Here is a 247,158-nt window from a genome sequence, read left to right on the forward strand (position 1 = left end):
CATTCCCCTGGGTACAGCAGCTCCTGTAAATTACAAGCACAAATTCCTGCAAGTTGTAGTAGGGTTAACTTGTAAATTTAATGCAAGTACTCTTAATCCTTCATTTAATCTTAATCAAACCCAGAGTGACATGAAACAATGTTTAGGGCACCTTTGACTCACAGCAACACTACTGTTGTTCTCAGTAACTTCAGATACATTTTAGATCAAAGTGTTTGAGTCAGCTTCTTAACTACCTAGAGTGGAAGTGCAACAAACAAACATTTTCGAATCAACATCAGTTTTGTCAATTCAACCTGCTATACAGAAAATGCCTAATTTGAGGAGCCAATTTAGTCTACAGCTATTTATTTTTCTAGCTTTGATTGTCAGTCAAGCACAAAAACTATATTAATTTAAAACAATCAAAAAATAATTAAATAAACAAACAAACAAACATAAACAAGTGCTTAGACCAAAAATGACTGCATAACTTTGTCAGTTAATGTTTTTATGCTATGTTTTTGGGTAATTTAAAAATTAAATCTTATTCTGTTTCTACATTTGACAGTAGCCTAGCAATTAAGACTTGTAGACAAAAATGTTCACATACAAGATAATATAGTAAAATCGACAGAGTAAGAATGAAATAAGAGAATACATATCAATAAGTTAATAAAATGCAAAAAAGGAAGGATACAAAAGAATTAAGCTACCTTAGAAAAAGTCATGGTGAAATCTGATAATTTAATTCATACACAAAAACTTAAACTCAAACACACACACACACACACACACACACACACACACACACACACATACATATATATATATATATATAACTTTTCTTCACTGGTGGCATATTAGTGCAGTAACCAAGAATAAACACTAGATGGCACTAAAAACTCTACTTTTAGCGCCACTGACTGAAAGCCGTGCGGTCTAGTGGACTACCTTTCACTGCAGCGTTTTGTTTACATATATCCTATTTGTCACCTTGCTTGTAGATAATCATCATAAATAACTTTTTCCATTACGTACGTTATGAAGACAACATCAGTGAAGACGCACACCAACTTTCAGTTTCATTCAAAACCAGTACTGCAATTAGTATGAATTACACCAGCGGAAATCAATGTTCCATACGTGTAAACAAAAGGTGCTAATTATGGGTGGTTAATGCGGTCTTAAAAGAACATGTTCTTTTTAAATAAAACTTTTATTATATTTGAAGTTTCAGATGTTTCGGTAACTACAAATGTATGATTACAAGTGCTGCGCGTTTGCATGAGGTAAATAAACGCTCGTGAACCGAAATTGCGTTCGCCCGAGGTAATCGCAGGAACAGTTTTCGTTAGACGGAACGTATAATAGCTATACGTTCCTTTAAAAACAGCGTCGACATCCCTTGGAAGTCATCGTATGAATCACAAACTGCCAATTCACACTTCAAACATGAAAAGAACCCAAATATCCGATTATATATAGCCGATTGAACTATTTGAATGGCCGTCTTTCATCAGAGGAGGAAGTGCTAAACACATTTTAGTTAAAAACATGTCCGTGATCAATGATATACTTAGATGAATGAATCACACAGACTTCAATCCAAACATTTCCTGACAGCGAGAGAGAGTTCAGCGTGGCTACACAGGACATCTCAGACATTTGCTCCACCCAAAGAGGATATGCATGTGGAGCCTGTAGAAGGGCTGAAACTATTCAACCTGAATCACAACTTTTTCCCTGGTCGAGGGTGAAGTCCTGTCCGTGTCTATGAAATCACATGGCATTATAAGAATGCTTCAAAGATGGCGGTTTGTGGTAACAGAGTGCAGAAAAGTGCATGTTTGGAGGTGCTCGTACGGGAGCGATGGCACGCGGTGCTGGCGAGTTTAAGCGACGAGTCGCTGACGCTCAGCTGCGAGGAGCCCGCGGCAGACACCAGCGTTAACCTGAACGGCATCACCACCAACGGCTCCTACGACCAGCCGGACCCCACGAACAGTCCCAAAGCCGGAGTATGGACTCCTTTTACGGATTCACAAGTGCCCGAAGCGATTGCGAACCGCAAAAGATGTGTCAAAGTTATCAAACAGGAGGTCGGTGGATTAGGGATAAGCATCAAAGGCGGAAAGGAGAACAAGATGCCTATTCTTATTAGTAAAATATTCAAAGGTCTGGCTGCGGATCAGACTCAAGCGCTCTACGTGGGGGACGCGATACTGTCCGTGAACGGGATCAATCTGCGGGACGCCACTCACGACGAGGCGGTGCAGGTGCTGAAGAAAGCAGGCAAAGAAGTTATGCTGGAAGGTAAGGACAGGAAAAACGCAGTGGGGCTGTTGAGTTTAAGTCTAGAGGTTTATCAGATGTGTTAGGAACCTGCTAAGTGAGAACTGATGCATACAACATGCACAACACTAAAAGTAATGTTTTTATTGGCATTGATAGATCTACTAAGAACCTAAATTTCCATGGAACAATTTACAAAAGGTTCCTTATAGTGGAAAAAGGTTCTTCTGTTCTTCACATTTAGAAAAAATAGGTTATTTTAAGAACTGTTCACTGAAAGGTTCTATGTCGAACCCAGAATTGTTCTTCTGTGGCATCGTAAACCAGTCTAAGATGGTCTGTGCACAATACCTCTCCAAAACCAGCTCGCAAGTTGCCCAGCTAAACCAACTACCATCTCAGACACCAGCTAGACCAGCATAAACCAGCTATGGTCAGGCTGGTTTAAGTTGTTTGTGCTTTTTTAGCAGGACTGTACATTAGGGTACTGCAAACACACTTTTTGCTTTCACATTTGGAAGGTCATTGCTGGAGTAATGGACGTGTTTGCTGTGCCCTCCAGTGTCGTACATTAAGGATGAAAGCACCCTTGAGAGTGACAAAGCTATGAAATTCCCTCTGAGTGCATCATAAAAGCATAGCACAGATTTCAGAGGGACATTTATAATTTTCATTACGCTCAGTCATGTTGAGGACTTTCACAATACAGCTAAGGTTCCTTGGAAATACGGTTAGATAGAGACATATCCGTATATGTGAGCAATTGCATTGCAACAGCAGCTAGACTTAAAGGGTTAGTTCACCCAAAAATGAAAATTCTGTCATTAATTACTCACCCTCATGTCGTTCCACACCCGTAAGACCTTCGTTCATCTTCAGAACAAAAATTAAGATATTTTGATGAAATCCGAGAGCTCTCTGACTCCTCAATAGACAGCAATTTCACTTTCAAGGTCCAGAAAGGTAGTAAAGACATCATTAAAATAGTCGACGTGACTGCAGTGGTTCAACCTTAATTTTATGAAGCGATGAGAATAAGTTTTGTGCGCAAAAACAAAAATAATGACTTTATTCAACAATATCTTCTCTTCTGTGTCATTCTTCTACGCTGTTTATGTCCAGCGCTTCCAGGTTCTACGTCAGAACTCCAGCACAGAAGAGAAGATATTGTTGAATAAAGTCAATATTTTTGTTTTGTTTTTTGCGCACAAAAAATATTCTCATTGCTTCGTAACATTAAGGTTGAACCACTGCAGTCGCATGGGCTACTTTAATGATGTCTTTAGTACCTTTCTGGAACTTAAAAGTGGTGGTTAAATTGCTGTCTATTGAGGAGTCAGAAAACTCTTGGATTTCATCAAAAATATCTTAATTTGTGTTCTGAAGACGAACGAAGGTCTTACGGGTGTGGAACGACATGAGGGTGAGTAATTAATGACAGAATTTTCATTTTTTGGGTGAACTAACCCTTCAAAATACCTGGCACATGAAATTCAGTGAAAAAAGATGTGACATTTCAAACCATGCGCAAAATATGCAAACTTGTTTAATTTACCCAATTTAAGAGCTATAAAAAATATTTTTTGTTATTGAGATCAAAATATTGGAGAATTCACATTAAGTGCACCAATTCAGACAAATGTATTGTATTTATTCTGTAAAAGATGGTATTGTATGAATGCTTCCTGTTGTAATCCGTATTCCTGTATTTGTGACTTGTTTCTGATCCTGGTCACAGAGTATATTGTTAGTGGCATTGGAGAATTTATGCAAATGCTTTTACACTATCAGTCGTACTGCTGGACATGCTGTTGTAAGAACTGAAGCATACAACATGCACAACACTAAAAATAATGTTTTTTCTGGCATTGATAGATCTACTAAGAACCTAAAGTTCCATGGAACAATTTACAAAAGGTTCCTTATAGTTCCTTAAAGGTTCCTTATACGGATTACTGTTGTAATCCGTATTCCTGTATTTGTGACTTGTTTGTGATCTTAAAATTTATGTAAATACTCTTACACTATCAGTCGTACTGCTGGACATGCTGTTGTATTAGCTGTTGTCTGCTACACAAGACTTTAACCCCATGCCAGCACTTCAAGGATTTTCCTGTACACTGACCCGAGGGTCAGATTACTTTCTGTAAATCAGTTAAACAGGGCATTGTAACTTAGCCGTGGAGAAGAACAGTGTTTTGATTTCTGCATTTTCCCTGTTGAAACCCCATAAAAGTTTGACAGGCTTGCATGACAGAGAGTAACTCTGCAAGATTACTTTGGAAACTAAACATTTAAATTTGTTGCTTTCACGCTGATTCATTCAACTGATACCAAGGTTACATATCTATATTTGGCCTGTTCAGTGACTGTGCAGCTCCCCACCTGATGTCGTTGTGACTAAGTGAACACAGATGTGCTGAACTTTTTTTGTCATATCCTCATGCTTCAGAATTGAACTGCCTTCGGGGGTCATATCAGCCTCTGGTTCAGTCATTGATGGGCAGATGTTGGTATCCACGTTTGTCTAGCAGGATAAAATAATATAGAAAATTCTGTCATCATTTACTCTCTCTCATATTATTCCAGTATTATATGACTTGGTGTCCTCAATGGAACACAAACGGGGAACTTTAGCAGAGTATTGACGCTGCTTTTTCCAACCCGATTTCATGAGAAAATGTTTTATGAATTGGTAATTTCGTATGAATAAGCATGAATGTTCACACCTAATCATAACCCTCAGTTTGACGTAAGTGACAGAAGTGTTGCGTGTTGGCTTTTTCTCATGTAGGGTGATAGTGAACACTGACCAGGGGATGTCAAATATGACATCAAGTTTGATGACATCAGGTTTGAGGTTAATGGTATTAAAGGGATGGTTCACTTTGAAAATCAAATTCATTTCTTTATTTACTCACACTCAAGTTGTTTTAAACTTGTGTGAGTTTCTGTTCTGTTGAACACAGAAGATATCTGAAGAATGTTGGCAACCAAACAATTTCTGGTGCCCATTGACTTCCATAATATATACATACATACATACACACACATATAATATATATATAATTTTATTTTTTTTTCCCCATACTATGGAAGTCAGTGGACACTAGCAACTGTTTGGTTGCGAACATTCTTCAAAATATCTTCTTTTGTGTTCAGCAGAAGAAAGAAACTCTAATTTTTGAGCGAACTATCCTTTTAAACTTCATTGGATCTCATGTGTCTCATAACCAATCCTGGTGCACCAAATTTGACTATGGATTTTCAGTGAATAATAAATTAATTTTTGTCCTGTTCAAAACAAATCTCTCATACAATTCAAAAGACTTGGAATTTAGCACTCTAGTAGTATTGACAAATTTTTATTTATTTATTTATTTATTGTCAATTTTGGAGCTTGACAACCCTCTAGTCACCATTCTCTTTCATTGTTTGGAAAAGAGTAGCATGAACATCTTTTGTATTCCATGAAAGAAAGAACAACAGGAGGGTGAGTAAATGATGATTAATAAGTATATTAACAAGTATATTCCCTTAAAGGGATAGTTCACCCAAAGATGAAAATTATCCCATGATTTACTCACCCTCAAGTCATCCTATGTGTATATGACTATCTTCTTTCAGACGAATTGAATTTATAAAGCTTTAAATATGGATATTTTTCTTACAAAAACGCATCACTTCGCTTCAGAAGGCCTTTATTAACCCACTGGAATCGTATGGATTACTTTTTTTTTTTTTTATAGATGGATGCATTTTTTTACACTTCAAAATGCCGCCCCCCATTCACAACTAAGGATATTTTTAAATATATCTCCGATTGTGTTTATCTCAAAGAAGATAGGATGGCTTGAGGGTGAGTAAATCATGGGATTATTTTCATTTTTGGGTGAACTATCCCTTTAATAAAGCTTTTACATATCTGATATAAAGACTAATTTTTTAAATTAAAAACAGGTTTGACACTTTTTTTCTTTCTTCTTCTTCTTCTTCTTCTTCTTCTTCCCCTTTTTTTTTTTTTTTTTTTTTTTTTTGAAAAGCAGAAAAGGAGAATTTGGTTCCTGTAGAGCACTCATGTTATCATCAGTACACTTTAAAAAATTGATGAAACATATTTCACTAGTTAGATTCATCATTGCAAATCTTCAAACAGAAATTCTGATTTAAAACAAAACTTCCAACTAGTGTCAAACATAGGTCAATTAAGTACATATAGTAGTTTAGAAAAATGCAAAACAATTTCAGTGAACAGAGCATCCAATATATCAAACAATTGTTGTCCATAAAGCTCGCTATTTGTTCAAGCAAGCGAGTTTTGCATGTCAAATCAAGGCCCATGATTCCCTGTCCTTGGGATTTGGCTTTGAATAATTCACTTTGACATTTCTTGCCAGAAATATTTGCACATCCTTTTACTCTTACAGATTTACAACACCCAACTTGTATTTTACCCTGTCACCACTCTATCAATCAACAGTGTCGTCTTTTAACAGATTTCCTGATGCCCTTCCACAGTCTTTGTCTATATATATTCTTGAGAAACACATTTGTCCTGGGGGACAAGTCAATGTCTTTGGAAAAATTACAGAGCTAGTCATATTGAAGTCAAGGTCTCTGGATGATACAAAAAAATGAGCGAAGTCTCAAGGGATTTGACAGGTTGATAGCTACCTGTGTGCACCAAAAAAGCCCAATTCTCTAGCTATGACTCAAGTAAAAGGACTTTTTTTTATCTTTTTTGAATCACTATGCTTCCAAAATTCATGCCTCAAATTAGCAATTTGCCAATTGAAGTCCGAAAAGGGCTTTTTTTCTTCCTTTTTGAATGAAGAATCCCATTCTTTAAAACCCAGTCAGCTTGTAATGAGATAAACACAGCGTACAAAAAAGCTGTCCATGTTTAGACGAGTGTTCTACAACACAATATTGTACTGAAAATAATTGCATAGAAATAATAGTACTGTAGCCCAGGGATGTTTTGAAGAGAAAAATGAATTTAGCATCTGTATTCTTAGATATGCTTTAGAATCACTGTTCTCTAAAAACACCCAATTACAATCGTAAGCGAAGACTCGCCATAGAAACCTAGACAAAGAAATAGGGATAATGAAACTCTCTGGAAGTCAAAGAACATTTTCGATATTACTAGTGCAAAGTGTGACGGCATGACTCTGCAAACTGTTTTAGTTATCTTACCTAAGATAGATGCATGAGCCAAAGGCACGAATAAATCATTTCTGGAATGTGGCACCTTATGCTTTCTGTTCTGTCTCATTCACTCACTTATTCAGAATTGTAAATAAATGATAAAGTGAGAAAGAATGAGACGGGAATTGGAATGAGGGCTAGTCTGTTACAGAGGGAGGGAAACGTGTAAGAAGACCACTCTCACCAGTCACATGACCTCATCCTCAAAGCATGCAGTAGACACTGTGAGCAGGGACAACACATTTGCAGTACATGCAAGCTCAGCCGTTCTGACATTTACTTCAGTACTTGTTGCCGAGTTAGTTAATGGTTAAGGGAAATGTAAGTTCAAAACATCCAAAGCAGTATCATTTCCAGCCAGTTAATTCCCTTCAATTCCCAACATTCCCTTCAACAAAGGCCAGGAGACAAAGGAATGTATATTCTCAAATAAAGTCAACTCCACATGGTAAACTATAAAGTTATTTGAACAGCAGCCATAAGACTAGAATAACTGGTTTCATGTAACATTGATCTCATGTTTTAAATGCACAAACTGGAGCAGAAGTCATTTAGGTTTAATATTGTTTTTCAAACCCAGCTGTTCTCTTCTTAAAGGGTTAGTTCACCCAAAAAATGAAATTTCTGTCTTTAAGTACTCACCCTTATGTCGTTCCACATCCGCTAGACCGTCGTTCATCTTCGGAACACAAATTAAGATATTTTTGATGAAATCCAAGAGGTTTTTTATCCTCCATTGAAAGCAACGAAATTACCACATTCAATGTCCAGAAAAGTAGTAAAAACATTGTTAAAATAGTCAATGTGACTGCAGTGGTTCAGTATTGGCTGACGCCTCTTAGCATGCATGTGATGCTGACGCAGGAGCCGGCCAATAATGAGCCACCGTTCGGACGTAAACACGGAAACGCAGCACTGTGCCAACTGCTTAACAGACTGACAGGGAAGAGGAAAAATTGTTGAATAAAGGCGTTATTTTTGTTTTGTTTTTGCGTACAAAAAGTATTCTTGTCACTTCATAACATTAAGGTTGAACCACTGTAGTCACGTTGACTATTTTAACAATGTTTTTACTACTTTTCTGGACATTGAATGTGGTAATTTCATTGCTTTCAATGGAGGATAAAAAAACCTCTCGGATTTCATCAAACTATTTTAATTTGTGTTCCGAAGATGAACGAAGGTCTTACGGGTGTGGAACAACATGAGGGTGAGTAATTGTGATCATGTTAGTTGTGCAATATTACTAATTGCAATGATTTTGCTGGAGATATAGAATTAAACAACATTGCCAGTTTCAGTGATTCAATTCAAAACTCTAATTCACGGAACCTTCATTACATTTCATGTATTTTTTTACCTATGTAGTTAATATTGCTTATGTATAAAACATAAAACATAGTTTATATAGGATAATTGGTTATATAGTGGCATATTTGGTTGAAACCATTTTATATACTGTTCACTGCTGTTAAAAAAAAATAAAAATAAATATTATTAAATACCATGAAATCCAAATCGACAGTTCTTATTTTTTTATATAATATTGCAGTATTTATTATAAAAGATTTATCCATGCACATCATTATTATTTTTTAAATAATCCCCTCCCTCTTGCAGCAATATCTTTTCTCTGATGATGTATTTACTGGCGTGAGGGCGGGGCAGCCTGTCACTCGCATGACATCACAGCAATGCAAACCACAACCATCCAATGATCTATCCACATTTTTTGTTATTCGAGAAGCAATTTCACTTGGATATACTGATATTTCTGATTCATGCCAACTTTATTCACCAAATAATCATGTTCGAATGATTTCTAAAGGATCATATGACACTGAAAAGTGTAGTAATGGCTGCTGAAAATTCAGCTTTGCCATCACAGGAATAAATTACATTTTACAATATATTACAATAGAAAATAGATATTTCAGATTAGAATACAATATTACAGTTTTAACAGTATTTTTGATCAAATAAATGCAGCCATGGTGAGCATTAGAGACTTCTTTCAAAAACATTAAGAAGTCTGACCGACCCACAACTTTTGAACGGTAGGGGAGGTATTGAAAATAGTTGAACATTGTTAAATGACTAAAGCCCTATTGAATCCTACTACTAGTTTGGCATCATCCTGACAGCAAAATTATTTATGCTTCATTCCACAGTGGTGTAACTGCATTTACCAGGTTTTGAAATGAGTAAGTGAATCAATGCCGCATTTGAATTTTTAGTGACAGATTTTTGATATTTCAGTGGTGCTTACTGTGGTCATGCAACTGAAGTTCCTACTTAAATTCTCGTTGTTGGTGCTCTCAGCTGTTGCACTTTAACATTCTCTCTTGAGTGCACATCATAATGAGAGCAATTAACGTCCACTCCCAAGTGTGAATGTTCAAGAAAAATGGATCTGTCATGGACTGTTCTTCAATAAAACATGGATTAAATAGCATATGTTAAAGGCAGCCGACCATAAACACGCTTTACCATTTCTCATTGCAAATTTTCATAATTTACATTTTGCTTGGAACTAAATCACAAAATTAAATCTGAGAAACCTATTGCTCCCTGAATAAAAGTCAACAGCATTAGTAAATCTCTTTTTAAAGCGTGTGGTCAAAAGTAACCCAATTTCCCACTTCTGGGTCAAATATGGACAAACCCAGCCATGGGTAATTCTAACCTAGTATGTTGGTATGTTCATTTAACTCCAGCATAATGGGTTGATTTATGGTAGTATAGTAATACTAGATTATTTTTTCCTCGTACATGGGTTATTATTTTAAAGGGTTAGTTCACCCAAAAATGAAATTTCTGTCATTAATTACTCACCCTCATGTCGTTCCAAAACCGTAAGACCTTTGTTCATCTTAGGAACACAAATTAAGATATTTTAAGATTTTAATGAAATCCAAGAGGTTTTTTTTAATCCCCCATAGAAAGCAATGTAATTACCATCATTCATGGTCCAGAAAAGTAGTAAGATATCGTTAAAATAGTCAACATGACTACAGTGGTTTAACCTTAATGTTATGAAGCAAAGAGAATACTTTTTGTGTGCAAAAACAAAAATAACGACTTTATTCAACGATTTCCTCTCTACCCTGTCAGGTGTGTATTATTTCTACTCTCAGTGAGATTGACCTAACCACTAACCCAGTGGCTTGGTAACACAAAAACTGCCCAACACTGGAAAAAAAAAATAACCCAGAAAATGACCCAACAGGCTCAACCCAACTTTTTTTTTCAACAGGATTTTTTTTTAGGACTTTTCAGAAAGTTATCTGCGTCTAGGAGATTTGAGTAACACATCTTTTGACTGCCAATGAAGTAACATGATTAAGTCAATAAGCAAAAATAAGATGTAACTGTTTTACCGCAAAGTTACCCCTTTGCCTTTGTAGAACATAAAAAATCCTTTCATAAGTTTGTGTTTGTAGCTAGTCTCTTAGTTTGTCCTTGAGGATAAAGGACCACAGGAGCTTTTAGGCCTGTGAATAGAGTTCCACCTGCTGTGTGGTGGACTCTAAAGTTTGGGTAGTAATGTTTTATGCAAGAGCTGACTGAAGAATCCTTGACCCTGAAGTACACAGTTACATGTGAGACTTTGGCAGTGACATTCTGAATCACTTCTGTGCTTCCGCATTCAGATGGAGTACATGGATTATAAAGTTATCTTGCTTTGTTTTGTTCTTAATCTTATCAGTGTGAAGTTGTGAAGACAGAGATTATCATTTAGATGTTTAGCCTTAGTGACACGCCAGCTTTGCAAGTTGTTTCCTGTGTTAACATGTAAACTGAAGGTCATGATAACATTTATTGAGTATAGCTAGAGGCAGACCGAAAATGCATGTCTTCTCTTCACTTATCTCTCTCTGTGTGTGTGTGTGTGTGTGTGTGTGTGTGTGTGTTACTTGAGCAATAGCACAAGCTTCTTATCTTAGATACAGGATACATTTTTAGACAAAACAGTGATTGGATGCAGACAATAAAAAAAATTATTGAAAAAAAGTTTGCTACAAATGGTCAGTAAAAAAAAGGAACCAAAGGAGGTACAACCTAAATATTACATGAGGTTTGCAATTTTTGCAACTCTGTTGGAAAATGCAATGATAAATTTGTTGTGTTTATATTATATTATTTGAGAACAAAATTGGAACAGAATTGAGCTGGATAATGACAACATCGACACTGTTATTGAACTGAATTGAATCTGAATAATGACACTGTTACCTTCTGTAGAGCTGAATTAAACTGAAATGAAACAACATTGAAATAAATTGAGCTGAATAATGACACTATTAACTTCTGTAGTGCTGCTTTAAAGGGATAGTTCACCCCAAAAAAGTCTAAACCTGTTTCTTTCTTCTGTTGAACACAAAAGAAGATATTTTAAAGAATGTCGGGAACCAGAAAGTTGACTGTAGCCATTGACTTCCATAGTATTTTTTTTTTCCTACTATGGAAGTCAATGGCTACCATCAGCTGTTTGATTACAACATTCCTTTAAGGCCCATTCACACCTAAGACAATAACTATTGATAACTATAAAGTTTTAATAACATTTTAATTCTATGAGAATAGAAAGGTACATACTGCAACTATAATGAAAATGACAAAGGAACGATAAATCATTGGAATCACCTTCAGAGCGATTTTTTTTTTTTTTCCAGCTGATGAATAAAAACATTGACAGCAAATCAGAATCAGTTTAAAAAGTGTGCACGTTTAAATACAACATAACTGCGCACGTTTATAATAAACAGAACGCTATCGTCTGCTGTTGTGGATGCTAATATAATTATCATTATAGTTATCTTTATAGTTATGGTTCTTGGTGTGAATGAGCTTTTACAGTTGAATTTGTTTCATAATTAATGAATTTTACAACCTAAAATTCATTATTTTATGTTGTCCCAGAAGAAAGACCAACCGTGGCAATTTCTGTGGTCGTGGCTCCTAAACTGTGGTCCTACGTCGTACAGTGAGAGAGGTTCAAAGATGGCCGTTGTCACGGTCTTGCAATCAAAGATAGCCTGCGATAATTTTCTGACAGTGTGTTACGACCTATGTCTACTGACTAGCCAATAAAAATGCATCATGAAATGGCGTATTGATCAACGCAACATGGCGCTAAAACATAAAACTACTTACCTCAAGCTCAATTTGCAAAATTGGCATGCCAAGTTGGCCTCTTTTTCCTAGCCATATTATTCTCTTTTGCTTCCTCTTCTTTTTTTTCAGCACACATAAAAACCACAATTCCCAAAGTGTGGTTCATCTTGCTCAATTTGTTTACCTCTAGCGCATGCTGATGACGTTTTATTCTTCCATACTAACTTGCCTTTAATTTTTTTTACAATTCAATAGGTGCCATCATACAGTCTACATGCATGTTGTACCAAAGTTTATTAGATCCATGTCGTACAGTGTGATTTGTAATGAATGATCTTATAGGATTGCCAAAGTCTGTAGCAGGCATAACATATCTAATGTGAATGTCAAATAAAATAAAAAAAACAAACAAAAAAACATAGGGTTTGTGTCTTTAGTCCTTTAAAAAGTAATAAAAACTAAAGTGTACCCTGTTTTTGGAAAGTGTCTACTAGCAGATATAATTTTGAATGTTTTCTCATCATAAATCATTCTTTTATTACTTGGTCCTGAAGTTAGGAATTGTTTACTTGGCACACTGCAGCATATAAGTGTTTGTCGAGAGAAGCATTTATGTAATATGCAACTGGTATGCTGCCCCAGGCATTCAGATTGATTATGTTTTAACCAAATTGATGTCATGCAAATAGCCAAACAGCCCATTCTAATATGTCTCCTTTATGGGTAATTGTGAAATGCCTCTAGTATTGTGAAATAGCTCTGTGCTCACATGGTCAACAGCTTCCTGTAAAGATTAAGCTGTCATATGGAATGGGAATAATTGGCCCTCAGTGTGACATTCACCTGAGAAGCATGGCAGTTGTAATCCCCTTATTGCATCTTATCAGCAAGTTCATGTGCAGATGCTTCAGCCTCAAGTTCATTGCCCTGTCATAAAACCAGCAGTAATCGTCTAGAAATGCAATAGGATAGTATGCAAATGTGCGGTGAATTGATTTCCTCATGCAGGACAGCTGTGGCAGTGAAGTGGTTTGCGTAGGGGTTTCCTGCTTTCATTTCTGACTGGCTAAGGCCCAGTGCACACATGTGATGGAAAATTAACTCACAGAGCTGTTGATCTCTTTAGGTATGTGCATCTACCGATACTGTTTTTTTCCATCAAAGAAGCTTAGATGAAGAGAATGTGCGAATGTACTGTAGTTCAGATACTTTGATAATGTTGCAACCCTCAACTCACCCCTTTCTTTTTTTGTTCCAGTGAAATACATGCGGGAAGCAACACCATATGTGAAAAAAGGCTCACCGGTGTCTGAGATCGGCTGGGAGACGCCCCCTCCTGAGTCCCCTCGTCTCGGCAGTCCTCACTTCGATGTCCCCAGCCCCCCCTCGCTGTCCTTACAGGGCGACCGCAGATACATCCCCCTCAAAATGTGCTACATCACCCGCAGTATGACTGTCCCTGACCCAGAAAACAGGTACTGCTTATCATGCATTCAATATATTGACCATAGGAAGTTTGCAAACTTGCAGCAATGCATCATGACAGGCCAAAGTCTAATAAATAAATGTTTAAAACATTACAGAATATTTTAATAAATATTATAGCAAATGGTATTAAAAATCTGAACATTAGAAAGAGTACTTTGGGGAAATAATTGATATTGTATTTTCTCTTGTGTGGTATTTGTTAACATTTACAAATAAAGCACCATTTCCATCTCGTGTTCAAGAGAACAAAATCGTCACTTCCTGGAAAATTGGTGCAAAATATCCATAATAAAACTTGCGCTTCAGACATCCCGTAGACGAAAAGCAATAAACGCTGTCAATTTAGCTTTCATTCGGAGGCGAATGCCTGATGTTTGGGAACACAATCGTGTCCAACAGTTCTGGGAGGTAATTATACCCAACCATTTTGATGACATATTTTGGCTTAGGCATTTTAGGAAAAAAATGATTTGCCTCAATTGTGTGCTTAAGTTTTTTTTTTTTATGCTCATTGTTAGAATTTATGCTTGGTTACTTTTGTTTTTTTTTTGATAGCCTTTCGGTAAATTACATTTATTCTCAGATCTACACTAGAACGTGGTCAAATGTGTGGCTTTGACAATTGGGTTTATAGGTTGTGGCTAGGATGGTCTTATTTCCAAACAGATCACATTACTTATTATTATTTTTACAAGCAACCCTTAAGTGTCTGTATATTGATATGTCCAAGGCTGGTCTGTGCTCAAAAATTAAAGGGATAGTTCACCTAAAAATGAAAATTGGGTTCTCATTCTTTTATCATTTACCATAAACCCAAATGCTATTGTTCATTAAAAAAAATCATTTTTTTTTAAGCTATTGTTTTTCTGTTTTTGCCCTTGAAACGTCTTAGATCAGGAGAATCCAAATCTATCCGGACCCCCAAGCAAGCGCAGATTTTGGACCTCGGTATTACTATAACCCTGCGTTCTGACATGCTTGTTAAAGATGGTGGAGAAAGTGATTAGAAATGTTTTAGACAAACTCTTTGTAATGCCGTCTCAGGATGAGCAGTAAAGGATCTCATTATTCAGAGGGTGAATGTGACAACCCTGGTAATGCACTCCACACAACAAATGCTTTATGCTGGTCGCTCACTCCATCATGTTTGATGTCTAACTAGTGTCCTCTGCTTGTCAGTGAACCTTCATATCTTCAAAAGTGATGGAGGACAACATCAAAGTCCATGTCAATAATGACTTCAAAGTTTTGAGTGCTTGAGCTGGGCCCTTTCCAAAAAACATGCCCAAAACCACTCAGAATGAAATGCAAGACATGAAGCCAAACACCAAACCTGTGAGGTATTTTCATGAGCAGCAAATCAGCATATTAGAATCATTTCTGAAGAATCATGTGACACTTAAGACTGGAGTAATAATGCTGAAAATTCAGCTTTGCCAATTACAAGTTATTTTAAATTGTAATATTTCACAATATTACTCTTTTTACTGTATAGACCTTATGTAGCCCCGCCCCTTTTCAGCGCTGCGCTCGTTGTCTTTTGACTTCCGGTTTGTATTTCCACAGCGATCTTACGTATTTATGAATGAACTGCTCGTTTTAAAATCTTCTGGGTCTACTGACATTTATTAAGACATCTGCTTTAAACATTACAATGCTCACGATAACTTTGATGAACTCTACAACAACCAGCTAATTATTCTTCAGCAGCGATGCCATAGAAATATACAGAGCTACCGCAAAAACGGACAATATTATAAAGATGGCGGCGCACTTGTTTCTCTGGCGCATAAGGTCTATATTCAAATATCAAATAAATGCAGTCTTTGATAAGATCTTCTTTCAAAAACATTAAAAAATCTTATTGACCCCAAACTTTTGAACAGTAGGGTATATATTTGTATATGGCCTATATAAATATGAATATAATTATCTGGTCTGTTGTGTATCAATGCAATATAGCTAACATGCATAATGTCTCCTCAATTTATATAAACAAAATGCCATTATACATAATACAGTTGTTTCAAAATCATAACATATTCACCGTTTTCAAAACAAGAAGTCTTGATATATAAACAAACTTAATACTTGAGCAAACAGCTAAGAGAGAAGTTCTCATTCATATCCTGAGGATGCAAATATTTTAAACAAAATATAAATTTCAGATGTTCTTTATTTTGCATTGCTCAAAGTGTTTTTGCTCTAGCAATCTCACCAACCACACTGTTTTTTTTTCCCTCAAGCTTCATGTTATTTTTTGCACTATATTGTACTTTTGTCATGAGAGAAAAGAACGTTGTGGTTTGTGAGATTAACCATAACATTTCACAGGAAGTGTGTTTAAAGATGTACCCGAGCTGAACTAACAATAATGACAAGAGGAACATTTCACATCTTTTTTTTTTTTTTAAAACACTGAAGGCTGTTTGCTGCTGTAATGTTTAAAGTGCCCCATTATGCTATTTGAAAGCTTCCTAATTCTGTTTAGGATGTTTTCTACAACAGGTTTACATGCATCAAAGGTCAAAAAACACTTTCATTTTCTACACTGCACATCACCACATTTTTTAATGTTTCTCAAACGACTTGTCGGATGAATCAGCCTTTGTAAATCTTTCTTTTCCGTGAGCCTTCTCTGATTGGCCAGATGGTCCAGTCTGTTGTGATTGGTCTACCACTTATAGCGCAAGTCGGAAACAAACCCCATTACAAAAACTGATTCAGCTCCTGAGACTTCCTAAAGCTCAGCGATTGTACACACTGTAAAGACAGTAGTACGATGATGAAATATCGGAAGAACTATTCAACCCGAGCCTCCATCGCAAGGACAACTTGAGCAGGACGTTTCTCTGTGATGCGCTACTCAGTTTGATGTTCATCATGAGATGTTGCAACTGTAATTCTACACCTTTAGTAGTAACAAATGTATGTCCATCAACAAACCAATGTGTATATTTCTAATTTATGGCGGTGCACATGTAGGAACTGTATCATTAACTGTATCAATAATAGTGCTAACGTTAGCCAAGCAATAACGTGAATGACTGATGTAACATTAAAGTTTGTAAAACTAATCTTGCTCCACCCTTTATCATTACTTAAAGTAGTCAGAATGACAGACCATCTGTATTAAATTTGCAAATTGTCCACCGCTCACCCCTCTCTTTCGAAGCACATAGAGTAGCTACGGTGGCCAACACAGGACAAAGATGTCGTCTGAGACAGCAGAGAGTAGCCAGTGATGCAATGAGGTTTCTTCTTCTAACAAAGAAGGGTCTCTGCTTCTATTAATCTAGACTAGTGTTGTCAAAAGTACCGGTACTTCAGTACCAAGTCGGTACTGAAATTTTGAAAATGTGACGATACCTGCATTTCTGTAGTACTGGTAGTACCGAGTATCCGGGTATATTTGGTACCCACTGATAGGGCTGTGCCAGTATTTTACGTGAATATGACACGAGTGAAGCACAAAGCTTTGTTTACAGAAGAAATAGGCTAGTTAACAATTAAATGCGACATTGCAGCCATGGAAACATTTTGGTTCATGCTGAATGAGAGAGGTAAGTGAGTCCATACATTTAAGCTTTGTCGGCTTTGTATTCTGTTTTGTGATTCGCGATCTGGTCACCCGATTTGCAGAGAATTTAACAATATTCCATTAGTTATTCCACTGAACATGGAATCTCCGTTTCTTTTCCCAAATCTCCACTCACGCAGGGGATTATAAACGTTTCTTTCTTTGGTTCGCTTTTTATTAGGCCTATTATATTTGTATTCTTTACTGTGGTAAAGTAGAAAAAACACTGTAGGACAGAAACCTTTTTGCTTCCCGTCAATTTCTATTTAACACAGTTTGTGCTTGTTATTAGACTTTATAAGGCACGTCTAGTTTATTTGTATAGCGCGTTTCACACACCTCTCTGGCAGCGCAAAATCAAACATGGCCTGAATGCCTGAAGATAAAACTCACTCTTCAGACCTTTTACAACAAGTGTCAGTTGCTTGTAAGATCAGGAGATAAAATGAAGATATTATTAAAGAGAAATGGTCTCTTTCCTGCTCGTGTCCCTCATCCATCTCAAAGAGAAATATGACGCATCTTTGTGTGGAAATAAAAACAAATGTATTTTAGAATAATATTTAACTTTCTTATTATTTAGGTTACCATTATCTATTTCTAGGTTACTATATTTATTTCTTAGTTTTACAGGCTGTAATGTGTCGTTTCACTGAAGGGATAGCTCAAATAAACACGCACGTCTGTTTCAAAATGGACGTTTGAGCATTTGTTTATTTAGGCCTATTTTTTTTTTTTTATATTTCAAAATTTTATTTCATTGAGGTGTATATATACACACACAAACATACATACACATGCTCCAAATATTTATATGTATGATAACCATCATATTTAATATGTTTTTAAAAATAGGCTAGTTAAATAAAAGAGTAAAATAGTTCCAATAGATTTTCCTGTGGTACCGAAACTGGTACAGAGAACCGTAAAATTTTACTGGTATTGGTACCAACTACTGGAATTTTGGTACCGTGACAACACTAATCCAGAGGACTACTACTACAACTACTGCGTCGTGTGTATTCAACAGAGTGACTATGCAAGCTGCCTATAAAAACACCAACGAAGAAGAAGAACAGCATAGTGACGAAACACGCTCTGTAGAGCAGTTTGTCCATTTAGGGCAGGGATGGGCAACTTCGATAGTGACGAGGGCCAACATTTTTTCTTCTTAATACCAGGGGGCCAGATTACTAATCCACACTCGCACCTTTTACACAGTCTTATTCAGTTTACTTTTTATTAGAAATCAGTGTAGCCTATAATTAATGTAATTTGTGTTTAACTGTAGAACTTGTGCAATTTTATCTTTTTAAGTTCAAGGGGTCACCCATATGTTTGGTTTGTTTGGAAACGAAATCTGTAATGAAAGATTTTATTGTAAATTGCCATTCCACCACTGCACTACTCACAAAATCCGCTTTCCACCATCGGGCCAAACGGAATGGTAAGCAACGGTTCCAGTTGTACTTCCACTTGAACGCAAAACACCATCATGGTAACCCACAACACTTACATAATGCAATAAACATTCATTAAACAACAGAAGATGTAACATAAAACCCTAATGTACATAACTGATAACAAAAACTATTAAGAAACATGATTTTTTTAAACAAAATACTTTCAAATGTGGAGTGTCACACAGGGAATTGTGGGAATATCAGTTTACAGTTTTTGACTGTAAATTATACATTGATTTGTTCTTTTTTACTTCTAATAATTGTAAAATTTACAGCATTTTCCTGTGAAAATTACATAAAATGTCTGGTAAGAGCTTTTACAGTTTTTTCCTGTATATAGTACTGGAACTTACTGTTAACCTATTTACAGTTTTTTTTTCGGTAGCGTTTTTACAATATTTTACTGTTAAAATCACATTCATTTTTTACAGTGTAATTTTCAAAAATCCATAAAAGGGGCACTTTAAAGTCACCATAGTCATCAGCGATCTCTTTTCTGATGACGTGTTTACTGACACGAGGGCGGGGCAACTTGTAACTCACATGACATCACAGCAATAGCAAACCACAACCATCCAATCAATTTCCAATGGACAAATTCAAGTCCCACCCTACATTATTTCTTGTTCGAGACGCCATTTCATTCGGATATACAGTGCTCAGCGTAAATGAGTACACCCCCCTTTGAAAAGCAACATTTTAAACAATATCTCAATGAACACAAACAATTTCCAAAATGTTGACAAGACTAAGTTTTATATAACATCTGTTTAACTTATAACATGGAAGTAAAGTTAATAATATAACTTAGATTACACATTTTTCAGTTTTACTCAAATTAGGGTGATGCAAAAATTAGTACACCCCACAACAAAAACTACTACATCTAGTACTTTGTATGGCCTCCATGATTTTTAATGACAGCACCAAGTCTTTTAGGCATGGTATGAACAAGTTGGCGACATTTTGCAACATCTATCTTTTTCCATTCTTCAAGAATGACCTCTTTTAGAGACTGGATGCTGGATGGAGAGTGATGCTCAACTTGTCTCTTCAGAATTCCCCATAAGTGTTCGAGTGGGTTCAGATCTGGAGCCACTGAGTCACCTTCACCCTGTTCTTCTTCAGAAATCCAACAGTGGCCTTAGATGTGTGTTAAGGATCATTGTCACGTTGGAAAAGTGCACGACGACCAAGGGCATGGAGTGATGGTACCATCTTCTCTTTCAGTATAGAGCAGTACATCTGTGAATTCATGATGCCATCAATGAAATGCAGCTCCCTGTCACCAGCAGCACTCATGCAGCCCCACATAAGGACACTGCCACCACCATGTTTCACTGTAGGCACCATGCATTTTGCTTTGTATTCCTCACCTTTTCGACACCATACAGTTTTGAAGCCATCAGTTCCAAAAACATTTATCTTGGTCTCATCACTCCAGAGTATAGAGTCCCAGTAGTCTTCATCTTTGTCAGCATGGGCCCTGGCGAACTCTAGGCGGGCTTTTTTGTGCCTGGGCTTTAGGAGAGGCTTCTTTTGTGGACGGCACCCATGCATGCCATTCTTCTGCAGTGTATGCCATATTGTGTCACGGGAAATAGTCAACCCAGTTTGGCTTTCTACTTCTTTAGATAACTGCAGTGAACTTGCATGCCGATTTTCTTCAGCCCTTCTCATCAGAAGATGCTCCTGTCGAGGTGTTAACTTCCGTGGACGACCTGGACGTCTCTGTGAGATGGTTGCAGTTCCATCTTTTTTAAATTTTTGTACCACTTTTGATACAGTATTCTGACTGACAAGTAAAGCTTTACTTTTACTTTTACTTATTTGATCTTCTTGTAGCCTTCACCTTTCTGGTGTAAAGAAATTATTTTCTTTCTCAGGTCTTGTGACATTTCTCTTCCATGTGGTGGCATTGCTGACAGCATGAAATGGGAAGGGGTTTTAACACCCTTTTATAGTCAGCTGTCTGCTGGACACCTGTGTAATGAATAATTAGACTCACCTGTGGTTGAATTCTTGTTAAATTAAATATTTGTAGTCTAAAATTTAGCTTTGCTCCAGAGACTTTCAGTGGGGTGTACTCATTTTTGCATCATCCTAATTTGAGTAAAACTGAAAATTTTATAGAATATTTTATTTTATAAAAGTTATATTATTAACCTTACTTTCATGTTATAAGTTAAACAGATGTTATATTAACTTAGTCTTGTCAACATTTTGGAAATTGTTTTTGTGTTCATTGAGATATTGTTTAAAATGTTGCTTTTCAAAGGGGCTGTACTCATTTATGCTGAGCACTGTATGTCTCAATAGGTAAGGGACTAGGAATAGGGACTATTGCAACGTCTGTTTCATGCCGCATTTCTGCATTCTAATAACTTTCTGGCTCCATTTGTTTGTTTTAGCTTAGTATCAAAAACATAACCAACTTGAACCCAGTGCAAAATCTATATGGGAACATTTTTTGCACTCAGAGCTTCCAATCATGCAGATTCTAATGAAATGACTGGATTTCAAATGATAAATTTGAATTTGAAATGTGAATATACCTTTAGTTTTTCGCTGTGTTGCTCTATTATTTCCTATATTAGTATTTCGCTGTGTTGCTAACTTTCGCAATGCTGAATGCTTTCAGAGGAATCACAGCCGTGTTAGTATTCAGTACAACAGCATTCCTGCTCATAAGATATTGCTTAAATATGTGGCGTGGGTAGACGGATGGCGAGATAAACTGACAGGCAGACAGACAGACAGACAGACGAAAGACTGTTCCATTCCTGCCATGCGCCATGTCAATAAGGAGCTCTCTCCGCAGACCGGCTGCCAGGTCGTCAGCTCACACCCTCCAGCTCTGTTTTCAATTTACACCATTGTGTCCCATGTCTTTTAGTCCATCCATCACTGTGGTGCTCATGCGGAGCTCTATCAACAGTGCAGACATTCATGGCTTACCTCAAGTGCCACGCTGTGAGAGGATTCCTGTCAAATTCCTAAACTAAATCCATCTGGAATAAAAATAGAATGTGCCCCCTTCCACTGTTGTCATTTATTTGGACTGTTGGGCGTTCTGATGGTCCAGAGTGTAACTGTAACTGGAGTTGTTTGGTGGAAGTGAGAGTAGCTGGTGGTTTGGGGTATGGAGATGTTCCTCCACGACAGATGTGTCAGTGACCTCTCCATCTGTCTTGTGTTACGCCTGCTCTTGTTTGGGTTGACACATTGTGTTTGGAGACCATCTAAATTTAGTTCATCTTTGTTTTGTCCTCTTTGACTCGTTAATTGGGATGTTGATGGTAAATAGAAGAGCGCCATTAAAAGTGAATTAATTTTTGTTGGAGCCATGGCCTAGTGGTTGACACAAATGCTCTTGACAAGAGCATCCCATTCATTCCTAAGAGAAAAAAATAAAACAATCTTTTAGATAGGTTATAATATAAAGTTTGTGTTTGATTTTTGCACTTTAAATAATTTAAAAAACATTAGATTTTTTGCCACACAACAATTGCATAATATAAGTTTTAAAAGAAAAGAAGTGGTAAGAGGATATATAGATAGAAGTTACACACACACACACACACACACACACACACACACACACACACACATTTGTTTTTGTGAATTGTGGGGACATTCCATAGGCGTAATGGTTTTTATACTGTACAAACTGTATTTTCTATCGCCCTACACCAACCCTACACCTAAATCTACCCATCACAGGAAACTGTGCACATTTTTACTTTCTCAAAAAAACTCATTCTGTATGATTTATAAGCCTTTTGAAAAATGGGGACATGGGGTAATGTCCTCATAAGTCACCCTCTCCTTGTAATACCCATGTCATACCCATGTCATTATACAAATTCGTGTCCTGATATGCACGCGCACACACACACACACACACACACACACACACACACACACACACACACACACACACACACACACACACACACACACACACACACACACACAGACAGGTTTGTTTCGCTATCTTAGTGGGGACATTCCATAGGCGTAATGGTTTTTATACTGTTATAAAAAAATTTTATACATTTTTAATAAAACATTGTTTAGTATGTTTTTAAAGCTATTTTAAATATGAGGACTCAGAAAAATAAGTTGTATAAAAATAAGACAAACATTCTATATTTAATATCCACTTAAAGTGTTTTTTTTTTAATTAATATTAGTAGTATAGTCATAGTGTGTGTGTGTGTGTGTGTGTGTATGTATGTATATATATATATATATATATATATATATTAGTAGTCATAAAATGTGACCATTTTCTACTCTGGCCATTTCAGTGAAATGCTCAGTGTTTGTTCTGCTTCTCATTGTAGACTTCAATGAAGACCACTGTTATTGACTCTTTCAGACATCTCTGCATAGGAATAATGTATTAATGTATGAAGATCTGTTTCTTCAGGAACATCCACTCTTTAAATCAGTGACATCTCAAAAAAAGACATCCATGCATATATTTAATAAAATTCCATTGGATTGCTCCATTGATTTTTGTCTTAGAAAAAAAAGATGAGTAACTGTGATAACCAGGATGTGTTTTCCCTCACAGGTGTGCGGGATGTCTTATCCAAAAATATCTTTAGGAAAAAGTGGCCAAAAATTAAATGTATTTATTAAATTAAAACTTTTTTAACATCAATCTTTTTTTTTCCTTCTCTGTCTGAACCTGCACATTTACTCTCTACAATTACTTGAACCAAGAACTAGGTTTGGCCCTTTCATTGACACCTCTATGTAAACACGGCATAAGTTCTCTGAGGATGAATTTTGAAGGGATAGTTCACCCAAAAATGAAAATTCTGTCACCATCGTGTCGTTCCAAACCCATAAGGCTTTCGTTCATCTTCAGAACACAAATGAAGATCTTTTTGATGAAATCTGAGAGCTTTCTGTCCTTCCATAGACAGCTATGTGACTACCACTTTGAAGCTCCAAAAAGTTCATAAAGAGATCGTAAAACTAATCCATATGAATTGAGCAGTTTAGTCCAGACACGATCATTTTTTATGAAGAACAGTTTGGATTTAGGCTTTTATTCGCATATAAACATTCATCAACTCACACATCAGTTGTGGTAAACGGAAGCTCAAGCATGTTTGCTTGACACGTGCGAGAACCAATGAGGTTCATTCTCTTGTGTTACGCAGCACGTTTGAGCTTCCGCAAGAGGTTTGTTCTCAAGCATCTAGCAAGTATGGTTGAGCTTCTGTTTATGTTTGCTGATCAATGTTTATATGTGAATAAAAGCCTAAATTAATTCTATTCATCATGTAAAGTGATCGAGTCTCTTCTGAAAATTTGGACTAAGCCACTCAATTCATATGGATTAGTTTTATTATCTCTTTATGAACTTTTTGAAGCATCAAAGTGGTAGTCGCGTAGCTGTCTATGGAGGGACAGAACGCTCTCAGATTTCATTAAAAAGATCTTCACTTGTGTGCTGAAGATGAACGAAAGTCTTACTGGTTTGGAACGACATGAGGGCGAGTAAGTAATGAGAGAATTTTCCCTTTTGGGTGAACTAACCCTTTAAGGTTAACTTTCTGAGGTTTGCATACAACCTAAGAGAGATCTCATTTGACCACAAAAGGAATTGAAATATTCACTTCCTAAATTGGACACAGCATCTCCATTAGTTGTGAAATTCTCCCAATTATAGGCTTAAAGGGCAGAACTCATTGGGCCTCATCCAAAAAGCGTTTTCCTCCAGTCTACTGCAAACACATCAGCTCCATCTGTGCCCACCCCCCTAAGCCCCTCCAAACTCTCTGTCTTCATGAAAGTAGATCTATTTTTACCTACACGGTGCACCTGAAAATGATATTGTGGAGTGTAAGGTTAAGACTTTTACTCTAGATGATGTATGAGCGGAGTATTTATCACTGTAAACTCCCTGAGCTGAACTGATGTATGGTTCTGTTTGAACCGGGTGTATCTGATATTCTGGTGGTTAATGTTGACTCCAGAGCTCTTTTAACCACTGTCTGCTGTCTTTAAATCAACCCAGATGGCTCGTTTTTAAGTAAATTTTGTCAAATGTCATTGCGTGTATTATGTTCTGTACTATATTCAACTCTACTATATTTAATTTTATAGAAGCAGTACTGTAATTATTTTTCCATCTGTTGCTTTCATGCAGGCAAACATACTGTATCTAAAGCTATTAATTTCTTCAAAAATACTATAAAAATGCAATTAATACATACATCGACTTGAATGCACCACTACTATAAAATAGCGTGTTTTTACATTTCTTATTTAAAGTTAAGGGGATTTTTTTTTTCTTCAAATTTTTAAAAGTAGTTTAGCATAATATTTTTATTTATTTATTTTAGAAAAGATATATTAAAATTTTTGGTTGACCTGTTTCTTTAATAACCTCTTAGCTTGACCAGTAAACTCTGGATTTTGATTAAAACGTAAGCTGAATTGTGTTCCTTTTATTTCTTATTGTGTTTCAGGCAGATAGAGCTGCACTCCTCTGACGCCAAGCACACAATAGTCATGAGACATAAAGACACAGCTTCTGCCCAGACCTGGTTCACTCTCATGCAAACTGCCATCACAAACCTCACCAGCCAAGTCATCAGTGAACTCCGAGAACACGCAAGCCGACACGGCATCGCCGGGAGTCGAGAGATCCGACACTTCGGCTGGCTAGCGGAAAAGGTGGAAACTTGATGCATACAATTTGATGAATGCAATTTAATTGTGATGATCTTAAACAATATAATGAATGTACTTGTGCTATAGACTTTCGCAGTGAGGCGTTTTGGTTTGCAAAAACCTGAGATCATACAAAGTTCTGCCGTGAAACTCTAGATGGTGCAGGCTGATAGGTCCTTAACTCAATCTGCTTGCAATCAAATCATTCTCTATAGGGCACAGCTGATTGGTTCCTGCTATATCACTAGCCAATTAGCTTGCTTCTGAACCTTCAAATACTTGGTCAGCATTGCTGTAGCAGTTGCAGTGCTCTTTCAGAAACCCTCCACCTTCCCCAGCTCCACCTGTTCAGATCTGCTATGGGTAATTCATGTATGCTATTTTGCATAGCAGCAGCATGTCATACTTGCTCTGCAGCAGCTGAGCAGATCTATTCCGCCAAGACCAAACATATCAACATTGTTATATCCATTACCATGCCAAACACTCCAAGAGTTGTCATCACAGAAAAACATTTATCAAGATGGTAAAAGAAAATGTTAAATTATTTTTGCATTGTCACCAGCCCATTCCAACTGTCCAACTGCATATTAATGCACATTCAACTTCATGATATTCCTGGCTATAAAAGAATCTGCGTGACATTAAAAATTTAACTTTTCTGTGTGTTATTTAGCCATATGATATGGAAAAGTTTACCCAAGTTTAGTCAAGGTAAGCTGTCTAGGCCCATAAGGATATGTTGCATAAAACCCAGCATTAGCTCAAGGTCTTTGGTTTGATGTGTTTCACCGTGAAAGGTTCCTGTCATGATAATAACTGTGTGGAAAACCTACATTCACTTAAAACTCAGTTATAAAAAAAATAGTACCGCTGACAGAAAACAGTTTGGATGACATTAAAGTGCGCTTACAATTTTTTTTATAGTCATTTTGGCATTTGTTTTTTTACTAAGAGGTACACCTGTTTACATTTGTATAATAGGTGCTCAACTTATTTAGAGTTGTATAGTTTCCTTTCAAAAACACAAGATTATTGTGACACATAATGAGAACGTTTAGTTTAATAACCAAAACAACAAAATTATCTTTCAGTTAAAGTCCCCATCAAATCAAGGTTTTGTGGCTTTTAGTATGAATATGTTAGCCTTAAGGTTATATACGCTGCCCAGCCAAAAAAAAAAAAATCTGTGTTTGGATTTTAATAGGCAAATACTTAAGAATCTATGAATGGATCATTATTACAGTGATTATGTTTCTAGCATGTTATATGTTTGGCAACGGTTCTCTTTAACCCTTAAAGATGGGGTGTATAGCTTTTCATTTCTTAAACAACCATGTAGGAAGACACATCATGGCCATATTCCAGGATGACAATGTCAAGATTCATCAGACCTTAAATTTATTGAAAGTCTTTGGGATGTGCTGGAGGAGACTTTACAGAGTGCTCACCTCTTGCATTGTCGATACAAGATCTTGCCTAAAAAATGATGCACCTCTTGATGGAAATAACATCCCAACCATTCTTTCACAATTTTAACCCTGGTGAATCTTGACATTATCATCCTGGAATATGGCCATGATGTGCCAAGAAATGAAAAGCTACACACTCCATCTTTAAGGGTTAAAAGAACCGTTGCCAAAAATATAACATGCTAGAAACAGTAATCACTGTAATAATGATCCATTCATAGATTTTTAAGTATTTGCCTATTAAAATCCAAACAGCAATTTTTTGGCCAGGCAGTGTATAAGCTGGTGTGTTCATAAACAATAACAAAATTTGCATTTGATTTAGATTATATATGCATTCAAAATTTACAGTCTCTCTCTACCACAAATATGGAGCAAAATGTTGATAACATCATCCTGCAATTCAGCTTCTCATCAGATTTTTTTGTCTAATCAATTGCTCTCTAGAATCTGAAGGATCCCACCCCTAACATTAGAAAAAGATGCTACAGCTGCTATTTTGTATGTAATGAATAGAACACAGTGCACTATATAGGGAATTGGGAGCAATTTCAGACACAGTGTTAACTACGTTTTCCATTGGGACCAATGAAGCCTGGCTTCTTGTCAGTATCACCTCAAATTGCATTCTAAACAGGCCTGTCACAGGCTGTCAAGTGTAGCTTTGTGAGGCTGTCATGTAAGTGATACACTATTGGCTGTTTTAAAAAAAGGGATGATCTCTTCAATACGCCTCTCCCCTACTTGACTTTTAATTAACACATTGAGGAAAACCCAAAATCGTGCAGCTTTTGTCTCTGCCATGGTAAGGACTGTTTATTGTATGGTTGACAATGAAGCTGGACTTCATTTCACACAACAGTTCTCTGCCCTCTGCTTCCCTCCCATTGGCCACCTCTTTGATGGGCCTCTTGTACACACATTTTGATATTTGCCAGATACTTGTGAAAATGGTACGAACGTGATTTAAAACAAACTGTAAAGATCACACACAAGCATGTTAGCAGGTCCCAGGTTACACCATACACTCTGGTTGGAAACATGGCTAACATTCTCAAAACTGTATAGACAGTTCCTCTGAAGTGTTTTTTTTTTTTTTTTTTTTTTCTAAAAAAATTCTCAGAAATCGTGGTGAGCGGGTACTGGAGCGATTGATGGAGGATGACTCTTCTCAGTGTGACCGCAGGTTTTTCCTCCCTATTAAATCTTCTTTTCATCGGCGTCTCATTAGCTGAGGCCTGGCAGGGCCGGCTAATAGAGAACTGCAGTGATGGCAGGGCTGTGGGCAGCCCCGTCTCAGCCTGCCCTTTAATGAGAGCTCACCCGTTCCGTCTCCTATTACCAACCTGCCGGCCCCTTGATGAATAATTATATGAGAGGAAAAAACCTCCTGTGTGCTGAATGCCCACAGACAGTGTTTTTTTTTTTTTTTTTTTTTTTGTGCGAAGGCCGGAGCTTATAACAAGGGCCTGTTTGTGGTTACGCATCTGCTTCTGATGCACTCGATCCCGCTGGGGTCTCTTTTTTAGCCTTAAGGCAAACTGACCCTCTGAAGAGCAGCCCTGTGATTTGTGAAGATTTGAGTGGCCTGTCAGGCTATCAAAGCCCTAAGGAGACATCTGTCATAGACAGGAGTTTCAGCAGTAAATCGCACACAGGCTTAACTTAAGGTCTTATTTGGAAAACTTTTTAAACTATTACTCAGTTGTAGAGCAGGTTTTCTTTTGAGCTTATTGAAGTCTACGTGAAATGTCATTCATAACCCATTTTAATTCTGTAGTGTGATGGATTTCAGAGTGAAACAGAATTTTCAGGGTGAAAAAAAATAAATAAATGTTGAGTGGGGGTTGATTTTATTCACCTGGAATTGATTGGATCATGTTAAGTAGGTGTTTCTCAACAGAATGGTGGTTAGAGGGGAGGGGGTGAAAGTAAGAGGGATTTGTGAAGTCATCCGGGAAGGAAAGTCATTTCAGAGGCAAAGAAAGTTAATATATTTTCATTAAAGATGATGAGGACAAATATTTGTTTTTCCGGAATAACGTGCACAGATGAATTGTTCACAGTAAGACAGGGTTGATACAATCATATTAATATTATAATATTGCCATTGTTTTCCTCATAATATTGCATTGATACTTCGTCATATATACATATTTTTTTTATTTACTTGCTTTTTCATTCATATAATTTCTCAAAGTTCAAATAATGAGAAAATAGTCCATCTAAATAAGCATAAACTCTCAAACTTCTCAGTGTGGCCAGAGATGCAGAACTGGAGAAAAGCTGGAGAAAATGTATCAAAGATGCTTTGCATATGTAAATTATTTGCTGATGAGTTTATGCATGATAACAAAACAATTGTGCGCACCGCAGAACCTGATTTCACAAAGTACACCATGTTCCTGGATCAACATCTTTGTTGATCCTAGAACAACATTCCAATCAACCAATCAGATTTGAGGGACAAGTTTACAGTTTGTCAAGTTTAGGCTTACAACCAGGGTTAGGTGCTTCTACATCAGTGTTATTCACCTATCATTTCCCTCTGATTTTAGGGATAACTTGTGGGTAGGGTTAGGTTTAGGGGTAGGGATGTGGTTAGGATTACATTTTCGGACAGGAATGTTGTTCCAGGATCAACAAAATATGTTGACCCAGGAACACATCTAACTCTGCAAAATCAGGACATGTGTAAGCACCATGTATGGCTGTCTCAAGTAGGGGAATGAAGATTGTGCATGTGCCGCAATCTCCCCCTAACTGGGATAAATAAAGTGAACTATGTGTAAGTCTTGCATATCTGAAAGCTTTTGTCTGTGCATATGTTCAGGCAAAGTTTTATACGTGAGGAACAGGAACTCGAATTAAGAAAATAAATGGGGTTTATTTTGAATTTATGTCGACTTTAAAGTCATGACATGGTTGCCGACTAAGCTGTTGGAGTTGTCTTGATGCTTCAAACGTTGTAGTGTGATGAAACATTGTTTCATTGAGGTCATCTGAAAGGTTTAATTTGAATAAAATATGCATATCCATCAAGTAATAAACATTTCCTGCTGTACTCCTGCTGATGTATCAGTTAACGTTGAAAAGGCTTAATGGTTTTGAAAATTTACTTTGTTCTGAAGGTACACTATATTAACAGAAGTTTTGGGATGCCTGCCTTTACGTGCACATGAACTTTAATGACATTCCATGCTTAATCCGTAGGGTTTAATATGGAGTTAGCCCACCCTTTGCAGCTATAACAGCTTCAACTTTTCTGGGAAGGCTTTCCACAAGGTTTAGGAGTGTGTTTATGGGAATTTTTGACCATTCTTCTAGAAACGCATTTGTGAGGTCAGGTACTGATGTTGGACGAGAAGGCCTGGCTCGCAGTCTCCGCTCTAATTCATCCCAAAGGTGTTCTGTCGGGTTGAGGTCAGAATGCCAGCCAAGTTTCTTCCACACCAAACTCACTCATCCATGTCTTTATGGACCTTGCTTTGTGCACTGGTGCACAGTCATGCTGGGGGCCATCCCCAAACTGTTCCCACAAAGTTGGGAGCATGAAATTGCCTAAAATGTCTTGGTATGCTAAAGCATTAAGAGTTCCTTTCACTGGAACTAAGGGGCCAAGCCCAACCCCTAAAAAACAACCCCACACCATAATCCCCCATACACCAAATTTTACACTTGGCACAATGCAGTCAGGCAAGTACCGTTCTCCTGGCAACCGCCAAACCCAGACTCATCCATCGGATTGCTAGACAGAGAAGCATGATTCGTCACTTTAGAGAACACGTCTCCACCGCTCTAGAGTTCAGTGGAGGTGTGATTTACACCACTGCATCTGACGGTTTGCATTGCACTTGGTAATGTAAGGCTTGGATGCAGCTGCTCGGCCATGGAAACCCATTCCATGAAGCTCTCTACGTACTGTTCTGAAGGCCACATGAAGTTTGGAGGTCTGTAGCTATTGACTCTGCAGAAAGTTGGCAACTTCTGCGCACTGTGCGCCTCAGCATGCGCTGACCCCGCTCTGTAATTTTCCGTGGCCTACCACTTTGTGGCTGAGTTGCTGTTGTTCCCAATTGCTTCTACTTTATGATACCACTAAAAGTTGACCATGGAATATTTAGTAGTGAGGAAATTTCATGAATGGACTTATTGCACAGGTGGCAACCTATCACGGTACCACGCTTGAATTCCCTGAGCTCCTGAGAGCAACCCATTCTTTCACAAATGTTTGTAGAAGCAGTCTGCATGCCTAGGTGCTTGATTTTATACACCTGTGGCCATAGAAGTGATTGGAACGCCTGAATTCAATGATTTGGAGGGGTGCCCCAATACTTTTGGCAATATAGTGTATTTGGAGTGGTTGTGGTTACTGACAGGAAGTGGTCTTAAGAGACACACTCCAAAGGTTTATCACTTTGACAAGTCTCTCAGATGAACAACAGACTTAGGGTCATCAGTACCAACCCCTTATTTGGTGTTAAAAAACTACTGTCAGGATTTACTAAAGACAAACAGTGGAAAAATTAGTGCTGAAAAGGCGTGGACACAGTTCTTTTTGCGGCTGACCTTATTGCATATGATATGCATTTGTAGGAGTTTCCCTTTCAGACACAAATTTTACGAGAGGACGGTATTTAAATGAATCATGCCAGGTGATTTACAAAGGTTTGCGCTTGTCAATTTATGGCATTTGCGCTATTATTTACCACCCAAAAAAAGCATGTCTTAAACCAGGCACTAATTTGCACTGCTCTTGGTAGACTGTGTTGGTCATTATGGAAATGATCCGGCTGCGTCTGTGTTCTTTAATTTGCGTGTCATCAGTAGATCACGCACAGAAGTTTCCACTCCCATCGGTGCTTCTTTGGAATTGCCCTGTTTAGTAAATCTGGCCCCATATGTCTGCACTTGACTTACAAAGGCTGAGTTATCTTATTAATAGACAAGTAAAAAATTAGGACAAAACAGATGATATGGTACCTGAATGGCCATACAAGTTACTCAGGGAGTGTGTGTGTTTGTGTGTTTCAGACGGAAAGTGAAAGACAGCGATGGAAGCCGGTGCTCGTGATGTTGACGGAGAAAGACCTGCTGCTGTTTGACAGTATGCCACGCATGAGAGAACACTGGCTCAGCCCGACACACACCTACCCTCTGCTCGCCACACGGTACACACTCACACACAGCATTACGGCTGTCTTTTTGCTCGTTCATACAAATACACCTTTGGAAAACCAATCATGGTACACGCACCTGCACACCCTTCTGTTTAACGCATGCCTCTGTACACACACATGCAAACACTCACACTTTTTGTATGCCAGTTGGCAATGCTGATTAAGTGGGAACTGAAATATACAACTGCAGTCTATCTTAGCCAGTTGGAAAGAAACAGTACAAAAGCATTACGGCTATTAAAGGCCTGTTGAAGCTGTATGAGGCAGCAGCTATAACTACAAGGGATAGATTTTAAGTCCAAGTTTAACTGGACTGCAGCCCAGATCTCACTCTAGGGCTGATAGGCCAGTTATCACTGGCTTAGTTGGCATGTGTTAATATTTTGTTGACCCTGAGATTGTCCAAAATGGCAGAAAGTATAGTCGAGCTTTTTCTACAAACTTTTCTAAACTTATTTTGGCTCGACTTCCTTTGTGAAATCTCAAGCTCCACCAATGGTGAAAACTCACTCGACCAAATCCCACGCCAGTATATGGAATGCGACAGTGCCTGTCCACTTTTACAGTGGCACTGGTTCTGAAAGTTTTTTTTTTCCGATTCATTTTTCCCATAGGGATTTTAAAAAAACTCTTTGTTAAGAAGTTATAAGTCATGAACCAAACCAACTAGCTACAAGTGGAATCACAACAAAGCAAACTTCGATTGGCCAGAAGGCAAACTGGTACAAGACTGTGTACTTAATAGCTTTAATGACTTTCATTTGCAGTACTTTATGAAAGTTGGGCAGGCACTAAAGTGTTCTTTTGGTGTGATTTCCTCATTTCAGTTCTCTAAAGGGTGGAGATTTCTTTACAGAATGTGTTTTTAATCTGGAATTACGCTGTTGAACACGAATATTTAAAAAAAAACATCAAATAAAAAGTTGATATACTCTAAGGTACTTCCAAAAATACCAAATAACAGAAAAACATTTTGGTTCTTTCCTGTAAGTAATTTCCATGGTATAGTTCAACAAACACATATACCATTGATTAACATCCTCATAGCTCTCAGTAAGTCTGTCTTGAAAAGTTATCATTAAAAAATTTTATTACCATAGTATTTTTTAAAGGAGTTCCTTGGAGTTCCATGTAAATATTATAAAACCTGTTGAAAAAAACTAATTGTGTTGTTCAGATGGTAATACCATGGTACTGTAAGGTGCTTCCAAAGAAACCACATACCAAAAATGGTACTTCCCATGGTAAACTTTAAAGGAACATGGGTGGGGGTTGGGTTTGGGGGCTATTCCTCAGTGATGCCTTTGAGATGATAAATAAAAAGGAAAACAAATCTCTTATGTTGAGGTTTTTTTTTTTTTTTTTTTTTTTTTTTTAAATCATAGGCTGGTGCATTCTGGTCCAGATAAGGGTTCACCACAGCCTGGTGGCGAGTTGTCCTTTGCTACACGAACAGGAACCAGATTGGGTATCGAAGCCCACCTCTTCAGAGCAGAGACCTGCAAGGACCTGTCACTCTGGACCAGACACATAGTCACTGGCTGCCACGCATCTGCCGAGATGATCAAAGAAGTCACTACCAGTGAGTATGGATCCTACTTCTTGCTCCTTTCGCAGGTCTTATGACCTATTCACAGTAACGAATAAGAGAAACATGCATATTAAGGTTTTAAAATGAAACTGCATTTTTTAGACTGGTCTATTGTGCCAGTTTCCATTACTTTACCAGGAATATTTGTTGTTTCTTTACTAGGTTATTTTATTTTATTTATTCACAAAAGAATTCTTAAAAATTTACATATTTTTATTCAGATATCCAAACTTGTTTGGATTAATAACCCAAATTTTGCATCAGTGCTAAATATTTTACACATTTGTATCGTTTAGTCACATCAGAATTAGTGTGAACAGGCTTTAATGTCCAAATGTCTGAAATAATGCTTTGTATTAACAGTAGTATACAGTCTGCTAGCAATAAGTAGTTTTCGGTTTCAGTTAGCATTGGTCTCGAACTTTACAATAATGTGAATGATCTCATTTATTTACTTAAATATTGTACACATACTTGTGTCAAATGTAGATTTGTGGTAATTTGCAAGCTAGCTTCTATGCAAAGATAAATGCGTCTCGGCCATCTGATGTCATGGACTGTGGCTCCTACTGTACTCTCAATTCCTAAACGTTCTGTGCTGCACTACAATATTTCTGACGTTTGGATGAACGTTATTTATACTGAAGTCGTTTTAGTAAAGAGTGTATTTTTAGAATGGAATTCCATGGCAGAGTTCCTGTGTGGTCTCAATGCAGCAGGCGAGGGGCACCGAGCAAAGCATTCTGGGAATTGAAGCTCTCAGGCAGTCCCTCAGGCTGGACTGATAGGAAATGATCTGCCGTTGCTGAACTGCATGCGAGCCCCTAGAGATCACTACGCCTTATTTGGATATCTCGCGGTTTTCCCCTTCTGTCCGATATTTTCACTGTTCTGAGATCAGGCTTTGAGATAATTTCCACTTAACCTACAAAGCTGGAATGGCAAGTAGACAGAGATTAAACTGAGCAATGATTAATGTTGATTTTATTATCATGAGTTAAGCATGTTAACACTGGTGTGAGAAGACATACCCTGGAAAAATCTAGTGAAAGAAACATAATAAAAATAGACTGACCTTGTTACAACATGCCAGAATCACTAATTAATACATTTGGGAGAACATGATAATTAGTTTGAGTTTGTAGGAAAGAGCAACAGATGCAGATCCTCTCAAAACAAACCAGACCGCTTTTAACACAACGAAAAAACATGTTAGACTGGATTTGATGTTTTTCTTCCCTCAAAAAGATTCTGTTTGCATCAGAATCTTGGAGCTGCTCCATATTTGGGATTTTATGGGAAAGGCCCATTTGGCAGCTGATGCTCCATTACCTGTGTTTAGTCTAATCCTGTAATCTCTTCAGATAGTTTCTTTCTCCAAAGCTTCATTTTCTTAGGGTTCTGTAAAAATTCAGTGACGACATATATTATTTTTATAGTCGGCCACAAGCTTCAAAATCCTTTTTCAGTCTGTAATGAAAGTCTCAAAAGAAAGACACACACACACACCCACACCCACACACACACACACACAAATACAAATATAAATATAAAGGCACATGAGAAACACTCAGAATTGCAGACTGACTTACTGAATTAAGGCCCCAATATACTTTGGAAATATTCCAGTTTGGAAACTTAAGAATTTATTGGAATTAATTGGAAATTTAGGGAAATTTATGTATCCACTTCTTGTATATGATACTGTATCATATACAAACATAAATATAAACATTTTGTTTGGTCATAAGCAGACGTTATTTATTTATTTTGCATATTGATATATTTTCCAATTAATTACTTCTAATTTAGTAAATATGTAAAATAAATATATTTTTATAACAGCAATTGTTATGCATGTGTTATTTATTTCAGTGTCACACGATCCTTCATAAATCATTCTAATATGCTGATTCGATAATCAGTTATTTTCAAAGTTGGAAACAGATATGCTGCTTAATATTTTTTGTAACCATTTTTCAGGATTAATTGATGAATAAAATGTTTAAAAGAACAGCATTTATTTAAAATAGACATCTTTTCTAACAATAGTCTTTACTATCACTTTTTTATAAGTTTAACTTGTTAGCGTTCTACTGTACTGCCCACAGTACACATAAATTTCAAAAGAGACCAAAACCATGCGTATACTTAAAATGGTTCAAGAACAGCATGCAATTTACTTTGGGTATGCCTTTTTTAAGGTGTTTTATGTAAATTTTACAGGAATGCTAAGGGGTTAACACATCCTTGCTGAATAAAAGTATTAATTTATTTAAAAAAAAACAACAAAAAAAAAAAAAAAAACTTTTGAACGATAGTGTATATTGTTACAAAAGATTTCTATTTTAAGTAAACAATGTTGTTTTTTAAACTTTTTATTCATCAAAGAATCCTGAAAAGTATCACAAGTTATAAAAAATATTAAGCAGCACAACTGTTTCCAACATTGGTAATAAATCAGCATATTAGAATGATTTCTGAAGGATCATGTGACACTGAAGACTGGAGTAATGGCTGATGAAAATTCAGCTTTGCATCACAGAAATAAATGTGCCTGTGATTTAGGAATGTGCAGGGTAGAAATTCAACTAAACATGTATTAAATCTGGTTGTTTTAACCAAGATTTTTTTTTTCAACTACATTTAAGTTCCCTGTTATAGGCTAAATTCTCAGTTTATTTCCAATAATTCCCATAAATTCCCATGGAAAGTTTCCAGCCTTGAAAATTCCTGGAATTTTGCAACCCTACAGCGGTTCTTTTTCATTCTTCATTTAGGGGTAAAAAGTAGTTAGAAATGCTTTTGCAGCAGTATACTGTTAGCGAACATTCCGATGCTGCCCACACTGCTGAGAGTGACGTTTAGATCATGGATATGTAAATGTGCTGCAGCGCGCTTTCCTCACAATAACAAAATGAACAGGCATCAAAAATGACGGCAGTGAGAAAACAGCAGTTAAGAAAGCATCTGATCAAAGAGATGAGGATGTTTGTACAAGCTCTGCAATTTGGCACTCCAGTCAAGTAAAGTCACGTTTGTTTATATAGCACTTTATACAACAGATTGCTTTAAACCAAACAGCTTTACAGTATTAAACATGAAAAAACAGTGTCAGTGTTGCTTTTAATTAGAATTACTCTTCAATTTCTACTTTAAAGCAGCTCTCCAGTGTTTGTTTTCACTTGCAGATTCTGACCTCGACAGACTCAACAGAGGAAATGGACCAGAGAAAATTTCCATGTCAAAAAGGGCGGAGCCTACCTATTATGTAATTATGTAATCACCACAGACCAATGTTAGTACGAAGGAGTTTACCTGACAAACTGTTTTGAACTCCTGAAACGAACTTCGTTTTGGCCTAATTTTGTTTCGAAATGATGTCACACCAGTTCATATATACCAGTATCTCAGGGCCTTTATTGTAAAGCTATTGTAGTTAAGAAGCCAAAAAATTCCTATGTTGGGCCATTCATGTTGAAAGGGGGGCACTTTGTGACTAAAAAGCCCATCTGGTGGAAAAGAGTCCCTCGGTCCTAAAGATCAAGCCGTTTAGATGGGGATAAGGTTACAGTATTGTTGAGAGTAACATGGGAACAGTATTCTGAAATCCGCCTTTTTAAGAGCCCCTCACCCAAAGTAAGTAATTAATAGGTGTTTGAGTATTTAATATCAGTGTAATTCAGATTTAATGGGTGAATTGCAGAAGAAGATGCTTTTCATTGCCATGATGATCTAATCAACCTAATAGACTGGGTTGTAGCCAGAGCCGAGGGGTTTCTCAGAGATACACAATGTGAAAAGAACACACTAGCCTCGCAATTAACCGGTCAAAGAGCGATTCAGGAAGCTTTATTGGGGCAAATGGAGGGAACAGCAGAAGTGGATCACTGGCACACTCACAATAGACATGGTAACAGCAAGTTTCCACACATCCTGTGGTGCCTGATGAGCTGTAATTGAGTGTACTGGAGGAGTGATACTAGATACATGGATGGAGTCCTGTGATGTATTTGATGGAAGTAGGAATGTACTGAGCAGAGATTACTGGTGATAAATAATGTACCAATTATCAGGTGAATCAAAGGACATTCATCTCACAGATGGAATCCGCTTCCATTTTATTCATACCTTAATGGAATTTGGTTGGATTGACCAACCAGAAAGGCATCATTAATACTTGATCTCTTATTGTATTTTTTATAGTACTTGAAAAATATATTTCTAGCAGAAATGTGAAAGCATCTGCATGAATAATTCAGTAAAAATGTTTATTATTTGATCTAAAAAAGTTGAGGTGTGACAAAAATCGCACCTACTCATATGAACTTCATATTTCTGCCTTTAACCCTCTGGTATGATAAGTCCAAATAATTTTTTTATGGTAATCATAGTGTTGACAGCTGTATTGAATTCAGAATATACTTTAAATCTTGTCAGTGCCGATAGCCTAGTGGGCAGCGCCGACATATAGCGCCATTGCGCTTCGGGCGACCCGAGTTCGAGTCCCGGCTCGTGGACCTTTCCCGATCCCGTCCCCTTCTTTCTCTCCCACTTCACTTCCTGTCAACTCACTATCTTATCATAATAAAGGCAAAAAAAAGGGAATATTAAATCTTCCATGTTTCTCTTCCTTCAGGTTGTATGTATCAGGGTCAGGACTGCCGGTTGGTCATTCACTATGAGCGAGGTTTCTCTGTCATAGCTGATGGAGAGGACAGCTCTCTGGCACAGCCGCTTTTCAGCTACCCGTTTGAAAAGCTGAAGATGTCGGCTGACGACGGCGTACGGATCCTCTATTTGGATTTCGGTGGGAACGAGGGTGAAATTGTAAGTAAAATCTGAGTTTCATTCAGCAGCAACAAAATTAGTCATCCACGCTAAGAGTGTGGTGTTTTGCTATTAAGTTGCATCATTAGTAAATGTTCACGGATGTCTTAGTGTGGCATTTTTCATGTTTATTAAAAATATATTCAAATAAATATTCATTTTTAGGTTACTGTACAGTTTTAGGTTAAAAAATTAATACTTTTAATCAATAATGACACATTAAATTGAACAAAACTGACTGTGATTGTTGTTGAGAGCAACAATCATGATCTGGCAGGTCTTCTCAGGTCTTCGTATTTTTACAGATAGTTTTATATATAAAATATCACCCATCCATAAGGAGGAATTCTTCAGAACAGGAAATGAAGCGTGTCTGTACTGATGTTCCTAAGAAGACCTGCCCGATCAAGATTGTTGCTCTCAACATGTGTTTGTCACATCAGGAACTTCCCTTCATTGCTTAATATCTTGTTTTTTTTTTTCTCATTCACAGCAACTGGACTTGCACTCCTGTCCCAAGCCTATTGTTTTTATCCTCCACTCCTTCCTTTCAGCCAAGATTGCAAGATTAGGATTGGTAGCCTGAGATTGAACTGTTACAGACTGAAACAGTGACGTGATTATTTCAACACTGAGAAGGGAAATCCAGAAAGAGGTGGAACTCGCAAGACTGAGTGAGAGCGATAATGCGGAACTGACGTTGTAGCAAACCAGACCTCTGAATGATTTTAATTACATTTCAGTAATGATAAACTATGTATTTTTCAGAGATATATTAATTATAGTGAAACACAATTTCACATTGATTTTCTAAGGAAAAAAAAAAAAAAATCAAACTATATAATGAACACTAGCTTGTGATTGGAACTAAAAAATAATACTGGAAGTATTATTATAGAATCCAATACAGCAGAGTATTCAGCACTTACAGTACCATTAACTTCTATATAACGGTAGGGAAGGCAGCCATCTGTATGACAGCTGTCTGAGTAATTGCATCTGTCTGGCAGCTAATGTGGATTAAAGAAAGGCTAGTTTAAACCCTGTTAATGCACATAAAAGTTAAAACATCTCGTTTAGTTTCTGGTACTTTCACTCGGGATATGCACTACACCGATGGTTGAGCAGAATCAACAAGGACATTCTAGAGTGCTGGTCATCAAAGAGGCATGTCAACAAACTGTCTGCTTTCACAAGGCCTTTGTGACAAAAGGGGAAATCGAGACAGGGTCAGCCCTCCCCTTCAGAACTGTATCTGTTTCCACAGACAAATGGAGTTTCGGTGACTTTTACAAACGTTTCACTTCCAAAATTTGAAGTACTGCTGTAAACTTGTGACATGCAAAAGAAATCTTTAGTGACGCTGCCACATTTGTGTAGTTGTTTTTTAATATTCATCAGAAGAATGTTCTCAATTATTGCTTGATGTGCATGCATGCACACTAGCACAACAACTATTGTGGAGGCTCAGATTTTCTCTCGTTGGCCTGTGGTCATATGCACACACAAAGGCCATTGAAGTACTTCGGATGTCAGATTATAAATTAGAGTACTTGAGAGTTTCCAAGTTAACCAGCAATTAGTGTCCATTGTCGGGCACTGAGCATTCCCAGAGCACCGCTCCATTGTAGGGGTTATGGATTTGGGGACAGCAGGGCCCCTGTGGCACAGCCTTTGTCTCATCTGTGAAACCGTCCCTGCCACATTCCAGCACACATGACAGATCCAGGAGTCAAAGGCCTGGGAATTTGTTTTCCACAGTAAATAGATAGTTCATTCTAAAATGAAAATTCTGTTGTTTACCACCCTCAAGTCATTTTAAACTCTTGGAACACGAAAGATGATGAATTTGAAGAATGATTCTGTCCAAATTATGAAAGTCAATTCAATTTTGAAAGCCCAAGACTTTCAAGCTCCAAAAGGACATTTAGTCAAATCGATTAATCGCGATTAATCACATCTAACATAAAAGTTTGTTTATATAATATATATAGTGTGAAGTTATGCTGCGTTCATGCCATGCCGTAATTACTAGATCGCAAGCTGGAATATCCTTAATATATTATTCATATTATGCATTTGTATGGAAACACTATTAAAGGCAAAATGAATTGGAGTAATTTGAGTAAGACAAACCACAATACAAGTAACAGTGCTAACTCTTTACAATAAGGTCTAGTTTGTTAACATTAGTTAATGTATTAACTAACATGAACTAAGAATGAGCAATACATTTGTTACAGTATTTATTCATCTTTGTTAAAGGGTTAGTTCACCCAAAAATGAAAATTGTCATTAATAACTCACCCTCATGTCGTTTCACACCCGTAAGACCTTCGTTCATCTTCAGAACACAAATTAAGATATTTTTGATCAAATCCGATGGCTCAGTGAGGCCTGCATTGCCAGCAAGATAATTAACACTTTCAGATGCCCAGAAAGCTACTAAAGTTATATTTAAAACAGTTCTTGTGACTACAGTGGTTCAACCTTAATGTTATGAAGCGACGAGAATACTTTTTGTGTGCCAAAAACAAAATAACGACTTTATTCAACAATATCTAGTGATGGGCGATTTCAAAACACTGCTTCATGAAGCTTTGAAGCTTTACGAATCTTTTGTTTTGAATCAGTGGTTCGGAGCGTGTATCAAACTGCCAAAGTCAACCCCCAGTGCAAACTTCAAAACTTATGACGTAATGAAGCCTCGTTTACGGAAATCACGTGACTTTCAAGCTCAGAACCACTGATTCGAAACAAAAGATTCATGAAGCTTTATGAAGCAGTGTTTTGAAATCGCCCATCACTAGATATTGTTGAATAAAGTCGTTATTTTGTTTTTTGGCGATCGGATTTTATCATCAGATTTTATCAAAAATATCTTAATTTGTGTTCCAAAGATGAACGAAGGTCTTACGGGTGTGGAATGACAATGACAGAATTTTCATTTTTGGGTGAACTAACCCTTTAATGTTAGTTAAGAAAAATACTGCTGTTCATTGTTAGTTAATGCACTGTGAACTAACAAACGTTAACAAATACAACTTTAAACTAAGATTAATAAATGCTGTAGTGGTATTATTCATTCTTAGTTCATGTTAACTAAAGTAGTTAACTAATGAAACCTTATTGTAAAGTGTTACTGTATCGGTTATGCAAATGCCTTATTAACAAACTTATTTAGTGGAACATTAGATTATTAAACTTTGTGCTAGATACATTAAACTATATTATGTCTTGATTATTTTCAGATTATTCTTGCATTATTAAAAAATGAATAGTTATTTATTAATAATAAATACTTAAATATGAAATTACTATGTTTTATTGCTGCGGCTGCTGGTATTCTGAGTGTTTCCACATGGCATTGCAGTTGTCAGGAGGTACAAGTCAGAGCTTTCAAGCTGTAATTACAAGTTCTAGGATGTAAATGCTTTTTACAAGTCATGAATCTTGTAATTACTGTAATTTTGACATGGTGTGAATGCACCTTTAATACATACGACTTGACTGGTATATTTTGGTCTACTGAAGTGACTTAATTACGCTGTATGATTCACTCTTAAACAAATCAAAACACTGGTCAGTGCAAATCCAAATATTGCCACAAATATTTGGATCCCATTGACTTTAATAATGTGGACAAAAACATTCAAGAAAAAATAAATTTTTTTTTTTGTATTGAGCAGAACAGTCATACAGGTATGGAATGACAAGAGGGTGAGTAAATGTGTTGAATTAATAATTTCACACAAAAGGATTATATATATTTTCAGATTCTCCAACAATAGCAGGTTCTACACACCAACTGCACGACTTCCGTATTTTACTTTACTTCTACTGTTTAGGAATAATAACGTTATTTGCATCCTCATTTTCAGTTTAAGTTTCAATAAATGGTCACTGGGAGGAAGTTTAGAGTTCTGAAAATTACAGCATGTTTTCATAGTACAATGAACTCTTATGAAAAGATCAAGGAACATTCGATTCCTCATGAAATGAACCCTTTTATATCAAGACGTCAGCACGAAGAACAAAGTGAGATGTTTAAACACTGTAGAAGAGCTTATCTTGTCAGAAAACAAGTCTGCATTTGAATAGTTTACCCACACAGGTCAAAATACTGATTCAAAGCTGGGGAAAATGGAGTATCACAATGTATCAAAATAAACAGAACCCTATTAAAATAATCTGTTTTTTTATTCACTATCATAACATTGAGTTCCACCCTATTAACTAGAGCAGCTCTGTTGATAAGTAGTGAGTGAGTTCAAATTGCATGTTGCCCTCGAGGGCTCTCAGGGCTTCCAATGTAATGCGCAACCCCCTCCCTCCTTTCCCATCACCCCTCTGGGCACCCAGAAGCAAGAACAATGGCCCTGTGTGGGACTGGAATGTGTTCGGCAACTTTGCCAAATGAGACACCTTCAACCTTCTCTGGGCAAGGAGTACCAGGGAGCAGATACTCTTTATGACCTCAGCCCAGTGTGAACTTTTGATCCAAACACAGCAGTAATTTTGGGGCAAACTACTTGAGACGTGTGCAGTGGCGGTTTAGCGCTGATAGCTTGTGTGTGATCAACAAAAAACAAAAATACATGGTAATCAGAGGGCATGATGAGGTTTTGAAAATGGAGTTGAAACTTTCATGTGTTCCTTGTTTCATACTCGAGTGGTGATTTGAGCAAACTCTGATTACTGAAATGTGATCTGGTCAGAAACGCCCTCTGACTGATTTTCATGATGCAAAACAGTGTTTCTCAGAAAACGTGCAGCCATATTTGGCTGTTGTTTGTCAGAGTGCTTGAGAGTATATATTTCTTTTCTAGTGAAAACCATATAAAACCAAATAAAACATTTTTAATACATTAAAATCTATGATTATCACAAATACATAAAAAACAAACAATTATGTACATGCCTGTCTGGAACAGTTCCATGATTAATGCTGTGAGAAGTTCTGTAGTATTAGCTCTTTTCTACAAGCTTTTTCTATTTATTTTGTAGCATCATGTTGTTCTTATGACGTCCTACTGCAGGTTTACCTTCAACGATTCAGACTGAAAATGATTCTGTTCATCTTTTAGAAGATTTCTCCACAACCCAATCAATCACCTGTGGATGAGAATGAGAATATCTTAAATCAAATCACTCAAAATAAAACATAGTTGTAAATTTTCATGTCCAACAACTGTGTGCTTTACCTGTTTGACATTGTTACTGGCTGCTTTCTTCATTTCCTCATGAAGGCCCCGTGAGGTTTTCAGATCCTGTTGCAAAACAAACACAGGTTGCTGAGGCGTAACGGCTTAATGAAAAACATTGTGCAAGCTAAGCTATGCTAATGATCTATTACATTTATGCATACTTGCATTCAAATGTTTGGAGTCGGTAAGATTTTTTTTAAAAGAAAACAATACTTTCATTCAAGGATGCATTAAACTGATCAAAAGTGACATTAAAGACATTTACATGGTTACAAAAATGTTCTATTTAATATAAATGCTGTTCTTTCTATTCATCGTATAATCCTGAACAAACACGTAGCAAGGTTTCCACAAAAATATTAAGAACAACCTATTTTAACATTGATAATAACAAGTGTTTTTAATGTCTTACCAAATTAGGATATTAGAATGATTTCTGAAGGATCATGTGACACTGAAGACTGGAGTAATGATGCTGAAAATTCAGTTTTGCCATCACAGAAATAAATACATTCTAAAATGTATTATATAAATAAATATAGGAAACAGGTATTCACAGAAAGCTCCCTCCTCATTCTACATTTACTGAAACAAAACATCAAAAATTGATTGTTTAAAAATCGTTGATTATAACATCACAACCATGAACGCATATAACCACTCATGTTTATACAGTAGATCAATGTCTATTCAGTATCCAGCGATTAGTCGTGCGCTGATGAACAACACGAAGAACTATGCTGGTAAGTGAAGGTTAGCCTATCATAACAAAGGTCATTTTTATTGTGAGGTCTTAAAGGTACAGTAGCAAAGCCAGCCTGTATAAATTAATAGATTTTGGTGCATGAAAAAACCTTGAATAACTTCAGGGAGTAATAATAAAGTGCTATAAAACAGTCTTTTTTTTTTCCCCTCACCAAATGCTTTAGGAACAAAGCAAATTTAAACAAGTTTCTTGAACTAAGTTTTTGCTCCCCTGTCATGGATAAATGATGTAGATAACATCAATCGACAGCGTTTACAAAGCATATTTTGAGAGCTTCAAAGATGTCCTAAAGGCAGGACAGCAGGGTGCGAGGGGAAGAGGCAGAGCGATTCGTACCCACCTTCAGATAAAACTTTGATATGTCAAACAGTCTTTGACTGCAGGCTTCAAAGCACTTGTGCTTGCTGCTGATCCCGTGTTTATTGAGCGTCTTAGCAACCACCTCCCTCAGCATCTGAAGCAGAAACACCGGATGAGAACGATGCACAATAATGTAACTATTGCACTCACAGACCTCAGATACAGCCCTGACATTTGCTGATGAATGTAGTAGTGAATTCACTGAATAAGAAGATTGAAGGTGTTAAAGAGTTTAGTTCACCCAAAAATTTAATTTCTGTCATTAATTACTCACCCTCGTGTCGTTCCAAACCCGTAAGACCTTCGATCATCTTCGGAACACAAGTTAAAGGTATTTTTGATGAAATCCAAGAGTTATTTTTATCCCCCATAGAAAGCAATGCAAGTACCACATTCAAGGTTTAGAAAAGTGATGAGAAAGCGACGAGAATACATTTTGTGCACAAAAAAAAAAAAAAAAAAAAAAAAAACGACTTTATTCAACAATTTCTTCTCTACTGAGTCGCCATTCTGACGTAGAACTTGGAAGTGCTGAACGTAAACAGTGTAAGAGAATGACGGTAGAAAAGAAACTGTTGAATAAAGTCATTATTTTTGTTTTGTTTTTGCGCACAAAAAGTATTCTCGCCGCTTCAATAACATTTTAACAATGTCTTTACTACTTTTCTGGACCTTCAATGTGGTTTATGTTGCTTTCTGGGGGATAAAAAAAAAAAAAAAAAAACTCTTGGATTTCATAAAAAATATCTTAATTTCTGTTCCGAAGATGAAGGTCTTATGGGTTTGGAACGACACGAGGGTGAGTAATTAATGACAGACATTTCATTTTTGGGTGAACTAACCCTTTAAATGGGTTGAGAGCTATTTTGGCTAATCACATGGCTCTCTGAAATACTTGATTCCAGCATTTAGTGGGCAGATATTTTGGTATAATGACCCTTAAACGGCATATTTGACCATTGTCCCTGGCAACCATTTTCCTATATAGCTGTACTAGTTGTATGTCTCTCTCAGCACTTGAATCAATATTTCATGCCCATATATTTATTTGTCAAGTTGTAAAGTTATAAGCAGGATAATACAGTCAGTCAATCATTACTGGAGAATAAAGCTATTTAGGATGATTTCCACTATCAATAAAAGTGTAGTATTCTCAGTTCCATTTAATTTATCATTTATCATTTAGCTATGTTTAAATATTTTCAAGGGATTCTAGAGTTGATACAAGTAAGCTGATTATTAGTTTATTAATGTTTTTAAAATATTTAATTTTAATTATTTATTTACTACTATTTTTTCATTCTATTTTGTCTAAAACTAAAATAAAACACTAAGAACTAAAATCAATTGTTTTTAAATGTTACAAATGAATTTAGGCATCACAACTTTATAATGTACAGTATGAAAAAGTGGATATTCATTTGGAGATTTGCTAAAAATGACATTTAATAGTGTAATTCTTTCTTATCTTTCTTTTAAAGATTAATTTTAAGTGAGCATTAGATGACAGCAAAAAGGTAATCCAAATATAAAAATAGGGAAAATAAAACTAATGATCTAATCTCACATGATAAACAAAATTGTACCAATATATAGTGCATCCCTAATGTATTACTAACCCAGACATTTCCCCAAATATCTGCAGAAAATGTATGAATTCTCTTTGGTCTGGTTATCACTTACCCTGTTGTGTTTCTGGGAGCGGGACTCGGTCTGGGTCTGGGTGGGTTTTTGACTGGGTGAGGGGTCGGCAACAGAAGCAGAGCGTCTGGCCAGACCTGAGCTGGAGCGGGAGTGGGCCGCATGCTGCCGTAGAGCCCCCACTGCAGGGTGAGTGCCACCTGCGCCCAGAGATTCAGAGCTCTCCGATTTACAAAACCTGAGAGTGGCAGAAAGGGATTTTAATGGGGATGAGGTGGATGGTGTAAGATATTGCTTCTCTGAGATCATCAATCCCTCAATCTCACTTTGTTGTTCACATCAAAACTCTAATCAAAATGACTTGATGTGATGGTCTACTTAAGCACTGGAGCACCCACTTCTACCTCTTTTTCTTCTGGAGATCTCAGCTCTAGCGCTCTCATTCTAAAGCCCATTTAATAAGAAACTGCTCAGTTCCAGGAGCATCAGCCTTAAACATAAATTTCCAGGCTCATGCTTTTAGTTCCTGATGATGTGACACTGCTGTGGTAATTTCAGAGCGGAGCAAAGTCTGAGATGATGATAGGCCTTAAAATTAATGTGGCCCCTGGAGTTCTGCAGTGGGCCAGCTTAAAAAAAAAAAGTCAATAAACTCAAGTCCTGACAACACATCATCTAATGCACGCTGGGCTTCTGCGGCGACAAAGGCGGCCAAACATTAGACATTTGATCACTGCCATATTTGAAACACATTTAGAGAGGGTCTATGTGATTTCAACTAAACATGCTGGAAAGGATGAGACTTTGACATTCATTGCAGCACTACTCAGTAATTTTCATTCATTGCTCATTTCACTCTTTGACAAAGCCATCAAGCACAGATCTATATTCAATTTCGGTGTGAGTGACGTATGGTGCATTCAAATGCATGTAAAGTAGTGGGACGGAGGAGCAGAGCAAGGCAATGATGAGCAGGCAGAACTAGAATGAGCCACACAGGAGAATCAATGAACTAACGGCTTGAGAAAATTAGAGTACCTAGAGAAACATTAGTTTGACTGTCTAATTGAGTGGCTCACTGGTGAGAAGTGGTGCGTAACGATGGGTCGACTTATGTAAAGACTGACAAATAGAATATCAATAAAACAGACTGTCCTTGAAACACCCTTATCGTTTCTGATGCAGGATATCTCATGATTAATAACATATACATATACATTATATATATATATTATATACACACACTTAACTCTATTATTACTTTATTTTAATCTAAATATATTTTAATTAAAATATAAACTTTTAATTAACAAAATATGAAATATAAGAATTATAATCCTATAAAAGAACAAAGCTATGACTGTCAATAAAATAAAATATAATATTTAAAATAACAATAGTAATAATAATCATAATAATATTTAAAAATGTAAATTGTGAATAATAGTATCATTCTGCTTTCTAAAGACTGATCAGAAATCATGAGAAGAATATTATTTTATTATTACTTTTTGTTTGTTTGTTTTACATTTTTACACTTTAGTTCTTTTAATTTGTCCATAGACCCCCTAGAACTATAGGGATAGAACTGTTGCATATTTCCAGATAAATAGATTTTGATGCACAAATAAATGTAAAGACAATCACAAAAATTAAACAAATTCACAAATAATTAATTAAATAAAAAAATTGTCATCATTTACTCACCCTCATGAGGTTCCAAACCCCTAAGACTTGCGTTCATCTTTGAAACGCACATGAATATATTTTAATGAAATCTAAGAGATTTCTGTCCCTTCATTGACAGTAAACATAATAACATAAACAGAAGCTCAAATGTACTTGATTGATGCGTAAGAACAAACCTCATCGGTTCTTGCAGAAGCTCAAACGTGCTGTGTAACACATGAGAACGTACCTCAATGGTTCTTGTACTTCAAGCGAACATGCTTGAGCTTCCGTTTACCATAATGATGTGTGCATTGATGGATGTTTATATGTGAATAGAAGCATAAATTAAATCTGTTCATCATATAAAGTGATCGTGTCTGTTCAGAAAAATTGGACTAAACCATTCGATTCATATGGATTAATTTTTACGATCACTTTATGAACCTTTTGAAGTGTCCAAGTGGTATTTGTCGGGACAGAAATATCTCATTTCATTAAAATATCTTCATTTGTGTTTCAAAGATGAACGAAAGTCTAACAGGTTTGGAACGACATGAGGGTGAGTAAATGATGACAATTTTCATTTTTGGGCAAACTAACCCTTTAATGCATCTAATTTAAAAATGAAATGTTACCTGATGCAAAAAAATATATAAAAAGGCACGAGATGACCCTTCATCATTAGTATGCATACGGTGTTATCACCTCTTGTGTTGCTGGAGGTCTATTTCGCGGGAGCGGCGTTTGAGGCGGGGTGGCTCACTGTGCAGAGCTTCACCGTCGGGCACACTGCCCGGTTCAGACAGCACAGCTGGGGAGGGTGCAGGGCTGAGGGTGAACGGCACAGGGCAGGGCTCCTTACAGCATGTACTCTGGGTCTCATATCTTATTAGACGAGACTGCAGCTTCACAAAGCCACGGTCTCGCTCAAGAGCCTTACACTCATCCAGACAGAACCTGAAACACAACCAGAGAATACTTGAGAAGATGGAGGAGGAAATGGGGAGGATAGACTTTATAATGGATTGGTTTTTATGTAGACACGCACACACATATGCACACTTACTCTATTCCGTGGTAGTGGGATCTGGCGGCCTTTGAGAACGTGAGCTCGGTCACCTTCCTGGGTGTGAGGTCAGGAGACAACTGAAATGCATGCTCACTACACAAACAACAAAAACACAAACCACATTCAGAGACACTGAGTTCAGGAATTTAAATACATAGGCACATTTCTAGAGATAGTGTAGTAGAGGGCAAGTAATGTGGGACATTTTGGAACTTGAAAGACCATTCATTTTTAATATATGGAAAGGGGTGGACAGAATATTCTTTAAAAATTTCACGTACTGTGTTCCACAGAAGAAAGTCATGGGTTTGAACCAGCGTGAGGTTGAGTAAATAAAATATTTTCATTTTTGGGTGAGCTATCCCTTTAAGACCAGTGCAAGCAGAAAATAAAGATGCAAAGTTTTAAAACTTGAATGATGTTTTAAAACTTTCTACCATGTACACACATGGCTCCCTGCTTGATTTGAGGTACTCAAATTGCAGATTTTAATAAGCTAGGGAAAAAAAAGTCATTAAGAGACATCATGTCAGACACTGTGTGTATGACCAACCCTCTAAGCACTGGCAGCGGCTGTAGTTCTCCGCTAGGCAGTCCATCAGGGGTGAAGTGTTTGAGCAGCTCTCTGGCATCCAGCAGTGTAGAACTACCCCTCTGGCTATCTTTAGGCCCCATCAGACTCTCAGAGGAACCACTGCTGAACAGTCTGCACCTGTGGATGACACTGAAATTTATTCATCCAGCCAACCAACCATAAACTTACTTTTCCAAACACTGAACAAGTACACAAGCTCACAAATACACACAAATACACACATTTCCACATCTGATACATTGTTTTGAGATTCAATAAACCCTCAACAAAGACAATAAGCCAGAGTTTTCATATAAGGTGATATGGTACAAGACGGTTTACCTGGACCTTTGTCGGACTCTCTGTATGTTCTCGTAGTTTTGTAGGACGCTCCTCTCTGGCCATTCTGTGTGAGAAGAATGTTTCACACCTTTGGAAGAACATGTAATGGTTAAAAAGAGCAACAGGTGGAGTAAGTTAATCTTAATAAGAGCACTATGTTAAACCAAGTATGCAAAATATATTCGCTTTTACGCAAATAATATTAGGGCCTCCTATATCTTTTGAAATTAAAGGCACAAAGCTGTCTCTAATTAAACTCTCTGATATTTTGCTGCATGTTTACCTGTCATTGGTTTTTGGGTTACATGTGCAGTCACATTAACAAAAATCACAGGCAAAAAAAGGTCCATTGTCTATTGTCAATAGTGTAGAGCAGGGTTCCTCAAATTCAGCCCTGGAGGGCCACTGCCCTGCAGAGTTTAGTTAAAAACCTGATCAAACTCACCTACATGTAACTATGTAAACCTCGATTAGCTTATTCAGGTGTCTTTGATTAGTGCTGGAGCTAAACTCTGCAGGGCAGTAGCCCTCCTGGGCCAGATTTGAGGAACCCTGATGTAGAGAGGTATATGAAGCACAGCTCACACAGAATTCTCAAACCAAGCAGCACAGGCAAATATTTCGCCCTCACGTGGAATTCCCAATAACATGGATTCAGATTGAGATTACTGGATTTCACATTTCAGAACAAATGTGTCGCACCTTAGTCAGTCAAACTTCTTTCTTACAATTTAAAAAAAAAAAGGCATTTTTTTCCAGTTCAGCCTGTAGCATGTTAATCTACAGTTTTTTTGTTTTTTTATTATTATTAAATAATGTAGTCAATGATAATTTCAGAATGCTTAACTGTTAATTTTTGAACAATGAACGATTTTTTGGCTTGCCGCTTTATGTACAATACAAAATCTTGGAAATGAACCAAAATCTGTCAAGAAGCACTGTAATATTATACATTGTATCAATTATTGATCGTAATATAACAATTTTAGCCATCATTATCCATTAAAATTATTATAAATGATGAAATAAAGTAAACTGCTCTGTATTAAAGAAGTATTTAGCTTTAAAATGAAAGCTAGATATTTTACTTTATAACTTGTTAAATATGGATATTTTTCTTACACAAATGCATCGCTTCACTTCAGAAGGCCTTTATTAGCCATGTGGAGTATGTTTATAATGGATGGATGCACTTTCTTGAGCTTCATACTCGTTGGTCCAGTTCACTGGCATTATAGAGCTTTGATGAATCAGGATATTTATTAATATAACTCAGATTGTGTTCGTCAGAAAGAAGAAAGTCATATACACCTAGGATGGATTGAGGGTGAGTAAATATTGGGGTAATTTTCATTTTAAAGTGAACTAATCCTTTAAAGTACCCCTCACCGCTTCTGTTAGAAGATGAAGTTTGGTTCTCCTTCTCCAGGCACATGTGATCAGTGGCTCTAGGCAGTGTGGCGTCGTGCATCTGAAGGTACTGCTCTCTGGCCAGACTCAGCAAAGCCTTCAATTCATTTACAGGAAAGGCGGCAGGCTTCTGGACCTCCACTCGTCGCCCTAGCCACAGATGAGATCCATCCATCATTAAATGTCTCTCATTAAATTGTCCCATAGATATACATACAATGTACTCTGTATGCAGGGTCTACAGAGAAAAGGAGTTAGATATTTGATACAGCCTTTGAAACTGACCTGAATTTATTGGCTACAAGCCTAATAACAGTGCTCGGGCATACCACAATTATTCTATCAATCACACAGTCGATCATGCATCAAAAACCTCTGTTAACACAGCAGGTGTTGAGATGCTGACAAAGGCTCTATTGTTTACTTCTCCAAAGAGATCCTAATTTTCAGAAAGCGCTCAGGTGAGATTGAGAATGTGTGACCAGAGGAATATGATTAGCTATGTGCTGCTCTGGGGTGACTGAAGAACAGCGTGTGAATACTTAGAGGTCCTGGTGAAAGATTTCCGTTGCCTGGGAAACACTTACGGCAGCATTCCTTGAGGACCAGGGTCTGCACCTTGGCCAGCTTTCTCTCCCTCTGCAAGAACTGCTCTCCACGGAGATATGGCAGGGACCGCAGCCAGTCAGCAGTGCTGCTCCCTGTGGAGAAAGAAGAGGGAATAAGAGTCTGAGAATCCAGAAGATTGAGTCGAGAGAGGTGTTAACCATGTCTAAAGCAAAGAACTGGGCGAAAAACTTTTCCAAAATGTCCAATCTAATGTTTCTCACATTAGATTTAGCACTGAAATGTAGTTATTCTTTCTTACAGGATTTGTTCTGGTTACATTAATACTCTTACATGTCTACTACTTAGAAGAGCCATTATCTATTTTCACTTTTAACACTTAAGCATGAGCTACAATTGAAGTACGTCATGCTAATCTTTAAAACCACAAACAGTTTCATAACCATAAAAGCTCCTAGTAACAAGCATTTGCATGTCCACACTGGATACTAAACTGCTGCAAGGCCTGACACAATCACAGCTAATCAAAAGACATTTGATGTTTTGACCCAGTAGAACTTAAGCATATAAAACAATCATAACTTAATTTTCAACTAAAACAACATTGTATTTGATTAATAATGTCTTAGCAACACGTGAATGTGCAAATATTTAGGGGTTTTTAAAGTTACTGTGTTATTACCATGCTATTACTACATTAACCACCATTTTTAACCATTCTATAGCGTAACGTCATTTATAAATAACACAGAAATAATTGCATTTAAAATACAATAATAATATTCAACCAAAAAAATTACAGTTTAGTATTATCATATGACATCCCCTTCAACCAATAAAATTAATCTATTAGCCATGTGCTTGATATTTTTGGCAACAAGCAAATGAAGGAGACATGAGCACGATAGGTCACATGCTGTCAAGGGTCCATTGTGAGTTCGTTTTAGACTAGGAAATATAACATATAAATTCAATTAAATATATATATATATATATATATATATATATATATATATATATATATATATATATATATATATATATATACACATATATATATACACACACACACACACACATTTGTATATTTATACACACGTGTGGTGTATGTACACTTAAATGTGTTTTCTAAAGTTTTTGGTTAATTTTAATGCACATTTTGTAGAATCAATAACTTCCAGACCCCCCAAAAAATCTAAATGACATAAATGAAGTCCTTTTAGGGGATACACATTTTCTATGTAGCTGCACTACTGTTCAGTCCTGGCAGCCAGTGTAATAGCCTTTTGCCTGTGTTTTAGGTTAATGTTAGTAAGTTTTATAGAAGACAGAGAGAAAAAGCTGTACCTTCTCCAGAAAATATTGATGATAGTGACAGCAGTGCATCAGAAAATAAGGTCACGGTAAGAAAGGAAAATGTTGAAGATCAAGGAGGATAGAAGCGTCATGACCGCACCAGGCCTCAAGCTTGAGGGGGCCCTGCAGTGAACGGACTGAGGGGGGGCCCCTGCTTCCGCTACCTCGCACTGGGCCCGACCCTGAAGCAGTGATAGTGATGGCAGAGATGAAGAATATATACTATATTGCCAAAAGTATTGGGACACCCCTCCAAATCATTGAATTCAGGCATTCCAATCACTTCCATGGCCACAGGTGTATAAAATCAAGCACCTAGGCAAGCAGACTGCTTCTACAAACATTTGTGAAAGAATGGGTCGCTCTCAGGAGGTCAGTGAATTCAAACGTGGTACCGTGATAGGTTGCCACCTGTGCAATAAGTCCATTCATGAAATTTCCTCACTACTAAATATTCCACAGTCAACCGTTAGTGGTATCATAACAAAGTGGAAGCAATTGGGAACAACAGCAACTCAGCCATGAAGTGGTAGGCCACGTAAAATTACAAAGCGGGGTCAGCACATGCTGAGGCGCACAGTGTGCAGAAGTCGCCAACTTTCTGCAGAGTCAATAGCTACAGACCTCCTTCATGTGGCCTTCAGATTAGCTCAAGAACAGTGCGTAGAGAGCTTCAAGGAATGGGTTTCCATGGCCGAGCAGCTGCATCCAAGCCTTACGTCACCAAGTGCAATGCAAAGCGTCAGATGCAGTGGTGTAAAGCATGCCACCACTGGACTCTAGAGCAGTGGAGACGTGTTCTCTGGAGTGACAAATCACGCTTCTCTGTCTGGCAATCCAATGGACGAGTCTGACTTCAACCAGAAGTCAGGAAAGATGCCACTGCCTATTGGCCTCACTACACTGGCAAGCAAATACTCCTCCAAAAATGATGACTAAACAGGTCAAAATTGAGTTCCATGTGGAAAGTGTAGGTCACACTGCAAAAGAACAGTATTGTTGATTTTCACTTTTGCTACAATCATTGATTTGAAATTCTATGAAAAAAAAAAAAAAAAAAAAAAACAATGTTAAAGTTTTTTTTAATGCTTTCTGAAACACTAAGACATGGTTTCACTACTTTCCAGCCAGTAAAATTGCGAGTTCCAAATGAAATATAGTAGCACAATATGAAATGGAGTGTAAAAAATGCTTTTAAATGTTTTTTTTTTTTTTGAAACACAAAGACATTTTTACTACTTTTCAAATAGTGAAAATTCATTTTAATGTGTGAAGTTCCAGACAATTTGGCAAAAATAGGATAAAGTCAGTTATAAATGACAAAACCCTAAAAAAAGGTCAAAGGTCAGATTTTGAAAAATTATTTTGGAAAATTATTTTAGTCTTAAATATGTGTAAAACAATGTAATTTATTTTTTGATTTCATAATTTGTCCCATTGAGGGTTAAATAAAAATTGATGCATCAAGAAATGTTATTTGAATATATAATTTTATGAAACTTTAAAAAAAAAAAAAAAAATAAGAATTACCAGTATAAACTCTTCAATTGATTTAATAGCTTTGACTTTGTATAATGGCTATGCATTAGAGGATTACACATATAGCTCTGAATTTAATCACTTTTTTTCCAGAATTAAAAGCAAAATTTAAACAGAAATGTAAAAAAAAAAAAAAAAAATGCTCAAACAAGATTTATGAACATTATATTTTTTTCTGCATTTTGTTTTGCTTAACCTGTTAACTGACAGTCCCACTTTTTAAGTATAGACCTGAAAATTACATTTCCAACTTAAAATCCTAACCAGGAAGGGACAGAGGCTACAAATTATGTATTATCTCATTTTTTAAACACAATTTGTAAAGTGGTAAATTGTTGGTTAAATAACACTTATTTGCACTATAACACGTTATTGGTGTTCTAAGTATTGACCCCCCAAATGGCAAGCTGCTTATAGAAACCACCCAGGTACCAGGCACCTATATTCAGAATCTATTCAGAGAGAGCACACATATTTCTAGAGTGCTCATCACAATGCACTTTCTCAAAAAAGTTTTTCAAACATTTCTGTCCATTGTTTGGACAAACAAAGTAATCCCAATGCTGAACTGTTGGGTGTTGGGCATAACAAACAACCACTCGCCCAAGGTCTGTGGTCTTTAGTTATCAAGCCTTGCTGAATTATGGATCTGGCACAACTTTCTGAGCTCCACAGGAGGCTTTGAGCAAACCCACGCATTCTCTGATCTCAAGAGCAATAATTTACCCCAACAAAGGTCTCCAGCAGTGGGCTTAAATACAGCCATTCTCACTTTACAAAGAGCTATTAAGAATAGTAGTGAACCACAAACCACCTGATTACACGAGTTACAAATAGATGTTAATCAATGTGAAGACACAAAAGTGCAAGAATGATACTTCACATAAAATGCCAAGAGAGTTCAAATTTCAGTATACTGCAAAATGGAAAGTGGGAAAAAGGGAAAAATATCTTTTAGGAGAAAGGCATACCAAAAATGTCCTACATCCTTATCATATTCCAGAGATTGTTTAATTGGAAATTTGTCCAGGACTAAATGTCCTCGTTTGCTCTATCAAAAAAATATGGAATAAAAGTGTTTAACTTGATAAGGTCTGAAGGCTTGTTTTTGACAGGAACACAGTGATTTGTTTTGTGTTTATATGGAAAACAAGACTACAAGTCTGTGGCTGTGTTCTTTCCAATCCAGTGTTTTTAACAATCATATTAATGAGGAAAATGTAATGTGTTCTATATTTATGAACTGTGCAGTTCTGGTCTTAGTGGAGTATATTGCCTCCTCTGTGTCATCTTGGTGACATCCAGGTGGTCTCAGCTGCTGCTGTAATAGATGAGACCGTTGTATGGTTTAATCTGACTCTAATAAATGCGGTTCTTGAACGCCATGGGGCCCAACTTACTTTAGTAGAACCGTATTAGTCCTCTCAATCCAACAATACACATTGATTTATAACTATGCTCAAATATTCAGCTCTAGGCATACTGTTGCATTTGTGCATATTAATGCTGACATCGGCATTGCATTTAAATGATTGGTGATCATACCTGAGGAAGGCGGAACTTTTTCCCTGATGAGGGCATTAATAGTTGCCAGGGCAGCGGCTCCATTGATCTGATTGGCCGTGTGTATCATTCGTGCTGTGCAGCCTCCAGACTCCGCCCCCTGCACCAAGAAGAGGTAGTGGCCTCTCTCACCTTTTACCTCCACATCAGGCACTGGAAGGATGAAGAGTTAATAGCACAATAGCAAATACACATGAATAAAAGTAGGCAACTGCAGCGTATAAATGTCAGCATATAATTTAACAACGTGTGATGTGAGCGCAGGGCGGCACATTCACATGTGCATGGGACAATTATACATACTAAGAGCCTTCAGAACAGGCTGTTTTTATTAAACACTGCTCCTACCAGGTAAGTCCTTGGGACGTTTGGACATGAAGTCTCTCCATTTACAGGAGCTGAGCTGGGAGGCTGCTGGGAAAGTCTCAGTGCTTATCACGCAGGACAGAGAAAACAAAGCTCCCACCTGCAACAGGAAACACTTCTTGTCATTGTCGCCCCAGTGTTCCAGCTATGGGAAATACGTTGTTGGTTGCAAGTTATCAATATCCAACAATCAGTCTCAGAGGACTTTGACAGCTTTGGCTACATCTCAGTTGGGGAGATTAAATATCGGGCCTGAAGATAATAATTGGTGATAATAGTGTAGGAGATGACCTACCTCTCCACGCAATGTGGATAGCTGGTCCAAGAGTAGCTTAGCTTTGACAGATTTGGAAGCCAATCCACTGTAGAAGCGCGTCAAGGTGTGAAACAATACACAGAGGAAAATGACAGAGCAGTTTGCAGTATAAACAGTCATGAGAAACATGCCATCTCAACAATTATTAGCTCTGAGTGCAGAGTTCACTGCGTGACATCGACAGAAACTTGGTAGAGTTAGTAAATGGTTAATTTCTTTTTATCAATGTTGAAAATGACTGTTCTGCCTAATATTTTTGTGGAAACCACGATGCATTTTTTTCAGGACTCTTTCATTGAAAGTTGATCAACAATTACTTGAAATAGAAAACTTTTGCAACATTATGCATGTCTTTACTTTCACTTTTGATCAAATGCATCTTTTCTGAATAAATGATATATTATTTAAGTATACTAACTCCTAACGTTTGAACAAGTTTCTATATTCTGAAGTCGCTTTGGATAAAAGCGTTTGACAAATGCATAAATGTGAAATAGATTATTACGCATCATTAATTTAAGGCTTTCTGAATATTAACCAAATTCTTACAAATATATAATAAATCATGCAGTACCATATACAGGCACCACCTCTTTTAAAAAAAAAAAAAAAAAAAAGAAGCAAATTTATGTCCTTTTTTGATAAATTATTTGAGAAACAAATTATATTCATTCTGACTAGTCCGTTTACAAATGAGAAGACTTTAGGACTTTTCTGGCATCCTTACAGTAATTTGAATTAACTTTTGCAGAGGCAAATAATTACGCATCTGAAAAAAAATATTCAAATTATATATATATTTTTTTATGCCTCGTGTGCATTTAGTGTTATGTGCATTGGTGGAGATACTTTTTTTGCATCCGCTAACAAACTGCACCGTTTATGGATCAAATGCACTAAAATGGACACTTTTGGAGCCTTTTGTCTTTTAGGAAAGATACAGTTCAAACTCTGTGCTGGAATGGAGGAGAATCGGGAGATCTGTGACTCTGACCAGCTGAATCAGTTCCAACAAAGGCTGGTAACACTGAAATACCTGAAACAAAAACAAAAAAAACAGCAACTGCAACTAGAGTCGTAAAATATTTATGTTCAGAGAGAAATTAACATTTTGTAGAGCCACAGTTTAAAAAAATAAATAAATAAAATTATACACTGGGATGTGTTAGTGACTGTCAGGTCAGTAATGCATTATTCAAAACAAGGGAAAAGCAGAAATGAAGAGAAACACACACACACACACACACACACACACACACACACACAAATAGATGACCAAGCAGTTTCAACCAAGCAAAAGGTTGTGGTGACCAACAGATTAAAGTGTTACTGGCTGTGACAGCAGCTGGTAAATGAGAAGAAACAAAAACGTCTCTTTACGGTTTATTTGCCATTAGGAAAGTAACAGTTAAAGCTGTTTTGGGGCCGCTGGGTGCTTGTGCCCCTGAGTGTTGAAACAAAATCAGCTTTGTGCTCAGGCAGGACTAAACCAGAGCTTTTGAGCTGGAAAATGAGAGGCTGAGAGGGAGTTGGCAACGTTTCTAACTCTTTATCAGCTCTTTCAGCTTCTATACAAGAGAAGCCGCGTAAAGAAAGGGGAAGTCAATCTGAAGAGATCTGCTCCATTATTCAGTAGTTCTGGGCCCACAGTAAAGATGAGTACGATGCAACATGGTGAAATTAGTTCAAAGCTACATTAGTAGTCTTTAAAATACTGTTCCAAATCCCTTAAAGTGATGAGATGGAAAAGGAAGATGATGATAACATCATGTTAACAATTATGAGCAAGTTAAAAAAGGTCTACCATGGTAGATATATTTGCAATGGGCAGGGCTGCTTTACGTTACATGTGGGAGCGATAAAGAAACATTATGCATATGAATATATAAAATATACAAAACAAAATGTGCCCCAAAGAACTTGTTAAACCAAAACATTTAGTTTTTTTATGACATCCAAGCAGCATCACAACTCACTGTATTAATAGCAAATTCAACTGGCTATTTTATAATGGATTTGAATTTGGATCACAATCCATTTTATAATATTAATTTTAATGCTGACTTAAAATCGTTTTGGTCAGCAAAAAAATGAAGAGTTAAATGAGTTAAAGTACATAATTTGTTACGTATTTAATTCACTAGATTATCCAAAAACTTGCCATTACAACATCATGTAAAATATTAACAAATTTTGTTGAATTTACAGAAAAACAAACAAACAAACAAAAAACTATATTGTAATACAGAAGCACACACTTAAAAAAATAAGTGAATGTCACTTATTTTCAAGCAAACCCACTTTAAGCAAACCAATTTATTTGCAGATACCATTTCTTTGGTTTAATATGCAAAGACAATGAGACATTTTAAAAAGCAACTTGCTGTTACAGTGACGTTGAATTACTGAATTGTGGTCATAACGCCCACCCCTAAGTGGGATCATCTATTTTTTGGTTTCGGTTATAAAAAGGAAGAGGTTTAGAAAGTGTTATTTCCACTCTTCCGATTTACATTACAGTGTTAGTAATTCCTGGAACAGCTCTGAATAAATGTCCAGAGCTGTCACCTCTCATTAGATGTATGATCGCGGTGGCAGATGGGAGGTAATGTCTTACTCACTCTGATACAGAGGAGAAGGGCATTTTCACATTGATTGCGGTGCCAATAACAATAATAAAGCTCATAAGTACTGTGGGCGCAAAAGAAAAAAAAGTTAATGGTACTAATCAGCATAGAGGCAATGAATGTACTGCACGAGCCCTGTGTAAACAGACTGTGGGGTGCAATCGGCTCCGTTGGAGGGGCTGAAGTCCCCACTAATGCCACTGAGATTAATCCAGAGTGGAAAACTCATTACAATTACATTCTACACTCTCACTTTTATGACAGAACGAGAGCGAAAGAGATGCAGAGAGAGAGGGAGAGAGAGCAGGAAACAGCCAATATAAAACTTTAGAGCGCCTCTTTCATAGAGCCACAAATGCACTGGATAATTTCAGTCATCTTGTGAAACAATCTTTAGTAGGACTGATTGGTATTAAATATTAAAAGCTTAATATGAGAGCTCACTCCCATTTGCCCCAGTAAGAAACTCTTATGGGTGTTACGGACTCGAAAAGTCACAAATGTGGTTCACAAACAATGTTTCATTTGTTTCCTACTCCCAAACTTATTTAGTAACTGGACAGGGCTCAACAGTAAGGATTTTTTTTTCTGCTGGTTAAGTTAGGCTAGTACTTCAGAAATGTACAAATATGTAAAAAATGTAAAAAAAAAAAAAAAAAAAAAAAAAAAGTATATTATCAATGAACATAAGATACATAAGAGTCAACTTGTCCAATAGATGTCCAGTGTGCCATTCTTACTTTTTAGCACTGTTTGGTGGGTATAGCAATAATATAATAAAACAAAAACAAAAATTAAAGGATTAGTTCACTTTCAAATGAAAATTAGCCCAAGCTTTACTCACCCTCAAGCCATCCTAGGTGTATATGACTTTCTTCTTTCTGATAAACACAATTGGAAGTATATTATTAAAATATCCTGATGCATCCGAGCTTTATAATGGCAGTGAACAGGGGTCACGAGTATGAGCTGAAGAAAGTGTCTCCATCCACATCCATCCATCATAAACATACTCCACACGGCTCGGGGGGTTAATAAAGGCCTTCTGAAGTGAAGCGATGCGTTTGTGTAAAAAAATATCCATATTTAACAAGTTATGAAGTAAAATATCTAGCTTCTGCCAGACCACCTTCCGTATTCAACTTATGAAAAAAACGGAACTGGCGTCATGTCAGTCAAGCTTTTTCCATAAGTTGACTAGGGAAGGCGTAGGACGTAGTGTAAGCTTTTTGAACTTTAAGAGTTTTACACTTTCTTCGTACATTGAATACGGAAGGCAGTGTGGCGGAAGCTAGATATTTTACTTCATAACTTGTTAAATATGGATATTTTTTTTTACACAAACTCATCGCTTTGCTTCAGAAGGCCTTTATTAACCCCCCGGAGCCGTGTGGAATATGTTTATGATGGATGGATGTGGATAGAGACACATTTTTTTTCAGCTTCATACTCGTTGGACCTGTTCACTGCCATTATAAAGCTCGGATGCGTCAGGATATTTATTAATATAACTCTGATTGTGTTCATCAGAAAGAAGAAAGTCATATGCACCTAGGATGGCTTGAGGGTGAAGCATTCTTGGGTAATTGTAAGAATCCATTTAAATCTGGACTAAAATGAAGCTGCTCACCTCATGCTGTAGTTTATGATCAGTGTGGCATTGTGGGTCTGTGTGAGGATACAGTGCGTCACTCCAGTGATTTCTCCTCTGAGCTCTCAGACAGAAACCCTCAAACTTCAGCTCTGAGACAAACTGAAAATAACAACAAATCAATTTAGAATGAGCTGAAGAGAGATTTACAAGTGTCACTCAGAAGGGTCTATACTTAACAATACTTGTCCTGTTTCTACAACACTAGACAACACAACAACTTTCTTGGAATAGACCAATTTTAGTCTAAGAAAGCGCAGAAACTTCCAAAAACATGAGCTAATGGATATTTCAGTAACACTGACCAGCTCTCTGAGCAGCCAACAGCCACAATCCAAAATGATTGAACTGGAAATCCAAACTCAAATCCCTGAACATGAATGATCTTTGTACAGCATTAGGTTCATTTCCTGTATTAAAGCCTATAATTCACTTCAGGCTGGCCCAGAAGAACCAGAGCCACAGATCTTTACTAGTCCTGATGTCTTTCCTCAACCAGAGCACACACTCTGCTGTATAACAGCTCTCTTCCCGCTTAGACACAAAATTTCCCTGCTCAGAATTTCCCTGAATCGAAATGTTTTCTTTACATATGCCACACTTACTAAGTCTTTCCATCTTTGTCTTTATAGTTTCAGAAATCAGTAGGAGTTTCTGTTCTCTCACAGACTATTTCTTGCAAGTGTTCACCCTCTGCTGGACAGAAAGAGTTTTACAGTTACTCTTTTGTTCTGCTCATAAAAGGTGACCGGTGTATTTTTTATTTTTAATTAAACCACTTTCTTCTATCCCAGGATAATTTTCAAAGTTAATTATGAGAAAGCGATTAGTAGGTAGATTTCTAAATTATAAGCACAGTGATATATATACTATTATAGTATTTATTAATATTTTAAACTGTTAACTACAATGTATGCCTCAAACTCCTAATTACTGCTCATTAATTAGTTAGTAATGTAGATGTTAAGTTTAGGTATTGTGTAGGATTAAGGGATGTAGAATATGGCCTTGCAGAATAAGGTATTAATATGTGTTTTATAAGTACTGATAAACAGCCAATATCCTAGCAACATGCATGCTAATAAGCAACTAGTTAATAGTGAGAATTGGCTAAACTAAAGTATTACTATTTTTTTTTTATATTTCTATTCAGTTAAGATGCCACTTAGAGACTTTGAGAAATGGTAGTACTTTATTAATTACAATGTTTCAAATAAATCCTATAGGATTTTGCAAGCAAGGTCATGTCTGAGACTGTCTTTATGTGGGTTCATGTAGATTTTTTTTTTCTCTAAAAAGGGGGGCCCAGCAGAAAAAGTTTGGGCACCACTGGACTAAGGAGTTGTACTGCAGCATAAAGTACCTTTTTCTCTCTAATATGGAGTCCACCTCTCCAGATCTCCCTCCCATCCACACAGCTGTCAATCACTGATGGAGAACACAGGCGGGCGTCCAGGTACATGGCTGCTTTCTGCCACCTTTACAGTGCAGAAACAAGAGAAACAGAGACATTATACATAAGAAAACTCATACAGAGGACAGGCCTATTCTTTCTAAAATGAAACACGAGTGATGAAGAATATTACTGGAGAGTATTAGATTTTACCCTGCACTGTGTTCAGTGACCATGATCATCTGTGCAGAGTGCCACGCCCTCATGTGCTTCAAAGAGCCAATCACAGGCAACATATCCTTCAACCCCGCCTCCTCGCCCACACATAGCACAATCACATCCAGCAAAGACTTCCCTGCCATCAAGAACACACATTACATCAATACAATAAAACAACAGTGAACATCATGAAACATCATCTAAACAACAGTAACATCATAACAAAAACATTTTGCAAAATAAAATATAGAAACTTTCACTACGATAACTTTATAATGCCTAATAATAAACAATTTGATGTTATAAAACGGTACCTGGATGAGGAAGTTTGTCTGCTAGTTGATGAAGACCTTCAGCAGCCTCTTCAAAGAGTCTACCATGATAGTCAATCATCATTTAAAAAAAAAAAAAAACAGACATAATTAAGGCATTAAGGAAAGTGAATGTAAATAAACAGCTGTCAATGATCAATTCAAGGATGGCATCAAATTATTAGTGAAATATGGTTGATTCTTTGGTCCTATAACATTGTTTGAGATATTATGGGGCGACAGTATCAATCAGAACTCTCACTCTGCATGGGACGGGTTCTCTGTGAGTGTGCCCTGTTCCTCTTGCTCCTGAAGGGCAGCGATGCAGCTGTCTAGAGCAGACGTCTCGGATTCCTCACTGTCACTGCGCTGGGAACACAGTTCCTCCCACTCTGAGCTGCACCACTGGAAATACACAGTAAAGAGTGTGTGCGGATGATCGGATGCACTACACCAGGGGTTTTCAATCTTTTAGATGCCATGGACACCCAAATATGATCATCCTTATGCAAGATATCCCATTCTATATTATGTATTTTCATGTATAAAGACACAATTTGTACTAATTTAAATGGCTATAATAAATATTATTTGGAAAATATTTAATTTCTATCAAGTGCACACTTCAGTACCATACTGTTAGATGTAATATTTATTATTCATTTTAATCATTTTCAATTTTTATAATTTATTTTAAACTAATATTATTGTTTATTTATTCATTTCAGTGCATTTAGTTTAATCTATTTTTTTATTATTTTAGTCTAATTTTATATTGTTTATTTACATCTATTTTTTATTATATGCTTATTTTAATCTATCCGTTTATTTATTTTAATCTTTTTATTATTGTATTTACATATCAATTTATTTACTTATTTTAATCCATTTATTTAATCTTATTTTTAATCAATTTATTTACTTATTTTAATCCATTTATTTAATCTTATATATAAATTGGTTGAGACAAACGTAGATTACAAAGTGATGATGTAGTATAGTGCAAGGGTTTTCAAACTGGAGTCCGGGACCGAGGATTGTTTAAAAAGTGAATATATAAAATAAAATACTGAAATATATATGTATCACTTTTTAAACAATCCTCGGTCCCGGACCCCAGTTTGGTTCCTTTGTAATCTATGTTTGTCTCAACCAATTTATAACACCTGTAATCAATTAATCTAGTGTAGAAGAAGCAAATATGCATAATTATGTTAATTACCTGTGTTGTACCATAACTGGCTTGAATGGCAAAGTACCATCTCTGTGGAGCAGGACTACCACTCAGAGAGCAGGCTAAATAGATTTAAAGAATCACAAAGTCAAACTTCACACTTCAAAACTGGTAGAAAATGGAGTGGCAAATGAGGATATAAATAACAAACTTACCTGGAAATAGAGGAACTCGTGTTAAACTCGAACCAGAAATATTTTTGAGGTTATCAAACACTTTCTTAGTTTCATCAACCCCTACAATAAAATTAATACGCGTCAAAACAACAATAGACAGTCAAAGCTTACGTAGTTCTGATACATGACATTATTTTATCACCAATAAAGCCTCTTACCGTTGAAACAACTATCTCTCTTCGGCTCTAGGTTGATTATAACAACTAGCACGTATCTGTCCATGGCAGTATGCTGCTGTGTTCATGTAAAATAAAGTTAACTTGTTACAGCACGAGACAGACTCCAGTACAAAAACAAATTTACGCGCGTTTACAACCAACACGGACGTTTCAAGATGACGCGCGCGCTACCAAAAAATACAGTCGGTAGGAACAGATTGAAACACGCATATAAATAACAAAACGTGGTGATGGTGGCGAATTAAATGATATATTATATAGCGTTAATTATATATTTATTGTTATTTAAGTTACTCAAGAAAAGTATAATACTTTATCTGAGAGCGTAAATGTATGGCTACAGAAAAAGGAACGACATATTTTACCTCTTTGCTGGGGGGACGTAAATTGCTGCTGTACCACTACAGCCACATTGAGGTCAAATTTTTCAAATGCTTATTTAAAATGTCTAGTTTTTCAAGATCAGCCCAGGTAAGGTTTTGTTGCTTTCTGTCATACTAGTCTCTATCATTTATAAAGAATACTACGCTGTCAGCTGATGCTTAAATGCTTCTTGAATAGAAAGCGTGATCTTTCCATTGAGCTTGTGCGCTAACAAGCTTGTGGTCAAAGAAGAGAGAGATTTGTATAATGTTTGCACCTGTGTGCATGGATTTATTTGGATAGAATAACAACTATTTATTTTTGGAAATTAGTGAAGGTAGATGAGTGTGACATTTATGCTCTAATGCATCAGTTAACAGGTGACAGGTTAAGGAGACAATTTACTAGCATTTTTCTCGCCTTCATATTGTTTCAAATCCGTGTGACTTTGTTTATTAACTTATTCTGTGAATCACATCATCACAAGAGAAAATATTATGGGGTATGTTAAGATGTTATATTCATTGCATCTTCTTTTCCATGCAATGAAAGTAAACTGTGACTGACTGACCTGACATTCTACATAAAATGTTCCACGGACGATAGATGTCGTACGGATTAATAGCATAATCTTATTTCATTTGAACAATTATTATTGGCTATTACGAACTAATAATGTTCAGTCATGAAACATTAAATGACTTTCTCTTTTTCCCATTAGCAATGGGCGACCTTTGCAAGATCCTGGTTCCTAATAGACGCTAGGATGCAGCCTCCAGGAAAGATCGCCTCTATGTGCTCAGTGCGGCTTCAAGGGAAACATAAACCCATTTACCATCCACTGAGTGAGTAAATGTGATTACTAAAACAAATTAAGGTCTCTCTGTTTACTTCCCACCTCAGGTAAAACATGGCAGCGCTGATTCATTGACTTCTGAGAACGTGTAGTTGCCCAGTGGCCACAAGATGGAAGTAAACGATCACGGTTTAAAATAGTGTCAGCACTGCTCTATGAGTCCAGCAGTAAAATACTATTATAGTTCTTTTTATTATTCAGAATTAGTTAATTTTGTATTTTCATTATCATTTTAGTTAAATCTCTATTAGTTTTGTTTTGTTTTTCTCAGTTTTTTTTATACAAAAATGTCTATGTAGTTTTTATTAAAGGGTTAGTTCACCCAAAAATAAAAATAATGTCGTTTATTACTCACCCTCATGTCGTTCCACACCCGTAAGACCTTTGTTAATCTTCGGAACACAAATTAAGATATTTTTGTTGAAATCCGATGGCTCAGCGAGGCCTGCATAGCCAGCAATGACATTTCCTCTCTCAAGATCCATTAATGTACTAAAAACATATTTAAATCAGTTCATGTGAGTACAGTGGTTCAATATTAATATTATAAAGTGACGAGAATATTTTTTGTGCACCAAAAAAAAAAAAAAACAGGAATCTTCGGAGCGTTATGAATCAGCGTGTCGAATCAGCGGTTCGGAGCGCCAAAGTCACGTGATTTCAGCAGTTTGGCGGTTTGACACGTGATCCGAATCATGATTCGACACGCTGATTCATAACGCTCTGAAGCTTCATGAAGCAGTGTTTTGAAATTGGCCATCACTATATAAGTCGTTAATTTGTTTTTTTGGCGCACCAAAAATATTCTCGTCACTTTATAATATTAATATTGAACCACTGTACTCACATGAACTGATTTAAATATGTTTTTAGTACATTAATGGATCTTGAGAGAGGAAATGTCATTGCTGGCTATGCAGGCCTCGCTGAGCCATCGGATTTCAACAAAAATATCTTAATTTGTGTTCCGAAGATGAACGAAGGTCTTACGGGGGTGGAACGGCATGAGGGTGAGTAATAAATGACATTTTTTTTCATTTTTGGGTGAACTAACCCTTTAACTTTTTATTTCAGTTTTAGTTACAATATTTTAGTACATCAGTACATTTTTTTTTTTTCTTATATTTCATTTAAAGTAACATTTTTAGTTAACTATAATAACATTGAAGTCCATTGTATATTTATCTCTTTATTTTAGTTAATATCTTAATGTGGTTATTTAAACTGAGCTCTTAATTTATAATCTAAATGGGATAGTGCATATTATATTTTGTTTATGTTAAGAATTTGTGTCTTAACAGGCACAGACTAACTACGATGATCGTTATAGTTTATATAACATATTAGATCTACCATGAAAGGCTGAATTTTTAATCAGAATGTTTAGATTGTGAAGTAGAGTAAACATGCTGCAAAATTATACTCCGAAGCTGACTGCTGTGATCAGGGTTTATTCTCATAAATTCCTGACAGGAATTACAGTTCTTCTCTTGATCTGAATGTGAAAAGCTGCTAGTGTGGCAGCTAATTCCAGAGAGATGTAAGGTGTCATGACTTCTGACTCCGACAGGCTCTGGAATTGATACATTAGTCTGGAGCTGCACGCTGTATGTGCCTGCAGCTCACTCACAGACGAGAACACCCTCCTCCGACCCTGCTGATGGTGCTTCCTTCCTGAGACATGCTGGGAGTTTTTAATGAAAGTCTCACTCTCTGATAGATGAATGAGCATAACAGGCCAAGAGATGAAAATTCCAGGCTGTGCAGTTATTCTGCCAGGCAGCCAAGCCGGAGGAAGGAGGGGCTGTGTTTTCATTTACTGGGTTTAAAGGAATAGCTTTTATTATTTATATATTTTTGGGCAGAAATGTTTTCAGTTGCTCAGTTACACCTGTGTGTACATGTTAAATAACAATTCACTGTTACATTGGGTTCATGTAGCTGCTGTTTTTCATCTCATTTCAACAACATGGATGTTCACATTAAGAGATGTCCTATAAGATTGCTGCCACCGGATGGGAGATTTTAGGTCTTGACTCAAGGACCCAATCATTCCAAATAAATGATTGGGTATTAATTCCACTATGTCATGACATATATAGGCTGTGGTGTTTAAACAGTGCTCAATTGGTACTAAGAGGCACAAAGTGTGCCAAGAGAATATCCATTACACCATTACAGTACAACCTGGCAGGATGGATCCATGCTTTCATGTTGTTTACGCCAAATTCTGACCCTGCCATCTGAATGTCGCAGCAGAAATCGAGACTCATCAGGCTAGGCAATGTTTTTCCAATCTTCTATTGTCCAATTTTGGTGAGCTGTGTGAAATGTAGCCTCAGTTTCCTGTTTTTAGCTGACAGGAGTGGCACCGGTGTGGTCTTCTGCTGCTGTAGCCATTCTGCTTTAAAGCATTCAGAGACACTCTTCTGCAGACCTCAGTTTTAACGAGTGGTTATTTGAGTGACTGTTACCGTTCTATCAGCTTGAACCAGTCTGGCCATTCTCCTCTGACCTCTGGCATCAACAAGGTATTTTTGCTCTAGGGTTTCTTTGTAAACTTTAGAGATGTTTGTTTGTTTGTGTGTGGAAATCCCAGCAGATCAACAGTTTTGGAAATACTCTGACAAGCCTGTCTGGCACCAACAAACAAGCCACATTCAAAGTCACTTAAATCATTTTTTTTTTAATCATCTTGACCATGTCTACCTGCCTAAATGCACTGAGTTGCTGCCATGTGATTGGCTGATAAGCAGTTGAACATGTACCTAATGAAGTGGCCGGTTGGCAAAATGTACAAAACAATACAATATGTATACACCGATCAGGCATAACGTTGTGTTGGTCCCATTTTTACTGCCAAAACAACCCTGACCCGTCGAGGCATAGACCCCTGAAGGTGTGCTGTGGTATCTGGCACCAAGATGTTAGCAGCAGATCCTTTAAGTCCTGTAAGTTTTGAGGTGGGGCCTCCATGGATCGGACTTGTTTGTTCAGCACATCCCACAGATGCTCGATTGAATTGAGTTCTGGGGAATTTGGAGGCCAAGTCAACACCTTTGCCCAAAGCATGTTCTCACGTGCCCACTGTTGGTGCTTTCGGTGGTGGACAGGGGTCAGCATGGGCACCCTGACTGGTCTGTGGCTATGCAGCCCCATACGCAACAAACTGCGATGCACTGTGTATTCTGACACCTTTCTATCAGAACCAGCATTGACTTCTTGAGCAATTTGAGCAACAGTAGCTCGTCTGTTGGATCGGAACACCCCACAAGACCGGGAACACCCTACAAGAGCTTCAGTTTTGGAGATGCTCCGATCCGGTTGTGTAGCCATCACAATTTGGCCCTTGTCAAACTCGCTCAAATCCTTTATGCTTGCCCTTTTTTTTCTCATTTTTGTCAATATTGTTGTTTGACAAATTATAATTATTGACTATTAATAGTGTATATTATTTGTATTTACTTGGTAGCAAAGAACCAGTACTTTTGACACCATTAAATTCCACTTTCCTCAGCAGGGGCTAATATCAAGAGTTCAAGCTGAATGTGCAGATTTATCACGTACATATGTCTTGTTCCCAGGTGATATTGGAGATCATGTGGTGGTCATGAACACCAGACACATCGCCTTCTCTGGAAATAAATGGGAACAGAAAGTGTATTCGTCTCACACTGGGTAAACATAGCCCTCTCTCTTAAGCTTTTTTTTATAATCTTTCATTTATGCCCTGCTCTCGGCTGTTTTTTCTTTGTGCTGACAAAGAGAAAAAAAGAAAAAGGAAATTTGAGATCAGAACCACATGATTTACTGTATGCATGGTGCATGTAATAGAAACAATATGCTGCTTTCCAGAATGTTTAAACTGAGACTTATAGGTCTGATTTGAAAAAGTAAAGATCTACTTTTTCATCCCACAGTTACCCTGGATCATTTAAACAGCTCACCGCAGCCCAAATGCACAAAAAAGACCCAACAGCTGTGAGTATCCTTCTCTAAATGTGGCTTTTGAACTGGACATTTCTCTGTGACAAATTCAATTTCGCAGTTATTTCTCCAATAACAGCATCCCGTGTCACTCACAAACCTGCCACTGGTACAAACATGTTCATAATTTGATTCAAATTGCTTGCACCTTGGAGGGAGGTGAAAATCGACTTCATTTATTAATTTATGTAAATGATGCCCAAATGCTTTTTTTTTAATAATTTCAGATAGTGGCAGTTGCAGAGCAAAATATTCTCTCACAATCAGCATGACACACATTTGAATAATAAATGCAGCACAAACCCCATATTGCTCAGGTCTCCATCATTCTTTCAGTGCTTATCTCTCCTACTATTTTCCCAGTCTTTCTTTCACCCAACTAAGAAATTGTTTTCTCTCTTAAAGTCAGAGAAATTTTAAAGTGCTCTTTCAAGACTCAAACACCTCGACGTTATTAAAACAGCAGTCTTTCCTGGCCTGTCTGCTTCTAATATACACCTCTACAAGTGTCGCCTGCCGCCGATGCGCCTGGATTGAAAAAACACCCTCTCTCTCTCTCAACCTGCGCTGTGATTCACACCCTCGTGTTTTTGGAGAATAACAAATCTCGGGCAGCATTAAGTCTTCTTGCTATATTCTTGTGTTGAATGAGGATGGCACTCGATGAAGCTGAAGTGCTCTGTACACTGTAAAAACATTATTTTTCAAAGTTGTAAAGAAAACAATGATTTGATTACGTTTTACAAGAAAATACTATTTCAGTCCTACTACTTCAAAATGTAATGTTTATTTAAATGTGTTACTTGCCATTTCTTTGCAATTGAGAAATTAACTAGCAATTTCTGAGTTTTTTTGTTTGTTTGTTTGTTTGTTTGTTTTTCTCAGTAGAATGTAGAATTCTTTTTTTATGATGATATTCCAAGAGATGTGTCATAGTGGTTATCGCACATTTTTTCTGACACATGCAGGTGATAAAAATAGTCTGGCTTGTGATTGTGTAATTCTCCACTATACTGAGGAAGGAAAAGCTTGAAAATAATTAAGGCTCGAGCACCGATGGTGTGAGGACCCTATTGTAATTGCTCAGTCAATTATTCTTCTTCTCCGAAATGAATCACATTTTTGAGGGCCTAAACATGCTCGAAAACTCATGAAATTTTGCACACGCGTCAGAAGTGGTGAAAATTTACATCTGATATGGGTTTCAGAATTAGGTGTGGCAAAATGGCTCAATAGCGCCACCTACAAAATTTCAATTAAGCGCCTTTCGCACTACGTTTCACGTACAAGTATAAAATTCGGTAAACACATGTAACAGCCCAATACCTACAAAAGAGTCCTGGGGTGCAAAATCTGAAAACCCAACAGGAAGTCAGATATTTTGAATTTTCTCTGCAAAATGTTTTCAGTTTTTGCCATATCCAGATGTTGTACTTTAACAAACTCCTCCTAGAGATTTTATCAGATAAACATCATATTTGGTTAATCTAAAGGCCTTAGCGATGTTAAATTGCGAAGATCTTGAGTTTTCACTGAAGGGCGTGTCCGTGACGGCCTGACAAAATTCGATGTTTCGCCATGAAACAGGAAGTTGTTATAACTCTGGCATACAATGTCTGATCTGCCCCAAACTTCACATGTTTTATTAGAGTCCTGGCCTAAAGACATCTATATGCCAATATTCAGTTACAGTCATAGCGCCACCTGCTGGCAACAGGAAATGACATGTTTTACACTATAATTAACTCCTCATAGAGATTTAACCAGATCAACATCATATTTGGTAAGTCTAATCTAAAGGCCTTAATGATGTTAAATTGTGAAGATCTTGAGTTTTCACTGAAGGGCGTGTCCGTGGCGGACTGACAAAGTCTGATGTTTCGCCATGAAACAGGAAGCTGTTGTAACTCAAGCATACAGTGTCCCATCTGCCCCAAACTTCACATGTGTGATAAGAGTCCTGGTCTAAAGAAATCTATATGCCAATATTCAGTTACAGTCATAGCGCCACCTGCTGGCAACAGGAAATGACATGCTCTGCGCTGTAATTCACTCCCAGAAACACATTTAAATATGCCATAAAGAACCAAACATGTTAGAAACACCTTAAATACACGTTAAATCATGCAACATTTGGCTAAGTGCTAATGTATACGATTAACGCCACAAACAGGAAGTTGTTGTAACTCAGGCATACAATGTCCGATCTGTTCCAAACATCACGTTTGATAACTGCGTTCACACCACCGTAGGCGAGATAATATACAACGAGTGTCCCTGTTTGCGTAAAGGGGCATAAATAAGAAAAATGATGCGTGGACCAAGGTCTGAAATGGCATAGCTGTATGCCTATGTATTTACTATATAAATATATAGCTGTATGCACTATATATTTAAGCCTAATGACATTTATCGTTATTTTCTCCAGCTAAGCAATTTGTTGTCTGCGTTCTCTGGAATCCTCTCAAGCGGAGGACTTCTACATTCTGATTGGTTGACCGTTACTTTGACGGTCCCGCAGGCGGCAGTCTGAACTCACAGTACAACGTTGTTGGCAGGGCAGCCAGAGCGAATTTTGACGCTCTCGCCGGTGGCGCACAGTAACATTAATAGTCCTGGCCTGAACACATCTGCGTGCCAATATTCAGTTATAGTCAAAGCGCCACCTGTTGGCAGCAGGAAGTTTGGCACGTCGAAATGACTGCCATATTTTTCCTGTATTTACTCGCTTACATGCATTTCGCCCACTGTTCACTGTTTTCTTAAGGCCAACAGGTGGCGGTGGCCCCGGGTGTGAGGGCCCTTTCATCGCTGCTTGGAGCTTTAATATTAAAAGTATTTTTCACCACTGTAGCAGGGAAAATGCATCTGTGCTTATTAAGTGTAAAGAGTACCTGAAAACCATACTTGAGTAAAAGTACAGATACCTTACAGTAAAAATGACTCCAAAACAAGTTACAAGTCGCCAGTTCCAGTACGACTTAGAGCATCTGATTTTAACAATACATAAGTATTTTACTCATACTGAATGTAGGCTCAAAGATGCACTAGTCCACAACACCTGAAACAAGAAACAGTTGATTTGTACGGAGAACAATCACGTTTATTTTCTAAACTCGAAATAAAACTGAACACCTCAATACTGCAATCGATACAGCCTCTTAAACGTCTATAGACACTCAAGTCTCAGTTATGCTCTTTTTGAGCACTTGAGCTTAAGTAAACCAATATCCTTCAAAATCTCTTCAATATGATGGATAAATAAAATAATGTTAGGGAAAATTAAATAGTCAAAGCCTACTTGCACTGGACGTGCTGTTTTCGGCCTCCTCACCGGCTGCAGTCATGTCCTCATCTCATATGAAACACCTGCGATTCACAACTTCCTGTCAGTGCACTCACATTCTAGTAAAGTAGCCTTGTTGACAAGTTTGGGTGAGTAAGGGCAAAACACACAAGATACAAGGTACGATACCTTCAATGCCCTGTAGATGGCGATACCACTTCCTTTGTAGCAGAAATAAACTGCTGCAAAAAAAGTTAGGTGCCATGCAAAATGTAATGTGTAATTGCATTACTCAACACAAATGTATTGGAGTAACGAGTACATATACATATTAAAAAATGTAGTCAAGTACAGAGTAAAGGTTGCTTTAATCATTGATGCTCAAGTAAAACTACAAAGTAGGCAAAAGCATAAAGTACCGTAACTAATTACATTTACTCAAATACTGTACACCACTGATTAGTTGCCAGTACATTTCTTAAATTCTTTTTTTGGTTCAACTTTATTGTGAGATGCAGAGTGCATATCCCATCTTTCTCTGCTGTTGTTCACCTATTTAAAGTAACCTTGACCGTAACTTTCCACAGTGACAGACCGTAGGAGCCCATCCTTAGTCCAGGCACGCAAGCTGCTGACCCTGAATGGGTTTTCTTCTGTGGGCCGCAACTGATAACGCACCTGAAGAAGTGTAGTCATGTGTAGGTGCTGTGCTGTGGCCCAGAAAAAGCAAACTCAAATTCAGCCTGCTGCCGCCCTCCACCCTCTCCGGTGCTCTGCTCATTCTCTGTCATTAACAAGATGAATGCTTGACTTGGGCTGAGTTATTCCAGTCGAGGGGGGAATGTATCAGGGATAATTGTGGATAATGATCAGAGGAAGGTGACGGAGTTGTGAAGAGCGATTACTCCCCGAGACAGCTTTCATCCATCAAACATCTACCAGTCAGATGAGAGCAAAAAAAAAATCCTTGATTAATATCTTGATGGAAGAATGATGGGGTTGGGTTGGTGTTTTGTGGATGGTTGGATGACGTGTTAAAAATGGCCACTCACTTGTGTATTCATTTGGTGTGGTGGCAAAGGGACTGATATTATTATTATTATTATTTATTTTTTTTTTTTAACCAGTGGAGTGACTGCATTTGCTTAGAATATTTGAATTTCAAATTTGACAGGCATGATTGGCTTTTACTTTTTGGTTGTGTAAAAATAACACCTCACAAAAACATCATGTATTCGTACCCCATCACATTTTGTAATGCTGCAGCCTTATGCTAACCTGCTTTAAATTACTTTTTTTTTTTTTTTTTTTTTTTTACATCAATTTACACACACACAAAAAAATAGAGTTGTGATAACTTAGCAAATGTATTAAATATAGCCGCAAGCAGCAATTATCAGGGCCCAAGCACAAAAAAGCACAATGAGTTATGCAAGCATGGCTGGGAGCTTCAGAGCAACTGCAACAATGAGTAATTAAAGACATTTTTAGATTATTTCAGTCAAAATGGCTAAAAAAATCACAAATACAAAAAGCTTTTAATAACTTTTTTCCAGCATGGTCTGAAGATGATCTGAGCCAATTTTGGTGAAAATCGGACAAACCGTCTAGGTTCCTTTTTCCATTTTCAGAAAATTCAAAATGGTGGAAATTTTGTTATGATGGAAAATTCTATCGAATCATCTTGAGTCAAGGAATCAGGGAAAAATACTTTTGTTTCTAGCCCTTACGGTTCAAAAGTTACTAGCATAAACGTGAGTGCAAATTTGGACAGTTGGTGGCGCTAGAGGGTTTGAGTTAGAGACTCAAAATTTGCTATGGTGACCGTTCAGACTGTCCTCTTTCTTTGCGCCAAATTTAATAACTGTCCCGCAAGCAGTTCTATGGGCTGCCATACACTTCCAGAGTGAAAAAATAATATTAATTGCGGAAGTTGTTACAAATCAATTTTTTGCTTTGCCATTTTGTGTGTGTGTGTGTGTGTATAAATCATTTTCTTTAAAAAAACCCTCACAAATTAAATATTGTATGTCTATAATGATTTTATTTAATTATTATTTTTGTTTTGAGAATGAAAAAGCAGAAATCTCCACATGTATTCTTTAGAGAGAAATTGACTAAAGTCGTGGCCAAATTTCTGGCCTGCCTTTTTTGTTCCACAGATCATTAAACTTGCTGTTTACGGGATGCTTCCCAAAAACCTCACCAGAAGGACCATGATGCAACGGCTTCACCTCTTTCCAGATGATGTAAGCTCTCAGTTGATGCTCTGATTTATGTTCATTGACGCACTGTCCAAAGCTTGACATGTTTGGGAAGGAGAAACATTTCAGTGGGTTTGATAAATGTTTCAGTGGAGGACGGAATGTATCCGATTAAGAAGCTACATAATACAATACAACAATTACATCATCATTAATCCATATTAATCCATAAATGAATCTTTATATAATATATATATATGTGTGTGTGTATATGTATATGTGTATATATATATATAATTTAGAAATCTGTTAAAAAGCCACCTAAGGTTTGGTTACATTAGAGAAAGTAGTAAATTCTTAAAGCCACGTATGAGTCTTCATTAATCGCCAGTATTGTTTCTGTAATTGACTTACATAACCCTATAGTGGAAGGTTAGACAGGATCCAGTCAGACACCTGTCTCTGATTGTAGTTCTGCAGTCATCTTTTGTTACAGCAGTGTGTGTGTGCAATAATAAAAGTTTTCTCGCTGTGTGTCCCATGTTAGGTCCTTCCTGAGGATATTCTGAAGAACCTGACAGAGGAACTTCCTCAACCTAGAGAGATTTCTCGCAAGCTCAGCGAGTACACGCAGGAGGAGCGGGACGCTTTCCCCATGCTTTGGACCCCGTGAGTTTGTTTTTTTTAGTCTTTCTTAGCCCCTTTGTTTCTGCTTTACCATATTTCCTTGGTGCTTCTGAAGAGCATGAATCAAAGTTGGGTTAGGTTTAGAGCATAGCCGAGGTGTCATCCTGTGCAGATGGACTCCTGAGGGGAAAAAGAGGGTGGCTGGCAGTGAGGTCGTAAAGAACGGATGTTTAATAATCCGTTTGTGAAGCTGCACTTTTCTGGATGGCTGCTCTGCTGGTCCCTACACTGCAGACATCCAATCAGATTTATGAGAGTTGAGGCACAGGCCAGCCAATCACACAACACCTCTGAGGTCACAGTGGGAAACTTTCTTTTGCACACTAATTTTTCACAATTGCTTAGCCACTTGTCTTATAATATAGTAGACTGGCAGTTTCTTTTTTTTTTTTTTTTTTTTTTTAGAATAGTTTTTTTTTCCAAACTTTTTTAGTTTGTACCCCAATCAGCAAGGTTAAAGTACCTCTTTATTGACACCAGTATTATTCTGGATATCATTATCTATTATAATTCAATATTATTAAAATGTAATTATGTATACTGTTCAAAAGTTTGGGGTCAGTATTATATATTTTTTTAAAGAAATTAATACTTTTATTGCATTATTAAGGATGCATTATATTAATTAGAAGTAACAAGAAAGATATTTATAATGATTTAAAAGATTTCTATTTCAAAGAAATGACTTTTTTTTTTTTTTTTTTTTTACTTTCTATTCATCAATAATTCTGAACAAAAAAGTATCATGCCACGTTTTCCACCAAAATTAATTACCACAACTGTTTTCAACATTGATAATGATAAGAAATGTTTCTTAATCTGCATATTAGAATGATTTCTGAAGGACCATGTGACACTGATAACTGGAGTAATGATGCTGAAAATTCAGTTCAGCCATCACAGAATAAATTACAATGTATTCAAATAGAAAGTTATTTTAAATTGTAATAATATTCACAATATTACCATTTTTACCGTTTTTTATCAAATAAATGCAGCCTGGGTGAGCATAAGAGACATCAAAAACATGAAAAATTTATTTATTCCAAACTATTGGATGCTAGAGTATCATTTACTCATTGTTTTTGTTTAACTAAGCAAAAATCTTTTTAAAAATCAAGATCAGGTACCCCCTGGGTTACATGTTGTACACATGGAGGAAAAAAAACAAAACACAAAAAAAATAACAACTTGTTTTAGAGGTCAAGTGCCTTGTTTGAAATACTTGCCACCTGAGATACTTGTCTGCCTTGTTTGGCAGCACACATTTGAGATCCTCAAAGACGTTTTATATCAGAGATTTATATGAGATTGTCACCACTGCTGTACTGCTGTTAAACACCTCATAAACTCTTTACGTCTGTGCAGATTGTCCCCGAACTATATACAGTACAGTTTCCCATCCTGAGTATTTCATTGATCCAGCGCATCTTCCGCTGGCTGATATTACTTCTGGACTTGATAGACAAACTTTTTGGCATAGGAACACAATTTTCTAGGGGGAAAAAAAATTCTCAGCATCCACAGCCTTTTTAATGCAGGGTTTGTGTTTGTTTTCCAAATGATACTGTGTAACTGAAAAGGGCATTGTGCTTCCTGTGGCCTTTTTATGTGCATAGCATAGGTGACTGATGATTTCATTATAATCGTTATCACACAAGTATGGTCAGATGAATCTCAAGGTAAGAAATTAAATGGTTTTATATCTCCTGCAGATGATATTGAGATTTGAAAACTGCAGTCTCACTGTGGGAAGTATAAAAAGGATGATAACAGTCAGAATCAAATGCTAAAGGTGTGGTGTGGCCCAGGGCTGCTGTGAGGAACTTTGAGCTTCATTTACACTCACTGATATCTGTAGATTTGATAATACTTCAGTGTTAAATCACTGAAAGCTGAAAGGCAAGTGATTGTACACTCTTCCTCTGTCAGATTTCAGTGTTTCCCACAGGATTTTGTGAGACTGTGGGGGTGGACCTCGGTCCCTCTAGGGTGGTCTAGGGCAGTGTCCCCCCAGAAGACAATTTTGTACATGTTAGAGTTAAATTCATCAATCTGGTGCACTCCAGCCCATGTTCAGTGTGCAAATTGAACAAAGAAAAAAAAAAAAGTTGGTGAATTAACTTGAGCTACCTGAGCTTAAAGGGGACCTATTATGCAAAATTCACTTTGTTCATGGTGTTAAAACATAAATGTGTTTCGGCAGTGTGTGTACACAAACACCCTATAATGATAAACATCCACCCACTCCTTTTTTTTTTTTTTTAATCCCCATAAATCCTCAACAGTCTCATAGAACAAGCCGTTTTCATTTTCTGGGCAATGTGACGTCATATTGCTTAGGACCCGCCTACAGTTGAAGCGCAATAAGACGTGAAAGAGAACTTGGTTTAATACTAACAGGATGCGCCGTCTGACATCCAGCTTTCTGTGCGCCTGAATTAAATCTACTACATCAGGTAGACAAAATTATTTATTTTCTCGTGTAACACAAGCAATCAAACCAACGTTATGCATTCTGAGTTGATGGTTTTTAAGAAAAAGCCCAACATGGTAATAATTAACAGAAAAAAGATGAGAACGTGCATCCGTTGTGTAAACAATACAAAACTTTTGCCTACATCATGTGAACAATCTGCCCATACAAGTTACTTTGAACAAATGTGCATAAATCACACCATTGGCTGTGTAGACGCTTGGGGGTCTCCATAAATTACACGAACATAAAGCCAAATATGAGCCTTTACTGTCATATAATATATGGGATATTTCAGATTCGCTCTGTATTTAAATGCGGTTGTGGCATGGCAGGCCGCCACAGTCTAGTTAATGAATGGGAAACACTGGATTTAAAGGTAAGCAGTGTTACAGTATTTCAAAGGCAGTTTGTTGTGCCAAAAGATGTACACTGGAAATGTATACTGTATGTTGCTTGTTAAGGCAAGGCAGAGCGCTATTACTCTTCCAAGCGACTTATTTTCACCTGACAAATGATGAGCGATGATAACTTTTTCAAGTACACATACCCTTACTGTTAAATAACAGTCACTCTATTCATATATGCACATTATTTGATCTTTCCTGAGGTGCGAAGTGGGGTTTTTGGCATGAATGAACTCCTCCAAACATTAAAGCGGCTCTTTTGCCTTGGTTTGAGCAACAGCCAACCCCCCAACAAAATGCCGTCAAGAGCACTATATTATATGTGGGCAGTGGAGAACTTGAACCCTCATTTCTTCAGTCTGTTAATTTTGTAGATTACCTTTTCTTTAGTGTACTTCATGTCATTTCCAGGAATATTTTCCTCATATCCCCAGGCTCTGTGAATCAGTACTCATATTATGTGTTATGAGTATATAAGTACTCATGTTAAATTCAAGCTCATGATTTATAGGAAAGGAAATCAGAAAGGTTCAGATTTATCTTAACAATCCTGGTTCCTTAGTTGTTCTATTAACAATTCTATCATATTTTAAGGAATACATAATTTTATAGAATCCATTGCTAAATGATCATTTGAATAATACTTTTAAAACAATTCTTATAGAAAGTTTATTTACGCCACCTTTAAAGCCACTTAAAGGTGGCGTAATGCAATTTGCCTCAATATATTACACAACAGTAGTAATATACAGTAGAATATATTTATATACTTTACAACACATTTCATTTTTTTATAAAATACCACTGGCAAAAATGTTGTCATATGACCAACCAGTAAGAAACTACACAGATTTAAGTCTCACAGTTGAAAGTCGTATGTGGTTGAGTGACTAAGGTGTCCTTTTACAGTGAATTATAAATTTATATAAGTAAATGTTGTTAATTAACATTGCTCTGTACCTAGAGTTAGGTTTAAGGTTAGTTGTGCATAATTTACTGTTGTTATTACAGTAAATACATGTAACATATGTAACAAGGATCCCTTAAAATAAAGTGTTACCGAACCAGCTGATAAGAATCAGTTATTCAAGAACCAGACTACACGGGTTGTTCTGTATGGCCTTTGATTCATTAAAAAGGCCAGGATTATTAGAATTAATTGTTCATGACTGCATTAGGTGCTTAACCTGCTTTTGATGCGCTAAAAAGAGCCAGCTCAAAAGAATCAGTTGTTCTGGAACCGGACTACTGCAATTGCTTTATTTGCTTTTGATTCATTAAATAGAACCGGCTCATAAGAATCAGTTGTTCGGGAGTCAGACTTCTCTGGTTGCACTGTATGCTTTTGATTTCACTAAAAAGAACTGGCTCATAAAAATCAATTGTTGCTGTATTGCACTAAATTCATTAGTAGGTGTTGTTGCACTGTTCAGAATGTATCACTAGAAAGAATGCATATGCAAAAGCCACTAACGAAATGGTTATTCGGTTCAATTTTTTAAATGCCCTATTCCCAAATCTAATGTTGTATTTGCATATTGTTCTTTGCAGTTGTGCCTCCATCAGGGTGAGGTGTTGTTTCCCACATTGTGTTTTATTTTTGACCCTGCTTCAGTCCTGGTGACGGTTATTTGAGGTTCTGGACCAAATGTATATGTGGTCGTTCTTTGCGTGTTAGCATGGGGTCGCTGTGTGGTGTGCAGAATTCATTTCCCTCTCCAACAAACACTGAGGCGACCGGCTGTGTCTCTTTATGCCTATATGGCTGGTTTTGTTTGTTATCTCCATTGTATTATTTCACACAATCTGGTCCCTCCTGAGGAGCCACATGGAGCGTGTAATTAAAACATATCAGTGGGAAGAAGACGACAATGTGATAATGTGACGGGCAGATCTCCTGTAATTAAATTGGAGTAAAGCAAGGTGAAGTTTGTTTGATTGGCTGATAAGTTGGTGAGTCAAAACATCTTTTTCTTCAACAGTCTGACCACAGATGATAGAAATATGACATTAAAACTTAATTCAGCATTTATAGGGCATTAACTGGGTGGAAGTTTAATGTGTCCCTAGGCCGTAGACTAAAAAAAAAAAAAGATGACGTGTCTCCACTTACTTCCACTGTAGAAAATAGAAGCCAAAATATCCCGTCATTTGGAGCCCGAGTTTCAATTGTAAGCACGACGGTCAATCATGGCGTTACAAACCGTTTTTGTACAGTAGCATCAAAACTAACTAAGACCAAACGGTAACACTTCAGTATAGGGAACACGTATAAACTATTAACTACGACTTTTCCCTCAATAAACTCCTAATTTACTGCTTATTAATAGTCAGTAAGATAGTTAAGTTTAGGTATTGGGTAGGATTAAGGAAGTAGAATAAGGTCATGCAGAATAAGGCATTAATATGTGCTTAATAAGTACTAATAAATAGCCAATATTCTATTAATATGCATGCTGATAAGCAACTAGTTAAAAGACCCTAAAATAAAGTGTTACCGACCAAACTTACTGGAAAATATATCAGCATGATAGTTCTTATCTAAAATGGCAGAAACCATCTTCTGAAAACAATTATTTGACATTTAATTTGATTATTTTACATGGAGAAGGCAGGGCTTATGACCTATACAGCAGCAAGTCAATAGGGGCCGATCAAAATGTTTTGGCTTCACATTTCAGAACATGTGCGGCACACTTGCCCTAAGGCTTAAAGATTTTGGAAGGCATTACTTTATTTAATGTGGCCGAACCACAGCTCTCTCCCTCTGTGCCAAGAGATCTGAGAGTTTAACCTTACTTGACCTTTCATGCATCTCTCTCTCTCTCTTTCTGTGTACACTGTTCCTTATGATTATATATTAATATAAAACCTTAAAGGGTTAGTTCACCCAAAAATGAAAATTATGTCATTAATTACTCACCCTCATGTCATTTCACAAGACCTTCGTTCATCTTCGGAACACAAATTAAGATATTTTTGACAAAATCTGATGGCTCAGTGAGGCCTCCATAGACAGCAAGACAATTAACACTTTTAATGCCCAGAAAGGTACTAAAGACATATTTAAAACGGTTCATGTGACTACTGAGTAAAACTGCGGTCACACTAGACTTTGAGCCTGCAAAATTATCTCTTTAGCTTAGCCCGATTTACAACGGTAAGCTTGTAATAATGTTTTATCATTCGGGTGGAACTGGTGGGTTTCCGTGGGAAATTCGAGCATGCCACCGTTCGTCTTTGCGTCATATCTGTATACATAAAGAAGGAGTCCCAGCTAGTAGACTATATCGCATGTGAGGCGGATCATTTATAGCCTTTTCTCACAGCAGCTGCAATAAATAAATTATCATTTTGATGGCGGATTGTATGATATGACAAATTAACAAGATTGGACTGTACAGAAATCTACAGGTGATGCTCATACACACTAAATGCACATAGTCACACAATGCTGATGTTAACATTAAAAATTTGAGATCAAAAGTATAACAGTAATAATAATTTGCATGGTTTGACGTGATCCGAGCTAAGCGATCGTTAGATTTGATCACCATTGGCAGCGCAATTTACTGTAATGCTTTGTTCCCCTCAGTTGGTCAGAACAAAAGTGGCAGACTTGTTACTTACTTGTTCAGATGACATTCTCCAGTGCAAATTCTTATTTTGGTCATACTTCCAAGATGTAGAATCTGTGATTCTGAAGTACAGTATCCACACCGATGTGGTGATTGACAGCAAACATTAGATTCATCTGCGCTGTGCTGATGCACGAGAAGCGCCATAGAAATACAATTTAAAAGCAGCGATGCGAAATGCAAAATGCAAAAAAAAAAAAAAAAGTGTTCTGTGTGAACTTGCCTTTGTGTTGATTACTGTTTGCAACAGTGACTCTTAATTTACACAGAACTAAAGTCTAAACTTGAGATTAACTAAAACTTTCACACAATTCTTTTGCTGCCTTGTAAGTACCAGTGTTTCCTTCAGAAAATGTAAATCCACTTATTTTCATTCTCTTGTAATAGAGCTGCTCTAATGGGAAATTTGGCTCCCAGCACGCAATTGGCATAAGAGTTCAGTCAACAGTGAGATGTCGTCTGAAAATAATGAAAGCTTCCATTATTGTTGTACTCTCGGAAATGATTTAACTTCTGAATTAGTAGGTGGCATGGTAATGGCTAGTTTACATTAATTACAAGGACTTTCAATCAACACATTACTATAAGTTCAGCATGAAATTGAGTTTCTAATTGATTATTGATCTCAGCTGTCCTGTTCAAGGTCAGCGTCTTGCATTCGTATGTATGGGTACAGCAAGCCCTTCACTGGAACGGTCAAAATTTCTGACTCAAGAAAAACCTGATTCTTAGTATCTTGCTTCTATAGTAGACTAAAAAATACAACACATTCTTAGACACAGAATTCATGCAGTCATATGAAATACCAATAGTTGACATTTACAATTTATCAACTGGATCAGATCCTTGTTTGAATCACAATATCCAGATTTTCTGAAGTTCCTGTTGTTTTACCACAGTACAGCACAAATATGCTGTTTTGTATGAGTGCTGGTGCCTCCACAGTCTGATATCATGCAGATCTTTGTTCCTCAGACAGTGTTTGCTATGTATTATCTTCTAGTACCTAGAAGAGCAATCCTGTCAGGTCTGTCTCTAAAATTGGAAATGTTTAAAACATCTCAGACATCAGATGAATGTCGTCTTGTTCTTGTAGGTTGAATTTTTATTACATTTGACTTCATGTAACTCAGTTCATACTTCATGTAGCTCTGAACTGACAGCGTCATGAAAAGATGATTTCATTCACCTTGGTTTATTTCATTTTTTAATTGTTAATATTTAAAAATAAAATAAACAGGATATTTCCCTGTAATTTCCCCCATTTTTCAGTCATTCTTATATCATTTTAAACATTTTTATTTAATTTTAATTCATTTTTAAATACAATTCTCAGTAAAATTTCTTATAATCACTTACGTAAGTGGATGTGGGGACATAAAAATGTTAAGTACTTTTAAACATATTGTTAAAACGGATGGCTGGCAGGCTATTGGATATAGTCTTGTACCAGAGTACCTATTTATAAAATATCTGAAGTTATATATAGCCTAAATTCACAGACACATGCCTTTTTTTTTTCTCTCTCCATTATGATTCAAACTGCAAAATGCCCTTCAGTGTTGGATATGGTAACATCAGCAGTGATCAGATGCCATCCTGAGGCAGTGGTTAGGATGATGACAAGGTGACACTGTTGTCATGGTGATGGATGTTTCTCTGAGTGAGACCCTTGATGTGGGTCAGTGTCATTACTCTGCAGGCCCCCGGGCCCCTGACCCCTCTGTCTCTGTTTGGGACGGTCTCTGACTTGGCAACGACAGGGTGGTGAATTTTTAACCTTCAGATGAATTTTTCTCAGTATCAGATGGCATACTTATGTGTGACATCATGTATATAATACCATTCAAAAGTTTGGAATCTGTAAGATATTTTTTTTATGTTTTTGAAAGAAGTCTCTTCTGCTCACCAAGGCTGCATTTATTTGGTCAAAAATACAATACAAACAGTAATATTGTGAAATATTATTACAATTTAAAATAAGTGTGTTCTATTTTAATATACATTTTAAAAATGTAATTTATTCCTGTGATCAAAGCTGAATTTTCAGCATCTTCAGTGTCACATGATCCTTCAGAAATCATTCTAATATGCTGATTTGCTGCTCAAGAAACATTTCTTCTTATTATTATCAATGTTGTAAACAGTCATGCTGCTAAATATTATATAACACTTTTTTTTCAGGATTCATTGAAGAATAAAATGTTTAAAACATCAGCATTTATTTCAATTAGAAATCTTTTGTAACATAAATGTCTTTGTCACTTTTGCAAAAATAATGTGTCCTTGCTGTATAAAAGTATAAATTTCTTTGAAAATTTTACTGACCCCAAACTTTTAAATGGTAGTGTAGTTAAATACATTTTTTTTATCTATTATTTATTTATTTTTTATTAAAGACAGAAAACCGTTTAAAAAACCTTTTACAGTCAATTTAAAAATAAAGTTTCTAACAATAAGACTGAAGTTGTAATCAATTGTCATGTAAATGAGAGGAAGCACTACAGGATGTTATGTCAAGTTATACATGGTCTCTCTCCCAGCATTCTTAAATTGCTCTGTCATTGAATGAGCACATTTTTATTTTTTTATGCATGAAATAAGGGTATAGTTATCTAAGTGGGGAAACTTTTTAATTAAAATGTAATACCGGTGGAAACAAATCACTATATTCAGTGATTAATTCCTTTTTCTTCCAGTTTGAAAAGTCAGAGAAGTGACCTGTGCAATTAATAGACTACAAACCTTTCAGTTCCTGTTTGTCATTAGCAACCATTTCAATTATTGCTCTTAGTGTAGCCTTCATATCTTTCAGTCTTCATAATATAATATTGATATTGAATATTAAGTTCGCTTTCTGTCTATGTGTGTTCACAGGCCAGAAGACTACAAGATGAAATGAACGTCAAAATGCAGTTTCCCGGATCTTGTGTATTAGTTTGTCCAGGAGTTTGGGACATGGAAATGTTTTTTTTTTTTATATATATATTGTTAATGTGAAATAAATTATGTCTCAAAATGATAAAAATAAACAGTTCATTTGTCAACTTTTGGTTGTGTTTGATATTTAAGCACAAACCCATAACATACCTAATAGAGATTAATTTTTTGACTGTGTATTTATCTAAACCTGGGCCAAGGCAGAGAGGTAGTGAACTGCAGCCTTATTCATTTAGTCGTGACTCTGTAGTAATACAGCTCAGATTCTTTGGCCTTTGCTTGTTCCGCAAATGGCTTTAGCAGCCTCTCTGAAGCCTGATCCAGCTCTAATTCAACTGCCGTTTCAGCCCTAATTAACTTCATATGGCTCTATAAGCCCTTTCTGATGCTACTTCAGCCTTTTTGAAGTCTGCATAACTTATAAAAAACATTGTGTTGGGATGAAAATGAAACGCCCTTGTTAGCCTCTGGTGTCTTGTGCGAATGTTAAATTTTTTTATGTAAAGGTAAAACTAAGTTTGCTTGTAAAAAAAAAAAAAAGAATTTACAAAGCAGGAACTTCAGTGCATGTTCCAATATGTAAGCTCATTATCCCAAACATGTTTATTAAAAAGAAAATGTGTTATTTTAAATGTAATATTTAAAACTTTCTGTGGGCGACCAATTAGCAGCACACAGAACGGAAAACCACAAAGGCCAGACGAGACATCATCTCGAGTCATTGTTGCAGTACAGTTTTATTGGTTACAAAAACAAATAATAAAGTAAAAATAAATTACTTTGTAGATTCAAAGGTCTGGGGATGTCTTTCCACTGGCGCCCGCTCCACATGCAGTTTGATTCCTTCTGAAAGGACGGTAGACCACAGGCCTAACTCTAACTCTTCAGGTCTCTTTCACAGTGAGCAGACCCAATAGAAACAGGACCACAGAGACACGAAAGGATGCCATGCTCAGCTCTTCTTTTATAGAAAAACAGTTTGAGAGCTTTCACTGCATCCCCTGCATGACACTTCGTCTTACAAGACCATATGTACGTAAAGGAAGTTCACATAAATGTGCGATAATACAATTACGATCCAGACAAATTGTGCGGTGTTACACAAGGTGTTACTGTGACGTACCAATGAAAAACGAGGAGATTATGTTTGGTTCATTAATAAGTGTGTTTAAGAATTCAGCTTTTCATAAATAACTGCTAGTGATAAGAACATCAAAAGCATCAACGGAGGTATTTTCTTCTCTAAATAAAATAACTTAAGCAGCCAGTTCCAGATAACTGCAAAATGCTGTAAACATTTGTGAAATTTCTTACATAGCAGATCACCAATATGCACTTAAAAAAAATACACAAACTGTACAGACACCCCCATTATCATTTACAAAAGATATGGACTACACAATTCAAAACCACTGCGCTGCAATAATCCTTTTGTTAATCATTTTTGTTGATTTCCAGTAAAAATATCAGTAAACATCCTTTGAAAAGATACATTTACATAAAGAGAAATAATGTGGAAGATTTTAAGACTTGTTTTTAGAGAATAAATCTTTGTTTATTTTTATGATGACGTTTTTTAAGCATAAATCGAAATATAATGAGGGAAATGATTTAAACATGAAAAAAAATTGCCATATATATTTGGCAATGCATTTGGCTATATATATATATATATATATATATGTGTGTGTGTGTGTGTGTGTGTGTGTGTGTGTAAAATTGTACATGTATATATATATATACACACACACACACACACACACACACACACATATATATATATATATATAATACATGGCATTTTTTGTAACTATATTAAATTATTATTATTATTATAAAATAAATATTGAATTACTTATATTTTACAAACCCATTGTTTTTTTTTAAGTGTAAACCTCAATAGAAAAAAAAAAAAATATCTGCCAATGAGGTAAGAATAAATGATTCAATATAAATATATTTTGTGGGAAAAAATTCAGTATTAATATCTAACACACTTTTTCTTCAAGCAAATGTATCTTACTTTTTAAAAGAATGTTTAGATTTTTACTGGACAACAAGACAATTTTTTTTAATGTTTTCTTTCTTTGAACTTGCTTTTCATTTCATTGGCTACATGCAGCCTCACAAAAGACAGAAAAGTCACTGAATGAATATCGGCACAGTTTCATTTTCTAATCTTGTCCACACACCCACCCCTATAAGGATGCATATAGCAGGCACTTTTCGGATTTCCCTCAGTCCTATCCTGCAGGATATTCTGATGAAAAGTGTATGTGGACGGTTTGTTTGCTGGCCACCCACCCAGGCTATTCGGCCTTCACTTGTACTTCCGACTCACCGATGCTCCCGTCTTCGGCCGTGCTGCGGGAGAAGCGACGCATGCCAGGTGACCTCATCCCCACCGTGTCACCGGGGTGGGCGGGGCCAAGCCTGGAGGCATGGGGGTCAGGGTAGCTGGGTTGGTAGAACTGAGGAGGGTAGGCACGGTAGCCACGGTAAGGGTCCTCGTCATCCTCCTCGTCGTCGTAGTTGGTGGCGGGGCCGTAGTTTTGGTAGGGGTTGGAGGGTAACTGTTGTACTATGGGAACATGGGGGAATTAGATCGGTTGCCATCTTTTTCAGTCACCACCACCAAGTGAGCAGGCGTTGAGTTAGAAAGAGAAGGAAACAGCAAAGAGATAAAGGCATAAAATCAGAGCAGAAAGGAAGAAGGGAGTTGTTATTGTGATTAGCTTACTTTAGACCAAAGGTTTAGCTGGTTAGCATAGCTTAGTTAGGCCCAACTGGTAAGTATCGATATATTCGGACAGAACGCAAATACTTCAATAAAACATCTACTATAATATCCACCTTATTTTTAAGTAAGAGCAGGTGCAGCCATTAATAATCTGAATGTGCAAGAATCCTGGTGCCATTTTAGTAGTACAAAAAACAGTCTGTTATGCTGTTTGATATTGCAAACTGGTTTTTGTTACTATGATCACATAAACACACTGATTTGTAGAGCAAATGGTTTCACCATTTATTGCACTTTGTTATTTACCTATAGTTGCTAATGAATCGGAAGTCTCACAGATTCACAGAAAATAGCTTACCTCGGCATTGCAAAATAAGGTGGAGTGACTGATTAATTTTGGAGGGCTCTTAAAGCGCATAGTTGTGTTGCCATTAGCATTATCATGACAATTTTCCTGCAGCTTCAGGGTGATTAGTCATACAAAATTTTATGACTCAGGTGATTGGCTCAAAAAAATCTGGCTGCAGAATTGAGCACCCATGAGCAAAGATGGCGGATTTCAAATTACATACTTCCAAGGGTCCTGCACCAGGCAAGCAGCTGCCATTAAGACGAACAGGAATGCTATTATAATTATTATAGACCTCCTGGTTTAGACGTGGGTTTAACAATCTCATAAAACAAAATAAGAGGTCATTAAAGCCAGAAAGGGTTGAAAACACCTTATTGTTTGTCTGAAAACAGACTAAAATTGAGGTTTGCACAATGCTCAGAAGGGTTAAAAAAGCATGGGGCTTCAATGGTGGTGACGTTTTGAGGGTTTGGGGAACCAGGTAGATGGTAAGAAGGGATTTTCGAAGGGCATTTTATGTTCTGGATTGTGAAAAGACCTTCCCCCAGATACAGTCTTTGGTGTTGGCCCATGGAAGGAGGTGGGATGAAGAAATGAAGGGAGAGAGGAGAAGAGCAGGTGGCTCTCTACTGTTTCTCAGTAGTCATTCTCATACTGCTCTGGACCTTCACATGTAGGTGTGAGACAGTGACGCCCCGGTAAAAAAGGAGAGAGACATTGCGGTAAGTGTAAGCCTGATATAACCCACATGATGCTTTCAGCAACACCTCAACTGCCAGACTCATACTGTAATCTTTACATGGTGGCATTTCAGAAGGAGAGTCAAGGATTCTCAGTAAGGCATTAAAACCTGGTCAATACACATAAAAGCTACATTCTCTCATTAGAAGTGAAGTATTATCCCAGAAAATGAGGGCTGAATACGTTACAGAGCAATTCACAATACTATTAAGCTGTGTTGCAAGATTTTATGCTGACTGTGAAAGCTTAAAGCTATAACCTTTATAGATCTTAAAAGTGTTGATGCATTATTTTATCTATTGAGTGGAATATTACACTGTCATTTAATGGCCTTACATGGCAGAAACCCCAGAGAAAATTAACATTTTTTTTCACAATACAAAACTGCAATAATCCGTGAGGCGTTCAGTAGAAAGCCTTGCTAGGATCTGATAAATCAATTATTTAAAGAGTGCTGTCCATTTCTGTCCAGCCTTTCTCATATTAAATTGGCTTACTGAAATACTGAAATCTTGTAAGCACACAGCTTGCTCTTAAACTTTGATAGAATTTAGACTCCATGAGAAATTTATTAGTAGAATAACTGTTTGGGAAGGGCCAGTTTAATAGGACAAAAATCTTTGAGTCAGACCACGAGCTTGTTTAAAGCAATGGGTTTGCCTTTCATTAGCATTTATGGAAATACAATCTCAAGTGAGAATGTGCAAAGCACTTCAAATGGATGCAGAGTATAACAATATAGAAGATGGTGCAGTATGTTCTCTCATCAGTTTGCTCTATAGTGATTATTATTAGTGAAGCCTGACGCAGTCTTAAACCCACAGCTCAATAAGGACTCATCAGGGACGCTGTTTCCAGATTAACTCTATAATTGACATTCAGATGTACAGTATCTATGGTTACCTTGATACATGTAGATTCCATTGGGTTTCATTCACTATCTGGGCATATGCGCCTATTTGTGCATAAAATCTCTTTCTTTCTGTCTGTATGTCTATCTACCCAGCTAACAGGGAAAGTTCCTAGAACTTTAATGTTTTGGCAAGGTTGTCACAAAGTTATGAACAAAAGTTCTTCCAGTAACATTAACAGAACGTTCGTTCAGTGTTATCTGGTCTTTAATTATGTTATCAAAACATCAGCAAAAAAAAAAAAAAAAAAAAATGCTACTTATACATCATGGCAAGTTTTTTCTGAAACATTTTACTAAAATGTTAGTCTGTTTTTTATACTTTTTTGTTTTTTACTTCATAATACCTTTTTCAGATGGTTTAGAGAACATTTAAAAGTAACATTCCCATAATCAATCAATCAATCAATCAATCAATCAATCAATCAATCAATTAATCTCTCTATCTCTCTCTCTTTCTCTCTCTATCTATCTATCTATCTATCTATCTATCTATCTATCTATCTATCTGTCTGTCTGTCTATCTTTAAACACAATCTGTGTTTGATTCTACTTATAATCCTGTTTGCTACCTCAATTCTAATTCAGGAAGCAGAGTGGATTGGACTGGAGCTATTTTTTTTTATATTGGTGTCCCTAGTAAACAAACAAGAATTTAAATTACATATTTTAAAATACATTTATTTCATACTAAGTATTCTTCAAATATATTAACATATTTATTGACATATCACTTAAGACTTATATAAAATTATAATTAAACTTTATTTGGAGTATTTCTTTATTGCACAATGCACATTTCTTAATATTATGCCTAAAAAGTGTTTTTTAATAAGCCTACTGTAATTCTGTGTATATGTGTATATTGGGATTGTGGTGTCTTTGTCTGTCAGGCAGTGCGAATAAGATCATTTTGTTTACATCGGCATGAGTTTGAAAATCAAATTTCATTGGTTCAGACTCATGTCATCGAGAATTTGCTATGAATATTCACAAAGTTGGAATGTTGTGCTTTACAACGATACCAAACTTGTGCTGAGGGAAGTGCCAGTCGTCCAGAAGCGAGCAGAGAAAAAGCATTTTTCATGGTCAAAAGAAAAGGTACTTCTCTCAGAAAATGTACAAATAAAGATACTTTTAGATATTTAATTGCTATTTGGAGATCGCTAGACGAGGGCTTAATGAACACATTTTTGTGAAAACATCAAATTCGACCAAAATTGAAATTTTTCACTTGTTTTGCCTGTAGCTCGAAATTAGCCTGTGCGAATCCGACTCATTTTGACAGCATGGGTCACAAATGTATTTCAAATACATTTTAGTATTTTTTTCTTTTTTTTCCTTTTTTTTTTTTTCACTAGGGGTGTCAGTGCATGTAGGCACCCGCTCCATCATTTAGAATAATATGCATTCAACATATGAACAAATATATGCCCATTGTGAATCTGGAGAAAATTTCACCTGAGATTCGCCAAGAAACTTTTCTTTATGCATAAGATCACTTGAACACAAATATTAGAAAATTAGACCCACTAGATTGTATCTGATAGAATAGGGTTTGAATGAAATTGAGAAATGTTGACAGATAGAGGGAGTTTTTGGGAGACAGAAGAAAGGATTACCTCCAGCGTTGTACCCGAGACAGGAGTTCTGGTCACAGTAGCCGGGGGGTCCAGCAGCACCAGGGCTACCAGGGGTACCTGGACGTCCTGAGGTGCCTTGAATTCCAGGTCTCCCTGGAGGGCCCTGACTTCCTGTCCGACCTTCTCCAGGAGGCCCTGAGTGGGATAAAACATTGAGCATTAATATCTGCCTCATAAAACTCAGCTAAACTCCACACCCATAGTGTGTCTGGATTTCTTCCTCACAAAATACAAGTTTTAGCTTTTGCCAGTCCACATCCTTCTCAGATGTCACTAGTTCTTACAGCTATGTTGCTTCAATGAATCTCATTTGTGAAGAATATTGATCAAAACACAATTAACAATGAACCGTCGCTGACATTTTTCAAAGCCTATACTGACCAGCCGTACTGCTAAAATCAATGTGAAAACATTTCTCTCTGACCCAAATATTGTTTCAATATCTGCTTGATATTCTAGACAGCAATCAAAGGAACCAAAAACAGATCAAGATGTGTGCAGAGGTTATTAAAACTTTGCAAGCTTGTGTTTTCTTTGACAGAGGACATTTAATAATGGAAACTCCTGTAGTCTGTGTAGTATGAAGAGAGTTTTACTTTTTCCAATTTGAATTGTAATTAATTTTTACTACTTACTTGAGGACAAAGTCATTGATTTTGACTTAAAAGTAACATTTGAACAGTCTCTCACCTGGAGGTCCTGGAGGACCACGAGGACCTTGTGTCCCTACCCCTGGATTGCCCTTCTCTCCCCTTTCTCCAGGGAGACCTAGACAAAGAGATGGAGAGCTGTTAGAACATGCAAACCCATCTGAAGTAGCTGTATTCTTCTCTGTCCATGTGATTTAACCTATTCCACACCCCTAGAAGACCACAGGGAAAGAAATAAAAGGCCTGGTGGTGTTAATAACAGATTCTGAAAGGTTTGTTGTAATTATCCGTCGGTAAGATATCAGTGGGAGCTACAGCAAAAGGGAATATCTATCTATCCATCCATCCATAATACGAATCCACAGTATGTATGTATGTATGTATGTATCTGTTTATCTATCTATCCATCCATCCATCCATCCGTCCATCCATCCATCCATCTAAAGAAGTTGACATTGGGAATAAAAACAGCAATCTAAGTGGTCACAAAAAATACCCTTGAAATGAATGAATCTGTTAACAAGACCTCCTGAAACAGATATGGTTTGTCTCTAAGGGTCTGAACACTCTAAATGTAAGCAGCTTTTTGCCCTGTGGGCAGTCTGATCTTCATCACCTCTGAACAAAACTGACAATCTACAAGAGAACCTCTGAATGGGATTCCTCATTATTGGCTCCATGTTAACATAAACAGACAAATATCCCCCCTATGTTATCCCTCATTAGCAGATCTGTTTTGCCCTGAAAGCATCATCTCCATCTCTGCATGTTCCTGTTTGATATCTGAATGTTTGAGTGTGCAGACCCGAGAGAAGCAGCAGTAATGATGGTGAAATAGCTCATGCTGAAACCAAAGGCTGTGTCAGAGCTGTCCTAACTGAGGACAGGAGACTAAGCACTGTGCACACTCACTCATGATAAAGAGTTGCTTTTGGCATTGGGGTCATGTAGATCTAATGCAGATTGTGTACAGTCTTTTTCAAGTGGGAAAAAAAAGATTTAGAAAAAAAAATATATATATATTTATTAAATTATATTTATAGAATTAAATGATATTTATGGTTTGGTTCAAACCTTATATCTTCATTTAATATTTATCAAAAATATTTATTTTCTCAAAGACAACAACATTCATACAAAGCAAAAAGATTAGTTGCTATAAAGACCATTACTTATATTTATAGACATAAGCCAAAATGCTACCTAATGTAGGTCAAGTTATTTTTACAACTTTTTACAACTGCTAATTTAGCTATATGAAAGTAGAATTTTCACTGAAGATAAAACTAAAAACAGCAAGTCAATGTTTAATTTGGTTTTATTTACTATAAAAAGACAACCTAGAAAGACCTTAAAGGGTTAGTTCACCCAAAAATGAAAATTCTGTCATTAATTACTCACCCTCATGTTGTTCTACACCCATAAGACTTTCGTTCATCTTCGGAACACAAATTAAGATATTTTTAAGGAAATCTGAGAGCTTTCTGTCCCTCCAGTGACAGTCTACACAACTACCACTTTCAAGTCCCAGCAGGGTAGACATCATTAAAGTAAACCATGTGACTCCAGTGGTTTAACCTCAAATTTATGGGTGCTTTGTTTGCAGAAAACAAAAAACAAAAACATAATTTACCACTTTATTTACAAAATATTAATCTAATGCACATTTACACAACAACTTCTGCTCTTGCGTCAACACGCGAATGCATGGTTTATAGTAGTTATCAAAGTGGTAGTTGCGAAGGCTGTCAATGGAGGGACAGAAAGCTCTCAGATTTCATTAAAAAGATCTTCATTTGTCTTACGGGTTTGGAACGAAATGAGGGTGAGTAATTATATTGGATAAGACCAATAAAAAATACACTTTAAATAAATGAAACAATCATTTCACTTTTTTCAGTGCAGTTTTTGGGATATGTAGTTGCTTAAGAGCAATTCAACTGTTACATACTAAAGAGACTAAAGCATTGGTCTATCTTTGAAGTATCTGTTTTGTTTCTGTTTTTGTCTTACATTAAGCATACAAAAAGACAGTAGTTTACATATTGTTTATGATCACAGGTTGTGTAGGAGAAATGGTGTATATGAGAAATAGGACTTTATCGGATAGGATCACTGAGGTCATGCTATTTGGTCAATATTATTATAGCTTCAAGAACACTTACCCTTAACTGCAAGAGCAACATTTCTCTTGAGGACCATTAACTAATCATTTTTCTTACTACTAGATTTGAAAGTAATCCAGTATACACTGTGCATTTTGTTTATGCATCTAAAACCCCTCTGACCTACTAATTTTGCTATTATTTCCAAGCACTCACAAACTATTTCTCACAATTTAATCTTTAAAAATATTGATTCAGCCTTTTTACCCAACAATTTAATGCCTACAAATTCAAAACACATGCACGTACTGTTGCACTATGCATACTGAATCAGCAGTTCACAGTACCTATCAATGCAGTAGGTTATTTCAAATGGAAAAAAAATGTTTACCTCTCTCTCCTGGGCGGCCATTTTGCCCACTGGCTCCAGGGAATCCTGGTCTGCCAGGAGGACCCTGCTCTCCCTGTGGCCCCGGAGGTCCTGGCCGACCGGCCTCACCTGGTGGACCTTGTACTGTCCGTACTGAAACAGACTGACTGGGAATCTGGTTCAGGATAGAGTTGTAGCGAGACAAGTGACCTGAGGGGGAGAGAGGAAAAAGAAATTAGGTAAGAAAATATTTACTTTGTGGATCTTTGTGGAACTTACATTGCAGAAGTTATATGACTTCCTCTGAGTCATGAGGTTGGCAAATGAATAGTGTTAGATCTAATATACATGTTCACATACAGTACACTAAAAAATCTTATTAACCATTCAAACTTTTGAATGTTTTTGAAAGAAGTTTCTTTTGCTCACCAAGGGTGCATTTATTTAATCAAAAATACAGAAACAAATACAATATTATGAAATATTATAACAATTTAAAATAACTGTTTTCTATTTTAATATTATTTAACATTTTAATTCATGTGATGGCAAAGCTGAATTTTCTTCAATGTCACATGACCCTTCAGAAATCACTCTAATATGCTGATTTGGTGCCCAAGAGAAATTTCTTATTATTATCAATTTTAAAAACCGTTCTGCAACAGGTGCTGTATGTAATTTTTTGAATGTTCTAAAGCATAAAAATACCATAATATGTTTTCAGATATTTAGGAAACATGCTAAATTCACATACTTGTTTCTCCGAAAAACAATGTTACACAAAATTACTCTACTTAGAAATGTGTGTTCCGTGTCGGAATGTCTGTTTTAGTTTTGTTCTGTGTGATCCCGCCCACTCCCAAATTACCCAATAGTAGTTCAACACCCCGGGTTGCCAGTTGTTGGAAACATAGCGTATTGCAGCCATGGAAGCCAGCAAACCAACTGGGTCAGAGATCGCAGATTCTACCCACCTAAAAAGCCTTGTCATCCTTCTAAAAAGCTCTATATACAGAGGCATATTAAAACATGGATAAATCAACTCATCAACGTACAGTGTAAGGCTCGTTGCCTTCCATTGTCAATTGCACTTGTTCCTGTTGCGTGTCTTTAATCTGGCAACCCACGCGACCGTTCAGTCTGAGGAGGGGGCGGGGGAAACAACTTTCTCCAATATTTTGAATTTGGACTGAAGTACCAATTTCAACACCTAGCTGTTAATATTACATACTGCACCTTTAATATTTTTGTGTAAACAGTGATACATTTTTTACATGATTTTTGTTGAATAGAAAGTTTAAAAAAGAAACAGCATTTTATTTGAAAATAAAATCTTTTGGAACAATATAAAATTCTTTACTGTATCTTTTGATTTATTTAATGCACCCCAATAATTTCTTTTAAGAGCAAGCAAGCAAAAATATACAAATGATCAACTCACTCTGAATGAGCTGTTCACAAACTTGTCTTGCTATGGCGCGGACAGCGGCCTGAGACTGCATGTCACCCTTCAGAAACAAACAACATGGGATTAAGGCAGGGATGTCTTTCTGTTGTTTTAGATTAAATGTTATAATCATTTTAACTCATTGCCATGTGTACGAACATTACACACTATGAAAGCTACAAGAAAGAACATGTACAATGAGTCTGATTAGCCATATCTCAAGCACTTGAACTATCTATGTTCACTACAGTATGATTTATTCTGTTTCCTCTATGCTGGCTGCAAAAAAGAGAGCTGCAAAAACTGAGACAATCAATAAAAAAGGCAAGATATTCTGTTGGCTCTCAAAGTCTGGACCGTTTCCTGAGGAAGAGCTTTAGGGTGGTGAATTTTGACTCAGAAATACTGGATTCAGAGCATTTCTGTGATTTAGAATGACACAAAAAGAATGTGTTCCTACAATAGGACATTCAGATTAGTGGGCGATGAATACAAGTGATTTTCCATTGGCCTAGTTCTAAACCATTCCAATAAATATTTTAATGAAAATTATTTCATAAGCTATGTTTTTGTTAAAAACAACAACAAAATCTGAAAATAAGGAGTTATACTGTATTATATACATATTCTGTGGTGGTGGGGGAAAATGGTCAATTCTGCAGCACCATGATTTATCTTAAAGGATTAGTTCACTTCATAATTAAAAATTCCTTATAATTTACTCACCCTCATGTCATCCAAGATGTTTATGTCTTTCTTTCTTTGGTCAGAATGAAATTAAGGTTTTTGGGGAAAACAATCCAGGATTTTTTTCCATATAATGGACTTTACAGCTTCAAAGGGCTCTACATGATCCCAGCCGAGGAATAAGGGTCTTATCTAATGAAACGATCAGTCATTTTCTAAAAAAAAAAAAAAAAAGTTTTTAACCACAAATGCTCTACGATGTGCCATGATTGACGTAATCACATTGGAAAGGTCACGCGTGACGTAGGTGGAAGTACCACGGTAGGGTGAAAAACTCATTTTCTCCTCCAACTTCAAAATCGTGCGACATTGTTGTTTTACCTTTTTTGTAAAGGCCGTTTGACTTAGTCTTTGCACGTTCGTACTTTCACCTACGTCATGCGTGATCATCCCAACGTGATTACGTAATGTGTGGCGGGTCGCAGTGCAAGTCGAGCATTTTTGTTTAAAAAATATATACATTTTTATTATTTTTAGAAAATGGCCGATCATTTCGCTAGATAAGACCCTTATTCCTCAGCTGGGATCATGTAGAGCCCTTTGAAGCTGCATTGAAACTGCAATTTGGACCTTCAACCTGTTATACCCCAGTAAAGTCCACTATATGGAGAAAAATCCTGGAATGTTTTCCTCAAAAACCTTAATTTCTTTTCGTCTGAAGAAAGAAAGACATAAACATCTTGAATGACATGGGGGTGAGTAAATTTCAGGAAATTTTAATTCTGAAGTGAACTAATCCTTTATTATGAATGTTTGTAGTAATAAGTCATTAAAATATTTTAAAACTTTTTAAGGATATGGGCTTGATAAAAAAAAAAAAAAAGATTACTCATTATTGCTCTCTCTTATAATTATGCTTTAGTTGCTGTACTTCTAAAAAAAAAAAAACACTAAGCAAGTGGACAAATCGTGGTTGGTATCAGTCTCAGCATGATCGTGGACCATTCACAGTCCATCTAATGTAAATCGCACAAAAAATGCAAAGAGCTAGAAAAAAATCAACAGTGTGAGATTCAATCAAATTGTGAAAGTCAGTTTTTATCAGTCTGCCAAAAAAATTTTATCACACTGCAAACACAATGAAAGCTTCTGAGGAAGTACTAGAGTACTTTGGATTTTATATTAGTTAATTTGATATTAACTTGAGTATTGTTTTAAACAGATCATTGAAGCAATATTTAGAACAAGCAGCCACTTTGTTGTATGCCAAACTACAAGAAATAATGATAATAAAAAAAATACAACTATTTTGACCATATTCTTCTGTGTGCTAATGAATTTTCCAACCCACCAGCACCAGTACTGACACCTAAAAAACAAGCATTCAGCCTGGATTAAGACCACAAGCTGTTGTGACAATAAACCAACAACACAAAAATACGCTTTAGCTGCTTTACAAGGAGGCTAATAGCCTGTACAACGTGGGTGTTTAATTCCCCCAATTTAACACTCTCCACACGCCCTTTGTGTGGCGGACGGTACCACAGCAGTGAAGAAATCAGAATAAAAACACAAATATATTGCTTTGTGAAAGCTCTGGACAGAGTCTCACTGTGAAGCTTGATAGACAACTTTAGCTATACCAGTACTATTCTTAATGCTCCCGCAGCGGCTAAATTAAAAACCCCAAGCATATAGAGAGAGTGTGAATAAAGGAGCTATAATTCAGCGCTGCTGCTGCTGTGATTTTTTATCAAGAGGCCTGTCAGCCAGCTGCTTAATCCTGCCGCTGATAAACCATGCCACATGCCACCACCCCAGTCTAAACTCCATGACAGTTTAGATGCAGATTGGAGACTCACTCTCTCTCCTCGTTCGCCTTTAGTGCCGGGAGGCCCCTGCAAAAAGAGAAAAAGAGAAAACGAGTGAAGACATTTCTGAATTCTTGGTGAGTCACCGATCGGAGAAGAAAACGACACAAAAGGAACACTTAATGACTGTTTGGAGAGGGAGATTTGAATGTAAGAGCTGACCAAATTGATCACGGAGCCAAAGGCATAAAATGGATGCATCGCTGACCTAATGTGTTGGAAAACAGACCGGGATTCGTGGCCAGAGCGCCGTGGCTGCTAAACAATTCTGATATCATAACATCTGGGTTAAAATGAGATGTAACCCTCACTGGAGGCTCTGGGGTGCATATACACTCATCATGAGCATATGTTGCTGTTGTGCTAGAATGTGTGAGAATATGATCATAGTTTATTTAAAGTACTGCATGTAATTTCACACATTAGACCAAGAGGTTATGACTCTATATCTCTATTGTAGTAGAATTAACAAAGCCCTGCTCTACTATAAACTGGGTTAAATTTGATCATAAACCTGTCATCTTACTGACAATCTCTCTTCCAGGGCTTATAAAGAGAAAGATGTACAGGTTTCAAATCAGTGTTGAGAGGCCACGCTGCAGTCGAGCTCTGCAGATGTTCCTCAAGACTGCGGTGAAGCATATGGTTCTACTTTACAAATCTATGAGAACAAATGCAAGGTAATAGAGCTCCAACATTAATACAGGTGTCACTCAGCAGGAAACTATCAGCTGACGTTAATTCAGATCACTGAATCGCTCATGTGCTTCTCACATACAAATGAGAAATAAACATTTCAGTCAGAGGCTCTGTGTAAACAATACCTGAGGTTTCTCAGTTTGTTGGTCTCTCTCTCTCTCTCTGACTGGTCAGACTGTATACGGTGTACATTTTTCAATAGGTGCTTCATAGCCAAGCTCTACCAGTATGTAGGATATACAGTATCTCATGTGGAGCTGTCTGCTCCAGCGTTCATAAATGATTTCTAGGTATAAATAAAGTGATTCCTTAAATCATAATAAATACTGTAGATCAATTTCTAGCTTCTACACCTATGGTCTTTCAATGGAAAATCCCCCCTCCTGAAAAGATCAGGGTAGTCCATGCTGGTTGGTGCAGGTTTGGTGTTACTCCAGCACAAGGGTGTCTAATTCTGCTCCTGGAGGGCCACTATTTTGCAAAATATAGCTCCAATTCTAATTAAACGCACAAGCTAATCAATATTTCAGGATTACTAGAAACTTCCAGGCAAGTGTGTTGGGGCAGGTTGGAGCTAAACTCAGTGGGACATTGGCACTACAGGAGTGGAATTGGACACCCCTCCTCTAGCTGGAGGGCCATCATAATTATTCTGTTCACCAGGAAATGTTGTTTGGCCATCCAGCATGGTTTTACTGGCACGTATGGTTCACCAAGGCAGAGCTCAAGAATAAGGATTTTCTGCTGGGCCTGCTAACATTTTTACTGTCCACACCAGAAAACATTGAGATATATATATATATATTTTTTTTTTTACTTTTAGCCATGTATTTTTATATTTGTTGCAAGAAATATTTTTATTTTTCATGTTTATTTTTTCTTTTTCTTTACATTTTTTTTCTTTTGTATATCTAATTCAGTCATAAAACTCTAGATGGCAAAGGCTGATAGGTCTTTTACATGCAATTTGCTAGCAATCACATTGCTTATTCAATGGCACAAGTTTATTGTCCTCTGCTGATTCTGCAGCCAGTGACATTGACTATGTTTACAAGGAAATCAGTAATCTAATTATTGACCTTATTCTGAATACGGCAATATTCTAATTAAGGTGTTTACATGAGTTGCTTTTAGAATATTCCTTTCATGTTCCCCTTTTACATGTTATAGAACATAGATCGATTAATGGCACACGTCATTACATCCCCATGCCACGCCGTCTGACGTTCCCTCCAGAATTTCAAGCATCAACATACACTTAGTCTTCGTTATGGTACCATATACATGCTATACGTGCTATACCATTTGTCATGCTATACGTGCAAATAGACGACAGTGGATACAAATTCTCCAGCAACAGGCCTCCTTTGTACTTTCATTCGGCAACATTTCATTCATGCCACCGCGACAAACTCAGAGGTACTGGATAAGAGATGATATGAGAGGAATTTGATTTGTGCCTTCTTGCTTGAAGCTATGCTCTCTTGTTTGCCTTCAAAAGGTTGACCACTGCCGTGTGTGTACATATCCTGTCACGAAAACTCCCACACAATGTTAATAGTGTGATTTAGGTGTGTACATGTCTATAATACACTTCGATAATGAGACTAAAAGTAGGAATACTCCACAGGCATTAATATGATTTGTGTTTCCTTCGAGTATGATAAATACATTAATATTGTCATATCCATCAACGTGCTAAAACTAGTCTGAGAGTTGTCATTATTGAAATATACACATTTACAAAAAATGCTATTTTTATATATAAAAAGAAAACATGAACAAATATACTAGTTATAAAATGATGGCATATGATGAAAACATTACTGACATTCTTACATTTAATCTAACTAAAAATTTAAGTTTTCAAGGCATAACATAATGTGCAAAATTAACAAATGTAAGACCGAATAAGAGAAGGCAACACAGCCATGGTGAAAGTTCTGTCAAGTGGCCTGAAACCGTCTTGGCCTGGCCCTGAACCAGCTGGCCATCCTTATTGTTGAGCCCTGCCAAAGTAGGCCTTCTGGTTAAACTTGTTGAGAAGCCTAATGAGAACACCAGCATACCAACACCAAAACAACTTTGTCTTTTTTAGCAAGTATATTCAATATCAGTTGAGTGTGGAACCAAAGGACCAATTTACTTGACTTCATGTCCTCATATTGTTTTTTTAATTCTGGTCTCCCTTTTTTTCCATCTTTGGTGGTCTGGTACCTCAGTAAGAATAATGCTGGAATCTGACAATCAAGATAATGACTCAGTGGCAGGACAGTCTGCAAGAATGCAATGTTCCTTCTACTAAACTCCACAAAACCACATTTATAGAACTGAGCCGAATAATATCAGTAAGCTGAAGAAACCTGAGGACATGACCAGCAGTCTACAACATTCTGACTTTAGTTTGTGTAATGCAATACTCACAGGTAGCCCCTGATCACCAGTTTGCCCTGGTGGTCCACTTGATCCTGGAGCCCCAGGAGCACCAGGGCTGCCCTAAAATAAGATATTGAGAGGACAAAAGTTAATGACCAATTCTCAGAAAGACTTAAAGAGTCTAGTGCAGGGGTACACAAGTCAGTTCCTGGAGGGCCAGAGGTCTGCAGAGTTTAGTTCCAACCCCGAGACATATACTTTTTCAAATAAGCCTGAAGGACTTGATTAGCTGGATCAGGAGTGTTAAATTAGGGTTGAAGGGCTGTGGTTTTGCACCCCTGCTGGGCCCAGTTGTTCAAAGGTAATCTGATCGGATTTTACTTTTGGTTGGATCAAATCTTGAAAATGGGTTGTTCAAAAGTAAAAAAAAAAAAGGATTATGAAATCGAATCAGATCATGTAATCCAATCTTAGCTTTGATTTGGATCAAACCTTCAGTTTGTGTTGTTCGAAACTTTTTTGTAAGATTGGGATACCTTTGATCAAGATTATCCTGATCCCAGTAGAAGGGAGTATTCAGGAACAGTATTTCAGTATTTCAGGAACATAATACAATAAAACTTTACATTTTTATTTATTTGTTGTGAGTCAGATGAGGGCTATGCAGCCCCTAAAGGGACATGGTGATGGAAAGAACATTTGAGATGAGAGAAAAAAAATCTTCAAAATAAAAACACATTCTACCTGTTGTTCTTTACATAGCTAACAGCCTACAGTGTGAAATGTGATCCCATTTAGAGCATTAGTAATCCAGATTTGGTAATCTGAAAAAGTGCATCTGGATCAGGGTGCTCCAATCCGATTTTGCCTTGAAAAACTGGCACAAAAGTAAGATGGATTACCTGATCCTGAATAGCAAAACATGGGATATCCAAATCCAAATCATTCTGATCCAGATTAAACTTTTTGAACAACTGGGCCCTGCTGGTCTAGTGATTTTTTTATGTTACATACCATTGGTCCTGGAGGGCCCAGTCGTCCCTGGGGTCCATCTTTACCCGGTAGACCCTAAAAAGAAAGAATTTCTGATCATCATTATGCTTTGTTTAAAATAAAAATCTGTAGAATATCAATATATCTTCTTTTAGCACAGATTATGAACAGTACAACCCAGAAGTCACAATTCTTCTAAAGGAAAGAAGAAGGAAAGAATCCTGCGAGCACCCGTTTTGATTCACAAGCAAATGACTGTCAAACTCACAAGTTGAATCAGTTTGAATCAGCCTGACAAAACTCACTCAATCCATCAATGACTCACTAAATGAACAGCATGTGTTCAACTCTGGCTGACCTCTGTACATTCACATCATGAACCTCTTCTGGGTCCATTCAACAGCCAGTGATTCCAATGCAAAAGACCTGATCCACAAACGCTAACAGCAAAGTAACAACAGAACAGGTGGAAATGAAGGAGTAGAATGAACTCGAACGAACTTGAACATCCATTGCACTACTGTTTTAATGTAGAATGCTGGGATGCACCTAAAGTACCTCAGTAGGGGAAAGAGACTCAACAACAACACATTACTGTCAGATCTGTCTGCACAAATTATATAATATGGTTCTGGCTGCTGTTTTTTAACCAGTGATCCAACTGAGTCTAAGTGTTCTGCCACTCAACATGCTTCATTGCCTTAAATATCAGGCTCTTTTGGGGAAAGAGTCCAGTGGAAGGAAGGGAAACAATGTAACATTTAAAACGCCTCAAGTGTAGCATACTTTTGGAGTACCACACTTCAAGAATATAAAGCCTCAGAACAGTTCTGGTGCACGTAACATATGCAGTCCCATATGAGTGTTTGAGGTCACAGAAGATTTTCTCTCTATATGTGCGTGTGTGTCGAGGTGGATAAGAACCTCCCTCAAGAGAGATTCCAAACTTTTGAATGTATTCAACAAATATAATAAGAACAAATCTAGTTAAAAATGATCACGGCATGATTTCACCAAATGAACACAAGAAAGATTTAATAATTTTCATTTATATTCTCCAATATAACAATAAACTTTAAATAGATTCCCGGAAATGAATCGAATGTATCATCTCAAACACGTTATTGAATCACTTGTGTGATATTCACAGTGTTGCTTCATTTTATATTGCCAGAAAAATCATTACAAATATATTGTGAATATTCAATACCATGCTTTGTACAATTGTTCTATTGTCTCCATGAAGTGTATTTGTAGGTGAAAATCCCAGAAGTATCCAGTAATTTCTTCTGTACTTCATTTTGTACCACTTACAGATGACAACTCATTAGTTAACCTTGGAACAATAATAATATTCTTTACAAATGTTCTTTTTAGAGATTATCATAAGTTCAAAGCCAAACATCTGCTTTCTTTGTTAAACTGTCATAGTGAGTTACAGTGTAAGAAACCACAGCAGATTTATCCCTCAACCTGCTTTAAATCAGCTCTGTAAGCAGAAGTGTGGTCTAAACACCTCCATTTGTGCTGCTTATTTTTCTTTTCTGATGCAAACTGACAGACTTATTCAAACATTTTCACTCAGACTGCTCATTACTAAACAGAGATGGCAAACTTGCGCTCCCTCACCAAGACATTAACATTTAATTACACTACACGGCTTTGGGAATGGTAATCGAATAACCACCTCATGCATATTTTTCATTACAGTTCACAGAATGAGTCTAGTGTTCCTATGTCTCCAGTGGCGTTTAATCTGTATAGACTACTATTCCTTTCTTCTAGAAATGGCAATATTAAAGTTTAAACACCTCTTTATCTGTGACGATACATGCGGCACGAAACACCCAGACTCAGAGGATGCAATTATATTTCACGTGTTACACGTGAGCTCATACTAAAATCACCTCAAGAATCTGTGAATCACAGGTGTGATTCCGTAATGTCAAAAAAGGCTTTGCTCACAAGTTGCTTAATTTGGTTTGGAGACGAGGTACAAAATCAATAACGAAAACAAACACGTTCAGCGTTTATTATGACAGTCTAGCGGGACAGATCTGATTAGTTCAGGTTGTGGTGTTATTGACTAGCAGTCCTGTAAATTGAATCTGTGAGGGGACTCCTTCAGTGTAATCAGATTTGTTCAGACACAGAAGAACACATAAGCTTCATTTAATGAGTTGCCCACGTGGAATCATTCTTACATGTCAGGACTGAAAAGTGGCCCTCAAAGTTAACATTTGCATTACCTGTGCATTAAAGAGTTAATCATGCAATTATTTATTTTTTTTTTTAAATGTGCTCTAAAAATGAATGCATTAACACAAATTTAACAATTCATTAATGCAATTTAACAATTCATGCCCCCTGACCAACTGCCTCTAGTGTTAATTTCAGCTGGAAACTGCAGTAATTTGTATGTATTGGCGCGTATCAAACTGCCAAAGTCATGTGATTTCAGTGAACGAGGCTTTGTTACGTCATAAGTATTTTGAAATTTCAATGGTTCACCACTGGGGGGCGTGACTTTGGCAGTTTTATACGCGCTCCGAACCACTGATTCGAAACAAAAGATTCGTAAAGCTTTGAAGCTTCATTAAGCAGTGTTTTGAAATCACCCATCATTAGATATTGTTGTATAAAGTCGTTATTTTGTTTTTTTGGCGCACAAAAAGTATTCTCATTGCTTCATAACATTAAGGTTGAACAACTGTAGTCACATGAACTGTTTTAAATATGTCTTTAGTAGCTTTCTGGGCATCTGAAAGTGTTAATTATCTTATTGCACCTCTCAAGATCCATAAAGCTATTAAAAACATATTTCAAACAGTTCATGTGAGTTCAGTGGTTTTATCTTAATATTATAAAGCGACGAGAATACTTTTTGTGCGCCAAAAAAAAAAAAAAAAATAACGACTTATCAACAATATCTAGTGATGGCCGATTTCAAAACACTGCTTCGAAGCTTTACGAATCTTTTGTTTCGATTCAGTGATTCGGATCGCATATCAAACTGTTAAAATGCTAAAATTACGTGACTTTGGTGCTTCGAACCACTGATTCGATTCGTAAAGCTCCAAAGCAGTGTTTTGAAATCGGCCATCACTAGATATTGTTGAGAAGTCATTGTTTTGTTTTTGTTGGCGCACAAAAAGTATTCTCATTGCTTTATAATATTAAGGTAGAACCACTCACATGAACTGTTTTAAAAATGTTTTTAATACCTTTATGGATCTCGAGAGGTGCAGTAACATTGCTGGCAATAGAGGCCTCACTGAGCCATCGGATTTCATCAAAAATATCTTAATTTGTGTTCCGAAGATGAACGAAGGTCTTAGGGGTGTGGAACCACATGAGGGTGAGTAATAAATGACATTATTTTCATTTTTGGGTGAACTAACCCTTTAATACCTATGTATTACCAATGAGAACAGGCTGGAATATCACACAAAATCATTTGTAACTGTACAACTTTTTTTTCCAACATTTTTTTCCCCCACATCATACAGTATAGTTTGAATTGAGTTACAAAAGTTGCTTACTCTTTGTCCTGGAGGTCCATCTCGGCCTGGTCCTCCACTGGCACCTGGTACACCCTGAAAGTAAATAAACAGACATAGATTTTGACAAAATATTTGGCCTTTGTTGAGTAATAAATGTTCAGCCCTGTTGTTTCACATGGCCGTCATTGGCAATTCGGCATACACAGAATGTCTTCCATTCTCACCGGCTACGGTATTGACATTATCTAAGTGCTCAATCTCAGAGTTGAGGAGGTAATCGAAAGTGAGGACAGTTTGTGTGGTCTGAGTCATTGTGATCTGAAGAGCTGCCCTGCTATGAGATCTTAGATAAAAAGAACATAAACTGTAGCCTAATCCTTGAAGATCTGGGTTGGTAACTAAAATACTTGTGGGCTCTCTTGTGAAACACAAAAGAAAATATTTTGAATTTTTTTGTCCATACAATTAAAATCAATGAGGTCTAGTGTTGTTTTGGACCCCAGTGACTTTCATTGTAAGGACAAAAACATGAGTGAATGAAACACGATGAAAGATTCTTCAAAATATCTTCTTTTGTGTTCCACATATGAAATACAAGTTTGGAACGACATGAGGTTGAACTATCCTTTAAAGCACTAAATCCACAAAAAAACATCAGCATTATGACACAGTTTGAAATGTCTACCCCAGACGTCACTGCTTCCACCTCACAGATTAACATTTTCAATCTCTCAGTTGAGCATTTCTCTGCTTCACTTGCATCACTCTTTTAACAATCCCGCAATCCCCAGCCGCTCAGCTCCTATAGAGTATGAACTGAAAATGCTTGTTCATCTCTAGGTGGACAGGTAAAAATACACTATTTTAGATGAATCAGCCTCCCTCTTCGTAATGATACAATCTTTCATCGCTTCAGCTACAATATTACAAATCAAGACGTTCAGCTCAACATCACCCCATATATCAGCACCACACACACACTGTCGCAAAGGCTAAAATGGGCTTCGTTTCATCACGAGTGGACTCGTAATTCTGAAACTATGTGTGAGGGCACTTCTAACAGTATTATATACTGGGCTATCAGTGCCAGCGGCAGAGACATACTGAGGAGGAGATGCGGCACATGATATGGAGGACTGGCAACCAGCAGCCAATAAATATAATTCACAGGCTGACAGGATAGATTAGCCCTGAGTGAGAACTGCAGGCGTATCTGCTGCAGTATGGCAAAGACCACTTCCTCCATACTGCCAACATAACTCTGAAAGAACTCAATACCTGGTGCTAATGGAAGCAAGGGTGTGGATGGCCCCTCTGCTTAAAGGAGGATATCCATCTCAAGCCAAGACGTCTTTAAGGCTAAGGAACGTATGTGTGTGTATTTGTACTTTGACCACTGGAAAAGCCAGGATGTTCTTTTCGTCACCCTAGACAACTCCAGGAGATTTTTCTTGAGTGGTTGTCACTGGCTTCACATCAAACAGTCATTCCTCAACAAATGGAACTGTCACTGGGAATGTTTTAGAAGCCTTTTGGTGACACTTTCAGCAGAAAACTAAAAACCATCACCACAGAAAAGGGAGAAATTTAACAAGCTTCTGAAAGAGGCTTTGGAAGCATAAAAGTCTAAGACATCTGCTTGAGGCAAAAGTATGAATTCCATCCTGCCTGCTTACAACTGTCTTTTGAGTTTAGGCACATTAGATTCTCCCTAAAAATAACATTGTCAAATGACAATTTTCATGTCAAAATGCTTGATTATGATGAGGCAGTGGTGTGTGGTGGATTGGAATGAGTAGGCAGAGTCGCTTGTCTGGGTTTGGTTTAGAGATGTGCACGAGCACTCGAGCATGGGCGTTTCCTCCGAGGAGGCAAGGAAGGCAGTGCCTCCTCAAAAAAATAGGATGAGAAAATAATCCATATTACATATAAAACAACACAAATATTACAAATTATGACATTAAAAAGAGCGCAAGTCACTCGTATTTCTTAAGGAACACTGCCCAACAGCGACACACACAGGTAAAGTTACACAGGAGACATGCCGCCCTTTGCTCTTATAGGAAACAATAGAAAATCATCAGACCCCCGGTGTGCGGTGGGTTTTGTGGGGGGTAATTGAGAATGAATGGGGGAAAGTCACGTGAGAGGATGGATGTAATTGGTTATGATTGGATATGATTGGTTTGTGCGATAAATCCCGCCTCTTGTTGACGTGCGTTCTGTGCGTCAGTTTGACTGAACAAATGATGGCGTCAATGGGAAGACTAATTGAAAAGTAAGTAAACAGATCACCCAGTTAGATATCAATGCTTTGTCACGTCAAAATCATTTTTTTTTTTAGTGCAATCAGCTTGGTGCAAATACATCTTCGTGTCTGTGACAGACGGTGTTTACGGAGCATGACTGATGATCCAAAATAGCCTAAGTTGACAATTAAAAAGAAAAACATCAATACACAAATAAAATATATTGTTTAAATTATTATTGCCTTTAGTTATTATTTTGGAATGAATGTAGAAATGCTTAAAACACTAACTTGAGAAGTTTGATGAGACTTCAATTTGAATGAATCTTTGGTAACACTTTATTTTAGGGTCTTTTAACTAGTTGCTTATTAGCATGTTATGTTAATAGCATGTTAGCATTATACTAGAATATTTTCTATTTATTAGTACTTATTAAGCACATATTAATGCCTTATTCTGCATGATCTTATTCTACATTCTTAATCCTACCCAATACCTAAACTTAACTTTACTAACTATTAATAAGCAGTAAATTAGGAGTTTATTGAGGGAAAAGTTGTAGTTAATAGTTTATATGTGTTCCCTATACTAAAGTGTTATCGAATCTTTAATATGACTCTGGAACATCGAGTTGTCTCATCAAGGGATTCGTTACTTTCGGGTTGATCTCGAATGCACAACATCCTACAGGTTCTGTACAGAAAGCAGACTTGATTAGTTCACCGTTTGTCGTTTGTTGAACTGAAAATGCTTCTTTTGTCATGTGACATGACAGCCGTATTGGAGACAGAAATGAGTTCATAATCCCCAAACTTCCTTACAAACACGGGTAGTCAGTTTTTTTTTTTTTTTTTTAACTCTTACAGTTATGCGATGCATTTCGTCTCAAATTGTAGCTTTTTATTTCTTACAATTTATACATTTGTGAATTTCTGTCATGATAGTTATTTTCCATCACACTGAATGTGGTAATAAAGAGTTGGTTAATTTAAACTTCATCCTTATAACAGGGAAAACTTACTTTGATAAAGCAAAGATATCTACATATAATAACAACATATAGTTGTAATACTAATGTAATGTTGTTTGTTGTAAGATACTGAGCCAGGAAGCGGTCACAAGACAAAAGAACGAACGACTCAAACCCGAAGACTCGAGAGGTGAACTAATCAATTCTCTTTCTGGTACAGACTGCATAGCTTCAGCTTATGGAGATATGATGAACAAAAAGAAGACAAAAAGAACGGGTCGGGATGACCGGGATGTGAGGTAATTTTGGGACATTTTGTAAAATGCAATAAAATCCACAATCTGTGATTTGTTAATTCTCTCGAACCTTTTTTTAACTGACAAAAGTAAAAGAAAAGTTTTCCAATGTTTTTACTGACCAACTTAATTGTATTTTGTAAATATATATATATATATATATATATATATATATATTATATATAGGTAATTTTGGGACATTTTGTAAAATGCAATAAAATCCACAATCTGTGATTTGTTAATTCTCTCGAACCTTTTTTTAACTGACAAAAGTAAAAGAAAAGTTTTCCAATGTTTTTACTGACCAACTTAATTGTATTTTGTAAATATATATATATATATATATATATAAATGATTTTGATGGCGGCAACACACTCCAAAAATGTTGGGACAGAGGCAAAATAAAAGTGAAAAGATTATAGAATATCCAAGTTAAACTCTTTTGAAACAATCCACAATTAGCAGGTGAATTGGTAATCGGTGAGGGTTATTTTAATTGGGTGTAATAGGAGCTTCTCTGTCTTTACAAGCAAAGATAGGTCATGGCTCACCACATTGTGCCAAATTTTATGAGAAAATTGTCAAACTATTCAAAATTCACATTTTTCAATGCAAGATTGCAAAGAATTTAGGTCTTTCACCATCTGCCATAATGTTGTGAAAAGATTCAGGGAATCCAGAGAAAACACCATTGAATGTGCATGACCTTTGAGCGCCCATCATGCTACCATGTTAAATATAGACACATGGGCTCAGGAGTACTTTGGAAAACTGTTTTCACTTAACATAGTCTGACGCTGCATCAAGAAATGCAACTTGAATCTCAGTTACACAAGGAGAAAGCTATACATCGATTCTATGCAGAGATACTGCTGAGTTCTCTGGGCCCGAGCTCATCTCAGATGGTCTAAAACACAGTGGAAATGTGTGCTGTGGTCAGATGAGTCCACGGTACAGCTTGTTTTTGGAAAAAAACAAAAATCGAGTTCTCAGTCCCAAAGATGAAAGTGACCATCCAGATTTTCATCAGCGACAGGTGCAAAAGCAAAAATCTGTCATGGTATGGGGGTGCATCAGCGCAAACGGCATGAGTGACTCGCATATATATGAAGGTACCATTGATGTGAAGGCGTATATTGGAATTGTACAGAGACATAAACTGCCATCAAGATGACATCTTTCCTGGGAAGCAAGACAATGCCAGGCCTCATTCTGTATGTGCTAGTGGTTTCTTAGACACTTTACACCGTAGAGTGGATGTGCTTGACTGCCTTCTTGCAGTCCAGATCTGTCTGCTATTGAAAATGTATGGCCCATCATGAAAAGGAGAATCAAACAATGATGACCACGAACTGTTGAGAAGCTGTCTTATATTAGGTATAATTGGGTAAAAATTCCACTCGCAAAACTGCAACATTTAGTATCCTCAAATCCCAAATGATTAAAAAGTGTAATTAAAAGAAAAGTAGATGTGACACAGTGGTAAACATGGCTCTGTCCCAAATTTTGGAGTGTGTTGCATCAAAATCAAGTTGGTCAGTGAAAACATTGGAAATCTTTTCTTTGTACTTTTGTCAGTTAAATAAAGGTTGAAGAGAATTATCAAATCACAGATTCTTGATTTTATTGCATTTTATAAAATGTCCCAACTTTTCTGGAAATGGGGTTGTAACAGACTGCATAGCCTGGAGCAATGAATTAATCATTTCTGTTTGTCATAATTTGGCCTTGGTTGCATTATAGTTTTTTTTTCTTATTTGAAATATGATCAACGTCGCATAAGTAGATGTGTTGGGGGATTTGGCTATTAACATGTAACATTTAAATTATATTATGCTGAAATGAACGAAATGACTCAAAAAAAGATTTGTTCATTTTGATGAACGAGATTCAAAGATCCGAAATATCTAAACTTCCCATTACTACCGGCTGCCCACACACCCCACCCCTTGTGTATTCAAATACACGTTTTTGAGAACTATTAGTAGGCCCCACTCTAAATGAAAAATTTACAAAAATGCCCATCCCTAGTTTGTCTCTCCAATGTACACTACCTTTCAAAAGTTGGTCGGTAGGATTTTAAAATGTTTTTAAAAGAAGTCTCTTACATTCACCAAGGCTGCATTTCTGAATTTATTTGATAAAAATACAGTAAAAATGGCAATACTGTGAAATATTATTATTTATTTCTGTGAAGGAAAAGCTGCAAAAGAATTTGAAACAGAAATCTTTTGTAACATTAAAAATGTATTTACTGTCACATTTGATCAATTTGATTCACACCAAACTTTTGAACAGTAGTGTAAATTATAAATGAAAACTCTTCAAGTCCCATTTGATGTTTGCACAAATGTTTCCCAGTTAAAGTCACATGGAACAACATATTACCTTACACTTGGGACAATCAACAAAAAAACAATACTATAATATTAAATTTAAATTTAAATTCATGAAGTTTCAGGTGTGAGAATACACCTTTAAATTTAACCAAGCTGAATTGTTGATTATAGAACAAGTGTCAGGGTAATCATTTCAAGCTAATTTCAAATTTGTATATCCATTTTCATCAGGGTCACCCATTTTTGTGGATCTGTGCATTATCAGATCAGCAGGGTGATCAACCAATCAAAGCGACATGGAGGCACTGCCTAATCTCACATAACTTTTCACCTGTATTTACTAGTTACTGTATTTACCAGTTACGCCCTCATATTCATACTTCAGGACCTCAATGAAAATACAATGGGCAAGGGGAGCAAAAGAGACCTCTCTCTGAAACTATCTGCTGATGTCACTGTAGGGGTTTACATACTACCTCATACATAATATTTTCATACATACTATTGTTCAAATTTCAAAATATTTGAGTCATTTTATTTTTGTACTGACAAGTCTTTCAAAATTCGTTTTTAAGAGCCAAAACATCACATAATTAAGCTAATCAATGTATAAGTTATAAAAAACAACACAAAACTTGAATTTAGTAATGAGTTAAAACTTGGTTAGTGCTACACAGTTACAGCAAAATTATCAGTTGAAAACTGATCAGATTTATATTCCGAAGGCGAGAAATTCAAAAAGTAATTTCTAATAAATCACATACAGTGTTTCCTCCTGACAGCTTCGTATGTTTTTGATTATTTCACAGAAGCATATCTCAATTCTTACACTTCTCCCTAGCAGACTTCCTGCGCTAACAAGCAAGTCTTCAAGCTGAGTTCAGGAGAGTTGAGTAATTCATAAAGACACTAGTTGATTCTATTAGGCACCCAACTGAAGGACATTATCTATATTTGTATGTTCTCTTTTCTAAGCCAATTTTCATAAATTCAAGATAAGCTGCACATACAGACACACACATGCATGACTTATCAGTCATGAGCTACACACACACAGACACTCATGGCACTGTGATAATTATAACTCTCTAACGGAGGGGATGGGGTTAGCTAATGAGAGACTGTGTGGGTGTTATAAAGCTGTCGTGAGTTCTGATGAGACAGGCGGGCGATATATATTTTTCTGTACCTGAGGACCTGGCAGACCTATTTCACCCTTCTCTCCTTTCTCTCCTGGAGCCCCCTGAGGATAGAGGAATTGAAAAAGAAAAAAAGAAAAATGAATACAAAGAATGAAACAAACTCTGCGTAACAATCCAGTAGTCAGTAGAAATGAAGGACCCTGGAAACTTACAGGTGCCCCCTGAATGGACAGTCCATTTGGCCCCTGAGGACCCGGTGGCCCCTGTGGTCCTAAAGGTCCCATCTCACCAGGTGGCCCTTGAGGCCCCTTGAACATAAAGTTAGGACATTATCTTAATAAACATAACCTCAGTATAAAATCATCATGGTTTCACAGCCAGGTTTATTTTCCTCAATATAATTACGTAACGTTTCAGGCCTACCACCAGCCGGGCTGCTGAAACAAAGTGTGAATGCCCTGCAGTCTCCTTCTCCATCAGGGATGCAATAATCAAGGAAGCAAAAGACACTCGTCACAGTCTAGCTTGTGACAAACTTCTTAGCGATGGTCATTTAGACCAAGTTTACATAAAACTTCAGAGCGTAAAATGAAATTATGTCTGCCCCAGCATGGTTTTATTTGGACTAGAGCATGATGCATTCTATGCATGGACACACACATCTGGAGGGACATTACTGTAGAGGAAACTACAGCTGGACGAAGGGACACAAATAAATAAAGCAAGCTCTTAGAAAAACCCGAGCGAGAGAGTGAGATTTACTCACTCGCAACTTCCAAAAACAACATGGAGGCACATGCACTGTATACATTTCCACATTTTGAGCTGTTGTCTATTCGGCAAAAGATTCGACAACTCTGGGTGGCCCTGCATATGGGATATTGTGGAAGCATATGTGTACATTACCGTCAAGCCTGGCTCCCCCCGATCTCCTCTTGAACCTCTGATACCAGGACCGCCCTGGGAGTCAGACACACACAATTAAATAAACACAAATTGAACGACTCAGGATAAGCAAATGCATTTTCTTAATGACCAGAGCTGGGGTACGTGTTAAGACAGCAATTTTAAACATTGTCTCTAGCTCTGTTCCAAAGCATACTCTTACGGAACAATAATATATAGGAATATACTGCAAAATATAATGCGATATATTGCATAATACATTTCCATATATGGCAAACTAGTGCTTATATTTTTCAATATACTGCAAAATGTGCATTGACTGTATGGTTATATTTTGATACATATAAAATATTTAGAAATGAAGACAAAAATAGCATTACTATGATTTCTTGAAGGCAGTTCACAAGGTTTTGGTCCACAGCTACTGTCTATGTATTAAACCAAACTAATTGCTTTATCGAAATGTTTGAAACACTGCAAAATTGGATAGTTCAAAATATCAGTGAAATTGAATCTGCCTGTAGTTCAATAGAGAGTATCTTTGACCTGGTTCAAACAACATTCCACCTGCTTATGACCCTCATAAACTCTTGCCCTCACTGCTGCGGGCAACCACTAGTAATTTAACCCTGTTTGCACGTCTTCCTTTTCCTGTGTTTACTTTAATTGCATCCCCAGTGGCAACGGCTGCAATAAGGTAGTTCTTATCACTGAAGGCTATGGTCAAATTTGATTCATGAGCTTGCTCAAAACACATTTAACAAAACCTGCTGGTGATGGTGGAAGCCGAGAATACAGCATAAATATTCATTAGAGAGATGCACGTGATGACTTAACAGGACACGTAATCATAGGAAAGACTTCAGAACACATAACAGTAATATTAATATCAAGATGCTGGAATAATATATACAAAACTGAAATGCAATCGTTTTCCTTGCAACCACCTCTTGGTCATGGAAATGGGCTTGTATGGATGAAGGAATCTATAAACGCAGACAGGACAGGAGTGGACTAATCGGTTTTGATAAATCGATCTCCTCGTAATGACTTTCTCAAAAGAACTGCTGTTTATAAACCATGGCCTTTTCGAAGCCTAAGAAATACATTTTCCCTCAGGGTGCATACGATGCTGCCTTCCAAATGAGCTCATTTATTTGTTCCCGCCATATTGAGTTCAACCTGCAGCACGGGCTGAATTGAGCAATCTAATGCTGGGTCTTTTTCTTAATATCTTATATAGTCTTTCCATTTCATTTTATATCTCTAATCTCTTTATGCTCCTTCTTAACACGTTCTGTGTTTTTCGCTAAATAGGTATGGTGTGGTTAAGGCCTAAGGCTTAAAACTGAGAAGTTTCTGGTTCGATCCCCACAAGGAACAAGCCATGAACCATTACCGTTCAAACACTAAACCCTGAAATGTTCCTGGAGACTGTTCATTGTCATGTAAAACAACAGCTATAGCGAATTTGTATGTCAGCTAGCTTTTATGCTAGAGTATGAGAGTGAGATTGTTAGCTAAAGCATGTCAGCTAGATTTAATGCAAAAGTATGATAGCAAGTTTGTCAGATAAAGTATTTTAGCTAGCTTTGATGATAAAGTAGGCTATGATAGCAAGTTTGTCAGCTAACTTTTATGCTAGAGTATTAGAGTGAGTTTTTCAAGTAAAGTATGTCACCTAGCTTTTACGTTAGAGTATGATAGCAAGTTTGTCAGCTAAAGTATGTCAGCTACTGTAGCTTTTATGTTGGAGTGTGAGAGCAAGTTTGTCAACTAGAGTAGCCTTGTCAGCCAGCTTTTATGCTAAAAACGAAGAACTAGATTTTGGGATCGACGTCGTAAGTCATTTTTTTTGCACAAATCTCTCAGATTTTTATATATTTTCATATGTAACACTAACAGAAAAAAGACTGTCAACCCCTTACAGTTTATGAAATGTATATTCATAAATGTATTGATTCTAGTTCTATAATATAACATTCACTACCATGATATATATATATATATATATATATATATATATATATATATATATTTTGTCCTGTAAATCATATTTTTGGACAAAAACTAACAACAACTGTCACCTTAGAGCCCCTGGCACCCTTGTAGTTCATTTCTAATTGGTTAAACTGATTATATTACAACCATGTGTTATAAATCTCCTCGGTCCTCACTCTGTGATCTAGTTTAGTGCCACTGTTCTAAGGTTGGGTGTATGTAAACCAGTGGTTTTACCGGTGGTCCCGAGGGTCCAGGTGGTCCTTTGCTGTCCTGAGCACAGGTGCAGGCATGGGGCATGGCAGGACAGTCCTCTTCTACTCTCTGAGGGAATCACAAACAAAACAACATGTCGTACAACATTTCAAACACCAGATTATTTCCTCTCTAGGAATCTAAGAGAACTTTATTTGTCCAAGTCAACCATGGGTGTCTGTTCAATTCCCTTAAGTCATTAATTCGCAAGCGCACAAACACAGCAAGTGATCTGGAGATATTGTTCTTCCTCTTCATGGAGGACCAAGTCTGTTTGTCTGCTACAAGACTACATAATTGAATTATTTGTAGAGTGGTCATGGATCTTTAAAGTTAGGGACAATTGCCAGAAAGAAGAAGAAAAAAAGTGATATCACTGAGGTATAGGACATATGACGATACTGATATCTTCAATACTGGCAGTACATAAAACCATTATATATCACTATATTTATGGTAGCAGAGAACCATAATAAATAGTAATAGTCAATTAGTTTTTCACTGTAATTTAACAGAATATTTTTTTACAGTGCACTATCAGTCTGAAGATTTTGAGGCAAAGAGGATAAATTCCTGGATTTGGACCTAGTGGTTCTAATCCACACTTATATAAGTCTTTATTTTAATAAGCCAAAACTGCAGTGTCAGTGCACATATATCAACAGCATTAACACTAATTAATGCATTAATAATCAATTCAAAGTGAACCTCAGCCATGTGGGTGCTGGTATTAAGTACTTCTCTATATTTAAATTTCACATACTCAAGATGTTTGGGGTTAAATGTCTGATATTTCCTGGCTTTCACTGGTGACATAATTGCAGAATTGCAGCTTAATGTAAGCTGATTAGATTGTGGCTTGTACAGTTTTCTGATCATATAAAACGGATATATTGAATAATATGCCATTTGGTCGCTCTTACCAAGCCTGGGAGCTCACAGCACTTATCCCGACTGGCCCATGATATACTGCAGACTATGTCAAACATCTGGAGCTGAAACTGTGGACAGGATCATACATACAAACACACAAACAGAGCATATATACAAGGCTGGTGAGCTGTAATCACTTATTTAGCAATGAATTCAATTGTCATGCATTATAAATCTTATCAACACAACCATTTTATGAAGTCTAAACAAATTACGGGGGCTCACTGTTGCAAATGAACGAAATCTAAATAAGCAGAAACTTTGTGCGTTTACTAACAGCCGTGCTTGAGATGCGTCTGATTATTTGTTTGGGCTGAATGACTGATTCTAATAGTTTTTAAACTTTTGCTCCAAATAACTCACATTACAACCCCCACCAGCATAATTACAAAGACAATTAGTCTCATCAGTTGTGCTGGCACCCTCGGAGGAGAATAAAATCAGACGCACTCCTACACAATTACACATAATGATCCACACATTCTGATGGAAAAAACAAAAACGCATAAAGTCTGTATTTACTATCTTGAACTGAGTGCCCATGCTTTGAATTCCACATCCTAATCATTATAAGGGTGAATCTGAGAGGACGTTTGTGCCTTCAAGCCACAGAGATTCAGATCATCTCTAATAATTATCAGACTCCAAATAAAGATTCCTCAGAAACATTCCCGCACTTGTATACTGAGTTCTTTGTGTCTGTATGAGACAAAAGCTCGTCCTGTTATGGGATTTAATGGGTGATTCTTTTAGGCTTGGGCAAGACTCGAGGCTGAATGTCTTACCGGCGCGGAGTTCTCTCTGCTTCCACGTGAGCGGACCATGCGTCCCAGAACCTCCACTCCATCAATGGTGATGTTACCTGCGGCATTGATGGATTTCTCTCCAACCGTTTTGCAGTCGATCACCACTTTAGCGGCGGTTTTGCTGATGGCCACATGAAGCTAGGCGAGATAAAAAAGGAATATGCAATGATTAATGACTATTAGGGAGGCACTGATATAGAAATCTTAGCTGATATTGATAGGCAATAATTATTTAAGCAATATGGTGAATATAGTAACAGCATAAGGCAGTGATAATTAAAAAGGGTTTATTTTGGCTTGTAACATTACAGTGACATACATTGTACATTCTTAATCACTATTTATCATTCATCTTGAAACATCATGTTAACATCAAAAAGCTGATCATTATCAATGCTCTTCATGAAGTAGAGGGACTTTTAATAACATTTCCAAAATGTCTTCCTTCATGACACAATGCTGATTTTGATAAAGTAACAGAAAGAACAACTTTAATATTATATTTATGAAATTTAAAAATAATTATTCAGCAATGAAAGTAATGACTACTTAATATTTCATGCATTTGAGGCATTTAGTTTTATATTTATTTGAGGTATATTGATTTCAGTCACGATTGTAATATATTTTACCATATATTTTGACTACCACAAAGCTAAATTAAAAGGTTACTTTATGAACAAAACAAGTAAATAAACAGAAATTATTCAAAGATTAGAAATGCGCGATGCAAAATACTATATATATATATACTATACATACATATATATATATATATATATATATATATATATATATACAGTTGTGGTCAGAATTATTGGCACCCTTGGTAAATATGATCAAAGATGACTGTAAAAATAAATTGTTTATCCTTTTGATCTTTAATTCATAAAATTAGCATAAATCTAACCTTTCATTGACATAAAAGAATTGAAAGTGGGGGGAAAATCACATTATGAAATAAATGTTTTTCTCCAAAACATGTTGGCCACAATTATTGGCACCCCTAGAATTTTTTATGAATAAAATATCTCTGAAGTATATTCCCATTCATATTTACATTTTTTTTTTAGCACACCAGGGTGATCATGAACATGAAATTGTCCAGCCATGACTTCCTGTTCCACATGAGGAAACACAAAGGCCAAATTCCCTTAATCATTCATCACAATGAGAATATAGTTCTGATGTGCAGCAAAATATTGTTGAGCTTCACAAAATAGAAAGTGGCTGTAAGAAAATAGCTAAATCATTGAAAATCCCCATTTCCACTATCAGGGCAATAATTAAGAAGTTCCAATCAAATAAAGGTGTTACAAATCTGCCTGGAAGAGGACGTGTCTAAATCGTCCTAATGTGCGGTGAGGAGGAAAGTTTGAGTGGCCAAAGACTCTCCAAGAATCACAGCTGGAGAATTGCAGAGATTAGTTAAGTCTTGAGTCTCAGAAAGCCTAAAAAAATTAATCAAACAGCACCTACAAGTTGTTCGGGAGGGTTTCAAGAAAAGTCCTCTGCTCTCATCCGGAAACAATCTAGCATATTCAGTTGCCAGACAAGACTGGAACTTCAAATGGTCAGATGAAACAAAAAAAAAAAAAGCTTTTTGGCAGCAAACCCACCATGCCCACGGTTAAATATACTGCTGGATCTTTAATGTTGTGGGCCTATTTTTCTGCTGGAGGTCCTGGACATCTTGTTCAGATACATGGTATCATGGATTCTATCTAATACCAACAGATAAAAAAATCAAAACCTGACCGCTTATGCTAGAAATCCAATAATGGGCCGTGGGTTGGATCTTCCATCAGGACAATGATCCACATCAAACATCAAAACCAACACAAAAATGTGTCACTGAGCACAAAAATGAAGCTTCTGCCATGGCCGTCCCAGTCCCCCAACCTGAACCCTAAAGAGATTCTGCATGAAGGAATGGTCTCTGATCTCTTGTCAGGGAGCGCTTGGTTCTTCTCCACTATGCCCCGTTACGCCGCTTTCTCTGACTTCGGCTGGGGTGATGTCGGCGTGTAGGCAGGGTGTTCTGAGGATCACGGTCAGGGCTTCCCCGCCGAGCGCCGCTCCGCGGGCCCCTGCCCCCTCTACATCACTGCAGCCTGTGGTGCTGCCTCTACGGAGCGACCATCCGTTTCCTTCGGCGCGCCTGCGGACGACCGAATGTCGATCGCGGCATCGGAAGGTGAGCAAGAGTCCTCAGGAGATGAAGACTCGGCTGCGTTACTTAACTCTGGGACAGTAGCGTTGCCCGAGGCCAATCCTGAGTTGATGGCTATGCTTTCCCGGGCTGCCAAGAAGATCGGGCTCACCTGGAATCCTCCACCGTGTCCCGGCCTGTCTCGGCTTGATGATTGGTACCTTTCTTCCCGGAGGTGCATGATGAGGTGACCAAGTCTTGGCGGACGCCTTATAGCGTTCGTGCTAGACCTGGCCCCTCGTCCGCCTTCACCACCCTGGATGGCGGAGAGGCTAGGGGATACACGTGGATTCCCTGGGTCGAGCGGCCTGTTGCAATGCAGCTGTGTCCAACGGCCGCCGGCTGGCGCGGTGAACCGCGTCTCCCATCCCGGGCCTGTAAATTCTTGTCAGGACTGACGGAGAAAGCTTACAGAGTCTGCGGACAAGCTGCCTCCGCCCTGTATGCCATGGCCCTTTTGCAAGTGTATCAGGCAAAAGCGTTGATGGAAATGCCCCAGGGAGGTCTTGATCAACAGTTGCTTGGGGAGCTCCGTGCCGCCACTGACCTCGCCCTCCGGGCGACTAAAGTGACGGCATGTTCTGTTGGTCAAGCGATGGCTACGCTCGTAGTCCAGCAGCGCCACCTATGGCTGACCCTGGCTGATATGAGGGAGACCGATAAGTATCGGTTCCTGGACTCCCTTGTATCTCAGGTCGGCCTATTCGGCGACGTGGTAGAAAGCTTTGCCCAGCAGTTCTCTGCCGCCCAGAAGCAGGCTGAGGTCCGAGTCGAGTCCCAGCACTCTGCTTCGCTGCCCCACCCCCGGTACGTCTGTGGTGCCTTTGGTCCCGCTGGCTCTGTGTCTGGAAGCCTGGATAGCCCTCCCCAGCCCGTCCCGCTGGCTCATTCGCACTATCAGACTCGGCTATGCGATTCAGTTCGCCCGGCGTCCCCCGGTGTTCGGGAGGGGCCACTACACTCAGGTGTCACTGGACAATGCACCTGTTCTCCGCACAGAGATTGCTGTCCTCCTGGCGAAGGATGCAATCGAGCCGGTCCCTCCAGCCGATATGAAGTCAGGGTTTTACAGCCCCTACTTCATTGTACCCAAGAAGGGCGGTGGGCTACGGCCAATCCTGGATCTGTGTGTCCTGAACCGGTCCCTTCACAGGCTGCTGTTCAAGATGCTTGCGCAGAAGCGCATTTTCAAATGCATCCGTCCCCAGGATTGGTTTGCAGCGATCGACCTGAAGAACGTGTACTTTCATGTCTCGATTCTGCCTCGTCACAGACCCTTTCTACGGTTTGTGCTCGAGGGTCGGGCATATCAGTACAAAGTCCTACCCTTCGGGCTGGCCCTGTCGCCCCGCGACTTTACGAAGGTTGCGGAGGCGGCCATTGTTCCGCTCAAGGAACAGGGCGTACTCATTCTCAACTACCTCGACGAGGATCTCTTATCTCGGTATGGAACTGGACTTGGTCGCCCAGACAGCGCGCCTCACAGAGGAGCGCGTCCCGTCAGTGTTGAACTGCCTGAGTACGCTCAAGCGCAGGACAGCGGCCCCACTGAAACTCTTTCAGAGGCTCCTGGGGCATATGGCATCCGCAGCCACAGTCAGTTCCAGGAGCTGTTGACAGACAACTTCCGGGCGAATGGAGACTCCATCCCCAGGTGGTCCAGCTGATCTGGCAGCGCTTCAGCGAGGCACAGATAGATCTGTTCGCCTCCCCGGAGACTGCCCACTGCCAGTGGTTTTATTCCCTGCTGGCCCCGGGGCCTACGCAAATATGCTTTTCCCCCAGTGAGCCTTCTCGCACAGCTCCTGTGCAAAGTCAGGGAGGAAGAGGAGCAGGTCTTGCTAGTGGCTCCGTATTGGCCCACTCGGACCTGGTTTTCGGACCTGACGCTCCTCGCGACAGCACCTCCCTGGCCCATTTCTCTGAGGAAGGACCTCCTGACTCAGAGACGGGGCACCCTCTGGCACCCATGTCCCGACCTGTGGAAACTCCATGTGTGGTCCCTGGACGGGATGCGGAGGTTCTAAGTGATCTCCCGCAAGCAGGTTGTAGACACTATCACTTCCGCTAGAGCTCCTTCTACGAGGAACCTCTAAGCGTTGAAGTGGAACCTGTTCGTCGAATGGTGCTCCTCTCACCGATAGGACCCCCGATCATGTTCGATCAGATCTGTGCTCTCCTTCCTGCAAGAGGGCTTGGAGCGACGGCTGTCTACCTCCACCCTCAAGATGTATGATGCCGCTATTGCCACACATCACGACGTAGTCGATGGTAAGTCTCTGGGGAAGCACGATCTAATCGTCAGGTTCCTGAGGGGGGCGAGGAGACTAAATCCGCCTCGCCCTCCCTCTGCACCCTCTTGGGATCTCACTCTGGTACTTACATCTCTCCGGGGTCATCCCTTCGAGCCTTTGCAATCAGTCGAGTTAAAAGTACTGTCCCTTAAGACCGTCCTCCTGGTTGCATTGGCCTGCAAGCGCTGCCTTCGGAGGAGGCAGACCCAGTCCTAGCTTTGCTCTGTCCCGTCTGCGCTCTGCACCTGTACGTGGACAGAACGCGAAGTTTCAGGACCTCAGATCAGCTCTTTGTCTGTTACGGAGGCCAGCAGAAGGGAAAGGCTGTCTCCAAGCAGAGGATGGCCCACTGGATAGTGGATGCCATCGCCCTGGCGTATGAGTCCCAGGGCGTGCCTTGCCCGCTCGGGTTGAGAGCCCACTCCACCAGAGGAGTGGCCTCTTCCTGGGCGCTGGCGCACGGTGCCTCGCTGACAGATATCTGTAGAGCTGCGGGCTGGGCGACACCTAACACGTTCGCTAGATTCTATAGCCTTTGTGTAGAGCCGGTATCTTCCCGTGTACTCGCTTCCAGCAGCCAGTAGACGCGAAGAATCCATTCTAGTGTCGGCTTGCAATGCCATTCCCGGCCCCTGGGCCGGATACGTGCATCCTTACTCCAGTCGAGTTCCCCGCTTGGCGAACCCTCCGCCTTCACAGCCCCTTCAGCTCGGACATTGCGGAGTGTCTGATGCCAGGCCAAACGTCCGTCTCTGACGTTGATGTTTGGCTGGGTGCCATATGTCGCGACCCCTCTACGTGAGTGGTCCCATATGTGTATTGTCCACGGTCAACTCCCCACGGTGAGCCCATGTCTTTCCCTTAGCAGAGCCAGCTCTGCTGTCACCTGTCAGATGAGTCTCCCCCTATGCTTAGGCTGGAGCCATCTCAGGGACTCCATATGCATACTGCCCACGGCCAGTCCATATGTGTATTCTCCACGTAAATTCCTCCCCTGTATGGTAGGTAGTGGTCTCTGCAGCGTCCCCTACAGGTTCGCTTCCCCAGTGTTGTCTAGTTTACTTAGTGGGTATTTCGGAACAGCAGTAGACTCTCTCGGCGTAAGCTCGCCCCCTTCTCCGCCCCACTGGTGCGCCGGGTGGCTAGAGCTTGCGCTGGGCGCTGGAAGGGGTCCATAACTGTGGCGCTTTATTTGGGATCCCAATTCGCCGGTCACTACTGACGTACGTCGAACGTGACCGACTGAAAGGGAACGTCTCGATTACGTATGTAACCCTCGTTCCCTGAAGGAGGGAACGGAGACATACGTCCCGTCGTCACAGTTTCTGTACCCTCGCTGCAGTGCAGACTAGGTTGTCTCCTCAGCGAAAAACAGAGTGCGATTACATCTGCTCCCCTATTTATATATTATATACCTGGCGGGGGCGGTGCGCATTATGCAAATATCGCACACGCCAATTCCATTGGCTTGTTTTAGTTCATTCGAAGCTGATAGGGCTCTCTAGCGATATCCCAATTCGTCGGTCACTACTGACGTACGTCTCTGTTCCCTCCTTCAGGGAACGAGGGTTACATATGTAACCGAGACGTTATCTTGGCAAAAGGAGGTCAAACCAAAATTTATTCAGACACCTTGAACATTTCATTCATTAATATAGTTTATTCACTATAGTTTGTGAAAAATGGAAATAAAATATGACAAGATCTCAGAGTTAAACAGTGTCAGAAAAAAATAATCTTAATTATGTCAGACAACACTTAAGCAAAACATGGTCAGGTCAAAGAGTCTGAATAATTTTTGGTTCCAAATTTTTATCAATTTTACTGGTAGTCCACTGTATGAAGAATTTTTGGGTATAATATGTCACAGTTTACTTTATTTCACTATCCTCACTTACATAAATGGACTTTAGTGTCCTGCACCCACTAGTAAAAATATAACAAAAATATCAAAAATGTCTGAATAATTTAGTGGATATATACAATAGTTCACAGATTTTTCTTACTATTAATACATATTTCAGGGTTGACAGGGTTAAATGTCGAATTCAAAACAGCTCAAATCTCCATATAACTTTTCCAATTTCATTCTGAGACTTTCTAGGAAATCATATAGAAACATTTAAGTTCACTAATAATGCGCACAATGAAAACCAAATTAACCTTACCATATCTACATTCAGTGTCTCTCTTGATTTACAGTGTGTGCTATTGTTAATTCCATACAATGCAGTCAGATGAACTGTAACTGTATCCAAAACAACCACAAAAACTAAAACAGAACAAGCTAAAATGGAGTTAGCAAAAGTTCATATTTGTATGTCAGAGTCGATTTCAGTATGAGACAGCACACGTCGCCTGTTAATGGATTTGGGGTCTAAAACTCAATTTTCTCCAGTTCACTGGATGCAATTGTAAGTGCGAGTACGCTGTCAGACAGGCAGGCTGATAGCAGACTCAGACCAAGCTCATTATTGTGAAGTCTCACATTAACGTCAATTATAAAGCATTATGGAGGGAGGCTGTTTAATAGTTAGAAATTAAACTTCTCTATCAGGGTAGAAAAAAAACAGGCTGAGACAGATGAAATTTGGTTAAGTCTGTGTTAAGTCTGTTGGCAAATATGGATTTCCATACTGAATATCACCTTCCATTTCTGAGTGGCAGGTGTTTCTGCAATGAAAGCCAATTAGATTCTGCAGCTGCAGCAGCGACATGCCGTTTAGGCAGGGACGGGCCCGTGTGCTCCATGTGTTTAACCTGAGAGTGGTGCTGGGAGTGTTTATGAGTGTGTCTGAGCTGGTCTGGCGGTGGTAATGATGATCTGCTAAGCAGGAGTGGCAAAAGAGAATGAGAGGTCAGCATCGCTCCTGTTTCAGATCAGTCGTCGCTGGTCACATCTGCCTCCTGATCAATTTCAGGATAATTCTGTTTTTAACATGATGGACTAACCCATTTCAGGCTTCATGACTATCAAAGACATCTGCTCCTGTCCCTCTTTTAAACATGCAGTGATTGGTTGTTAATATGTATTTTTTTTCATAAGATCATAAATTACATAAGATCTTAGGACACTGCCAAAGAGTTATTTATATTTTATAAAGTTATTTTATATTTTTTAAAACATTATTTATATTTTAATAAAAATTCTAGAATGAATGAATGAATGAATGTTTTTGTTGGGTTTAGTAAAATATAGGAGTATCCTTACCTAAGAAGCAAAATTACACTAAATTTTAAGACACTAGATAACTCTTTATGTGTGTGTATATATATATATATATATATTTGGGGTGTAATGATACCCTCATGTCACAATACATATCACGATACTGAACTCACAATACGATAATATTAATTCACAGTTGATTGAAATGCTAAATTTGGTATTACATTGGGGGTGGAAATGAATAGGCTTGGACTTGGTGCAGGTAACCCAATGCACAGGACAATGGTGAGACCAGAATAAAATTACTCAAGATTCTAAAGCTGAAAATACAGAATTATTTTAGACGGATATGCTTGCACTCTGTCACTGACTAGATATATTTAAAATAATGTAGGCCACTTTTTACTGGTAACACAAGACATTTGGCATTATCAGGACCCACAAATATTCCCCCATTGCATTATTATACATTATATTCAACATTATATATAGTAGTTTAATGTAGTACTGACACTAAAACTTTGTAAAAAAAATTTCTCACACAGTGATTTTCATTTTGGGTGAACTATGCACAACACACATTGTCACTATCCACGATATGATATTGTTGCATTTTTGTGTTGCGATATATTGTGACACGATATATTGTTACACCCCTAATATATATATATATATATATATATATATATATATACACACACATATACATGGGCGGCATTAGGGGGGGCATAGTTTTCCCGATGTGAGCCGTCAGCTCCTGTCCACTTTAGTTTGGAGCAGTTAAGGCCCAGGTAAAGTTGAGTGCGCAAGCCTTTCAAAGAAACTCCTCTGCCCTTTAGCGCGGAAAGACGTGTTTGGCGCATGCACACGCGCACCGTCCGTGGTCATAAAAATTCGGCTGCACATGGCCACTGTTCAGAGAGTCAAAGCTAGTCCGCAGTCTAGTAAACGTTTCTTGCTTGCGCCGACTGAAAACACGTGAGAAACACTGTGAGACAGGAGAGACTCGGACATTGCAGTACTGAACAATGAACAATGAACGGTCCATGCATGTGGATTTGGATAAAACAGTTAATCGCTTTGACATCCACCGGCTCGCCTTCATGGTTTAAAATGGAAATATTTTCAATATTGCGACGTGGCATTTTTCTTTATCACCAGTTGCTCGCAAAATGATGGACAATGATTCACATATCGTCTGTGTCATTTCCCGTGATAAAATTAAGTGAATTATTAAATAAATGAGTAAATAAACAACAAGCAAACTTAAACTTGTTTGCTTAAAATTTCTGCGAATAATTTGAAAAAAAAAAAAAAAACTCGAGTCAAATGCCACCCATGTATATATATATATATATATATATATATATACACACACACAAACACATATGCATGTTTAACTTGTGTTTCACTGGAACAGAAGACAAACAAAAACTGCTAAAGAAAACTTTTTCTTTTTCCAGTATTTGTTGCTCTTGTTTGTTTTGTTTTTTTTTTGGTTTTTTTTGGTTTTTTTGTCTTTTCTCAACTTTATATCCTATTATTTTCTTTACAGATTTTATAGATGTTATTGGCAGATCAGTGGATGTTTTTATGGCCTAAGGGACAGACCCAGGCAAGCACTAGAGACAAAGCCTCTTTAAGGCATCAGTTCACTCAATGGCCATATTCAAAATGCCCCTGGGCAGCTATTTCAAGTCCTGCAAGTACAGTCCTATATGCTTGAATGGGAAAAGAGTGAAAAATATTTAACTTCTGTCAAAATTACAATTTAAACAATTAAACAATAACATAAAAATATATATATAAAAATGCAATCAAAACATTTTTATATAAAAAATGTTTTGATTGCTAATGCTCTTTGGGGGGCTAATGCTCTTTGAGATTGGCTCTTTGAATTGTAAGTCAGGAAATCTATTCCTTCTTTGTACCAAAAAAAGGAAAGTATTATACCATAACTTCTGAGAGGCATATTCGGAAGTGTGTGTGACTGGATAGCAATGCCAAGAAGAAGAAGAAGAAGAATAAAAAACATAACAGACAACACGTTGTTATATTTACAGTCTGATGTTCTTTCCGACTCCACACTGTCCAAACAAATGGTACAAAACAGAGGTTGTTGGGTTTTGCTGGATCAGTGTCCATTACCAGGTTGGTGACTGGGACAGTGTGAAAACAACTGTTATGTTCTAGATCTCTAAATCCTCTGCACTTTAGAATGTTTGAAGTGTCACCATTTATTAGCATTTGTTAGGTCTGTGGAAACCAGCCTTTACAGCCAGACTATTGTTAGTTATTCTGTACCCAGCTGCACCCAGCACATAGCACAAATATGGACAATAATGTCATGTTTTGATTTATTTGATGTGTAAGAAAAAACAGGCATGTTTTCTTTCTAAAATAATACTCAAATCTAAGCTGATTTATGCTGCTTTGGTGCTGGTCTAGCCGGTTGACTATCACTATTATGCTGTTAAGCAGCAGAAAGCTGGATGACCAAGGAATTCTTTTTTTGAATTCAGTTCAGTTTTCTTCATTGAAAGCTGGTGGTAAGTATTTAACATCTTAACATTATTATTTAACATGAAGGATAATTTGGCTGTACTTGTAATAATAATAAAAAAAATCATCTCAAAATTCAACACACAATTTATCATATACTAAAATCAATAAATTTAAATAATTGTTTTCCCACTAAAAATCTTTCACACAATGTAACCAATGCAAAGATTTTAAATTAAAGGTAAATAAATGAACTCTGCTCTCTATAGATCCCAAAAAGCTAGTGTGTGATAAAAGAGAGCACATTATGAATGATTATGTTAATGATATTAATATTTCTTTGTGGCTTATTCTGTTTATGAACAACAAGTGTTGTCAAAGTATCCTTGTTTCACTGGGTTCAAAAGTGCTTGTGTCAGCACTTCCTCCAAATGTATTCTACAAAGTTCTCACCTTGATTCGAAATGCGCACCAGCAGCATGATAACAGTACAAAATAGCATCCATAAGATGAGCCACTGAAATATCTAATGCGTCACAGCGTCCACATGACTTCCTCTCACGACCTTGCAAAATTACAACCATTGAGCACTGGCTTTAGAAAGTGCGGAATAAGTCATGGTTGAGAGGAACGGGGCGTTTTTAATAGAGGGCCGACAAGAGTCCTAGACCCTCTGCTCACATCCTCAGGATCTCTGGCAAGTAGGGTGTTTTATTTAAAAGCTGTCATAACAACTCAAGCCAACTGTGCGTTACTTGGGGTCAGCGGTATTGAGGACAGTGACTGTCGTGCAAACAGGGTTTAAATTGTGGAAATCAGATTCAGCTTTGGCCAGATAAACTCACAGCTTTAGCCACAAAGCTCTGAATACAAATCGCATTAGAAACTACAAAATGAAACTGCGCCGACTCAATGCTGTAGCGTCACTCTATAAAGCTGATTATTTTAGTTTGTGTGCTGAACGCTCACTTAAATGCAAATAGAGATAAATTACTGTAGCATGTCTTAGTTTGTGTGTTTGTTGTGTTTGTTAAGCACACTTTTGAGTTTATTTTTCATATTACGTATTTGGGTCATTCTAAAACAATCTAGATTTTCTGATTTACAAAATGTTAAGAAAAAAATGCTAACTTATAAGGTCTTACAAGTGGTATAGCAGATAAAATAGACAAGGAATTTTTCAGTATCTTGAAGAATTATTTTTTTAATAATATTTTATATGGAGTTTCTTGACTATTTAAAGGGTTAGTTCACCCAAAAATGAAAATTATGTCATTTATTACTCACCCTCATGTCGTTCTACACCCGTAAGACCCTCGTTAATCTTCGGAACACAAATTAAGACATTTTGATTAAATCCGATGGCTCAGTGAGGCCTGCATTCAAAGCAATGACATTTCCTCTCTCAAGATCCATAAAGGTACTAAAAACATATTTAAAACAGTTCATGTGAGTTCAGTGGTTCTACCTTAATAGCGACAAGAATACTTTTTGTGCGCCAAAAAAATCTGAATCGAATCAGTGATTCGGATCTCCTATCAAACGGCTAAACTGCTGAAATCATGTGACTTTGGTGCTCCGAGTCACTGATTCGATTCGTAAAGCTCCGAAGCAGTGTTTTGAAATCGGCCCATCACTATATTGTTTAAAAGTCGTTATTTTGGGTTTTTTTGGCGCACAAAAAGTATTCTCGTCGCTTTATAATATTAAGGTAGAACTATACTGAACTCACATGAACTGTTTTAAATATGTTTTTAGTACCTATATGGATCTTGAGAGAGGAAATGTCATTGCTTTGAATGCAGGCCTCACTGAGCCATCGGATTTAATCAAAATGTCTTAATTTGTGTTCCGAAGATGAATGAAGGTCTTACGGGTGTGGAACGACATGAAGGTGAGTAATAAATGACATTATTTTCATTTTTGGGTGAACTAACCCTTTAACTTTTTATGACTGAAAAGTCAAGAGACATGTTTGTCATCGTAATTTGCAAATGACCCATTTACAGCTGCACAAAAAACACGAAAGTTGAACAAGCAATAAAAAAAGACAGGTGAAATTCTTCAATAAAAGTTTTTAAATCCTGCTTATTCCTCAGCATTTAGATGAGACGAGCAGTGATTTATTTATTAATTCAGAATCCGGAGCCGAGACAGTGTTGAAGTAATCTGTATTACTCACAGACTCTAATCTTGACGAGCTCTGCCAAGAGGGATTACCCAACAAACACATCATAAGTGATGTCAGGAGAATACTTGCTCATAAACACACACGCCACTGCATCAAAGGCTGCGGACGGCTTGTCATGCATTCAAAGGTAAAACACACTTGGCAGGAAAAGGGAATTATAACCAGACAAGCAACACACAGAGTCTTGGAATACATCAGACAGGCTCTCAAACCTACTGGAGGGCGGAAGAGTGATAGAGAGCTCTTCAACAGCACGGATGTGAAGAAAGAATACATAAAATGAACAGGACAGGGCTATCATAAGCCATTTTCATACTGTCAGAACTCTATAGAGCATACCCTGGGCAAAATAATAATTGAAATTCCTTGGTGGACGTTTAAGAAACATGGCTGAAAGCATCACTTCCTGTCTGTTACTGACCTGCAGTGAACTTGGCCTGAAAGGACGCGTGCAAAGGAAGCTTATAGAACTTGTAACTGCTTTCGTTGTATGAAAATTAGTGTTGTATTGTAAGACTGGTTTATATTAATATGCTAATAAATCATTTATTTATACACTCCCAACAACCCAAGTTGGGTTGAAAATGGACAAACCCAACAATTGGGTTGTTTTAACCCAGCAGTTGGGTTAAATGTTTGCCCAACGTGCTGTGCATTTTTATTTAACCCAACTAATGTTTAAAAATTACTATATGGCTGGCTTAAAATGAACCCAAAATAGGTTGGAAATTAAAAATCAGACACATAATTACTAGAGGCAAAAATAATAGAATCAAAAGGTGAACATTTATTAATTAGCAATTTAATAAATGTTTAATTATTATTCATTAAACTTATTAATAAATGTTCAATTATTAAACATATTAATATATGTTCATTTCAAACATATTTTGAGTTCATTTTAAGCAAGCAATAAACAACTATTAAACAATAGTTGAGTTAAATAAAACTACCAAGCAGGTTGAGCAAACATTTAACCCAACCGCTGGGTTAAAACAACCTGGGTTAAATCAACCCAATCGCTGGACTGAAACATCCCAATTGCTGGGTTAAAACAACCCAATCGCTGGATTGAAACATCCCAATTGCTGGGTTAAAACAACCTGGGTTAAATCAACCCAATCGCTGGATTAATACATCCCAATCGCTGGATTAATACATCCCAATCGCTTGGTTAAAACAGCCAAATCGCTGGATTAAAACAACCCAATCGCTGGATTAAAACAACCCAATCGCTGGATTAAGACAACCCAATCGCTGGATTAAAACAACCCAGTCGCTGGATTAGAACAACCCAGTCGCTGGATTAAAACAACCCAATCGCTGGATTAAAACAACCCAATCGCTGGGTTAAAACATCCCAATCGCTGGATTAAAACAACCCAGTCGCTGGATTAAAACAACCCAATCAGTGGGTTAAAACAACCCAGTCGCTGGATTAAAACAACCCAATCGCTGGATTAAAACAACCCAATCGCTGGATTAAAACAACCCAGTCGCTGGATTAAAACAACAAAATCGCTGGGTTAAAACAACAAAATCGCTGGGTTAAAACAACCCAATCGCTGGTTTAAAACAATGCAGTCGCTGGATTAAAACAACCCAATCGCTGGATTAAAACAACCCAGTCACTGAATTAAAACAACCCAATCGCTGGATTAAAACATCGCAATCGCTGGATTAAAACAACCCAATCGCTGGATTAAAACAACCCAATCGCTGGTTTAAAACAACCCAGTCGCTGGATTAAAACAACCCAATCGCTGGATTAAAACAACCCAGTCACTGGATTAAAACAACCCAATCGCTGGATTAAAACATCGCAATCGCTGGATTAAAACAACCCAATCGCTGGGTTAAAACATCCCAATCGCTGAGTTAAAACAACCGAATCGGTGGGTTAAAACAACCCAATTGCTGGATTAAAACAACCCAAACGCTGGATTTAAACATCGCAATCGCTGGATTAAAACAACCCAATCGCTGGGTTAAAACATCCCAATCGCTGAGTTAAAACAACCGAATCGGTGGGTTAAAACAACCCAATTGCTGGATTAAAACAACCCAAACGCTGGATTTAAACAACCCAATCACTGGGTTTGTCCATTTTCAACCCTCTCAAGGTTACAGAGATCGCTTGTTACAGTGACTAACCAATTAGCTGTTTGAACATTATGAATTCATTGTACATCAGATAAACTTAAATTTGATATGACAGAAAAAATTGTATTGCATCCAAAACTGTACATAGTAGGTGAGAATGAGGCAAAGCAGACTGCTAAAATATACCTAAAAAAAAATTCAGCAATATTCGGTTGTGACAGTCAAGGCACAACTATAAAGAAAATGAGGTAACTTTATAAAGGGAAATTAGTGTATTCAGCTGTATTTGGTCATTTGGCGCACTGACTGGTTGTAGCATGAATTAACATTAACTTTGGTTACTATAATTCAAACATTTCCAAAGTCCGGCATAAATCATGACTCTTCTGACAAGAAAAAGAAAGCCTCAACCATGAGACCGAAACACAAGTGACTGTACAGTACAGTTTCTTTAATCACAGTCATAGCTGGATCATGCATTAAATGGGAGAAAGACTGACCTTATGGAAACTGCCATAGAAAATCTTCTTGATTTCAGTTCCTTCGAAAGTCACCGTTTGAAATTCACCCTTGTAGTCGTAATTGAAAAAGGTTAATGTTTTCCCTCCGTCTGAAGACAGACAAAAAAAATTAGACTCAAGTGTCTTTTAAGTCAGCGGTTCTCAACTGGTTTTGTTCCAGTACTAAGATTTTACACATCAAGTGGCGACTCCACACAGTATCAAAATCATTTACTGTACAAAAATATTACAGTGCTTTCATGCTCTCAGCAGCAAATAATTTATGCATTGTGGTCAGCACAAACCATGTTTATTCTCATTTTAAACCCATATCAATGCAGTTTTGGGTGTATTTTCTTATACCTTGTGTACATTTGTGCCAAAGGACCACAGAGTTTGATTAGACACACAGACACTCACACCACCAACAACAAAAAATGCAAAGTGTTTCTTTTCCTTTATGAAAGTGGGTAAGCCCATGTCTTTTGCCAGTGTAATTTTGCATAATTATATGGTTGGTTGCATTTTATTATTTGCATTTAGCAGTGTCACTGTCTGTGACCCATTTTGGGTTACAACCCACCAGTTGAGAACCACTGTTTGAAAAACATTTAATTGATAAAAAGAAAAAAAGCCATTATGTTTTACATTATAGTAGAGGCTATTTAAATAATCAAAATTATTATTAAATTTATATATATATATATATATTTTTTTTTACAAGATTTTATGTTGGGACTTACTATCCAGGATAATGCCCACCAGTGGCTCATTGTTTTTGTCAAGGATTTCCCACAATGCAAAAGGTTCCTGAGGAGTTTCAGGCAGTATGCGAAAGAGCATAGATATAGTGTAGTCGGAGGGAAGGCCTTCAGGATGTAGATACCTGTAAACATAAATCACACATAAGTAGAGCTGTGCAATGGGCATCTATATGAACTCCTTCACATCATGTTTGAAACAATGAACTGAAACTGTCTGTCACTTTTCAGGTTATTTTTATTATTTTTTTTAGAGGTGCTAAACTGGAGGTAGGGAAACAAGATATCATGGCCACAATAGTGTTGTCAAAAGTATCAGCAACGATACCAAGTCAGTACTGAAATTTTAATAATGTGATGCTTTGAGCGGATTCGTAAACACCTCTGATTGGCCTTTGTGTTCACGCACTCATCATATATGTCTGTGATTGGCTATAATGATCAAAGCTTCAAAAACATGTAAATAGACATTAATGACGCTTTTCACCGAATGCTAACACAGATACACACAGACCGGTCCACTGATAGACGCCTGCTTTCAAACGCTCCCGCTTTCAAAACGCTTTCTAATTCAAATACTTCCATGTGCTTTCAAACGTAGCCAATCACAGACATGTCTGATGAGTGCGTGAACACAACGGCCAATCAGAGGTGTTTACAAACTGCTCAACAGCGCTCAAAGCGTCACATTTTTAAAATTTCAGTACCAACTTGGTATCGTGGTCGGTACTTTGGACAACACTGGGCCACAAATTAAGAAATTGTTCCCTCGTTTTACATTAATAGTGTAGCCATGTTGTACTAATTCACTACATCTTTTTTAGTACAATGTGGCCACAATTCACTGGTCTCGAGTCCCATGGAAGAGCTCCGGAAGGATCAAAGAAGTGACGACAATGAAGGACGAGAGAACACCAGGCCTGGACTTTATGTTTTTTTGTTTTATTTTATGCGGCAGTTGTCCATAAGAGGCGTGTTGTTTATATTTTTTTGTGATTAAAGTTATGTTTACTGTTCACCGGTTCCCGCCTCCTCCTTCTTTGAGCCTTTAACATTGTTACAAACTTACTCAAATGTGAACACAAATTAATATGTCGATAACTATTCTTTTCCCGCATGCCACGTACGTGGCTCCGTACTGATCAATTCATCCAAATATCGGATTTGGCATCAGACTTATGTGAATAGTTTTGGTACTAAAATTTTTTAGTAAAAGGCCATTAGAACTTTTTTTTTTTAGTGAGTTGACAAAAAGAGAGATATACCACTCTTGTAATTTCTCAACAAGAACAAAAACCTTTTATTCTATAGGCTCAAGCCATTCCAGTGCACCCACATGGCACAGATACTGTAGAACAGTCAAAACAAAATTATCAATGTCAAATATAACACAACACAGCCACTGAAATTTAATAAAATAAAACAAATAACTAAAATAAACATAGATCAATATTAATAGTGAAAAAAAAAAACAATTATGGTTGAGTACTGAAATAGAAACTGCACAGCCAGTAAAACAGATCTTCTACTTCATGAGCAACTTCCACTAAAGAACAAACGTGAACTGTATCCAGAGCGCTGCCGTTACCCTGTGAGTCATTGGCCTTTCTCATAATCATCGATGAGATTATCATAATAACAGTGTTAAAGTAATTCCCAGCTGCCTGAGTGCAAGTTAAAGCGAAGCTGTGGTTTGCGAGATTTACAATAGAGGAGACCCTTGTGCTGAAACCCTCCACTTTAATAACAACATTCCCCCTGAGCGCAGGAAAGTGAACCTAATCTAAATATTATCACATGCTGGGGAGGAGAAGGAGGGTCAGTGCTCAGGGATCAGGCACAGAAGCCCGATCGCTCTTTATGCTGCATGTAATCTATTCCTGCTAACTTAAACTGCTTCATCTAGATTTGATTAAACTCAATCTATATTATGGCTTTGATTTGACAGGTGACATGTTACAGCTAACACATATTTTTCTCATTTCAGAGAGTTTTAGTTGAGCGTAACGGTATGCTTTCTCACATATAGAAACACACACACATACCTGGTAGGCTGGGAGACGAGGGCGTCCTTGTGTAACCGGTAGCAGGGGAAGCTGTTAAAAGTCCCAGGCTCCATTGAGACACCTTGCACACTGCTGTAGTGCTTCTCAACCAAACCAAACATCTCCATCATACGGAAACCTGCAAAGGACAACAGAAAAGTGTCAAGTATGCTAATCTAAAGAACACTACCTTTTAAAAGTTTGTCTTTAAAAGAAGTCTCTTATGCTCACCAAGGCTACATTTATTTGAACTAGTAAAAACAGTAATTTTGTGAAATGTTATTACAATTTACAAGTTTTTTGTTTTAATATATTTTAAAATGTAATTTATTCCTGTGATGGCAAAGTTGAATTTTCAGCATTATTACTCCAGTCTTTAGTGTCACATGATCCTTCAGAAATCATTCTAATATGCTGATCTGCTGCTCACGAAACATTTCCAATTATCATCAATATTGAAAACAGCTGGGCTGCTTAATATTTTTTTGGAAATCATGAAACTTTTTTTTTTTTTTTTTAAACTGAACATTTTCATAACAGTATAAAAGTCTTTACTGTCACTTTTCATCAATTTAATGCATCCTTCGGGTTAGGGTTAGGGTTAGGATAGGGTTTTATTCTTGATGAATAAAATAATTATTATTTATTTATTTTTTTTTATTTTAAATCATTATTTTAAATCACACACTGACCCCAAATGTTTGTATAGTAGTGTATGTACATCAAATTTTAGCTAATTATAAGTTAATAAATAAATAAATAAATAAATAAAAATAAAACTGAATAATTCAGTGGGCTATTTTTTAATGTCTTAAAGTGTGTATTTTCTATGTTAAAATACTTTACTATGCCAGCTTAATATTTATATTATAAATTATATATATATATATATATATATATACACACATAATATATATATATATATATATATATATATATATATATATATATATATACACACATAATATAAATTATATATATATATATATATATATATATATATATATATATATATATATATATATATATATATAGGTGGAAAATTAAAGCAAAATTAAGAGTGCTTTTTTCTTTCTTCAAAATCTAAACAATGGTGTGAGAATAAAATGACCCACTGGTCCTAATTAAGTGAAGGGCTTGTTAAATACTGACAGTGGATGAATAGATCTCATTCTTTAAATAAATACACAGATCCTATCCTCCTACCCAGCACAATAATGGTGTGTTTTATGTAGAGGTTACTGTGAGCCAGAAGCATTTATTGTTGTCTTACCAGCTAAAGTGTTCCCACTCATTAACACCGAGGGGCAAGCTGTAAAAGAAAAACAGAACAGAGTGCAAAACCTATCAATTCCGCAAGAACAAAGTGATTTTTGGAAATTACATGTTACATAATGATGCATTTAAATATTTTCCTGTTCAGAGACCATTTTAACAGCAGTAGATTTCAAACTTGTATTTTAGACTTGACGTACACTCAAGTCACAGGGGATGATTTCAGAGAACAGAAGAACTTAAAGTAATCCAAAAGCAATTACCCTGCAATATAAAAAGTCTTTAAACTGTAATGCCATTACTTGCCTAAGTTCTTCTGAGTCAGCTGAATAATGTTAACCAGCAAATGTCAAACATGTAGGCATAATGCCAAGGACACTGGCCAAATACAAAGTTCTGTCATGAAACTCTAGATGGCGCAGGCTAATAGGTCCTTTAACTCAATTTTGCTTTGAAAAACCAGCACAAAAGTAAGATGGATTATCGCGAGAGGCGTCTAAGCTTACAATACTCCTACATCCTACGTCATACATCACGTCAGAGGATTGCTCATTTGGCGCAAGTCGACTTGCGCATTCTGCGTACGGTCGTCCGCCAAAAGCTAGTTATTTGAATTTATAAAGTTTTAAAATGGATATTTTTCTTACAAAAACAAATCGCTTCGCTTCAGAAGGCCTTTATTAACCCCCTGGAGTCGTATGGATTACTTTTTTTATGGATGGATGAATTATTTTTGACTTCAAAACGCGGCCCCCCATTCACAACCATTATAAACCTTGTAGGACTAAGGATATTTTTAAATATTTCTCCGATTGTGTTTGTCTGAAAGAAGATGGTCATATACACCTAGGATGGCTTGAGGGTGAGAAAATCATGGGATAATTTTAATTTTGGGGTGAACTATCCCTTTAATAAAAAAATGTATAATGAAAATTGGCATCCTTAATATTGCTACTGTGTAGCAACAGTTTTATAAAAGCAATAAGGCAATGAAGGCCATAGTATATTGTGCGTTCACTGTACATAACAACACCATTTAGCCATGATTACATTCACAATATAGCTGTATCTCTAAAATTATTGCTTAAAACTAGCAAGTTATACCACAAGTCACAGCGAACTGAAAGAGGAAGTTTCTGTGTATTCTCAAAGGGACGTACTGGCAGTTGCAGCCTCACAAACAAAAGTTATGAGCTGTTCCTCAATTTTCTTGAAGGCATCCAGATCGTCCACAAAGAACACATGTCTTTCGCTAGGCTTGCTGGCAATGTTCACCAGCTCCCCGTAGTCAGCATCAGCGAAGCCAATGGCAAAGATGATGTATCCTACAGTGAAACAAGAAAAGCATTACTTTTATTACAGCATTTAAAGTTCTATTTTTAACATGACAGAAACAACCAAACCACTAGACAGTTGGTGTTTTTCAGATGCTGCTGTTTGTTATGCTCATTTTTAGATTCATACGACATGAACTCAATATGTTCAAGCAATATTCAGATTACTCACCCTCCATCTGCATCTCCTTGGAGATCTTGTTGACATCATCCTGAGAGCGCCCGTCCGTGAGCACCACCAGCACTTTAGGAATGCCCCTCCGTACGCCCGCGTCCTCAGTAAAGATGGCCTCCTTCACATGCTTAATGGCTCGACCTGAATCAAGAGTCATAAACATTTTTATGTTTAAAGATGTTACTGTCTTGTGCCAAGAGCAGGATTTACACCACTTCACGGACTCTGGGACGCCAACAAGTGATGGATTTTACAGGAACTTGCATCCTGACAGCATGATTTGCATTTGCCAGAGAGACATATTTTGTTAAAATTTCATGCCAATACCTGCAGAGAGCTGGAATGATGATCAATGAGGTGAAAGAACAAAACCTTTGACAATAAATATTGAAAACGTCTATTTCTGAAAACAAATTTTCTTGAAATGTTGTTAAAATGATGCTGTTGTGATGAGTTTCTGATACTTTTCCTTCTGTGAGTGTTATTCAAAATGTCTTTGTCTTTTTAAAGTATAAAAATGATGAATAACAGAAAATGTCATGACTGTTTGCATAATCCTGACAACTATGAGGTTGTTAAGGTTACCTGACTCTTTGGCTTTGAGGTACGTCTCCTCAGGAAAAGTGTTTTGTTATGATTAGGTGAGAGGGGTTGGTTGGCTAGAAGAGTTGGCGGACAAAGTGTTAATTTCTGGTACATATTTGTATTTTGAGAAAAAATTAAGATCTGAATGTTTTCTCTCTTAAGCCACACTTACTGACCCTATCAAGCAAGATTTAAAAGTGCTGATTTCAAGGTAACTTTACAAGGTTTCTGTCATAACTAATATTTAGAAAACAAATAAAAATAGAAAATACAGTTTTAAAAATTATTGATAATATGATTCAAAAATACTATATTTTAATAGAGATGGGAACCAGTTGTAAGTTTTATTAAGTTAGGGTATGTGTGTGTGTGTGTGTATATATATTTGGTGCATGCAGTCAGACAACAAATACAGTCAGTCTCAGGCGATCCACACTCCAATCCAGAAGGGGGTGAGCATGGTAATGCAATGCTGTTTGCTAAACGCTACAACAGGAAAAAGAGCAGAAGAAGAAGAGATGATCTATGCATAGATATGTTTACGTGTAATCTCTCAACCAGTGGAAAGACATCAATAAAACAGCTTGAGAATAATATCTCACATAGCATTACATTTACCTCAGGCAAGTCATTTAGTGTCCACAGCATGTTACTTCACTAGAGAAATGAACTCTAGAGGGGAGCATTTCACTAAATATATGCACTATATTAGCTTATATATTCATTATATTTATTAAATTTAATAAACTGAATTTATTAATCAACCCACTTTATTTATCAACCCACTTTGGCAGGTTGAATTTTATATATAATATATACATTTTTCAATTGTAGGTCTTAATAGTCAGGTCTTAAAGTGACAGCAGCCTAATATAACTGCTACCAAATTATGATATAATATTAAAAATATCTATATTTTCCCCCAATTTTTTCCCATGGTATCGATGTCAAAATTGTGGCCGGTGAAAATACTGAGTGGCTAGTAACTTTGGAAAACCACTAGCCAAAGTGACTGGTGAGCCAAAAAGTCAATGTCAAGCCCTGTATTAAAGGGTTAGTTCACCCAAAAATGAAAATAATGTCATTTATTACTCACCCTCATGCTGTTCCAACCTCGTAAAACTTCGTTCATCTTCGGAACACAAATTAAGATATTTTTGTTGAAATCCGATGGCTCAGTGAGGCCTGCATAGCCAGCAATGACATTTCCTCTCTCAAGATCCATTAATGTACTAAAAACATATTTAAATCAGTTCATGTGAGTACAGTGGTTCAATATTAATATGATAAAGCGACGACAATATTTTTGGTGTGCCAAAAAAAAAGAACAAATTAACGACTTATATAGTGATGGCCGATTTCAAAACACTGCTTCATGAAGCTTCGGAGCGTTATGAATCAGCGTGTCGAATCATGATTCGGATCGCGTGTCAAACCGCCAAACTGCTGAAATCACGTGATTTGGCGCTCCGAACCGCTGATTCAGCACGCTGATTCAGCACGCTGATTCATAACGCTCCGAAGCTTCATGAAGCAGTGTTTTGAAATCGGCCATCACTATATAAGTCGTTATTTTTTTTTATTTTTGGTGCACAAAAAATATTCTCGTCGCTTTATAATATCAATATTGAACCACTGTACTCACATGAACTGATTTAAATATGTTTTTAGTACATTAATGGATCTTGAGAGAGGAAATGTCATTGCTGGCTATGCAGGCCTCACTGAGCCATCGGATTTCAACAAAAATATCTTAATTTGCGTTCCGAAGATTAACGAAGGTCTTACGGGTGTGGAATGGCATGAGGGTGAGTAATAAATGACATTATTTTCATTTTTGGGTGAACTAACCCTTTAATTACTAAAAATATTTAAATTAAAAACAAATGTGTGGTAAGTGATTAGTGATTAGTTTTAAAAAAATATTTAAAAATTAAAAAAATAATTTTTTGTGCATCTCTCTTTTTTTTTTTTTTTTTTTACACAAGAACTTTAGCTTTCATTTGCACCTAGTTGGTTAACTTTTGTTCCACTGGGGATAATTAATAAAGAACAAAAATTGTGCGAGACAACCCCGGTCTCACCTACTATTTTTAAGCTCACAAAGTGACAAGTATTTAGCACAGAGCAAAACAAAGTCAGACCCTTGATAAAAAGAATCTTCAAGCCACTTTTTCCATGCCACTCTAGCCGTCACTCCCAGCAGACCTGAACTGTAGGATATAACAAGCTGCACTGCCCCCATTTCAATATTTTACCATTATCACCAACTTGGCACTGCGGGTGCAAGACATCAGCCAGGCTTCTCATTTCTAATTTGCATCTCTAATCATTCTGAAACGTCTCAGGTTCTCCAGGATCAGCGAGTATTAGACAAAATCCCCTCACAAAAGCTGCACTCTGAATAAAATATGGACGGGTGTCTGAGATGCTGCACTTTGACGATATATTGCAACGAATTGAACAAGGGGACCCTGTGGCTATGCCTGACTGACTTCTGAGGCTGCCTCTTTCTCTTTCTGGCTTTTCTTCAGCTCCTGTCAGAGGGAGACAAATGACGGACTAAGGTAGCAGACGGCAGCACCGTGTGAAGTGTGAATTATTTTGTTTTAAAAAAAACAGGTGAGAACAAAAGAATTTAGACTGCAGATTGGAGTTGTGGCCAACTGTGGCCTCGAGTTGACGGGGGCAACAGCACTGCTGTTTGACTGACAGATAAGCAAGACATCATGACTGCATCATCAGTCAAAAGTGTGTTTGGACTTTATCTGTTCATTTGTGTTTGTGAGCTTTGGCTAATATCTTTCACTCTTACTTGTTTGAGAGGAGAATAGTGAGTATAAATCAACCCTCACAGCAAACCCACTTACTCACACTCGTGTTGTTCCAAACACATTTGACTTTCTTCCTTCTGAGTAACAAAAATTGATCAAATCTGGCAAAAACATTAAAATAAAATAAACAAAAAAATAACTTGAGTAGAATATGAATAGCAAAAATATATCTTTAATATATGTCATATAATGACATATAAGCGTAATACATGTCATTGTTTTATATATATATATATTTAAATAATATTATAAATTCATATATATATATATATATATATATATGTGTGTGTGTGTTTGTGTGTGTGTTAATAATAATAAATAAGATAAATAATAAATAAATAATATATACACACTAATAATATGTGAATAATATTAAGTATAAATAACTATAACATGATAATCAATTATAATATTTTAATATTAATAATATTATACATTTTTTTAATATATATATTATATTATTAATATTAAAATATTAGAATTGATAATCATATTATTGTTATTTATACTTATTTATTATTATTCACATATATTATTAGTAAATAATATATATATATATATTCAAAAATTAATGTATAATAATATTATTAATATTAAATATTAGAATTGATAATCATATTATAATAAACATTCATATTATTAAAATCATTCTGAATATATATATATTCAAAATGATTTTAATAATATGATTTTTTTATTATAATATGATTATCAATTATAATGTTTAATATTAATATTACTATACATTTATTTTTGAATATATATATTATTATTATTATTATTATTATTAATATTAAAATATTAGAATTGATAATCATATTATAGTTATTTATTCGTATTTATTATTATTCATATATATATATATATATATATATATATTCAAAAATAAATGTATAATAATATTATTAATATTAAAATATTAGAATTGATTATAATATTATAATAAATATTTATATTATAAAAATCACATTATGATATAAAAAAATTGGAATACACAAAAATAAGTAATATGGACAACCTTTATGGTGCTTTTATGTCCTTTTTGGAGCCTGAAAGACACTATAAACTGTTGCTCTAGGGAAAAAAGAATTGCCATTTTTGGGGGGTGGGCGGGATTATTCTGTTAATGTACTAATGAGAAAACGTGTGGGTTAGTGTCATACCATAAGCCACAAAAAATGTACCATACCATCATGTAATAAATCTTATAAAAAAAAAAAATTTAAAAAAAAACTTTGAACATCAAAACATCATCATCACATTTTAGAGAAACATACAGACCTTACTACTCAATTGACTTCTTGAATTTTTTCAGAGTTTAAACACATTGAATGAGGCCAATCACTTTGATCCTCACCTCATCCTCTGCATTTGAATGTATGAAAATGCAGGCGAGGGATTAGCCCTAATACCCTCAGAAAATAAGTCATGCTCATGTTTCAAATGAGCAGCCCGCTAAAGCTGGGATGGATAAATGCACCAGGCTCATAATGCCTGGATCACACATGTCCACATGTATCTGCTCTCACCAATGAGGCACAGCAACTGCCGCCCACCCACTGACGGGGGGCTCATTGCCATGGAGAATATGCCTTATACGGGGACGTTTTGTGTGTGTGAGGACACAGCAGGGAGGGGGCTGCTGTTCCTTCACCGTGTGGAATGAGAGGTGTTTCATTTTAGAACAAAGACTGACAGCAAGACAGCATGAACACAAGGGCAGGGACGCACCGTGCTGCTCTGCTGCTCACCGAGCCGGAGCCGTGCCGTTTTTATCAAACTCATACTCTGAAGTTCTTAGTCTATAGCTTCTAAAACAGGACATTACTAAAGCATGTTTGCCTAAAGTATTAGGATGAAAAAAAATCTGCTTAAAGACCAGCATGAATTGCCATGCTGGTACAGTGGAAGTCAGTTTATGCTGGTTAGTGATTAATGTGGCCCGGATCTACCTTGCTTTTTACCAGGAAAACCATTATGGCTATTATGAAGAGAAATTTAAAAGCCATGCCTTTGTTTTTGACTCAAACATCCTTTAACAGTGTTTATGTCTTGTTTTCCAGTATGAATATCTAAACACAAAATGAGATACATTTACTTGATAAGAAAACTTGTGTAAAACATTAAAACTTGTTTTTAGAGAATATATCCTGAACAGAATGATTGGCCAGAACTTTAAAGTACTTTTAAAACATTGAGACAGACAGACAGACATTGTGATCAAACCTCAGTTTGTCCATCACAAGTTAATCCACTCTAACGATAGAGATACATGCCTGTCTTGGTGTTTCCTCCCTTGTATGTGATGCGTTGCACGGCATCCAGCAGAGCTTCCTTATCGCTATAGGAGTTGAGCTTGAACTCAGTTCTGGCATCATCACTGAACTGAGCAATGGCCACCTGTCAGAAGTAGAAAGTAAGTTAGTAGCCATTTATCACATGTTTAAAAGTGACAGTACACCAATATCAGGAAGTATTTCCCCCTGGAATTGATTTTAAAGGGCATTTTTGTACTTTTACAAGGGAATACTGTATGTTTTCCTTTGTGTTTACAGTATAACACACATCATGTTGTGCATTTATGCCTAATACTTCAAATCAATTACTTGAAAGGATCACTGCAGTGTATAAAACCATAACTAGAAAGGTATTATTACAATTTGAAATAACTTTTCTATTTTTGTCATATACCTGTGATGGCAAAGTTGAATTTTCAGCAGTCAATACTAAAGTGTTCAGTGTCACATATAAATCATTATAATATGCTGATTTGGTGCTCAAGAAACATTTCTTATTATTAGTGAAAGTTAAAGTGACATGTGAAGGCCAAGTATGGTAACCCATACTTGGAATTTGTCCTCTGCATTTAACCCATTCAAGTTAGTGCACACACATTAGGAGTAGTGAGTAGTGGACACACACCATGAGCAGTGGGCAGCCATTTTGCTGTGGCGCCCTGGGAGCGATTGGGGGTTAGGTGCCTTGCTCAAGGGCACCTCAGTCATTTTCCTGCCGGTATTGAGAATCTAACCCACAACCTTTGGGTTACCAGTCTGACTCTCTAACTATTAGGCCATCTTTTGTAACAATGCCTGTCACTTTTGATCAATTTAAAGGGGACCTATAATGCCCCTTTTACAAGATGTAATATAAGTCTCTGGTGGTCCCAGAATGTGTCTGTGAAGTTTCAGCTCCAAATACCTCACAGGTCATTTATTATAGCTTGTCAAATTTGCCCCTATTTAGGTGTGTGTCCCTTTAAATGCAAATGAGCTGCTGATCCCGGCCCCCTTTCCAGAAGAGGGCGGAGCTTTAACAGCTCGCGCTTCGGTTGCTCAACAACAACAAAGCTGGAGAATCTCACGCAGCCAAAATGATGATTGTCAGTAACGGTGTTCAGCCTTACATTGTTCAAACTGGAGTCGGACACTGATGGAGAGACTCAGAAAGAAATTACAACTTTTAGAATGCATGACTCAGCTAATCGACTAGCATGTGCCATCATGTTAATCTTTTGTGCAAATCCAGCTTTGAATTGACCCTCGTTTGTGAAGCAGTCCGGCGTAAAATGATGGTATGATAACAACACTCTACTACAACAACTCTAAAGCAGCCCAACATGGCCTCGCCCCCCCTTGTTGCGTGCAGGGTTTATGTAAATTTTAGGATTTTAGGATTAGTGATGTCACTAACCCGGGAAGAAGACTGCTGTAGTCCCTACCAGTATTTGTTGTAGTCCTTAAAAAGCGATTTCTGTAAAAGAAAATATCTCCCTTTGCAGTGAAATCATAATCAAGGACCCCTTTAACCCCTTTAATCATGACCATGTTCAAACCTACAACCTTGTGATTACAAGCTCAGATCCTTAACCACTAGGCCAAACTCTAAAGAGAGACAAAAAAGCCATGTCATTATGTATGAGAGTTTACTGATTTTGAACCGGTTTGAGCCAAGTCAAACATGTCTACTTGGCCTACAGCAGATGACAGAAGGAAAACATCTATGTGTAAAAGGAGACATTTGTCTGTGCCATGTTCCTCTGTTTACTTTAGCTCCTGCCCTTCAAACGTGCTTGTTCTCCTGTTTTCACATCCCTTGAAGTAGATCCACTGCAGTGATCCCTAAAGCTGCTGATAGGTGGTGATGAAGATCTTCTGAATCTTGGACTGACATGTCTAGACAAAGGCTATTTTTATCTAATGTTCTCTCAGGCTACTGGGTTAAATGCTTGGTAGTGTGGTCTTCAGCTCAGAATAGCTATTCCCATGATGCCTCAGTCCAAAAAACAATCTCTGAGAGAAGCAAAAAAACCTTGCTGAAGCAAAATGGACATTAGAAGATCTAAAGCAGAGCTTCTCAAAATATAGAGCTAAATGTTAAAATGCAAATGTGTCGATTAATGTTTAGATGTAAATAAAAGCCTAAATTAAACCTTTATTTTAACCTTTTTGAATCTTTGAAGTTTTGGCTACTTACGATGGGGGGACAGAATCCACTCAGGTTTTATTAAAAAATATCTTAATTTGTGTTTTAAAGATTAACCAAAGTCTTCTGGGTTTGGAAAGACATGAGGGTAAGAAAATTATGACAGAATTTTCACTGATTTTTGGAAAAGCATTACATTCAGTCATTCAGTATATTCATTATAGGGGTGGTTGATTATGATTTCACTTTTTTAAATTTTAGTTAGTGTGTAATGTTGCTGTTAGAGCTTAACACTGTAAGGCTGAACGCAGTTACTAACAATCATCATTTTGGCTGCGTGAGATTCTCCAGCTTTGTTGTTGTTGAGCAACCAAAGCGTGAGCTGTTAAAGCTCCGCCTTCTTCTGGAAAGCGGGCCGGGGGCAGCAGCTCATTTGCATTTAAAGGGACACACACAAAAATGGTGTGTTTTTGCACACACCCAAATAGGGGCAAATTTGACAAGCTATAATAAATGATCTGTGGGGTATTTTGAGCTGAAACTTCACTGACTCATGCTGGGGACATCAGAGACTTCTATTAGTAGTCTTGTAAAAGAGGCATTATAGGTCCCCTTTAAAGTATATTATTTCCTGTAGTAAGTGCTCTTTTTAAAATATGCTAAAGTGTACTTTTTCAAAAAGGGAGTGATTTGTGAAAAAAACAGCACAGTGTTGACAAAATGACATGCTTTCACTTTTGCTTTTATCTTCAGGGACATGCATTTGGAAGCTCAGGATGGTGGTCATTTTTTTTCGTTAAAAATGTTAGAAATGTTATACAATATAAACAGATAAAAACAGTATGAAGTAGACTGACTTTGGCAAATATTTTACGTGCAGCATACCTGTGTTCCCTCGGGGCCAATCACATCAAGTGCACCAGTTGTGCTGTATAGGAAACGGATAATTTTCTGAAAGTTGTCATCTCCGATACTCCAGGAGCCATCTACAAGGAAGGCCAGGTCTGCCTTGGCTGCTTTGCAAACTGAGAGAGAGAGAGTCGAAAGAGAGAGCAAGAGAGGGGGAGAGAGGAAGCAGGTGAAAAATCACTAGCTAAAATAAGAAATTCTCATTACTGTGTAAGCGCTGCAGCACAACAGATGTCAAATGATTCTAAACACTTCCCCTTCTCACTGACAGGATCTCCATCACAGCTAGCTGGATAAAACAAGGAGGCTTAATTAATTCCCAGCTACCTCTGTTGTTCTGCTCTGCCAGACTGTTGCTTTGCAGGATTTTGGGCTAAACACATAAACTGTCAGTAACCTAAAAATGTGCTTCATGTGGTAACATCTAAATAAACCGGTTTTATTCTAAATATTATTTAGTGACTGAATCAATCTGAATTCATTAGGTTATATTGATTAAATTAATGTTTAACGGTCAAATTAGGCTGAAAATTCACCCTACCTATTTTCTAAATGCATTTTATTGATCTTAATGTGAATAATTTATTCGCACGTTTCACTTTTTTCTTTTTCTTTACCTCAGACTTCACCTTTATTACAATTGACTGCAAGCTCACATTCAGATCTGCCTTTATTCAATCAACAAGCAATAGATAGAAACAGCACTATTTTTTTTTTCTTTTTCCATAATCCGTTTCACTCGGATGTATGTCACAATGTGGGAAAAAAAGATTTTTTGCTACTTCTGTTTCATCGCGACTTTCAAGACCCTATTTACAAAGTTTTTTGGTTTTTTTTCTACTGGTGTTTTGAACAAATCTTTCTCGTTTACTTCCTTGCACTGATTCATATTCTGTCAAAAAATATGAGTCTCTCTGTTCTGAAGCATTGTAATACATGCTGTGCTATAGCACAAATCACAAGTGTTTGAGTGTGGGCTGGGATGGAGCATTTCATCGGTTGGACCTACTGAACAAACAAGCCCCTTTTACTGAACAAGTCGCTATTTTGAGTCTGAACAAGAGTGGGACTGATCAAGACACCTTGTTTGTGAACTAACTAAATGAATGAGGCATTGTGTTCGTAAACAACTTGAATGAACTGACAAATCTCATTAGGCCCAATTTGTTCACATCTCATTCAGTTTGTCAATCTCGTCCACAACAAAGAGACAAATGTGTTGTTTTGATCATGAACAATTTTGTTTGAAGGGTTGTGTGATGCAATGGCTTACTCATAATAAACAAAAAGCTCCCAGAAATCTATTTAACTTTCTATTAATCAAAGAATCCTGAAAAAAATATATCACGGTTTCCAAAAAATATTAAGAAGCAGAACTGTCAACATTGTAGAACCACTGATCACCAAATCAGTATATTAGAATGATTCTGACCTCAAAACACTTCTTACCATAGTGCATGATTTGTCATTGAATATATTTTGGAGTTTCCATCACATAACCAGCTCAATATGTTTGGCTTTTCTGACATACTCAGCTGGTACAGAATTGTACTTGTGATGCAGAAAGCTTGGGTACGAGTCCCGTGAAACGCGAGTTACGACAAAAGAGCTCAAAGACTTCTAGAAACAAGCTAAAATGGGTAGGTTTAGGGTTTAGTGTAGGTGTACATTATTTTAAAACGTGATGAAGCATTAACCTTTTAGCTCCAGTAACCGGACATTTCAATTCATAACTGCGGTGATATGTACAAAAATCAACGCAATAAAACGTTGCCAGATTCACGTTCATCTGTTCCAGATACACGCTTTTAGAGCCACTCACTGGACATTACACATGAAACTGTTGTGAAACGTGCACAACGCAACATAATATTTTGCAGAAATGTTACAACAGGTATATTTTTCCAATGAGCCTGGGCAGAAAAAATGATAAAATATACTAAAATAGAAAACGGTTGTTTAAATTGTAATGATATTTCACAATATTTCTGTTTTTACTGTATTTTTGATCAAGTGTAAACTGCAGAAAGAGTCACTGAATCAATCAGTGAATGAATCTGAACAAATCTTTTAAGTAAACAGACTCATTAGGCTCACTGGGATGAATCAAAATCCTGACTATTTCTTTTACGTATTTGCTTATTAAAACAGCAAGTTTGTGAGACAAATCACATTTTCATCAATTTAGTCCACGCTAACACACGTGGACTAAAAGCCACAAAACTCGTTTTGATTTCATGAGGTCTTTAAGGTAAGAAATGTTTCACTTGTTACAATGTGACCTGTCCTCAAGAGTAATGTACAACCATTTGGGTTAACTACTCAGACTCCCAGAGATAAATCCATATAAAAGCAACAAATAAATCTAAAGAAGCATTTGGTTTCAGTCCAAGAAAGTATTCAGGTGTTACTTTATGATGCATTAAACACCATTCGGTCAGACAATGAAACAAATCTATTCGCTATAAAGTGGGAGCTGAGGGATCTAAAAAGATCTATATAAGGGGGTAAAATAAAATCTGTGTGATTTTATCAGGTGTGTTGGGAAGTCTCAGACATATTTATTGAGAGCGGAGTGGCTCAGAGAATAAGAAAAGGTTAGCTGTCAGCAGAGATGTACATTAGTGAAAGGTCACATAACACATAGGGACATGGCCAACAAACAGGGAAAAACAATGGCAGAAAAGCCAGTTCTTCCCACACTGGTGTCCTACCTTCTTTGGCTGGGGGGATGGTAGGAGGAGGGATCGTGGTGGGTGGTGAGGTTGGTGGCTGGGTGGGTGCTGGAGCTACAGAAACAGCAAAACAATACATAAACCAGAGCAGGGCCTGGCTGTCTTCACTTTATTACACACACACCCCATAAGATTTGTGATCTCAACGGAAACCTAATTGTAAAAGAAAAAGGACACACTGGTCTACTGACTGTGGTTCAATTTGTTTCTCAGGCAAAGATTGAGTGTACTGTATGTTGTCAGGGGGGATGTTGTCTTCAAATCATTGGCTGAAAATGACCTGTATCATTGAAGTGTTGTTACCTCCTAATTGACACTCAAACATGGGATCCACTTTCCTGCAGAGTTTAGCTTCAACCTTGATCAAATTCTACTGCCTATAACTTTCTAGTAATCGTGAAGACTGATTAGCTTGTTCAGGTGTGTTTGATTAGGGCTGGAGAAAAACTCTGCAGAAAAGTGGACCTCGGGGGCCTATAGTTACATAATGTCATGCAAAACTTATAGTTATCAGAGTATATTTACCAGTGGTCGCCATGGTGGTGACGGCAGGGCCCTCTGTATCCTGTGAAAGGGTGTAGACGCTGATCTTGTACTGGGTGTTGGGGGAAAGGTTAAAGAAGCACTCTCTGGATGCACCACCACCAACCCTCCTTTCCTGTTTCTGACCGTCTATGAAATAAAGAAGCAGAGTTGAGTAAAACTGGCAGGAACGGCGTTCAAACAACCACTAAAGTAAAGTAAAATGCAATTAAAACAGCTTTCCCATGTAAACAATTGTGCTAATTAATGAGAAAGTATCATTAGAGTCCTCAGGCTATAAACAAAGCCTGATATTGGAAATGACAGAATCGGCACCACAGCAACATGTTGAAGTGTTGTTATTTTTAACAGGCATGTGTTGTTACTCACAAATTGGTTCGTTCACAAATTCGTTTAAATGAAATGAACAATGAGTAAATCATGCTTTAGGAAATCTGATACTCAGATCCCAGGGTACAAGGTAGCAGAACTGCTATTTGTCACCTTCATAGCAGTAATTATTTTCCAAAGCTGAGAAAATGGCCAGTGCTGCTCGGGATCAAAAAGGGTAACCTTGTATTCAGCCCATGGAGTTCAACAGAGAGGTCTTTAATCGCTTTAATCAGAGGCCGAAGACTGCAGGGAAATGGGTGCACCGTGATAAGCAACTCAAACTTGAGTGCCCAATATTTCCATTCTTTTCACCTTCTTTTCTTTCCAAATGTGAAGGTGTTCTTGCTGATGCTGACTCTTTTTCTTTCTGGTTTTCTCTTTTTCTACATCTCTTTCCATCGATCTCTTTGTTTTGTTTCTGATGGCAGACATTAATATCCAGCAGCTTGACTTGGTTCATACATCTTAATTTGTCTGCCATTAAACAGCTGCGTCCATGGGGAATATAAATGGCTGGGCTGTTCAGAAGCAGTATTATACCACTATTAAATGAGAAAAAACAGCAAAAAGGTTTTCTTTAATAAGATATTTCCCAAAGCACCCTCTTTTAAACCATGATCTTGACAAAAAAGTCTCTGAAGTGCATTATACAAAAAAAGAGATTTATTAAGGTATTTTCTTTGCATTTTCCAATAATAATATGGACTGCAAAACTTGGAATGTGATAATAACATCAACAATATTCCCTTGCTCCGACATGCTTTGAGCTGATCAAACAATGGGATGTGACATTTGCCTATTACATTCCCGCTCTATGGAAAAGTAGCTGGCAAGCGCTGCGGCTCAGCTTAGTAAACAGCTATCCTCCTTTAAGCATTTGTTTCAACAGACTGCACTTCTCAGTCCAGTCACATCTCTGGCACAAGCAGGACAGTTCCTCTCTTCCCTGCATTTGCAAGCAGGAATGCTTCACTTCACCACAAATGCTCGGCACTGAAGATTCATATGTCTGGCTGAAATTCCACAATCAAATTCTCACTACGAGCAAGATGGCAAATAACGAATCCGTTGTTCCTACTGGTTACCAAAGTTTGGACATTATTTGACTAGAAGAAGGTCAGAAGAGAGGCAGTGGGGATCTTAGTACTGCAGAAATACACATGCACATTCATACTACTCTCACACACTTCAGCAGTAGTTTTGACGTATTTGTGTAGGCATAGTTTACCATGACAACTGGGTAATGGGTTGTATCTGTAATTCCTTAAGTAGAACTTTATTCTCCACTAGAAATCTGAAGAAAGAAAATGCTTTTAAAAAAATTATTCTGGTTTTGAAGGACAGATTAAGCTTTTAAAGTCTCTAATGCTCTCCAAGGCTGCATTTAATAAAAAATAGAGTTAAAACATATTTTGTTATTACTACATTTTAAAATAAGTTTTATTTTAATGTATTTTAAAATGCAATTTATTCCTGTGATAGCAAATCAGCATTTATCCGAAATATAGAAATCTTTTGTAAACATTATAAATGTCTTTACTGTCACTTTATGTCAATTTAATGTGTCCTTAAAGTGAGCTTTTGAGAAAACTAAAAAAAAAAAAAAAAAAAAAAGGTTATTGGTAATTAGGGGTTCAAGTGCATAGGCTCAGCATTCTCCCCTAAAGCCCGAAACACACCGAGCCGACACCGATGAACTAGTAGCAACGAAAGCAGACTGCGGGGTTGGCTCACATCGGCAGCGCCTAGGTCTAACGTTGCCCTGACACACCAAACCGACGCTCGACACCCAACGGCCAAGTAGCACGTCCGTTCTGCGCCTGCATAAGAAGAAATGCCTTTCGGTACCAGCAGGTGGCAGTAGCTAAACAGCCAATCAGAATGATCAGTTGGCCCGACTGACCGACGCCGATTCAACATGTCGAATTGGCCGAAAAAAGGGCAACGAGGACCAACTTCAGCCAACGGTGCGGAACACACTGAGAAAACTTAGTCGGCCGACGAACAAAAACTGTCCGCTGGCCGACCATCGGCTTGGTGTGTTCCAGGCTTAACAGTGATCACGCAGACCAAACCTTAAGTCGTAGAGACTTGAAACTTTAAGGGCTGGTAGAACACATACAGTCTACAACGTCACCACGGCTCACCCTGATCGGCCTAATGGGGGCGCTACAGCGGTCAAAAGTATGTAATGGCTCATAACTCTTAAACCGTTAGGCGTAGGCTCAAGTGTCTTATATCATTGGAATCCTTGGCTCGGGTACTTTTTTAGTTTCAAAATTTTTTTGAAAAACCTACTTTTTCGAACTAGTCCTAGTTTTTTTTTATCTAGCAATCAGACAAGGTTAACAGAGACCTTTACGTGCATAAAGGATTGTGTATCACATGATTTTTCGCACACACCCATGACATTCGTACCACATGGTAGAACTCCTCATTCTGAGCAACTTTGCCTCTAGGACTGCCGCTGTCTATCCATTCGTTCGTTAAATATTGGAGATTATTTCAAAAAACAACTTTGGCGAACTAGTCTGGCTTAACCTCAATAACTGTTAAAAAGCTTCAAAAACTATATATTTCCTATAATAAATTGCCTGTATTTGCTGTAAATGGTCTTTCACATCTATGATCGAGATGGTTACAGGCTTGCTAACTAAAACATAATACCTTTTTACGCATGTACTTAAAGGTCTTAAAGCACTTGAACCCCTATAATTGCAGCTCACAGCTTTATTTTATTAATTAAAGTGAGATTATATCTCTGCAAGGGCAGAAAAGCAAGAGTTTTTCATCAGAAATACAAAGTTCTGTCATGAAACTCTAGATGGCGCAGGCTGATATGTCCTTAACTCAATTTGTTACCGATCACATCGTTATCTACATAGCACAGCTGAGTGGTTGCTGTTGCATCAGCGGCCAACAACTTCAACATTCAAATGCTTGGCATTGCTTGCTGTTAGCAGTCTGCAGCACACTTTCAGAAACCGTCCACCTTCCCCAGCTCCACCTGTATAGACCTGCTATAGGGGTTATTTCATGTATGTTATATGTGCAGCAGCAGCATGTCTTACATGCTCACAGCAGCCTGTCTGTGAATATATTAGCAGTAGCAAGTCTCTGCAATAATCAACAGCAGCAGCGTAGCAGATCATGACAGAAATGTACTTATTATTAAGTATTTTTAAATTATGATCTGAAAGTCATTATCAACCCTGTTACTATTTGAGAATTAAATCTGTCAGGATTTACAGCAGTCAAAAAAGAACTGAAAAGTATATATAGTTAAATCTCTCCTATAGTTTTGTTTGTCTCTTTGAGAACTCTGCTGCAATGATTGTCATTCAAATACGTTATACATAAGCACACACCCCAATAGGATCTGGTTTTAATAGCTCTACTGAGCTGGTTGCCATCTGAGCAGTCACACGCTGGAAGTAGAACAGAAGATTTCCAGGATTGCGAGATAAGCTGAGCCAGTGAGGTATCAGGCAGGAATAAGAAAAGCAATAATGGGAAATGGGCTTTTGACTCTGCTGTTTTAAATTTGAATTGAAACCATGTCACACGCCAGCAGAGCAATATGTAAAAAAAAAAATAGTTTTGTTGAAAAGCCCAGAGGCTCAGAGGCCTGTGCTGAAATGAGGCATAATATCCCATTACCTCTGAAACTGAAATTTAACAAAACCAAAATTTATGTCAATATTGCAAAACAGGAAGCCACCGTATGGCTTTGTTCTTCAATGCATTAACAATGTGTTTGTATGTGTGTGTAGGGCTGGACGATTAATAGAAAAGTAATCAAAACCGAAATTCAGAACCTCTAACCAAAGTAATTTTCCCATATCAGTTATTTCGTTTTTTTTAAACCTGTAATACCTTCCCCTTAAAAACATACTACCGCGTGTGTAGTCACGTGACTCTGCCCAGTCCAGTCAGAGGCATGGTAGCAACACGGAGGCAAACTCAAGCACCAAGTCAACACACACAGACAGCGCTCAAGCGAGCCACGAAGTGAGATAACTTTCACTTGCGTCTTCACTAAACTTCATCAATTGTATATGTTTTAATATCCAGTTTGGACATTCAAGTGATTTTAACCCATCAGATGTGTATCATTATATTGAGCTACTGTGTTAGCGGCATTGTGGCACATGAACACTCATACAGACAGTAGCTGCACATCACGTGAAGATCGCACACACAGAGAGATGCGCAGAAACTCGTTTTCAATTCTGTACTGTGATTTATCACTAAAGTAGCTTAGAAACTCAAGCTATAGCATATATTTTTCTACTTTTGAAGTAACTACTTACAACCCACATCTTCACAATTAATAGAGAGACGAATGACGAATTCACACATGCAATTAACGCATTAACGCATTCAAATAAATGTACTGGTACTGCGCTAATTTATCTGTTTCTGATTTACAACAAGCAGAAATATGTAAGAAATGTTACGAATCATAGATAAAATAATTGCTGAAAGATAGCTGTTATGTTGGAGCACTCTTTCATTAGGAAAAAATATCTCACCTTTAATAGTCAGTACAAACCTTGTCAGTGAACTATGAGAGCAAACAAAAAATCGTTCATTAATCATAATCGAGGTAAAATGTTCAATTAATTGAGATTTTGATTTTAGGTCATATCGTCCACCCCTATGTGTGTGTGTGTGTGCGTGTGCGTGTGTGTAACACTCACTGAGCAGTGACTCAATGACGACTCGGTAGAGGGAGGCATGGTGGTGAGGTTGCCACTGGGCACACATGCTGGTACTGAGCACCTGTTTTGTGCTGAGATTGCTCACCCCCAGGAACACTGCAAGAAGAAGAAGAAAACAGATATATGTGAAATCATATTACTTTGCATGAAAATATTGCAATAAAGCACACAAATAAAATGCAGCAATGATAGACACTGTCAAAAATCCAGTTTTAAATTAATATCTTTATCCTGTAAAAGTTATTTTGAAAAATGTCTTTTTTTAATCCATAAAATGAAAGTTAGAAGCATCCAATGTTGTTTTGGACCCCACTGACTTTCATTGTATGGACATAAACAATTCTTCAAAAAATCTTCCTTTGTGTTCAACAAAAAAGAAAGTCATACAGGTTTGGAACAATATGAGTAAATGATGACAGAAGTTTCATATTTAGTGAACTATTCATTTAAAGGGTTAGTTCACCCAAAAATTAAAAGTCTGTCATTAATTACTCACCCTCATGTCGTTCCACACCTGTAAGACCTTCGTTCATCTTCAGAACACAAATTAAGATATTTTTTGATGAAATCCGAGAGGTGTATGACTCGTCCATAAACAGCAATTTAACCGACAATTTCAAGGTCCAGAAAGGTACTAAAGACATTGTTAAAACAGTCGACGTGACTGCAGTGGTTCAACCTTAATGTTATGAAGCGACGAGAATACTTTTTGTGCTCAAAAACAAAAAGAACAACTTTATTCAACAATATCTTCTCTTCTGTGTCATTCTCATACGTTGTTCACGTCCAGCGTTTCCAGGTTCTACGTCAGAACGCCGACTCATTATTGGCCGGCTCCTGCGTCAGCATCATATGTATGCGTCGTGCTGCTCACGTGATCAGCTTTGGCCAATACTGAGGCGGCATTCGGATGTAAACACTGAAGCCTTCACTGTGCTTACTGCGGCAGCTACATAAGGATAATGACAGAGAAGAGAAGATATTGTTGTATAAAGTCGCTATTTTTGTTTTGTTTTTGCGCACAAAATGTATTCTCGTCACTTTATAAAATTAAGGTTGAACCACTGTAGTCACGTTGACTATTTTAACAATGTCTTTAGTACCTTTCTGGACCTTGAAAGTGTCGGTTAAACTGTCTATGGACGAGTCATATACCTCTCAGATTTTATCAAAAATTTCTTAATTTGTGTTCCAAAGATGAACGAAGGTCTTACGGGTGTGAAACGACATGAGAGTGAGTAATTAATGACAGATTTTTTTTTTGGGGTGAACTAACCCTTTAAGCGTTCATGGATGCTTTGTGTTCTCACTTCGAGAACATGACCAGAGCAACGTTGCGGTCGTGACTCTCTTTTCTAGTCAGAGAAGGAGTCACTTCAGCCGCTCCCTGCCCCAGTCCTTCTGCAATGCATAAGGCCACGCTGACAAGTGCTGAGGGCAATATGAGGGCAACAATGGGAGATGGAGTTCACGGATGAGTTAGGAAGCTCGTCTTATGTTGAGCCTAATTTCTCATTTGGGGCTCTGGATGAGCTGTCGATTGCAGCATCAGAGGGTGAGCTTATTCCTTCCGACATGGAGGACTCAGACTGAGCTACCGCACCTAATGGTGGGAGTCCAGCCGGGTTTGATTAAACACCAAATCAGCATATTAGAATGATTTCGGAAGGATCATGTGACCCTGAAGACTGGAATAATGGCTGCTGAAAATTCAGCTTTGTCATAGCAAGAATAAATTACATTTTAAGCTATATTAAAAAGGAAAACTTCTTTTAAATTGTAACAATATTACTGTTTTTAATGTATTTTTGATCAAAACACTTCTTTCAGAACATTAAAAAAAACATTACAAACCCCAAACTTTTGAACTTTGAAATGTACACGTTGGACCGTAGTGAGAAGAAAGCCTTGAGCTTTGGTTGTCTAATGTAGTCTCATGTTCCAAATAGAAAAGAATCACACGTATTACAGTAATGCTAATGAGCCATAGGGTAGTCAGCGGGCTCTTTTGTGATGCAGGTTATGAGGTAAAACCTGTAAGCTTCACTTCTCTCGAAACCAGCAGCCCATTTCTGATCTACTCAGATTTCTGTGCGATACAATTTAAATACTGCAAGTCAAGCAAAACTAATGGCTAGAAAAACACATCCGAAAGGAAAGTGAGAGGTTCAAACAGTATTTTAACAAATATGCTTTCCACTTAAAAGCCACAAATGGCGTTAAATATGTCTTTCTTTATTTTCCTTTTTCTCTTTGTGCAAACCACACAGAATGTGCTGTGTGAAAGAAAACTCATTTAAAAGCAGAAAAATAGGCTTATTTTGGAATTATCACGTTTTTGGTCAGCATACCCTTAAAACTCAAGCCCAAGCCACAGCAGCATATGGTCCACATTAGTCGTACAAAACAATACTCATCTTTGGAGTTTGTACTATTTGGAACACAAACACGATTATGGCCATGTCACAACAGACTGAGTCCCACATATTTTATATGCCAAAAGTTGTGGCAAACCCAAATTCAGCTTGTACTGGAAAAAGTCCATGTGGTGGAACATTGTCCTCCTTTAAGCTGTGATATGAGAGCCAGATCTTAAAAAGGAACTACTTATGCAATCAAGCTGTCCATTGAAATTCATGCTACACAACAGAACATCATGTCAGTCGCGTTTGTGACTGGGAGATTTTAGATTAAAATGGAGACTGTGCACAAAACATATGGCGCACAGTGGTCGAGATTCGTTTAAGGTTTTGAATAATGCATGTGACAAGCTTTCCTCCTTATGTAAACTATTTTAATGAACTATATGCATGCAAAAAGGGCCTCTGGCTGATAGTACTAATACAAGGAGGTGGAAATCCATTATTGTGCATTCAATTATTCAAAGGTCAAACTGAAAATGTATGAAAAATTGATGGACCCCATAGAGCAGTGGTATGCAGATGTCATCATGTAGGGTGTGATAATATTGGAGGTTCCTTAGAAAGCCATGGAGTGTGAACGGAATAATAGTCCATTCTAGAAAATGGAAGTTTTGTCTGTGCTTAATGGCACAATTCAGGGTGTCATAACATCTGACATGCAGAAGCATTATGCTCATGAGATGGCAAATGCCCCTTTTGTGAAAAGTGTATATAACTTATAATAATAAAGTAAGCAAGATTATTGTAGGTAAAAAAGTTGTTTGTCTAAAATGCTGTGGCAGCAAATAACTTTTATTTGATCAGTTGCAATTTTGCTAGGCTACATAAAAAAATAAAATTTGATATACTATAATTTTGCTATTTATATAGTTTGATATCTACTACTTGGCTTTTTTAAATAAATAACAGTTTGACTTCTACTACCACTTGACTAACATTTGTTTTAAGATTTTAAACAAAATATACTTTTTTTTTTCTTTGTTCATATGTTTTCTTGCCTGGGGCACTAAGTAAGACAGAACTGCCACAGGTGACCCCTAAAACAAGCATGACACCCATGGCAATGTGTCATACTTTTTGTGTAGTCTTTAGTCAGTAGTCTTTATCCCTTAGGTCAACTGGTCTCTAGCTAGTTTCTGTGCTGCCAATCATAGATTTTTAACACAGCTACATCACTAAACTGAATAGAAGGGAATTGGATGCATGTGTTTAAAGTACTTGTAATAAGTAAATTACTATATTTAAGTATTATTTTGGGTAATTTGTGGTTTACTGGACTACTGTTGAAACTAAATACTTACACTTTCACACAATTACATTTCTAAGAAAAAAAAAACGTGATTATTTTACTCCCTATAGTTTAATTTAGGCCTTCAAAGTACATATTTATCCAATACATACACATATATAACGTCACATTCAGCATCATTTTATAGCAGTTTAATACTTCAATATATATTTGTACACACACACACACAGATATATATATATATATATATATATACATACTGTGTATATATATATATATATATATATATATATGTTTCAAGTTATGTAGATTTAAGTATAAGTTAAGCATCATGTTATAAAATGGTTATAACAATTTCACAATATATTGTAGAACATGTGGTGTGTTCTAAAGCCTTAAAGTCATCAGGATATTGAGAAAATTGTGATTAAATTGGTTGCTTTGAAACATTTGTGCATTAAAGTAACTTCAATAGGAAAACAGTGGTTCAACCTTAATATTATGAAGCGACGAGAATACTTTTTTTGCGCAAAAACAAAACAAAAATAATGACTTTATTCAACAACTTCGTCTGTCCCGTCATACTGCTACACTATTTTTTTTGCAGAGCTTCAGTGTTTATGTCTGAACGCGGGCTCAGTATTGGCCGGCTCCTGCGTTCACACGCATGCGTCATGCTGCTCACGTGACCAGAGCCGACCAATAATGAGCTGCCGTTCAGACATAAACACTGTACTAACTCTGTAATAATGTTAAGGTTGAAACACTGTAGTTGTGTCGACGGTTTCAACTATGTCTTTAGTACCTTTCTGGACCTTAAAAGGTGCAATGTCATTGCTGCCTATGTGTGGATCAGATACCCTCGGATTTCATCAAAATATCTTAATTTGTGTTCCGAAGACAAACGAAGGTCTTGCGGGTTTGGGACGACATGAGGGTAAGTACTTAATGACAGAAATTTCATTTTTGGGTGAACTAACCCTTTAACTTACAATAAAATTTCTCAGTACTGTTTACACCCTTGATTGTGGAAGTAACAGGATGAACCCTGATGAAAGATATTTTATATAACATGCCTTATATATTATGATCTTACAAATATTTTTTCTGTGATAGCGGTCTGTCAGTTGCAGACGCAGGTGTTGTAAGTATTGTGTCTGTTTATCTGACTAGTCTGAAACAAGACAGTGGTGACTGATAGTGGGATGCTGACACCACGGTGTTCTGATGGATGGCCTCAGCACTCCCCGAGAAAACATAATCTGTTTGCTTTTTGATGAGAATCGCTAAAACAGGTATTACTTTGTGATGTACCTGGCGATATCAAATTTATATGCAAAGGACTGTCATTACTGGAGCTGTCTGTCTGAATGTTGATATATATGTGTAGCTGGCTGCCTATCTAAGATCGCCTTCAGGTTTCATTAACAGACAAAAGGGATGGTTTTCCCTAGTCCGCTTACATAGCCATATTATTGCTGTTGTATATTATAATGGAAAAAAACACCTTATTAGCAAGGACGATCACAGAGGAGTCAAATTTCTTCTGTGAATCTGATGTGATGGTGCAGCAAAATAATGGTGGGCTGTTGGGATAGAGTATAGAGACTCACGTGTTTTGCCCTTGGTGGTGAGGGGTTGGCTGGATCCGGTGGTGTAGGAGGCGATGACCTGAACGCTGTACTCAGTGTCACTCAACAGATTGAGGATCAGCAGGGTGTTTACATCATCTCCTACAAACGTCTCTAGAGCCGGACCTGACACTGCGCACAGAGCGGAGACATGAGCTGAAAACAATCTGAGTAACCTTACAGAAAAAAGTGACAAATACATGTTTTTCGCTTTTTTCGTGGAAGTACACTTATAATATTAGTCAAGTAATTCCGATTTAAATGAGTTGTTTTTGCTATTGGTATAGTTAAGAATTCCAAATGTAAATGAAAAAACACTAGCATAGTTCATATGTTAATGATTATTTCGCCCAATTTTCATGTTGTTCCTGTATGACTGACTTTCTTCTGTGAAGCAACAAATTAATCTAAACTTTGAAGAATTGTTCGCTTTCGAGGGAACTTTTACGCTGCGTCAACTGCTGACGCTATGGGAATGCACCCTTGCGGAACCCGGTGTCTGAGGCACGTACACAAACACGCCATACGATGGCAGACACGGTGTGATGATGTCGCAAGGTACGCTTTTAGCGTATAAGAAGGGTGCCTGAGAACACGTCATCAGCTACTTTGTCTTCAGGAAGCCGCTTGTTTGAGTCCTGTGTGAAGATAGAAGTGTGTGAAGAAAAGATAGAGGTAAGAAGAATGATGGAGAGTAGACAATTCCTCCGTGCCCATGTTTCTTAACGCCAGTGGTCACGAGCTGTGTGGTACCTGTCTGGGAGCGGAAACTTGCACGATGAGCCCTCGAGGGGGATGGATGCTTTCATTGAGATGATTTCTCATGGAGAAATCTCTGCTCCCCTCACTTCTTCCGCCATCTCCATTGTCTTTGTGCCAGAAGCAGAAGTCTGTTCAGTGGTTTCTTCAATGGAAAGCAAGAACTCATAGCTCATCTATGATTCTTAGAGGGTTTTGCTCTCTAAACCAGTGGTTCTCAAACCTGTCCTGGAGTACCACCAGCCCTCCATACTTTGTATGTCACCCTATATCTGCCACACCCATTTCAGGGGCCCTATTTTGACGATCTAAGCGTATGGTCTGAAGCGCCTGACGTAGGTGCACTTAGGGCGTGTCCAAATCCACTTTTGCTAGTCATCTACGCCCTTTCCAGGAACGAGTTCCTGGGGAGAAGGCAGAAGACGAGTGCGGCTGCCAGGCCTCCCCTCCAAGGATTTGGGGGCAAAGGCGGCACAATAAGAGAAAGCCATATACAGATCGGGGAGCTGTGGATGTGGCGAAGAAAAAGGAGAATGGTTGAGCAGGGATGAGGCCCAAGCTCTCGCCCCCTTTTTTCATTCTCTTCAGCTCCTCATAAATCATCTGTGCCCTTTCCAGAAAGGAGTTCCTGGGCAGAAGAGCAAAAAGGCGAGTGTGGCTAAAGCTAGCTTGCATGCCTTCTGAGGAACTGGGGGCAAAGCAAAGCTGTTCCTCACACAATTTTCATCGTTATTCACCTCAAGTGGACCGACCGAATCACTGAGGCAGCTTAGTTGAACTCAAGCTTAATTCATAAAGGAAAATTCTTTCAAAAACATTCATATGGCTTAAAGGGGTCATGAATTGAGAAATCAAATTTTTATTGATCTTTTGACAGAAGAAGTCATTGTACTATAAAAATATCCTCAGAACTCAAAACTAAAAAAAATAAGTTTCAGAACTCAAAACTTTATTGTTAGTCCAAAAATAGCTTTTACTGAAACCAAGCTCAGAAAACAAGTTTTAGATTTTTTCACATTATTATGTCATAGTGCAGGCGAAAGACCGCCTCTGCAGAAGAAGATCAGCACCTGCTTCTACATCATTGCCTCTTTAGCTCCGCCCACATTGGCGCATGTCATGTAGGATTACTCCATCAACAAAACGATAGAGATGCCCCTGAGGATTACAAGACGTTTTAAAGTGCTAAGATGTGGATAAACACAGTCTTTGCATTGCCATCCTAGCATAGCAGTGGTTGTTTACTTCCAAGTCTTGAACGTGGCACATCCATCAAAACGGAGTGTTTGAAAGAAAGGAGACAAAAACAGGACATAAAATAGCTTATTACTTATAAATTAGGATGTTTTTATGTAACAAATCTTGCTAACATTATAGGTGGACGTCAGAGAGCATTATAAAATGTAAAAAAAAAAAAAAAAAATTGCAGTTCATGACCCCTTTAAGAACGCACTTCAAAACTAAAGTCATGTCTTCTGGCAGTCACAAACAAAACATGCCAATGATGTGATGTCTCTAGAATGTGTGGCTCTCACAGACAAGCAGTTACAATCATAACATTATACTATAGCCATCACATAGAAACAGGGAAAACTAAATCTGAAACAAAAAGAGAACAAGCAAACCCTCCCCTTTTACAACACACACACACCAAGACACAGAAAATGAGCTCTGGACAGTAGAAATGACCAGTGGTGGGATGAATTATTAGCAGCTGTTGGGAGCAGTTTGAAAGGGCATTAAATGTGGGTGGAGAAGCCATTACTCTCCACCGCAGATGGGAGTTTAAGATAATATAATGGAATAAAGGAGTTTATTGGGCCGGACTTCAGTGAAAAACAGAGGAGAGAGATATTTTTTTGTTCCCTCTGGTGTGCTGCGGCCACATTACCGCTTCTGTTTACAGTTGAATCTCAGACTGCAGATGGAAGAACAGTCATATTCAGAATAGCAGATGTGGAGACAGTATCACCACCTACCAATGCCCTTTCAAACTGCTCCCAACAAGCTGCTAATAATTTATCCTTACCCGTCTATATAAGTCTAGACTAGAGAGTCTCAATATTTTTTTTGCTAAAGTTAGTTGCATACCTCATGCGTGTCTGGAATTTAATACTGAATTATTTAGCACTTTCACATGGAATTGAGCGGACGTCCATATCAGACATGAGCAGGCAGACTGTGGAGGGTGTGTGAGTGTGCCTATGTGTGGTTTGTGAAGACACAAATGTGTATAATGACATGGGTATTACAATGTAAACAAATGGCTTAAAAACATACTAAACAGTGTTTTTTGAAATTCAAAAAATGCAGACAGTTTCCTGTGATGGGTAGGTTTAGGCGTAGGGGTAGTGTAGGGGGATAGAATATACAGTTTGTACAGTATAAAAACCATTACGTACATGGAGAGTCCCCGTAAACCACATATACAAGTATGTGTGTGTGTGTGTGTGTATGTATGTGTTTACATACCAGAGATAGGCTGGTAGATGACCCTGTAACCCATAGTGGGGAACTGAGGTCCGTCCCAGCTGATGCGGAAGCGATTGTACCATTCATCAGACACCTTGAGGTTACTGGGGCCAGGAAGTGGCACTAACCAATCAGAAGAGAGAAAATGATTAGCATTTGCAATGTGGTCATTTAAATGTCAATTGCTGGTTCATAAGCAATTAGAAGTTCATAACTTCATAATAATCTAGCACATGTGATTTGAATGCCACAACATACTGTATCATAAAAATGTTTATATATAAAAAATAAATAAATAAATAAAAGAATAAATTTAATATTGAATTAATAATAATCAGTGGTGATATACTGTATATCACCACTAAAAATGTTATATATACAGTAAAAAAATAACTGTTTTCTATTTTGAAATGGGACTAATATTTTTGTGGAAACCGTGATGTATTTTTCAGGGTTCTTTGATAAATAGAAAGTAAAAAAAATTATTTGTAACAATGTAAAAGTCTTCACTGTCACTTTTGATCAATGTAATGCGTCCTTGCTGAATAAAGGCATTAGTTTATTCTAAAAGAATCTTCTAAACTTTTTAACGGTATGGTAAATAAATAAATCAATGCATTGGTTTAACCCTGAATTCCCAGCACTCTCTAAAAAATTTTTGTTTTCACATAATTACTACTCCACAGAGAATATCACTCCACTGATAATTAATTCAACCTCAAACTCAATCAGAAACAAGGGCAAAGGTTTTCCAAGGCAACTAGCAGACACTGATCTCAAGCTCAACGTGAGGTGACATTAGCATCTCTAATCAGACAATAGGCTGTAATTTGAAGATGATCACTGGGAGAAAGCTGTAGAAAATCAATCCCATCAGAGTAAAGCAAGCTGGTTTGATCAGTTCATTAGTGCGGGAAGACCAGGGCTGGAATGGTTATTATGCTTATTAATGGGTAAAATCAATATTATTCAATCTGCTAAAGAATGTGTTTCACGAAACTGCAAGACTGACCATCTAACTTCAAAATGCAGTGATGATAAACTGTATCTCAGAGCTGTGGTGTAAGAGGATCTATTTTCAGCTCATAAGTGCTTATATGCAGAAAAACACCAGTTTATAAGACAAACAGGAAATTAGTAACAGCTGGAAAATAATACAATGCAGATTTCAAATTGAGGTGAGTGGGAAGGTCCCAGACCCCTCTTTAGAGTCATAAAACATCCCATGAGAACAAAGGAATAACTTGGGGGCTCCATTTAGGTTCACAGCACTTAAAAAAGAAGGAACAAAAGCAGATATATTTTTTAAACAAGCGATTAGTTAGATTAGAAGTGAATCTGCCTTAGGAAATGCCAAGTTCATCACTGCTTTGAGGTCAAATTAATTAACTCTCTAACTAACATGGAACCAATTGAGATCACGCTCCTGTTAATACATTAACTGGCACGGTGTTGTATTTTTACCTGATTTATTAAAACAGGATTAAAAATTTATTTATTCTAACCTGGGAACTGAATCCAGGTTGTTATGCATAAACTACACACTAAATATTTTCAGTGCTGCATAAGAACATGCTAAACATTTAGCAAGTGTGAATTGTGTACGTTTTTAATATTTCAAATTAGTTGAGGAGGGTTATGTGTTAATGAAGTGTTAATTTTATGATTTCTAAAATGAAGCAAAGGGAGCTAGGACACAACTCAAAATCGATACTATGTAATTATGCCACCGTAATATGTAATTAGCATAACTGAATCTGTTTTAAAGGGGTTTGAGAGATGCCCATAATGTATTTCATTTACTATAACTCCTGCAGCATTTGTTCGCTCACACTCACTTGTTTTGCCGGAAGAGGACATGGATAGTGCCGTGGACTCTTCATCTGCATAAATAGGGGTCACCGTGATCTTGTACCTTGTGTCTGAGAGGAGTGGTTGCAGGATCACGCTTCTTCTGTTTCCCAAGACTAATACCTGAAGAAGAGCAGAATATTCAATGCAAGACAAAGCATGGTGTGGGTGTGGATGCGTTTTGCTTTCTCTGGTAGGACCAAATGTCCTTGAGGTCTCTGTGTGAAAACAGCTTCATAATGGAATTAAATCATTTACAATAGTATAATGCAGAAATGGTGAATGTTTAATTTCTACTTTGTAATCTTTTATCTAATGTACACTAACGTTCAAAAGTTTGGGGTCAGATTTTATTTTTATTTATTTTATTTTTTAGAAAGAAATGAATACTTTCATTCAGCAAGGTTCAATTAAACTGATTGAAAGTTTAACACAACAGGCCCAACAACAAGTTTAACAACAACTTTTAAAGTGTTACAAAAGATTTCAAATAAATGCTTTTCTTTTGAACTTCCTATTCATAAAAATGCATAACAGTTTTCACAAAAATATTAAAGTATTAGTTCACTTCAGAATGAAAATTTCCTGATAATTTACTCACCTCCATGTCTTTCAAGATGTTCATGTCTTTCTTTCTTCAGTCGAAAAGAAATTAAGGTTTTTGAGGAAAACATTCCAGGTTTCTCCTCCATATAGTGGATTTCAGTGGGGTACAACGGGTTGAAGGTCCAAATTGCAGTTTCAGTGCAGCTTCAAAGGGCTCTACATGATCCCAGATGAGGAATAAGGGTCTTATCTAGCAAAACGATCTGCGATTTTCTAAAAAAAATAAAAATGTATATACTTTTTAACCACAAATGCTCATCTTGCACTGTTCTGTGATCCGCCAGAAAAGTCACGCGTAATGTAGGTGGAAGTACCGCGGTAGGGCGAAAAACATCTAATTTTCTCCTACAACTTCAAAATTGTCCGATATCGTTGTTTTATTTATTTATTTTTTTAAAGGGCGCCTGACTTAGTCTTTGCACGTTCGCTTTGTAGACACTAAATCTGTACTTCCGCATATGTGACCTTTGTAACATGATTACGTCATGCGTAGCAGTGCAAGACGAGCATTTGTGGTTAAAAAGTATATAAATTGTTTTTTTTGTTTTGGTTTTTTTTTTTAGAAAATGGCTGATCTTTTTGCCAAGACCCTTATTTCTCGGCTGGGATCGTGTAGAGCCCTTTGAAACTGCAATTTGGACCTTCCACCCATTGAACCCCACTGAAGTCCACTATATGGAGAAAAATCCTGAAATGTTTTCCTTAAAAACCTTAATTTCTTTTCGACTGAAGAAAGAAAGACATGAACATCTTGGATTACATGGGGATGAATAAATTATTAGGAAATTTTCATTCAGAAGTGAACTAATCCTTTAAGCAACACAACTGTTTTCAACATTGATAAAATTCTGAGGACCAAATCACCATATTAGAATGATTTCTAAAGGATCATGTGACACTAAAGACTGGAGTAATGGCTGCTGAAAATTCAGATTTGCCAACACAGAAATAAATTACATTTTAAAATATATTAAAATAGAAAACAGTTGTTCTAAATTGTAATAATATTTCAAAACATTACTGTTTTATCTGTATTTTTTATCAAATAAATGCAGCATTGGTGAGCATAAGAGTATATATATATATATATATATATACTCACATATATATACACGCTTATATAGATTATAAATATATATCTATAAATATAATTAAAAAATATGTACATCCTTACATTTAGTAGTTGATTTCGTCTCCTTTGATATAATTTCTTGATTATAATTTCTTGTCCATCAGTCTCTTACATTGAACATACAAGTCCCACCACAGCTATTCTGTTGTTTTGCAATCTGGACTCGATCATGCAGAAAGGTCCAAGTACAGCTTGGTTTCGCCCGTTTGTTTTTTTATAGATGGCTTCCCGTTGTCTTCACTCTTTGGTTTTAATATGGAATTCATAGTTGATGTTATGACATTATTTGCAGCCCCAAAGCTGCAAAACATCCTCAAACCACAACACTCCCACTACTGTGCTTGTGGGCATGAGTTTCTTATTCTCAAATGCTCAAATCTGTCCATTGACTCATTTGTCCAGAAGTCCTGTTCTTCACGTAGGTGTTGAACAGCAAACTTCAATTCTTTTTTGGAGAGCAGAGGCTTCTTCCTTACTGACCTCTTATGTAGACTAGATTTGTACAGTCTTAATTTAATGGTTGACTTCCTGAAGCATTTTGTGAAGCATTTCCTTAAGTATTGTTGACTGATTGACTGTAGACTGATTTTAAACAGCTTGTTTAAATGGCTTTAAATCTATTTTTCAGACTCATACGCCTCAACAACTTTTCTTCTGAGGGGCTCAGGCAGCTCTGGTGCACCTGGTTGTAATATTAAACACCTGATGAACAGTACTGATAAATGTAGGGTTGTACTAACTCTGTGTTTCTCAACTGTTGCACTTACTTTCTCACAGCTCTGTATGTAAACTGCTAGAGGAACTGCTAGTGTATTGCTAGTGAAGAGGAACTGCTAGTGTACTGACTGGGTGACTGTCTAGTGACTGTCAAGGGCAAAGAAAATGCCAAATGGTAGCTAAATGATTCCATCAGTTTTCTCACATCTAAATATTTGTGTGTTTGATCAACTCTCATGAAAGCTATTCTGAGAATAAGCCAATAGACTAGAAATCTGCGTATACTGAACTTTAGGGAGCTGGATGGAAATTAAGAAAGCCAGCACTCAGCTCTCTAGCCAGCATCCAATCACTGCAGTCATTCACCACAGACACACCATTAATCACACACGCACACACACGGACACACACAATCATGGCAGTCCATTGCTTGTTGATAATGAAATGTTGGGTTGCATTATGTGGAGTGGCTTCCTCTGTGTGAGCACACTATCAATGAACACACTACAAGTAAGTCAAATAAAGTAATTTAGTGAAGGTTACCATGCAAAGATTAAGAGGTTGATATGGACAAATTTTAAGGCTTCAAATTTCCAATACTTTAAAATGTACAATTTTTACATTTTAAATTAAATTAATGGATTTTTGAATATTTGGTCATTGTCAAAAGTTTTGGCAGACACATAAATTTTGTGTTTCGCCAAGTTTGCTGTTTCAGTTGTTGTGGTGTTGATTTACATTGTTTCTAGATTATTGTTCAGAGTGATTAGATGCATTTTAAATAATTGCAAAAGGCTTCATTGGCCAAAAAAAAATCAACTTCATCACAAAAACACAAATTTGAGTTTTTTGGCCCTGCCACAAAATGACCAGCTAATATAATTTCACTAATCATATCATCAGAAAGTGTTAACAAGTACTAGTCAGATGAAATCAAGCTATCATTTTGTTTGGATTATAAGAGTGGACGGATTGCTATAAAAGGAGGGAAGAAGTGCTTCCAATCATTGTGTTCTTGTGTAAGCAATGGTTACCTCCAAAGAAAGACATGCAGCTATCATCGCTTTGCATCAAATATATTGCACATGGAAGATCCATTAACCTGATCATCAAGAACTTCAAGGAGAGAGGTTTAGCTGCAGTGAAGAAGGCTGTCCCAGTGTGTCCAGCAAGTGCCGGGACTGTCTCCTCCTGAGGAGGAAAATGTGTCACCACTAGTGCAGAGTTTGCTCAGTATTAGCAGCAAGGCAATTTTGGACAACGACCTGGTGTCAAGAAGAGTAGCAAAGAAGCCACTTCTCTCCAAGAAAACCATCAAGGACCGACTGAAATTCTGCAGGAAGTACAAGGATCGGACAGCAGAAGACTGGTGCAAAGTTATTTTCTCTGATGAAACTATTTGGGACATCTGGAAAAACGATTGTCCGGAGAAGAGAAGGTGAACGCTACCATGAGTCCTGTGTCGTGCCAATAGTGAAGCATCCTGAGACCATCCATGTGTGGGGTTCTCCTTTAAAACTTATGAAATGATTATTATTGTTTTCCAGTATACTACTGAAAAGTGTATAAAAAAATCTACAAATACTGAAGCAGCAAACTTTGTGAAACACAAAATTATTAAAAATTTAAATTTTTATTAAAATAAAAATTATTTCACAGCCAAAATTTTAAAAATAATGATTTCTATATTTATGTCAAGCACAAGCAATACATACATTTATAACTGAGGAATTCATCCATTAATTACTACAGCAGACTACAGGTAATGCTCTGACATTTTTTTATATCTATAAGTGCACTCAGTAATTAATACAGTTTTACTGAATCACATTTTTAGAAAATTCACTACTGTTCAAAAGTCAGTACGATTTTCTTATGCTCTCCAATTCTGCATACATTTGATTAAAAATAAATAAAAATTGTAATATTGTGAAATATTACATTTTCAAAAAAAAAAAAAAAAAATTCTATTTGAGAATAATTTAAAATGTAATTTATTCCTGTGATGGCAAAGCTGAATGCTCAACATCATTATTCCAGTCTTCAATGTCATGAAATGAATAGAAAGTTCAAAAGAACTGCATTTATTTTAAATATAAATCTTTTGAATCAATTTAACACTCAGGGGTCAGGAAATGTGTCGGCACGTTTTGCTGGATTTTCTTCACATAGCAGCAAAATCGACTTAAAATACTCCGTCATTTTTTGTCATTCAGACAAAAGTAATATATCAACTGAAATTACAGAATGTCTACTTTTATTTGTGTGCACTCACAGTAAAAATGTTGTGCTTTTTGCAAAATAAAGAAAACTAACATGGTGCATCTTTGCTTAAAGTGTTAATAAAAAATCTTACTGAAACTTTTTTTTACCCCAAACTTTTGAACGGTAGTACATGTTGAAACTCATGGACACTTTTAACTTCCTTTGATTAGTCAGGTGTGGTGCTCCAAGTTAAGGCACCCTCCTGCTTTTCGGTGCACCGTCCTGCAGAACTCATATTAGCGGAGCTGTCCACCAATCTGTGGTGCTGAAACCTGAATGCAGGAGCATGTCTTTCTTTTTAAACTTTTCTGCAACTTTCCCTCAAATGAGGTGTGTTCTCCTTTACTATCCCTCTTAGATGTTCTCTCACCACTTCTCACATTTTGCCCAGTGACCTAAATGGCACTTGAAAAGATAATGGAATTTCTCTTTTCCCAGTCCCATCTCCTTTATCCATCTGCTTTATGGCTTGACCCCCAATGATTCTCCAGGAGAATTACAACCCAGGAGAGGTCGATATTCTGTACAGTCGGGGGCGATAAGTCACCCCAGAGTCTGAGAGTAACTTTACAGCATGAAAGATCTAAACCTTACCAGACCAAGGCTGCGGCAAAGTCAGCCAAATGCTATAGAAACAGCATATTCCCATATTAGAATAACGGCCATGAATTCACTGAATTCACTCCTCCAATTCATCAACGTATGATTATACATTACAAAAACCACTGCAGAATGTGACAAGGGGGGGTTCCATTACAGGGACATGCATTTAAAAAGGTCACTTTGAGCAAGACATGTCCTTGCAACAGACAACACTGCAGCAGTGCTGCATCATTCAACTTCACTTACCCTGAGGAATATGATAAGCCTGGAGTCTAACAGCACAGAGGTAATAAATTTTTCCGTTATATTTTTTATAGTGCAAGAGCAATATAGGTAGCTTTATGAAATAACAGCCTCACAGGGACACAAATAAGACCAGATAAGAGAGTGGAGCTAAACTGTTCAAGGAGACAGAAAGAAGATGATGACAAAGAGTGAGCTTGCTCTTGGTTTTGTTATATTAACATTATGGATGTCTATGTGCTGTGGTTATATTTACTCACTGTCTCTTCTGTGCGGTCTGCGCTGACATATGTCACTTTATACTGCTCCACGTCTGAGTCCAGCACCTCCCAGTTCACTTGCATACTGAAGTGGGTCTCCTCGTCCACCCATAGGTTAGTCAATCCCAGATGAACAACTAGATGACACATTTAGTCACAATACATTCTGAGGTATCTATCTACCTGTTCATCCATCCATCCATCCATCCATCCAATGTTCAAATCACAGTACAATGTAGAGTTGTCAAAAGTACCGACTTCGGTACCAAGTCAGTACTGAAATTTTAAAAATGTGATGCTTTGAGCGCTGTTGAGCGGATTTGTAAATGCCTCTGATTGGCCATTGTATTCACACGCTTATCGCATATGTCTGTGATTGGCTACAATGATCAACGCATGGGAGCATTTGAAAGCACACGGAAGTGTTTGAATTTGAAAGCATTTTGAAAGCGGGAGCGTTTGAAAGCAGCGTCTATCAGCAGACCAGTCAAGCAGGCATCTTTCAAACGCTCCCATGTGTATCTGTGTAAGTGCTTGGTGAAGAGCGTCATTGATGACTATTTACAACATGTTTTTGAAGCGTTGATCATTGAAGCCAATCGCAGACATATCCGATGAGGCGTGAACACAAAGGCCAATCAGAGGTGTTTACGAATCCGCTCAACAGCGCTCAAAGCATCACATTTTTAAAATTTCAGTACCGACTTGGTATCGAAGTCGGTACTTTTGACAACTTTAGTACGATGAAGTCACATTTTTCTTACTTGCTGTAGTGGAGGGAATGGTGGTTGGAACTTCTGTGGTCCAGTCCACTGCAATAAACAAAACAAACACAAAAAAAGTCAAAGCAAAACAACAACGAAAATAAAGCATGGCAAATCAAAACAAATCAAAACAAACAAAAAACAAAGCAAAGCAAAGCAAGACAACAAATCAAAGCAAAATAAAGCAAGGCAAAACAAAGCAAAGCAAAGTAAAACAAAACAAAACAAAACAAAACAAAACAAATCAATTAAACAGTTTGAGATAATGTGAATTAGCTGGTTGGTGTTAAATAGTTAAACAACTTTACTGGATCCCTTACATGTATTTTCAAGCACAACCACAGCGTTGCTCTCCGTTTCATCATTATAGATGGCCGACAGTGACACCTTATACTCTGTAAAAGGACTCAGGTCTTGAATCACATATGAGTCCACAGCTCCATTCAGCATCATCTTTATAAACACACAAACACAAAAGCACTCAGTTATAACACAGCGGGGATCATTTGGATGGTGCTGAGATTATTTTAAAATGCGTGGGGGAAAAAATAGCCAATAGCCTATAGTTATACCGGACAAACCACACTTGACAGCAAAAAAGATGCTTTACAGTAAATTGTACGGATTTATCACAACCATCTTCCCAGAATCTGAGGGCAATGATGAGGAAAATGGCCATTAGTTAATTTCTGGAGTAAGGCCACATCAATTTCAGGAAAGATCCAAAGGTGACAGTTCTGATGAAGCGGCCCACGATAGTCATCACTGGGAGGATGTTGAGGTTTGATAGACTAGCAAATTATTTTCTTATAATTTTGAATGTCTAAACTGAAGTCTTCTTATGGTTGTACCATTAGATCAGTGACAGATGGCGTTTATAATTAATGGAGAAAAAATATTTTTTATTCTATACATTTTTTCTGACTCAAATTTATGTATGTCATTGTGCAGAAGATAAGCCAACAGTATTTTCAGTCCATTTTCCCACAAAATTGATAGTAGCAGCAACAGAACAAAATTTTGTCAGGTATAAATGTTAGTGGCTGCTCAGATATGCCATGCCAACAACAAGAACATGCATTAAAAAGCAAGTCTGCTATCAAGAAAGCTTTGGATCTCAGTCAGCTCTGGGCCTTCCTAGCAAACCCATGTGAGTAAATATGTGTTTCTGGGCTGACTCCTCTGCTCTGGGACATGAAGCTCCAGCCACATTCCAGTTTGCCTCACAGCATGTTATTATTTTCTGCTCTGGTGGCTCTTGGTAAACATATCGACCTGCGGTGCTATCTATAAAAACCAGCTGCACTGACTCCTGGCCAGTAATAAAAACTTTCTCCATCACACACACTTACACACGCTTGTGTCTGTGGTCATGCGTGGCAAGGAGAGCAGTGACGGGACGTGTTCAGTATGCTGGTGGTTGTTTTGGTGTTTGTGAAGGCCGGTGACTGGTCATTTCTAATAGAGAGTAACAGTTGGCTCCGGGGTCCAGGTTACGAGAAAGTATTGATTGACTCATAAATCATTTTCAAGGAGCTCATAAAAATCATATTTCACTTTCTCCTTTTCAACATATATAGTTTGTTGAAACTAATATATGGCAATTGACGTTTAAGAAAGAAAGAAAGAAAAAAGAAAGAAAACAAGTCACAGCAGAAACAAAAGAATGATCCAAGAGTTCAGGGTTTGGCTGGTTAGCATATGCCCCTGCTGGTAGATGGCATGACTACACCATTCTACTGCCAAAAAGCATCTTTCTCCACTGGCAGACAAGCAACATCAAAAATATTTCATTATATTATAGTAGATGTTTTGCCAGTGACCAATTAATTTATTTATTTTTGAGGATTATTATTATATTATAATATTATAATATATATATATATATATATATATTATAACAGTTCTGATTCTCAAATCTGATTGGCTCGATTTTGTAACAGAATGTAGTTTTAAGAGTTTTTAGGCAAGAATGTAGTTGTTTAGAACTCAAATATGCGATTTATATGTAAACATAGCGGCTATTTGAAAATGTGTTTAGATGCTTTGGGAGATGTGAGCTCCAGGCCGTCAGCGACCGTTCAGCGCTCATGTACCAGCAGAGAACAGCTTCATCTCAGCCAGTCCTTCGGGAATTTGCCGCTTATGTAGATAGTGTTTAAACTAGGGATGCACCGATACCAATACCAGTATCGGTATCAGGCCCGATACCAAGCTCATGTACTTGTACTCGTACTCGTAAAAATACCCCCGATACCAAAGACCGATACCTCACGTGACATAACTGACAGAATTTTCCGTGCACAGAGACACCGGCAGCAGCAGCAGAAACAATGTCAGCCTCAGAGGTGTGGAAATACTTCAAAATTAATGATGACAACCCACATATTGTGAACGGCATGCTTTCAATCACAATTCGTTATCGATTAGTGAAGGCGGGATAGGCGGAATCGCGCTGAATGACACAGACCAGAAGCGCTCTCTCTCTCGCGTGCGCGCTCTCTCTCTCGCGTGCGCGCTCTCTCTTTCTCTTGCGATCAGTTCTTCTTGCGCCTTAATGGTCAAATGCACACATAGTTGTCAAAATGTCCATTGTGTGGAGTATCTCATGTAAATATAGTCGAATGTAGCTTAGGTCGATGTAAACATTTGGGTGAAAACAGGATATGTGTCAGTATCCATGGATTCGGTCTTAAAGGGACCGTAGCCTATATTTGTCATTAATGTTAATAAAACAACAAAAGATGTTAAATAAATGTATACATGGTAAATAAACCTACTGTATCTGAAAAACAAATTTTTTTCTCTTAATTTTTTTTAATTTAATTTGTATCTCTATAGTATTTGTTGTATTGTTTGTAATTTGTTTGTAAATTTCTTTTTACATAACAACAATTATATATATTGGTAATTATGCCCTTTGAAGGTTATTGGACACTGTGAAATTTTTGTTCTTTAAGTTTGTGACAAGCACATAAAAATGATTACTTTTTTCATTAGAGTAATAATAAAGAAGCTGTCCTACATTCATTAGTCTCACTGTGTTGTGCTTGGAAAACTGCAACATCACCAAAAAAAAAAAAAAAAAAGAGAGAGAGAGAGAGAGAGAGAGAAATTAATAAATGTTTAGGCATCGGTATCGGTATCGGTATCAGCGAGTACCAGAAAAAAAGTACTCGTACTCAGTCCTTAAAAAATGGTATCGGTGCATCCCTAGTTTAAACATGAGGTATAATTCGTTTTGGGTATATCAAACGGTCAATCTTTGGTCTAAGTAATCTATTACTTGTTCCAGAGCTAACAGATTTGGCTTAAGGGCTATATTAAGTAAGTTTCATAACTTTATTTAATAAATAATATTAAATAAATATTATTTAATCAATAAATAATATTTTATATAAATAGCATGCCATGTTTTTTGGTACCGAGAGAGTCCGTTAGTGATTTCGACTTCAGTGAAAGTTACATTAATACGCCATTAGATGGCGGCAAATACTGTCTTTATGAGTGAGTTTTATATTGAAATGGACTAAAACAAGGAAACAAGGACGTTGTTTTTACTTTAAACAACATCTTACGAGATGCAACTGAAGAATGCATTGACTAGCGCTGTCATGGGAATGTCTTAAATGTTAAAAGGACAAAGACAAAGATATCGCTTTCCTTAGTGGACATTCAAACTGATTTTGTGATTATGACTGACCTGCAGAATATCAGCTAGATGCGGGTAATGCACTCACTTAGTCAATGTCACTCTCTCAATATAATCTACTCTACATATTACAATGAGTTTCAATGAAGCGACTCAACATTCCCGTGTGACGTTTTAGAATTAGTAACGGAGGCTTTGGCTCAACTGTTAAACTGTCAACTTGAGTTTTGAATCCGTGGCGGAAGGAAGTAGTTCCTCACAAAAGAGGGTTTTTAAAAACAATCTGTTGTTGTTTCTTATTTATTAACACACATTCGTGCCTATGGCCGAATCACAGCTGTGCTGATATATAGCAATATCGCACGGCTACTTCTGTGATATTGCTCATATATTATTATATTATATTATATTATACAGAAAATATACCCCCTTAGTACATCCTTAGTTAGTTATAGTACATCACTAATCATTATACTTGTAAATGACTGACCTCTCTCTCGTCTCCTCCTCCAGTGGGAGACCAGGCCATCTTATAAAGCACCACATCCCTGGCAGGATGTGACCAGCTCACCCGGAAACTCTCTGAGGTGACCTCTGATGTCATCAGGCTAAAAGGGGCTGGCACAAGCTCTGATTGAGATAGAATCAAGCATGGGTGAGCAATCCAACATCCTTTGCTGAACTACAATCAGTTTTATCACAATTTTTTTTTTAAATTATGTTAAATGGTTAACGTACAAATTAAAAGAATAGTTCACTTCAAATAATTATAATAATAATAAATCAGTATTTCGTCTAAAACATGTAAACAACCTTAAAACAAGATAGATTTACTTAAAACCAAATTGTTTAAGATAGTAAAGGCTGTTTTTTTGCTTTTACTGAATTAAAGGGTTAGTTCACCCAAAAATGAAAATTCTGTCATTAATTACTCACCTTCATGTTGTTCCAAACCTGTAAGACCTTTGCTCATCTTTGGAACACAAATTAAGATATTTTTTGATGAAATCCGAGAGCAATATGACTCATCCATAGACAGCAATATAATCACAAGTCGACGTGACTGCAGTGGTTCAACCTTAATTTTATGAAGCGACGAGAATACTTTTTGTGCGCGAAAACAAAACAAAAATAACAACTTTACGCAGTTGGCACAGTGAACACATTGCAGAGCTTCCGTGTTTACGGCCAAACGCCGACTCATAATTGGCCGGCTCCTGCATCAGCATCACACACATGCGTCGTGCTGCTCATGTGAACACAGCCTCAGCCAATACTGAGCCGGCATTCGGACGTAAACACGGAAGCTCTGCAATGCATTCACTGCACCAACTACATAACAGACTGACAGGGAAGAGGAACATTTGTTGAATAAAGTTGTTATTTTTGTTTTGTTTTTGTGCACAAAAAGTATTCTCGTCGCTTCATAAAATTAAGGTTGAACCACTGCAGTCACATTGACTTTTTTTAATACTGTCTTTAGTACCTTTCTGGACCTTGAAAGTGTTGATTATATTGCTGTCTATGGACGAGTCATATACCTCATGGATTTCATCAAAAATATCTAAATTTGTGTTTGAAGATGAACGAAGGTCTTACGGGTGTGTAACGATTAATGACAGAATTTTCATTTTTGGGTGAACTAACCCTTTAAATATATTTTTATTACTCCATTTGCATTAATTTAGGTCTGTTTCTTTGACCATTTCTCCTTTTGTGTTCCACAGATAAGAGTGATGAGGCTTTGGAATGACATGAGGTTGAGTAAATGATGACATAATTGTCATTTTTGTGTGAACTAATCTTTTAAACTATTTCATTTTGATTCAGTAAATGAATTCCTGAACATTCTCATCTCCACAGAGCGAACGGCATTTACCATAACAATCACTTTTAAATTCAAACGAATCTCTAGAAATTTCACCGCGTAACCTGATTACTACAACGACTAAGTCAGGACACCCACAGAACAATGAAACTCAGGAAATGAAGGCCCAGATCTATTATAGATTCCAGCAGCCAATCAATGATTACTGAAAGCAACAGGCTGCCTAGAAAGTGATGCTTTGTCCAAGACAGAGAAAGCATCCATTCCTGCTTTCCAGCTGGAGTAAATTGCAGACTCTGTGTGCAGGGAAATTGTAAATTCTATTGGAGGAGGAAAATACAGAAAAAATATGCACATACATGTACATGTTAAATCAGCATTGCTGCGAGTAGACGAGATTTGTTCTTGCCCGTGCTCATGATAATGAATACCAATGGGCCCTGTCTCTTCTGTGCTTGAGATAATAATTTGCATAAATCCACACCCACCGACCAGGATATGCTGGCATCCTCAATGCAACTGACAATACAGAATCACTGAATTCACCCATTTAAACATTTTTAAGCAGCTCACTGGCAGGGATCAAACAGTCTCACTTGTAGTGAATCCGCCACTGAGAGCCTCTGATTGGCCGGCGTCGTATAGAGCAAAAACACCAACTGTGTACTCTGTTAAGGGTGACAGGTTTTTCAGGTACACATTGGTGACGGGACCCAACTCCACCTGAAGAGAAGAAAAATAATGCATAATGCATCTATCTTCATAAAATTATGGAATGAGCGAGTAAATTATTATAGTGATTCATAATATTTATATATATACATACAATACAGTATTATTTAAATATTATTTTATACTTATTTATTCTTTATAAATATATTACATGTTACAAATATTCAATCATTTTAGTTCTATATACTGTATATGGATAACTGGGTTTGAGAGTGAACAAGTGCTTGTTTGTTTAACAGAGAAACAACTGTTCGTCATGTATTGTAGGTTCTGCTGTAATGATCACCTCATTGGTCTGGACACCATCTGTCTTGATATATATGACACGGTAGCCCTTAACTTTATTGGACACTGCATCCCAGTTGAGACGGACAGAGCTGTGGTCAACTTCAGTGACCCGCAGATTACGCGGAGGTCTCAGGGACACTGCAGGAAGATATGGATTAATGGTCGCTAACACTGAATATTCAAGATATTTTTCTGCATTGGAATTAAGTTATAACATTAAAGTCACAATGAACGCCTTGCCCTGAAACTCATGAGAATTAGAGCGTTAAGATGATGTTTTAATAATATCTTTAATTTAAACTTTGGTAGCAAAAAACGGCATTATAGCTGTTAAAGGGGACCTATTATGCAAAATTCACTTTTACACGGTGTTGAACATAAATGTGTTTCGGCAGTGTGTACACAACCACCTTATAATAATAAAAATCCACCCGCTCCTTTTTTTTAATCCCCATAAAACCTCAACAGTCTCATAGAACAAGCCGTTTTCATTAATGTCACATTGTACAGGCCCCGCCCATGACTGCTGCCATATTAGCATAGTTTCCGCCCTGAGCGAGTTGTACACTGTCCGCCATTGTCTCGACGCCGGAGCAGCTGTAGAGACAAGATTGTCTCGATTGTTGTTGGATGTAAGAGTGAACATATCAGTCTTCATTTACTCCCGACGTGGATTTGTTGTTTTTGAAGTGCGCCACAGATTTAATACGCACATGCGATTTCTATCCCTGCTGTTTACGTTCCAGACATCACCAACTGTGTTTGTGAACTTTGTGTGTTTTTGACATAACCTTGTGTGTATTTGACAGTTTAAACACAATGAGACATGAAAGAGAAGTTAGTTTAGTACTCACCCGCCGTCTGACAGCTAGCTTTCTATGTGTGCTTTAGATGTGTGCGCTCAGAAAACGATAAATTAGAAGATTAAACTGATATGGCTTTAAAACGGCTACTGGAAGCGAGTACACGGGAAGATACCGGTTCCACATGAAGGCTATAGTATCTAGCGAATGTGTTGGGTGTCACCTAGCCCGCAGCTCTACAGATATCTGTCAGCGAGCTCTACAGATATCTGTCACCATGCGCCAGCACCCAGGAAGAGGCAACTCCTCTAGTGGAGTGAGCTCTTAACCCGAGCGGGCAAGGCACACCTTGGGACTGATAAGCCAAGGCGATGGCGTCCACTATCCAGTGGGCCATCCTCTGCTTGGAGACAGCCTTTCCCTTCTGCTGGCCTCCGTAACAGACAAAGAGCTGATCTGAGGTCCTAAAGCTTCGCGTTCTATCCACGTACAGGCGCAGAGCGCGGACGGGACAGAGCAAAGCCAGGGCTGGGTCTGCCTCCTCTGAAGGCAGCGCTTGCAGGTTCACTACCCGATCTCTGAAGGGAGTGGTAGGAACCTTGGGCACATATCCAGGCCGGGGTCTCAGGATACCGTGAGAGTCACCGGGCCCGAATTCCAGGCACGATTCGTCGACCGAAAATGCGTGCAGGTCCCCTACCCTCTTCACCGAGGCCAATGCAACTAGGAGGACATCTTAAGGGACAGTACTTTTACCTCAGCTGATTGCAAAGGCTCGAAGGGATGACCCCGGAGATATAAGTACCAGGAAGAGATCCCAAGAGGGTATAGAGGAAGGGCAAGGCGGATTCAGTCTCCTCGCCCCCCTCAGGAACCTGACGATCAGGTCGTGCTTCCCCAACGATATACCTTCAACTGCATCATGATAGCGGCAACATACACCTTGAGGGTGGAGGGAGACAGCCTTCGCTCCAAGCCCTCTTGCAGGAAGTAGAGCACAGACCTGACCGAACATGATCGGGGGTCCTCTCGGTGAGAGGAACACCATTCGATGAACAGGTTCCAGTTCAACGCATAGAGGTTCCTAGTGGAAGGAGCTCTAGCGGAAGTGATAGTGTCTACAACCGACTGGGGAGATCACTTAGAACCTCTGCATCCCTTCCAGGGACCAAACATGGAGTTTCCGCAGGTCGGGACGCGGGAGCCAGAGGGTGCCCCGTCTCTGAGTCAGAAGGTCCTTCCTCAGAGGAATGGGCCAAGGAGGTGGTGTCGCGAGGAGCGTCAAATCTGAAAACCAGGTCCAAGTGGGCCAATACGGAGCCACTAGCAAGACCTGCTCCTCATCCTCCCTGACTTTGCACAGGAGCTGTGCTAGAAGGCTCACTGGGGGAAACGCATATTTGCGTAGGCCCCGGGGCCAGCTGTGTGTCAGAGCATCCGTGCCGAGCGTGCCCTCAGTCAGGGAATAGAACAACTAGCAGTGGGCAGTGTCCGGGGAGGCAAACAGATCTACCTGTGCGGCCCCGAAGCGCTGCCAAATCAGCTGGACCACCTGGGGATGGAGTCTCCATTCGCCCGGAAGCGGAGGCTGCCATGAGAGTTCGTCGGCTGCATGGTTGAGCACGCCTGGGACGTGAATAGTATGAAGCGACCTCAGATGCTTCATGCGACGGGAGCGTAGACCACCCTGATGGTTGATGTACGCAATGGCCGCAGTGCTGTCCGATTGGACCAGTATGTGCTTGTCTGTCAACAGCTCCTTGAAGCGGCCCAGTGCAAGACGTACTGCTAGCAACTCGAGGCAATTGATAAGCCAATGCAGTTGAGGCCCCGTCCACAGACCTGATACTGCATGCCCGTTGTACGTGGCTCCCCACCCGGTGGCAGAAGCATCTCTGTACACCACAGCATGCCTGGACACTTGTTCAAGGGGAACTCCTGCCCGCAGGAATGAAGGGTCCGACCACTGAGTGAGGGTGCGGCGGCAGTTCGGTGTCTGGGGGACACGGAACGTACCGCACTGCCACGCCCATCTCGGGACCCGGCCGTGGAGCCAGTGCTGAAGCGGCCTCATATGAAGCAATCCGAGCAGTGTGACTGCGGCTGCGGATGCCATATGCCCCAGGAGCCTCTGAAAAAGTTTCAGTGGGGCCACTGTCCTGCGCTTGAGCGTACTCAGGCAGTTCAACACTGACTGGACGCGCTCCTCTGTGAGGCGCGCTGTCCGGACAATCGAGTCCAGTTCCATACCGAGATAAGAGATCCTCTGCCCGGGGGCGAGTTTGCTCTTGTCCCAGTTGACCCGAAGACCCAACCGGCTGAGATGAGCTAACACCATGTCCCTGTGTTCACACAACTGCTCCCGCGAGCTGGCCAGAATGAGCCAGTCGTCGAGGTAGTTGAGAATGCGAACGCCCTGTTCCTTGAGCGGAACAATGGCCGCCTCCGCAACCTTCGTAAAGACACGGGCCGACAGGGCCAGCCCGAAGGGTAGGACTTTGTACTGATATGCCCGACCCTCGAGCGCAAACCGTCGGAAGGGTCTGTGTCGAGGCAGAATCGAGACATGAAAGTACGCGTCCTTCAGGTTGATCGCTGCGAACCAATCCTGGGGACGGATGCATTCGAAAATGCGTTTCTGTGTATGGGAGATGGCACATGAGAGGCGGCCTCGACAAACACAATGGGACCTACTGGCGAAGTGAGAGGGGGCTGAGAGTGGTGAGGCGGGGCCTCGCATACTGCCAGCCGCACCCTCTTGGGACCTGGAGGATTGGGAAACAGTTCTAATTCGTAGGTACCGCTGGACTCCAGAGAGCCAGCGGCGGAACAGAACGGAACCAAAAATTCTCCACCCGGCCCTCCTCCGGGGGAGTGAGCGATGCGGGCGATGCGATGCGTCTCCCGAAGAACTGTCTACCTCTGCTCCAGGTCGCCCGTTTCAGGACCGCTTCTCGCTAACCAACTGGCTTGGCTGCGGACTGAGCGGGCTGGGTTTTAGGCCAGCTTGTGAGGTGAGAGCATCGAGAAAGCGCACTTTGATGACAACTCACACCTCTGCAAGGTTAGCCAGGGGTGTTTCTGGGACCAGCCGGCAGCTCGACGGCACACGGCGCGCTGAGCGCTCAAGTCCTTACGAGAAAGGCAAGGCGAACAACGCGCCGACGTGGGCATGCTCTCATGAGAGAACATGAACCACCCACAAACACAGTCTCAACACGCTAAGCAGACATGAGAGAAAGTGATTGTGGCCGTCAGTGAGGATAGGAAAGACCGCCTCCAGAAACGCACAGACGGAATGACGTCTTGAAAAAGACGCAGTGTCCGTCTGTGAAGCTCTTTTAGAAGAGGGAAAGAGACAGCTCTTGTTCTTTGTGCTGAAGCACACAGGGAACAGCCACGATGTGACAGCAGGTACACCACTCCCTGAGTCACATGCACAGAGGAACCGGCCCAAATCGCAAACCAAATGGGGTAAATAATGCTGTGAAAACAGCAGTTGAGAGCTGTATAAATAGCTCGAGAAGCTCACTCTGGGAAAGCTTGCGGCCTCGCTGTAAGGTGCCTTAACGCCAGCGCTGTAGAAGAAAAGCTCTTCAAAGGTTTGAGAAGTCACTCTTAGTCTAATAGCAGGAACACACAGGTTGGCTCCGAAGCGAAAAACGGAGTGCGATTGCATCTGCTTCCCTATTTATACCACCTGACGGGGGAGGTGCGTATTATGCAAATATCGCATGCCAATTCCATTGGCTTGTTTTAGTTCACTCGAAGCTGATAGGGCTCTCTGGCGATATTCCAATTCGTCGGTCACTACTGACGTACGTCGAACGTGACCGACTGAAAGGGAACAAACATTTTAAGCCATTTCAGAACAAATAAATAAATATTGAGATATATTTAAAATATTATTAAAAGACTAAAACTATTGAAATATTATTGTATTTATCTATACCATTACTTGGGTCACCTTTAAACTAATTATTGTGTTATTGTTCATTATTCTGACTAACCACTTTATTTGTGCTGCAGAATTCAAAACAGAACCACTAAACAATGGACATTATATAAACAGCTTTTGAAAGAAAACAGATTGCATTTTTAAATTTAAAACAGATTGGCCCGGACACTCACTGGTGGTCTCCTGAACAGTAGCGGGATCACTGGCCTCCTCTCCGAACATGGCATAGACCGTAACGGTGTACTCTGTGTCAGGAATCAATCCCTTCAGTTCCACATCAGTCACTGTCTCATCCACCTTTAGCTGTATCACAAAAACAGTAGCAACACCTTTAAAAGCAGCATAAAAGCTGCTGAAACATAGATAAAAAAGTGCAACCAAGGGAACTCAAACGTGATGATTGTTATTCTTCTTCTACAGCTCCCATGAAAAGAGTGTAACAGTGAAGCTACTATTTTGGTGGAAGTGTCATCATGCCAGCGCGGGCTTAACGTTTACTCAAACACAAGACAGGCACACTCACAAAGACAATTTGCAGCCTCACCTCTCTTTCATCTGTAGTCTCACTGCTCAGTGGAGCGTAAAGGATCATGTACCCAGAAGCCCCTTCTGCATCCCTCCAGCGGGCTCTCATGCTGTTGTCTGTCACTTCGTACAGCTCAAGATCACTCACTGTGGGTAGAGCCACTGAGATACACATATACATACAAATCAGACATCAATACCCAACATACATGTCAGTCAAACATGTTTTATTTGTGTTTGCATGTGTGTGAGTGTGTACATTGTGTGTGCAATACAATACTTTTTTGTGCGCCAAAAAAAACTAAATAACGACTTTATTCAACAATATCTAGTGATGGGCGATTTCAAAACACTGTTTCATGAAGCTTCGAAGCTTTACGAATCTTTTGTTTCAAATCAGTGGTTTGGAGCGTGCATCAAACTGCCAAAGTCACGTGATTTCAGTAAACAAGGCTTCGTTACGTCATAAGTGTTTCGAAACGTTTTGAAATTTCAATAGTTCACGTGAATTTGGCAGTTCAACTTACGGAACGAACGGAAAAATCCTGGAATGTTTTCATTAAAAACCTTAATTTCTTTTCGACTGAAGAAAGAAGGACATGGACATCTTGGATGACATGGGGGTGAGTAAATTATCTGGAAATTTTTATTTGAAAGTGGATTATTCCTTTAATGACAGAATTTTCATTTTTGGGTGAACTAACCCTTTAAGTTTAAATTTTTTCATTTACTTAAATACTTAAAATATATATATATATATATATATATATATATATATATATATATATACAGTGGGTACGGAAAGTATTCAGACCCCCTTAAATTTTTCACTCTTTGTTATATTGCAGCCATTTGCTAAAATCATTTAAGTTCATTTTTTTTCCTCATTAATGTACACACAGCACCCCATATTGACAGAAAAACACAGAATTGTTGATATTTTTGCAGATTTATTAAAAAAGAAAAACTGAAATATCACATGGTCCTAAGTATTCAGACCCTTTGCTGTGACACTCATATATTTAACTCAGGTGCTGTCCATTTCTTCTGATCATCCTTGAGATGGTTCTACACCTTCATTTGAGTCCAGCTGTGTTTGATTATACTGATTGGACTTGATTAGGAAAGCCACACACCTGTCTATATAAGACCTCACAGCTCACAGTGCATGTCAGAGCAAATGAGAATCATGAGGTCAAAGGAACTGCCTGAAGAGCTCAGAGACAGAATTTTGGCAAGGCACAGATCTGGCCAAGGTTACAAAAAAATTTCTTACTTAAGGTTCCTAAGAGCACAGTGGCCTCCATAATCCTTAAATGGAAGACGTTTGGGACGACCAGAACCCTTCCTAGAGCTGGCCGTCCGGCCAAACTGAGCTATCGGGGGAGAAGAGCCTTGGTGAGAGAGGTAAAGAAGAACCCAAAGATCACTGTGGCTGAGCTCCAGAGATGCAGTCGGGAGATGGGAGAAAGTTGTAGAAAGTCAACCATCACTGCAGCCCTCCACCAGTCGGGGCTTTATGGCAGAGTGGCCCGACGGAAGCCTCTCCTCAGTGCAAGACACATGAAAAAACACCTGAAGGACTCCAAGATGGTGAGAAATAAGATTCTGTGGTCTGATGAGACCAAGATAGAACTTTTTGGCCTTAATTCTAAGCGGTATGTGTGGAGAAAACCAGGCACTGCTCATCACCTGTCCAATACAGTCCCAACAGTGAAGCATGGTGGTGGCAGCATCATGCTGTGGGGGTGTTTTTCAGCTGCAGGGACAGGACGACTGGTTGCAATCGAGGGAAAGATGAATGCGGCCAAGTACAGGGATATCCTGGACGAAAACCTTCTCCAGAGTGCTCAGGACCTCAGACTGGGCCGAAGGTTTACCTTCCAACAAGAAAATGACCCTAAGCACACAGCTAAAATAACGAAGGAGTGGCTTCACAACAACTCCGTGACTGTTCTTGAATGGCCCAGCCAGAGCCCTGACTTAAACCCAATTGAGCATCTCTGGAGAGACCTAAAAATGGCTGTCCACCAACGTTTACCATCCAACCTGACAGAACTGGAGAGGATCTGCAAGGAGGAATGGCAGAGGATCCCCAAATCCAGGTGTGAACTTGGACTTGTTGCATCTTTCCCAAAAAGACTCATGGCTGTATTAGATCAAAAGGGTGCTTCTACTAAATACTGAGCAAAGGGTCTGAATACTTAGGACCATGTGATATTTCAGTTTTTCTTTTTTAATAAATCTGCAAAAATGTCAACAATTCTGTGTTTTTCTGTCAATATGGGGTGCTGTGTGTACAATAATGAGGAAAAAAAATGAACTTAAATGATTTTAGCAAATGGCTGCAATATAACAAAGAGTGAAAAATGTAAGGGGGTCTGAATACTTTCCGTACCCACTGTATATTACCCATTTGATTTTTTTTATTTTTTTTATTTAAGTCTATTTTAAATTGAAATTATATTTCAAAAAACATGTTTTAATATCTAACACCATTTAGCTTTTAATTTAATGTTCTTATTTATGCATCTTGTTTTACTGTGGAAAAATTCTGATTATGAAAACTATTTTTTGCAGTGCAGTGTATGATTGTCTTGAGTATTTTTTTCAGGGTCTGGATACGTGTGTATTTGCGGTGATCAGAAGAAGTGCATTCTGAGATGGATTCTGGGAAGAGTGTGACAGTTAGAGATGACTTTGATGGAGTGTGACAGAAATAGACAAGATTTTTCTTCTGGAACAAGTACACATGGACAGTTTTTACCACAACACTATCTTCTACCACAAACCAAAAACTTCAAACATCTTAATCATTCACTAAATACTGCAGACTTCAGTCCTGTCTTGCTGAAATGACTGACAGACGTTTGCTATAAAGTGGTGGTTAGGAAATAAACACTGTATATAACAAGGTGCTGATAGAATTGCACAGTAAACGGTATTTAGGAAAAATATAGGCATGTGGTTTGTGGGTAATGACTGTTTTACAGTGAAATCGTGAAGGACACAAGCCTGTAACACATGTGCTTTGATATGTTCTGTAGTCAATGTTGGTTAAGGCAAGTTTTGAGGATGACTCACGCGTGATCTCGTTTCCTCTGAGAGCGTCACTCGCTGCGCTGCGGTACACAGCGAACACAGCAATCTCGTATTCAGTCAGAGAGTTCAAATTCTGCAGGACAACTGAATTCTCTGTGCCGCCCACCACAATCTGTACAGCAAGACAACAGCAGCTTGTGACGCCCAGCACAGCAGTTTGAAGAATGATTATGAAAAAATAAGACCAAAAGCCTCAATAGTGTTAAATAACGTAGCAAAGTGCAGCACATAATATTTATAGTATTGTGCTGTCACCCATCACAAAAACTAGAAATAGAACAAAGGAGATAAAAGAAGCATAATAAACTGGCACTAAGAAGTATTTTGACATTTAAGCCACAGATAAAAATGTAAAACTGTCATTGCTCTAGGTAACAAAATATCAAACCAAGTGGTGTTTATTTTAAAGAAAGAAAAGAACAAAAATGACTTCTAAAACACTGACTGCTGAACATTCGGAGAACATCAGTTGACATGAGTAGTAGGACCTCTGACAATAAGGTCATCTATCTTCCCAAACACATTATTGTCTTTTACCCTTTCAGTCAATTTGTATTCACCATCATGTTGTTACAAACCTGTATTCATTTATTTATTCTGTGGGACACAAAAGAAGATATTTTGAGAACACAAAAGTTTTACACAAAATTTCTTTGTCCATACAATGAAAGTCAGTGGAGTCCAGTGTTGGGGGTAACACATTACAAGTAACTTGAGTTACGTAATCAGATTACTTTTTCAAGTAACTAGTAAAGTAACGCATTACTTTTTCAATTTACAACAAAATATCTAAGTTACTTTTTCAAATAAGTAATGCAAGTTACTTTTCACATTTATTGGCAGACAGCTCTCCTGTCCTCATGTTGAGAGAAAAAAGTGTCTCACTTTAAGGCCCCGATATACTTCAAATGAAACTGATGAACAAACTGATGTGAAGTCATTTCGAACAAAATCAGGCCAAAACAAAATTCGTTTTGTGTTCGTTTTGGGAGTTCGTAACGGCTTGCCAAAGCAAACTCTCGGGAAAAGAGAGGTGCAAAACACCTTCGTACTACCATTGGTCTGTGATGTTAACGTAATAGGAGGTGTGCGCTGAGGCTCCGCCTTCTTTCATGTGGAACTCTTTTCTGACTCATTTCATCTGTTGAGTTCGTCGAGGTAAGATCTCCGTGGGTGAAAACATGAACACACTGGATAGCCGCTTTATAGTACAAAATGAAGTTGTGCTTCTGATGAAATGAGGCACTGACACTGTTTTTCATGTTTGATACTGTAAAGCTGCTTGCTTTTAAGCAATCTATTGAATAAAGTGCTATATAAATAAACGTGACGTGACTGGAGTGCTAATTTGCAGAGCATACCAATGTTGTTATTATCAGATGCTTTTCTTATGCTTTCTATAAAAAATGCTTGCTGTTTTCTAATTTTTGTTGTGTTTATTTTGTAACTGAGGAAAGCGCGCAGCACATATTTACATATTCATCTAACCATTGCTCTCAGCAGTGTGGGCGGCGTCAGATGTTCGATTACAGTATATCGCTGCTCACGTATTTCAAACTTCGTTTTACTTCGTATCTCATTTTATTAACCAATGTCTTTGCTGTTGACCAATGATCTAATTCAACCATACCAATAAGCAAAAATTACTTTAGATTAGATTGAGAAATAAGAGTGTTGAACTTCCTTCTCCTGTATGCTCTTATTCTTTAATCCAGAATGGCAGCACAGCTGAAAGGTTTGTTTGAGCTGCGCTCTCTAATATATAAGCGTAAATATGCATTTACTTCAGCTTTAGGCTTATTAATTTCACTTTTGGTGTGAAAGGGCCTTTTTGTTGTTGTTGTTATTAAAAAACAAACAAGCATGCCCAGCCCAGATGAGAAAAAGTAACGCAAAAGTAATGTAATGCATTACTTTCCATAAAAAAGTAACTAAGTAACGCAATAAGTTACTTTTTAGGAAGTAATGCAATATTGCAATGCATTACTTTTTAAAGTAACTTTCCCCAACACTGGTGGGGTCCAATGTTGTTTTGGACCCCACTGACTTTCATTATATGAAGAGAAACATTCTTCAAAATATTGTGTCTTGTCTTTTCACTGGAAAAAAAAAGTCATATAGGTTTGGAGCAACATGAGGTCAAGTAAATGAAAACAGAAATTTCATTTTTTGCACTAATTATTCCTTTAAGAATGAGGGAGGGAGATTAGATACAATAGATATAGAAAGCTGTGATAGAGCATAAAGTCTCTGATTGGTCACCTCTTCCAGAATATCTGCTCTGGTTGGTTGGTAAACCACCCGATATTTTTCCACACTTCCAGACGCATGAGTCCAGGACACACGAAAACTGTGTGCAGTCACCTCAGAAATGACCAAGTCCTGGGGTGGGGACACAGTTTCTTCAGTGGAAGAATCTCCTGGCATTGAGGGAATCATGAGACATTAGATCCCATTCCACACATCAGAAATGGAAGTTTAAACAGCAGATAAAACACTCACGATTTATTTCTTTGTCCTGTTGCTCCACTCCATCACACACCTTCCTAGTCAGACCATCCAATATTGTGCTCATGATACTGAAGTCAGCCACATTATAAACGTGTGTGCCCTCTGGTTCAGAGGCAATGGCCTTCAGCTCGTTCTCATCAGCATTCTTCACACCTACGCACAACCACACATATTCAAAAAGGTCATATTCCACGTTTCTGGAATACCTGTAGGAGATAGCTAGTGTTGATAATGTGTCCGTGTTGACAGTCTACAGTCTCTTTTGGAAGATTTTTTTAATAATTAGCGATAAAATTCATAAATGACCCCTGAAAAGTACTAGTCTACACAAAGATGCATGAGGAATCCTCTAATACCAATGGCAAATAATTCGACTCCAGAACTTCTCAGGGTCTGAGCAGGTGGGATAACGTCATCCTGGGATTTGCCGTCGGTTATCAGGATTCCAATTTTGGGAACATCGGCACGAGCCCCAGACTCAGGTTTGAAGCTGTTCTCCAGGATATAGGTGAGAGCAAGACCTAGACAGATCAAAATATTAAATTAAAAAAATTCAAAATAAGAAGTAAAGGCAAACTGCAAGATATAAATTCACAATTATGAGAAATAAACTCACAATTATGAGCTATAAGGTTGCAGTTCTGAGGTATGAGGTTGCAATTGTAAGATATTAAGTTGCAATTACAAAATATTTAAGTTGCAATTACAGTACAACAAATAAAGTGGCAAATATGAAAAAAAGTTGCAATTGTCAGTTATGAAGTTGCAATTATGAGAAAATAATGAAGTTATGAGAAATAGTGACAATTGTGTGTGATATAAAGTCACAATTACGAGAAAGTGGCAATTGTGAGAAAATTAAATTGCAATTCTGAGATTTTTGCAATTACAGGAAAGTTGCAATTGTGACAAAGTTGCAATTACAAAAAGTGAATTTGCAGCTACAGTACAAGAAATAATGTCGCAAATACACAAAAAATTGTTACAATTGTGTGTTACAAAGACACAATTATGAGAAATAAACTCACAATTATGAGAAATAGTCACAATTGTGAGATTTATAGTCAGAATTACAAGAAAAAGCGGCAATTGTGAGAAATAAAATTGCAATGATAAAAAGTGAAGTCGTAATTAAAGCACAAGAAATAAAGTCACAAATACAAGCCATACTGGTAACACTTTACAATAAGATTGTATTAGTTAACATTAGTTAATGCATTAGTTAACAATAACTAACCATGAACAACACCTTTGTTCAGCATCTATTCATGTTAACAGCACAAGTAGTTAACATTAGTGAATGCATTAGTTAATCTTTGTTAACGTTGACTCACGCATATATTAATGCAACTAATACAACCTTATTGTAAAAGGTTACCGAAATACTAAATAGCGCCTATAGTGCCTGGTCACGTTGGACTGGTTGGTTAGTGAATTAAACAAAATCTGCACACAAAATGAAATACATTTGTTTATGTGAATTAAACCCTACAGCAATGTAGAATTTGTACATTGGTACAATGATAGAACTGGTTGTGAACAGTTTCACAAGGCACAGTATACGCATTCATGTCTCTAGAACAATGGAAAAAGTCTGGAAAAACACAGCAAATTACCTGTGAGAGTGTTGCCTCCCTTGTAAGGCAGGTTTTTGACAGCATCTATTACTGCATCTTTTGTGCTGAAGCCATTCAAGTGCCACTCAATTCTTGGATCTCCACTGTACTGGGCCAGTCCTAAAAAATAAAAACACATCCAGGGAACATATTGGGACTTTATAGATCAATTGAAAAGTCGTCTAAATTAATAAATGATCCACTTACTGTAAATCTATTTTTTTTAGGTCAGAACAGTGACTGAATAAGAATAAGAATGAATTCATGGAACTCACCAATCCGGGTTTTGTCTATCCCCACATCGAAGGCATTGACCAGGTTTTCAAGGAACATGCGAACCAGACGGAAATTGATTCTTCCAATACTCCATGATCCATCAACCAGGATGACAATATCTGCGATGGCAGGAGTTGTGCAGACAAACTGATCCACTGGATTATGAGAGATAGACAGAGAGAAACCGAAAGAGTCAACCTTGTTGCACTTATATAGTCCCACATGGCTATTGTCCTCTGAAGAAACAAACAAACTCAACAGCTTCTCACAAATTACACAGCAGTCTGTGAATGCAGGTACGGGTTTATTGAACCACTTTGTCATTGCACAAAGTATCATCATAGGGCAAGGGAAGAACATGTTTGATTTATGAACGCAGCGGTAACAATCAACCAAAGCAAAATTATTTTACTCATACAATTTTAACATCGATAGTGAGAACAGCTCTGGGATCCACACCGGTTAGAGACAACTGATGGCATCTTGAACTCAAACAAATCATGTGTGTGTTTATGTCTCTGTGAGTGTGACGGTAACTCCTGGCAGTCCCACTGTGCAATAACTACATATACACACACAGCGGGGGGTAAAGTGATGAAGTGTCAGGACGGGCAGTAAATCTGAGGAGTGCAGGACCACAGAGCTCAGCACTGCATCATGGGAGTCTGTTTTGTTGCTCCCTCAATAATTTATTTTCACAGAAGAACTAACCATGAAGGCCTTATAGCATGATGCAAGTCTTCTCTATAAAAGCATTAGTGTTTGGCACCATCTACAGAGGGTTGAAATACAGAACAGGGACATTATCCAAACTCAACTAGTCGTGGATGTGAATAAAGAGAAACCCGCTGACACAAAGATGGCAGTGAGGAGTAGACAATGGAGGCTCTTAATCTGTGACTAATAGCATGTTTCTATAAGCTTAAAAGTGACTGATCTACATTTTAAAGAAATGTAAATTAGGCCAAAAAACGCAACTATTTACTCGCCCTTATTTTGTTCTAAACCAGATTTCCATTCTTCCATAGAACACAAACGGTGAAAATAGTGTTCAGTATAACGGAAGTGAATGAGGACTTCAAACAGATGCAAAAGGACCTTAAAAGTAGTCTGTAGAACTTATTCATTTGATATTTTTTTGACCACCAGAATCAAACAGTTGAACCACATCTTCGATTTGTAAAGAACGATTCAGTTTTGTGAACTGGATCAAAAAGATCCAACTGAAAAGATTCATTCACAAATCGAATATTTCTACTCTCTCATGAGAGTGTCAAGAACAACTGGGGTGAATATGAAGATTTTCAGTGAACAATTATTTAAATTTTAATCTATTACCTGAAGATTTTCAGTGAATAATGATTCAAATTTTGATCTTGTGTGACAATTTTCAGTGAATAACGATTTACATTTTTATCTCTTGTGTGACCATTTTCAGTGAACAATTTATATTTTGATCTCATGAGAAGATTTTCAGTGAATAATGATTTAAATTTTTATTATGTAAATATTTTCAGTATATAATGATTTAATTTATCTCTTATGTGAAGATTTTCAATAAATAATGACTTAAATTTTAATCTATTATGTGACAATTTTCAATGAATAAAATTTAAATTTTGATCTCTTGAGAAGATTTTCAGTGAATTATAATTTTATTTTATTGTATTTCTTTATGTATGCATATTTATATACAATATTTATTACATACAGCTATCACTTGGGTTGGGAAACAAAAATCCGATTCAAATCCTGGAATCGGATACTTGTTATAAAATTAAAATTTCAATTCCTCTTATCGATTCCTTTGTGTGCATTTTAATATGACTTTAAACCATTCAAGCGCAAGAAGACCCGCACACTGTATTCTGTGCTGCATACACATCCAAAATGTGTGCGCAGAAAGCCACCTCTCACACACTAGTTGGTTATGTCTTAAGTGAAAGTACACAGCTGACCAAGAGAACGCATGTCTAACAGTATATTGGATCCGTGCAGCTCTTAAAGTGACAGCAGCCTAATATTCCTGCTGCCGTCTCTATGATTATGTTAATCAAACAACAGAAAATTCACTTGCTGTTCTTGACTGAATGTACGGAGCCCCGCACATGACATGCAAGAAAAAAAGTAAATAGTGCACACGATTTACTAACTCGTTCTCTCAATTTACTAAATTGAGTGCACGATTTACTATTATGATTCCGGAACAAATGAGTAATTCGTGCGCATGATTTATAAATCAAGGGAACGAATTAGTAAATCGTGCGCATGATTTATAAATCGAGGGAACGACTAAGTAAAGTGTGCGCACAATTTAGCCTACTATTTTTTTCCTGCATGTCATGTGCGGGGCTCCGTATGAATGACTTTTGTAACTATATTTGTAATTTATATTTTATTTATAAAGTGCAGTGTTATTTTACATTTGATTACAGGTTCAATACCTCAATAGCTACCTGAAAATCTTAAATCACTGTTCATTTCAATCATATCTTTGTTCAGCTGTATTTATTTGTGATTGTTAATTTGTTTATTTGTTATTTTTAAGTTACTGAGTGTTTACTTATCTTTAATAATGCTTGAAATTTATATTAGTTAGGCTAGTTGTTTTTGCTATGGTATTTTTAAACCACAGACAAAAGTTCCTTGTGTAAATGTTCTTTAGCCTGTTGATTTTTGTATTGGAATTGAAATTAAGAATCGATAAGAATTGGAATCGATAAGCAGAATAGGAATCGTTACAGTTCAAACGATACCCAACCCTAGCTATCACATGACTTCAAAAATATTTTCATAAAGCAATGTAACACATATGTCAATACAGCACATATGTATCACTTTTATGATACTTGCTTTTTTGATATGTATTGTTGTGGATCATGACAGCCTAATCCTTAATTAACTTTCATTATACTTCATCACCTTTTTTGTGTTTCATGAATTAAAAAGACATATTGGTTTGAAAAAAAAAATTAAGGTATGTAAAGACTATAAATAATTTTCATTTTTAAGTGAACTATCACACTATAGACAGGTACTGAAAAAGCACATCATGGCAGGCGAATCTATTGGGCATGTCTGTTGAATCAGTTTAGTTTTACCACAAGGAAACAATTCGGCTCTGAAAAAACACTCAATAAAACCGCCATTCAATTGCTGCAAGATTTGTTTAATTAACTCCTGTGCTTCTTAATTCCTCTCTACCTATTTATGTCTGCAAATAGTGGCGCAGTTCGATCCACGCCATTACACAAAGAGTGGCTTGTCAAGACACAGGTACCTTCTGCTGTTATCAGTGAGCCATTGAGAGCCCCGGTATCACTAATCCACGTTAGCTCCTCTATCAGAGAGCACAGGGCTGATTGTATCCTGAGATTCAGAGGTGAGGATACATCAGAACCATCAGCAATCCAGCAACATCGATTCATTAAGCCCTAAGTGCCCCTGGACTTATCTACTAAGCAACAGACTCCTCATTGCCGCCTTGGAAAAGCCATAAAGGTCATGAGACTGCTATAGGATGCCGTGGAAGTGCTTGCTGCAATGCAGCTGCCATGGATCACAGCCATTGGGCTGCACAAACTCTTTTGGTTGCGGGACGTCCTCTGGGAGCTCTCAATCATACATATGCTGGAGGAAAAGAAAAAGAGACAAGCAAATGAGATTAACACAACACAGACAATGCAATCAACTCTTTCGCATCCTTCATGAATGCAAAATCAAAGCAGCGGTGATATGATAAATGTACTATGTATGCAGAGCTTCATTAAGTATGCCTTTTCTGGCTTCAATGTCGTCGTCTGTGTGTACCACGGCATCTCCAGACATATGAAATATTCAATAGAGGTGAGACGCCACGGGCAGGTCACGTTTATTGTTCTCATTAAATGCATATTAAGATTAACTACCGAATAGACGCGCTTGCTGTTCCTGTCAGAACCCTCATGTCAAAAATTTGTCAGCTATCTTCGCTCCCTTGTCGCTGGGGTGTATAGACTACTAATGTGGGGGGAGGGAGAATTCTTGCTCTTTCAAGACATTGAATAATGAGTGAGTTTTTAGTAAGCATGTCTTTTTGGCCACCTTTCAACTCTCTTTGAGGTGAAGTCATTAAGAAATACAGGGATGTTGAAGGGACAAAGATATAGGAAGCCTAAGGTTATAACAGACTGCTTGATATCTGGAGTGGTTCTTAATATGCTGACAGTCTCACCAAAATAATTATGCTTGTGCTACCTACAAGTAGCTATTAGGAAATAAAACACACTCAACAGGTTAGAAAATTTAATGAAGTTTAGTTCTTAACTACCCCCATGGGAAAAGAGACAATTTGATTTGATTTTCTGCCACAACTATAAATGGTGGCAAAATCTATCTAACATTTTTAAATGTTAAAATTATGTTTTTATGTGACCCTTGACCACAAAATCAGTCATAAGTCGCACAGGTATATTTGTAGCAATAGCAAACAATACATTGTATGGGTCAAAATTATCGATTTTTTTTTTTTTTTAATGCCAAAAATCATTAGGATATTAAGTAAAGATCATGTTCCATGAAGATATTCTGTAAATTTCCTACCGTAAATATATCAAAAATTTATTTTTGTGAGTGTTAATGACTTGATTTGGACAACTTTAAAGGCGATTTTCTTGCACCCTCAGATTCCACATTTTCAGATAGTTGTATCTTGGCCAAATATTGTCCTAACAAATCATATATCAATGGAAAGCTTATTTATTCAGCTCAGATGATGTATAAATCTCAATTTCCAAAAATTGACCCTTATGACTGGTTTTGTAGTCCAGGTTCACAATATGATATAATTAATATAATATAATATTATATAATTTATGCTGATTTGGTGCTTTAAGAAACATTTCTTATTATTATAAGTTGAAAACAGTTTATACAGTATTTTTGTGGAAACCATAAGACATTTTTAAGGATTTTTTGATGAATAAAAAGTTTTAAATAACAGTATTTATTTGAAATATAACATAATAAATGTATTAACTGTCACTTTTGGTCAGTTTAAAGCATTTTTGCTCAATAAAAGTATTAATTTCTTAACATAATGTTACAGTAGCATATCAACAGGAGAGATGGGATGGAGAAAAACAAAGAGAGAGAGAAAAACAATTAGAGAGAAGGCATTTTAAAAATAAAATGAAGATTGGAGTGCGATAAAAGGTATAGCCAGAATAAGAACCCATCTGGTACTCTCAGGAGCATGGTTAAATACCATTCAGTGCCCATTAAGGTTAGTTCCCTAAGGTTAACAACTCTCACCAACAGATTTCCCCCTCTATTCCCACTTTTTCTACATCCTAAAGAATGCAGACAGAGGTCACTGAAAAAGTGAGAGGAGAGTGACTGATCTATCTAGCCTCTGTTGAGCATTTTATTAAGGCAGCATTATTCCTCTCTCATACTTCAGCTCTCTCTCAGATTGCTGGTCATGCCAAATATGCTATGGGTTGTGACATCAGCAGAGGACCATAGCCCAATGCCAAACAATGCACAGGCCGAAGAATGGGTGCCTTTGTTCTAAAGAGCACACAAAGTTAATCAGTCCACTCCATCTAAATAAACTGAAAGGACAGATAGCATGCCACAGCCGGGGCTCTTCTGGGTCTTTTGGGGGAATCTAAAAAGCACACCCTTTCTGACTTGTTCCACCATCTCCTTAGTGTTGGCAGGAAAACCTGAAACAGTCCTTTAAGTCATTTAAGCATGTCATCTTGTCTTTTAATAGGACGTGAAGTGGCAAGAAGAAAAAAAAGGGTGAATCAGAGTTCAAACACAGAGGGCTGTTGTGATGTGAGAGATGAGAGCGGTTGGTGGTGCGGAACAAGTTTTAGATTGGGAGAAGTATTGGCGGGTTGTGATGTCACTACATCGATAAGGCTGTGCGCTCATGAATATGAATTAGCTTCTGCTGATTTGGCGCTGAAATATAACAAGTCAGTATGGCTCAGACAGTTTTTAGGGATGCATGATACATCTGTACCATATCAGTTATCAGCAAATATTATCGATTTTTATTTGGATTCACTGCCATTCAAATGTTTTTGGTTAGTAATATATATATATATATGTATATATATATATATGTATATACACATACTAATTAATTTATTATTGGTTAATTTATTATTTTAAAACAGTCATAAAATATTTCATGTTTAGCTACTTACTCGCCACGTACTCTTTCACTGCTAAAACGAAAGTGTCGCATTGGAATTCATACTGTTCTACAAACAGTAAGCCCCGCCTTCTTTGATTTGATTGGCCAGCTCACTCATTCTGAGACCACTAAAAATATAACTTTTAAAACTTTTGTCATCCTAACAAACAGAGCTGTGCATAATGGAGTACAAAAGCATCAATGTCATCAAATATTGGGGGGGGGACAATTTTGTCATTTCTAATTATTGGGGGGGACTTTGTCTATTAGTAATGGGCGATATAGTGTCTATTAGTAATGGGCGATATAAACGATATGCGATATAAACAATACAAAATTGGCCTACGATAGAGATTTTAATTCTATTGCACTATCGCGATAATGCATGTTGATGACGCAATCTACCCGAGAAATTTAGAGCCACGAGCTGCAGCCGGCTGCAATGCATCATCATATTCGTCATCTTGAATAAACATGGCTGAAAGCATCAGCGAAACAGAGGAGCTCGTGAAAAAGACCAGTGCAACATCTATTATTTGGACTTGGTTTGGATTTAAGCCGTCCGACGAGCAGCAGAAAAATATACTCTGTAGAGTGTGTGGGGCAAAAGTTCCAGCTAAGAGAGGTAACACGACTAATCTGTTCTACCACCTCAAAACTAAACATGTCGTTGAATACCAGCATTGCCAGGCAATGCAGTACGAAGAACGCAGGACAGAAAAAACAGGAACTGATCCAAACCTCAATCCAACAGTCATTTTCAAAAGGTACTCCTTATATTAGGAAGAGCCCGCGATGGATTGAAATTACCAGGGCCATAACTGTTTACTTGTGTAAGGACATGGTCCCTTTTCAAACGGTAGAGAGACGCGGCTTTAAAGCCATGATCAGAGCTATTGATCATTGATTATTTCTTAAAAAAAAAATACATTTAGCAGTTTGGCTTTCCTAAGGGTCTATGTAACCTGTTCTGAAATGGTTCTATTATAATTTATATATCGCAATATATATCGTTATCGCAAGAGGCTGCAATGTATATCGCAATATGAATTTTAGGCCATATCGCCCAACCCTAGTGTCTATGGTGGTTACGGCACTGCAGTAAAGTATATAGTATATAAGCTTATAATGTAAAAAAGACATTAATGCTAAATGCTATTCTTTCCAACTTTCTATTCATCAAAGAATACTGAAAAAAATATCACTTTACACAAAAATAATAAGCAGCACCACATTTTTATCATTGTTAATAAAAAGAAATGTGTCTTAACCAAATCAGTTTAAGCTTATTTAAGTTTAAGTTAAATCAGTATTAAAGTTATTTCTTTTTATTTAATTAATTTATTTTTTTAAGTTAAATTAATATATTTAAAAAAAAGTTATTTTAAATTGTAAAAATATTTCACAATATTTTAAAAACATTAATAATCTTACCAACCCCAAATTTTCAAACTCTTCGAATAGTTGATATTACCTGATATTGAATAATTAAGTGTATGTCCATATTCCACTGTAATGTGCATATACAACAGGAAACTGACTAAACCAGTCAACGGCCATTGAAACCCTTCCCCCCTCCATTACTTTCTAGCTTCTCTCTTTCACTTTTCTTTTCTGTCTATCTTTTCTATATATCTTCCTCCTTCTCTGTATCTACCCATTATTTGTCTCTATTTTCGATTTACCTTAATTCAACTTTATTTTATTATAATTTTTCTTTTTTAACTTTTTTTTTTTAAACTTATAATAAAATAAGGCTAAACAAAATTATAGTAATTTCTTTTTTTCTTTTTTTTATTATCCAATTTTCATTTCTCTTCTTTTTGTGGAAATCAGTAAATAATTAATGACAGCAATAACATCATAACTTTTTAATGTTAAACATTTTAGTTCAGGAGATATGCAGCATGTGTGTATGTATGTATGTGTATATGTATATATATATATGTATATGGATATACATGTAGGTATATATGTATGTATATGTATGTGTGTACTGTTATTTTGTTTATATGTTTGTTTGTTGGCACTTTGGTTCTACCTCGTTTTATGTATTATTACTGTTTGTCGTAAACTACCTTATATGTCAGATACTTACTTTTTTCTATATATATATATTTGTCCATATTTGTTTTTTATTTTTTATTTTTTTGCTTATGTCTTATGTACTTGTTTGATTGCCTAAATAAAATAAAAAAAAGAATAAAAAAAAAAAAAGAATAATTAATTGTATTTTTTTTAATGGCAAAGAAATGATCTGCAATTTAACGGTTATCTGCCAAAACTTTAAAAAAAAAATTATCAGTATCAGTCGGAATTGTAGAATATTTTTATATCACCTTTTATTCTTTTTATTTTTAATCATGTCAAATTGAAATGTTAATAATCTAACACAAATTTACTAGAAATAACGCTTAAGATTTTACAAATGAAATGTATAAAAACAAAAACGATCAATGTTGCATTGACTGATTACCACTCTACATAAATGTCCATTTGTTTGTGGAAAAATAATATACTGATATACTGATATTAGAACTACAGCACACTGTAGCCTGTATCAGAAATGCATCAGTATCAGTTTGGTCTGACTAAGTTTAGTTGAGTGGGCTGAAAGTGGAGAAACGCAGACCTGGGGCACCCCAGTTCCGGCTCCCCTACCAGACACGAACCTACAGTGTGGAACGGAGTTATGAGAGCGAAGAAGAGCATTTGTGATGTTGACATGTGGGAGCGGTGATGCAGCCCACGTCTATATTCCTCCAGGCAGACCAGCTGGAAACAGTGATGATTACTATTCTCATTCTCATAGCACTTCTTGTTAGATTCTCATTCTCATTCAGCGCTAAAGAGGTCAGGCAGCTCCAGACCAGACACGCTCGGTCTGCACATTAAACAGTCTGTTCAACATGCTTCGTTTTTCATTTACATATTATTCAACTGTAAACTACATGGTTTATTTAAGTGCATCAGATCCAGCAGATAATGGATCTAAGAATCTACTCTCAGTGTTTGACCTATCAGAATGACTGGGATTCATGAATATTGACCAATCATATGCCTTATGTTGAGTTCACTGTCATGTAAAAGTCATCAGATGCCTCTAAGCCTCTTTCTGAGAATCTCCAAATAATGCTGTCCAATCTAATGGCTTCCATACCACATTCAAAGGATCCAACCCTTCAAAGTAAAGGAATTTCAATCATTAATATGGTTTGCAGTCCACGACTTCTTTACAAGCTCATTTCTTTCTCTGTCACTTGTGTCTTTTTTTTTTTTCATATGACCATTTCTCCGAAGATGATTTATTGAGGGGCCTCCATTTATCTGGGAATGAAATCGACTATGTTGTAATTCTGTCTTATATTTAATTTTTTTGGATGCTTATATTATTTTCAAGCAGCATTTTTACTAAAGTGCAGGCTTTGGGCTATGTCTGGGCTGGAGGGATTGTTTTACACTCCGTCTGGGGTTTGCGTGGGAAGAGGCACAGACCGAAAAGGCCTCTAGACACTTTGAACATGTCACCGCTAATTTCCAAACTGCCCTTCAGCAACACACTATATACAGCATCTGCTAACAGGGCTCTCACACAAGGAGAAGTGATGTTATAGGCACAAATAAATATAAAACAGAAACCTACAGGGTTTGGGTAATCGTGGCTACGAAGCGAGGCTGTCAAAGCTTGCTGAAGATAGTTGCATCACACGCTGAGATTGATGGTCAACAGAACTTTTCTTAACTTCTAGAAATTTATTTCAGAGAAAAAGTACATGCAATAAGCCCCTCTTGGGAATAACACCCATACGACTAATCAATAATTCAAATATACTGTATCAGTGTTCCACTTTTTAAATAAATGCCATCAATCACACAGTTTACAAATATTATAAAACATACAGTGACTCTACAATGTACATAATGCAAGTAAGCAAGATAGTGATTCAACTCCATATATGCAAACTACCAAGAACCTACAAGAGAACAAAGTGTTGGAATCTGGGAATTCTGATTGGTCATCCTGCAGTCAAAAATGTTGTCGACTGACCACTAAGCTATTTATTTGACAGTTACGTGGCAACAATCTGCTACACTGGGGCAATTCTAGGTTTTCAGTCTTATGCCTAGTTCACACTACAGGACTTTAAACATCGGCAGATCACTGTGCTGTTCAGACTACATGACTTGCTGTGGAGTCTTGAAGTCGTTGTGGCGTTCACACTACGTGACACTACGTAAATGGTCCGCAACAGGGGGTTACACACTACATTCTGTCACCCAACGACTCTAACTGGTCCCCAAACCACATTTTGTCACGAAAACACACGCGAGAAGTGGAACCCTCCCAAAACACACACACACACACCGAAACACACATTACCAACCAAATATAAAACACATTTTTATTCAGTATCCATGAGCAAATTATAACTCAAATATAGGCTACACATACACAAGTGCCCCTTGATAACATTTTAATATTTTCATTTTTCCAAGAGTACTGTTGTTTTTTCTGTTCGATGATGCGCATTCCATTCATGAGTGTTGTAGGGAGTCGTGCTCACGCTGATATCCGATGATCAGTAGCGGTTCACTAAATAAATTAATTCATTAAATACCTATTTACAATAATAAAATAACTAGAGAACTGCTTGAAATCAGCTTGAAAATGCTATCTCATGAAACAAAGGCGAATTTAAAGGTAGGCTATACTGTGTTATTTCATCAGTCAATCATGAAAGTCTGGTGGTTGAAAGCTTTTTCAATTCTAGTGAGTGCGCACACGTGAAATCTGAGCGAGAGCAGAGCCACGAGACTACTGTATATTTGCGAGCGCGCGTCTAGTTTTGTGCTAGAGTGAAAGAAATCCGCCTGCGAGCGGAGAGATTCGTTACATGGATGCGTTCTCGGATTACAATAATGAACTCTCGACAATTGTCATTAAAAATAACGCTATAGAAACAGCCTCAAATTAACTATAAAAACAAAAAGAAAGTTGTGTCTGAAAGCTGCAATCATTTTTCTTTATTATTGGTTAAAATGAATGGAGAATACACTATATTGCCAAAAGTATTGGGGCACCCCTCCAAATTATTGAATTCAGGCATTCCAATGACTTCTATGGCCACAGGTGTATAAAATCAGGCACCTAGGCATGCAGACTGCTTCTACAAACATTTGTGAAAGAATGGGTCGCTCTCAGGAGCTCAGGGAATTCAAGCGTGTGCAATAAGTCCACTCGTGAAATTTCCTCACTACTAAATATTCCACGGTCAACTGTTAGTGGTATCATAACAAAGTGGAAGCAATTGGGAACAACAGCAACTCAGCCACGAAGTGGTAGGCCACGTAAAATCACAGAGCGGGGTCAGAGCATGCTGAGGCGCACAGTACGCAGAAGTCGCCAACTTTCTGCAGAGTCAATAGTTACAGACCTCCAAACTTCGTGTGGCCTCCAGATTAGCTCAAGAACAGTGCATAGAGAGCTTCATTGAATGGGTTTCCATGGCCGAGCAGCTGCATCCAAACCTTACATCACCAAATGCAATGCAAAGCGTCGAATGCAGTGGTGTAAAGCACGCCGCCACTGGACTCTAGAGCAGTGGAGATGTGTTCTCTGGAGTGACGAATCACGCTTCTCTGTCTGGCAATCCGATGGAAGAGTCTGGATTTGGCGGTTGCCAGGAGAACAGTTCTTGCCTGACTGCATTGTGCCAAGTGTAAAATTTGGTGGAGGGGGGATTATGGTGTGGGGTTGTTTTTCAGGGGTTGGGTGTGGCCCCTTAGTTCCAGTTAAAGGAACTCTTAATGCTTCAGCATACCAGGACATTTTGGACAATTTCATGCTCCCAAATTTGTGGGAACAGTTTGGGGATGGCCCCTTCCTGTTCCAACATGACTGCGCACCAGTGCACAAAGCAAGGTCCATAAAGACATGGATGAGTGAGTTTGGTGTGGAGGAACACCTTTGGGATGAATTAGAGCGGAGACTGCGAGCCAGGCCTTCTCGTCCAACATCACTGCCTGACCTCACAAATGCGCTTCTAGAAGAATGGTCAAAAATTCCCATAAACACACTCCTAATCCTTGTGGAAAGCCTTCCCAGAAGAGTTGAGGCTGTTATAGCTGCAAAGGGTGGGCCGACTCCATATTAAACCCTACGGATTAAGAATGGGATGTCATTAAAGTTCATGTGCACGCAAAGGCAGGCGTCCCAAAACTTTTGGCAATATAGTGTATCTACAGTTTTTTTGTGGGTGCTCAGGATCAGCACCTATGCTCTCATTGGCTGTAGCTTGTCGCGACACGTGACACCACAGGATGTCGAGTCGGCCGACAGCTCCAGATATTTGGCATGTTAGATATTTGTCTGGTGTTGGTGAGCCTCTTTGATGCGTTGTTGAGTAGTTCACACATAAAGATTGACGAGTGCTGATCACTCGCTGATTTGCCTCCGATCACAGCCCGACCTGTCGGCGAGCTCGTTAACTTGCAAATTAGGCTTAAATTGGGCTTAAAATCCTGTAGCGTGAACTTGGCATTAGGGGGTCTGATCATGAGCTGATGCGTAAAAGGATAGTTCTGTCATCATTTATTTACCCTCATGTGCTTCCAAACCTGGATGACTTTCTTCCTGTAGTGAATAAAATAAAATAAAATAAAATAAAATAAACATTTGTTTGGTGTTTTGTTGGTATTTTAGTTCAGTTTTGTTTTGTTTTGCATGTTGTTTCATGTTTTGTTTTTGTTTTTTGCATGTTGTTTTATATTTTGTGTTGTTTTGTCATGTTTTGTTGTTGTTTGTCATGTTTTATTGTATTTTTGTTTCATTTTGTTCATACAATGAAAGTTAGTTGTTGTTTGGACCCTGTTTGACTTTCAAAATATATTCTTTTGATATTGATGACAGAATTAAAAAAAGGTTGCGAGTTTGAATCTTGTTCGACCAAAAAATAACATATTTGCATTTTATTTTATTTCACTAGAATGAAGAGTGTTCGGAATCTTTGGATGAAAGATGGCGTGCGTGACAGCTGTGTGCCAGGCAGTGCTCCAAATATTGCCACTCTATGTTAACTACTGGGTCTGCCAGTGACAAGTAAGGAATGGATGATACTTAATTCAACGATCTTTGATGTTTTTTGACTACTGGAAAGGGGAGGATTTAGAGTGAAATCACCTCAGATAACTTACTGCAGCAATGTGAAGAGAGTCAGATTTATAAGTGCACTGACAGCTGAATTAATCACTGATTTGTAGAGAGGCTGAAATGCAAGACGCAGAGCGTCAGTGTTTTTCTACACAGTGTTTTAGACACTTTTCTAGTGTCTAATATTTGCCCTACATATAACACACTGTGGTTTTTCTTTCTTCTCACATAATTAAAGAATTTCAAATCAATATTTCATGTTTATTTTTTTTTTATTTGGTAAGTAGCCCTCAAATAAGCTGGAGAGGATAATACAAGTTTCGTACAATACAGGGTCTTGATCACCCTGTTGGGGGTCATTTTGTGATAATGACCGTCTGATTGTACATCATCCATTACTTGTATCCCATTACATCATCCTGTTGCAGTCATCCGAGTTATCAATTTGACTAGCACTTACCCAGCAGTCATTATATGGGCAATCCTCATAGGGGTTAATTAGTACTCATTTTCATTAAGCTATAGGCCAGACAGGGTGCAGTCTAAAAACGGCAACAGCTTTGAAAGATGTCGCACTTTAGCATTTACCGTTTTAGTCAGAGACTTTGAAATGTGAGCACAGGGAATTTTTGCCCGAGAGGGAAATAATGTGGACGAGAAACAAAGAGCAAGAAAAGCCCCCCCAGTGTCCTTTGCTGTAATGAGTGAACTACTTTTTATGTTCAGAACCACCCTACACTAGCTTCAGTGCGGTCCGATCTCTGACCTTCTTCTCATGTGCGGGTGAAGGGCAGGACAGAGAATCGCTATCCCACAAGAGCAACTATTAACCAACTCTGTGTTTCATCAACTGCCAGTCAAACCAGCCCACACCATCTCGGTCTACGTGCGTGTGCATCATAAAAAACAGTCCTTGGAAAAAATGACCAGAGGCATTACTAAATCCTGAAGGAGGGCAGAACCTAAATAAATGATAACACTGGAGATTAACATGGTGATAAATTTTAGAAGCCGAGCGTGCTTCCCCCAAAGGTTTGACAGATGTTATGAAAATATCAGTTTGCCCTCCAGTTGTGCCTTCCTTCAGGCCTCGAGCGCTGGCACTTTATATGGGCGAGGTGTCAGAGGAGAACTCCTTATTGAGTCATCCATTAGCTGCCCAACATTGCTTTAAACAGCCAGTTATTGGGCTGCCCCCATTTTGGGCACTGTATCTTATTAAAATATAATGAGAATTTGTGCTCCTCGAAAAGATACACATATCAGCTTCAATCTGACCACAAAAAGTATTCTGCAAAATAAGTAAATAATACATTTCTTAATTAGAATTTAATTATTTTTGTCATATTTTTCAATAAAATATCTAAAAATCCTTTAAAAGGATTAAATTCACACACAAAGCAAAATTGCAGAAGATATTAGGACTTCTCAGAGAATGTGTTATTTCAATATTATTTATGTACTATTATAGTATTTAGTCATATTTTAAATATTTCTATTTAATTTACTTTTATTTCAGTTTTATTTTAATTATTTTACTTCAACTATTTATTTATTTCAGTTAATTGTCAATTTTCAGTTAATTTTCAGTTATATTTCTACAGTTACAATTTTCCTTTAAGTTTTTCCTCTAATATTTAAATTTTATTTCAATTACTGAAAATAATCGTTTTAGTTAAAGGTACACAGAGTATATTTTTAACATGTTTTTGGCTTACCCTGATTCACTATGGTAAGCCTATTATAAAGTGTTTTGCGGGAAATTGTGTACATACGTCACTCGCCCGTATGTCTCCTCATATTCGTAAATAGAGAAAAGTTGCTCTGGCTGCTTTGATGTGGGAGTAGCATAGGTTACTTTGTATGGTGTGGGAGTGGCATAGGTTAGTTGTCACAACGAGCATGAAAGGTTGACATGGAGAAAGCTAAAACATGAACCTTCATGGAAACATTGGCTTGGCTATTTGGAGATGGTGAGAACTAGAGACCTGCACTCCCGCAGGACCCAACGCAACCGAGTGCGGCGCGGGACGAAATTTGTTGGGTGAATGCGGGTGCGGGCGGAAAGATACTCGTGTGTGCGGGTTGCAGGAAAATAAAATTATTTGCGGGACACCCGCAAAATGGAAATATCTAAGAAAAATAAAATTAAATAAAAAACAAATAAACTGTTATTTATCTGCTGCACAAAAGCAACAAGGACAACTAAAATAAAATTAAAACGATTTACAGGCGCAAGGTCGGAAGCTAACTCTCGCGTGGTTCATATACGTGGAATGTAGCCTACCACACCGAGGCAAAATGTCTTAAGCGCAAGACACAGGTGGATAGCTTAGTGCTACAGATGTTAGTTCGTTATTAAAGAAAGTACAAAACCAAGCAAAGGAAAAGCACCTTCCTTTTGCGAGCTGTGACAAATGCAGCAAAATACTCACATACAGCGCGCACAAGTCTGGAACTTCAGGTGTGAAGCGTCATGTGTGCACAGTTTTGAAAGGCCAAACTTCCCTGACGTTTATGGCAAGTCAGTCGAAAGTGTCAAGTGCACTAAAAGATGAAACAACAAAAAAATGCGTTGACTTTGTTTGCGCCGACCTAAGACCTTATGACACCGTCTCTGGCCAGGGTTTCATTAAACTAGCGCAGCACCTCGTTGACACAGCAGTTAAGATTGGAAAATTCGATGTGAAGGAAATGTTGCCTCATCCAATGACACTGTCACGAAATCTGAGTGAAAGGGCACAAACACTAAGAAGAGCTGTTGTCAATGACATGACCGACACAATTGCGAAATATGGTTGCGCAGTGACAACTGACATTTGGACCGAAAACTATCGGAAACCCTCCTTCCTATCAGCCACAATACATTACATAGAGGCAAATTACGACTTGGTGTCAAGGGTGCTCCTTGCAACCCCATTCGATGCAGGCATTTCAAAAACTGGTGAAAACATTCAAGCTTTCTTATTTCAAAATCTCAGAGTATTTGGAATAGACAAAGAAAGGGCAAAGAAACTTGTATTCGTCACTGACAGAGGAGCGAACATGGTCGCAGCTCTACGCGGCTTCACAAGACTGAACTGTAGTGCTCACATTCTCAACACTATTCTTTCACAAGCATTCATCCGCTGTGTTTGACAAAACACCAATGTTGGCCACCTTCTGAAAGACTTGAAAAAACTAGTCACCTACTTCAAACATTCCGGCCTGCAAGTGAAACTAAGCAAGTCTCTAAGGCAGTCAGTGGAAACAAGATGGAATTCTAATTTTGAAATGCTAGATTCTGTGTTTCAACAGTATGATGACATTGCAACAATCCTGCTGGATAATAAACAGTATGACAAAGTAGGGTGCATCGACAAGAATATTCTTAAAACCCTGGTGACTTTTTTGAAGCCGTTTAAAGATGCAACCAATGACCTGGAGTCAGACAATACAGCCTTGAGTGAGTGTCTAGTTCTGCCGTGGTCCGTAAAACTAAGAAACCACTGCGAGGCAGCCAGGACTGACTGCATTCTCCGTGAAATTGCATCAACTTGTGTGCAACGTCTGGACGAACTAATGTCGCCAAAAAATTCGGCACCAAATGAAATTCACATGCTCTACAAAATAGCTACATTCCTCACTCCCGAACTGCGTCAGTTAAAGATGATTGATGATAATGAAAGACAAGCTGTGATCCATGCCGTCAAAGTGTTAGTTGATGACTTGGGGTTTGATGAGGATAACACAGAGGAAAACCTACAACCGCCGCCACCAAAAAGGGCTTTTCAAGACTTTGCGGAGTGGAAGGATGCTGATGTTGCCATGGACAGCAACGTGTCATTCGATTCCGAAATAGCGAGATATTTAAAGGTCAAGTTGGATGGATCAGAAGCACATGGACCCAAGGATGTCCTCCAGTGGTGGAAAAGTTGATGTCAAGATTTTCCGAGGTTAAGCAAAGTAACACGGCATGTACTTTGCATTCCAGCTTCCAGCGCACCATCGGAGAGGGCCTTCAGTATTTGCGGTCGCATACTGGAGCAAAGACGGATAAATCTGAAGCCCTCAGCAGTGAATGAAATGCTGTTTCTGCATGGACACATAGGCAAGTAGGCCTACCTTTTTTTCTTTTCTTTTTTTTTTAGTTAATTCAGTTTATTTTTATTTATTTATTTGTTTATTTTGCAAAATATTGAAAATTGGCCTATTTTGTTATTGAGGAATAAGGATAGTTTTTGTTTAATGTTTGAATATAGGAATTGCTTAAGGCAAAAAAGGTTAACGCACATTCTTAAGCAGTTTTATGCGCTATAAATAGCCTACTATTCAGTTTGAACGTGAGAAATCCAAAATTTTCATTTCTGACTGTTCTGACTGTATTTCTATGTTCTGAAAAGTTCCTTGTTCATGTTCTTCATTCCATTATTAAACACAAATAAAACTAAACATGTTTGTTTATTTTTCGTTTATTTTTTATTTATATTCTACGGGGAAGCAAATGAAAAAAATAATAGAGTAGTGGGCAGAAGCAGTCAATGTATTGAAAAAAAAACTATGTGGGCTTTTGCGGGCGGAGTGGGACGAAACTTGATTATTGCGGGCAGGAGCGGGAGAATACAACATATATTTTTGCGGGAGTGGGACAGAATCTTGCGGGAGTGGGACTGAAAAATCCGTCCCGCGCAGGGATTTGAAATGATGCAGAGATAGCGTTCTTATTAATTGACATTTTAAATAACAGTTAAATTGCCATATGTAGCTCGCTAATAGTTCATTGTAAAGCACTATCTATTGTGAAGGGTCATTTCATTACACTGTAAACCCTAACACTCAAAATAATTAATTAGTTTGAGTAGGACAAACTTAAATTAAACTAATTAGTTCAGTCAAATTAACTTTTATGAGTATTTAGCACTTTCTTTTTTTTCAAGTTCACATATTTTAAGTAAATCGGACTGTTTTGAGTTTTATGAACTCATTCCTTTTAATTAAGACAAACATAAGTTTAACTGAAACTGGGCTGGGATTTCTATTTCCCAGCATGCTTTGCCCATGGCACTCGAAGAGGAGAGTAAATGCTAAAATTAAGTGTTATATAATGTTTTTTGTGCAAGATTAATGTTAAGTAGGAGATTTAGTAGTGATTAATGTTTTGTTATGCTAATTTAGAATAATTTCTGTTAATGTGGGTTTTTTGGAGAACTACCATCATGGTGACAAGTGTGCATGTGGCTTGGTTTGAGAGCAAGTATGTTAAATGCTTTATATTGCTTATATTGCATTCAGCAAGTGTTATACCATGTTATTGTTAACATGTTAGCAAATTAGCTGGTTAGCATTTTCTGAATGAGCTTGTTATAACTAGCCAAGTTTCCACTAATACAACTGTTTAGAGATTATATGATAATTTTAAGTTAAATGTATGAATTAGTTTACTCAAATATTTCAATTTAAGGACAATTAAAATGTATGAATACAAAATAAAAATCTGCCAGTTCTGTTTACTTAAAATTTGAATTTCTTAACTTAAAAATTTTGATGTAACAAATTGCCTCAATTTTTTTGAGTTTTGCCAAAAAAAAAAAAAAAAAAAAAAAAAAAACTTATTTGGGTTTACAGTGTATGGTTGTTGTAGTGCTGTGCATGAATTTATTTTCAAGGAAGTACAATGTCTGGTTATATCTCTTAAGCCTAATAGTGAATGTTTTATGAGCAGTAGGATAATCTCTCTTTTTTTAGTAATGAGAAAGTACCATATTCATCTGCAAAGTCACGCAGCACAACCAAAACAATGTTCTTCCACAAAATGCATGCAGTTTTGTTTTTTAACTGCTAGAGGACCGAAAGTTACATAGTGTACCTTTAATGATTAATACACTGAATTTAAAAAAACACAATTTACCAAAGGAGTAAAAAAATGTTTTCAGCATAAATGTCCCTACGTTTTGATAGATTTATGCTTTAAAAAAAAAAGATTCTAATGGGGTAAGAAAAATACACTTAATTCAAGATATTTTGAAATAAAAATAAAAAATAATTATGTTAAATTATATTAACTTATTTTAAGATTTACATATTTTTACTGGAACACAAAAATGCTGATTAAGAAATGGATTTTTGCAGTGTTTCAACACAATGTCTTTTTATTATAATGTTACATTGTTCCCTAAAGAAGATTTCATCCAAGATTTAAAATCTTAATGACCCTGAATTGCTGCCAAACTCTCCTCCCAGGCATATGAATTTACGGACAGGGACCAACACATCATACTCCCAGATGCTTAATGGCGCTTGTGCAGAGGACAAGCTCCACACATATATTCACAGTTATGCCCCGCTGGATTATTACTGCTTCCCCTGGTGGGCGGCACTGGAGCAAAGGTTTTATTACCTCACCAGAGCAGTGCGTTGTAAATACCCATCACACACCTGAGCAGAGACTTTCATTAGCACACAGCAGACGTCCTGTAGGTCATATGCAAGGTGAGAGGTGAATGGGGACATTGACTTGAGCAAAATGAAAGAAAAGGAAACAAAATAGGACACAGATGTATATTATATGTATATTATATTATATTATGTTATATTATATTATGTTATATTATATTATATTATATTATATTATCTACTGTCGCATGATTCTTCAGAAATCATTCTAATGCTGACTTGCTGATTTGGAAATCTAACCGCTGATTCAACACAAAAGATTCATAACGGTCCTGAAGCTTCATGAAGCAGTGTTTTGAAATCGGCCATCACTATATAAGTCATTATTTTGATTTTTTGGTGCACCAAAAATATTCTCGTCACTTTATGATATTATTATTGAACCACTGTACTCACATGAACTGATTTAAATATGTACATTCTGTACATTAAAGTACATTAATGGATCTTGAGAGAGGAAATGTCATTGCTGTCAATGCAGGCCACACTGAGCCATCAGATTTCAACAAAAATATCTTAATTTGCATTCAGAAGATTAACAAAGGTCTTACGGGTGTGAAACGACATGAGGGTGAGTAATTAATGACATTATTTTCATTTTTGAGTGAACTAACCCTTTAATGTGGAAACCATGACACTTTTTTTCAGGAATCTCTAATGAATAGAAAGCTTAAACGAACAGCATTTATTTGAAATAAACATTTTGTAACCTTAAAAATGACTTTACTAACACTTTGTACCAATTTAATGCATTGTTGCTGAATTTCTTTCAAAAAGAAAAATTTTACTGGCCCCAAACATAATTTTGTTGCTTAATCTTTTGAATGGTGTAAGAAAGAAATCTATAAATTATCTTATTTAAAAAAAATCTAAGTTTATGCTGAAATAAACAAATCAAATAAGCTAATGGGGTGGGCAAAAAATAAACTTAATTCAATAAATATTATCTAAGAATAATTCTTAATATCTTAAGTAAATTGATCTTGTTTAGATATTTTAACTGGAAAATAAGACAAAAATACTGATTTAAATGTGTATATTTTTTGCAGCGCATTACCACAGGCATTTTGCAAATGTCGCTCACAAAAAGATCTGTCTTATGCAATTTATTCTCACATCAGTAACCTCATCATCAGAATGACACAATCATGTACCGTTCACAATGTTACAGCCGTCGGATCTCTACATATTCTCACTGTGTGCTCGAGGAAGAGAAACATGGACAATGTGAAACGTCCACTGTAAACGGCAACCCTTCATCCGAAAATTGTTCATTGAAAGTTTGCAGCTGAGACCCCAGCAAAAGCACATTCACACACACACACATATACACACACACACAGATTAAATATACCGCTCTCCAGGCATCATACCAACTCTTGATGATTACATCAGAGCCTCACAGGCCCTGAGCTGCCCTCTCTCTTAATTACAGGAAGGGATATTAAATCAGGCATGAACCAGGGTGTCCCTCTGCAATAGTCTCATGTATGGGGGATGTAATTTACCTCTACTTTCTGCTGGAACACCTACAGTATAACACAAAAGCTTACATTAAAAAAGAAAATAGGTCTAAATTTAAGATTTATGTATTTGAATTGCACATAAAATGTCCATACATTTGGATTACACAGTTTTAATATAAACAAATTAATAAATAACTAATAATGTGATGCATATTTGTGACCCTGGACCACAAAACCAGTCTTAAGGGTCAATTTTCTGAAATTGAGATGTATACAGCATCTGAAAGCTGAATAACTAAGCTTTCCATTGATGTATGGTTTGTTAGGATAGGACAATATTTGGTCGAAATACAACTATTTGAAAATCTGGAATCTGAGGGTGCAAAAAATATTGAGAAAATCGCCTTTGAAGACCTGAAGGCATTTTTAGAGTTGTTTTTTTCTGAGTGACAAACACAAAAGTAAAGACTCATAACTCCAAAACTGTAGCAAGGAGAGTTGAAAGGTAGGTATTGTTTGATATAACACTTTTTAAATTTTTAGAAAATATAAATTACATTACAATTGGACATTCTCATGCTAAGAAACTGCTGATAAAAACAAATAAATATATATTATTAATGTTTTCGTTGCTAGGTGGCGCCGGCGGGCGGTATACTCCGGTTTTATAGAGACTACTCAGCACTAAGGGTTGATCAAAATGGATAGATGCATTAAAAAGCTGAGTTTCTAAGCTTTAAAATGATACCTATTTTGTGTTATTCCACGTTGGAAAATAAGCATGAACATTGGATAACACATTGCATCCCGGAAAGACGAGAGACATATTTTTAGCCAAATATGTTACATCATTCCGTGCGTAATATCTCGTGATCGCCACAATGGATTATGTTGTTTTTGGGCTCATTTTAATCTGTAAATAATGATGTGCCATGATCTATGATCTGTGCAATTTTCATGAAGCTATGAGCAAATTGCCACGTCAAATCGCCATTTGTTTACAGTTAGCGCCTGTGCGCTGTTTTTGTTTTAAACTCAATTTGTTTAGACTCATTAGAGGGTGAAAATAACGCAACAGGAGCATGTTGGAGGCATTATCTGAACGCGTAAAGTCTCTGATTTTGTATGCAAAAAGAATTATTGTGCAATCTACTTGGTTTCGGTTACTATTATCTCTTAAAGCAAGACACGCAAACGGGAGTCCTTAGCAACGCATATTACTTACAAAAATACATTTTTGATATATTTACGGTAGAAAATTTACAAAATATCTTCATGGAACATGATCTTTACTTAATATCCTAATGATTTTTGGCATAAAAGAAAAATCGATAATTTCGACCCATACAGTGTATTGTTGGCTATTGCTATAAATATACCCGTGTGACTTATGACTGGTTTTGTGGTCCAGGGTCACATTTGTCAGCCATACAGTACATAAATGAAACCGGTAAGAGACAGGAAAGATTTCTGCAATCAAAAAAATCATGGCATAGTTTATTATGAACTATTTTAACTTATTTGTTTTTATTTAAAGGAGACCTATTATGCCCCTTTTCATCTTTTCAAGATGTAATATAAGTCTCTGATGTCCCCAGAATGTGTCAGTGAAGTTTCAGCTCAAAATACCCCACAGATCATTTATTATAGCTTGTCAAATTTGCCCCTGTTTAGGTGTAAGCAAAAACATGCCGTTTTTGTGTGTGCAAACGAGCTGTTGCTCCCTGCCCAATTTCCAAAAGAGGGCGGAGCTTTAACAGCTCGTGCTTCGGTTTCTCAACAACAACAAAGCTGGAGAATCTCACGCAGCCAAAATGAGGATTGTCAGTAACGTTGTTCAGCCTTACAGTGTTCAAACCGGAGTCAGACACTGATGGAGAGGTTTAGGAAGAAGTTACAAAATGCAACTGGACGTTTCAAAATGGTTAATGGATAAATTTATGTTGCTGTGGAGTTGATTCAACTCATCGACTAGCATGTGCCGTCATGTTAATCTTTTGTGAAAAACCCATATACATAGCGTACCTGTTTGCCAAACAGAGCCATACACACCAGGCTAACATTTATGATTGCTTTCAAATGCTGTGAATGGTCTAATATTTTTTCCAAAATATCGCTCGGACAGAAATGAACACGGCGCCAGTTCTGTTTTTTCCGTAAGTTGAATAGGGAAGGTGTAGGACATACAGCGTAAGCTTTTTGAAGAATACGGAAGGCGGTCTGGCAGAAGCACTTGCGAGGCGATCATTTGTGTTTATAAAGCATATACATTTTTTTTTTTTTTTTTTAGAAAATGGCCGATTTTTTTGCTAGATAAGACCCTTATTCCTCGTCTGGTATCGTTTAAAGCCCTTTGAAGCTGCACTGAAACTCTAATTTTGACCTTCAAACGTTTGGGGCCAATTGAAGTCCACTATAAGGAGAATAATCCTGAAATGTTTTCATCAAAAACCTTAATTTCTTTTCGACTGTTGAAAGAAGGACATGGACGTCTGAGTAAATTATCAGGAAATTTTTATTTGAAAGTGAACTAATCCTTTAAACTAATCTGAACAGAGCTTCAACATTGTATTTGTAAAGTCTGATTACATTATTCAGTTTTTCATGGTTAAAATATTTTAAAATTAGTTTAAAATTAGTTGAGACTGAAACCAATCTGTGATAAATACATAAACCTGGTTATTGTGTATTTAAAACACATTATATTTATTAGTACTATTACAGCAATCTTACCTGTTGCATGGTAACAGAGTAATAAACAAAGGGTCATAGAAAGCAAATTTCACTGTGGGATTGGACATTGACCCGTCTTTAATGTTCTGAGCTCAAAGAAAAGTATTTCTATCGCAGACAAGAGACAAAAGATTAGAGACAAAACAAATCTCTTAACAGCTTCAGTTTAATCCAAACCCCTGGTCCCTAGACGGCCATAACCGAAACAGCACTATTGAAATGAAGCCAACCGCGGTTTATCCCTTACTCATGCTGATTCTGCCTAATAGCTATAACAGGCCTTTTGTAGACTTCCTGATCTAGTACTGTAGTTGTAATGAAAAATTCAATCAGGGTTTAATAAACAGCTGGCCCATCTAGTGTTTGTTTGCTTAGTATGGGCAAAAGGCCAGGCGGGCAGCTGTGTGAAGCTAAGCAGCTGTAATGGCCTTTGGTTTCACATCTGGTACGGCAAAGATCGGCACTCTCTCTTGCAATCTAGCTGATGTGATTACACCAGTGCTACTACAAATTAATCACTAAACAGATTCCACATATACTCACTTAATCAGCACAAGATTAAGAGGGAACGGCTGCAGAGCAAGCAATCGGCCTGGAATTTGAAAGACTTGGCAACATAGTTTGATAGTGTTTTCTGTACTTTTATTCAGTGGCAACTATCGAATGTACAGCGTGAAACATACTCCAAGTAAGTCAGATTCCAGAATGAAATACTCTTTAAAATCTATTCTTTTAGAGAATCAAAAAAAAAAAAAAAAAATTTGCAGCATGACCAGAGTAGTCTGATTTCCAAATGAATGACTCTTTTGAATCTATTATTTTAGTGAATCAAAACCATACAGATTCTTTAACATATATCAGTCTAGTCCGATTACCTATCTAATGACTCTTTTGAGTAGTTTATTTTTAATAAAACAAAAACATACCACACAATCGGTGGAGGCTGATTCCCAAACTAATGACTCTTTTGAATCTGTTCTTTTAGTAAATTAAAACCATACAGATTCTTAAACAAATTACCATTTTGACTAGGTTCTTTTTAGTGAATCACCCATACAGCATGACCAGAGTAATCTGATTCCCAAACTAAGGACACTTTTGAATAATTTCTTTTCGTACATTAAAAACATACAGACTCTTAAACAAATTACTCTTTTGAGTAGGTTATTTTTAGTGAATTCAAATGATACAGCATGACCAGTGTAGTCTAAAATCAGTGGTTCTCAACTGGTTTGGCCGTGGGACCCACATTTTCCCATCATCATTAAGCCGCAACCCAAATTATTAGGAATTTGAACCAAGCAAATTTATTCCTTATAAATGGTTGACACACACACACATCCTTGTTTATACTACTTTGTGGGGTCCAAATGACCCCACTAAGATAGTAAGATCAGGAATTTTGACGTTTTTGGGTCCTTCAGTCGGACCCCACAAAGACAACATCTTAAAAATCATATATAAGAATGTTTGACAAAATCTTAAAAGTCACTTTAGTCCTTCCCTACACTATACCTAAACCTACCTGTCACAGGAAATTTACGTAATTCTAACATTCTTATATATATATAAGAATATATATATATATATATATATATATATATATATATGAATGTTAAAATATGTGCCACGAACACAGTATAGATCTTATTCAGAGCAGCGCCATGGTGTTTTCAATGGCATCCAATGTAAAAAGCTGTATCACTTCTTTTTTTTTTTTTCACAGCTCATGATGTATTGAGATTTTACAGAAATGTCTTGGAAAGATATTTTTGCAGTGTTTCGGCAGGAGAACAAACCAAAAACACATTAAAATAACAGTACAACCCACTGAAAAGATGTCTATCGCTCACATTCTGGCTTTCATTCCTGTTAAAAAAATCAAAGTCTATAATGTCTGAAATGGCAGGAAAGTAAATTTTTCTGAGGTGAGAAACTTTTTATTTCATAACAAGTTATGAAAATAGTGTTAGAATACTGACATACAGTCTGTAAACATCTCATCTTGACGGCGTTTTCCTCAAGCACTCTTTAACAGCGTCTAACAGAAGAGTCTACAGCTTTCACGCATGTCTTTCAAAATAAAAGTTTTACATCAGAAAACTTTTGTTGTTGTTGTTGTTTCTTTGACTACACATTCCACAACAAAAGTCCCTTTCAAGGAAAGTCTGTTCACTCAGCGGCCATATGTGCAACGTCCCCAGGCAGCTATTTCAGGCATCCAAGACCAAGTCATATCTATTTGAATGGGAGAATCCTAAAATCTCAAAAACTGCTTGCTGAACTCACAATTAAATAACATATTTCAAATCAGCAACAAAATCTGACATGAACTGGCCCATAAATGTCGTTTCTTATGCTCAAATAGTGTTAAAAAAGCTTATTTTTCATGCTAGCCTCAGGATTCTATGGGAACCGGAGCCTCTAACGGCAGCTGCAGTGACGCAATGACTTTATCAATCAGCGATTGGCTCTTTTACTTAAAAGGCGGGACGTATTCTGCCATATTGCGCATTGCAGTTTCTCCCATTCATAACTAATAGGAGTGAACCATCTTTCTATATCTTGTCTTTGCCACAATCCACCCAAAACAGTCTTACAACCCACTTTTGGGTTGTGACTCACCAGTTGAGAAACACTGGTCTAAATGATTCCTGAATGAATGACTCTTATAAGTTGGTTATTTTTAGTGAATCTAACACATTTTAATTGGTTGTTCATATGACAACATGTAGTTAAATATACATATTTGGCTGTTTTTTTAGTGGTATATTATAAAAATAAATTAATGAATAAAAGATACTATTTTGTTTTAATATTTTTCCTTGAGAATTATTTAAAACAGAAATATTATTAAAACTTATTTATTTTTTTGCCATCATTCATCTTTAAAAATGTTTATAATATAATAATAATAATAATAATAATAATAATTTATTGGATGGTTAAGAGGTATCAGAACCAGAATTAAATTGAACTAGTAAAATGTAATGATTCTCAATAACATTACTTATTAAAAGCAATCAATTACAATCATTGAATTATTACATTAATTTCTTTATCAGAACAAAAGCTAATATGCAAAATAATATGCGTCTGAACACAGTCCCTTATTGAATTAATCAGTTTTTTGCTACTCTGTACTACCAGTACTGTAGAAATCACTGTGACCATGTTTGACAGCTTCCTTGATCAATATTCTTTGATTGCCTTATTAACAACCAATCATTGCCTGTGTTTAAGTAGTAGGGATAGGGCAGGCTATTCATAGCAACAACAACAGATATTGATCCAGAAACATCCTACTTGTGTAAATTAAGTTGTGCGACGCACGTTTGACAGCCTCACTGAAGAATGCATAAATCCGTGATTAATATTTAAATGAATTGGTATGGCATATACTAATGTCATTTAATGTGCTGTACTCATATAAAAGTTTTCCTGAAAGCATTTCCAGACGTATGTGTATTTCACAACACTAAGCAGCACATTTTAAGTTGTAGTTCAGCTGACACACCAAAAAGTGGTCTATCTGCGATTTGACGCGCAGCTTCTTTGCAGCTGCGGTTGCCACACGCTCTGCCTATCGGCTCACTCCACCGGCGGGCCGCTGGGCAAGATAAGACGTCACACTCCGAAAGTCTCCTTCAGAGGAAGTCCTGGAGCTCCTTCCTCTTTGTGAGGAAGATCCATAGCTTCGCCATTATCACTGCTAACCTCAGCAGCCTGCCACCTGAGACCGGAGCCAAAATAGACATTATTAGCATTCCCAGTGCGTCGCACACCCTAATGCAGGGCAGCGGAGCGCCTTAAAGGACAGCCATCTCTGCACCTTATACAGCACCTCCAAGAATAATGTTCTACACCAACGATCCCTTATTAAAAGCACCTCCCTCTGCGAAAAACCTCACATTAAAAATACCATCAGGTGAGGCCGATTTTCATTAGAAAAAAGGTCATCTGAGGTGAAGTAAAGCACAGTCACCTTGGGTTCTCTCAGGGGGTGATATCACCTCTTTCTAGATTACAGTGGCTACAGGTACTGAATTCCTAAATAACAGCCTTCTCATCTTAGTCCAGTGCCCTGCCCTCTGACAAAAAAAGGTCAGAAAAGACCATTATCAGGCTTCTCTTCCCACACTGTTATCAGGGAGGTGGGAGAAGGGAGCTTTGTGTGAAACAGACGTGACCGCTAACCCCCGCCGCCTTTTCCAGCAAGCCCAGACAAAGACTATCACGCCCAGACAGCGGAAATTGCATTCTGATCACCTTTCTCATTAAACAATCATAACTGCTGCATGTTGTTTCTAGTGTTTTCGAATGAATCTTTAAAATGAACAAATCATTCTCGTTCACTTTTTCACTCTGAAGTACCTGATTGGTTTTCTGCCTTCAGAGACTGGCTGACTTTGCGTCTGAATGAGCGATAAAAATGACTGATGAACATACATAATTAAAATGACATGTGGACGTTATTGAAACTCTTTATTCATTCTTAATATTCATTCTTAACATTCAACTATTAAAGGTTTAGTTTATTTATCCCATGATTTACTCATCCTCAAGCCATCCTAGGTGTACAGTGGGTACGGAAAGTATTCAGACCCCCTTACATTTTTCACTCTTTGTTATATTGCAGCCATTTGCTAAAATCTTTTAAGTTCTTTTTTTTTTCCTCAATAATGTACACACAGCACCCCATATTGACAGAAAAACACAGAATTGTTGACATTTTTGCAGATTTATTAAAAAAGAAAAACTGAAATATCACATGGTCCTAAGTATTCAGACCCTTTGCTGTGACACTCATATATTTAACTCAGGTGCTGTCCATTTCTTCTGATCATCCTTGAGATGGTTCTACACCTTCATTTGAGTCCAGCTGTGTTTGATTATACTGATTGGACTTGATTAGGAAAGCCACACACCTGTCTATATAAGACCTTACAGCTCACAGTGCATGTCAGAGCAAATGAGAATCATGAGGTCAAAGGAACTGCCTGAAGAGCTCAGAGACAGAATTGTGGCAAGGCACAGATCTGGCCAAGGTTACAAAAAAATTTCTGCTGCACTTAAGGTTCCTAAGAGCACAGTGGCCTCCATAATCCTTAAATGGAAGACGTTTGGGACGACCAGAACCCTTCCTAGAGCTGGCCGTCCAGCCAAACTGAGCTATCGGGGGAGAAGAGCCTTGGTGAGAGAGGTAAAGAAGAACCCAAAGATCACTGTGGCTGAGCTCCAGAGATGCAGTCGGGAGATGGGAGAAAGTTGTAGAAAGTCAACCATCACTGCAGCCCTCCACCAGTCGGGGCTTTATGGCAGAGTGGCCCGACGGAAGCCTCTCCTCAGTGCAAGACACATGAAAGCCCGCATGGAGTTTGCTAAAGATGGTGAGAAATAAGATTCTCTGGTCTGATGAGACCAAGATAGAACTTTTTCTCCACAGCGGTATGTGTGGAGAAAACCAGGCACTGCTCATCACCTGTCCTATACAGTCCCAACAGTGAAGCATGGTGGTGGCAGCATCATGCTGTGGGAATGTTTTTCAGCTGCAGGGACAGGACGACTGGTTGCAATCAAGGGAAAGATGAATGCAGCCAAGTACAGGGATATCCTGGACGAAAACCCTCTCCAGAGTGCTTAGGACCTCAGACTGGGCCGAAGGTTTACCTGCTAACAAGACAATGACCCTAAGCACACAGCTAAAATAACGAAGGAGTGGCTTCACAACAACTCTGTGACTGTTCTTGAATGGCCCAGCCAGAGCCCTGACTTAAACCCAATTGAGCATCTCTGGAGAGACCTAAAAATGGCTGTCCACCAACGTTTACCATCCAACCTGACAGAACTGGAGAGGATCTGCAAGGAGGAATGGCAGAGGATCCCCAAATCCAGGTGTGGAAAACTTGTTGCATCTTTCCCAAAAAGACTCATGGCTGTATTAGCTCAAAAGGGTGCTTCTACTAAATACTGAGCAAAGGGTCTGAATACTTAGGACCATGTGATATTTCAGTTTTTCTTTTTTAATAAATCTGCAAAAATGTCAACAATTCTGTGTTTTTCTGTCAATATGGGGTGCTGTGTGTACATTAATGAGGAAAAAAAATGAACTTGATTCTATTGGGTTCGATGATTTTAGCAAATGGCTGCAATATAACAAAGAGTAAAAAATTTAAGAGGGTCTGAATACTTTCTTCTTTCAGACGAACACAATCGGAGATTTATTTAAAAATATCCTTGCTCCTCCAAGCTTTATAATGGACATGGTTGTGAATGGGGGGCCACATTTTGAGGCCAAAAAAAAAAATGCATCCATCCATAATAAAAGTAATCCATACGACTTCAGGGGGTTAATAAAGGCCCTCTGAAGTGAAGCGATGGGTTTCTGTAAGAAAAATATCCATATTTAAAACTTTATTAACGGCCGTACACATCGATTTGCAGCAGAAGAGTGAACTCTGACCTGACGCATGATGTAATAACGAATGCGGAAGCGCAGAGGATAGAGCAAAACAAACACCTGTCATGAATTAGAAGTCTAAAATGAGAAATTTTAAAGTTAAATGTTGGAGGATTTTGATATAAGAGAAGAGAAGCCTGAGTTTGTTGCCCAGCCATATTTGTTTAAACTGCGAGAAGCGTCTAAGTGTACGATTCTCCTACATCCTGCGTCATACATCGCGTATGGTCGTCTGCCGGAAGGCTAGTTATTTGAATTGATAAAGTTTTAAATATGGATTTTTTCTTACAAAAACACATCGCTTCATTTCAGAAGAACTTTATTAACCCCCTGGAGTCGTATGAATTATATTTATGATGGATGGATGCTTTTTTTTTTTATTCAAAATGTGACCCCCCCATTCACAACCATGTCCATTGTAAAGCTTGGAGGAGCAAGGATATTTTTAAATATATCGCCGATTGTGTTCGTCTGAAAAAAGATAGTCATATACACCTAGGATGGCTTGTGAGTAAATCATGGGATAAATTTCATTTTTGGGTGAACTATCCCTTTAATATTGGAATTTGCTTTGTTGTCATTTGTGGGGAAAACGATGACTCTAAAGAGTCATTGTTTCAGTCCTCAATGAACGATTCAATCACTCATAACACACATTTTTTCATGCTTTTCTTATTTAGTATTTTTGTCTTCTTTCCAGTCATCTAAAAATTCTTAAATACAGATGCTTTTATTAGATAAGTAAAATGACATAAGATATTTTTATTGTTTTCTGGGGGAAAAAAATCATAATGAAGTGAGTTTTTGCTTAAAATAAGCAAAATTATCTGCCAATGGGGCATGCAGTTGCTAATTACAGTATGTCATATCTAGAAAAGCATCTGGATTTAAGAATTTTTAGATATTTAGACTGGAAACAAGACAAAAATACTAAGTAAGAAAAGCATTTTTAGCAGTGTTGTCACCTACTTGCAACGAAACCTGAAGAAAGAATCATTGAACAACTCAGTGAACAAATCTTTTTGATGAACAGATTCTAATTATTTGAGTCACTGGGATAAATGAAACATCTCTGCTACTTCTTCACTGTCTTTTCCAATATTTGATGCCATAATGGCTAAATATAAATAGTACCATTTGGGGTCGGTAAGATTTTTAAAAGTTTTTGGTTTTATTTATTTAATCAAAAATACAGTAAAAACAGTATTATTGTAAAATATTATTACAATTTAAAATAACTTCTCTATTTCTATTTTAATTTATATTTCATTAATTCTTGTGATGGTAAAGCTGAATTTTCAGCAGCATTAAATTTAGTCTTCAGAGTCACATGATCCTTCAAAAATCATCTGCTCAAGAAACATTTCTTATTATTATCAGTGTTGAAAACAGTTTTGCTGCCTAATATTTCTGTGGAAACCATGATATATTCTTTAATGAAAAGCGTTTATTTCAAATAGAAATCTTTTGTAACATTATACATGTCTTTACTAATGTGTCCTTACTGAATTAAAAGCAATAATTTCTTTTAAAAAATCTTTTTAGAAAAATCTTACAGACCCCAATTTTTTTGGATGATAGTGTATAAAAATGGGTCATGATTATTAACTAGTAGTCATCTGTAAAAGATTTGTATTGAATTATCAATATTACTGCTTGCCATTTGAGTATTTGTTTGTTCTTTTGACTGCAAAGTTGTCATTTACACTGCTGGCTGCAATTTGTTTCTTTTCCCCATTTATATCCACAGATGTTGCGCATGAATCACAATTACAGACATCTCGTAAAGATGTGCTTGGTGAGAAGAAAAAAGGCAACAGCTTTGTGTTTATGGCACCTTTTAATTTGCTACTGGAAACGCTCATTTGAGAATAAGAGGATTGAGAGAGATATAAAAATTTGACCTTTTTGTTGAGCTCAAAGTCCCATTTCACAGCCCACACTGATGGCACGGATGCTCAGATAGCCATTTACTTTCATTCTGTCTGCTTGGACACATTCCCAGGGATGGCACATCAAAGGCGACTCTGATTTTGTGATAGCCCACCATGCCAACCCACCAGCACACACACATATGCAGAGAGCAGGACATCATCTATCTGTCTGGATAAGCCTTGTGCCAGAGATAACCCCCTTGTGGTACTTCCCATCATCAAGCTCTTGGTTTGAAACATTATTTCATTGTTATTCTGTGCTAATGAGATCTTAAGCAGAGAATCAAATTAGTGCTCAGTCATTATCAAAGCGTGCAGTCAGTCTTAACAGAACTGAACGGAATCAGAGCTCCACCACCCACTTGGAGTCCGTGTGCCAAATCCTGCCCACTCTGACGGTATTCTGAAGAGGAAAAAGGGAACGCAAAGGTCTGTGTGAGCCATACCAATTTAAAACCTCTGCCATTTGGCAGACGCACTGAGGTGTCCTAAATTAAAGACTCTGAACAACAGATGCGAGACCACGTAGCACAAAAGCTGCCGTCCTACAGAGGGACCAGAGTTAAATGCTTTCACTCAAGAGCACATTTCAGCCTCCAAGAAGCCTGGGCTGTTTTTACACCCACTAAACATCAGTGTGCACATCTAAACAAAGCCAAATCTCTCTTTTGAGTCCAGCAAAAAGCCAACTGAGAGGAGCTGGAGACAAGTCAACCATGAGCTCAGTAACCTTACCCTCGTATTCATCCTTCTCGGTTTCATCGGTACATTGCATTTTGGTCAAAAATCCAGCATGGATACTTTTGTGTACATAATACCTTCAGAATTGTAACAAATTGCTGTGATATTTGACTGAGTTGTGGCTGAGGTCTGGCCCTGAGAGACTCCAGCGGATACTTTCAGACAGGAACATCATCTTTGACTTTGACTTCCTGAACATGCTCATTTTGTCAAGTATGCCAGGGACATTTAAACTGGCATAGATGGGACCTACAGAGAGGTGCCCTCTGCAACTTCAGCCAGTTTGGGTTCTTATACTTCATTGACAGTGCCGTGGATGAAATATCTTGACAGGAGAGCAGCTCTCACTGGAAAAACAGCAATAATAAGCCTCAGAAGACCGCATGGGGAAATTCATATAGCTTATAATGTTAAAAATTTAGAAAAAAGAAAGAAGTGACATAGAAAAGAAAGATGAAAGCCAGACCCACAAGAGAGAAGAACCCATAGGAAAGAAAAATCACAAGAGAGATCTTTTTAATATCTCATCTTGCAGATATCTTGCATCTTGCAGGGAAGTTTGCCATCAAAAATCAGAGATTTCAATATGAACTCAAACATTTCTCAACAAATTCTCCCAAGACCAGAGAGAAATTAGGTTAAACTTTGGCCTCACCTCCTGAGATCTCATTGCCCTCTTCCACAGGTCCAGCTTCTTTCAGATTTTGAGGTTGAGTGGTGTCTCCATCACTGCTTTGGTCTTCTGCTGATACATATATCAATAAATAAATAAATATATATCTATACCAATATTTCAACTAATCGCAAACATGTAGCCCTATATATTTTGTATATAGAATGTCACTATATACAATTGAAGCTGTTCATTTCAAGGCAATGATATTTTTATTTTTCAATGCTGTCGTAAAACACACGGGAGGCTACAATCAAACACATTATTTTCACTTGCAATCTGTTTCAGTGGGATTGCTTCAAAGAAACAAGGTATTTCGTACCAGTATATTTTCCCTGAAGTGCTCGGCTGTGCAGGTTTCCACTCACAGCTATAACCTTGACTGAATACTCCTTCCTGGGATTAAAATCCTTTATTATTGCTTTATTCTCTCCCCTTGCAATTTGCAACTCACTTGTTTCCCCACCTGTCATCAGAAACAAATAAGAGAAATCAGAGAGAGGATGGTTAGTATGCACTGTCTTGCATGCCCGTTTCTATTCAGAAAACCTATCAAAACCAGCACTTTATTGTCTGACTGCCAATACCAAGCAGTTTGTTTAAATGCAATGTCAGAGGGGAATAATGCTTGTAATGATAATGCTATTAATAATAATTAATACTCTAGAGGGACCACTATAAAATAATAAATTAACAAAACACTTTGCCAAAAAGTTGCCAAATGACCAATTACATATTTTTTAACTTGACAAACGGATAAAGAAAAAATACTCCTGCGAAACAATAATGAAACACAATTTATGCAATTTACCAAAAATGCTATTGTAATACTGAATTTATTGTTTATTATTCTATGTCTGTTCTGAGTATTTGCTTGGTGAAAAGTATGGTCTGGTTGACAAACTGGTACATGGATAAATGGTCCATTAAAGATTTCAAAAACATTCACAGTTATTGGTGAATTGAGTATAATGAGCATGTTCATAATTAGTTCTCAGATGCAAAAGCAAACACATAATGTCCAAAATAGCCTGCTAAACAATCTGTCCAACACAGCTTTGCTCTACTCTTCCACAAATTGAGCCAGAGGAGGAATAGTACTGGTCTAACACATTTTGATGCCAAGTTATCACCCAAATACAATCCGTAGGTGGAAGCTTTATGGCCATTGCACAGCAAACAACTTCATGAAGTTTGTTTGCAGTATTGACAGTGACAAATGGTCTGTTCTAAAAAGGTCTTGGTCGCAAACTCATCTTTCTTGCTTCATGACATCCCTGCCTGGTGACAAAGTCTGGGATTATGACTTCAAAGAAATGTTTGCTTTTGGTAATTTAGTGAACTGAGGAAAAAAAAAAAACTTTCACTAACTTAGTGAAACTCTCTCATCATTTGCTCACCCTCATGGTGTCTCAGATGTATGACTTTCTTTCTTCAGATGTACACAAACTTTTAGAAAAATAATTGAACACGGTCAAAAGGTTGATGAACACAGCCGTAATCCATATGACCCTAGCTGATAAATCAATGTCTTCTGAAGCAAAATGATAGGTGTGTAAGAAAAATACTAACATTTTAAACCATGGCTTCCGGCAAACTGTCATACATGTACACATGCGTTCATGACTTCATGCTTGACGTAAATGTCAGCATGTTGTGAAGCATGACATAAGAGCGTTATGAAACAAACTGATAAGCAAGACAGGGCTTGATACAGCAGGGATAGAACACAAGGGGTGCATTTGATGACAAACTGGCACACGACTGCATACACAAGGAGAATAAATAGGGCAGCAAACAAGAAGGCTAACAAGGGAGGGCAACTAAACCAATAATCAGATAACACTATGGGCAGGGTTAAGACAATAGACAGGAGAGCACATGGCACATAGAAACAAACATGACAAGCCTATGCTCACACCAAACTTGACAAAAAACAAGAGCACATGGCCTATGAACACAATCACAAGCCATGTGCCATGTGAAAACATGACACAAACACGCAGCTAGTGAGACTCTGCGTGTCTTTTGAATAGGGATGTAACGATGCACCGCGAGACGGTTGAAAATCGATGAAAATATGTGACGATTCAAGTCGGTTGAGATGTTAAACGAATCGCGATACACATTTTAAACCGCAGGGGCGCTGTCGCTGAAGCTGATTACGGTGACGCGCTTTACAGGCACGAGAGCAGCAAGCAATTCGAGCATCAAGCACAGCAGTGGTAAGCGCTGATGTTAAGGACGACCCATCCTCATTCAAATGCAGGATTGGCGGCATTTGCGAAGACTAAAAATGAAAGCGTTAAGGTGCAGATACCACAAGATGATGTTAATATACACTAATAACACACTAATACACACTAATAGCAGTCGGCGACGAATCCAAGATCTGTGTTTTCATGGCAAAAGAGACGGTCGTTTTCCGTCGTAGAAAGTTATTCTGGTCTGCCTCATCTAACGTTCGCGAAAGGATGTAAGTTTGCTCATTTTTAGTTCATGTTATGTAATATAATGTTAACATGACACCTTACTGTAAAATGTTACTGGATTTTTTAATAACATGCAAATTATTATAGCATATTTTTCTAAATGTGTTTATAAGTCATTCTTGAAAGTGTAAAGATACAAATTATAGCAAATATTAAAATCTTGCCTTCACAGCGATATGAAACCTCTGTCACTTTTGTACTTAGATTTTACTTTTTATATCTACAGCCTCTTGACCAGACAGACACAGCAGGAGCTGAGCCGAAACAAACCTCCTCCCGAGAAAACAGCATTGGAAGATCTAATTGGAGGGAATTTTTTGAGATTTGTTTCTAAAATTTAAACTTAGTTTTGTTATTTGACCCAAGATATTTCGGTTTCACAAAGAAATATGCAGCATTTTGTCTTAGAAATAATAAAATAATACTTTTTCATTTATAATTTGTCTTAAATTTAATTTTGTAAAAAAGAATTGTGAGAAAATCGTATCGTGAAACAAGTATCATGTATCGTATCGCATCGTGAATCGCATCCCTACTTTTGAAGCGTCAACTTTGAGGGTTGCATCCATTGCATTATATGGACTCGCAGAGATGGATTATTTTTTCTAAAAATCTCAATTTGCGTTCCACTGAATGAAGGCATATACATCTGGGAAAGGATCAGGGTGAGTAAATGAGAGAATTTTCATTTTTGGGTGGATTATCCCTTCAAGGGACTGAATGATTTAAAATAGTCCAAAAAAGCATAGTGATGAACTAGAACTGCAGCCAAAATTTATTGCATTTGAATCAGTCATGCCTGAACAGCGGCATACTCATACGACAGTCCCTCAATGTAATGAAGAAGCCTGCCCCTGCAATTCAGATCTCTGACCAATGATCCTGATTAAAATCCTCGTGGCTTACCGAGAGATCAATCGAAGTGGAGTGGAAGTTGCTTATTCAGCAGCAGTGGGAGCATGATTGGGGTTAGACTCAGAGCAAAGGGAGTCAGAACTGGAGAGCCACAGTTTGCTGATGACTTTGCACATCATGCTTCATAGAAAAGTAAAAGAAGATTGCTGCAGACAGCAAACTGTCACCGGTTCTCACGACAACATCAAAGAACTCCAATTCTCATTTGTTTAAATGAGACCAAAGGACAGAATCACTGTGTCACAAGCAAATGTCTCCCTTGAAGCTTTGATTTTTAAAAAGAGTGGAGCAAAAGACTTTTGAGGGGAAAATAGTCCATAGTTACCTCTAAAAATAGATGTGAAATCAATTTGTGCTTTTTAATTTGTGTGTTTTCATATTTGGCCACAGCTGCTGCTGAACATATAATGCTGCCTTCACGTGCTCTCAGAATTATCAAATATTATCATAAATCGTAATTGTTTCTTAGGTAAAAATTGCACATGAAGTGGCGCTGCGCAGACCAATCAGTGTATGACATCAAAGTACCGTGATTCGAAAGCATACGGAGCTGTCTGCTCTCTAATTGCTCTAGCGGTACTTTGATGTCATACACCGATCAGTCTGGCAGCGCCGCATCAAGTTGAACACACCTAGTGTCTCCTGCACGAGCACAGCATGAGCTGAGATGTCCGATTCACATAAAATGACTCTTATGAACCGTTTTTTTTTTTTTTGGATTTTTTTTGAGTCAATCAAAGAGATTCATGAAACAGCCTTGTTAGTAAGCTGTTTGAATCAGACTCAGAAAGCAAATCGCTCAAAGTCATAACAGATTTCCTCAGTGAAACATGACTTCGTTTTAACTTTATTTGGGAAGCATACCTGTAATTAACATTTTCTCAAACAAGCAGAATTATTCTTACAAGACTGCATCATATAAATATAACTCTGTAAAGACAATCGTCCACTAGAATGACAGCATCAAACTAAAGAAAATGAATACTAAGTACAACTAAACCACCCAAGCATAGATAACTTGTATTCAGTCACAGTGAATAAGGGACTTTTTCAGAGAGGCTGATATGTGAATTGTAGGGATGTGAGGAGACACTTAGCTCACGAGACAGGACGAGACATGAGATTGGGTTCACAAGAATGAGACGAGACGAGATTTTTGCACAGTATTTTTAAGAAATCATCAATGACAAAATTCATGACTGGAAAAATACTCTGCAGGTGCATTTTGAAATGTTTTAAAGAATGTAATGAATGTCATTTCAGTTCTACTTTCTGAGTATAAATTATCATATGCATTGAAAGAAAACAATATATAAGCACTGTAAAAGGTTTTGCCACAAACTCAACTGACTGGCTTCTCTCCTGTATGATTTCACACAAGTCTCTTCAGACTTTACTGTACATGAATTATGAGCTTTCAGAACTTCTGATTGAGGCTGTGTGTGACCTCTTAACTGAACTCCTTTCCACAAATTGCACATAGAAATAAAAAAATACAAATAACAAAAATAAATGTTTTTTCTTAGTCTTATTAAGTGCAAACTATAAGTGCAACCATAATCAAAGTACTCTCTCAATATTCAAAGTGCAAACAGAGACCAGAGCTAAAAGGTGGTTAAAACAGCCCAGCCTAAGATAGGTTTGATATTGGGGGACAGGCTATTGCATGTAGCCTAATTTGCACGCATCAGGGAGCTCGTGTTTTACTTTTGCTTGCGATCGCACGTACTCTGTGTATAGGGAGCGGTGGTCCTAAGCACGCATTCTACAAGATAAGAAATATATCTGACGCTTAGGCTCAGTGCGCAACAAATCCTCCGCCACGGTCTTGTCAGTCATCTCACCTTACTCCTGTTATGTGATCAGTGAACTGTGATTCCTGCTGCACTGTGTGCGACTCTGCAGCTCATGCTGGATGAGCAGAGCAGAGCAATTGAAGCGACCGTTATCTAACTGAATTAAATAGTTTTTACTTCTATAAAAACAAAGCAAAATGACAGTGGAGGCATGTAATGTAAACGTAGCAGTAGCAAATTCTGTTAATTTCACCCTCATGCTCCGTCATGGCGAGATCGCGAGACAGCTTTTCACCTCAATGAGAAATCTCGTCACATTTTAATATCGTGAGATCTTGTGGCACGAGATCTCATCCAAGGCTCGAAATTGCGACCATTTTAGTCGCATATACTCCCTAAATTTAACGAGTGTGACCCTTAAAATATATTTTGGAGCATGTGTGCCAGTGCAAATAATTGTTGAGGTGCGTCCTGTTTTCATTTCTCTACAAAACGTTCGCTAATTACCGCACAGTATGTCCCTGCTGTGAGCTGCTGATACAGTGACCGGTCAACCGTTTTATCACACAACCAATTAAACTTCATCTATATGTTCTTAAGTTTAAAGCAGATTTTAGGTTGGTTAATATTAGCCATCAATCACTCCCTTTCACTGTGCTCCGTTGTCACGTGACAGGGAGCTAGCGCGCAAAATATAAAGAGCTGAAGAGAGAAGATGAAAAGAACCGTTACACACGACTCGACATTAACACTTAAGTTTTTATATTTAAAACATGATAAAGTTAAGTTACATTACAGGACCAAGAGTACAGTTTTCCTGAATATCCTGAATAAAGCATCAAGATTGAAAATGTAACACTGATTTCATACAACAGGTCAATGAACTGTAAAAAGTAGTTAAAATTAAATCACTTACATTTTAGACGCAATAGTGACTGTTTTTGTTCTGTTTCAGCGGCGAAAATAGTTCCAAACAAAGATCACAGCAGAACAACACAATCGTCTTTTCTTTCATTACTGAATGATTCAGAATTTTGAACGAATCGGTTGAGTCAAAGAATCAATGACCTATTCATAAACAACTGCGTCATTATTGAATGAATCATCCGTTCGAACGAATCGTTTCAATGAATGACTCAATTACTCCCTCATTAACACGGTCACCTGCCGCCACCTACTGGCGGTTTAGTTTCATGTTTAAAAGTAATCATTCTTTCCAACATTTCTTATTTGTATATTAAAAAAAATTAAAACAATCTCATAACATTATTTCATGCAGTTGTAATTTTCCAGTGTAAATTATTTAATTTGACTGTATAGCCCTATAGTATCTTATTATTCTAATTGCATTTATTGATCTAATTTAAGAATTTAAAATGAAAGATGAAGCATTTAATAAGATTAGGAGGAAAAGCCCTTTATAAAGGTAAAAAAAAAATGCCCTCAGGGTAAATACCACAAATACGCAGATTTAAATGTCAAAGCTGAGTGAACACTGATAAGAATATTGCTTTAGTAAATTATATTTACAATACAAAAATCCTATTTTTTCCAGACAAGCAACTTTTTTATTTGGACAAGTGAATGACAAGGCTTTTTAGTTGTGGTGCTTCCTAAACTTTATCAGCTTCAGTGTTATGTATTTTTGAATACATTCTATAATTTCTCAACTAAAAGAAAATAATTTTAGAAGCCAACGGCACCCTTGCTATTTTTTTTGGTTTGGATCCCTGCTACAGGATGCCAATTTTGTTGTGGGATTTGGACCTTCGCACAGCTGACATCAGATACTGTAAAAAGCAGCTGGATCTGACAGTAACCTCCGTCTGACCTCCATGATTTTGACCAAGTAGGGCAGACACTGCAGCCAGACATTCCTCATCTCAATCACAACAGAGTCGCATTGACCCGCTCTGATGCAAAAGTATCACCTGTCCTCATTGGGCCTTTTTCCATCACTTTAATATCTCAATTCTGTCCAATAGAGAGAATTGCCATGCCCATTAATGCCACTTTGCACATAAAAACACAGCAAATGGGCTGCTATAATTGAAACGAGAGCTTTTCCCATCTGTTGGGAGTGTCTAACTGGCTGATGAATATCTATGGACCCAGGCCTAATACACACAGAGTTCTGGAATGTGCTCTAAGAAACAACGAGTTTAGACATGGTTCATTGTTGCCCAGAAAAGGGGGTTGTGAGTGTTTAACAAAGGGGCAAGTTTACAGAACTGATGGCTAGTGCACCTGGTCGACATAAAACCAAAGAGTGACCTTGGCTGTTTATGTGTTATCAGGAGCCATATCAAAGTCCCAGACAAGGACTATTGTCAAATATGTGAAGAAACAAAGAGTCCTTCAGATCTGGCAAGGTTAACAAATACATCTGTTGAAGCTCACAGAGGGAAGTGAAGAAAGCCTGACACTACATTTGCATGCATTTAGAGAAACAACTGTGGCTCAAAAGAACTAAAAAAGAAACTGTATTTTGTTAATACTGGATTTAGTAACTGTGTAAACAATACAGTACCACTACATTCATTAATATTGTCTGACCACATTTCTTCTTACCTGGTTCAGTATTATATATAAATTTGTAGCCATCATATTCTCCTTTTGGTTCTTTCCATGAGACAAGTAGCTTGCCTGCACTCAGAACTTTAAATCGAAGTCTTCTTGGAACTGGAACTACAAAGGAAAAAATGGAATTATTAAATAAAAATGTGCATATTATGACAAAAAAAAACTAAAATATTTTTTGGTAATTGCATACAAATCTAATGAAAGGTATGTTTCAAGTCATATTCTCACTCTTTTGTAAGGTTTATATTAATCTGTGACTTTATATTATTTTACTGTATATCTGACAAAATGCACATAAAATCAGGAACGGAGAGTTATTGTCTCATTTAAAATGACAAGATGGTTATTGAGAGGAGAATGTGACTTTTAAAGGTCAGAAGCATAGCTTTCTGCTGTTATCTAAAGCATCCTAAATACCAATGAGATTCAAGAGGAAGACAAGTATTAAACAGTTCAACAAAGCATATTACTTCAGTTTATGAGTGTCTATAGCCATAAACAACTGATTAAGGGTCATCTTTAATAATTCAATCCTAAAAATTTTATACAGCATAAAAATAACCCTTCTGAGCCATAATCAGTTGTTAAAACTGTGTGTTAGCCCTATGAGAAATCACCACACCCAAACATCACACATCCCACATGTAAGGTAATGAAACATTGATTAATCAATGTTTCTCTGTTCTTATATAGCTCACATGCAACAATTCTGCCCAGAGAAAGAAACCAAAGTGCTACATAAATTATGTATGAAGAAACCATCTCAGCACAAGCAGATAAGGAAAATGAAACCCAGAGGTCAATACTATTGGAAACAGGGCATTTAGGAGACAGAGAAAAGACATAAAACTGATCTCGGCACACCAACCTGAGGGACGGAACACTGCTGGGTTTCCTGTGAAGTGAGCATCTTCTCATGGACGCCCACACCACAATCAGTCCAAATATGTGTCTTTGGGGAACTACGACTCATTTCCATCAATCAGCATATATAGAAACACATATCAATGCTTCTGTCTTTCTAAAGTGGAAACTACCCAGCAGAAAAAAGGATCGGAAGTATAAGGGTTTAAAACGTTTAGCGTAAATGAAGCGGTCACTCATTAGGGGCTTTCGCACCGGAGGAACCTTTTCATAGTTCCTAGAACTACTGGCTGAAGTACCTGGATTTTGCCGTGTTTGCACCGCAGGAACTAGGAACGATTTTAGTTCTAGGAACTCCTTTTGGGGGAACTAAATTAGCTCCTACTCCAGAGTAGGGTCTAAACCAGAACTATAGGAACTATCAGTGACGTAAGTGTACATTGATTGGTCAAACGCATGTCAAACACCGGCACCCGGCATTTTTAAAAAGCCATGTAAACATATTTACTTCACGAACATGGAAAACGGCAATAACGGCATTTACCTGTTGTCTGCAGATTTGCGTTCTTTTCTCCGCCTCGATGATACGTAATACTGAAAGTTCTCATAGGAGATTTTGTCTCTTAGCCCCACTTTTTGCTCTTTCACTCACGTAAATTATGCATTTACATTCCATCTCTGTTATCACAAAACCCACGACACACAACAAACACAGCTCCGATCACGGCATCCTCCATCCACCGGTTTTCAGCGTTTGTAAATGCAGTGCTGAAAAGATGCCGCTGTCGGCCGCTGCAGAGTTCCTATTTCCGGTGCGAATGCAACCAGGAACATGGCCCGGGGGAGAAATTAGTTCTCTGGGAACTATCCTAGTGGCTAATTCCTATAATTGAGTTTCTAGAACTATTTGGTGCGAAAGCCCCTATTAGGGTTTACATGGTTTGGGATCAAATAAACTTATATTTCCCAGAAATTAAAGAAAAATATTAGTTTGATATTTTTTTTAATTAAAATTATTCTAAAAATGGTACATATGTGCTTTAAAAAAGTCATGGGACACCCAAGTGTCAGTGCTATGGAAAGTGACAGTAATAATTCTTATTCATTCATGTGAGTGGGATGAGATGAGTGCTGATATAGATCCAGCCATCTAGAGAATTTGGAACATTTTCACGACGGATCATCTATGTATAAAGTAACCACCCTGGTACAAATATAGAGGGGGAAAGCGAGTTGTTGTGCCAGCTCAGTACTGCACACCAAGAGATATGAAAAATGTATGCAAGTTACAATTCGGAAAGTAAATCCAACAATGTTGAGATGCTAAAACTCTGCTCACGAGCCATGAATAATGAAGAACATAATACATTCATCGCGTGAAAAAAAAAAAAAACAGATTTCTGGGAGCAGTATCATGACAGTTTCGGAGAATATTCCTTGGAAAACTGTCTTAGCAAACCCAGGTATCCACGTCTCCTGGCTTTAGGTGATTAAAGGTTCTGCCAAACAGAATCCTGTAGAGATTGGGGCGGGGGGGGGGGGAGAACAATGGCCATGGTAGTTTAAGGGTGACAAGTGCTGACTTGTAACTTGAAACGGGAGAAATGCGATCAGGAGGTCCTATATCTGTCTGTATATTAGGAACGCGCACCTACAAATCCGCAGGTCTTTGATGTGGTTATCTTTCATCCTTTTGGAGACACTCACATAGTTTTTACTCCAAAATCCACTGCGTCCTTTTATCATCATGCTTCCAATTACTCACCTGTCAGAGGGCTCCGCACTTGTTTTGAACAAATTCAAAAAATGCTGTTGAGGGAATTAAAATATTAATGCCTACTTTACTTAGCGGGTGCAGTCAAAAACATTCTGCACTTTACAATCGTCTAAGTCTGCTGGATGTGATGTAAATTTCCACAGATCTTAGCAGCAGGAACAAATGAAAATCAGGGAAACTTGGCTAAATTTCCCACTTCTCAATGTGTAAAAATACATTACAAAAAGCTTAATTAAATGTTTTGTAATGAGATGTACTACCCATGTAAATTCAAACAACTTTAAAACTGTGAATGTGTTTGTTAGTTTTTTTGTTTTTGTGCATTTGTCTGCTGGAGAGTTTTGTCAGGATTTCAGACAGCCTGTTTAAGATTGACCTTCAGTTCTTTTGTTTCATTTTTCCTTCATCACAATAAAAGACCCTTCCAAAACACTCTCATCATACCGCTTCAAAATGCTTTTGTATCACTGTCTGCTTCTGCCCATTCATTCTCAGCAGGGCATTGTCAGCAATTGCAGGCATTTTCACTCCAACGCTTCAAGTACCCACAAACACAAATGCTTTCTATACATCTGTGTCATGTTAAAGGAATATGGCAGCTAAATTAAGCTCAGTTGATTTGTGGCATATTGTTGATAAGCACAAAAAATTATTTCACATAAATGTGGCAACGGTTTTTTTAAATGTTTTGAAATGAAATGTTCAGTGAGGGGCACTAAAAGGTTAATGCTTTATTGCGTTTGATAATAATGTACCACCTATACTAAACTCTACCCTAAACCTAGTCTCAGGTTCAGACTTCACGCCCACAGACCATTGGCTGAACGTCTGATACATATGGAACACAAAACTGGAAACAATACAGGAGTTTCAAAGTCATCATCTGATTGGTTGAATTCAACAGGACTTCCGAGATTGGATTTTCACATGTATGTGAAGTATGTGAAGTTCACAGAATAGACTCTTTAAAATACCTCCAAGAGTTTTACACACCGGTCCGTTATTGTATGCACACCGACTTTACATTTTCACGCCCCTAAACATGACGCTGAACTGTGATTGGTTGCTTTACATGTCAGTCAGACAGCCTCTGGGTGGTCCTTGGCCAATGAAAGCTGCTATGGAGTCCAGACCTTCTGCCATCAGTCTGAAGGTCTGGCTACACGAGACTACCCTAAACCTATCTGATAATGTAAACATGAGATAAAATCTATTTGCTGTACCAGGTAAGCTACCGAGCAAGTTTACTATGTCAGAACAGCCATGCATATGGAGATGGTTATGTGATGCAAATGTCCAAATGTTTTAGTTTACAAATCATGCACTGCAATCTAAAAAATAATGTGTTGGCTCAACAACCAAAAAATGCAACAGTTTGCATCAATTTTGAGTTATGACAACTTTACTTTTACGAATTTACATTCAACCAACAAGCTACATTGAGTTAGAGGAACTTAATAATTTGTAGCATTAACACATTTTTAAGGTGTTTACTCAAACCAGAGTTTAGCCCCAGAACCAAATAATCTCATCTATTTCAATTCAAATCAACAGCTATCATAGCACATGCTAACATAACTTATTTAACATGTATATTTAATGAACAAGTAAGATATTACTTGTCACTGGTATTAGCGTAGTCATTGCTTATAGAGTCAATGTAGTGTTTACCTTCATGTATCTGCTCTTCAGCACAATAGTAACCACAAAAACTTCAACACAGAAACTTTAAATGTCAAACATAACAGCATTAAACACTAGCAGGTCTTTCCCTTCACTAAAAACAAATAAATTAACACTTAATTTCAACATTTATTCTCCAGTCCTATGCAAAGCATGCAGGAAACTAGAAATCCACAGCCTAGTTTCCGAAGTTAGCAAGATTTCATTAAGTTACTACAACCTATTTTTTTTTCTTTTAAAAAAGCCAATTAATGCAGAAAATTGAGTTTAAATTACAGACGATATTAAGTTGATGTAATGATCAACATTATTATGTCAACAGAACTCTACAAAATAATGTTTGCAACTTAAAAGGTTTATTTAAAACAATAAATTAGAATTTTTAACTTGCAACCACACATTTATTTAAGCTGTGGTAACAGGTCCCCTGAATTACGTGTTTTGAGGCAATAGGATTGTGAAGGAACCACACAAAAATAAGTTATTATTAATCAGTAATAAATGTTAGTGAAGCTCAAACGTGCTGCGTAACCAATGAGGTTCATTCTCCTGTGTTATGCGGTACGTTTAAGCTTTCGGAAGAGGTTTGTTCTAGTGCGTCAACTCAGATTTTTGCTTTTTTATAAGGAGTGACAAGTAGAAATTCATTTTTTGTGGTAATCATAAGCATTATGAAACAAGTGCTGTTGATTCATCTTATCTGGTATTAAACCTAGAATATTCCTTTAACTAAAAGTCGTCTTTGGTTTGTTTTTTCATATTCAGCTGCACCACTGAGCAGTTTAAAATCGCAACAACAGCTTTCAGTGATTTTAGGGATGAAAATAACCTGTCTAGGCAGCATAAATTTAAAAACTACACCTGCCCATCACACAAGTGCTGGTCTGGGAAGAAGAGTGAAAAAAAAATTCAGAGAGTAATCCAAACTTTATCTTTCGAACAGTAACTCCCACTCCAGATGATGATCCAGACTCCACCTTTCACTCCAGGGCCCGGGAGGAATGTGAAACTACTTCCAAACAGAGCAACCAATTAAGCCTTTAAGCTGCCTTGAGGGATATTATCATTGTGGTCCCCTCTGATGTTAGACTAAATGCTTTTCCACATCTCTATCCTATCTAAAACCCTCAAGACTCACTTTAGCCCTTTTTACCTTCTTACTGAGAGGCATTATACTGAAATGAGTCCTCTTAGGAGATGTGAAAGTGCACAAAGGGTCAAATGTTTCTTTCTTTTTTTTCAAATCACAATCAGATGTAACCATTTGCCTTCAAAATTTTACACTGAATGATAAGGACAACATCTCATATTTTACACAATGACACAAAAGCCAATACACCAGAGCAAAATGGCAATTCAGAACCATGAAGACAGCAATTACCTTGAGCAGAAACAGGGGCGAAAAACTGAATCAGTGCCAGCAAGATAAGCGGACACCACAGCTTAATCCTCGATCCCGACACCTGCATCCTTATAGCTGTGTGAGTGATGCTTGCCCTGAACCTACAGAGAGACAGAAACAGCAAGTGAGTGGAGGAATTCACTGAAGCCGTGTAGCCTCAGGGGGATTTCTGAAACACAGGGAGGGTGGGATGTCTCTGCGGGTCAAGAACAGTAAAGACTTTGTTGAGTTTTGATGGACAGCCAATGAGAAGTGCTTCCTGAGGACCATTGTTGTTCCTGAGAACAAGCAGGACACTACAGCTCCTGTCATTCATGTCGGATAAGAAGGCTGACGTGTGTTTAGAGAGGAAGCCGCCCAGGCTTGTTCAAGAGGGCACCCCCACTTAACTTAAACACTGGTCTAAATTAGGGTCAAGAGATTATGCTGGTTAGCTGCAGTCTATGGTATGTAGTTCACTAAGTCAGTTTTCCTCAGCTGTTGTGACACAGACGGCATATTCTTTTATAACTAATATGTTTGGGATTTTTTTAATTTTTTTTTTGTTGGAAACAATACAATATGCTCTAGTGCATGATATGCTGTTTCAAATGGACATTATTTAAATTAAAGCTTGTTTGGATTGCACATGGTTGTCCATCACAGCATTTAACTGGTAATTTGCCTTTAAGGATGTTTTTTATTCTGTAAAATTAGATAAAAGGCATGCTATTAAGGAACTGAGCATTTCAGTCAAATATTTGTACTAAAAGTAGAGCCCAATGCATTGATAAATTCCCTTGCATGTGTGTCTTTGTCCCCCTCTCTCTCTCTCTCTCTCTCTCTCTCTCTCTGTTTCACCTGCTACTGAATCCTGAATCCTGAAATAAACATCAAGCGCTCACCTTGGCTTCATTTCTATTCTCAACAACACAGTAAAGATGAAACGCGCTAAATTTAAAAATAGATGTAGGATACATCAAGTATATTCTTTGAGCATCGGAGGTGTTTGGGACATCCCTAGATTTTTATAGATAATAATAACAATAATAATAGGCTACAAAACTTATATGGAACTAGAAATGTATATAGGCTAAACTAAGTTCTGTGTGCTTCTGTTTACGTTAGTTGAGGAAATATTTTACGAGCAAATATACATATAATATAAAATATAGGATATATGTGCCTCAAACCACTTTAAAGTAGACTATATGGGGTGTAATGAATGAATAGAACAAAAATAAATTTCCCCAAAATTATACTTTAAGACACATTCAAGCAAATGCTTAACAATACAAAGTAAAGTGGCAAAATAGTGAAAAAAATGTCGCAAATATTTTCGTCTTTTTGACGCTCTTTCTTGATTAATTCTCCCAGTGTTGTTTTAATAAAACGCAGATGAGATAATGGAGTTAAGCGAGAGTATGAAAGATTAAATCATATAGCAGTCTTACCTTTCACACCATTCGCTTCAGTGAAATCCTCTTGATCTAAATGTGATCCAAATTCCCGCGTCTTGTGATGATCAGACTTCACTCGTATCTTCTCGTAGAGTCAGTCAGATCACAGCGCTCTCCGTGTGCGTGTTTCGTCTGTCCTTACTCGCCCATTCCTTTAGCTCTTCAGCTCTGCACCTCATTTCATCCTTTAGTCTTGAGTCTTCGGGAAAAAAAACGTTCATGCGACCAATTGCAGCCACTGGACAGACGACGAATGATCTCACGACAATCAAGAGCCCTTCTCAAATACTTGATCCTGCCTACATGTAGGCTGTTCAGCGCTGACAAGAAAATCCATTTTCATTACATTTCAAGGGAATGCAACTGTAATGAACAATCATAACGCCTACACCAGGATGATGGATTATTAAATTGACCGTTATGACTCATTATATTTTATTAAGCCAGATTAATTGAATCGGTCAATGTGCGCAATCAATCATGTAGGCTACATTTGATTTTAAAGGAATTATTGTCAGTATCGTGTGAGGCTTTATCTGTTTCGTCTAGCAAAACCAAATAAGTAGGCTACTTTTTGCCGCCCCGTCACAGTTAACCAAACTTTTTAAACTTAAAAAAAAAAAAAAAGTGTGATATGTAGGTAGCCTAAATAACTATTTAAGAAAAGTGACAAATAATGACAATATTTATATTTTGTCGATATACAATCCGATACTGATTCCAACGAAAAGCGATTGAGAGCTTACTGTTGATATGGTTCCCTCCGTGTAACCTAACTTTTAAAGTTTATATATGGGTCATTGACAAATAAGGTTTTTAAAAGTGTAAAAAAAAAAAAAAAAAAACAAACATAATGGAGATATAATTAATTTCGAAGTTTTATTAAGTGTTAACAATGAGATTATGTGGTTTTTATAATCAATTAACGCTGTTTTTGTCATTTTTTACAAGATGGACAAAATTTGTACCCAAAAAAATTCGGTTTTACCAAATTACACTTTTGGTTATACCAAATGACGATATTTTCAAACAATGCTAGCAAGTTAGCTTGCTAGCTAGCTAGCAAAAGGACAATCAACCATTTTGTATTTAGTACAAGTTTTTAAAATACTACAACATCTTCCATGTTTTATAGCGGTTGTACCAAATGGCCTGATGTTTCGGGACATGCGTGCAAGTGAAAACATGAATTTTTCAAATAGTTAAAAGAGAGTTAGTTACTTTGCTTCACAACCATGTGGTACTTTGCAGGTGTCTGAATGATGTCACATCTTGTCACATGATATTGACGGCATGACTTGATCCAAAATGGTCCCTTTATATTGGTTACTCCGAATGACATTAATGAAATTCATTTTTCCGGACATTCTTTCTCATAACAAAGCAACGACTTCTACACATAATTTTAATACTATTTTGCACTATGTTGATGTATGATGTTATAAAATCATGCCAGAATAAAAAAATATATACATTTATTACATACATTTATAACACATACATGCTTTTTGTTACTTCTTTTCAGGTTTTCATCATGAAATCAAAACTGACAAAAAAAAAATTTGTTTTTTAAGGAATATTGCAGTATTTATTAAATGATTTATCCATTCACAAAATGCAATAGTAAACAACAACAATCCAACGGACAAAATCAAGACTTATTTCTTATTCTTCTTCGAGAAGCAGTTCGACTCGGATATACACAATGTTGAAAAAAAGTCTATCGTAACTTCCGTTTCATGCCAACTTTAATTTGGAGAGTCAGACCCCCCTAAATACCCCATGAATCACACACTGGATTCAGCCCATCTTGTAGATTTAATGTAATTTGTCTCATTATCTCAAAACAATATGCATTTCCATTCTCTTTTCAAGTATTGATCAACATATTGTATTACATTGTGTTCTATTCTCTCCTAACATGAGAAGAATATCCAAACACGTTTTGGAAGAACTTTTTATCCCTCCAGTAACACCTGCACCTTCTTATAGCCTATCAGTCCAAGTTAAACAGGAAACAAAGCTATCTGAGTGTACACAAAACGTGTTGAAATGAGGAGATGTGAAAGATGTGTGAGACTGTGCGTGAAATGTTTCTTACTGTGTGCAGGTTGCTGATTGGCCAGATTCCAGAGTGCAATATTATTTTGGAAGTCCTCTGCACTACCCAACACCTCAATATTGTAGAAATCCACCAAATTCACACTTAAGTACTAAACAGGTGTTCTCTTGTCCAAGGTTTCATAAAAACCCAGAACCAGATTCTTGTAATCCACATTCCATATTGCTTGGTTATGGGAATGAAAGAAAATTTGACTATCATTATTCATTATTTGATTGCCATGGGCCATCACAATGGCAGCTCTTCCCACGAGACTGCAGATTTGCAGTCTGAATGAACCGCTTCATTTGCATGACTCATCTGAGGAGTAAATACATTACAGAGATGATAAAGGGCTCATAAAACCCCACCATATGATCCTCCACCGTGATTTTGAAGGTTATGCTAATGTAATGTATGTTTATGTTCACATTCTTGACTTCAGTACAAACAAAATTCGACTGCCGAATATCAATTTACAACCAATGACACTATGTAAATATCTCTGAAAAGTGTTTCAGACTACTTTGAATCTCTCCCGAGGACAGGTCTTAATATACTCTTGTTTATTACTGAGCTTTATATTGCAGGAATGTTTACAGCACTTTACCGCAAACTCATCCTTTAAAAGAAAGAGGACATTTTGATTTCAAAGTTAGACAATCTTATAGACTTTCAAAATCTTATTCACAGAATAAATGGCTCATTGAAAGCAGCCCAGCTTGCAGCATATACAGCATTTATCAACTTCAACATACAGTTGGCGCGGGACTAGAACGGTGACACCTGGATGCCGAGATGCAGTGGCTGTAAGCTCTTTAACTCTGAATGGCTTATTCCCAAATGACAAGGCCGAGCGTAATGAGGCATTGTGGGCTAATCAGTGGGTTCATTCAGCAGGCTCCAAAGGAACCTTATATTACTCAGCGACTTCTAATTAACCGTGGGATACGGCAAAAGATGATGGCGTTGAGGAGTCTGCAAGACCCTGGGGATACAGGAAAGAGCAGTTCACGTAGACAAGCAGATGCACGCTTGCACATAAAGGCAGTTTTCACACACACAGTGTCTGAATGGATTGAACTGTAGAGATGTGGTAGCAAAATGGACACACCTCTCAAAGACGAACAAAGGTCTTCAGGAATAAAGGATTTAAAGAATATTGAATGCAAACAATCTCACAAGCTTCGCAGGGGTCACAGCCATGGCACGGACTATTCCAGTGCATATCGATCTTTGAAATATCAGCCTCTTTATCTTCAGTAACCATGTGTGAATATGCTTGTCTCAGTGTTTATTTAATAGGCCTATGGCATCCCTAGCTTAGCAAACTTGGAAGGACATAGAATGCAGCTCGGGTTTGCATATTCATGTAAATCTGGCTGGTTTCCAGACTTTTTTTTGAGTAGTATGAAGGGGATGATGAGTCTTGCCCTTGTTAGACTTATTTTTAAGATTTGGCAAGCCCTCTCATCTCACTGCGATTCGCCCGTGAGGAGGTTTCACAAAAGATTCATCATTAACACAAAAGGTTAATATTTTCCACAGACGGTCTGTGAAGGTAATCAGTGTGCATAACTGTGCTGTTGGCCAACCTTGCATAAATGGCCTGGGCAATGTTCTGTGCTCATAAAAGTGCAAGGGGTATGTAGTCTTCATTTCCTGAGATCTGAGCAAAGACGTCTTCTACAATATGAACTCGGAATTATGCAATGTTTTCTCATGTTCTCTCTGTGAGGTCTTATGCGCCAGAGAAACAAGCGCATGGCCATCTTTAGAATTTTGTGTTTGAAGTTACGTTTTTGCAGCAGCTCTGTATATTTCTATGGCATCGCTGTCGAAGAGTAATTAGCTCGTGAAGTGGATTTACTTATTGTAGAGCTAATGAAAGTTATCATGAGCATTGTAATATCTGAAGCGGATGTCATAACAAACGTCAGTAGGCCGGGAAGATTTTAAAATGAGCGGTTCATTCAGAAATTCGTAAGATCTTACCTTCACGCAGTGGAAATACAAACCGAAGACAGAACACAAAGAGAGCAGTGCTTAAAACGGGCGTGGCTACATAAGGTCTATAGGAATAATAATGAAATATTTATTATTAAGGTAAGTAGATAAATGGATAGTGTTAATATTATATGTCAACACTGAAAATGCTGGAGCACGCTGGTTTGAGCTGTGGAGTGAGACTGAGGAATTACCAAAGAAGGAGCAGTTGGCATCTGATAAGATTCATTCATCAGTTGTCACTGAACTGTGTGGCCTATTGAACTAAGAAAGCATCTAGACTCCCTTCCCCTCCCACTTCTGGGAATCAGCAGCAGAACATTGCTTTAGGAGATAAACCTTTGCATGGTCACTTAAGTAGAAAAATGTGGCTGTTCTAAAGCACTTGATCTTCACTTCAGTCATGTTTCTGCAGTTTAATGATGCACTTGTTGCACTTCTGTTCTTTTGCATAGTTTATAGTCACCCATTATATTAATTCACAAAAATCATGATTTATTTGATATCTGTTCTAATCACATCTTGTAAATCTTATCTTGTCGGATTTGATTAAAAAAGATCCTCAGCAATGAATAGAGAAAAAAACAGAACCCACCAGTATTACTTATTAAACCCTAGTAACAGCCTCAACGGGGGAAGGTTGACTGAAGACAGAGGTTAAACGTCTGTTTGTCTGCTCTTACCTCATTTAGCGAGAAGGGAATTACCCAAGGTCCTCTTTTGATTTAAAAAAAACACCTTCTATCAACACTCACATCTCACTTCGTCTACTCCTACAGCCACAGTAAACTTAATCTGTGCTTGAAGTAAAAAGGAGGAAAAATAATATGTTTACAGTATGTTTCATTTAGACAACAGGTAAGATTAATATACTAAAACAGAAGAGTGCTTTAATAGGAATTGGAATGATGTTTTGTCTCAGGAAGAATCATGTAGGTAGGAAATAACAAATGTGGAACATTTATAACCTGTTTTTAACAAAGAAGATTACTCAGAAGGTCATTTTTAAAAAAAAGGAATGACATATTTACATTGTGCTGGCTGCTGACGATCAATATATTAACTTTTAATACCACAGAACGAGAAGCGAATGT

At 37.5% G+C, this 247,158-nt stretch overlaps 4 protein-coding genes across 12 annotated transcripts; 2 read left to right on the plus strand and 2 right to left on the minus strand.

Annotated features, from left to right (window-relative positions):
* The first annotated feature begins 1,606 nt into the window (after positions 1 to 1,606).
* Positions 1,607 to 43,096, plus strand: sntb1 (syntrophin, basic 1). Of its 2 annotated transcripts, XR_007925650.1 has the most exons (8): positions 1,607 to 2,295; positions 13,862 to 14,078; positions 25,629 to 25,836; positions 32,340 to 32,476; positions 33,871 to 34,067; positions 37,268 to 37,347; positions 38,716 to 38,906; positions 39,400 to 43,096. XR_007925650.1 is itself a non-coding variant. In XM_051866494.1 (7 exons), exons 1-7 carry the CDS (start codon positions 1,791 to 1,793, stop codon positions 39,490 to 39,492), a joined length of 1,548 nt encoding a protein of 515 aa, XP_051722454.1. In that variant the 5' UTR covers positions 1,612 to 1,790; the 3' UTR covers positions 39,493 to 43,096. The 2 variants fall into 2 exon arrangements, 1 of the variants encoding a protein (XP_051722454.1); XM_051866494.1 differs by lacking the exon at positions 37,268 to 37,347 and having other exon boundaries at positions 1,612 to 2,295.
* Positions 43,097 to 43,746: 650 nt separating this feature from the next.
* On the minus strand, positions 43,747 to 65,632 carry mtbp (MDM2 binding protein). Its single transcript, XM_051866492.1, has 22 exons — positions 65,423 to 65,632; positions 65,244 to 65,324; positions 65,077 to 65,150; positions 64,117 to 64,259; positions 63,858 to 63,916; positions 63,538 to 63,679; positions 63,295 to 63,409; positions 61,911 to 62,033; positions 58,595 to 58,689; positions 57,633 to 57,699; positions 57,320 to 57,437; positions 56,954 to 57,124; positions 52,534 to 52,647; positions 51,926 to 52,096; positions 50,537 to 50,624; positions 50,174 to 50,332; positions 49,618 to 49,713; positions 49,257 to 49,508; positions 46,923 to 47,118; positions 45,220 to 45,333; positions 44,111 to 44,176; positions 43,747 to 44,021 (listed from the first exon to the last, which is right to left on the minus strand). The coding sequence occupies exons 1-22, from the start codon at positions 65,484 to 65,486 to the stop codon at positions 43,983 to 43,985; spliced, it is 2,547 nt and encodes an 848-aa protein (XP_051722452.1). The 5' UTR covers positions 65,487 to 65,632; the 3' UTR covers positions 43,747 to 43,982.
* A 116-nt stretch (positions 65,633 to 65,748) lies between these two features.
* On the plus strand, positions 65,749 to 86,394 carry mrpl13 (mitochondrial ribosomal protein L13). 2 transcript variants are annotated; one of them, XM_051866495.1, is made up of 7 exons: positions 65,749 to 65,914; positions 66,528 to 66,651; positions 70,247 to 70,340; positions 70,583 to 70,643; positions 76,098 to 76,184; positions 76,687 to 76,808; positions 86,225 to 86,394. In XM_051866495.1, the coding sequence occupies exons 1-7, from the start codon at positions 65,777 to 65,779 to the stop codon at positions 86,247 to 86,249; spliced, it is 651 nt and encodes a 216-aa protein (XP_051722455.1). In that variant the 5' UTR covers positions 65,749 to 65,776; the 3' UTR covers positions 86,250 to 86,394. The 2 variants fall into 2 exon arrangements, with proteins under 2 accessions (XP_051722455.1, XP_051722456.1); XM_051866496.1 differs by lacking the exon at positions 65,749 to 65,914 and adding an exon at positions 66,048 to 66,308.
* A 606-nt stretch (positions 86,395 to 87,000) lies between these two features.
* Positions 87,001 to 242,313, minus strand: col14a1a (collagen, type XIV, alpha 1a). Of its 7 annotated transcripts, none has more exons than XM_051866485.1 (49): positions 241,951 to 242,312; positions 240,497 to 240,618; positions 234,780 to 234,896; positions 227,328 to 227,471; positions 226,988 to 227,077; positions 193,226 to 193,381; positions 192,951 to 193,070; positions 191,691 to 191,855; positions 191,326 to 191,487; positions 191,086 to 191,243; positions 188,806 to 188,935; positions 185,741 to 185,883; positions 185,370 to 185,499; positions 180,434 to 180,573; positions 180,012 to 180,138; positions 178,078 to 178,217; positions 174,256 to 174,388; positions 173,936 to 173,983; positions 173,172 to 173,308; positions 167,333 to 167,468; positions 165,495 to 165,617; positions 162,246 to 162,395; positions 156,940 to 157,056; positions 151,847 to 151,993; positions 151,301 to 151,375; positions 148,563 to 148,702; positions 145,529 to 145,652; positions 139,831 to 139,974; positions 139,485 to 139,649; positions 138,323 to 138,361; positions 137,050 to 137,188; positions 134,987 to 135,129; positions 134,244 to 134,353; positions 119,252 to 119,410; positions 118,457 to 118,534; positions 117,516 to 117,602; positions 115,278 to 115,331; positions 114,795 to 114,839; positions 114,584 to 114,679; positions 114,419 to 114,472; positions 107,414 to 107,467; positions 103,893 to 103,946; positions 102,927 to 102,998; positions 99,795 to 99,830; positions 97,240 to 97,306; positions 95,820 to 96,008; positions 93,364 to 93,441; positions 92,653 to 92,808; positions 87,001 to 88,868 (listed from the first exon to the last, which is right to left on the minus strand). In XM_051866485.1, the coding sequence occupies exons 2-49, from the start codon at positions 240,582 to 240,584 to the stop codon at positions 88,597 to 88,599; spliced, it is 5,631 nt and encodes a 1,876-aa protein (XP_051722445.1). In that variant the 5' UTR covers positions 240,585 to 240,618; positions 241,951 to 242,312; the 3' UTR covers positions 87,001 to 88,596. The 7 variants fall into 7 exon arrangements, with proteins under 7 accessions (XP_051722445.1, XP_051722446.1, XP_051722447.1 ...); XM_051866486.1 differs by having other exon boundaries at positions 226,988 to 227,074; positions 241,951 to 242,311; XM_051866489.1 differs by having other exon boundaries at positions 88,650 to 88,903; positions 241,951 to 242,313.
* Between the last annotated feature and the right edge of the window lie 4,845 nt (positions 242,314 to 247,158).

This window comes from Ctenopharyngodon idella, chromosome 16 (assembly GCF_019924925.1).
Source record: "Ctenopharyngodon idella isolate HZGC_01 chromosome 16, HZGC01, whole genome shotgun sequence".
Classification (NCBI taxonomy): domain Eukaryota; kingdom Metazoa; phylum Chordata; class Actinopteri; order Cypriniformes; family Xenocyprididae; genus Ctenopharyngodon; species Ctenopharyngodon idella.

Coding starts and splice junctions, on each gene's coding strand:
- sntb1 (XM_051866494.1), top strand. CDS start 1,791: ATGGCGGTTTGTGGTAACAGAGTGCAGAAAAGTGCATGTTTGGAGGTG. Junction 14,079..25,628: donor GTCCCTGACCCAGAAAACAG/GTACTGCTTATC, acceptor ATTGTGTTTCAG/GCAGATAGAGCTGCACTCCT. Junction 38,907..39,399: donor GTGGGAACGAGGGTGAAATT/GTAAGTAAAATC, acceptor TCTCATTCACAG/CAACTGGACTTGCACTCCTG.
- mtbp (XM_051866492.1), bottom strand. CDS start 65,486: ATGGACAGATACGTGCTAGTTGTTATAATCAACCTAGAGCCGAAGAGA. Junction 65,151..65,243: donor ACGAGTTCCTCTATTTCCAG/GTAAGTTTGTTA, acceptor AAATCTATTTAG/CCTGCTCTCTGAGTGGTAGT. Junction 49,509..49,617: donor TCCCACTACCACGGAATAGA/GTAAGTGTGCAT, acceptor GTTGTGTTTCAG/GTTCTGTCTGGATGAGTGTA.
- mrpl13 (XM_051866495.1), top strand. CDS start 65,777: ATGGCTACAGAAAAAGGAACGACATATTTTACCTCTTTGCTGGGGGGA. Junction 66,652..70,246: donor ACCCATTTACCATCCACTGA/GTGAGTAAATGT, acceptor TCTTGTTCCCAG/GTGATATTGGAGATCATGTG. Junction 70,644..76,097: donor ACAAAAAAGACCCAACAGCT/GTGAGTATCCTT, acceptor TTTGTTCCACAG/ATCATTAAACTTGCTGTTTA.
- col14a1a (XM_051866485.1), bottom strand. CDS start 240,584: ATGCAGGTGTCGGGATCGAGGATTAAGCTGTGGTGTCCGCTTATCTTG. Junction 227,472..234,779: donor TATATATAATACTGAACCAG/GTAAGAAGAAAT, acceptor TTCTGATGACAG/GTGGGGAAACAAGTGAGTTG. Junction 185,500..185,740: donor AGACTACAGATGAAAGAGAG/GTGAGGCTGCAA, acceptor TTTGTGATACAG/CTAAAGGTGGATGAGACAGT.